The sequence below is a fragment of the Betta splendens genome, chromosome 21, assembly GCF_900634795.4.
Source record: "Betta splendens chromosome 21, fBetSpl5.4, whole genome shotgun sequence".
NCBI classification, from domain to species: Eukaryota; Metazoa; Chordata; class Actinopteri; order Anabantiformes; family Osphronemidae; genus Betta; species Betta splendens.
Window position 1 is genome coordinate 11,794,732 of NC_040899.1, and position 253,803 is coordinate 12,048,534.

Genomic DNA, 253,803 nt, shown 5'->3' on the forward strand with positions numbered 1-253,803 from the left:
CACATCTGTGCACAGAGGTCATTTCCAAACATTCATGATTCATGTACATTTATACGGTCAAAACATTTGCAACTGATATTTGTTTCTTTTTCCAAATCCTAGGATACATTCATTGACAACATATTTGCAGATTCGCTGCCAGTGTTTTTCTTCAAAATCATATTAGCGTCCACAGAAGGCTGGCAAAGTAATCAGATTCTTTCTCATATTTCTCATTTAGCTTATCGTTTTGATAGAAAGTTTGAAATTGTGTGATCTCTCTTGTGGTTGAAATAAGCAGTAGCAGTAAGATGTGACATCCAGTTAAACGTTTCTGCTATTTATAGTCATATTTTTATGGCACGTTTAATTTGTTTATCCACTTTTAAATCGCATACCATAATTCCAAAAGAACAGGACAAGGGAGGGGTTTTATTTGAACTGTCTGGCACTACTCAGCGCACCCTGTGTGTGCAGGCAGCGCATTCAAAGAACATTAAAAGCACATGTTTGAAGCTTGATAAAAAAATATTTTAGGCACTGGGTAATTTGGCAAGATTATCGTACGCTCGAGCACATAAGAAAGATCCACAGAGAAACTTCAGTGTAAACCATGTCTATTCATTTACTTAGCTGATGAGATGCTTCTTTCTGGGTTTAATTCAACAAGGTGCATAGTGAAGAGAAAATAAACTCCAACAACACAGATTGCAGATTGCAGATTAATAAACAGCTTTCACCAGTTCATCAGAGACCCTGGTTGAACATTTGATTGTACGCCCTTCGACAACTAGGTGACATGGAAAAGTAAAACCAGTAAAGTAGCATTTATCATGTTTAGGAAGACAGCAGAGGGAGACAGCGTGGCAGTCACCTTAGTTATCTGTAGCATCTTAATAGACTAAAGAGGAGCCTGAGGAACTGCACAACTAAATCCAACTGTTTCATTGCTTAGAATTTGCATAGCTTCCTAAAAAAGAATGTTTTTCATGTAGAATGTCGCATTTTCAAAACTTTCCTAATTATATTGCTTCATCTGTTATTTCTTTAGGAAAGTTCAACTCATGCTATTTTCTTTTAAACACAACAAACATTCAAAGTGAGTGATCACAAAGAGTTTGAGGCGCCACACGGTTTCCACGTTAATGAACACCTCCAGGTAAAAACTGTTATTGATACATAATTGGTTTGACATTGTTTTCCCTTTAACGTCTCCGTGCAAGACTTGTGTTTTGACATGCATCCACTTTGGAGAGTGTATTCGACTTGCTGTGTTTTTTAGGTGTGAAGAACCGGGAGTTAGCGTGGACATGACAGAAAAAGAGCATCATAAAACGAGAGAGCAGCGACCATCTGGCTCAGGCCAAACTCCCACAGAGAGCGATCGCGGCAGTGTGTGTGTGTGTGTGTGTGTGTGTGTGCGTGCGTGCGTGCGTGCGTGCGTGCGTGTGTGTGTGTGTGTGTGTGTGTGTGTGAGGCAGAGTAAGGGAGAGAAAGAGAGTCCCCCGCGGTGAAAGGTGATGACCACAGCTGTGTGTCTGACCTCATATCCATAGGACGCCTCCCCTCCCTTAATCCTCTTCCTTCTTCTGTTTTCCTTCCTTCTCCTTCTGTTACTAGACTCTTTTCTTTGTCCGCTCTTCCAGTGTATTCTGTATCTTGAGCTCTATTTCATTCCTCCACCAACAAATCGCACGTTCAGAATACGTCAACTTTATTGAACTCAAGCTTTGCATGAAGCTGAATAAGCCTAGCGGGGAAGCCATTGTGGCTTCACCTCCTCCACTATTTTGCATCAATTAGCACATCACCTCTATGACTTTTTGTGTTTGTGTGTGTGTGCCGTGGGGGAGGGGACATAAAGGACAATTGTGTGCTGTCAAGAAAATGTGGTTTTCATGGCCTCATAGAATTGATTCTTTGACAAATCGTCCGAGCTGCACTGGTGTTTCTAAACCAATTTCTATCTGACGCTCATGCAGCAGGCTTCAGATAAGGTTCTCGGCTTGCATTCGAACAGAGGTGGGAGCTTTAACATTTGGGAACCTGAAAAGCAGGTCTCCTCTGCCTCCCCCCAGGAGTTTATCTCTGTAGATTACATTCCACCACAAGCAGACAAAGCTAACACCCTGGATGACCTGCGTGACTGTATCTATGACTTGGACAATGCCCTTTTTGAAGCTTTCAGTTTGAACAGGCCTGCATTTTGCCTTCTACGTGAATCATGATGCACTGCCGCCTATAAAAAGATACATATCCTGACTTGCCTCAGGGAAGAATCTGATAGTTTTACTGCTTCAAGGCTACAAACAAAGACTCGACCAAATCAGACCCTGATCAAACAAATCAGACCACGTGCACATCCTTAGGGGGTTATCTGGCGGATAAATCAAGGAAGATGTCAAGTCATCACCTGATGCAATGATGACACCACCGGAGTGAATGTAAAGCCTCTCAGACAAATTGATTAAAGGCAAAGTCCGCTGTAAACTGACCTGGGTCTTGACACCTCTGTTTGCCGCTTTGCAGACCCTTCACTTCCTGAGAAAAAGGCCCTTGGGTGGTGGGAAATGGCAGCCTCACCTCCTCCGCACTGATCTCATTATTATCGGTGAGTGATGTGGCCGAGGTGTGCTGTCTTAGTAAGTGAGTGTGATGACAACAACCTCTGCCTTAACACAAACAAGACCTAAGAGACGATGGAAGACTACAGGGAGCAGCAGGAGACGATCGCATCCCTGCTGGGAGGGTCGGCAGTTTCTTGGAGAGCAGTGTACGTTCCTGCTCGACCTCTGCTGAACCGTTGGCGCAGAGGTGGTGATTTAAAGTGCCCACTTCTTCTTCCTCGGGAGCCGGGGGAAGCTTGGCTCGGACAGGGCTGTCATCCCAAACTTTAACACTCACACACGACTGACAACATGCGATCGGTTGCATCTCTGGCTTGGCCGCTCTCAGCTCACGACCACATGTCACTGCCGAGATTGGAAGGAGCAGCAGAGTCGGCCTTTAGCGGAGGGTTTGCAGACATTTAGGACATTTATCACACCCGCTGTCTGTGTGGATGGTCCACAGGATAATCTTGCCGCCCAGCAAACAAACTGTTTACCCCCACTACCATCTGGCAGGCGGTATCAGTATCGGGTCCCAGACCTGCAGGCTCGGTGACAGTTTTATACTCTGAGGTCTTAAAGCGTCTCGACATTTAAGACCTGCACTGGACTCATATCATACTGATTGGACATTCATAAACAGTTTTTCTTACTTAGCATGTGTTTATTGCTTCCGAGATAAAGCAGTGTGATCATTTCTACCTTATTGCAGATGTATTGATGTATTACACTAGCTCACTTTGGTGTCAGACGTTCTGCCATGAACTGAACTTTTACAAGATAAGAATTTTTACATTTAAAAGTCTATAAATCCACTACATTTATATTATTATTAAGATACTAGGATACTCATTATTACTTTACTATTAGAGCTTGAAAAATTTTGAATTGATGGCAGAGTTGCTGTATGAGTTGCTGGATTGAAATTGAATGTACAGGTGTACCTAATAAAGTGTTGGTAACAGTGTAAAGTGAATGATTCTCAGTAATACTAATACAGCACTCCTGTGTACACTCGCACCATCCTAACAGTGACCTAGTTTTTTAATTCCTTTGAAGAGTTACTTTTGATGTCCCGCATTCGTTCCTCATTTCTGGTAACACACGTATAATTTTTTGTTCCAAGTAGTGGAGACATCAGTAAGCTTCCTGCCGCCTGCTGGACCAAACACACACTCTGCCGGTCCAAATAAATCGTTCTTTCATCACTATGCTCTGCTGTGTGTGTGCGTGTATATGAGTGGTCCAGTACTGTAGAGTCTCTGTGTAGCACTGACAGACACAAACCAGCTGCCTGCATTCCTCTCTCTCTCTCTCTCTCTCTCTCTCTCTCTCTCTCTCTCTCTCTCTCTCTCTCTCTCTCTCTCTCTCTCTCTCTCTCTCTCTCTCTCTCTCTCTCTCTCTCTGCGCCCCCCTCTCTCTTTCTGTGCATGACCTCCCCTCCCCCAATTCAGGCCGGTGTCACATACTTCTGCAATGTTCTGTCTCTATTTCGTTCTCTCTCTCTCTCTCCCTCTCTCTGTCCTTGTCTCCGTCTCTCTCTCTCGTTCTCTCTCATTCTTTATAGGAAAGAGTGAAATGTGGCCTTTTTTGCAACTTTTACAGCCACTAATTACCCACGAATCCGATGTAGTTTGAGTTAAAGCAAAGGCCAAAGCACATGTGCTTACATTTAATGGAGCCGAGGGCAGCTGGCACTTTTAATTAACACAATAAACTGTGATAGTGACACAGGAAGAACCAAATTTTTTTTTTAAATGTTCTCCGACCTATCGGTGCCACAAATGACCTGAGAGTCAGTTTTTTAATATAAAGTCATGTCAATGTGCAAATACACGTCATCTAAGGAACCACTACGTACAAAAAGACACTGCACTGCATTAAGGTTCAGCTAGGTCCTCTAAAACACTTAACATGCTGGTTACAGCTTGGTCAGCCAACATGTTCTGTGAGCCACCCTCACATTTGAAACCTCCTCACACCAAAGTTAACGGCTCATGTTTGTCCACCTCAGCTCCTCATCTAAATAGTTGTTCAGTATTGGGTTTCGTGTTACAGCTCAAATAAGCTACTTTGCATGGTGGTCATGCTTTTGGCAGTGCTTGACACTAATCCAACCCATCAAAACAACTTTTTTGTTGTGTTTATTTCACCTTGGTCTACTGTAAATGTAGTTGTTGTTTGTGTAATGTTGCTTTTTCAGTTTTTTCCCTGCCTCCAGATGTCCAGTGGCAGCAGACCGCAATCCAAACAGCGACTGACTGTCCGGAAACCTCCTGAACGGCCCACATCTGCTTGACCACTGCAGACTCCACTATCCACAAACAAACGAGCGCACACAAACAAACAGCTCCAGTTGAACAGGCCGAAGTACGACCATTTGACCCGCTGGAGCTGCTAACTGCTGCGTTTAACGCCACAGACTGAGCAGGCTGTGAGCGTGCAGCAGAGATTGGAACCTTTGGCCACACATATTGTATAAATCACACAGATGCATGACCTTTACCACACACGAGCTCCCAAATGGAGCTTCCTGGCATTTTTTGCATAGTTTTGTTAAACTGCATTTCAGGTTTGACTGTTTAACGTGTGCTCATATTTGGCTAAATTATGCTTTGCATTGCTGTTACTACGACTTGTTATGATACCTTCTTGATGCCCATTTTCAAACAACAAGGCCCGTAATATGCAGTCAATTCTAAATGGCCAAATACAATGACATTAAGTTAATTATTTTGTAGACCCTTTCATTCGTCCATCTTTTAACCCATGCTTCCATCTGTTCAGTTGAGTGTGTAACATCAGCTGTAAGCCGTGACATTGATCAGATTGTATTTGACAAATGCTCTCCAGGGAAATCACAGTGCACTAACAGGACTTTCAATCAATAGCTTTAATAGCTGGTCTTTAATTATTATCCAGCTGTGCACCAGCTCTGTTTACCAAGGCCCGACCCAAGTTTTCAAACCAATAATTTAATAATGCCACTGATTTGAGACTTGTAACATCAGAAGATTTCTAGAAATAGAACAAGCTGTGCCCAAAAACAGATCACACTGAATTGCCTGCCAATGGACTAACCACCTCATCAATATAGTAAATTTTGTACAATTTTTTTTATAATTAGTAGAATGTATTGATTATATTAGAAACAGAGGTTGGAAAGTTAGAAGGAAAAAAATGATTTCCAATGAGGCAATCCTACTGTAAGTTGCCAATAACATTTTAGACCGATTTGATTTATAAACCCACTTGAGAGAAGCATCTGTATCTGTCTGCATTTTTACTTGGTTACATAAAGTTTTACTTTTACTCTTTCAACCTTTAAGGGGAAAATCATTAAGATTTCAAATGAAGATTTTTTTTCTTTTTAGATTGCACAAAAGGAAACGTAACAGGAACCACAAGAAGATAATGATGATCTACGATCTGTGGATGTCAATGGCTCATTTCTGAGTTCATCTAAGCTTTGCTGAAGTTGGAATCTATAAACCTGTAAATTATATACTGAACTTAACATGCAGCAACTTCACATATAGTAAAGTAGCATATAATAAAGCAATTATAAGTGTTTTGTGTTACATATGAAAGGCCTTTAATAGTAAATGCAGCATTCCACTAGGGAATAGGCATGTTATGCTGATTAACATTTTTTCAGAATGAGACAAAGTAGTGCCTCTTTCTGATGGTAATTGGAGAAAGTCTAACATGGCAGCAGAGATTTCTTAAAGTTACATTGTATGCTGAGTTTACACAATCAGCTTGGCCCGTGGTTCTATTTTAGTCTAAATTTCCTACTTGTTTTACAGGTTAGCTAGACTGACTTTTCCTTTTGGTTCAACGTCTCCTCTTGCTCGGGCTCCTTCTCTTTCTCCCCCTGCCCTCTTCACCCTCTTTTCTTCTTCCTGTCCCTTCCCCCACCGCAACCTACCCCCTTCATCCCACTCAGGGTAGAAACACACCAAATGCAGCGCGGCCACCAGGAACCGCCTGCACCTCCCACAGCTCAGTTGCCTGTGGGTAGATCGATCACGCCTTTAATCTAAATTACTGCTGCCTTTAGTGACTTTGTTTCCACAGTGATACAGATCTGCCTAGGAACTGCATCTGATTGTTCTTCATTAAACTCTTTATGCAGTAAACAGCATAACATTGCATAAGTTGCTGTAATTGAACGGACGCCATTATGGCTTCATGAAGTGCTTGTTCATAGCTTTACAACGTTACAAACCCTACACACGCAGGCATATGAAGGCATGTAAAAGGGAAAGAACTCCAGCTCACACCAATAAAAAAAGCATGAAACCAGACTCATGACACAATGTTGTGTCATGAAAACACAACAACATCTTCTACAGTGTTTGATTGCTTAAAAAAATTATGAAACAGAAAAACAAAAATATAGTAACAGGATAGGTATAAAAAAGTGTTTTAGAAACTTTACAGTCCTTGTAACTTTATCACGAGATTTAGTTTTCCTTTCATTTCAACTACATGAATTGCTAGAGAAATATGATGCAGGTATATTTGTGCACTTTAAATGTGACTGTTTTGCTTATGATAAATTATAAACTTTATGCTGTTTACACAAGTAAGGGTTTTTCTTTGAATAACTTCTAAAACACTACTACTGTATACCCATATGCTGTAAAAATATTGAGCTATATAATAATACATTTATCACTTATTATTTGACTCTTGGGAAACATTATTGTGATGTATTGCTGCTGTTTGGGTCATTAATGCATATTTTGCTTTTTTATACATGTAAAAGGTAAACTAATTATTCTTTTCTTAAAAATACAAACATAATCGTTTTTCTTTGAAAACCTGAACATAAAGTGTATATGTTTGTAAAGTCTCCGGCGTAGACTTATAATTACTGTTACATATTTTCCTTCGTTGGGAAGTAAGCGCCAATCAAAAAGGAGCCCTCAAGGAAAACAAATGCCTTGATTGGCTGAGACGCTGCGTCGGTTTCAAGGCGCCCTGCGCTCAACGGGGAGGGGGGTCTTGTGAATGAGGGGGCCGCCTGGAAACCGGTGGAATCTGCGCGGAGTGAGGAGAGCGAGCCTCTGGACTTCCAACCGCTCAGCATGTGAACCGACGCTCTGCGTGAAGTCAGGTCGAGAAACGATGGGAATATAAGCCTTTTTACGCGTTTATGCTTTCGTTTTTGCGCGCGAGCCACAACTCTTAGACGCCGAACGCGCCCGTGAGCCGCGTGGGTTTGCGTCGCTGCAGGAAAACTGGACTTTTGAGCGCTACTTTCACCTTAATGGGAGCAGGAGTGGAATGCTCGGAGTCACTTACAAAGACCATCGAGAAGTCATGACACGACGGACGCTTTACTTGGACTTATCTTCATAAAACACGAGGGAAAGTTGAAAGGGGACGTTTCAACTCGTAGCCGCCGGAGCGCACGATCGGTATCGGGGCTGTTTGTGTAGATTTTCCTCGCTTTTCCTCCGTTTTCAAGTCGCCCTACTTGGATCAAAGTTTTTTCTTCCCTCCCCCTCCTCCTCAACTATGGCGGCGGCCAGGTCCACCACTGGCTCCGTGTCGCTGCGGATCATGTGGCTGCTGTGCGGGTTGTCTTTTGCGCCAGCTTGTGCTCAGCACTACAGCAGCGACAGCGGGATATCCGTCCCGGAACACGGCTTCTGCCAGCCCATCTCCATCCCGCTGTGCACCGACATCGCCTACAACCAGACCATCATGCCGAACCTCCTGGGCCACACGAACCAGGAGGACGCCGGACTCGAGGTGCACCAGTTCTACCCGCTGGTCAAGGTCCAGTGCTCCGCGGATCTGAAGTTCTTCCTCTGCTCCATGTACGCGCCGGTCTGCACGGTGCTGGAGCAGGCCATCCCCCCGTGTCGGTCGCTGTGTGAGCGCGCGCGGCAGGGGTGTGAAGCCCTGATGAACAAATTCGGCTTCCAGTGGCCCGAGCGGCTGCGCTGCGAGGCGTTCCCGGTCCACGGTGCCGGCGAGATCTGCGTGGGCCAGAACACCTCCGAACCCGGCGGCCCGGCCGCCTCGTCTTCCCCGTACGTCCCGGACCACGTGACCCTTCCCCCAAATATGGGCCGCCCGAACCAGCGCCCACTCCAGCCCAACCAGTACCACCAGTTTTCCTGCCCGCTGCAGCTGGAGGTGCCTTCGTACCTGGGCTACCGCTTCATGGGGGTCAAAGACTGCGGGGCTCCGTGCGAGCCCACCAAACCCACCGGAATCATGTATTTTCGGGAGGACGAAGTGAAGTTCGGTAGACTGTGGGTCGGGATCTGGTCCATCCTGTGCTGTGTGAGCACTCTATTCACGGTGCTCACCTATCTGGTGGACATGCGGCGCTTCAGATACCCCGAGCGGCCCATCATCTTCTTATCCGGCTGTTATTTCATGGTGGCGGTGGCCTACGCGGCTGGCTTTTTCCTGGAGGACAAAGTCGTGTGCGTGGATAAATTCAAGGACGAGGGCTACAGGACCGTGGCCCAGGGGACCAAGAAGGAGGGCTGCACCATCCTCTTCATGGTGCTGTACTTTTTTGGCATGGCCAGCTCTATCTGGTGGGTGATTTTGTCCCTGACCTGGTTCCTCTCCGCCGGGATGAAATGGGGCCACGAGGCGATCGAAGCCAACTCCCAGTACTTCCACCTGGCCGCGTGGGCGGTCCCGGCCATCAAGACCATCACCATCCTCGCCATGGGCCAGGTGGACGGCGACGTGCTCACCGGCGTGTGCTTCGTGGGCATCTTCAACGTCGACGCGCTGCGCGGCTTCGTGCTGGCGCCGCTCTTCGTCTACCTGTTCATCGGCACGTCCTTCCTGCTCGCCGGCTTCGTGTCGCTCTTCCGAATCCGCACCATCATGAAGCACGACGGCACCAAGACGGAGAAGCTGGAGAAGCTGATGGTGCGCATCGGCGTGTTCAGCGTGCTCTACACGGTGCCGGCCACCATCGTCATCGCGTGCTACTTCTACGAGCAGGCGTTCAGGGAGCACTGGGAGCGAACCTGGCACATGCAGACGTGCAAGCGCTTCGCCGTCCCGTGTCCGGTCCACAACTTCGCCCCCACGACGCCGGACTTCACCGTGTTCATGATCAAATACCTGATGACCATGATAGTGGGGATCACCTCGGGCTTCTGGGTCTGGTCCGGGAAGACTCTGCAGTCATGGCGGAGGTTCTACAAGCGCCTTAGCAACGGTAACCATGGAGAGACAACCGTGTAAAAGTTCGTGGATGAAGAGGCGCGAGGCCAGAGGGAGTATTGGATGTATCAGCAACGCAAAGGAGGTCAAATAGCTTTAATTTTACTCTTCTATTTTGGACATATTTTTAATAGGAGTTTTGTGTTTTCAGGGTTTTGAACACAACCAAACTTTGATCTGCATTGAATAGAAATTTGATGCATTTTAAGTATAATTATTTTACTCGTTCTTTCCTTTTTATGTTGCTTCTTTTGTCCGGCAGACAGCCCATACTCCTGGCATTCACATCTTTGGATCATGAACTGGTGTAAATGTTGGCCATTTGGCCCTTGAACTGTAATGCCAGAATGGTGAAGTGACCTTTGCTACAAAACTTTCTTTGTATTATTAATTATATTCTTAATATTACAGCGAATGTACTTCTTGTCCACTCTGATGAGTGTCTTGAGTGGAAAACATAGCAACACGAAAGACTGGTGGGTCAAGCAGTAAGTCATTCTGTCCAAAAAGGTCAAAGGTTTGACCTGCGGCAGCCACACCATATTACTGTGATTTCAATAATTAAGGGTATTTGGACTGTTGTCTTCAATTTAAAGTTGCTCTGCTTTTAGTGAAAAGACTGCAATACTTCAATGCTGTGTTCAATATTGCAGAGTACAATCTCTTTTCATCTGAGAGATAGGATTAACTCTGCGACTTCACCGTTGTGTGCCAAGTGGCTGCCCAGACATTACTTTATACTTTATATTTACCATTTTTCTTACTTGTTGAATATTTGCTTCTGCAATGAATGTTCACTCCGAAGCTGAATGAAGTTATGTATTGGTTTGCACAACTATCCTAGAGGTACAAAGTGATAAAAATGACTGACCCACCACAGGGTAATAACAGTTAGGGGGGCTACACACACACACACACACACACACACACACACACACACACACACACACACACACACACACACACACACACACACACACACACACACACACAGGGCCTCCACTCTGTAATGGAGACACAACAGCTCATTGTTTGTCTCTGTGTGTGGTCTCTCAACTGTTGGATCCCCCATTTGAACTCACATTTTAAGCCTATAAGATATCCAAAGCACCATTTCAAGGATTCGGATTTAATCCTTAGGAGTGGAAATGGTTGCTCTGTAGATGACTGTACACACAACTGTTTTTGTCCAGACAGCCTTATAATTTTACTTTTAAGTGTTAAATGTTTTTCACAAACAGACTGAACATTTTCGAGTATTTAATGAATGATTAATTTAGAGTGTACTATACAAAACCACACAACACCGAGACAGTTTATTTCCTCTGGTTCTAGAAACAGGTTATGCGTTATTTTTATTTTATTATGGAAACACTAAGAAAGTGGTCAAAGGTCAGAGCCATGTGGGAATGTTTTTAAACTGGAGAGACAAGCAGAGACAGACCATGCAGTGTTTAGTCGAGACACATAACCTGTTATTACAACAAAGATGCTCGATAAACTTACTGTAAACCGTTTGTCATAGCAGGGAAACTTAACTAACAAACGGTTTTAGTTTCAATGACAACCAAGTGTTTGCATTCACACAACAGCCACCTGAACTAACTTGCATTTTATTTGCCCTCCTAAAGTCAAAGGGTAGAAACCTATGCTTTTATTTAGACATAGTCTACAGCAAAGTAATGATTGTCAGAAGCTTTTGTTTCCTTGTTTACATCTCAGAAATACACATAGAGCTGGAGCATAGTATTCTGTTAAAGCTGTTGTAATGGAAGAATGTCACTTCTCATGTTAAATTGTCTGCATACCTCCAGTTGGAATTAAACTTAGCTTGTAGACATAATTTAGAAAAGAGGTCAACTCTGCCACACGAGCATCTGTTCTCATCTCACCATGCTTTTACCTAACAAGGTAGAAATATTCAGTGTAATTGTCTTCACATAGCCATGAGCTGCTGTGTGAATGATGCTCACGTTTTAGAAGGAACAAGTGTTTCACTGCGTCTGTGTTTACCAAAACATATGCAACCTACCAAGTAGTCACCGTTTTTTAAAGACATGTTGTATTTATGCCGATACTCATTTTTTAAACTTGTTTTTTTTAATGATATAAGCTTGTTTTATGTGTACAGTTTGAATAAAAGTGATAAGGTTTGTAATGTGTTGCTCCCTGTGGTTTGTGCATGTTCAATAGTATTTACTTTATTCTGAGAACATTCATACAGCCATGAATGTAAAATTTCATTCATTATACTCATGTCAACTTAAGTGTAAGATGTGCTAAGTAATCCTGCAGCACATAAGTTTAGAATCACCTGTATAATGTTGAGACCCTTGTTGTTTTCACTTGCCACCATAATGTTAAGGGACACCAATAAAATACTTCCCATGCATGGGCAGGACACATGATTGTAAAGACATTAGCAGTCACACAGGCGTCATTGTGAGTTGCAGTTAAACAGGGAATCCACTCAATTAGAGGACAATACAATACTTAGAATTGTAAATACTCATGATAATCAGCCTGTAACATTTGTTTTGCTCTTTCACCCTAATTTTAACACCATGGGCATCAGTTTGGCTCTAATTAAATAAGACTGAGCCATTGTGGAAAAATATGAATCTACCTTGATGCCTGTTTTACGTTGTTTGGTGCCGTTGTATTGCTCCCAAAGCTGCCCCAACACAGCTTCATAGATTTATAATTTATTATTAGGTACAACATCCATTGCATCATTCAAAAGAAATTTGTCTACTTCTTTTACAATGTTGATACCAACTGTGAATATTGAATGCTAATTTGGTGCTTTGCTGTAGGCCAGACATATTTAATTATTTTTGCATAATTAAATGTGCTAATTAGGCATAATTAGCAGCTGTCTATCAGTTTATCCAATCAGCAGCTGTATGAATGAAAGTGGATGCTGGGTCTTGGTAGTTCCGAACTGAGCAGCTGTATGAATGACAGTGGATGCTGGGTTTTGGTAGTTCTGAACTGAACATAAGTATATTACTATCACACATATTGCTTTCTGATAAGTTGCTGTAAACCCCAAAAGCATCATTAAGCTAAGACAGCTACTGTTGCAGTACTAATTAATGCAGTATTTACAGTGAGTCCTCCATAAATCTAATATACTCACATGACTAGCCCAGTGTGTCTGACCCACATTACCTAAATTGATAAAACATGTAATTTAGCGGGGTATTGCTTGTGTTTGGCCTTTTTAGGAGTTCTGGAGATAATATAAAGAGTTGCAGATAAACTGAGGGCTCATCTGTAATAGTTGTGGTCTGATTCTGACCCCTGGTGGCATCAGGTGTGGCATGCAGGAGTCAATTTGTCTGCTACCATTACTTAGCTACACAGCTTTGTGTTGTGCCCTAAACACAGTCACACTCACAACCATTGTGAGCAATTGTATTAACTGCAACATGAACACACAAATATGGTTGTGGAAAACACATTCATGATAATATGAGTTCCTGGCAAAGGATAGGTCCCTCGCTCCTATATGGTACTGATGTATGAGCTTTTAGAGTTTTGTGGAAAAATCTTCATTTAGTGTCCTAGCTGTGCATGTGTTTGAATGGTTCAAGGTCTGTATCTGAAAGAAAAGTATGAGTATTAGCAATTTGTCTGTCCCGCTGTCCTTTTAAATGCTTCAGACTAGACGCCAAGGAGGTTACTCAGAGAACAGGAACATTAATGGAAAATGCCAGCAGGAGCGTGGACAGTGTCAGGTATAAATTATCTGAATCCTAAGTCTGGTCATGGAGAGTAGAGAGAGTAATTGCTAGTGGTTAATAAAGGCAGGTTTTAGGAAACATGTTATACCTATTATTATTTAATTTACTGCAGGATATTTGCTAGTTCCTATTTTTGACGTCAGTGTTAAAGCGTAGTTTTGTGACTAATACTGTATATACAAATACAGATGTAGCACAAAGCATGGTCATGCTCATGTCATTCATCATACAGTTTCCAATTGCGCTTGTGTTTTATTTTTTCTATAAACAAGGGTAAAACTAAGGTTTAATCACTGAGAGATGATGACTGGTAAAGTTAGTTCGGAACTTGAATTCACTGTTGCATGAACGATTAGTATAAAGCAGCAGGAAGAAGTCATTCTAAAAATGAATAAATTTAAAGTCTGCTTTTATTAGTGCAGGCTATAGTATTATTTATTAGCGCTAAGTCAACTAGGTCAAATCAACAAGGCAAAGACATGGTAGTTAAGATAACGCATGTCTGCATGTAATGTTGATGCCCCTGTGAGGAATGATGAGGAAACGAGGAAACATGAGGAATAAATGCAAAAGCCATGCAAAGAACCACCAGAACACCAGAGGGCGACATATGGCCACATAAAGTATCTGCCATAGGCCATTAGTGATAGAAGAGATGAATCAGCGCAAGCTGAAGAGTGAAAGACAAAAGCATGAAGTAGATGATCTGAGTGGGAGACAGGGCTCATGAGCCTTTTATCCACTATTACTGTCACAATAATAGCCATTATTACCAACAAAGTCACACAGTAGCACAATAAGGTGGCTTTAAGTCACACATTTCAAACAGGCCTTAGGTCAGACAGCCTCACACAGACCTACAACATTATTAGACACAACAGATGAATATAATAATTCTGGCATGTTGAAAGTTTTTCAAGGGGACGTTAAACACAGCAATTTCCAAATATATCTTCTAATCTCTGGTAGCTTCAGACCATAGATGAGAGGGTTCAGTATCGGTGGAATCATTACAAACTCCAATGATAAAATTACAGCAAAAAATGGATTTAAATTTTCTATGTTTAAACGACTTAGAGTAATATCACAAAAAACATGAACAGAATAATTCACAAATAAAATAGTATGTGGGAAACAACTTTGGAAAACTTTTCTCTTGAAGTCAGATGAGCTCCTCCTGCACACGAGGATAATTCTAAAGTAAGTGTACAACACATAGAGTAAAGGCAAGAATACAGATATAATAGTTACAAACAAACCAACAACGTTATTAATAAAAGTGGTCTCACATGACAGTTTAGCAACATTCCAGATAGCACAGTATAATTTTTGGACCTTGCTACCACATAAAGGAAGCCTGATGGTCAAATACAGACATAATCCAACCGAAATGGCCGGACAGATCCAAGCAAAGGCTGCCAACTTAGAGACTGTTTTAGGGGTCATCTTGCTGTGATAATGTAAAGGATCACAAACGGCAACATATCTATCATATGCCATAATGCTGAGAATAGTCATTTCATAGGAAGCATATGTGTAAATGATATACATCTGAGTAAAACAAGCAGGACGTGAGATCAAGTGAGTATCAGACAGAAGGTCCATAAGGAATCTGGGAAAGAAACCAGCAGATCCATACAGAGAGTTAACAGACAGAAAGGCAACAAACACATACATGGGCTCATGAAGTGTCCGTTCTCGTGAAATGACCAGTATTATAAGAAGATTAGCACAGACAATAATGGCAAACAGCAGGAAGCCCAGTGCAAAGGCTGGATAACGGTAAAACCCTATGTTAACATACACAGAGAGGTTAAAGTGAAACTCAGTGATGTTTTCCATTTCACACTCTCAGGATGAAGAATCCTCAAAGCAAATATCAAACATGTTTTCACATGTTTCATTACTGTTTCTTTATAAAACAATACTTCCAATGCTGTTAGTGAAGAAGTTGTGAATAAGAAATGATCACGATCATTTGAATGTACTGTACGTGTAAATATATGTTATGTGTCACCATCACTGTCCTGCCATTAATGAACAGGAACTTAAGCCAGATGACTTCACCAATGCAGAGAAAAGACCCAGTGGAATAACGATTTAGGTGACGTGGAATATCCTCTTTTCAGCAGCATCGTCACTAAACCATATATAATATGCGGGTTGTGGTTCATTTCCTGCCTAACGGAAATCCATTCCAATTATAAATTTCAAAATAATTGCATAATTTAAGATTTAAACCCTCTGCCTAATGCTCAAGCTTAGACCTTCTTTTAGATCAAAATTACTGTTAAGTTGTTTTTCCTGTATTTAGTTTTTAACGAAGTAACATTTGTTTTATCATTTATTTATTTACTTATTTAGTTCTGTCCAGCAGTATAACAAGCAGCATATATTACGCTGGTTGCCATATTGTGATGGACAGCTTTGCTTTAATAAGAGGGGTATATATAAAATATATATACTCTTCTTGATCAATGGTTTATTTAATGTTTTAGCCAGCTAATCCTAAATAAGTGTGATGTTGCGGTGTCTGAAACCAAGCAAATCTATTAAAACAACCGGTGCAAAATAAATAAGCAGGGATGTAATTAGTAAAGCTGTAGCTTAACATTGTTCACCCAAAGGGTGAGGCAGACGTTGCATGAACAATGCCACTTGTGAAAGCCAGGGTGATGGGAGGAGCTCGGTCACTACACTCAAAACGAGTGGAGGGAAGAGACCCAGTAGCCAGGGAGCCCACACACTTTCAGTTCCAGGAGGGCAGGTGTTGCGACCCAAGCCGCCCACACAGAGCCTCCGAGGCAGAGCTGCAGCAGCCACAGAGACAGCACCCGAGGTCAGAGTGGGCCACCGGGGGTCAATGCTGTCAGCCCCATGAGAACCAGGGGCAAACACTCCCCCCGGTGGGAGGGTCGACCTGAAAGAGTAGAGCCCGAGGACCCACGGTCCGTAGGAGATGCCCCCGCGCCCAGAGTGGGGCCCACCCCCAGTCCACTACACGAGCGGAGCAGGGCCTACCCCATGGGCCCGACCACATCCCCTGGCACCACACCGGGCCCACAGCACAAGGCCAGCAATGGGTGGGGGTCAGCAGAAAAGAGACCACCCAGGCAGATGATCCACGTACCCCCGGGCGGAAAACCGAACCCCCCACACTCTCAACCGCACCACACGCATTCATACTCACACAAACACAGAAGCACAAACACACCCATACACCATAAACTCTCTCACAACAAACTAGTCAATCATACGTGAACCAATGCACTCTCAGATACATTCTCGCACCCACACCATTCGCTTGATCTCATTTGTGGGGAGGGTAGGTCTCCGGCCTGCCGCCCATGTGGCCCCAGGCAGGGGCCGCAACTGGCCTCAGCCCCAGGCCCCAGTGAAAGAGCCCACCCCCCGGCCCTAAATGTATGTGTATGTGGCTAAGTATGAGGAGCTTTGGGGGATCGCTAGTTCTCCAAGGGGTCCAGCAGACAGAGCCATCAATGACAAGGCTCGGTCCACTGGCCCCCCCAGAGGGAGCCCCCAGATTCCTGAGTGTGTATGACTAATCCAATTAAAACTGCAGAGCATCCCACTTGAGAGGTAACCACTTTCCGGTAGCCCCTGTCCCTCTATCAGTAGGACGCCCCTTGCAGACCTAAGTGGATGAATGTGGAGAAATGTAGTTGGGAAGCAAAGCACCGGGGTCCGCAGAGCCAGGTTCCCGACTGGCTCTGCTACCCATCCCACCGCCCCCACAGCCCCCAGCCAGTAAGAGATAGCGAGACCCGGGGACCACAGTACTACTGCCCAGGCGCCACACGCAGCACAGCCAGAGCCATCCTCACCCTTCTTTCACACTTGCCCATTCTCTCGCTCAAGTATACCCATGCTCGCCCCGTGTAGTGCTACACTCAAACCTACACACATACTCTGCGGTTGTGCATTGAGGGCCAACCTCTGCCCAGGGCCCAATAAAGGCTGCAGCCCGAGTGGTCCGCCAACCCCCTGCAACAGGCCCGAGCAGTTACCAGAGGGCGTTGGACCGCTAGGGCAGGCAGTGCCCCACCCGAGCAGGGGCAGCGCCCCAGGGGAGAGACATCCCTCCGGGTACAGGCAGACACCCCCAGAGGGACCCGCCCGGAGACACAGGTGCCCCAGGTCTCCACCCCCAGGTCCACCCCCGCACACTGGCAGGGAGGCCCGCCTCCGCTCCCTGGAGACAGGCACACGCCAACCCTCAAAATGGCCCTACTCCAGCCCTGGACTGCCGGTCTCAGCAGCCACCACACCCCCACCGCAGGGGAACTATGCGGCCAGCCCAGAATCCACCTGCCCCGTTGTCCCGGTTCCTTAAGCAGGCAGGCAGGCACTCCCAACCACCAGAAACCCCCCCCACCACTGTGCCAGACATGTCGCAGCACCCAAGCTCCACGCATCCCTACCTGGAAATGGAATCAATCAGAGTATAGTTTTGGTTATTGATTTGACGAAGCAGACAATGTGTCTAAGGTGGTGTAATCTATCAAGCTGTTCAGGTACTGAGTAATGCTTAATTTGTTTTAGTTTTCCAGTTCATGAGGGTGATTTTCTTTGCGACACAGAGGGCAGAAAGAAGTGTGTGTGATGAGTTTGTCTCTAGGTCAAGCCCACTTAGATCTCCTAGAAAACAAAGTGCAGGGGCCGCTGGGATTGGACATCTTAACTGGGTTGACAGGTGTTCACATACTCTTTGCCAAAATTGCTGCACAGGTGAACATGACCAGAATGCATGTACTGTAGGAATCGATCTGCTGTGTTATCTGTACAATGAGGGCAAATATTTGAGTTTGTGAGACCCATTTGGAACATCCTTTGTCCTGTATAATGCTTTCTATAAAAAAAATTATATTGTATTAGTTGTAAATTTGTATTTTTTGTCATTCTGAATAAATTAGAACATATATTATTCCAGAACGTGTGATTAGTGGTGATGTTGAGATCAGCTTCGCATTTAGAGATCGAAAGGCTCACTGTCTGATTTACATTGGAAATTAAGATATAGATTTAAGATAATGTTCCTTTTCCCTGATATATCAATAAATCACTCTATTACTGGTGGTGGTTGCATGTGGATGGGAGTATTCTTACTTTTTGCATTAAGTATTGACTAGTTGTTGGTATTCTAAGAAATTGGCACTAGTGATTTCATAGTGGGACAATAATTCCTCGAAAGAGGTAAACTAGTCTCTTGTGAAAACATGTTTAAGATTTGTTATCTCTTTGATATGCCAAGTTGGAAGTGTTTTGCCTTTTTATTTTGTATGATGTCTGGATTGTTCCAGAGAGGTGTGTTTTGGCAAAATCCCACCAGGCTGTCAGAGATGCTCTTATGCTAATGCTCTGGTAGCAACTATGGTGTTTGATTTTGGTGCTGATAAAGGGTAGATCTGCAACTTTAATATTTCCACAAAATGTTTGTTCAATGTCTATCCAGGAGGAGTCTGCTGGCATGGGTTTTATCCATCTGTGGACATGGTTCAGTCTATTGGCAAGAAAATAGTGGTGGAAGTTAGGTAGTTCTAGGCCGCCGCAGCGTCTGGATTTTTGAAGAGTTTTTAAACTCATTCGTGGTGGCTTGGTTTTCCACAGAAACTTGAGATGTATGAGTCTAATGTCTTAAACCACACCTGGGCTGGCTGAGTTGGAATCATTGAGAATATGTAATTAATTTTTGGCAGGATCATCATTTTTATGGTGGCAATTCTTCCCATAAGTGAAATGGGTAAGGACTGCCATCTTGGCTTCTATTTGTTTTAATAATGGATTGTAGTTTAGATCAATAAGCTCTGATAGCCTAGACAACAATTCAAGGCCCAAGTATTTAATGTTCCCCGAATGGAGTGTGGTAGAAGAGATGTCAGTCACCAAGAAGAGATGTTAGTGATGTATTTAACTTAACAGGTGACAATGCAGCATAGTAACGGGCCACACAGTTACTTTATTTGGTTAAATTGCTGTTTTATCAATAGACGTTGACCGACTGGTTCTGCAACGTCAAAGGGCATTTTAAAAGTAAAACAACTAACCTACAGAACCTAAACCTTATTTTTTAGGTGCATTTTCCAATTCATTTCATTGCCTTTGTGGTTTGCTGTGCCAATAAACCCTGACAGCGTAAGCATCATTACATGTGATATCACAACATGTTAACAAAGAGAAACTGGCAAGCAAACATTAAGATTAGAAAAGAGCGGCATTGTTGATAACATGATTAAAGTACTGTCTTGTATAGGCGCCAGGAGCAGAGCAGCCATGAAAGCATTGTAAATTAGTTTTTATATTGAGAAAGCAAATCACATTTTCTCAAGAAAATCCATTTTCTAATCAATTCAATCACACCTGCTGTTTCATTTATGAGTTTGTATAAAAATGTGACTACAGTATGTGATAAATAAACAGTGAATATCTCTAATTTTCCAAAGCTTTGCTTTTATGTCTCCATAAAATTGAAAACAGTTAACAGACACACCAGATGAATATATTAATTCCAGCCTGTTTAGGGGATTTTTAGTGAGACTTTACAGAACAATTTAAAAATGTTTTTTCTAATCTCTTGTAGCTTCAGGCCATAGATGAGAGGGTTCAGTATCGGTGGAATCATTACATACTCCAGTGATAAAATTAGAGCAAAAAGTGGGTTTAAATTTTCTATGTCTAGACGACTTAGGGCAATATCACAAAAAACATGAACAGAATAATTCACAAATAAAATAGTATGTGGGAAACAACTTTGGAAAACTTTTCTCTTAAAGTCAGATGAGCTCCTCCTGCACACAAGAATAATTCTAAAGTAGGTGTACAACACATAGAGTAAAGGAAAGAATATAGTAATTATAGTTACAAGAAAGCCGACAACATTATTAATAAAAGTGGTCTCACATGACAGTTTAACAACATTCCAGTTAGCACAGTATAATTTTTGGACCTTGCTACCACATAAGGAAAGCCTGACGGTCAAATACAGACATAGCAGAACAGATATGGTTGGACAAATCCAAGCAAAGGCTGCCAACACAGAGACTGTTTTAGGGGTCATCTTGCTGTGATAATGTAAAGGATCACAAACGGCAACATATCTATCATATGCCATAATGCTGAGAATGGTCATTTCATAGGAAGCATATGTGTAAATGATATACATCTGAGTAAAACAAGCAGGACGTGAGATCAAGTGAGTATCAGACAGAAGGTCCATAAGGAATCTGGGAAAGAAACCAGCAGATCCATACAGAGAGTTAACAGACAGAAAGGCAACAAACACATACATGGGCTCATGAAGTGTCCGTTCTCGTGAAATGACCAGTGTTATAAGAAGATTAGCACAGACAATAATGGCAAACAGCAGGGAGCCCAGTGCAAAGGCTGGATAACGGTAAAACCCTATGTTAACATACACAGAGAGGTTAAAGTGAAAGTCAGTGATGTTTTCCATTTCACACACTCAGGATGAAGAATCCTCAAAGCAAATATCAAACATGTTTTCACATGTTTCATTATTTTTTCTTTGTAAAACAAAACTTTCCAATGATCTTAGTGAAGAAGCTGTGAATAAGAAATTATCACGATTATTTGAACAAGTGTAAGTGTAAGTGTAAGTGTAAATATATGTTATGTGTCACCATCACTGTCCTGTCATTAATGAACAGGAACTTAAGCCACATGACTTCACCAATGCAGAGAAAAGACCCAGTGGAATAACGATTTAGGTGACGCAGAATATCCTTTTTTCAGCAGCATCTTCAAATAAACCATATATAATATGCGCTACCTTTGATGCACATATCAATAAACATAAAGATTAGTTTGAAACAAACTAATAAGAAAACATCAGTATAGAAGAAACAATTTGTCGTACCTTTCCTGACAACCAAAGATAAATGCAGATCCATTACAGTTATAAATTTTAAGATAATAGAATAATTTTGTTGATTTTTATTCAGATTTAAACCCTCTGCCTGATGCTCAGCCTCAGACTTTCCTTTAGATTTAAATTACTGTGGAGTAGCTTTTCTGTATTTAGTTTTTCAAGAAAGTAAAATTTATTTTTATTCTTAACTTAATATTATGACTTAAATCTAAAAAGCAGAATTTCTTTTGTTATCGTGATGTATTCTAATTTAGGCCACAGGTGACAATGCAGCATAGTAACAGGCCACACAGTTGTGTTATTTACTGTATTTGGTTTTATTGTTGTTCTATCAATAGACTTTGACCCACTGGGTGCAAAATAGATCTTCTAGGTCAGAAATCATTTTAAAAGTAAAACAACTAACCTACAGAACCTATAACCTTATTTTCTAGGTGCGTTTCCCATTGACAGTCTTCTGGCATTACACAGTTTTTTCATTTCATTGCCTTTGTGGTCTGCTGTGCCATTAAACCCTGACAGCGTAAGCATCATTACATGTGATATCATAACATGTTAACAAAGAGAAACTGGCAAGCAGACATTAAGATTAGAAAGGAGCGGCATTGTTGATAATATGATTAAAGTACTGTCTTGTATAGGAGCCAGGAGCAGCCAAGAAAGCATTTTAAGTTAGTTTTCATATTAAAAAAGCAAATCCCATTTTCTCAAGATAATTAATTGTCTAATCAATTGAATCACACCTGTTTCATTTCTGAGTTTGTATAAAAATGTGACTACAGTATGTGATGAATAAACAGTGAATATCTCTAATTTTCCAAAGCTTTGCTTTTATGTCTCCATAAAATTGAAAACAGTTAACAGACACACCAGATGAATATATTAATTCCAGCCTGTTTAGGGGATTTTTAGTGAGACTTTACAGAGCAATTTGTAAATGTTTTTTCTAATTTCTAGTAGCTTTAGGCCATAGATGAGAGGGTTCAGTATTGGTGGAATTATTACATACTCCAGTGATAAAATTAGAGCAAAAAGTGGGTTTAAAATTTCGATGTTTAAACGACTTAGAGTAATATCACAAAAAACATGAACAGAATAATTCACAAATAAAATAGTATGTGGGAAACAACTTTGGAAAACCTTTCTCTTGAAGTCAGATGAGCTCCTCCTGCACACGAGGATAATTCTAAAGTAGGTGTACAACACATAGAGTAAAGGCAAGAATGTAGCAATTACAGTTAAAAGAAAGCCAACAACATTATTAATAAAAGTAGTCTCACATGAGAGTTTAACAACATTCCAGTTAGCACAGTATAATTTTTGGACCTTGCTACCACATAAAGGAAGCCTCACGGTCAAATACAGACATAGTAGAACAGATATGGTTGGACAGATCCAAGCAAAGGCTGCCAACACAGAGACTGTTTTAGGGGTCATCTTGCTGTGATAATGTAAAGGATCACAAACGGCAACATATCTATCATATGCCATAATGCTGAGAATGGTCATTTCATAGGAAGCATATGTGTAAATGACATACATCTGAGTAAAACAAGCAGGACGTGAGATCAAGTGAGTATCAGACAGAAGGTCCATAAGGAATCTGGGAAAGAAACCAGCAGATCCATACAGAGAGTTAACAGACAGAAAGGCAACAAACACATACATGGGCTCATGAAGTGTCCGTTCTCGTGAAATGACCAGTGTTATAAGAAGATTAGCACAGACAATAATGGCAAACAGCAGGAAGCCCAGTGCAAAGGCTGGATAACGGTAAAACCCTATGTTAACATACACAGAGAGGTTAAAGTGAAACTCAGTGATGTTTTCCATTTCACACACTCAGGATGAAGAATCATCAAAGCAAATACGAAACATGTTTTCACATGTTTAATTTTTCTTCTTTCTTTCCAGTGATGTTAATGTAGAAGCTGTAAGAGACTGTTTCCTCTTGTTTATGTCTTATGCATTGTGAAAGCTTGTTATCAAGGTAAGGTTAAATATATGTTGTGTCACCTTCACTGTCCTGCTATTAATGAGCTGAAAATGAAACCAGATGACTTCATCAACACAGAGAAAAGACCCAGTGGAATACCATGTTAATGTGGCGGACATTGAATGTATCTTTTTATTAGCAGCATCTTCTCTTAACCTTCTCTAAGTAACACACAACCTGTAAATGTTAACCTGTGTAAAATTTGAAAAATTGTTATGTTGCAATATTTACTTCCCAATGTTGCACATAATTTATTATGATACATGGAAATTTCATATCATCATTTGTCCAAGTAAAGTTTGCATACAAATAACAACCCTCAGTGATTTTCATAACAGCAGGCCTCTTTTGTCATCTCCGTACATAAACCTAGTGAAATTGTGATATGTATCAGGTGTAGCACAAAACTGTCTATTTGTATGGGATTTGTTGTATTATTTAATGTAAGAACATTAGTCTTACTGACCAAGTGTTAAACTTGTTAATCTTAAGCACAAGAAATGCATTTGTATGCTTCTAAGGTACTGTAGTGGCCCAGGGGCGTAGACCCGCCCTGAGCCGCTGAGGCTCATTGGAAAAATTACGGATTCCTGTGTTTTAACATTATAGTTAAAGATAGAAGTTGAGTAGTGTTCGAAGTTTGGTGGAATTGAATTAGTGAAGAGTTCATGTGTGTTTATAGTGTGTTCTGTGTTGTTTTGTGAGCTGCACCCTGAGGGGGAGGAGTACGTGTGTAAGTGACCCTCAGTGGACAGTAATGCAGTTATTGTGTTAAAAAAGTTGTTATCCTAAAAAAATTTGTAATAACCCAGGTGCTCCAAATTAGGATACCCTGCAGGTAAGTAAGTGTTATGACATAAACAAACAAAAAACAAATATGAAGTATAATAAACATGCCCAAAAAACAATCCCAAACGTTTTGGGAAGTTATCCGATCACGCTGTGACTTTCTAGCCCTAGTCTAAAGTGATTTATTGGTCCACCATTTGGTCACATTTTTTATTGCACCGACACCATAATTGATCAACCATTCTTAGTGGCGGCCAGTCCTGTTAATCCTAGATTGGTGCTTTTAGGTCAACTGAATAGCTTCTAATGAGTAGAATGACTGAAATGACCATTCACAGTCAGTTGTGGCTAGGCAAAGCTATGGCCAAACAGACAACTGCCCCTCCCACCTGACCTCTGGTGGCCATATGTGACAGATGTAGACAGGCTGGACAATGTTTATTTGTAGTCAAATAGGTATAAATAACTGTTATTTGGGTATATTGATCACATTTCTTTTTAGATGCTATAGTAGTGGAAAACATTAGAAATCGGGACGCAGAGGGAGTGGAGCCCAGGACACAGAGCTGCAATCTTACATGCCTCTCTGCAGGTTCTCTACAGCCGCCACCCACTCTTAGTCTTAGTTATCACATAGAGACTGTGTCTGCTCCCCGACCACCTAAACTATAGAAGTCACAAACAAACCAAAGAGGAATGACTTACCAGAATTTAATAAACATCAAAACAGCTCCTCTTACAGAAGTACCAGTAAGTTAATAAAGTGTGGTTCATTAAATTTCAGATCTCATCTCTCTCATTTAAATCCTTGTTATTAAATTACTTGATAAGTGACCATCACATAGATCTTTTCTGTCTCACTTAAACCTGGCTGCAGCAGGATGAATATGTTAGTTTAAATGAGTCGACTCCAATTGTCACGTCTTGGGTCAACTTCCGCCGTTACTTTGAAAGGACTTCCTGTTTACATCATGTCTCAGCTGCTACCTGCGTCACCCGTCATCATCCACACCTGCACTTCATCTGCAATCAGTCCACCTTGTATTTAAGCACCACCTCTCACCCCAGTACCTTGCCAGATTGTTGCGTGCATTCCACCACTTTCCAGCGTCTTTGTATTTTGCCTAGCCTTGTGTACCGAACCTTGTTTCTGACCACCATGATCATCGTCTGCCTAATCCTTGTCTGCCTTGATTTTCTGATCTTGCCTGATACCGACCTTTCCTGCCTGCTTGACCACGATTTAGGCCTGACGGAACGGTATTGTAAACCAGCCTCTTGTGTATGAACCTTGCCTGTCTCTGACACCGAGCCCGCCTGATCTTGTATTGACTTCCCGTGTATGACCCTGCCTGACCTGGACCCTGTAACCTGGAATAAACGCTCATTTATCATCTTCAAGCTGTGTGGTGCTGTGCATGTGGGTCCTTTAAAAATTATCACTATTAGAGAAGACATTCATCAGCTCTAGATCACTGTCTAGATGCAACATGTCTTGAGAGCTTTCCCCCATAACTCATATAAGGTTAACTTCAATAATTAACTCTTCCAAGTTGTCCGCTTGTGTTTTAGACCCAATCCCAACCAGATTATTCAAAGAGGTTTTGCCTATAATCAGCTCATCCAAATTAAATCAAATCAACCAATTTAATAAGGTGGCTACTCTCGGAGCCCTGGAGAACTGAGGGTTCTGCTGGGAGTTAGAAAGAGAGATCACATTCTCATACATTAGCTCCTGTAAAATGCAGGATAGAATTTAAAATTCACCTACTCACCTACAAAGAACTTACTGTACTGATAAAGCTCCTTCTTATGAAGACCTTATAGTTTCTTAAGCTCCCAGCAGAAGACTTCATACTCAGAGTGCAGGGCTACTTGCTACTGTTTTCCTATATTATTTAAATGTAGACTGGGAGGCAGAGCCTTTAGCTACCAAGCTCCTCTCCTGTGAAACCAGCTCCCCGTTTAGGTTCAAGAAGCTGACACACTCTCCACCTTTAAGGCCAGGCTTAAAACCTTCTTTTTTAAAAAAAAAAGCTTATAGTAAGAGATGGTTCAGATCACTGGCAATGATTGTTAGTCACAGCAACCATCTCTTAGGTAAGCTGAAGTAGACATAGACTGCTGGTGGTAGTTGTGCTTTTCCCCTGCTCTCTCTCTCTCTCTCTCTCTCTCTCCCCTCCTCACCTACAGGTATCATCGGACTCAGAGCTTTGTGTCTGTGATAGGCAGTTGCGGATCCAAGCATCCTGCCTGTGTCCAGTCGCTGGTCCACCACCCTGCCTGTGTCCAGTCCCTTGTCCAACCATCCTGCCTGTGCTCTGTTGTTGCTGTGCTTTTCTCTCTCTCTATCCTCTCACCCCAACCGGTCGAGGCAGATGGCCACCCATATTCAGCCTGGTTCTGCTGGAGGTTTCTTCCTAGTGAGAGAGGAAGTTTATCCTCTCCACTGTTGCTGTCAAATTGTTATTAAAGGCTTGCTGTATGTGGGATCTGTGGGTTTAGTTGTGTTAGGTCTTAAACTTTACCTTGTAAAGTGCCTTGAGATAAACTTGTTGTAATTTGGCGCTATATAAATAAAATTGAATTAAAGTGATGTACAGCTCCCACTTGAGGTCCTGGGAGCTGGTTATGCCCAGGAAGCAGAAGGAGTCCACGATTGAGGTGACGGTGTCTTTTAGGGAGAGGGAAGGCAGTGCAGCTGAGATTTTCCAGGAGTATATGATCATCTCACCTTTCTTCTGGGCATTCAGCTCCAGGTTGTTGCCAGATGATCCACCTCCTGTCTGTAAGGAGACTCATTCCCACCCGAGATTATTGTTAATATTGGTTAATATTGTTATGAGGATTGTGCCTTTGCTTTTGGCAAGAGGCTATACTTTGTAGCTGATTGGATCCACAATGTAGCTGTCAGTGCATGTATAATCACATTGTAATCAGTATTAGTTTTGGTAGTGTTTAGTGTTTTAGGTGTCTGGCTGAAGATGCGCTGATTAAAGGCCTTGTTTGTGTGACTCAGAGCCCTAATGACTCTCCAGAGCTGCTGCTTCATTAATTGATCTCAGAGGAGAGCGGCATTAATGACCTGTTGACCACTTACTATAGTGACTCTGTGTAAAACAACAACTGCAGCGTCTCCTCTGAGGCTCTCATTACTGAAGCATTTGATATTAAGAGGTCAAGTGAGAATTAAATAGTAATAAAAGTTAGCCATTGTAAAGCCTGCTGAGACTAGTGAGTTCACAGTACTGGCACAGCAGCTATGATCGAAACACACACAATTAGTGTTTACGAGACCTGAGTGCGTGTATTAACACTATATTATGACATTTACCAAATAAAATGAACCAAATGAACATATCAAACAATTCACTAATGAAATCTGTTATAATATTTAAATATAATTGAGTGTCAACAACAAAGCAATGGAAATTGGCAATAAGCATGGTACTGCTTCGGACACTGAGCATCAGGAGTTTGACCTGTTAATTAAAACTGCAGGCGTGCCGTTGCCATGAAGAAGAAAGGCGGGAAAATCAGGTTCACTCTGCTCTGTGAAAGCCCCTTATAAACAGGCTTATTCCAGCTTAAACATAATAGCTGTCACAAAAATAACTTAACTTTATGAATACTAAGGCAATAAGCAACTGGTGTGAGTTGTGACTGGTATTTGGGGACTAAATATTGTGGCCACAGTCACAATTTCAAAATGTGTCTCATTAAACGATGATTTCCATAATTGACCATTATAAATAACGACAAAAAGTGTTGAATAACGTTAAAAGATGAAAAGCTGAAAACGTAAAAAGTAAGAGCCTTGATCATCTAACAATGATGAAAAATGTTGAACAATGATTCTACGATAAAGCGTTGAGAAGAAGATAGTGACAGAAAAACTGAGCCAAATAATGAATAACTAGAAAAAGCATTTCCACAAGAAAATGCACAGTGAATGCTTCCATGCTGAATGTATTGCTGAGGAATTGCTGAAAATTGCTGAAACATTTAAAACATTGCTGAAAGTAGCTCAATTGCTAGAGTGTAAAACAGTCTTGATGACTAGTAAAGGCAGAACAACTGCTATAAAAGCTATTGATTTTGTTTTATTTGAATGCAGAACATGTGTGTGCCTAAATTGTAAACTTCCAAGCTTCTGCTGTTGTTGAGAAAAAAGCTAAAAAGGTCAGGATGGAATTGTAAAATAGTCTCATTACTTGGTTAATTAATTAACAATTCGAAAGTTGAAAACTTGCTACAAAAGCTAATGATTTTGACTTATGCTTTAATTTTGAAAGGATTTGGAGGACGTGTGCTTAATTGCTAAATGAAAAATAGTGTTAGTGACTATCCAGATTATGAGGGAGGGAGTGTCGGTATTTATTATACTGTAAACTATCCTAATTAACTTTTTGTAATTAATCAGTTGAAACAATACTAACTAGCAACTAGCTGATGAGTTGAATGTATAACTGATTGGCTCTGCAAAGCAAAAGGTGCAGAGCTGAATGCACACAAAAAGCAAAAGCAGCTTGATCTCAATAAGAAGAATAATACAACAGTCCCTTAAGTCATTCTTTGTTGAAAGACTTTAATCAGGTATCGAACCAGTAACTCCTGGGCCAGACTGAAGCTCCTTAACCACTCAGCCACACTAGCTGTTTGACAACACTACTCAGAGCAGCTCAATACATACTATTTTAAAAACTTAGAAATTTTGTTTTGGGTAATTTATATATTGATATAGTGATTGCATAAACACGACTCAGACAGGGATTGACCCCAGGTCCCCCATTCCAGAGCTAAATGAAGATGTAGCCGAAGAGCTCTATCTATATGGAGAGAAATGCTTAATAACTTTAACCTATTTACTTTATCAAACAAAGACTTGAATGTTTCAACAGTCTCAAAGGCGTAAACCCAAGGGAAATGTGAATATTTGAATACAAAACCATGCATTAATCATTGCAGTTGCCACTCCTTCTCACATCAGTTTCTGTTAGAGTGCCAGAATTACTGGCACTGGAGGCAGGAACCTCCACAATTCAGCTCAATCAGTTGTACTGAAGCTGCTTAACGAGCTTATTACATCAAAACCATAATGGTTATCACAATGGTTTGTTACTGGTTATCACTTTATGAATGCTAAGGCTTCAATGAGCAACTGGTGTGAATTTATGCTTAAGGAATGAAAATTGTGGCCTCAGTCACGATTTAAAAATGCCATTCCTTCTGCGATTCTCCCCAGAAGTCAGCAAAACATTTTCATTGGAGTCTATGAGAGGATTTCTGGAACTCTCTGCACACAGACAGCTACAGACTTCTGTGTAGGCAGCTTGGGTCGCAACACCTGCCCTCTTGGAACTAAAGGTGTGTCTGTGTTAATATTAATGTCAAAGGTAAACCACAGTACAGCAGTTGTTTAGTTATGAATGTTAGTTATGAATGTTTGCTTAACGGATTTGCTTATATACTCCTCTTGTAAAATCTGTCCATCATAATACATGCTCCTTGTTAAACTGCTGGACAGAACCAGAAAAAATAGGATATATTAAAAAGCTGAACAATAGATCAATAGTTGAATGTTTGAAGATTGTTTTGTATTTCAAATGTTGTCTGTAACTTAAAGAATGCTGAAGTAGTTAAAGCTGAAAGTAGACAAAGCTGAAGAGGATTTGAAAATTGTTTTCTATTCATTTCAATGAGAGAAATTTGCTGAAAAAAGCTTAATAATTTGAAAAATCTGAAAGATATAAATGTGAAAAATAATAGCACACTTTTCCTGAATATTTTGATAGTTTAATTGTTTCTGTAGCTGAAAATATGCGGGACTACTTAGTTACTGAAATGCGTATGGAAAAACCGAAATGGCCGCCGCGAAAAACAAGAAAGTGAATGCGTAAGTCTGACAGCAGAGCGGTACAAGCCAGGACAAAGTGACCAGCAGAGCTGTCTCTCTCACAGACATAATACAGCGATATTCCAGAGGTCGACATACCTGTCATAAGCCATCAGCACTAGAATAGAGTAGTCGACCTTAGCATACGAATATAATGTGAAAATTTGCAATAGGCGTCCATCATATGATATAATTTGGATATCAGATAAAAGATCATGTGCATACGCAAAAAGAGAGGCGCTTACTAAGAGCGGAGAGAGAGACTAAAAGAAACCCACTAACAGACTGGAGGCAGGACCCAGTTTGTGTGTGTTTGAATAAAGACATTGTTTCTAAGTTGTTCAGCAGCTTTTTAATTGATTCAAAGCAGACAGTAGTTAGAAAGCCACAGATTCTTCATTTAGCCAAACCTCTTTTCTTCATCTGTTGTTAGTGGCTGGAAAAACCTTTAGAAGTCTCTGACAATACGCGGCTGCCCGATATTACCTACAAAATGATTAAATGAATAATTGAATTACAGAAGTATAACAGTTGCTGCCAGCCCAGCGAATACACAGGCTAACATAGCAACATAAGCTAGCGCTATCCTTAACTGTCCACAACATGAGAAGTGGCAGCTCTTAATTGTACTCAAACTTCACAGCCCAAACTAAAACAATAAAATCAAATATATTACTTACTTGATGCTCATTCCACCGTTCTGTCCCGGCTGTTTTTTCTTGTTTGTCCATGGCCTTCTGAAGCTAGTTTCGACTGCTGCTTGCTTGTTCTGCCTGCTTGATGTGCAGAGAAAACTACTGATCCATAACACACGTTCCCCAGTCAGCAGATCAACTTCATCCAAGATGAATCGTCAGTGATGAAGCCAATGTTGCCTACAAAATGAAGTAGTAATATGGAATTAGTTGTTGCCAGCCACTTAGAGCTTAGTGGGAGAGCTGCTGCCAGATCTTCCACTAATTAAATATTGTTTCACAAAACTTAAAGTACTCAGAAGAAGGAAGAAGCTGGACAAGGTAATTAAGAAGTCCAGCTCTGTCCTGGGCTGCACTTTAAAGTCAGTGAGAGAGGTGGGAAACAGAAGGGTTCTGGCAAAATTCAAATCTATGCTGGACCACAAGTCTCAGCCACTGCAGGACACACTGACCTGGAGAGCAGATTCAGTGACAGACTGATCCACCCTCGCTGTGAGAAGGAGAGATTCCGCAGGTCTTTCCTTTCTGCTGCTGTCCGACTTTATAATGAACAATTATAACATGAAGCACATTTCCACCACACTGCCACACACACACACAGTACATCTCCAGGGCAATTTCACCAGTCACTTTAATATCTCATTCATTTTGTCTGCTGCAGTCACTTTACTTCATTATGTGTCCATAATGTTGATAACCTGTGGAGTTCTCACACTATTTTTTGCTTTTCTTATAAAAAAATTGTATCTATTATCTTCTGTATTATTTTTCTTTCATGCTGTTGCAACATGGCTATTCCCCATCGAGGGACAATAAAGGTTTTTCTATTCTAAACTCCCGAGTTAAGAGAACGGCTTTTAGGTAAAGGTTTAAATACTATACTACTACTATTACCTGTGGTATGTACCCTTTTAATAGTTAATAATAGTAATACATTTAAAAATAGGTACAGCTTGAACATTTTCACCACGAAATCCAAATTTACTTTAATTATGTTCTATCCACTTCAATCTGAACAATTCTCAGATTTTGACCTGACATCATGAACAAATGCATGATTCTACATCGAACTTTGGTCAGAATCAGTCCATAAATGACTGGATTGAAAGTTGGTGGGAAAATGATAAATTCTATGGACACAAAGTTTTTAACACTTTCTGGTAAAGACTCTGTTCCGTACCTTGAATACATGACATCAAAAAGCAAAGCAGCAGAGACGTTAAAGAGACAGAACAAATGTGGCACACATGTTTGTAGAAACTTCCTCCTGCTCTCCATGGACTTTAGAGCTGACTTCACCAAACACAGATATGAACACACAATGAAAACTAAATGTGCTGTGTAGAAGGAGATAGAAATCAGTCCAACAATGTTGTTTGCTGATGTTGAACTACAAGCAAGTTTAACAATTGACCAGTTTTCACAGTAAAGCTTCTGGATCTGTGAGCCGCATAGCGTTAGTGTGGATGTCAGACCTATAACTATAGTCTCACAGCAGAGCGGTACAAGCCAGGACAAAGTGACCAGCAGAGCCGTGGCTCTCACAGACATAACGTGCCGATATTCCAGAGGTCGACATATAGCCACATACCTGTCATAAGCCATTAGCACTAGAATAGAGTAGTCGACCTTAGCATACGAATATATTGTGAAAATTTGCAATAGGCATCCAGCATATGATATAACTTGGATATCAGATAAAAGATCATAAGCAAATTTAGGGTAAAAGCCTGCAGTTCCATAAAGTGCATTGACACATAGGTTACACAAAAATATGTACATGGGCTCATGGAGATTTTCATCCAGGATTATAGTTAAAGTGATCGACACATTTACCACCACAATTAGTAAATAACATAATAAAGTGAGAGAGAAAAGAGTCAGTCTGTAGTTGACGGTGGAGCTGAAACCAGACAGCGATAATACAACTACACTAGATGTGTTGCTCATTTTGAAATAATGATCCAAAACAAAACAGTCAGTGTAGTAATGAGTTTTTGTATCAAAGGATGCATCAGTCTGAGGAGGTTACAATGATCATCAGAGCTACATAAGGAGGTCCAATCTTAAACGCAGGTGTCGGACAGAGTGAAGTAGCTGACGTAACTGTCCTTAAGGGGCGTTTTTAACTACTTCTACCTTTTTAATTCAGCTAAAGACATGTCTTTTACACCAATACTAGGTATGAGTTTTTCAGCACAACTTTAAATGTGTGATTTTGAGCTTGTTTCTTTTATTTTAACATGATGTGTTAGCGCATGAGAATTAAAGAGACAGAAGGAACATTAAATCATTTTATGTAAGGTTGAAAACATGAACCTAAATTGTAAATATCAAAGTATTATCATATTAAGTTTAACAACAGAGTTAAGCATCACTAATTTTATTAAATTGTAAGCGAATTCTTAGGTTCTCTAACATTCAAAACAACATGGGATGTAGACACACAACCAGACAAAAACTTTACATGCTTTGGTTTCCCATACACCTGAGTTTCAAACATAGTGATGTGAACATATCTTTGCATGAATATGTTTGTTTTAAATGTGGAAGACTCTTATCTCATTCTCAACAGGTCACCCTACTGGGACTTCTTATCCCTATTATAATTTTGATGCACAGTTTTTATGTTGTTATTATTATCATCTGCAATCTTTTTTTTATAAAACAGTGGTTACAATACATTTATCTATCTCCTTTCAGTTTGTTTGACTTTTACAGTGAACTTAAACTGATGTTTAACTCATAACAAAGCTACAGTAGATGTTGGGCTGAGGCTCAGCCACACATGCCATTTATGCCTATAATTTATTTTAATGGTAGTTAAAAAATGCTAATTGTGCATAATCATGTTTATGTTTTTTATACATTGTACATTAAGTAAATTATGCATATTTGTCTTAATATTTCATTTAGTCATAGCCAAAGTTTACGTTTTTATTCTGCGTAAATTGCACAAATAAGAAAGTAATGATGAATCGGTAATTTTTTCTTCTTTTAATCTAATTGTATTTGTACAGTAATTCATAAAGTAACTGCTGGCGATAAAAGAATAGGCTCAGCAGATCTATGACTCTCTGTTAGCTACAGTACAGTGCTGCCAAGAATCTTTTATTGTCCTTTCTTTATTGTAAATAATGTGGTCTTGCTTAAAAAAAATAATTTACTGAAATCAATAAATCTTTCAATCCATTAATTCTATGTGACTGCTATTAATGTAAGTTGATTTTGCTATTAAACATTAAATCAATAAATCAAACATTTTTAATGAGGTTATCACCTTGAAATCAAATTCTTTTGCAGGACTGACTAATTAAAAGTAATGATATTACTTTTAATCTGCTTTCCATCCACTTTAATCCAAACACTTCTCAGGTTTTGGCCTGACATCATGAACAAATGCATGATTCTACCTCGAATTTTGGTCAGAATCAGCCCATAAATGACAGGATTGAAAGTTGGTGGGAAAATGATAAATTCTATGGACACAAAGTTCTCAACACTTTTTGGTAAAGACGCTGATCCGTACCTTGAATACATGACATCAAAAAGCAAAACAGCAGAGACGTTAAAGAGACAGAACAAATGTGGCACACATGTTTGTAGAAACTTCCTCCTGCCCTCTCTGGACTTTAGAGCTGACTTCACCAAACACAGATATGAACACACAATGAAAACTAAATGTGCTGTGTAGAAGGAGATAGAAATCAGTCCAACAATGTTGTTTGCTGATGTTGAACTACAAGCAAGTTTAACAATTGACCAGTTTTCACAGTAAAGCTTCTGGATCTGTGAGCCGCATAGCGTTAGTGTGGATGTCAGACCTATAACTATAGTCTCACAGCAGAGCGGTACAAGCCAGGACAAAGTGACCAGCAGAGCCGTGGCTCTCACAGACATAACGTGCCGATATTCCAGAGGTCGACATATAGCCACATACCTGTCATAAGCCATTAGCACTAGAATAGAGTAGTCGACCTTAGCATACGAATATATTGTGAAAATTTGCAATAGGCATCCAGCATATGATATAACTTGGATATCAGATAAAAGATCATAAGCAAATTTAGGGTAAAAGCCTGCAGTTCCATAAAGTGCATTGACACATAGGTTACACAAAAATATGTACATGGGCTCATGGAGATTTTCATCCAGGATTATAGTTAAAGTGATCGACACATTTACCACCACAATTAGTAAATAACATAATAAAGTGAGAGAGAAAAGAGTCAGTCTGTAGTTGACGGTGGAGCTGAAACCAGACAGCGATAATACAACTACACTAGATGTGTTGCTCATTTTGAAATAATGATCCAAAACAAAACAGTCAGTGTAGTAATGAGTTTTTGTATCAAAGGATGCATCAGTCTGAGGAGGTTACAATGATCATCAGAGCTACATAAGGAGGTCCAATCTTAAACGCAGGTGTCGGACAGAGTGAAGTAGCTGACGTAACTGTCCTTAAGGGGCGTTTTTAACTACTTCTACCTTTTTAATTCAGCTAAAGACATGTCTTTTACACCAATACTAGGTATGAGTTTTTCAGCACAACTTTAAATGTGTGATTTTGAGCTTGTTTCTTTTATTTTAACATGATGTGTTAGCGCATGAGAATTAAAGAGACAGAAGGAACATTAAATCATTTTATGTAAGGTTGAAAACATGAACCTAAATTGTAAATATCAAAGTATTATCATATTAAGTTTAACAACAGAGTTAAGCATCACTAATTTTATTAAATTGTAAGCGAATTCTTAGGTTCTCTAACATTCAAAACAACATGGGATGTAGACACACAACCAGACAAAAACTTTACATGCTTTGGTTTCCCATACACCTGAGTTTCAAACATAGTGATGTGAACATATCTTTGCATGAATATGTTTGTTTTAAATGTGGAAGACTCTTATCTCATTCTCAACAGGTCACCCTACTGGGACTTCTTATCCCTATTATAATTTTGATGCACAGTTTTTATGTTGTTATTATTATCATCTGCAATCTTTTTTTTATAAAACAGTGGTTACAATACATTTATCTATCTCCTTTCAGTTTGTTTGACTTTTACAGTGAACTTAAACTGATGTTTAACTCATAACAAAGCTACAGTAGATGTTGGGCTGAGGCTCAGCCACACATGCCATTTATGCCTATAATTTATTTTAATGGTAGTTAAAAAATGCTAATTGTGCATAATCATGTTTATGTTTTTTATACATTGTACATTAAGTAAATTATGCATATTTGTCTTAATATTTCATTTAGTCATAGCCAAAGTTTACGTTTTTATTCTGCGTAAATTGCACAAATAAGAAAGTAATGATGAATCGGTAATTTTTTCTTCTTTTAATCTAATTGTATTTGTACAGTAATTCATAAAGTAACTGCTGGCGATAAAAGAATAGGCTCAGCAGATCTATGACTCTCTGTTAGCTACAGTACAGTGCTGCCAAGAATCTTTTATTGTCCTTTCTTTATTGTAAATAATGTGGTCTTGCTTAAAAAAAATAATTTACTGAAATCAATAAATCTTTCAATCCATTAATTCTATGTGACTGCTATTAATGTAAGTTGATTTTGCTATTAAACATTAAATCAATAAATCAAACATTTTTAATGAGGTTATCACCTTGAAATCAAATTCTTTTGCAGGACTGACTAATTAAAAGTAATGATATTACTTTTAATCTGCTTTCCATCCACTTTAATCCAAACACTTCTCAGGTTTTGGCCTGACATCATGAACAAATGCATGATTCTACCTCGAATTTTGGTCAGAATCAGCCCATAAATGACAGGATTGAAAGTTGGTGGGAAAATGATAAATTCTATGGACACAAAGTTCTCAACACTTTTTGGTAAAGACGCTGATCCGTACCTTGAATACATGACATCAAAAAGCAAAACAGCAGAGACGTTAAAGAGACAGAACAAATGTGGCACACATGTTTGTAGAAACTTCCTCCTGCCCTCTCTGGACTTTAGAGCTGACTTCACCAAACACAGATATGAACACACAATGAAAAATACATGCGCCATATAGAATATGATAAAAAACATCCCAACAATGTTGTTTGCTGATGTTGAACTACAAGCAAGTTTAACAATTGACCAGTTTTCACAGTAAAGCTTCTGGATCTGTGAGCCGCATAGTTTTAGTGTGGATGTCAGACCTATAACTATAGTCTCACAGCAGAGCGGTACAAGCCAGGACAAAGTGACCAGCAGAGCCGTGGCTCTCACAGACATAACGTGCCGATATTCCAGAGGTCGACATATAGCCACATACCTGTCATAAGCCATGAGCACTAGAATAGAGTAGTCGACCTTAGCATAGGACTGCAGAATAAAAACTTGCAATAAGCATCCAGCAAATGACAAATTATGAATGTCAGATAAAAGATCATAAGCAAATTTAGGGTAAAAGCCTGCAGTTCCATAAAGTGCATTGACACATAGGTTACACAAAAATATGTACATGGGCTCATGGAGGTTTTCATCCAGGATTATAGTTAAAATGATCGACACATTTACCACCAGGATTAGAAAATAACATAGTAAAGTGAGAGAGAAAAGAGTCAATCTGAAGTTAGTGGTGGAGCTGAAGCCAGACAGTGAGAACACAAATAGACTAGACGTGTTGCTCATTTTGAAATAGTCCCTTAGATCTGAACAGTCAGTGTAGTACCAAGTTTCTTTTCTGACATGATGGAGTCATTATAAGAGTCTAACACGTTTGTTGCTCATCAGTATCTGTCTAACCATTTGCGCGAGCTACAGTATATGGATGTTAGAGTGGGAGGTCTGTCCTTCAGGAGCTGACGTCACCTTTGGACAAGCCTATGTTCGTCTCACATCTGTAGCTCAGTAGTGTCTCATTAAACAAATTTTTCTATTATTATTTTTTTCTCTAATTCCAACCTGACTTCATTCACACAATCTTACTGCCATGCATTCCTCCCTAGAGGTATGAAATATAGTCTGATGTAGAGAGATCATGAGCTTCTGCAAAGTTTTTTAAACATGATTTTTAATGATACAATCACTGATAAAATAATTTTGCAGTAATACTGCTTTGCCTGAGAACTAAAGACACAACAGGAACAATCAATAGGAAAAACTTTGTCCAGTCCACAAACATGTTTAATAAAGTATTTTCAGGTTTAAAAATACAAACCAACATCTACTTTCTTGACATCTACACCGCATTTCATTCACGATTAAAGATTCAAAGTCTTTATTGTCACATGCACAGTGAGGAAACAAGTGCCCTGTTCAATGACATTCTTTTTTTGCCTTCCACTGGGAATGAACTAGAAACCTAAGAATACAATACAGAACTACAGTAGAGTAATACTAATAAATTAAATTGTATGTGTAAGTAGTAGCAGCATGTAGCAGCATCCCTATAACATCTATAGTAACTTTACTTTGGAGGTCGCTAGTTTGTTCTTATCATATCTGGTAACAGGGTTGTGTGATCTTGTGGTAATTATGGAGATAGAAATATAAGCTTTGACTTTAAAAACCTTTTTCACAAATAAAATGCATGATTCTTTTTCTTATTTTTGTTAACTTGAATCCATAAATAAGTGGATTGATGATCGGAGGAAAAAGGAGAAATTCCATTGCCATAAAATTCTGAGCATGTTGTGACAAATCCTTTGATCCAAATCTCATGTACATTAAGTCAAATAGCAACGTTACAGTAAAGATCGTCACAGAGAAAATATGTGGCACACACGTCTGCATGAACTTATTCATGTTCTCGGTGGATTTTAAACAAGTCTTGATCATATAGATATAAGTCCAAACAACAAAAACACCCAGGCAAACATAAAAAGAGTAATTAATAGCTGGAATAATATTTTTTGCTAAAGAGGGAAAACAAGCAAGATTTGAAATTAAAAAGTTAACACAGTAGATCTTTGGTATGATGCAGCCACACAACGTTGATATTGATGTGACTGTGCTCATGAGCAACAGAAGAAAAGGAACCATCCAAGCAACAAACACTAACACACACATTCTTTGATTAGTCATAACGGAATGATAAACCAGAGGGCGACATATGGCCACATATCTGTCATAGGCCATTAGAGCGAGAAGAGAAGAATCAGCACAAGCTGAGGAGTGTAGGACAAAACCCTGCAGAAGGCATCCAGCCTGAGAGATGACCTGAGTGGAAAACAGCAGATCATTCAGGAACTTGGGGTAAAATCCAGCTGTTCCATAAAGTCCATTGATGCACAGGTTACACAGGAAGATGTACATGGGCTCATGGAGGGTTTTATCCACAATTATTGTCAGAATAATAGTCAAATTTACCAGCAAAATCACACAGTAGCACAAAAAGGTTAACGCTAAGAGAGTGACTCTGTAGTTCATTGTCACTTTTAATCCTGAAAGAGTAAGCGTAGTAATCACAGATATATTATCCATTAATAATTCTATACCATCTTACAGTGATACTGAGAACAGACACTCCTCCAGTGATGTGTTCTACTCTCCATCTGTGCATCCTTTAAGTGATGTGTGAAGTTTATTTTCCCCAATGACAGTGACTGTTCTTGACGTTAACACATCCAATCAGTGATGTGCCAGTTCAGGGCAGTCGACCTATAATGACTTACACATTAGTAACTATAACTATACATCATCTAGTAGTGTCGACTTTAAACAGTGGGCCATTGTGCCGCTCATAAGTGCTATTCACTGATGTAATGCATGTCTCCCCACATGGCTCGTACTGTGTATCTGTTCAGTGGTTGTCTCTTAGAGCCTAGATCTCTGTTCAGTATTATATTTGGTTCATAGATACATTCTATCACTTCTAGCTTTAAAGTTTTACTTGTCCTAATAATTTCACCTGTTTTAAGAAGCCATTCCCTCAGACCTGCCTTTTTGAAATAACAGCTGCCTCCACTTTCGGCCTACTGTACCTTTTCCTTTTAAAAGGCCTTCACACTCATACTAATATCTGCACCTGCAGGTATTACCAAATTAAATAATGGTTACTTTTCCATTGAAGATTTCTATGCAAGCCTAATGTTAGTGTTTGGTGTGTTTTAGCTTTAGGAATTCATTACTGCACACGCATTGGCTCCAGGTCCCATGTTTCCAACGTCATTACTGGGATGAGAATATAAAACAGTTACACATCATGTGAAGGATGAACAGAGAGAACAGAATGCTGCCTTTTGCTACAAATAGCACTATTTTAATAATCTATTGTGCAGTATAAAAATGAAAGGCAGCAAACTTTTATTTTGACATGGGTAATATATCAGTGATTACTATACTTATACTCTCTGGGTTCAACGGCACAGCAAACTACAGAATCACTCTTTTTACTCTGACCTTATTGTGTTATTGTATCATATTGTTGGCGAACTTGACGATAATTATTACAATAATTGTGGATAAAAGCCTCCATGAGCCCATGTACATCTTCCTGTGTAACCTGTGCATCAATGGACTTTATGGAACAGCTGGATTTTATCCCAAGTTCCTGAATGATCTGCTGTTTTCCACTCAGGTCATCTCTCAGGCTGGATGCCTTCTGCAGGGTTTTGTCCTACACTCCTCAGCTTGTGCTGATTTTTCTATTCTTGCTCTAATGGCCTATGACAGATATGTGGCCATATGTCGCCCTCTGGTTTATCACTCTGTGATGACTAAAAAAAAGATTAGTGTGTTAGTGTTCTTGGCTTGGCTTCTTCCCTTGTATTTTTTGTTAATGAGCACAGTCACAACAATATCAACGTTGTGTGGCTCCATCATACCAAAGATCTATTGTGTTAACTTTTTAATTTCTAATCTTGCTTGTTCTCCCTCAATAGCCAAGGATATTATTCCATTTATTAATTACTCTTTTTATATTCTTCATGCAGGTTTTGTTGTTTGGACTTATATCTATATGATCAAGACCTGTTTAAAATCTAAAGAGAACATGAACAAGTTCATGCAGACGTGTGTACCACATGTGTTTGCTGTAATGGTTTTCAGTGTGTCTTTGCTTTTTGATTTGTTGTACATGAGATTTGGTTCCAAAGATTTATCACAACATGTCCAGAACTTCATGGCAATGGAATTTCTTGTTATTCCTCCAATTATTAATCCACTAATTTATGGATTCAAATTTACAAAAATAAGAAATCGTATTCTGTTTGTGGACAACTTTTTTAGACTAAAGTTGCAAAGTAAAAAACAATTACTCTGTCATTTGTAATTAATGTAGATTAAAATTGTCTCCACTGTTGTGTCTTTGACAACATATGGACCGTGCTCATTTGAAAAGATGCTTGTGTTGTTAAAACTTTTTGCAGCCTGAACATCTCTCCCTTGCCTCTGATGTGATCATGTCACTAACTGATGACCAGCTGTTCACCTGGTGTGTCAAAGTGTTTGGTTTGCTGATTTTCTTCTGTCTACTTGTGTAGTGCTTGTAGTGTTTTCAGCCTTTCTTTACGCAGACCTGCCTTTTAGATAATAACTGCCTCCACCTTGGCCCTACTTTACTTTGACTTTTTAAAAGAAAATGAGTTGGTTCTTGGCTCTGGTTGTGGATGTCTTTTTTCCTTACCTGACTGGGTTGCCAGACCCCCCAAGACTGCAGGCAGGCATTCCGTACTAACATATTGAAGAAACAACATCTGTGTTCGCATACATTCTATTTTTCTTTCAAACTAACATCTGCAACTCCAGCTATGAGCAAACTGAATAAAAAATAAAAAAGTACGAATTTGGTTAATAAGTTATTTTTCTGTTTGACAGATGGAAGTGGTTGGTGTGCTGTAGCTTTAGGAATTCATTACTGCACACACATTGGCTCCAGGTCCCATGTTTCCAACGTCATTACTGGGATGAAAATATAAAACGGTTACACATCATGTAAAGGATGAACAGAGAAAACAGAATGCTGCTTTTTGCTACAAATAGCACTATTTTAATAATCAATTGTGCAGTATAAAAATGAAAGGCAGCAAACTTTTATTTTGACATGGGTAATATATCAGTGATTACTATACTTATACTCTCTGGGTTCAACGGCACAGCAAACTACAGAATCACTCTTTTTACTCTGACCTTATTGTGTTATTGTATCATATTGTTGGCGAACTTGACGATAATTATTACAATAATTGTGGATAAAAGCCTCCATGAGCCCATGTACATCTTCCTGTGTAACCTGTGCATCAATGGACTTTATGGAACAGCTGGATTTTATCCCAAGTTCCTGAATGATCTGCTGTTTTCCACTCAGGTCATCTCTCAGGCTGGATGCCTTCTGCAGGGTTTTGTCCTACACTCCTCAGCTTGTGCTGATTTTTCTATTCTTGCTCTAATGGCCTATGACAGATATGTGGCCATATGTCGCCCTCTGGTTTATCACTCTGTGATGACTAAAAAAAAGATTAGTGTGTTAGTGTTCTTGGCTTGGCTTCTTCCCTTGTATTTTTTGTTAATGAGCACAGTCACAACAATATCAACGTTGTGTGGCTCCATCATACCAAAGATCTATTGTGTTAACTTTTTAATTTCTAATCTTGCTTGTTCTCCCTCAATAGCCAAGGATATTATTCCATTTATTAATTACTCTTTTTATATTCTTCATGCAGGTTTTGTTGTTTGGACTTATATCTATATGATCAAGACCTGTTTAAAATCTAAAGAGAACATGAACAAGTTCATGCAGACGTGTGTACCACATGTGTTTGCTGTAATGGTTTTCAGTGTGTCTTTGCTTTTTGATTTGTTGTACATGAGATTTGGTTCCAAAGATTTATCACAACATGTCCAGAACTTCATGGCAATGGAATTTCTTGTTATTCCTCCAATTATTAATCCACTAATTTATGGATTCAAATTTACAAAAATAAGAAATCGTATTCTGTTTGTGGACAACTTTTTTAGACTAAAGTTGCAAAGTAAAAAACAATTACTCTGTCATTTGTAATTAATGTAGATTAAAATTGTCTCCACTGTTGTGTCTTTGACAACATATGGACCGTGCTCATTTGAAAAGATGCTTGTGTTGTTAAAACTTTTTGCAGCCTGAACATCTCTCCCTTGCCTCTGATGTGATCATGTCACTAACTGATGACCAGCTGTTCACCTGGTGTGTCAAAGTGTTTGGTTTGCTGATTTTCTTCTGTCTACTTGTGTAGTGCTTGTAGTGTTTTCAGCCTTTCTTTACGCAGACCTGCCTTTTAGATAATAACTGCCTCCACCTTGGCCCTACTTTACTTTGACTTTTTAAAAGAAAATGAGTTGGTTCTTGGCTCTGGTTGTGGATGTCTTTTTTCCTTACCTGACTGGGTTGCCAGACCCCCCAAGACTGCAGGCAGGCATTCCGTACTAACATATTGAAGAAACAACATCTGTGTTCGCATACATTCTATTTTTCTTTCAAACTAACATCTGCAACTCCAGCTATGAGCAAACTGAATAAAAAATAAAAAAGTACGAATTTGGTTAATAAGTTATTTTTCTGTTTGACAGATGGAAGTGGTTGGTGTGCTGTAGCTTTAGGAATTCATTACTGCACACACATTGGCTCCAGGTCCCATGTTTCCAACGTCATTACTGGGATGAAAATATAAAACGGTTACACATCATGTAAAGGATGAACAGAGAAAACAGAATGCTGCTTTTTGCTACAAATAGCACTATTTTAATAATCAATTGTGCAGTATAAAAATGAAAGGCAACAAACTCTTATTTTGACATGGGTAATATATCAGTGATTACTATACTTATACTCTCTGGGTTCAACGGCACAGCAAACTACAGAATCACTCTTTTTACTCTCACTTCATTGTGTTATTGTATCATATTGTTGGCGAATTTGACTATAATTATTACAATAATTGTGGATAAAAGCCTCCATGAGCCCATGTACATCTTCCTGTGTAACCTGTGCATCAATGGACTTTATGGAACAGCTGGATTTTATCCCAAGTTCCTGAATGATCTGCTGTTTTCCACTCAGGTCATCTCTCAGGCTGGATGCCTTCTGCAGGGTTTTGTCCTACACTCCTCAGCTTGTGCTGATTTTTCTATTCTTGCTCTAATGGCCTATGACAGATATGTGGCCATATGTCGCCCTCTGGTTTATCATTCTGTGATGACTAAAAAAAGGATTAGTGTGTTAGTGTTCTTGGCTTGGCTTCTTCCTTTGTATTTGCTGTTAATGAGCACAGTCACAACAATATCAACTTTGTGTGGCTCCATCATACCAAAGATCTATTGTGTTAACTTTTTAATTTCTAATCTTGCTTGTTCTCCCTCCATAGCCAAGGATATTATTCCATTTACTATTTACGCTTTTTATATTGGTCATGCGGGTTTTGTTGTTTGGACTTATATGTATATGATCAAGACCTGTTTAAATTCCACAGAGAACATGAACAAGTTCATGCAGACGTGTGTACCACATGTGTTTGCTGTAATGGTTTTCAGTGTGTCTTTGCTTTTTGATTTGTTGTACATGAGATTTGGTTCCAAAGATTTATCACAACATGTCCAGAACTTCATGGCAATGGAATTTCTTGTTATTCCTCCAATTATTAATCCACTAATTTATGGATTCAAATTTACAAAAATAAGAAATCGTATTCTGTTTGTGGACAACTTTTTTAGACTAAAGTTGCAAAGTAAAAAACAATTACTCTGTCATTTGTAATTAATGTAGATTAAAATTGTCTCCACTGTTGTGTCTTTGACAACATATGGACCGTGCTCATTTGAAAAGATGCTTGTGTTGTTAAAACTTTTTGCAGCCTGAACATCTCTCCCTTGCCTCTGATGTGATCATGTCACTAACTGATGACCAGCTGTTCACCTGGTGTGTCAAAGTGTTTGGTTTGCTGATTTTCTTCTGTCTACTTGTGTAGTGCTTGTAGTGTTTTCAGCCTTTCTTTACGCAGACCTGCCTTTTAGATAATAACTGCCTCCACCTTGGCCCTACTTTACTTTGTCTTTTTAAAAGATAATGAATTGGTTCTTGGCTCTGCTTGTGGATGTCTTTTTTCCTTACCTGATTGGGTTGCCAGACCCCCCAAGACTGCAGGCAGGCATTCTATATTAACATATTGAAGAAACAACATCTGTGTTCGCATACATTCTCTTTTTCTTTCACACTAACATCTGCAACTCCAGCTATGAGCAACCTGAATAAAAATAAAAAAGCATGAATTTAGTTAATAAGTTATTTTTTCTGTTTGACTGATGGAAGTGGTTGGTGTGCTGTAGCTTTAGGAATTCATTACTGCACACACATTGGCTCCAGGTCCCATGTTTCCAACGTCATTACTGGGATGAGAATATAAAACAGTTACACATCATGTAAAGGATGAACAGAGAAAACAGAATGCTGCTTTTTGCTACAAATAGCACAATTTTAATAATCAATTGTGCAGTATAAAAATGAAAGACAACAAACTCTTATTTTGATATGGGTAATATATCAGTGATTACTATACTTATACTCTCTGGGTTCAACGGCACAGCAAACTACAGAATCACTCTTTTTACTCTCACTTCATTGTGTTATTGTATCATATTGTTGGCGAATCTGACTATAATTATTACAATAATTGTGGATAAAAGCCTCCATGAGCCCATGTACATCTTCCTGTGTAACCTGTGCATCAATGGACTTTATGGAACAGCTGGATTTTATCCCAAGTTTCTGAATGATCTGCTGTTTTCCACTCATGTCATCTCTCAGGCTGGATGCCTTCTGCAGGGTTTTGTCCTACACTCCTCAGCTTGTGCTGATTTCTCTATTCTTGCTCTAATGGCCTATGACAGATATGTAGCAATATGTCGCCCTCTGGTTTATCATTCTGTGATGACTAAACAAAGGATTAGTGTGTTAGTGTTCTTTGCTTGGCTTCTTCCTTTGTATTTGGTGTTAATGGGCACAGTCACATCAATATCAACTTTGTGTGGCTCCATCATACCAAAGATCTATTGTGTTAACTTTTTAATTTCTAATCTTGCTTGTTCTCCCTCCATAGCAAAGGATATTATTCCAGCTATTAATTACACTTTTTATGCCGGACATGCAGGTTTTATTGTTTGGACTTATGTCTATATGATCAAGACCTGTTTAAAATCCACAGAGAACATGAATAAGTTCATGCACACGTGTGTACCACATGCCTTTGCTTTAGCAACTTTCAGTGTGTCTTTGCTTTTTGATTTGTTGTACATGAGATTTGGTTCCAAAGATTTATCACAACATGTCCAGAACTTCATGGCAATTGAATTTCTTGTTATTTCTCCACTTATTAATCCGGTGATATATGGTATAAAATTACAAAAAATAAGAAATCGAATTCTAAATGCGGACAAAGTTTTCAGACCATAGCTATAAAGGTAGAAACAATCACTGAGACATTTGTAAATTATGAGGATTTGAGATTGTATAGTGAGGTTTCCAGAATAAAAGTAGAGGAATTACAGTGACTTGGGCCTCACACAAAAACCACAGCACAGCTGTTTAGTTTCTAATGTTATGTTAATTCTGTCCCTCCTCTCATTATATCTGATGTCTCATGTTGTTTAATGTGCATTAATCTCAAACCTTATGTAGATTAAAATTGTCTCCACTGATGTTTCTTTGACATGTTAAATATGGAGGTCACTGCTTTAAAAAGATGCTTGTGTTGTTACAACTTTATACAGCGTAAACATCTCTTCTTTGCTTCTGATGTGATCATGTCACTAACAGATGACCAGCTTTTCACCTGGCGCTTTGCTGGTTTCTGACACTTCACTTTTATCACTGTAACATGATTTCCCCTTTCTATATTGTAGTACTCTGGTTTGAGCTTCATCACCTGATCTTTGCTACAATAATGCTGCTGCCCCAGCAGACCACAGCTTAAAACACTACACTGGCCATCACAGACCCAGGGAACATCCTGAGCATGGTGCTGCAGACGAAAGGACCTGAGCCTCCTCAGGAAGTACATCCTGCTCTGAGCCTTCTTGTACACAGCTGAGGAGTTCATTTTCCAGTCCAGTTTATGGTCCAAGTACACTCCCGGGTATTTGAACTCGATCACCACCTCCACCTCTTAATTTCTTTTCATTTTTTTAGGCCCCAAGCCTATTTTCTGAGCGTTTTCTGAAAAACGGTATAGCTGCATTCAAATTAATATATCTCTGCAACCACAAAGTCTATTTGACTGCAATTAGTGTCAATCGGTACACATCAACTCAGCAAAAAGTTGGTTTCAATACAGTGAAGCAGGACCAAGTTATTAATGTGAATAGGCAAATGAGCTTAGGAGTTTCCTAGTGTGGATACTCTATATGTTTTTCCACTACTATCAACCTAAAACAGAAATAAAAGTGATGAATATGTCCAAATACGACTTACCTATACCAATCTAAACATATGTGAAGGTGTTCATTCGTGTCCACTGCTTCCAAATCTGTCGCTGTACAGGCCACTAGGTGGGCAGGTATCTGTACAGCCATATCTTCGCCTAGCAACAACTAGCTGTGACAAGTGAGGTGTTCTAGACCAAAGTTGCAAAGTAAAAAACAATCACTCTGTCATTTGTAATTAATGTAGATTAAAATTGTCTCAACTGTTGTGTCTTTGACAACATATCGACAGTGCTCATTTGAAAAGATGCTTGTGTTGTTAAAACTGTATGCAGCCTGAACATCTCTCCCTTGCTTCTGATGTGATCATGTCACTAACTGATGACCAGCTGTTCACCTGGTGTGTCAAAATATTTGGTTTGCTGATTTTCTTCTGTCTACTTGTGTAGTGCTTGTAGTGTTTTCAGCCTTTCTTTACGCAGACCTGCCTTTTAGATAATAACTGCCTCCACCTTGGCCCTACTTTACTTTGTCTTTTTAAAAGATAATGAGTTGGTTCTTGGCTCTGCTTGTGGATGTCTTTTTTCCTTACCTGACTGGGTTGCCAGACCCCCCAAGACTGCAGGCAGGCATTCCATATTAACATATTGAAGAAACAACATCTGTGTTCGCATACATTCTCTTTTCCTTTCACACTAAAATCTGCAACTCCATCTATGAGAAAACTGAAAAAAATAAAAAAAAAATTGAATTTATTTAATAAGTTATTTTTCTGTTTGCCTGATGGAAGTGGTTTGTGTGCTGTAGCTTTAGGAATTCATTACTGCACACACACTGGCTCCAGGTCCCATGTTTCCAACGTCATTACTGGGATGAAAATATAAAACGGTTACACATCATGTAAAGGATGAACAGAGAAAACAGAATGCTGCTTTTTGCTACAAATAGCACTATTTTGATAATCTATTGTGCAGTATTGAAATGAAAGGCAACAAACTCTTATTTTGACATGGGTAATATATCAGTGATTACTATACTTATACTCTCTGGGTTCAACGGCACAGCAAACTACAGAATCACTCTTTTTACTCTCACTTCATTGTGTTATTGTATCATATTGTTGGTGAATTTGACTATTATTATTACAGTAATTGTGGATAAAAGCCTCCATGAGCCCATGTACATCTTCCTGTGTAACCTGTGCATCAATGGACTTTATGGAACAGCTGGATTTTATCCCAAGTTCCTGAATGATCTGCTGTTTTCCACTCAAGTCATCTCTCAGGCCGGATGCCTTCTGCAGGGTTTTGTTCTACACTCCTCAGTCTGTGCTGATTTCTCTATTCTTGCTCTAATGGCCTATGACAGATATGTGGCCATATGTCGCCCTCTGGTTTATCATTCTGTGATGACTAAAAAAAGGATTAGTGTGTTAGTGTTCTTGGCTTGGCTTCTTCCTTTGTATTTGCTGTTAATGAGCACAGTCACATCAATATCAACTTTGTGTGGCTCCATCATACCAAAGATCTATTGTGTTAACTTTTTAATTTCTAATGTTGCTTGTTCTCCCTCCATAGCAAAGGATATTATTCCAGCTATTAATTACACTTTTTATGCCGGACATGCAGGTTTTATTGTTTGGACTTATGTCTATATGATCAGGACCTGTTTAAAATCCACAGAGAACATGAATAAGTTTGTGCAAACGTGTGTACCACATGCCTTTGCTTTAGCAACTTTCAGTGTGTCTTTGCTTTTTGATTTGTTGTACATGAGATTTGGTTCCAAAGATTTATCACAACATGTGCAAAACTTCATGGCAATTGAATTTCTTGTTATTCCTCCACTTATTAATCCGATGATATATGGTATAAAATTACAAAAAATAAGAAATCGAATTCTATATGCGGACAAAGTTTTCAGATCATAGCTCTAAAGTTAGTAACAATCACTGAGACCATTTTAAATCATCAGCATTTAAGATTGTGTAGTACAAAGTTTCCAGAATAAAAATTACAGTGACTTTGGCCTCACACAACAACCACAGCACAGCTGTTTAGTTTCTAATGTTATGATAATTCTGTCCCTCCTCTCATTATATCTGATGTTTCATGTTGTTTAATGTGCATTAATCTCAAATCTTATGTAGATTAAAATTGTCTCCACTGATGTTTCTTTGACATGTTAAATATGGAGGTCACTGCTTTAAAAAAATGCTTGTGTTGTTCATCTCTTCTTTGCTTCTGATGTGATCATGTCACTAACAGATGACCAGCTTTTCACCTGGCGCTTTGCTGGTTTCTGACACTTCACTTTTATCACTGTAACATGATTTCCCTGCTCTGAGCCTTCTTGTACACAGCTGAGGAGTTCTTTTTCCAATTAATTGTCCAAGTACACTCCTATGGGTTGCCGAACGTAAAAGGAGCACCTATAACTAATTTTCTCACATTTAACTAAATGACACAACATGTTTTCTCACATTTAGTTAAATGTGCAAAAGTCTAAATGTAAATGTTAAATGTAAATGTTAAATGTTAAATGTAAATGTTAAATGTTAAATTTAAATGTTAAATGTTAAATGTTAAATGTTCGCCGTGTGTAAAACTGAATATTCATGATTGTGCAAGTAGACTCCGCCCCTACCCTCAAACAGCGCTGGTCTCAGATCAGAGACGCGAACTCAAACACCTCAAACAGTGCGCGCAACCCCGCCCCCATCTGATCTGGAAACTTTTGTTTCTAGCGTGGACATAACTTCGGCTAGCTAGTAAAGTTAGCTAACTAATTCTCCACCGGCGCCACAGAAGTATTCTATTTAAACCTACTTGACTCCTCATTAATATTGTTTACAACAGAACAGCAGTTTGAATCGGAGCTTCAGCTTGCACACCTGCCGTTACAGCCCGTTCAATCTCCCCCAACGGGAGGGAGTCGGAGCTGGCGGCCATGATGGCTTCGACTTCAGGCTTCTCTCCAGTATTTTCGTGCACCGATCCAGAGTCAGATGTGGGCCGAGCTATGCGTACTGTTTGACGTGTTTGAGTCCGCGTCACTGATCTAAGATAATAGGGGGTGGAGTCTACTTAAATATTCAGTTCGATCATTTAACATGTACCTTTAACATTTAGATTTAACATTTATCATTTAGATTTAACATTTAGATTTAACATATACATTTAGATTTAACATTTACATTTAGACTTTTGCACATTTAACTAAATGTGAGAAAACATGTTGTGTCATTTAGTTAAATGTGAGAAAACTAGTTAAATGTGCTTCTTTTACATTCGGCACCCCATACACTCCCAGGTATTTGTACTCAATCACCACCTCCACATCTTAATTTTTTAAAAATTTTTTAGGCCCCAAACCTATTTTCTGAGCGTTTTCTGAAAAATGGCATAGCTACATTCAAATTAATATATCCCTGCAACCACAAAGTCTATTTGACTGCAAGAGAATGCATGGAGTCCAGGATCAGCCTCTAAAAAGCCTTCATGATGTGAGAGGTCAGAGCCACAGGGTGTAGTCGTAGTAGTTTGAGGATCTCCTCAGTTCCTCTGACACGTCTTCTGCCGAAGAAGCAGAGGCAGGGGACTTAGAGGTGGCTTGTCCATCACCTATTGAGATCAACAAGTTAATCTGTTGTAGGGCATCGGGGTGGATAAGATCCGACCTGAGTACCTCAAGTCTCTGGATGTGGGGCTGTCTTAGGTGACATCCCTCTGCAATATTGCATGGACGCTGGGGACAAATCCTTTGAACTGGATAACCGGGATAGTTGTCCCTCTTCATACAAAGTGTGTTCTATAGGGGGACCACACTTCTCAGCCTCCCCTGGAAAGTCAATGCCAGGGTACTGGAGAGGAGAATTGTGCTGTGTAGCCTCAGATACAGGAGGAACAATGTGGTTTTTGACCTGGTCAAGGAACACCACAAGTTCTGCACCTCACTATGGTGCTTGAGGGTCTGTGGGAGTTTTCCCAACTAGTCCACATGTGTTTTGTGGACTAGGGGAAGGCATTTGACCATGTTCCCCGTGGCATCCTGTGGGGGGGTCGCTCCGGAAGTATGGAGTCCAAGGCTCTTCATTAAGGGCTGTCTGGTCTCTGTACAACATGAGCAGGAGCTTGGTTCTCATTGCCCGCAGTAAGTCAGACCTTTTCCCGGTGCATGTTGGACTTGCACCAGCTGTCCTCTGTCACGACTGCAAAGGGGCTGGAATAAGAAACAGTTCTTCAAAATCTGAGGCCATGGTTCTTGAAACAGGTGGTTAGCTCTCTAAGTACCTTGGGGTCTTGAGCATGAGATTGACGGACGGATCGGTGCAGTGGCTGCAGTAATGCTGCAGTGTGCCGCTTGGAGTACCAGCTCTCAATTTACTAGTCAATCTACATTTCTACCCTCACCTACAGTATGGCCACGAGCTTTGCATCATGACTGAAAGGACAAGATCATGGCTACAGTATTAGAGGCCAAAATTTGTTCCCTCCATAGGGTGACTAGGTGTATCCTTAGAGAGGTGCTGAGAAGCTCTATCACCTGGATGGAGCTCAGAAATAGTCTTTGCTCTTTCACATCAAGAGGAGCCAGCTGTGGTGGCTTGGGAATCTGTTTACCAAGAGTCTCTTGGGCATGTCCCAGAGGTAGGACAGTACTAGGACATGCTCGAGGGACTATGTCTCTCGGCTGGCCTGGGAACAGTGTTGCCAGATGGGAAATAAAAAAATGTCACTTTAAAATTCTCATATTCCGACCCAAACTCACATGAATCATCATAATCATCATCATATAAACTAAAGGCAACTCAGTGCATTTAAAAATAAAACTATTCTATGTGCACATAACCTAAGGAAATAAAAGGCTTACAGTAGTTATTTGAATTAAACAACTTTTAAAATTAAAATGTGGAGCTAGAACCTTTACAATCCCCCCAAAACTGCAGTCAGGCATTCTATGTTAACATGTTGAAGAAATTACACCTATACTCGCATACATTCCGTTTTCCCTTGACAATAACGTCGGCACATCCAGTTACCAGGTTTTGTACAAAAGCTCTCAACTCATTTCTCAGCTTAATGGTAGGTGTTGGTGTGTTGTAGCTTTAGGAATTCATTACTGCACACACATTGGCTCCAGGTCCCATGTTTCCAACGTCATTACTGGGATGAGAATAAAAAACGGTTACACATCAGGTAAAGGATGAACAGAGAGAACAGAATGCTACTTTTTGCTACAAATAGCACTATTTTAATAATCTATTGTGCAGCATTAGAATGAAAGGCAGCAGACTTTTATTTTGATATGGGTAATATATCAGTGATAACTATACTTATACTCTCTGGGTTCAACGGCACAGCAAACTACAGAATCACTCTTTTTACTCTCACTTTATTGTGTTATTGTATCATATTGTTGGCAAATTTGACGATTGTTATCACAATAATTGTGAATAAAAGCCTCCATGAGCCCATGTACATCTTCCTGTGTAATCTGTGCATCAATGGACTTTATGGAACAGCTGGATTTTACCCCAAGTTCCTGAATGATCTGCTGTTTTCCACTCAGGTCATCTCTCAGGCTGGATGCCTTCTGCAGGGTTTTGTCCTACACTCCTCAGCTTGTGCTGATTTCTCTATTCTTGCTCTAATGGCCTATGATAGATATGTGGCCATATGTCGCCCTCTGGTTTATCATTCTGTGATGACTAAACAAAGGATTAGTGTGTTAGTGTTCTTTGCTTGGCTTCTTCCTTTGTATTTGCTCTTAATAAGCACAGTGACATCAATATCAACTTTGTGTGGCTCTATCATACCAAAGATCTATTGTGTTAACTTTTTAATTTCTAATCTTGCTTGTTCTCCCTCCATAGCAAAGGATATTTTTCCAGCTATTAATTACACCTTTTATGCCGGACATGGATGTTTCATTGTTTGGACTTATTCATATATGATCAGGACCTGTTTAAAATCCACAGAGAACATGAATAAGTTCATGCAGACGTGTGTACCACATGCCTTTGCATTAACAACTTTCAGTGTGTCTTTGCTTTTTGATTTGTTGTATATGAGATCTGGTTCCAAAGATTTATCACAACATGTCCAGAACTTTATGGCCATAGAATGTCTTGTTATTCCTCCACTTATTAACCCGCTGATATATGGTATTAAATTAAAAAATATCAGAAATCAAATTCTGAATGTCAATAAAGTTTTAAGACCATATTTACAAAGTTAGAAACAATCACTGAGACATTTGTAAATTACCAGCATTTAAAATTGTATAGTACAAAGCGAACAGTGACTTCGGCCTCACACAACAACCAAGGCACAGCTCTTTAGTTTTTAATGTTATTTAAATTCTGTCCCTCCTCTTAATATATCTGATGTCTGTTTGATCAGATGATTTGATGTTGTTTACTCAAGACATTCAATGTACAGTAGATTAAAATCGTCTGTTGTTCCTTTGAAAACATATTAAATATGGTCCCTGCTCTGAAAGATGTTTGGGTTGTTACATACATTGTTTATGCAGCCTGAACATCAAATTATCCCCTTTTTTGTTTCCTTTACATGACATATGAAACACATGGATTATTCCTGTTTCATGTTGCTTTTGTTGTCTTTGCTTGTGTTTTAAACATGTACTGTACCTAACAGATGACCACTTGTAACAGGATTTAACAGGATTTTCCCCTCTCTACTATTGTTGTACTGTACCCTAGATTAAACTTTGTTACTTGATCTCTTTGTCTGCTCAGTCACAGAACTACCTGTTTGATATTACTGATTCTGTCATATCAAATTCATATCCTGTATTGAAAGACTCAGATTAAAAGTAACATTTGAGTCTTATACAGTATCTATTAAAACCTTTTACCCACATTTGTCAGCCAGTCTCTTTTGTTTACTGCATCTTTGTTCTTCTCTATTGGTTCAGTATAAACCACAGTCAGGTTCACTTTAAGCCTCATGTTTGTATTGTGCACTGACTGATAGGGGTCATGATGGCCACTCTGACTGCCCTTTTGCTGCTTACCAAATCTGCAAAGCACTATAAGCAATGACACCTGTCAGTCAAGGCCAGCAGTATATTTCCTGCAAGCTAATATCATCACCAGAGAGATACTGCTTTGACTGATTAAATTAATCATCTTAAGGCGACATACCTATTGCCTCACCTGATTCATTTAGGTAAACTAAATCAATCAGCCTAAAACACAACAGGTTTTTTTAAAAAAAAAGTTGGCATGTTCATGTTTAAATCTGCCTGACCCCGGTCTCTGACATCATGTACAGTACCACGGTTGGTTATGTTTGAGTTAGATTGTGTGCAGCTCTGCTATTTTCATTTGCCATGTTAGAAATCTTGTAGAGAGGCGTAGAGTCCGATTGTGTATTGTTTGCATTTTTGTTTACTCACAGTTATTTTTGACCTGCTCAGTGCAGTGACTTTCTGTTTCCTGATTTTATTTGTAGCTACTCCTGCTCGGCAGTATATTTCTGTTTAGTTAGTTTAGTCCTGCTTGGCAGTGCATCTCAGTTTAGTTTGTGTAGGGAACCTGTTTGCCTACTTTGGTAGTGACCCTCAGTTCTGTGTAGTTTTGGTGTACTTACAATAAACACCATTTTGTATCTGTCATCCTCGCCTGTGACTGCTTGTGGGTTCCATTCTGTCTGTTCTTGGGGGTGTCGTAACATTAAGAACTTAAAAGTACAAAAGGAAGCATGGCTACAAGCACATGGCAACACAGGAAAACACAGGGTTTACAGGCTCAAAATATAAAACCAAGCAGAAAAAAAACAAGGTGAAGTTAACCTGGCGGAGAACAATATTGACAGGGTCAACTGACGAGCTGAAAAAGACCTGGTGATATTGCCTGGATAACACTGACACACTAGCGAGGTGGGGTATATGAGAAGATGCAGAGGGAAAGGCACAAGTGAGTGGAATGACACATCAGTGCTGGTTAGAGGCGGCTGAGGGGAAGATACTGTAAAGGAGGAGGTGTGGCCAGAGTAAGGGGCATGGACAAAGGGAGTGTGTGGATGAGTGAGAGCAGGCATAGCCTGGTCACGGATTATAACACCTTTATGGGGCTAGTTTCATGGTAGTTACTGTCCTAGCATACATTTTCACACCTGCTACATTTGATGTCACTAGCTATACTGTAGATGGCTGTCAGCACTTTCATTTTGCGGACAACCACCTCTCTGATGTTGATGCCTCAGAGATGAGTGGGGTTCAGCCATATATTGTTAAGGGCATTTGTTAAAGGCATGATGTCTACTCTGCAACTGAGCAGTCTGATTCCAGCGGTCACTAAGTTGCATTGGTTGGGAGAATCTCAATCTCTCCTGAGTTGTTCCCTTTTAGTTTCCAAGAAGAGCAAGAACATTGGTTGGCAGTGATTCCCTCGTTCTCACTTGCAGCGATATCAGAAAAGCAACACACAGACCCCAGCATTAGAGAAGTAATGACTCGGATGCAAACTGAAAAAAACACCTCTCCCGTCAACGAGGAACAAGCTTGGTTTGTTAAGAGAGTGGAACTGGTTACAATTTAGAGATGGTGTGGCATGTTGCAGCCTGTTGCAGTAGCTCCCGGTTACATTGTAACCATTTACTTTATATCTTGTATTTTTCCGCACTTTATTTTTTCTTCTTGCGTGTATGATTGTGTAAATGTGGGTACTACACTATGGAGGTCAAACTTGCGGAGTTTGCTCTGTTCTTTTTCATTTTTTCTACACTTTTCACTCTCATGTCTGGGAACTCCGCACGCAGCGACGGTCCCATTGTTTACACCAGGGACCAGCTGTTTGCATTCTGCGATGCGCTGACGCTACAATGAGGAAGGCCTGAGGTCCATCGTTATGGGGAATGTGAGATCGCTTCCTAACAAGATGGACGAGCTAACCACTCTCATGCGGCAACAGAGGGAATTCCGGCAAGCTAGCGTCATGATGTTTACAGAGACATGGCTAACAGCGCTAACCCTGGACACGGCCGTGGCCCTGGACGAATTTCAGCTGACATGAGCAGACAGGACGACGGAGAGCGGTAAGAGGAAAGGAGGAGGACTGGCAGTATTTGTGAATAAGGGATGATAAGTCCACTCACACCACTGTGAGAAAGCAGATCTGTAACAAGGACATTAAACTGTTAGCTGTTAGCATGATGCCATTCTACCTGCCAAGGGAGTTCACGCACGTTATCACGATAGCTGCGTATATTGCCCCCCTCTGCTAACAGTGAAGCTGCATGTGATGTTCTGTGGAAAATAGACTCCTGACCCAGAGCCCTAATGCCCTTCTCCTCATCTCTATTATGCCCCTCCATCGTCCACACTGCCCACATTCACCCAGTATGTCTCATGACTCACCAGAGACAACAGAGCATTGGACTTACTGTATGCCAACTTCACGGAGGCATACACTTCAACTGCACTCCCCCCTTTGGGAATATCTGACCACAACCTGGTTCATCTCCTGCCTGTGTACAAACCCTTTGTATGCAGGCAACCAGCTGTCCCTGCACAGTGAGGACATTGACTGATGAGACAGAGGAGGCTCTGAAGGACTGTTTTGTCACTACTGTGTGGAAGGAACTGCGTAGTCCACATGGGGAGGACATTGACTGTTTAACGGACTGTATAACAGACTATATCAATTTGTGTGAAAAACACTGTACCCACCAGGACAGTACGGCACTTCTTCCCTCCCCCCACCATCCTTTACAATGCCCTTCACAAAAGCCCAGGTGAGAAAGCAGCTCAGCAGATTCAAGGCGAGGAAGGCATCAGGCCCAGATAGCTTCAGCTCCAGGATGCTCAAAACATGTGCGGATGAACTGTGCAGCGTTATGCTGTACGTGTTCAGTCTGAGTGTGAAGCTGGGGAAGGTGCCACAGCTGTGGAAGACATCCTGCGTGGTACCCGTACCAAAGACATCTCGGCTGACTGACTTCAAGGACTACAGACCGGTGGGCCGCTGACCTCACATCTGATGAAGACGATGGAGAGGCTGGTGCTCACCTATCTTCAATGGACCCGCTGCAGTTCACCTACCAGCTGTCATGGATCAGCATCTGGTCGTCACCGTTAATAGTGCTTCGTTTTCCATTTTTATTTTGGCACTTCATGTTTGGTCTCCTGTCTCCTGCTCTAGTTCTTGTTTTTACTTACCTAGTCACATGTTTCACCAGCTGTGTTTAAGCAGTCATTAGTCACAAGATACATCAGCTGTCTGCATTAATCATTAGTCGCTCTATTTAGTCCCCAGTATTCACCTCATTCCTCTGCCAGATTGTCTTGATCACCTACCTGTTGGAACTCTCAAGCAATCTCACCGTGTAAGTCCAGCTGTGTACTGAGTTTTGATTCATGTTTGACCTTGTCTTGCCTACTCCTTGTCTGTGCTGTCGCTGGAAGTATTGCCAACCTGTGTACCGACTTTTGCCTGTCTGACAACTCCAATAATAATTCCACTTAAGATCACGTCCTGTCTGCGCTGTGCATTCGGGTCTTTCCCTGTGTGATCGTGACAGTACAATCTGGCCAGACTCGGACCCAGCCAGCTGTTTATCCGACGGGTGACTTTTCATCATGCCGTTCACCTGTCCTGGATTACCAGAGGCCCTTCACTGGTGTTTCATGGAGCTCGCAAGGGAATACGTGGAGGCATCCAGCTTAAAGGCATGGCTCCACGTGGTAAGACAGGCGGTGGAAATTTTTGAAGAGGAGCACTGGGGGTTTACGTAACTACCCTGGGGCAAGGCTGTGTTCCCCAGGCTCCAGGCGATGCGGGTGGATTAGGCACGCGTTCTGCGTGCGGTGCCCGCCCACATTTCACTGGCTGCTTCCGCCACCGTCTTCCCCAGTGAAGCTCCGCCGGCTCAAGCTTGTGTCGCCGCTTCGCTGGCTTAAGCCTACGCTTCTGTCGCCGCTCCCCAGCTCAAGCCCACATTTGTTCCTCCGCTCCGCCGGCTCAAGCCCACGTTTCTGTCTCCGCCCCGCCGGCTCAAGCTCTAATCACTAAGTCTTCATCCTCCCCCAGCCTGTTTTTGGGGATCCAGCCCCTGTAGTGGCTTCATCCCCTGACTCTGCTTTGCCTTGTGGGGAGGGAACCAACTTCCTGTCATTGTTGCCTTAGACCACGTCGGCGGGGTCCCAGGTCTGACGCCCAGGTAGGGGTCTAATTCCACGACCGAGATTCCCCATACTCCAGCAAAGAATTCGTCCTTTAATCCAGACGACACCCCCACCTTCATCGCAGGTATGTCTGACAGTCTCTTCTCACGAATCCAACACAAATGCTCACCCCCAGTCATGTTCCTCCTGGTGCACTTTCTGAATACCGCCGACGCAACCATCGACCCAGATGCCAGTGGACATGTTCTTCAGAAAACGGCGGCCCTGGACCTTAGGTCAGCTGCACTTTATGAGGCCCGGAATTACCACGGTCTGTTCCTGCCGGTCTTGAGTCCTAGTTTTATTTACCTTGTGACATGTCATCAGTTCCTGTTTTACTTTTGCCACTTCCCGTCCTGCCATAGGCAGTTAGCCTTGCTTTATCATTACTCCCTAGCTGCAGTCAATCCATTCATATCATGTAAGTCCTGCCGTGTACCAGTTGTGGATCGTGTTTTGACCTAGCCTTGCCTGCTCCCTTTCTGTACAGTTGCCTTAATCTTGTTACGGAAGATAAAACTGTCACACTCACAACATGTGCAATATTGTGAGTGTGACACGAGTGTGTAATGCACAGTACAGTATGTTTCACAAGAGCGTTCATCATTGTTTAAAGTGCTTCTTGGTGGCCATAGGTTGGTCATCCCTGTTATAGATCTTTGACATTATTTTAATAATAATGTATTGATGTGAAAGATTAAATCTCGATGTAGACTGCAAGCAGGCTTTCCATATTAACATGTTGAAGAAATGACACCTATACTCGCATACATTCCCTTTTCTCTTGACAATAACGTTTGCACCTCCAGTTATCAGCAAATTAAATTAAAAATGAAAAAGTACAACTTAGTTATTAAGTTACTTCTCCTTATGATATTAAATGTTTTCTACACTTGCACTAAACTCAGCTCTGAGTTTAATAGTAGTGTTTGGTGTGTTTTAGCTTTAGGAATTCATTACTGCACACACATTGGCTCCAGGTCCCATGTTTCCAACGTCATTACTGGGATAAGAATATAAAACGCTTACACATCATGTAAAGGATGAACAGATTGCTTTTTTCAACAAATAGCACTATTTTAATAATGTATTGTGCAGTATAAAAATGAAAGGCAACAAACTCTCATTTTGACATGGGTAATATATCAGTGATTACTATACTTATACTCTCTGGGTTCAACGGCACAGCAAACTACAGAATCACTCTTTTTACTCTCACTTCATTGTGTTATTGTATCATATTGTTGGCGAATTTGACTATAATTATTACAATAATTGTGGATAAAAGCCTTCATGAGCCCATGTACATCTTCTTGTGTAACCTGTGCATCAATGGACTTTATGGAACCGTTGGATTTTATCCCAAGTTCCTGAATGATCTGCTGCTTTCCACTCAGGTCATCTCTCAGGCTGGATGCCTTCTGCAGGGTTTTGTCTTACACTCCTCAGCTGGTGCTGATTCTTCTCTTCTCGCTCTAATGGCCTATGACAGATATGTGGCCATATGTCACCCTCTGGTTTATCACTCTGTGATGACTAAACAAAGGATTAGTGTGTTAGTATTCTTGGCTTGGCTTCTTCCTTTGTATTTGCTGTTAATGAGCACAGTCACATCAATATCAACGTTGTGTGGCTCCATCATACCAAAGATCTATTGTGTTAACTATTTAGTTTCTAATCTTGCTTGTTCTCCATCCATAGCAAAGGATATTATTCCAGTTATTAATTACTCTTTTTATGTTTGTGATGCAGGTTTTGTTGTTTGGACTTATATCTATATGATCAAGACCTGTTTAAAATCCACTGAGAACATGAATAAGTTTATGCAGACGTGTGTACCACATGTGTGTGCTGTAATGGTTTTCAGTCTGTCTTTGCTTTTTGATTTGTTGTACATGAGATTTGGTTCTAAAGATTTATCACAGCATGTCCAGAACTTCATGGCAATGGAATTTCTTGTTATTCCTCCAATCATTAATCCGCTAATTTATGGTTTCAAATTCACAAAAATAAGAAATCGAATTCTGTTTGTGGACAAAGTTTTCAGACCAAAGTTGCAAAGTAAAAAACAATCACTCTGTCATTTGTAAATTACCAGCATTTACACAGTGGCCAGGACAGAAAAGGCAGAGGAAATACAGTAACAATGGCCTTGCACAACAACCACTTACAGTACAGTACAGATCACATTTGTTATTAAGTGCTACATGTACATAAGAAAAAGATCGTTGTGATTTCAGGACCTCCTCTCATTATAACTCATGTTTCATGTTGTTGAACGGTGTCTGTAGCTTAAAGTATGCTGAAGTAGTAAAGCTGAAAGAAGAAAAAGCTGAAGAGTATTTGAAAATGTTTTCCCATTCATTTCAATGGAGAATATTTTTATGAAAAAAGCTTAATAACTTTAAAAATATGAAAGATATGAAAAAGCTGTATGTAAGCACACTTCTCCTTAAAAACCTGAATATTTTGATTTTCAATGGCTTCTGTAGCTGAAGGTATGCAGGAGTAGTTAGATGCAGAAAAACGTACAGAATAATAATAATACCTAGATAAAGCATTTCCAAAAGAAAATGCACAGTAAATGCTTCCATGCTGAATGTATTCCTGAAGAATTGCTGAAATAGCTTAAACATTTACTACAAATGAAAATAGCTCAAGCATATAAAGTATAGATAAATGTTTCTGAAGAGAATTAGAAATTGTTTACACAGTGCTGAATATTCGCAAAAGAAGCTGAAGTAGTTGAATTTCAAATGGAGGAAACTGCAAAAAGATTTGCTGAAATTAAAGAACTGCTGAAAATCAAGGAAGTGTGTAAAGGTTTGCTTAATTTGTTGAAATATAGCCAAATGTATCAAAATTGCTAAATATTGTAATTAAATAGTTTTGATTTCAAAAGCTAAATGAGTAGCTCAACATTTTGGAAATATTTAATACAGCTGAAATTTGTTGCAGAACAAGTAGTAGAATTTAAATTGAGAAAAGTTGAAGCTGAACAGTAAAAAAGTTTTACTAACTAGTCATAATTAACTAGTTAAATGCAGAAAATCAATATTTAGGCTACAGAGTTAGATTGGTGCTTTTATTTTGAAAGGGATTTGAGGAAGTGTGTGTCCTAAATTGCTAAACTGGAAAAAGCGCTCATTAAGTAGTTCTAAAGAACAAAAAAAAAGCAGTCAAAAGCAGAAATCAAAAAGGTTTAGAGCTTATTCAGTAGCACCAAAGGTTTAGTGCTCTTATTTAGAAATGATTTACAGAAAACCTGTGTGGGTAATTGTTAAATTGTAAAATTGACTCATTAACTAGTCATAATAAACCAGTAATTATTTCATATTGAAATAGACTCGTTACCGATTCACAATTAACCATTCAAAAGCAAAAATTATTCTATTAAAGCTAAAGATTGGGTTTGATGCTTTTATTTTAAAAGGATTTAGAGATGTGTATGCTTTATAGCTAAACTGTAAAATAGTCTTATTACTTGTCACAACTAACCATTCAAAAAAAGAAATGACGCTATTAAAGCTCAAAGTTTGGATTGGTGCTTTTATTTTGAAAGGATATTGTGGACACCTGTGCAGGTAATTTCTAAACATTAAAAAAGTCTTATTATCTAGTCATAGATATATACACCAGCTAAACGCAGAAAGATGTTTCTATGTTTAGCTAAAGATCTGGAATGGTGCTTTTATTTTTAAAGGATTTGGAGGAGGTGTGTGTGCTTAATAACTAAACTGTAAAACAGTCACATTAACCAGTCCCGATAACCTATTCAAAAGAAAACAACAAGAATACAGTGAATGCTGGAAGCAAATTTAGTTAATAAGTTATTTTTCTGTTTGACTGATGGAAGTGGTTGGTGTGCTGTAGCTTTAGGAATTCATTACTGCACACACATTGGCTCCAGGTCCCATGTTTCCAACGTCATTACTGGGTAAGAATATAAAATGATTACACATCATGTAAAGGGTGGACAGAGAGAACAGAATGCTGCTTTTTGCTACAAATAGCACTATTTTAATAATCTATTGTGCAGTATTAAAATGAAAGGCAACAAACTCTTATTTTGACATGGGTAATATATCAGTGATTACTATACTTATACTCTCTGGGTTCAACGGCACAGCAAACTACAGAATCACTCTTTTTACTCTGACCTTATTGTGTTATTGTATTATATTGTTGGCGAATCTGACTATAATTATTACAATAATTGTGGATAAAAGCCTCCATGAGCCCATGTACATCTTCCTGTGTAACCTGTGCATCAATGGACTTTATGGAACAGCTGGATTTTACCCCAAGTTCCTGAATGATCTGCTGTTTTCCACTCAGGTCATCTCTCAGGCTGGATGCCTTCTGCAGGGTTTTGTCCTACACTCCTCAGTCTGTGCTGATGTGTCTTTTCTTACTTTAATGGCCTATGACAGATATGTAGCAATATGCCGCCCTCTGGTTTATCACTCTGTGATGACTAAACAAAGGATTAGTGTGTTAGTGTTCTTTGCTTGGCTTCTTCCTTTGTATTTGTTGTTAATGAGCACAGTCACAACAATATCAACTTTGTGTGGCTCCATCATACCAAAGATCTATTGTGTTAACTTTTTAGTTTCTAATCTTGCTTGTTCTCCCTCCATCGCAAAGGATATTATTCCAGTTATTAATTACTCTTTTTATGTTTGTCATGCAGGTTTTATTGTTTGGACTTATGTGTATATGATCAAGACCTGTTTAAAATCCACCGAAAACATGAATAAGTTTGTGCAAACGTGTGTACCACATGCCTTTGCTTTAGCAACTTTCAGTGTGTCTTTGCTTTTTGATTTGTTGTACCTGAGATTTGGTTCCAAAGATTTATCACAACATGTCCAGAACTTCATGGCAATGGAATTTATTGTTGTTCCTCCACTTATTAATCCAGTGATATATGGTATAAAATTACGAAAAATAAGAAATCGAATTTTGAATTTAGACAAAGTTTTCAGACCAAAGTTACAAAGTTAGAAACAATCACTGAGACATTTTTAAATGACTAGCATTTAAGATTGTATAGTACAAAGTTTCCAGGATAAAAGCAAAGGAGCTACAGTGAAAGTGGTCTCACTCAACAACCGCAGCAAAGCTCTTTGGTTTCTAATGTTATGTAAATAATTGATTTTTGATGTTTAATGTTGTTTGCTGTGCATTAATTAAGACTTTTATTGCAGATTGTTATTGTCTCCACTGTTTCCTTGACAAAGTGTAAAATGGAAGGGGATGCTTTTTGTTGTTACAACTTTAAGCAGCCTTTTTTTCTTGGTGTGAACACTAACAGATGACCAGCTGTCACACTGTAACAGCATATTTTCCTTTTAACTCTTGTAGTGTTGTTATTTGAACTTTGTTATCTGACTCTTTGTCTCCCCACGTTTTGAATTTTCTATTTCATATTTTTGATTCAATGCATATGTTACATATCAAAAAAGAGTTTTATACGTAATAAAACCTTTTTACAATTTGTCTCATGTTTTCTGTGTTTTGGTTCTTCTCTATGTTCTTTCCTGAGTTTACCTATAAAACCAATTTGAGAATTTTTGTTTTAAACCAAATCACAATCAGATCCGTTTTAAGCATCATAGTTGTAATGTGCGCTGTCTGATAGGGGTCAACATAGCAGCTCTGCCCTCTCTGGTGATACACATCCATCTGTGATGTATTGTGTTTTTGGCAGCTGTCTGTCATGGACAGCATTATATTCCCTGCATGCTAATAACATCACTGGAGGTAATTCCACAATGAATAAATCAAAGGTCGACATTGTTAAAAGTGTCATGACAAATATTCATATATTATTATTTGAGTAACTTTTAATTATGATTGTTGTAAACTGCAAATTGTAACAAAAAAGGTGCTCCCACCATCACTGTACCAACACCTCTGATTTCACCATCAGGCTGCCACATGGTTTGTTCTCGCCAGTCATAAGTTATAAATTGATTCATCCCTTTTTTTAAATGCATTTTTTATTTTTCTCACTGTTCAAATAAACCTACCATTAAAATTATACACTCATCATTTCTTTGTTAGTGAGCAAACATTAAAGACAGCTGGGGTTCAAATATCTTTTTCCTGACTGTATGATTCTTACCCAGAGTCCTTCACTCTCAAAGAGGTTATGTCCACTACTACCCACAGTCCTCAACAGTTCATTCATGACACACCTGTTCACCAGAGACTTTAGTTTACAGAGCAGCAAATGACCAAGAGTATAGTTTTGTAGTTACGACATATATATATATATATATATATATATATATATATATATATATATATATATATATATATATATATTTTTTTTTTTTTAAATCATCATTCTATTACATTGTATTACATACTGTACTGTTTTTTTAAGCAGTGTGTTGTGGAAAAAACACATTAAAATATTAGATCGCTGCTGCACTTTCACAGCATGTACATGGAGACGCTGAAGTCGGCTGAGAAGAGAAATGATTGGAAGCCAGAGTAATTTTGGTAGGTTAAAAAAAAGTTCATCAAGACACTGGATTGAGTCATAGACGTAGGTGGAACAAAGGGTAGTCACTGTCTGCTGCATTTAAGGACTGACTGCTCTTGCTGATTTCTAAATTCACAGCTCACACAAAATGTCCAGCTAGATATTTTGATACAAGGAATCATTTCAAAATGAGCAACACATCTAGTCTATTTGTGTTCTCACTGTCTGGCTTCAGCTCCACCGTCAACTACAGATTTACTCTTTTCTCTCTCACTTTACTATGTTATTTTCTAATCCTGATGGTAAACGTGTCGATCATTTCAACTATAATACTGGATGAAAACCTCCATGAGCCCATGTACATATTTTTGTGTAACCTATGTGTCAATGCACTTTATGGAACTGCAGGCTTTTACCCTAAATTTGCTTATGATCTTTTATCTGAAATTCATATTTTGTCATTTGCTGGATGCCTTTTTCAAGTTTTCATCCTGCATTCGTATGCTAAGGTCGACTACTCTATTCTAGTGCTGATGGCTTATGACAGGTATGTGGCTATATGTCGACCTCTGGAATATCGCCGTGTTATGTCTGTGAGAGCCACGGCTCTGCTGGTCACTTTGTCCTGGCTTGTACCGCTCTGCTGTGTGGCTCTTGTCGTGGCTTTGACATCCATGCTGAGATTTTGTGGCTCACAGATCCAGAAGCTTTACTGTGAAAACTGGACGATTGTTACACTTGCTTGTAGTTCAACATCAGCAAACTATATAGTTGGACTGTTTTTTATTTTATTCTATACGGCGCATGTAGTATTCATTGTGTGTTCATATCTGTGTTTGGTGAAGTCAGCTCTAAAGTCTAGAGAGGGCAGGAGAAAGTTTGTACAAACGTGTGTGCCACATTTATTTTGTCTCTTCAACATCTCTGCCGTTTTACTTTTTGATTACTTGTATTCAAGGTTTGGATCAGCATCTTTACCAGAAAGTGTTCAGAACTTCATGTCTGTACAGTTTGTTATTATTCCTCCTATTCTCAACCCTGTTATTTATGGAATGATCCTGACTAAAATTAGATACAGAATCACATATTTGTTATTTATTGCATTTCAAAGATTTAAATTGAGATTGAACATTGATTACTGAGACATTTACAGAAACAAAGACTAATCAGGTGTAATATATTGGTCCTATGATACATAAACCCTTAAGATAATTACAGTATATTGGTCAGTTACTTATGTACTCAATCACATAAATTGACCATCCTCAATTTAAACTTGGTAACAACATTGCTCTGTATGTGTAGAGTGCTGTATAGCCTACAGTACATGTGATGTGGTGACATACTGTAGTGATGTGGACATTCTGTATAAAATATGGGCTAGAGGATAGTAAAAGAGGCAGCAGTAAAAGCTCCTGTGTCATTACTGTGGCCTCACTGGTCTTAGCAGGCCTCAGAATGTCTAACTTTTTACTCCTATTTAATTCTCAGTTTTTATTAGCAAAGCATGTAATGCATCAGCTTAAGTTTTTGGAAAGCTACCAAAATAACACCAACGTTAGTAGTTTCAAATGATTTATAACAGCAGTACATGGTAACGCGATAGAAAGGTCAAGGCAGAAGCCGCAGAAAGGTCAGGAAGGAATCACAGCTAGCTTTAAATTTAGCTTTTTTACTTATTAAGAAGAAGAGAAATTTAAAGAAAGTAAAAGGGGTTAAAAGTTGGTGTCCAATTTATCACCTGATCCATGTGCAGCATAGAAACTTCAAATGAGACTACTGGACAATTACAGAATATACTTTTATCCAGACATATTAACTGCCAGTACCCGTATTTCAATGGGTTTACAATAAAACATCTAATATAGATTAAATATACACCAATAGAAAATCTAAGCTTAAATTTCACATATACTTGTATATATAGATATATCTGTATATCTATATATACTTTTATATTCCCAATCCTGACCACTTATGTGACCTCCTTGGTGGTCATTCTCTAAATAGCAAAATTTTGAGTGCAGGATTTGTACCTGTTGGTAAAACATGCTGTGAGACACAGTAGAGCCTGACAAGTCGTGAGGTTTTTATAAACAGGTTTCCTGTAAAACACTGAGGAATGAAGTTTGGAATGCAGAACATCTCAGACAGCATTACAAGAGTTAAGGTTACTGTACATGGGCTTGGTGCTGTGGCTGGATGTCATTGTTAAAGACAGGCATTCTCAACTCATTCTTGTTACTTTTTAATAATGTTTTGACTTTAACTGTCCCCCTGTGTTAAACTGACCCTGTTTTGAGTCACCCAGTGTTTTAGCTTTTTTACTGTTAGAGGTGATCAGTCTTTTCTGTGTTGAGTTTACCAAAGGACTTCAAGTGTGTCTGCTGAAGTTCCTTAACATGAAGTACACAGGAGGGGGTGCTACTGGATGGGTCATACCAATGTGTGTAAGTGTAATTTCGTAGAACTCATCACATACTTACTGTAAGTGAGTAATCTCCACTCCGCCCACGTAAAAGCCAGCGGGGAGTTATGAAATCCAGAACAATTTCAATTTTGCTTTTTGCACATCAGAAACTAAAGCTTCGCTGCTGCAACACAACCACAATAAAGGTAGGATTTTTTTATAAAAAAAATATATATATTTATATGTATATATCACATATTATGAGTAATGACTTAATTCATATAATTAATATATTGTAATATGAAGATTGCTGTAGCGTTTCCAGTGAATAACATCATCATAATAAGATGTTTTACAAGAAGCTAATTTAGTTTTTGGCTTAATATTAAACTTAGACCTTTAGAGCTTCAGATCCTGATGTTTTTGTTTTCAGCTATAAATTTTTATAAATCAAAATAAGACACATTGAGCATTGAGGGGAAGCCCACAGACAAATCACATGCTGAATTTTGCAGGTTTTGACATTTTGCATGTATAAATGTGTGTACAGTTATACTGTTGGTGTCTTACTCACAAGTGCAAATCTGATTTTTTTAAGAAAGATAATACTATAATTAAACTAAATATTCTTCTTCCTTTTTTACGCATTACACATCATTTAATGTTTCTCTGACTGATGCTCTATTTTTAGGCTTTTATTGTGGTCATTCAACTTTCATTTTTACTTTCAGTTTCACTTCAGCTTGACCAATGAACCTAATAATTTTACTTGCGCCTTCTCCTGAGTGTTAGGTTATCTGCCGTAATGCATGACTTCCAGATATCTTTCATGAAGGAGCCCATATTATGACTATTTTAGGTCACAGGCAGCTATCTTCAATCATCAGTTTGCTGAATTGTTGGGACATCAATATTACCCAATAACTCCACTCCCTAATAAGTCTTGCCAATTTGATTGGCAAGGTTTCAGGAAATTTGCAGAATGTGATCTGAGGAGTCTGACAAGAGTTATTCACTCGGAAACAGTAGAGTTAATAAGCAATGACTGATTAGACTGATGAAAGCAGTAGTTTGATGTCACATAATAATGTAATACAACACGTAGACCTAACCAAAAACCAACTCATTACGGAATGTGAAAAAGCTTCAATGAACATGTCCACACTAACTTATCTATGGCTTAATTTCTTGCAGAAATCTTGAAGGTTGGTAACATCTAGTCTAGTCACATCAAGAGCACATTCAGAAATATATTCACAGTTAAAAGTGGTAACATGTTTGGAGTACAGAGGCTATAAGCACACCAATACATGTATGTATTTTAAAAAGACAATTAAAAATCTATATCCAATCTTACTGTATGTGTTAATGACTTAAGATGGCATCTTTATTGCTGCCTAAAGATAGGCTCATCTATTTCCCAGGTTTAGTAAATCTGAGTAACATACGTATTCAACCACGCATTGCTATTGATTGCTTTAAATGTGCAGTGTAGGTGGTCAGTGATTACGTGTTACCAGCACCCGCAGCCTTGAAGTACAAACTCTGTTGTTGTCTTTTCTCTGAAGTAAGTTTTATTTTACATTTTTATTGCTTTCCTCATTATTTATCCTCAAACATATTAACATGTTCCCTATACATTGTGTTTTTCAGCTATGAAAAAAATCAAGCACAAACATTTGAGTAAGATTTGCCTTCAGCTGCTGATGAATGACTATTTAAAAAATTGTTCTTTTAGACACAAGGCATTAAAAAATTGACCACTGTCACTGTCTGTCTTCCTATGATTCAGTTCTATTCTACTTTTTGCAAGCAGATCTGTATATTAACATATAGACCTAATTACTGCTGACTGACCAACTTAACTGTTACTTTCTAGAAATCAACAAAAAGACACCAGCTGAACCACTTTTTCCTGGTAAACTGTGACAAATATTCACATTTTCTGCAAATTAATCTTGAATAGAGACAATCATAAATGTTATCTCTTGTCCATCTGTCACTGGCATTTAATGCTAATTTCTTGTCATTCAGAACCATGGAGAAATGTACCCTGGGGGTGAGTAAAAAAAGACATTTACATACATTTACATACATACATGACATACATTTTGCCACTTTTTTATGCCATTAAATAAAATATAATCCAAACACAAAAGATGTTACAATATCATATAGGTAGGTGGAGCTTAGTTTAGCTTATTTTAGCTAAATCAGTTTCACCAAAAAACCCCTGTGAGTTGCTATTTTGAATGGATTTTAAAATTGTACAAATACCTGCTATTATAACTGTTAAGTGCTGTGATTGTAGAAGTTTAGGAACGCCTCTGCTGCAGACATGACAAATGGCATTAATTCATATTGTAAACACATTCCAGTGATTGTTTTAAATTCAGCTACTGTACAAAGTGACAGCTATACTGGACTATTAGAGAACCATCTATTTCAGATCTGTTTTAAAACATCAGGGCCAAATTGCTTGTTTTTAACAGAAAGGAAGACCTGCAGGAAGTTAAGAAACAACTAAATGAAATGAAAATACCCCATCTCAGAGTGCTGGTCTATGGCCCTGTTGGTTCTGGAAAGTCCAGTTTTATTAACTCTGTCAGCAGCATCTTCAGAAACAGAATCTGCTCACCAGCATTGGCCAATGCAAACAACGATGAAAACAGCTTCACTAAAAAAGTGGGTAATCTTGCTATAAAAATTATTGTTTATTTAATATCTTTGCTAAGACAATATTGAACTTAAAACAAAAACTATAGCTTCACTGCATGACTTATAAAAGACTGATGATAACAAATCATTACACTGCACGTTTTGTCTCTTAGTATAAAACAATTAGGATCCAAGTAGACAACAGCGAAAACTCTCCCTCCCTTCTCTTCAATGACATCATGGGTCTGGAGGATGGGACTAAAAGAGGAGTCAGTGTAGAAGACGTGAAACTGGTTCTGGAAGGACACATGAAGGATGATTACAAGGTGCAACACTGAAAAGCTAAACATTTGTGATCTGTGCTTTATTAAGCCATTTCATTTTTCAACGTTTTCAATCTCATCTACACTGTAATTAATAAATGTAATACAATGAATATGAATATTTTTTATATATATATAACTTAGTAAAAAAGTTATTTTTTTAGTTACTTCTTTAAATTTTTACACTGTTTTCTAGTTTAATCCTGTTTCTCCACTGTCCACCGATGATCCACACTACAACCCTACACCATCTGAAGAAGACAAAGTTCACGTTCTGGTTTGGGTCTGTTCTGCAAACTCAGCAGAAAGTAATGATTCCGTTGCAAAAAAGATGAGAGACATCCGAGAGACAGCCAGTGACAAGGGTAAGAGCACATCTTTTATTGGGCAGATAATAATTATATGATATTAAATGCATTTGAAAGTGATCACCCAGTTTAATTAAGGCAGAAACTATGCTCCTGAAATCACAGATTCAATTACTGCAGTTGAACGTGACAATGCAAAATGCATATGCAGCATTAAGAGGAGCTGTGTTTCATTTTCAAAACTTCCATATAAAACTACCACATCATTTACCTTAAAACAAAAGATGTTTTTTGTGTCTATACTGTACTTTGGTATATCTCAGCATGTTGTGTTGGTTGTACTGTTATAAAACATGTACATAAAACATGTAAAAAAATATATATTTATGTTGGCTTTCTGCTCTACTTCGTCATAGTTTGAGGTTTTAAGCTTCAAATTGTTGTGTGTTTACGTTGATTTTGGTTGTAACTATATATGTAACTCTCTGAACCCGCAGGTATTCCTCAATTTGCAGTTCTCACCAAAATTGATGAGGCCTGTGCTGAAACTGAAAAAGATTTGAAGAATGTCTACAGGAGCAAGTGCGTCAAAGAAAAAGTGAGTTTCTGCTGTCTTACCTGAATTTAAGGATCAACAAGTTGCATGGTGCAGATATCAAATCTCTGGAAGTGGTAAAAGTTAGTGAATTTGTAATTCCTTTCAAATGTAGATGACGCATTTCAGCTCAACCTTTGGCATCCCACTGAACTGCACTTTTCCTGTGAAAAACTACAGTGACGAGATTGAGCTGGAAAATGATGTCGACTGTTTGATCCTAAGTATTTTGAAAAAGATTATCCACTTTGGAAGCGACTTCATTAGCGACACTGTACAAGAACAAAAAACAGAATAACTGTCTCTTAAGAAATCCCCTTCTTTAACTAGTTGCGATTATGAGTAATGTTATTGTAAATTTATTTTTGTTTTAACCATATATTAACGTAATTATTAATAACATTATTATGGTTATTATTAATAACTCATTGTTTAATCATTGTCCTCAAATGTATTTTATTTCTTAAATTGTACTTACTTTTTGTATATTCTGTATTTTAATATTGCTCTTCCTATCGCTTTATCTCTGCCCCCTCCCCCACCTCAAATAAACACTCATTCTTTCCAGTCCCAAGACTTACATTACAAATATTTATAACAAATCACAATAAAAACATAGATCATCATTTTAGATTATTTATATTCTCCTAAAAAAGCCAAACTCTCATATACAGCATTTAGACTAGTACAGTATACTGTATGCTGCATGCAAAGTTGCCTTATCATTATCACAATAATACTGTGTCTTAGTTTCAACATCATTGCCTTTTACTGTATCTTAATGATCAAAAAGTGGTGTTAGTTGTGTCATTTTAATTGCAGTTTTTCTTGATTGCTAAAACACTATAACCAGGCTTTTAAATAAGGATTTCAAAACTACGAGTCCATTTTCAAAGCAGCACACCGGTTTTTCTGAAACCATTATTCCCTGCTTTGACTCATGAGTCAAATCTGGTGAACTCTTTCTGTAAAACTCTAAACACAAATCTCTACATTGCTTAGACCTTATATCTTGTGCTCAGTTAGAAAACCCTAGTATTACAATTTTTGACTGAAGTCACCACAACTTGAGATCGATTAGTTAACAATTCCCAAGCTGAAAACACTACGCGTCACAATTTAACATCAATCAGTATTTTGAATATTGGAACAGTGGAGGAGGAAGACGAGAAGAAGAACAAGAATGGACAAGGATAAAATCTGAGACACTTATGCTCGATACTGTAGTTGACCATGGTGTGTATTGAAGATGACTTGGTGACTGAGTGACGCTGGGCACATTAGCTGTCCCCTCAGGGGGATGAGTAAAATCCAATTAATGTAATTATTATTATTATTATTATTATTATTATTATTATTATTATTATTATTATTATTATTATTATTATTATTAATGATAATATAATTAATAATAATAATAATATTAAGCTTGATAGACATATCTATAAGGGCGGCACGGTGGTGCGGTGGGTAGCACTGTCACCTCACAGCAAGAAGGTTCTGGGTTCGATTCCCCTGGTGCCTTTCTGTGTGGAGTTTGCACGTTCTCCCCGTGTTTGCGTGGGTTCTCTCCGGGTTCTCCGGGTTCTCCGGCTCCAAAGACGTGCATTAGGTTGATTGGACTCTCTCCATTGCCCGTAGGTGTGAGTGTGTGTGTGAATGGTTTGTCTGTCTATGTGTTGCCCTGCGATGGACTGGCGACCCGTCCAGGTTGTACCCTGCCTCTCGCCCATAGTCAGCTGGGTTAGACTCCAGCACCCCCGTGTCCCCGCACTAGGGAATAAGCGGTTTAGAAAATGGATGGATGGACATATCTATAGGTCAGGGGTGGGCATTCCTGGTCCTTGAAGGCCACTGTCCTGCTGGTTTTCCTACTCTCCATGCCCCAATTACCACTGATTACCTTGGTCAGGTGTGTTCAGTCAATCAGCAGGTAAAATAGCTAACTGACACATGAATGATGAAGTTAATCAGCAGGGAGAGTTGGAAAGCCAGCAGGGACGCAGGCTCTCGAGAACCGGGATTGCCCACCTCCGCTATACACACAAAAAATGATTCTTGCCTCTAATAGAAAATATTTATAATTTTTATAATTTTTTTAAGTATTATGTACATGAAAAATAGGATTTCAAATGATTGTGTTTTTAAACATGCAAATATGCTTAAACATATACGTTGTATATGTATACAGTATATACATATAAAATTGTAAGTATTATATATTTATACATATAGTTATATTTATTTAAATTTAATAATTATTTATATATATGGTTAGTAGTTTATAGTACTACTTTATACTAGTATATAGTTTATATGTAGTTTATAGAAATTCTAATGATGCATAAGCAGTCTTCTGATGGCTCAGTGGGTTCAGCGTTAGTCTGGGCAGCAGACGGTTGCCCGTTCAAGCCCAGCTGATCCCACCAGGTCCTTAAGTAAGTCACTTCACAGTAGCTCCCTGAATATGTCCGGCAAGGTACAGGTCAGATGTAGAAAATACAATTTTGCTAAAAGAATTAATAAAGTATAATATTTAATGTATTCTCAAGTTATGTAATTTAATGGCATAACTCTAACTCGACTGAAAGACTTCACGTTAAATGTCACTTCTTACCTGGTATTTATTTGATAAAATTAAATGGGAAATGTACAGTACATGCAGGAAGATTTTATCTCTGAACTGATTCAGACCAAAGACAGGACGCTGAGGGGGAATACGTAATTTTTTTCTCAACAGTTGTGTGTTTATGGGTTGGGGGGGGGTGGTCTCAACTACTGCATTTGGAGTGATAACTCCTAATTTCGTGGTCAGAAGGCTCAAACGGTATGTTTATTGTTTGTTGCACATAAGTTTTGTATTTATTGAAAACGTAATTTTCATGTGGTTTTTTCAATACGTTTTCAGATTTCAAGATTGTATGCTAAAATGTTTATTTGTATTTTCTTCTTTTCAGTTTTTCACGCTGTTTAACACGTGATTAAAAAAAGATTAATAGATCACGAACATCAGTTGAAGAGTCAGTCAATCTGTACCAGGAGAAGATGTTAGGAGCTGTTACAACCAGTGTGTCAGACTATGTTGCAGTGTTTGTTTGCCTGAGGGCTTGAAAGTGACTTCTGAGGTCAAAGTTTGGTTTTGGAAAAAAGTTTGGTTTTGGTCAAAGTTAATAGGTTTTCTCCAATGGTGAACTTCAGTTGTATAAAGTTTAATTTTGGCCTGCAAATAGGATGCTTGGATAATTGAGTGCACACTAAATATGCACACTGTGAAAGAGGATGGACACCTACGGGTCATTGTGATGAGCAAACAAGGTGGGAATGGCTTAAACACAGCAGAGCCAGACACCTAATGTAGCACTGAACAACCTTCACATTGTGTATGCTATTACATACACATGGTCACATGGTTTTCAGAAGTAGCTTTCCTGTAGAAACACAGCCAAGAATGAAGTTTGGAATGCAGAACCCCTCAGACAGCATTACAAGAGTTACGGTTACTGTACTGTACATGGACCTGATGCTGTAGCTGGATGTCATTGGTATAAACAACCAATCTGGTAACAACGGGAAACCAAGTCAGTGTTTAAACAAACAAAACAGGTCAAACTGATCGAGATGGTTAATAAGGGTACAAAACCTAAGACTAAGGGTAAAATGAAATACACCTTCACTCTAAAAGCTAAAAAAATTAACTGAAAGTAAAACTACTGCACTTAATAACAGACAGCAGAATATCAACACCAAAAGTACATATGGACTATTCAATTATATAGAGTATAATATTATAACAGTGGAGAACAAGCAAAGAGAGAAAGCTATGGCACAAAAAAGGGTGATGGGGCCTTTGGAACTATGGAGGGCGAGAAAGAGAACCCTTGAATCTGGACATGACAAAACTGGACTGAACCCTAAAAATGGCTCTTGAGAGAGTGACAAAGAGAACATGACTTCATATAACTTGACTTTAGGACCACACACAGCACAACTTGACTTGTAAATGGTATACTAAACCGAAAGGAGGAAATCGAGAGGAAGCAACAGCAAGCAGGAGGTACCAATGAAGTTGTAACAGAGTGTCAGTGTCCGAAGGCAGAGGAGCAGTCAGCAGCAGTACTGTAGTCAGGCCAAGGGGTCTCTTTCCAGTGGCATGAAACAACATCAATGACCCAGCATGGAGCGAATAGATGTTATTTACACCTGTCTGCATTTTTCTAGTTCCTCCTCTTTGTTACTCTTTAATCATGTTGTGTTAACTGTTCCCGTGTTAGATCTATCCGTTTGAGTTATCCAGTACTTTACTGTATGTTTTCTAGTGCTGGAGGACATTTGTGCTCAGAGTTACCCTAGTTAGCATGAACTATGCAGGAGAGGGTGCTACTGGATGGAATGCACAAATGTATGCAGTTGTAATTTTGTTTGCACCATTCAGCAGATACTTACAGTAAGTGAGTAGTCCCCACCCCGCTCACGTAGAAGCCAACTGGGAATGCATGCACGTTGTCAAAATACAGTTTCAATTTCACTCTTTGCATATCAGAATCTCTGCTGCAGCACGGCCACAATAAAGGTATGAAATATTTTGTAATCCGATTTTCATGAAGTCTTTTTATCATGTGTAATGTGTAAAGTAACCAGTGAGTGGCTAATTTAGCTTTTGCCTTTATATTAAACTTAAAGTAGAAGCTTCAGATCATTAGGATCTGAAGCTATATCCATATAATATATAAATATATATTAGTGTGTACAATCTATGTATGTACAATCATCAATAATGACTTGTATAAAGACACTAAAATAATAAAGGTAACTCCTTTCTACTTTATCCCATCAGGGGTCGCCACAGCGAATTATATTATATATATTTTTTTTTATTTCATCAACATGTAAATAATCTGTGATGCGCAAATGCAGCAAAGTGAGCAACACTGTGGCGAGGTGCCTAGATCAACACATGATGATTTTATTTGAAAGAACAGCGGTGTTGGGAACAGATTTGAAGCTGGTGGAGTTTGCTACTTATTCAACTGTGCTCAATTCTACCTTGAATGGGATGTACAAAGGAAACGTGTAGATCCATGCTTATAGAGGTTGATACATCCAGATTTTTTTCTAAGTTTTTGGATTTAAACTTACACCAAGTTTAGTGGGAAATCTACGCTACTCCCCATGTACAAATCTTTGTACATGAGGCCCCAGGACACCAGTCATTATGGGTCACATAAAGAGACAGACAATGACCCATAACATTTATGCAGAGAATAGCGCCCGAGATGGGATCAAACTTTAATCATCTATGGTTTGATTGCTTTGAATGTATAGATTGCAGGGGTTGTGTTAACATCTAGTGAATATTTCAACAGCACCTTCAGAAATATATTTACTGAGCAAATCTTAAACTCAAACTTAAATTATCCACTGGTCATTATCTCATGTGAAATTGTCAAGTCCTATAAAGTTAAACTACAGTATAAACACACCATCACATCATATTCAACCATGGATTGCTATTGATTGTTTTAAATGTGCATTGTAGGTCATTGTCAGTGATTACGTGTTACCAGCACCAGCACCTCGAAGAACACACTCTGTTGTTGTCCTTTTCTTCTGAAGTAAGTGTTATTTTCAGTTTTTATTGCTTCCATTTTATTTGTCCTCAAACCTATTAACATGTTCCCTGTACACTGCGTTGTTTCAGGTATGAAAAGAATCAAGCACAAACCTTTGAGTAAGACAGAGGTAGACAGTAAATCATTGACCACTGTCTGTCTTCCTATCATTAAGTTCTATTGCATTTTGTACAAGCAGATCTGTATGTTAACATACAAATCTAAAAATACTGCTGACTGACCAACTTGCTGTAACTGTTAACTGTTAATTTCTAGAAATCAACAAAAATGAGTCAACTCAAACACTTTTTCCTGGTAAACTATGACAAATATATTATGCAAATTAATCATCAATGGAGCGAATCATAAATGTTATCTCTGTCTATCTGTCACTGTGGCATTTAATGCAAATTTCTTGTCATTCAGAACCATGGAGAAATGTACCTTGGGGGTGAGTAAAAAACAACAGTCTGGACTATGAGGAACTATACTTTTACCCAAAATCACAAACCAACATTCAATTGCATGAATTCAGGTACTTATTAACCTTTGGTGTTGTCACTGTCCAATCCGCTCAGTTCAGCAGCTTCACCTGATTCTGAAGTACAGTCAAAGCAGTTGAAAGTGCTGGTCTCTACAATGTTTATTTGCCACTTCTTATCTCATTAACTCAACATATTATATGTAGGTGGAGCTTATCTTAGCTCATCTCAGCTTCACCAAAAACCCCTGTAGTATTATAAAACCAGTAACTCATCAGTGGGTTAGTACAGTATTTAGTGAGTTGCTATTTTGAATGTATTTTCGCTCTTCGCACTAGCTCCCCGGGGGGAGGCAAGTCTTTACTCAAGGACTCGCTTGGTTCTCTGCTGGGCTTTGACCCTGGGACATTCCGCTCCCCAGGCCAACACTGACAACTGAGCCACAAAGCCACCAATTCTCTGCATTTCACCCATCCCCTAGGGGAGCAGTGGGCTGCCATAGAACAGCGCCCGGGGAGCTAGTGTGAGGGAGCTCGCTCAAGATACACAGTGTTGCCAGAGACAGGGATCGAACTGATGCCCTACTCACTGAACTACAGTTCCAGGCCACACGTACAAATTGTACACATACGGCCAAATTGTACACGTACCTGTAATTATAACTTTTAGGTGCTTCAAACAAAAGCTATATTGGACTATGAGAGAACTGTCTATTTCATATCTGTGTTTTAAAACATCAAGGCCAAATTGCTTGTTTTTAACAGAAAGGAAGACCTGCAGGAAGTTAAGAAACAACTAAATGAAATGGAAATACCCCATCTCAGAGTGCTGGTCTATGGCCCTGTTGGTTCTGGAAAGTCCAGTTTTATTAACTCTGTCAGCAGCGTCTTCAGAAAGAGAATCTGCTCACCATCTTTGGTCAATGCAAACAACGATGAAAACAGCTTCACTAAAAAAGTAGGTAATCTTGATAAAAAAGGTACTGGTAGGTGGAGTACATCTCGCCCCAGTTTTGAATATAACTGCATAATTTTATTCAAACCATTCAAATTACCGCTATAACAATATCAAGTCTGTGTTGGTATTAAAGCACAATATCAACGCATGTGTGTGGATCTCTCCATAAGATGGCATAGTGAGGTACAGGTTCAGCGTGCACCCCCCAGTATTAACACTAGGATCGCAACATCATCTATTCCCCAGCATACTATATAAACAGCACCAACATAAATACCACTAGGACATAACACCAGCAGTAAAGTAGCAGTAATGGACCAACAATGAGACATGGGGGGGGAACCCCTTCGTGTTCCATGAAAATCAAGTCAGAACACACTGAGAGATTGAAAGAAAAGCTGTTCTTTAGCCCTTTGGAATATACGAAAGTAGTTGGACTTTTTGGGAAGTTACACTCTATAGTTTTCACCAGAGCTTTCAGATTCACTGTAGATCTAAATGGTAATAATTATACACTGTAGAAGACAGAGAAATAAATAATGTTTTAAAAACCATGCTGTAACGTTGGAGAAGCCATTCTGGGATCTCTCTAAGTTTCTGGTTCTGAAACGCAACCCTCGAACAGTATGGGACTACATACAAAGCACACAGATGGAAAGGATCAACATAATCAAACCAAACACAGACAGGGAGAGATGGGACCAACAAAGAAGACTAAAGTGAACAGACACCATACACAAGGGCAACAACACCTCCCACGGCTAGAGGGATGGACTGTCACAATAGTTCCAAAACATTCAGTTTTTCAATAGGGTGAATAAGGTGAATCAATGCAAACCACGATTTGGCACAGTAAGAGTAAGTAGTGAAAAAGTAGTGAAAACAAAAACTACAGTATTGCTGGGCAACACCAGCATGACTGAATACTGTACAAACATAACTCGTCTATGCAGCAGACTGAATATGGTAACTAATTATTAACCTGCTTGTTTTCTTTTTCTTAGCATAAATCAACTGGGATCCACATAGACGACAGAAAAAACTCTCCCTCCCTTCTCTTCAGTGACATCATGGGTCTGGAGGATGGGACCAAAAGAGGAGTCAGTGTAGAAGACGTGAAACTGATTCTGGAAGGACACATGAAGGATGATTACAAGGTGCAACACTGAAAAGCTAAACATTTGTGACCTGTGCTGAACTCATTCCTCAGAACCTCTATTGGACTGAGGTCTGGGTGTGTGTGTGTGTGTGTGTGTGTGTGTGTACACTGTTTTCTAGTTCAATCCTGTTTCTCCACTGTCCACTGATGATCCACACTACAACCCTGCACCATCTAAAGAAGACAAAGTTCATGTTCTGGTTTGGGTCTGTTCCGCAAATGCAACAGAAATTAATGTTTCAGTTGTAAAAAAGATGAAAAACATCAGAGAGACAGCCAGTGAAATGGGTAAGGGCTCATCAATCAAAATTTATTAAGCTCATACTAGTTATATGATATTTAATATGTTTGAAAATGATTGCCCAGTTCAGCAGAACAGATTTAGTGACTGCAGGTGAGAATGATGAAGCAGGAGCTGTGTGTCATTTTCAGAACTTTCGTATAGAACTACCATTTTCATGTACCATAAACTTAAGCCTTTACACGTTCTTTCTACAGTAGCTGCTCTGAGGGCAGCAAAGATGCAATGACAACCATTAGACAAACCACAGATAATTACAGACTCATGTATAATATAAATCTCTGAATCCGCAGGTATTCCTCAGTTCGCAGTTCTCACCAAAATCGACGAGGCTTGTGCTGAAACTGAAAAAGATCTGAAGAACGTCTACAGGAGCAAGTATGTGAAACAAAAGGTGAGTTTCTGCTCTGAGTTTGAGTTTTAAGAATCAGTAAGTTGAGTGGGTGCAGATAAAAGCTTCGTGGAAGTGATCAGTGAGTGCAATGTTGTTCTTTTCAATGCAGATGACAAATTTCAGCACAACTTTGGGCATCCCACTGAACTGCATCTTCCCTGTGAAGAACTACAGTGATGAGATTGAGTTGGACAATGATGTCGACTGTTTGATCCTGAGCATTGTGAAAAAGATTATCCACTTTGGGAATGACTTTGTTAATGAGACTGTACAAGAACAAAATACAGAGTAACTCTCCCTTAGGAAATCTTTCTCTTTAACTACCTGGTTTTATTAGTAATGTAGCGTCCTGGTCTTCTGTAACAGAACACTTACATGAATCAGTTTGAGTTTATCAAAGTTTCCATTATTACCATATGTTCAAGGAAACTGGAACTGTTATCTTAATAACATATCATTTATTTCCAGTTAATTAAAATTAAGTAATTTGGTTTTTAAAACATGCATTTTCCTTATTATATACAATAATACAATAGCGTCCTTAAGTTTTGGGTCACCCAGACAATTTTGTGTTTTCCATGAAAAGTAACACTTTTATTTACAATATTACTACTACTACTTTACTACTGTAAAATAAATAAAATTAAAAAAATATTTGTATTTGAAATAATTTTTTCCTTCAAACTTTGCTCTCATCAAAGAATCCTCCATTTGCATCAAGTACAGCATTGCAAGGTTTCACAAATCTTGTTTTTATACTTACTTCTCACAATCACAATCACCTTCCCATAAACAGGGTATCAACTGTAAAGAGAGCTCTTAAGAGAGATAAAAATACATTTGTAAAGCTGTCAAACTACATTCTTGCCAGTTTTCATTTACAGGAAGGTTAGGTTAGCTCTGGAAACCAAGCATGAGATTTTGTTTCACTGTATGTATAAAACAAAAGCGAAGTATTTAACCAACAAGATTAACCAGCTGAAGAGCATTTTTTACATCCTTTACATATTTTTAAAGCTATCCCCATAGACATCACCACTGTCTACCTGCTTAACCTCTTACGAAATTACACGGCGGAATAGCACCTGTCCAGTTTATCCAGTCAGTGTGTGAAATCTTTATCTGCTCCATGCTTTTAAAACAAACACACGCACATACTGTACATACAATTCCCCACTCGCCCCTTCCTTGGAGCAGTCTTATTCGTACAAGCCTCGCGTCCTCTACCAGAGGGGATTTAATGGCATAACTCTTTAGGGCCTCCATATAAACCAAAATGCTGCTGCCAGAGTTCAGACTGGAATTAGCAAGGCCATACTTTTCCAACATTAGGTTAAAATAAAATAAACGTAACATGTAGGATAGACTTGAATTTCGATATCTTATGCATTTAACTGAGGACTTCCAAACCTTTTTGTCTTCACAGCAATATAAATACAGTTACTGTAAAGTGAAACTGGATTACAGGTATGTGGTGGATTTTCTCGATGTCACATTTTATCATAATGTCAAGTGGGAGGATCTTTGGCGTAAAGAATCACTCAACTGTGTTTGTCTCCACTTTGCTGTAGAACTGCAACAGCGAGACGAGGGACGAGCAGCAGAAACCTGCAGGTCAGGACAGATTAACAACAGGGATTAATGGACACCGCATTTTTGAGTTAATGATGAAATAAACTTATAATTATGTTTTTCTGTTTTTCGAGTAGCAGCAGGTACTAGTAACGTTTCTATTATTGTCTTTATGTGACAATCTAACAAGAAGAGGAAGTAAATGAGGTTGACTTACGGGGGTAAAGTGTATAGTATAAGTGTAAAGTATATATAGTATGTCTAATCAGTACAGTTGATCGTTTGTGTTTTTTTATCTGATTGGTTGGTGATGCTCTCTCTTCACCAACAGGTGGAGCTCCAACACCATTCACACAAGTATAAGAGCGTTTTGTCTTCTTTGTTGTTGATGCCCACTTATAGTAATATATAGAATAATCTTACATGGGTGTTTGGAATTAACCATGAGAGAAACTGGGAATAATTGTGCCTGACAAATTGTTTTGCTTGTTTAATTTTGTTTTATACTGTATAGGCTACAAGCTCTGACAATCAGGGATTTTCAGTGATGGCTTTTCAAAATCCTTGCTCAAAGTGTGGCCAGCACCTTCAGTCTCACCCAGTTGAGACTGCACCAGAAGTTGTGAAGAATAATGATAATGGGTCTTCTAAGGATGTTAAGAAACAGGTAATGAAAAAAACACAGATCTAATATATTTGTAACATTTATTTGATAATAAGTCTGTGAAGTTGTGTACTGTATTTAAAAATGTAAATATACTGCATCACAACCCTTTTATTAGCTCCTCTTCCTCCTTTGCTTTTTTGTTCTCTGTTCATAGGCTACTAGAAACTCTGACACTCAGGAATCTTTAGTGGCTTCTCAGGATTCTTGCTTACACTGTGGCCATCACCTTCAACCTCACCCACATCAGACTGCAAGAGAAGTAGTCAAGAATAATTACATGAGATTCTCTAGTGAGGATTTGAACCAGGTGATAATAAAAAACGATCCAATATATTTGTGACAAGTGGATTATTATTATTTGATAAGAAATTTGCATTTGTCTGTGAAATTGTGAGAAACACCAAAATCTATATTGAGTTTAAAGTGTCAATGCTGCAACACAAACCTTTTATGAGCTTCTGTTCCCTCTTTTTTTTCTCTTTTGTAGGCTGCAAGAAACTCTGACACTCAGGAATCTTTAGAGCCTTCTCAGGATTCTTGCTCATGCTGTGGCCATCACCTCCAACCTCACCCACATCAGACTGCAAGAGAAGTAGTCAAGAATAATTATATGGCATACTCTCGTGAGGATTTGAAACACGTAATAATAAAAAAAACGTGTATTATTATTTGATAATAAAGTCAGTCTGTGAAATTGTGTTTCACTGTACAAAGTTTACTGTAACACAAAGCTTTTATGAGCTTCTGTTACTTCTTTACCATGTTGTTCTGTGTCCATAGGCTGCAAGAAAACCTAACACTCAGGGATCTTCAGTGAGGGCGTCTCCAGGTCCTTGTTTACACTGTGGCCACCAACTTCAACCTCACCCAGATCAGACGCCAAAAGAGGAAGATGCAAAAGGCATGTTTAGTTGTAGAGTTATACCTTTGCATTTTCAGATTTTCTTTACCTGGTTGGTGAAGTATTACTGGAGCACATGGCATTAATATTTGTGCAAATACATTTTAAATAAGGTAGCCCACACATTAGAACCATCTGCTGATATCATGCATCTAATAACTCCACTATGAATCCAGCATCTACTGTGATCACAGCATGTTGTTTCGACCGAATGTTGAGTTAGTCATCAACATTGAAATTAAAAAAAAGAAAAGAAAATACATATACCTATACATACATACATCCTACTGCCCCATTATCTGTGTAAAAAGATTTTCTGTGATGGAAATATGAAAATCACTCATAGCACCAGGATTTTTTTTTTATTTAGGTTGAATGAAAGAAACAATAAATATAAACAGTATAAAAAAATCTAGTGAACTTTCACAGCCTACATTAGGTTACATTAAGGTGAGACAATGACCAATGACAGAAAATCCAGTCTTAGTTGATAGGTGTGTACATATGGGACAAGTTCACACCTTGAATATGAATACAATAAGTGTGATTTCATCAAGCTCTGGCTAATAATCAAAATTATATCTGTTTGATTTTTCAGGTTTTTCAAAAAAAAACACCCGCACGACAACTCTTTCACTCTTTCCATCTCGACCTACAGTGACAGTTTTCTCATTGGTTACTGGTGAGACCTTTGATGCTCATAAATCATTACTGAAAAAGGTGAAGAACGAAATGTCGTCCAAAACAAAGATGAAGAATGTTCCAAACCAACCGGACAGTGACATCATCATCGTCTTTTGTCCAATCATGTCTCGTGTTGGCTCAGATGTGGAGGCAGCGATGATGCATATGAAAGGTAAAGGAAATGTTTTTTTTAATATTCCTGTGCAGCTCACTTCATCAGCCATTTACTGTAAAGTCTTCAGTCACAATTTAGCTGATACAAACATTTTACAGCAGCTTCCTATTACAACGGTTTGCAACTCTAAAACATGATGCAGTGCAGTTCAATGGTTTTTTGTGCTACTTCATCTGTACTAAACCATGAAATCATACCTGTACCAAATAATGTGTCCTTTTTTCACTAAACTCTTTCTCCTGTGTCAGACTTGCCTTCATCAGATGAGAAACCTGTCATTTTAGTGATAATGCATCACACCCGAAAAGACAACTATTCAACACATGGAAGGAAGTGGTCTGAAATATATCCAGTCATCAAGTCGCAGGTTCATGTTCTCTTCCACGAGACTCAGCCGGGGTTACTGAAATGTAACAAGAATGATCAGGCTGTCAATGAAATACTAAAAACCTTATGCCTCTACAGCCAACGATGATGATTTGTATGCTGTTATAGTAAGAAAGTGCTGTTTACAGTAACTGTGTACAACCTAACCGTGTCTGCATCAACCAATCTGTAGAAAACTCCTAAAAACTTGGTGTTAGGCTTGTCGGTTTGTGTGCAGCTACAGTGTCCCAAAAATATTTTATTCACAAAAGTGAGTAGATGTGAATGGTATGGTGTTATTTAAAACCTTTTAGCCCCAGCCGTTTCAAGTGAGATATTCACACCTCACCTGAGGACCATATTTGGTCCTGTACATGTGGCCTAAAAGGTGATGAATCTCTTTGATCTAATTGGTAAATGGTCCTGTAACTTGTCCCAATTTATTGTCACTGTTCTGCTCCTGTCACCTAGGTTGTGGGTTCAATCCTTGCAGAGAAGGGATGCCACAGTTATATCTTGTGCTTTTGCTGTCTTGTATGTTTTATTTCTTCCTTCATTGTGGCTGATTTGTGCCTGCTATTATGTGCGACTTTACTTCCATTCTAGATCTTGATTTTGATTGTGACACTTCCTGTTTCATCATCATCCTCTGTAGCTTGTCTCATTAATTGCTTTCTCCCCTTTACTTTTCTAAAATTCTGGCAACTGTTTTGTTATACCGAGTATTTTGATTTAAATCATTAATACAAAGTAAGTCTCAGAAGGGCTCAACTGTTTTTTATTTCTATTTATTGTTCAGTTTGCCCGTTGATATCGGACGCTTCAGTAATGAGAGCCTCAGAGGAGACGCTGCAGTTGTTGTTTTACACAGAGTCACTATAGTAAGTGGTCAACAGGTCATTAACGCTACTCTCCTCTGAGATCAATTACTGAAGCAGCAGCTCGGGAGAGTCTGTCTGGGCTCTGACTCACACAAACAAGGCCTTTAACCAGAGCATCTTCAGCCAGAAACCAAACACTACACCCAAAAATAATACTTAACCACATTAACCTTTTTTTTTAAATAAATTAATTTGCTGAAATTTATTCTTATCATAAGCCTTTGTTGAGAAAGACCTGTGAAGTCTGTCACAGTGCTACATGCTCAAAAACCACCGCTGTATCCTTCATATCTTTCATTTTCGTGGCAGAAAACCCCCCAAAACATTCTTAAACATGCTGTGTAATAAAAAGATGCAGCATATGCAGTGTTGTAAGTAAGAGGCTATTTGATCTTCGCATTTTCTACAGTGTAAACCTAAACTTCCCTTCGACAGATTTGCCACATATTACGTTGTGCTGTGAGCTCCTAATATTAATAATATTTCATGTAATCTAATTGTTCAATACCACAAATACACATTCATGCCATTGAAAAGGCTCTAATGAGGCTTGTTCACTTTGTCTTTACTATAAATTGTTATAGCAGTAAACAAATATATATCAGATGTGTTTGAATATATGATAATAAGATATCCAGTCTTCAGTCATGCTGAGTGTGATGATATGTCAATTCTCCAGAGGTGATGTTACACACCTCCTCATAGCCACAGTTCCATCTGTGTGCAACAGATATAGAGAGAGAACCTTTGAGTCTGTTCAGTGTAGTGATTGAATTAGTCATACATCACTTGAATGAACAAAGAATGGAAAACACCTCTGTCTCTTTTTACTTCAACCTCACCCTGTTCATCAACATTGGACACTACCGCTACCCTGCCTTCGCCCTGTGCCTCCTGCTCTACAGCTTTATCGTGGCTGCCAATCTGGCCATTATATGTGTAATACTCCAGGAGAGCACGCTTCATGAGCCCATGTATATTTTCATCGCCTTTTTGACTCTCAACTCTCTGTATGGCTCTGCTGGTTTCTTTCCCCGGTTCCTCGTGGACCTCTTGTCTGACACTCATTTCATCTCGCGTCCCGCTTGTTTAACGCAGATCTTCGTTATTTACACGTACGCCTCCTGTGAAATGTCCATTCTCAGCATCATGGCGTATGATAGATACGTGGCAGTGTGTCATCCTTTGCACTACCACAGAAAGATGTCCTTTAAAAGCGTCTGCGCGTTGGCCTTTTTTGCCTGGGTCTTTCCGGCCTGTAACCTCACAGTGAGCACCGTGACAATGGTCCGTCTGCCTCTGTGTGGTACCGACATACAGAGGGTTTACTGTGCCAGCTGGAATATTGTGAAATTATCATGCGATAGCACTGCCGTCAACAGTGTTGTTGCCATGCTGGCGGCCATAATAATAGCCTTCGTACCATTCGGGTTTATTTTGTACACGTACGTGAGGATTATCATGGCTTGTTGGAAAAACTCGTCCGAGGTCAAGGGGAAAGTCCTACAGAGTTGTCTTCCACACGTTAACTCATTCGTGGCCTATTCCATCACGTCCTTCACTGATACTGCTTTGAGCAGACAGAATCTTGAGGAGCTGAATCCATTCGTGGCTGTAATCTTGTCGCTGGAGTTTGTTGTCATTCCTCCTTTACTGAATCCTCTTGTTTATGGGCTGAAGTTGCCAGAGATCAGAAGACACGTTTTCATGATGTTCAATTTAAAACTCAAAGCAAAGAAGGTTTTGTCTAGAAAGTTACCAGAATCCCAACTGATCCACAATCTCTGATAAGCACAAACAAAACACCACCACTGTGGCAACTAATTAAGTTTAAGTGCAATTCATGCATGTTTCATGAATGTTTTCATGATGTCTGAAGAAAAAGCAGATTATGTGAAAAAACTCACTACTTCAGTAAATAAACACTTTATTGCAGTTTTGCCTGTATTACCAATACATTCTTCTATGATCTGGCCACTCGTAATGAATTAAAGTGAATGAATTAAAGCCTTTTTACTTTGAAAACCTACTTTACTTTTCTGTTTTACTGTCACCTGTTGCTCAGGTGGGGTTAATTGTGTTTTATGTGTAACTGTGAATTGAATCAAGCCTTGTTGTTTAATTTTATGTAAAATAGTGTATATTAACAGCATCTTTTAAGTGGAACATCAAGTCACTGACATTATAGCACAAGATAAAATTCATATGTGGCCCATTTTTTTCCTCTTACATGACCGTGACCTTCACGCAAACTATGTAAACACAGTGTATTGTATTGATCTCTTGCAGTTAACATTTTTCGAAGCTGTTTGTAACTGATGATAATGATAATGATGATGGAAGGTACTGTAACAATCATCAGGCAGTTATAATGTTATAAGGTTCTCGTGCCCATTTATCCGTTCAGTTTCTCAGGCTTTCATATTTAAATACTAAATCATTGTGTTCTAGCCTATTTATGGGTGAAAAAAACATTTTACTTGTTGCAAATTAAACTTACAGGTAAAAAAATGGTGTTAAAACTTTGTTTAAGACAGCAAAAGGCAAATCCAAACATGGGCTGAACTTGATTACTGAGTACACCTACTACAGTCAAAACATCCCTGTCATAAATTAATTTTTCCTTTAAGGATGTCGGACTATACAAGTTCTGCTATTTTAATTGAAAATAAAATGACCTTTTTTTATTAGCGATACCTGTTTGTTGCTCTGCCACATCGCTGTAAGCTTCTAATGGCCTATGACAGATATGTGGCCACATGTCGCCCCCTGGTGCATTAAAGACTTTGTGTCTTTAAAAAAAGACTAATCTTACAAAAAAGACTAGGAAAGGAGTCAAAGCAACATACAAAAATAAATCCATTAATGAGTTAAAAAAGAAACTAAATGATAAACTTGGGAGATGATTAAATGGCGCCAATGCTACAGTATATGCTAACTTGACCTATGACCTTTATCGCATATCGCACGGCAACATAAACTCAATGAAGGAGGCCGACAGGGTGCTGAGGTGCGCACTTCACTTCAGACATCAATTAACCTGTTCTGTTCTGCCTTTGTGAGTTATTAAGTATCTTATTTACTTTTAAATTTAATGTGAAAAGATGCACTAGCAGCCGAGCTGAATTGTGATGCTAACGCAGGCCCATGGTCGCGCATCGTAGCTTCAGGGACATTGCTGCATCATCAGTGGATCAGTGGCCACAAGTCTTGTGTTTACGTCATTAACATCATTACTGGCATGAGAGCATATAAACTCATGGTTACGCATCATGTTGGGGGATAGATCCCAGATGCAGGATGCTGCTCGTTTCCTCCAGCACATTGTTGTAGGTTGTTTAAAGGCAGCTGCACATATCCAGTACTTAAAATCTAATGTATAAATTACAATTCACTTATGGATAATATATCACAGATGACCATGCTTGTTCTCGCTGGGTTCAACGGCACAGCAAACTACAGAGTCACGCTGTTAGCGTTAACCTTTTTGTGCTACTGTGTGATTTTGCTGGTAAATTTGACTATTATTCTGACAATAATTGTGGATAAAAGCCTCCATGAGCCCATGTACATCTTCCTGTGTAACCTGTGCATCAATGGACTTTATGGAACAGCTGGATTTTATCCCAAGTTCCTGAATGATCTGCTGTTTTCCACTCAGGTCATCTCTCAGGCTGGATGCCTTGTGCAGGCTTTTGTCCTTCACTCCTCAGCTTCTGCTGATTCTTCTTTTCTCGCTCTAATGGCCTATGACAGATATGTGGCCATATGTCGCCCCCTAGTGTATCGCTCTGTGATGACTAAGCAAAGAATTTGTACGTTTGTGATTATTGCTTGGATGGTTCCTCATCATCTGGTGTTGTTGAGCACAGTCACATCAATATCAAGGTTGTGTGGCTCCATCATACCAAAGATCTACTGTGTTAACATTTTACTTATTAACCTTGCTTGTTCTCCCTCCATAGCAAAGACTATTGTTCCAGCTGTTAACAGTTCTATTTTTACAGGTCATGCTGCCTTTGTTGTGTGGACTTACATACAAATGATTAAGACCTGCTTAAAATCCAGAGAAAACATGAATAAGTTCATTCAGACGTGTGTGCCACACGTGTTTGCTCTAACTATTTTCACTATATCTTTACTTTTTGATTTGTTGTACACACTGTTTGGTTCAAAGAATTTGCCACAACATGCTCAGAATTTCTTGGCAATAGAATTTCTCATTTTTCCTCAAATAATCAATCCGCTTATTTATGGATTGAAATTAACAAAAATACGAAACCGAATTTTGTTTGTACTAAAAGTTCTCAAACCAAAAGACATTTTGAAACTAAATCAACCTCAGCAGATATGAACAAACTCTGTTAATACTGTATGATGATCATGACTGAGCAACAGAACTGGTTCTCTGTGCAGGATGGTGCAGTGAGTTTAGGCCTGAGATATTAACAGACTTGGTCTTTTTTTTTGTGATTTATGCACAGCATCTATGTTTCTATAGAAAAGTAATGGAGTTTCTCTTCTTTCTCTCATTTTGTTTTGGGTTCAGTTCAGTTCAAGCTGCATATTTATTACAGCGGGCACTTCAGAAAGATGTTTTTATTGTTATAACTCATTGCAGCCTGATCATCTCCTTGTTGAGCTCTGTGTAACCTTTGAGCTTTATACCTATTAAAACCTTAATACCCTCATCTGTCAGTCTGTCCGTCCTCAATATTGCTTTAATTAACTAAAAATACAATGGGATTTAGTTGAAGCTTCCTCGTGTACTGGTCCAACAGCAGATAGACAATGATATTTTTGATGTTTAAACATCTAGCAATAATATTTTTATATGAGCAATATGATTTAAAAAAGGTGGTCATAGCTGTTAGGAAAGATTTAACCCCTTCACATTCACTAAACCACAGCTTAGCTGGGTAAACAGTGTTGAAATCAGACACAGTCTTATTATGTGCTGATCTAATAAAATTAATAATAATGCTTTATAATTAACAGGTGCACATTTATGTATAATACATAAAGTATGTCGTCAATTTGTTCATCTCTGAAACCTCAGTTGTTCAATTTGTTCATTTGTCACTTTAAGACAGAAATAAGAAATGAGAGAACATTTACTGTGATGTTGATTCACAGAATCATTATGCACGTTGTTAGAATTAAGTTCTGAGTAAATTAATTAAAGAAGATTACTTGTTTCATCAAGTAACAGTGCCATTTAATCATACCTGAGCTGCCTTTTAATATTACAGTCGTCTTCCACTTTCCCACCCAGTCCTCCCTCCCTCCCTTTATTTCTATTGTTGTACAGTTACCAAATCATATATAAATATGTGTAAAGTGTAATAGACACAGTGATCGTGCTGTCGTTCACATCCTTTCAGAATCGCTTTTCCTGCTTCATCCAAACACTGCGTTGTTTATCACATGGCTCTATGGGCTGTTGTCCCACTTGCTGCCAGCCTCTGACTCCATCTTCCTCTGCTGGAGCCTGACTCCTTGGGCCACTAAGTTTCCCAGCAGAGCTCCGAGCGCGGCCCCGAACGCTGACCTGCTGCTCAAACCTGCCCAGACGCCGAAAGCGGCTCCCAGAGCGGCTCCTCCAGCGCTGAGCCATGACAGGGTCCACTCACCCGTCAGCTGGCAGGCTCGGTCTGCAGAACCCTGCAGAACCCACACACACACAGTTAAACACACATTCATGCATCTCGGCTTTTATTTTCTAATGCAACAAATGTGCATAAAAGCTTTTACCCACCTTGTTATCGTTGTCCCTTCTGTGCTTTGTCTCTAGAACTAAAAAAAAAACAATAATACATATTTTTATTACAGTGCAGAGTGACAGAGCTTCTGATTATCTCATACTCACAGGGTTTGACAGCGTCTCCTTGTTGACCCACTGTGAAGGTCCATTTGTGTCGGTGACCAACCTCCAGTGGCCTGAGGTTCACCTTTGTTCTCCTGAGGGTCTGACCTGCCTTAAAGTCCTCATTCTTGGCCTCGTTCGCGCTCCCACTTCCTTTTTTCTCCTGGAGCTTCTGCACCCCTTCGATCGTAGCTTTTAACATTCTCCTCGTATCTTCATTCTCTCTCTCCAGCTTTCTTATGGTCTCGCTGAGTTCGCTCGCGCATCTCTTGTGCTTGCTCACGATCTGCTCCAGATCTTTCTCCTTCCTCTCACACAGCTTCCTTAGAGCTGCCGCGTCTCGCTCTCGCTCCTGTAATTCTTCCTGTAGCGCCGTCTTCGCTGCGTTGCTGCTTTGCTCTGTAGCTTTTACGGCCTCCTCTTTCTCCACACACCTTTCACTCAGGTTTGCTATCATTCTATCTTTTTCCATAAGAAATTGTTTGAGCTCATCATTGTTCCTCTCAGCCTCCTTCTTCTCTTCTATCTCTTTTTCCATCTCACGCTTCCTTTTTAGAGCTTCTATGAGCTTCTCCATCTCATTGACCCTATGCATCAGGAGGTCGTTCTTGACCTTCACCCTCCTCATCTGTTTTTTCATGCTTTTAGATCTTTGGTCTAGCTCTGCGTTGGTGTTTTGGAGTTTCATGAAAGCACTGAGCAGGTTTTCGGGGTCATTCAACACCTGCATCTCCTCGACCCTTTCCAGGAGTTCTCTGACCTGAACGTCTCCAACTTTGTTTGTGTTATCAACAACGTGGTACCTGTTCCCGCATTTGTCCACCAGCCGCTGAAGAGCCGGCCATCGCTCAATGTGCTCCTCAATGGGAGTGGCTCCCAGTTTGTCTCCCCAGGTGAACAACACAAACGTCCGCATCCACATCCAAACTCCAAAGACGCTCACGTGTTCCTCCACTCGCAGTCGGTCGGTTTCAGTGAAGGTCTCGTCGCTGCGTACGACCACCAGCACAGCGTGAGGGAAGGGGGCACACAGGGAAACACTCGTGCTGATCTGCTGCAGGAGCTCCTCTGGAGTGTTCTCTGGGCAGTATCTGCCATGCCAGCCGGGACACTTGACCACAGTGACCCGCTTCGAGCAGACGCTACCTTGCCTCTTCATGCACCGTGATGCTGGATGTCCAGCAGGAAACGCCTTCTCACCAAGAAGGGTGTTCCCTGCGGAGCTTTTCCCAGCGTGCTTTGGCCCCACAATCACTAGCTGAGGTGTAGAAAGACAGGAGGACGGCCCTTGAATTAAAAAGCACAGAACTGATGCATCAGCATTATTTTGAGTATGTAGACGTCCATTCACAAAGTGAGACTTTTTATGTTATTATCACTATTTTCTGTGATTCTTACCTCTCACTGATCTGAGTGTGCGCCTGGTCATCTGCACCTTCGTTTGCCTCAGTTTTGCCCTGGCTTCGATCTCTTTCTGTTCGTCCTCAGTGATCTTCAGGAGTTTTTCATTTGTGGCCACATAACCAGCTCCTCCCGCCGCCCTGTTTCCAGCCACCACTGCATCCGCCTTCTGCAACAGCTCCACTACCTGTGTGTCGTCACCTTCCCCCCAAGTGCTTGTGTCCAACAGGTGGTATCTGTGTTGGCATTTCTCCAAAGCGCCCTTGAGAAACCCGTGGCTTGCAATGAAGCCGTCCACAGACGAGCCCCTCAGCTTCTCATGCCTGGTGAATATTATCACTGTGTTTCTCCACAGGTTGTCGTGAATGAGCTCCAGGGGTCCTTCTACCGTCCACTCCTTGCCTCTGTGGGAGCTGAGAGGGATGACCATAAGGAAGACATGCGGCCCCGGTGAACACATGTCCATGCAGGCCGCCATGTTTACGGTCAACAAGCCCGGGTCTGCGACAGAGTAGTGGATCCACCTTTCGGGGGTGTTCACCACTATGACTTTACGTCCGCTGTCGAGAACCCGCTGCCTCCTAACGCACATCTTCACGTCTCTGCTGACGTCAAACATCTGGCGGCCGAGGATGGTGTTTCCTGTCAAGCTCTTCTCCAGCCAGTCGTGACCCAGAAGGACGATCCTCAGCTCTGGAAGGAAGCGTTTGTCCCCTGGCAGCAGACGACACATGGCTCAGCAGAAATACAAGTGTAAAACAGTCGTTCTGGGTATTATTAAAAGTGAATTATTAAAAGGCTTTTTCTTTACAGTGGACAGGTTCACCCCCAAGTGCAGTTAGTGGCCCTGCTTAAACTTGACTGACAACTGTAATTCTGTGAGTAAAGAATTTCAGACAATTTCATACATATTCGCACATTAAAGTAGTTCTGGAGGAAGTAATTCAGCATCGTACCTTTTGTTGTTCTCTGCAGGCCGTTAAAATCCTTTCTTCTGTTGTCCATTCTGATGGAATGTATTTAACATCAATGTTTTACACAGGCAAAAAGAAGTGAAACCACATTATTGGTTTCCAGTGTGAACTGGTGACTTAACTTTCTGCCGGACGCTGACCGGTCAAAGTCCAGCTGTCGCGTAATGTAATCATCTCGCACACAGCGCTGAACTAACAGCAACAGTACATGAACAGATTATAGCAGGCTTCAGGGTTTAGCAGCAGCTGAACCAGAACGTCATGACAAACCACGTGCTGATTAAACAGGTTCCTGCGCCGTTCAGCGTTAAACCGCCCAGGGAGGTGATAAACAAAGCAGAATCACACAATCAGCTTCCTCAGAAAGGCTGTTTATTCAGATTCAAATCCAGAGGTAATGCCACAGCTGCTGCATTGCCATTCAGTAAAAGAGTCCCTGAGTCAGAATTAACTCTAATCAGTGACTGTGCAACAATGCACATCATGCAAAAGATAACCGACGGTGGTAAGAAACCTTTTTAATCAAAAGGCCAAAATGCTTTGTAAGCATCATCTGCAACTACAGCCTCCTGTCTGCTGCTTTCATTTGTAAAGAGGCTTCGCTAAAGGTATTTACAGCTGCAAACCTGACAGTGGAGATGCTGCTTAGTGTAATAACCTCTGTAAACTGAAAGGGAGCCCAGCGTAGTTTAAAACTTCTTTTGTAGCGTTTCATCATTGCACCATTGGTTAGAGCAAAAGAAGACAATCTTTGCCATTTCTAAAACTCAACATTCTTATTTACATTATGTACATATATATAAACATACTAATAACATCATGTCACCTTATTGTGACTATATATCCAAAATTTCCTCTGAACATCTGTCACTCAAATGTCTACTGTAAGAGAAGACACTTTTCACTCATTTTACTTTCTATATACACATTTACCTTGTCAGTCTACATACACTTGCCTGCCTAAACACTGTAATGTCATGAAGAACAGGACGGTGTGAGGATGAATGAAGGGCATGTATGACAGGTGAAAGGACAGAATGTTGGGCAGACTGAGTTTGCGTTTTCTTCAGCTTCTCCTGCCCATCAACGCGCTCAGCTTCTCTACTTTTAATGCTGCGTCTGCACAGAAATTCACACAAATCCAAATAAGTCAAGAGTAGGAGTTGCTTTGTGATTAAATTCTTTAATATTCAAGTGGTTTAAGTGAAGAAAACATAAGAACTTTGGAAAACATGAGCTGATGTGAGAGGTGTCAAAATGGATTTAGCTTCGAGATTTGGGAGAAAAAAAAGTGATGTTGGTTAAATCCAGTAAATTAAAAAAAACAACAATAATCACAAGTTAGTTCTTTTTTTAATGAATAAAAGTCCAATGTTCTTTTAAATACTATCCTGAAAATTTCAGGATCTTGCTTTGGGAAAGAGAATTTACTGAATGACTGGCTAGACTGAATTGCACCTGTATGTGATGCTGCATAACGGAATTTAAAGACAACAAGGGGGTCTTTGAAAACAAAACGGTAACAGGCTACAATCTGCAAGCTTTACACAAACATTGGACGTGACGCAACTCAAAGTATCTCGGTGTAAAAAACATGGACTGACTGCAAACAGTTTGTGACGCACAAAAGCTCACTTTAACCAATACTCATTGCTTTGCAGATTAAGTATTTACAACAAGCTACTTGGCAACTAATCCCAGCAACTTGCTTGTTGCACTGGAGGACAATTTTACATTTTGCATCCTTCACTACAACAGGGGCTCAGTTAGCTTCTACATTGTTCACACAAAAAATAAGCAGCACTGTCTATTAAGGCTTGCATGAATTCTGATCGAGTTGAACAAACGCTACAGGAAAGAAAAAAGTACGTAAAATATCCGCTGATGTGGAGTGATGACGGCAAAAAACAAAATAATGGGATGTATACGACGTGGCACGGGAGGGCAGAGGGAAAGAGAGAGAAGGTCAAACTGGAGGAGATCCAAACGCGGCTGGGATGACTGACTCTAAAGTGCGTAACGGCATCAGCACATTATAAGGGACACCTTCAATGAACCACAATCTTTCCACTACAAAGACTGAGAAAGGGATTTTAATTACACATTCCCTTTGGAAATTTAAAGCAAATGACTGCTCCCTACTCCAATGCGACGCTGTAGTGGAAGGAAAGGGAGTATTCCAAACATCAGAGCTAAGTGTTGGGTGTTGTCTCAACATGGTGGCGAATAAGCAATCCCTTGCCTGAGCAAGCTAGAGTTAAGGCAAAGGTTAAAACATCACTACTACAGCCCAGATCTTGAAAAACATAAAACACGTGCCAACAGCTGCTACGTGAAGACGGATGGACACCACGCCTGGATACAGAGATGGTCCAATTATGCTTTTACATGAAAACAACTGGAGGCTGGAGAAGGTGAATGAGGATGGATCTGTGGGAACGTGTGCTGTGGGCTACAATGAGACCTGTAACAGATGGGCGGTAACCTTGATAAGGACAGTTTTCACATTCAGAGCCCTTTGTTGTAAACGGACACCAGCTTCCAAAACATAATGTTAACAAGCCGGCTCACCTAGATCAGAATAATACAGTAATTTACCCAATTACCCTTGTGTTATCTAACCCTGGAAATAAAGTGAAGTTTAGATTTCAAAATGTCCGCTGGGTTTAATTTGACTCCCATTTGTGGTACTAAAATGAATCCCCAAAGTAGAAACAATGTTAAAATGGGCACCTTGTACTACACGAAAACAGTAAATATACATAGGAACTGAGATCGCTTCTGGTGTGATCACCACTAGCAACTTGGTTTTATTCATATAATTGTTCTTGGCATAGTTGCTTTTTTACTTTGGAAATCTATGTGTCAAATATCCCCAACATTAAGCGTACAAAACCAGGTTAAAGGGTAAATGTCTTGCGATTTGATTTTGGTGAATTGACTCTTTAGGGTTAAGGACACCAAGCACCAGTTCCCATTACAAGTCCCACTCTGTGAAAATGTGTGTGAGACATCCTGCGTGTTATAGAATGTTGTATTGATCCCGCTCGTAGATGGAGAACGAAGATTAAGATCTGATACAAATTGGTTTGTGATCTGCAAGCATGAGCATGTCATTGGCTGGTGACTGTGACAGGAAGTGAAGTGCAGAGCAGGAAATGGGCTGACTAGCCGTCTGTGTGACCTCAGACAGGTTAGGAGCTTAACCTCAGGTGTTACTGGGATTAAATGGGGCTTGATCAGACTAGTTGGATTAAAAAAGATGCAAGGAAATACAGAACTCCATCTCCTCTGTATGTTGTGTGTTACACCAGAGGGCTTGGACTCCATACCTTCCATGCTCTCTCGGTCTGTCTAGGGCCACTAAAATTTCTCTCTCTGGTCGTTATAGTCTTTTCACAACTTGGCATCTGCTCCAGCCTACTAACCGACTCAACAGTAGGAGAAGAATGGAGTTGGGGAGGGGTGAGACACCGCACGGCGACTGCACAGATATGGCCGTACACAGGACAGGAGGAGGGGCGACACGCTTTAGTTTTGTTTCTTGGCCTCTTTGTTGCCATAACTGGAGCCAGTCTTCTTCACCTCAGTGACACCTATGAGGCGGCGGATAGCTACGGAGGCTGGGAGGAGAGCAAAGACAAATGAAAAGGAAGTTAGGCAACACTGACACAGTGACTGACACAGTTCTAGACATTAAATTTAATTTGTCCTTGTAGACACAACAGCAACGTCTGTGACTTTTCTTTTTGTGCATCTACCTACCGATGATAAGAAAGAGGATGAAGCCAATGATGAGGAGGGGGGAGCCGCTAACCACCACTCCACAAGCAAAGTTGATGAGGGGTGAGAGCAGCAGAGTGGCCCAAAACAAAAAATTCAGCAATGTCCATAGTCGCCGACGAGGAATTATTGTGGGTCCAGGGAACTTGCCTTCCTTGTTGTAGAGCTCCTGTAAAGCATCCTTTGTAGGAGAAGGAAGACGTACTTAGGTTATATTCAAATACAATCATAGATGTCCTCCTCTTCTATTCAGTGAGCACTAAGAGGGCCATTCATCACTTTTTGGTGTCCATGAGAGAAGGAATGAACCTAGTTCAGGGTCTCTTCACATCATGCAAGTTGATTGCAATGATTTTTACAGGGGTGTGCCACACAATCCTGTCACTACTCGGAAAAATAACCAAAACATTATTTACTAAAGAGAAAAATAGAAACAATCTTGAGCAGTAACTACTTACTACTAGTAGTAATTAGTACATTGTCGTATGTACTTTTAGGTGAATCAAAGTCAAGTTACTATTCAGTACTGTTCTACTCTAAACATATTCTGAAAGCACAAGTTTCAGGCCTGATTCCTATCGAGTGTTACCTTCTCCTGGTAAAGCTTGTGCAGCCAGTTGGCACACTCCTGCTCATCTTCTGGTATGTCCTTCACAGAGAAGCGCCTGGATGGATAAGGGACAATAATTCAGTGGCACGGAATACACATTTGATTTGTGTGTTTGCTGTCAGAGATGACCCCACAATAAACAGAGAAAACACAGAGCACTAAATACTAGTCCCCTGAGCTTATGAGCTACATGACGAAGCTACGACTGTTAACAGTGTGTGGATCTAAAAATGAAAATACATTAAAGATAATCTGATTTTCACATTTATGTGTTTATGAAGCTAAGAAACAACAACAATAAAACATATCTGAAAAGATGAATTGAATACATACATATACATTAATTATACACAGAGCATAGCAGGGGGGGGGGTTCGTGTCACGTCTCACCAGCAGAGGTCTCCCAAAGCTTAAACATTTTGCTTTTAAACACTCTGCTGCACAATTCGCACATTTCTACTGCAGAGACATTTAGTCTTGAATGCCATCGTATGTTACAGCAGACTCACCTTACAGACATGTCTGCTTTGTATTTCTTCCCATTGACAATGCCCAGCAGTGTGGGAGTTTGTTTGTCTTGGAAGTTGAGAGTCACATCATATACAGCGGTTACTGTAAGAAAAGAGAAAAGAATTTAGATGAAGAACTACACACCTGAATGACTGAACTTTGTGTGTCTGTGTACATCACCTGTGCCCTTAAGACACTGCAGTGTGGTTGTGAATCCTTTGGTTCGGGGCAGTAGGTGGTATTTGAGCATAGGCAGGCCTTTACTCTGTGCAACCTCCATACTGATTTGGTGCTTCTTTTCAGTGAAGCGGGTGCCTTCACAATACAGAAGGAACTGTGGAGGGAGAAGACTTGAGTTATTAAACTAAGAACACAAAAGACAAAGGCGACCGCTTTTCTGTACTTCTGTAAAAAAACACTTGTACACCTTTACTTTACAGATCCAGTAAATGTCAGTGTTCTAATATAAAGTCACTTATTTCAGTGGTATTATTTTTTTAGTATTATAATAAAGTATATAAGTAATTAAAAGTGTTATTCTGTCTCTAGCTAACAGAGCTTAGTTTGTTTAAACAGCAGTGACCTGTGACCTAATTAGATCAACTACTGATCAGTCTTATCTTAGCTGGTCAACAAGTCACTGACAGTCTAGAAGCCAAGGTACCAAACAAATTTAAATGAACGAAGATGACCAGGGCCTGTCTCATCACATCCCTTTCAGTTTCATAACCAGATAGTTGTTATGTAGCAAGAGGAAAGTGTCTTTGTGCGATTTATACAAAGCAGAAAGTCAGGTTAACGGGGTTATGTGTGTGCGCGCACACACTCCTGTTGAGAGATTTTAAACACAGCTGGTGCACTCAGAACATGCCAATAGCAATCTAGGGAAGAGAAACTGGGTTAAAGGGCAAAATCTAGATCTCCTTGTATTATTGAGGTTTAGGCCATTTTTGTGTAATAAACAACTATGATCATCAAAATAGTTGTAATATAATTTACCTAACTGCTCATTAAATAAATAATTAGCTAATAGGTAAATATTACACATAACCGACCTTCTAGTGACCTTTGACCTACTTTACTTACATTTAGCTTTCCCTTCAAATCATTTAGTTTCATGCTTTACTATAATTTAAGACTCTTAGCAGTCTCATGTTCTGAGGTTGCAACTACTGAGTCATGTCAGTCATGAGAAGTAATTAAAAAATTGGTTGTCCTGCATTGGTTACAAACATAAAACTGTTTAGTGTATACTTATTTTACAATTTAGTGTGTAGTTCATATAAGTTACCTTCTGTTTATTATATTTTCTATAATTCTACTAATACTGTCTGCTCATGTTGTAACTACTTTTTGTCTCATGTTTACTATTTAAACATGAGCATGTTGGCACAACCGTGCCACCAGTGATGAATTAAGTTCTGCGTCGTGTCTTATAAAACCAAATCTGCATCATTAAGAATATAAAAGAAAAACAAAATGGTATAAACTTAAACTGCCATGTGAATTAACCACCTACATGTCATAAATAAAAGAGACTTCACTATTATAATGCACTTAATGAACAATGTGTTTGTTACAGAGAGGTTGGTATGAGGATGCATCAACATAAGCAAGTATGAACACAAATGTGAATGTGCTCAGCTTTCACACATGTACACACATGCCATAAGACAGCGAAGCCGACGTTTACCTACCCACATATATTCAGGGTAGTCTTTCAGCCTCTCCAATCCTCTGAAGACAGTATTTCGGTCTTCTTCCCACCTCCTTTTGCAGAAAACTATTTCTAAGAAGTACCAGGTCCAGCCAATCAAAGGAACCTTCAGTAGCTCATGTTTGGCTAGAACCTTAGAACTCTACAGAAGGAGAACAGGGACATCTTTAATTATTATTATAATTATAATTTTGTAAGTACATAATTGTAATGTAAAAGCATAATTGGACCATCTCTATAATTTTGTAAGTACTGAAATCTTTACGATCATATTGATCAGCTTGTAGGTTTTAGAACGTTTTCACATATTATTTCAATATTTCGCTACATTACTAACCCCTAAGACTCCAAATCGTTCACACATAGTCCAGCCACATAGAAAATCAATCTCAAAGTTGTGGTTGAGGATGATGATGACATGCTCTTTGCCAAATTTGTCCACCGTAGCCTGGTCAGTGTATAGGGTGCATTCTGTGCCTGACCACCACTCCAGCATCATTACCAGCTCTGCACAGAGATGAACAACACGTCATCAACATAAAAACTGCAGGTTGTTTTTGTTTATTGCTGAATCATTATTAAATAAACAACAACAACTGTCTGAAAAAAAATACTCACGACTCCAAAGAGAGTAGGAGAGCCGGCAGTTGATTCTGCGGTACAGCTGTTTGTTGAATGGCCAGATAATGCAGGTGCAAAGCTGGATGAAGTTTATGATGAGACCGCTCACCACAAACACGAAGCCCATCAGCAGCTGCAGGATGAACAGACTCTTCAGGTAGGCCAGAAGAGCCATGGCTGAGGAGCCCGGAGAGCTGCACAGGCTCCTCTCTATACACTGAAACCAACCTGAGAGAGCAGAGAGAGGAGGAGGAGACAAATAGAAAGCTCAAGGAACACGAAGACGACGCTTGGAGAGCAACTGAACAACTGAAGACTAAAAGAGAGCTGCGATTCTTACCACGGTGGGATCTTTTTACAAGCCGCGTTTACACGGTCCGTCAGCCAATACTACAGTCCTGAGAATGAGAGCAGAAAAGTTGTTGAAGCAAACAAGAAAGATGAGGCCACAGTGCAGAGCCATTGCCAGAATTTAATAAAATCTGCATAAAAATCTCATCAAACAGGTTGAACTGTGTTAGAGAGAAACACACCAGCTTCCTTTAAGTGGACGGACGCACATAAACAAGAACCTGGGGGTAAACATAAACCCACGTTAGTTTAATAATTGCTATGATTAGGGACATCGGAGGGACACTTCTCAGAAGCACAGTGCCTCAATGCTATGCACAACTGTGCATGTGCTGATGCCAGTTACAAAATAATTGATTATATGAAAAAAGTAAATGTATTTACAATATGCATCATGAACAAACATGAGTACAGTATCATGTAACAATCTGTAACAATGACCTGAGTAAAGTAAGATGGGATAAGAAGAGAAAAAGATTGATTGGTGCATTACACAAACATTACATAATAGTCAGGCTAGTTGTACTACTTGTTTAACGACATTTACAATGAGAACAAAAGACAAATAAAATGTTTTTTTCAATGACAATTACTAGCAATAAGCTACCATGAACATGACCACAGGCCAGCCGCCCTTGAATGGACTGCATCTGCACCAAAGCCCATTAAAGAGCTGGTTAAGCCATTTAAAAGCTGTTCCGAGAAACATTTCTAATCTGCCCCAAAGAACCTGCTCCTCTGCACATTGGCAAAGAGAACTGTGGCTGACAAGCACAATTTTGTTGCGACAGTATCTGAAGTCATCGGGAGAAGAAAGAGCTCTGATCTATTTACATACCCAAAGAAAAAGAGCAACGTTTAAACCAAGTCAGGTAACTTCCAACACACAAATACTGGCTTGCTTTCACGTCACTGTGGAAGCTGTTTGCTCCTGGTCGTTTACATTATGCAGTGCTGGCAAAATCCACATATGTATAGTCATCTGCATTCACTGTGGTAGCGAAATAGCACAGCTTTTCAGAGGAGCCACGGGTGAACCAGACACCAAGGCAGAGTCAGGAACACTACAACTAGACAACATACCCCTTAAACATTCAACACCGAGCAGATGTATCCTGAAATTTTTAAGTCAAACATAATGAAAGCAAGCAAAATTTATATTTAAACCATCTCCACTTCAATTCATAAAGACATACATTGAAGAGTGAGCAGACCAAACTGAATACTACTTCGTAATTAACTAAACAACGTTTGTGTGAAGAAATTAAACCTTACACCCACATCCACTGAACTTCAGTCACCGGCGCCTAAAAAACATCAAAAATGTTTCCAAATCTCTAGAGGCAGAACACTGCGCGTGTGTGTGTCATGTATAATCTGATGGTTCTGATTAGCAGTGCAAACACCCACAGTTGTCTGTGCATTGTGCTACAGATCTGACCTTTGTTCCTACTGACAGAGTCTGACTGGGAGGGATAAGGTTACACTTCTGCGCATTTTTTTGGGCTCCTGTAGTATTCCCTAAAAAGATGAGGGGCTGCAACATTAAAACCAAAGAGAGTGTTAGTGTTAGTGTTAGATACAATACACAACTGGTACATTATGGAAGAAGGTGAGGGCTTTATAGAAAACTCAAATGGAACTTGTAGGGGAAATACTCTTCAGTTTCTACGAAGTCAGATTTGCAGATTTCTATTTGTCTAATATTATTATTCAATAAACTACTGGTTTTCATACAGTAACTCGTTTTATCAAAATCAACAGCTGTGTACTAGAAAGCTGCTGGAGACAAAGACATTTCAATTCCAATGTGTCAGTTGGCCTCAGGCAGAAAACTGAGCTCCTCAGCAAACTGTAACTGTGTGACAGCTCAGACAAACACATCATGAACTTTGTTTTCATTTTCTCATGCAGTCACTACTTATTTCTTCTCCCATCTCTGTGCTGTAACAGAAGCAAAGCCTATAAAAGCTGGTGCAGCTAGACCTATCATTAAAAAGATCTGCTTAGTGTTCTGTTTCCAATCAAGGTCAAGAAGTTAATACAGATTTTAAAGAACAGCCTTATAACCACCTCCAACAAACAAAACGAAAGTCTGCTTGTGATATTATGTAATTTACATATTATTTTATTAAAATTTAAAAAAACGTTCAAATTGTTTTGCATTTTGGAATAAGTGGCGTTTGTGCAACACTACACTTCCCTTTCAGGACAGCTCTACCTTAAAAAAAGCAGCAGTGATAATACAGGAAGTAATAAAACAACATGCCTTGTTATTAATTAAAAGGTCTTTTGGCCCATAAAACGCTTGTGAAAGCAGCAACATCCAACATCATAAATGTGAAGCTGTGCATGAAAGCCTTGTCATGTGGTAATTTTAAGCAACAAAAAAGGCAAACAAAAGTTTAGTGGTTTTTTTTAAGCCAAATGTGCTAGGAACATCAAACAGACACAGGTGAGTTCGCAACACACTGGCATTTGACAGAACATTATCAAGATACTAAGTGGTTATAGACTCTGCTGCAGAGATATAAAAAAACATGTGCAACAGGTTTAGTCTGTTGGAAGATACGACAAGTTAACAACCAACAAGTTCCAGGAGTGTGTTTGCAGAGAGGCAGAAAACAAGCAATGTCCATGAAACAGATAGATAATAGGGCTTGCTCCGAGCAACATGACACTCATGACATATTGGAGTGTGCTTGATGCTGATTTTGGTGTTTGCCCAGGTCTGTATATCTGCATGCAAGGCCACTTGGCTAATCTATGCATATTATGAGAACCTAAATTACAACTCTGTATTAGCATACCACTGAAATAATCAATTAAAACCAATGCTGGGCCATAATTTTATCAGTCTGCCTCAGTTAGTTATAGGCTTGGTGTTCTCAGTAAAATCCATGTTTGCTCTAGAGCTAGAGTATTTCTTTTGACATACCCCACACATCCCACCCATAACAGCTGACACAGAGTTACAGAATGTACCTCCTACTAGGAGAGATGTTAAATGGACACTTGAAACATTGCCAACATTTAGTGGAAAAATTGAAAGTACTTATTGATTATAAAGCATTTATATAAACAATGTAAGACTCAGTCCAAATGTTATTGTTTTTCTGCATCATAAAAATACTGATAAACAAGCGCAATTGACTCGATGAGTTCTCCTATTCAAGACCCAGTATTCGGGTCAGTAGTTCATCAATAAAAGCAGGCAATGAAAGAATGATTTCTCAGATTAACTCAGAAAACCCATTAACCATTACATTAACGAAAAAATTGGTCACTTTATTTCGACTGTAATGGCTAAACTGAAGTTGCTTTTGCAAAAATTTCGTACGGATACAAAACTGGTCTGTTATACAACAGAGAGACATAGAGTTTGACAATAAAAGGAGCTGATAGGGGTCCACCTTCTTGATGGCGCCAGGCCCATCAGTGACCCCACTCAGCTTGTAGGAAAGATTAGAGTGACGGACTGGGTTAAAGCTGCTTAAGGCAAGACAGCTGCTTCTGCTTTGCATCACCTGAAGATATCTTCTACACCAACAAACACTGGCTTTAACAGGAGAAAGCTCTGTCAAAATAAAAGAGATAACCACATAGAAATGGTGGCAAAGTTCTACAAAACCCTGGGACATAATTTACCTGTGTTAAATATAGAAATGTAATTTACTACTCCACTTACTACTGGAACACATGAGTTATGCTTTGAAGCACTATGCTGACGTTTAGTTCTATTACAAATTCTAGCGGATCGGGTAAGACACATCTGAGATCACTTTGACCACAGGCCAGACCGTCTCTTTCTCTCTCTCATTTAACTTACCAGTACACATAGTAGGCCATTGCCATGAGCACGAGTGCTCCACAAATCCCAGTGAAGATCATCACAGCACTCTGGTTAAGCATTTTGGCTCCTGGTATGTTACCAAATTAAAGCCAGAAGAAAAACATAAAGAGGGGCCTCCAGATAGCAGTGGATAGTCACAGGCTGTGCAGCATCATCGCCATGGTAATCCCACAGAGGGAAAAGGGGAGATTAGGATGAAAGCAAGAGCATAACAAGATCCCAGATCTTCCTGAAGGTGCTGCTTAACTTGCAATTTGCCAATCATTAGAAAAACAACCGCCAAAAAAGCATAAAACCCTGTTAAAGCCCAGAGTGCTTTACCACTAGAGTCCACTAATGCAGACTTAAAGATGGTCCACTTCTAGAAGCAGGGAGGCACACATACTGTAAATAGTGTCTTGCATTCTCAACCTGTAATCCACGGGATCAGATTAGTGCTGATTAACAAGCTATGGGCACCCTGGATCTGTCACATTATATTAACATAAACAAACTAGGGAGGAGTTCGCATAATAGCATCTGTTACATTCAAGAACCAATCTTACCCTTGGCCACCTGTTAGTAGCACTTATGGTTAGGCAGAAATAATGTTCTCAAAGAGTAGGTCTACAGTTTCATAACACATTGTGAAGAGTGTTACTAAGCTGTGCATTCTCTTGTGCAGTGTAAGTGTAATTAGGAAGGCATTATTGCAAAGTCTGGATCAGATATGTTCATCCTTCATCTCCACTCTTTCTTACAGTATGTTGGGTGCTAAAGATTATTTAAAAACACAATACAGGCAGGGTGGCAAAAGATAAACGACAATGTCCAATGTAAGTTATAACACCTGCAAATTCTGAAACTGATAGGTAACAGTACATGTCACTGCAAATATAAAATGTCAAATAACAATAGCTTGAAAACAGAAGTCATGTTATGTTTTGCAGAACAAAGTGTTGACAACCCTGCATTCAACACCATTACAGCGCCCAACATTAAAAAGCAACTTTAGTTATTCTATTGTTGTTAAGACATGTGAAATACTAAAGCCATAACATCTACTTGACTATGAGCACTAACACACAAAAAAACTCACAAAATAATACTGAAACACATTTTGTGCCAGCAAAAGTGATTTTGAAAGATTTCTTACTAAAGATGTGAATGTTATACTAATAACATTGTTATATTATTATATTCATGTATTAAGCATGACACCATCAAGTAATAAAATTGTAAAATACTAACTTTAAATATTAACTAAGAACATATAATAAAGAACATATGCTTTCAAATAAAACGAGCTGTCAGTTTAGGATAAATATATTTACAACTATGTAACTAACCGAGGGATTAGGGCGTGGCTGTAGTAAGAACAGATACTGTAACTAATGAGACTGGTGGGCCTACATACACTGTAAAAGGTTCTCTTTGCTGTAGTAAGCAAGAAATAGACTAATGGCAGTAAAAGCATGATACAGCAAGAATGCAGTAATATTAGGATTCAAATGAGAATGAACACTCAGTTTACCAGATGGTCATATGAATTATTAAGAGGTTTATAAATGTGCTAGTCTGGGATTACACTGCAGGATGGCACCGCTCAGATAAAGCCTTATCTACACGTGTGTCTCAAAGTCCTGCGGGGGAACACTTGCTGTGCAGACCGTTCAATAGGTCGCTGCTTTGAGAGACGTCAGTCTTTCCCCGCTGCAACAAACAACCCTGACACTGCATATCGTCATTATCACTCGGAGACAAATCATATTACGATATAAATTAGGCTAACGTGACAGAGACTCTGAGGCCGCAGCTGCCTCGTGCTCAACGCATGAACAGTTACAATCCTTCCTGACGCTGCTATATGATCACGGTGACATTATTTCATTCTTATTTATTGCTCGACCCATCATGATAAGCTTCAGGTCTAAAGTTAGCAGTGACTCAAATAGTCGGAGACCTCAATGAACTCTGGTAACCCCACGTCTCGCATCGTGCAAACGCCTAACGTGGACCCACTGACACTTTCCGTCAACTCTGTCGGGCCTTGTTGTATTAGCATATTTTACTACGCTAACCAGTGCTCGTTTTCCGATTTATTAGCAGAATTAAAAACATACTAAACACACGCATTATTGAGGGACGGCTGCCACTGACGTTAGCTTAAAGGCTGAGCAGCCAAGTCGCCAGCGTGCCTCTCGGTCATGTTTTGACACACCTCTGTTAGCTACCTGCCTAATGAATTCAAAGCTGCAGACACACGCCTTTCTATTTACTTGCACCAGAGAACACTAAACAGTCTAACTACTACTATGAGACACTTCAAAGTGCTTGACGCTAGCTGACATCAGTTTAAACGTGAAGAGATGTTTGATAACACTCGCTAGCATGCTAAATTAGCAAAAAAAAAAACACAGTACAGCTGAGATTATACTTATTTAAGCAGATTACTTAATTGCAGAGTGTAACTGCTATCAAGTGTTCAGTTCAAGCTACATCACTGCTAAACACCCAACTCATCTGTGCTGCTTGCTAACGCTGTGCTATGCTAGTTAGCCAGCTAACGGACGTTAGCAGCCAGCATCAGTAACGGTACTGGGTTTACCTGAAAACGATCCGCTTGGGAATCAGGGCAAATCGGTAGATTCTCTTACACTTTTGCCCGCTTTCGGGTTTTTTGGGCATAAAATAACTCTGTTAGTGTCTAGTTGTTACTTCGTCCGTGTTCCGAAACCTAATGAAAACGACTTAAGGTAATGCGGTATTGTTTGTCGGTTAAAGCTCCAAATTTCCTCAAAGCCCATCTGAAGGTGGTTTACACTACTTCCGGTCCGGCTGCTCATTCATTCATTCATACACGAAGAAGAAAATATTCCGGAGTATAAATACCGGACATCTAAGTACTACTATATAGTGTTATAAGCAAATAAAAAGCAATGGATTTAAAAGGAAATATATAATTCCTTATATAATAATAATAATATAATTGTTAAATGACTTAATTTCATGAAAAGTAACCATCACCTTAAAGAGAAAGGATTTCTCTAAACTCACAAAATCTGTTGACATATCTCTCGTTTTCACAATCATAATGTTCTCCACAGCAATATTTGTAATATCGGAAATTACACATAGCAAACACGGACATTATTCTATATAACGTTGTAAAACAAATTATGTAAAAATATTTTACCTCAAGCAACAGCTTACACAGCCTGCGTCTTTCTAATGGCTTCGCGTTGAAAACGCACAGGGCGTATCGTTTCAACCAGACGTTATTGTTCTAAACTTCAGGGCCAAGGCGTGGGTTACATGTAACCTCCGGCCTCCTTAGCCCTCTGCTGGTGTACATGCAGAGCTGCGTTATGAGACTGGATGGGGAATGTTGTGAACTAAGGACACACAGCTTTTTTGACAAGTTTGCAAATAAGGTATTTTATATCATTTTTGTAATATAAAATAATATAATAGTCAGTGAATATTTCAATTTCTCATTTCCTTTCTTCTATGTAGATACTGATTGCAAATAAACATTACAGGCAGCAGTGGGGCATGTTGACCTGTGTGGTTATTTGGGTTAATGCAAGTTACTCATACTGTGGATTAGTGTTGTGAGGTGCACGTGCAACCACACCAATCCAAATTAGAAGTCTGTATCTATGTTAAATATATAAGATGCGATCACAAGATAAGGCGACAATATGAAAACACAGAAGATTGCAGATGATTAGTAATTTATTTTTTCAGTCCTTATATTGCTCTGTACAAGAGTAGCAGCTCAAGGTATAGAACATAACTCTGACATGTGTGAATAAATTGTTACATTGGTGCATAACTCATCCATGATCAACCTTTTTCTTTAGATAGAATAAGACAACAGTAAAAAATATATCATTAATATATATCAAAGGCTATCTGTGCAAATACCTCAATTTGAGATGTTTAGGACATGTTACACAACTGCTAATTTAAGAAATAATTGCATAATTAAAAACAGGTAAAATACTTCTTTAAACAATTGTAGGCATCAATTCTGTAGGTATACTATTAGTACAGTTATATGAGTAATAATTTCACCTCACTAATATGCTCATGTGCTTTTAATGACTATTGAGCTGTGCATAAAACAATTAGATGCATGGTCACACATGCATCACTGCTTTTCTTCATTTTCTATTCAGCTAAACTGAGACAAGCTATATTATACCACGTCATACATTTAAATTAGATTTCAAGTACACTTAAGCTATCTTTAATCCTAAAAATTGTTATTATCTACTTGTCCTTCTTCAGAGTACAGAATGTCTAGACAAGCCATAGGGCAGATACCCATGCTTGTAACGTGTGTTTAAGTTACATACCGTACAACAATCCTACTGTTGCCATTTCTTCAAAATATAGTTGTCAGGTCTCAGAGACTGTGTAAGGCAGAGACATTTGACAGTTTGATTTAAAAATCTGATGGGGCTGGCAGGCCGCTCAGATTTGAAACCGATTTGTACAGTACCAGCACAATGTGAATGGTCACATGAACATTACAGTGTTTTGTCTGAAGACTTTTTTAAAACCTTTGCCTCCACTACAAGGGCAGGATTTTCGATGTCAGCTTTGCTCTGAACCATTCTCAGCTCTAGTTGTGCAGGACTGGGCCTTTTTCCAGGACCAGCAAGCTCTGAAAGAAAAAAAAAGACTTTCAGAAAAAGACCATGCGAGTGGGGGAACCATGAGGGCGTAAATCATCCGGGGCTTCTTATACATGCTTAAATTACTTTACTTACTTTTATGTCTAGGATAGTAAATGACTTCATAATAACACAGAGGTGGCACAAAAGTAAGTCAAAACACACAAACCCTTGGCATGAGTTATGGTCCTCTTAATGACATGGTGCATGACTGAAACGGTCTTTTCACAGGCAGTCTGTGAAGAACAGGATGTAGAGCAAGTTCGTTATGCAGTGTAGAAATATAGGTGTTATTGCTTCAGTTGTTTCCCTAAAAGTAGAAGTGTGATACTGACCTTCAAGTCCTTGGGGTGTTGGTGGGTCCAGGCGAGTAGCATGGCAGCAAAAAGATCTCCTGTCCCCACAAACACAGCATCCACTTTGGGAATGTCCATGCAGATTTTCTGACTGATTGTGGTCCCATCTGACTTCACTAAAATGACAGAAAAAGTCTCAATACTCTATGTATATGACATTTTCATTAACTTTACATGATAGGCTAAAACAGCATTTACCTATTTTTTGACTCCCAAGAGCCACTAAGAACTGGTCCCCATGTTTCGAGGGTAGTACTGTACTAGTGAGGACCACAGTCTCTGGACCCATTTTATGAAGCAAGTCCATTACCTGGACGAGAGAATTTAAAATCATTGTACATTAAACTTAACTAAAATGGACATACAGTATTTGTACAGGACAAGTGGAAGCAGTATGTTACTCACTTCAACGGCGTCTTCCTCAGTGTTAATTTTCTTTCCAGTTAACAGCCTGGAGAACAACAGACAGTAGTCACAGATGGGCAGAAAAATTAGTCTGCTAATCTAGTAATGCCAGACTTTTAATCAAGTGCAGCAACTTCTCTCATGACTCTGGTCAGTACAGTTTCAAATTATTAAGTGACAAGCAGCAAGAGCATAACATCAACAAAAGTCCGGACTGATGCATGATGAAACATGCACTTACGAATTTTTAAAATTTGGTTTCACTGATTATTCTGTATGATTATAAGTGGACTCACTCTGCTTCAAACTGATTGGGGGTTAGAATGTCAGCCAGAGGCACTACTTTGTCCTTGTAGACTGGCAGCAGGTTCTCTGGAACGTACTGAAAGAGTGAGCAATACAAAAGAAAAGTGTTTTTGTTTTCCAAAAGTATGTTTACGACAAAATTATATTATTAATCAGTCATTATCTAGCAGATAAATAATAAATAAAATGGCTACACAAAGGTGCTTATAGTTGTAAAATGTGGAAGAACTGCTGGATTTACTGTAGGATGTTTACCATCACACCGTGGTCTCCCATGACAGGATCACAAACTATGGAGAAATAAACTCAAATCAAGGTTTGGAACTAGAATAACATAAACGGTACAAACTGGCAAGGGGACTTTTACACTTACCGTACACCAGGCTGGAATTTGCTTTCTTTAACTCCTGAATGATGTCAACCACCATCTCCAGGAAGGACGTGTCCCTGCTGTACCCTTGTCGATACAAACATAACACAACAAGATGACATCAGAAAAGTAAACAGTTGATTCCAATACATAGCCTTAACATTTCTCTTACCTTTTACTCACCTGTGAGGATGTAGTCATAGTGATTCACCTGATTGAGCTTGATACCCTCATATAGGACATTGAGCTCTTCTGCTGTCAGGACTTGGCCCTTCCAGTGGGCATAGCCTGGAATTCAAGGCAAATTAAGGTAAGACAGGGACCATAACATCCTGATACTGTAACTTAAACCAAGACTTTATGAGCCCAGCTGGTTATAAATCACACAAAAAGAGTTTCCCCTTGCTCTGCGTTTTTATTCCCCTCTGCTGAGGCCCCTCGGCTCTGTGTGGTATCCAGGACCTCCACGTTCACTGAATGGGAGGCTTGTATCTCAGCTGCCAGCTTCCCCCTTCCTTTGTCCTACTTTCACCATTAACCTCGAATAAACCCTAAAAACCCGTTCTCACAAAAAACACACTCGGGTATATTCTTCCGACTGAAGCACAGACTCCACACTGAGCCAAAGTTGACCAGGAGCCAAGGAGAGCAGCTCCTGCAGTGAGGACTTAGCAGAAAGCTCACAGTAAAGTAGAGGCATGTGCTGTGGTTAGAGCATGACTGAAAATAAATCTGAATATTAACAATTTACAGTAACTGTTCAAATCCAAAGGTCTGCAGATGACACACTTACTGTAAGAGTAACTTGGTCCAAAGTCTGCTTAATTCTTTACTCAAAAGAGCAGATGTTTTAGTATTTCAAGTAGATTTTGTGCAAACGTCTCCGGACCCAGTGTTGGAACACATTCTCGAAATACTTTGGAACATGAACCCCACAATATAATCCCATCATCTCTGCAGGTGTCAGCTCCAGCCTCAACTAAGAAATCAAGAGTGTTGTCATTTCCTGATGGGAGCAGTGAATCACATTTTTACTGCCCAGCTGCACAGAATGAATGCAGCACTGTGTATGAGTGGGATGATGATGATGGAGCTGCTGATTATGAAATAAAGGGAAAAAACATCTTTCACCAAACTCTGGATTTTGCAACAGTAACAGATTTTCATTCTACCCCCCTAAATGTTGCAATTTCGTACATGATGGTGAATGATTATTTGCCCAGTAAGATCATGTAACAAGGCTACTGGTCCTATTTCAACTCAGAATGTACCAGATGATAAATGTTTATGTGAATCACTGGATATTATTTATTATAAATGTCTGCATATGAAAAAAATATTAAGTATCAATAAATTACAGCCTGCAATTATATATTTTCCTTTTGTATATTATCTTATGGTTATTACATGAAAACATGGGTAAATGATTTAAAATTAAGGGAATAAAACAATGAATTACAACATGCTTCAAACTGTAACTTTATGGGCTGCATTTTCCCAAGTTTGATTGTATTACAGTACCTGATGACTAACAAACTTAGTACCTGGATGAAGACAAAGCAGGAAAACACAACTCCTGCAAAGTCCTTTTAAAACAATGGCACAAAGTACAAGGGTTATGAACTATGCACATGCACCTTTTCCCTACAGGCCACTAACAAAGGACACAGCAGTGTTTACCTATAAACTAAAGCTGTTTGTTTTTTTTCACTGCATTTCCCTTAGAGAACATGAAATACTGCTGTTACTGAAGTAAAACTAATTTAAGTGCATAGTTTATAAATCAAAAAGGACGGAAGCTAGTTATAAAACAACATATGAATGTTGTCTTTCACAAAACAACCTTAAAGCCTCTCAGCCAACCTGTGTGATTGGAGAATTGGACAGAGTTGATGGAGTCCACTTCAAAGCCGAGCACCTGGGGGGAAAAAAACAAAGGGGCAGCTGTTAAAATTGAGAACAATGGCATCAATCTGTGAAGAGGTCAAAAGATCTGTACTGGGACCTTCCCATCACCACTTCATCGCATTCCACCTCTGCCATTTGAACAGAACATGTGTGTTTTGTTTTCATTATTTAGTCAGCACATACTTCCCACACTGCTTTATAAACAACCCTCGCCCAGCTCAGGCGTTTCTGTGGAGAGTATGATAACAAATCTGCAGTGATAAGCTTTGTTTGACGATCATAAAGTAGATTCCTGATTACGTTGAACGCTCACGCGCTTCACGCTCAATAACTTAGATGACGTGTGGCGTGTTCTCAAGAGCCACAAGTTCTACTCGTGACTGGTTCCGTTCGCTACACGTGGCCGTGGCTACACTGTAACGTTACTGTCGCGTGCTCCAACCGGTAAAAGGTGTGCCCGATGGTAATGTGACGTTAACAATACAAGAGTTCTCACAAATGTGGAACTGAACTCGTAGTCTAATGACCCACGTGTTCTCTCTAATTTTTGTACGTAAGTCGCGTCGAGGCCACATGAGCGGTTCTTACCTGCAGCGGAAACGTCGCCGACTTGTTCCCGACGTAACCCCTGACAACATGACTCTGTATGGATAACACACGACACTCCATGACCGCGTTTACACTGCCTACGCTTGAAACACAGCGCGTCCAACGAGACCTACGGCAGCACTACAACCATGCGCAGAATGTGACGCTCAGAAACTTAGTGGTAGTGCGGAATAACTTAGCACTGAAGGGCAGAAGCGGCGCTGCTGCTGCTGACATTTGCGCTTTTTCTTCAGGCAGCTGCAGACACCTAAATTGGTGCGTTCGTGAGCTCAGGAGAAATGTGGGAGAGACGAGCTTCCAATCGGAATAAATTAATCAAGTTAAAGAACTTTACTAAAGTCTAGTTCTGCTATTTGTATATAAAATTATGTAATCTTAACTTCTGTTTGGGAGTAATGCAAAAATATGATGAATTTCAAAAGTAATTATATTTAAATTATTACATTTACATTGATGATTATTACTATTGACATACATTTTACAATGAATCTACGTTTGTAACAGATAACAAGTGTTAAAATGACCTCTGAATTAATTATAATGTCTTGTCAACATGTAGCGCCCTCTCTTGGTGAAGAGCCAACAGATGTTGTTCAGACCTTATCTTTAAGAATTTGTATTTTTTTTTTGTCTTTATTGTGCTGCCGTGATTCCATGAAACACTATGTATTACTGTCTACATCATTACTTATAAAAACATTAACTGGGAGAAACGGCCATTACAGTCATTTGAATAAAGTTGTACTTGCTACAGGCTGCTTCGTCTGAGAGCCACAAGCTCAAAGTTAGGATGGAAAACTTAGGGGCGAGTTAGATCAGCAGCAGTGAGATGCAGTTGAAGGACTGACTGGACAAACCACAAATCGCATTAGAGTTATTAGTGTTAAAAAGAGAGAAAACAGTATACAATGTGTGTATGAATGAGAAAATGAGGGGGTGGCTGAAAAAAGAAACTGTCTGATTGTGAAATCTATTCATTAGTGAATTGCACAACAGTCGATGACTGTACAAAGGAAATGACTGTGATGTTTGGCTCTTGTTAAGGCTTAAATTAAAACAAGTCTGTTATTTATCAAATCATCCTTTACTGTTGAAATAGTTGCAATGGGTATATAGTCAGTAGAATTTTAATGTCCTGAGTAAAATACTACTTTTGTAGTTGTAAATATTTAAATAACGTTTTTTCACAAATCAAAGGAGCAACTGTAGAGAGACTGTAGACTCTTCACAGTCTCTCTAAAGTTGCTCCTCTGACGCAGAGTTCTTAATTTATATGTAAACTATTGCTTTTTTACGGATAGAAAATAAGAAATGTGACCATGTCAAAGTAGATAAACTACCATAAATAGTAATAGCATTTTCAAAAACAAAATCAACTTTCACCTTGTGTCCAGCTGGAGCCATGGAGCTGATGACTGAAAGTAAACTTTTAGAAATTTTACAAAGTAAAATAAAAAATATACTCCTCATAAATGAGGAAGTTTCAAACTACAAAAACTGTGAAAATAAAAAAGGAGGGGTGACATGTTGCCAAACAGAAGACAGAGAAGGTTTTCTCTGTTTTGCTGCATTATTGCTACAAGACTTAAACATACACCAATGCCTCTATGTTATTAATGTGTAATATTAAATACCCATGAATTGTTGCTATTGCTTGTGCATATTGATCTATGCATCCTTTGTGTCATTGAGGTGGAGCTCAGGTGTAACAGAATAAGATATATTTTAAGGAGCACAACTGCTATTTTTGGTTACTGTACACATTACAGTTTGCTTTCTATTAAAACGAGTAAAAGCGCATAAATGGTAACAAGCTTCCACGTGATTATTGGGTAATTAGGACATAATGTGGGACAGTCACAGACTTTAGCTGTGTTCGTATTTCCCTGGCTTAAGCCTTGCTGGATATCCCTCCGCCCCGCGCAGCCCGTATTCATCCACGCAGTCTGTAACTAGACCCGCCCCCGCTAATAACGTCGGCGCGGGGAGGAGCCAGGTACCCGCTATACTGACACGTAAGAATCACTGCGTAAATTTTAAGGAAGACGCTGCATCATTTTTTTTTCTGAAGTTGAGTGTGGATGCGGGCACTTCACTTTGGACTTGATGAACAGTTGACCCGTCCCAGATCCGAGGCTTGTTTGGACGCGGCGGTAGCGACGCGGGGCTGGACAGACGCAGCCGACGCACACGATGAGGTTCTCGGCGTTTATTTCTGTCCTGCGGTCACTCGGCCCGGTAATAGTCGGCATCTCTTTGGGCTTCACGTTGAGTCTGCTGAGCGTGAACTGGACGGAAGAAGCGTGTTATCCGGACGCGAGGGGAGGCGAGGACGCGACGCCGGATCGGGATGGACAGCTTAAAGGCGCCCGAAAGCCCAACTCCGTTGCGTCCAACGATGTGGAGCCCGAGGAGGACTTCCAGCCGAGAATAGTCCCGTACAAGCAAGTCCAGCAGAGCGCTCCAAAGAAAGTTTTCAGGTGAGCGCCCATTCTCAGCAGTGAACGTGATTCACATCATGAACACGGGCCAAATCACTACATGTCGCAGGCCGCGGGGACGCTCATCCCCGGTGAATCATGAATCAGACGCGGTGTAATCCGCTCCAACGTGACATTTCCGTCCGGAAATTTAATGGAAAAATATTATGACAGACGTGTTGGAAGTAGTTTTTTTTTTTGCTGTGATGTCATGTTGATGTGACTGAGGTGAAATTGCGGCGTTAAAGTTTTCTGTTCCTCTTCCTCTACCAGATAAACTGTTGCATGTTGTGTCTCATGTCCGCTCAATGAAGGGTTTACCTAGACAAAAGCCATGTTTGAAGTTCTGCCCAATGGGTTGCGGAATGAGAAGTAATCCTGAAGCAATCATTTATTCTTGGCAAAGAGAACAATGGATTTTCTGGTTCGTTGATTTAATAATTTAATTGGACATTTCATCACTCATCACAGTGACAAAATGCATAGTACATTCCAGTACAGTAGCAACTTCAAACATGTACTCCTTTGTGTCTGTATGGAAACACAAGTGATAAAATCCTTATTGGTGAGAAGCTGTATTGCAAAACATCTAACGTTTCCCTGGAAGAATGTGCTATGATGATTAATTGTTTATTAAATGAGAGTTCTTCAAGTTGTGGTGAAAGACTCCTACAGTCGAAGATGCCAAACCCTGTGAAGTAAAAGTTAGGCTGGGTCGTATCAGCGTTGATGAATCACAACGCATGTTGTTTCATGTTTCATTTTATGAGGAGGTTTTTCTTGTTTGTCTGTGTATGAGTTAATTTGAGCGCGTATACAAATGTCCATGAAATTTGGTGGGAGAAACTAATTGATTTAGTGCTGCAGCAGAATTTGACTCTTTCCAATTTACAGTTCAGTTCAGATCAGTTGATAAGCTAAGCTAAACTAGTGTGTCTGAGCCTCTTCCACAGTTCTTCTCTGCACTCTGATGTTTTTATTTATTTTATTTTTTTAGGGCCAAATACATAAGCACAGAGTTGGGGATGCGAGAGCGACTGTTCGTCGGGGTCCTGACATCCAAAAACACCATCAGCACGCTGGGCATAGCTGTGAATCGCACCATTAGCCATCATTTGGACTCCGTAGTCTTCTTCACTGGCACACGCAATCGCAAAGTCCCTCACGGCATGTTTGTGGTCTCCCATGGAGACGAGAGACAGATATGGAACATGTTTCAGACCATCAAATACATTTACGACCATTACATCAATGAGTACGACTGGTTCTACTTAATCCAGGATGACACCTACGTCGAAGCCGACAGGATCAAGGCCCTGGTGGATCACCTGAGCATGGATCGAGTGCTTTACATGGGCAGCCCGGAGGAGTTCATTGGAGGGGAGATGGAGGGGAAGTACTGCTATGGAGGCTTTGGATACATCATATCTCGGACCTTGCTGCTGCGACTGCAGCCCTTTCTGGAAAACTGTAGGAACGACATCCTGAGCGCCAGACCTGATGAGTGGCTGGGACGGTGCATCATTGATTACACTAACACAAACTGTGTCAGTGAATACAAGGTTGGTGGAGCTTGATCTTCGACCTAAATCTGGTTTTCCATTAAGAACACATTGTTTTAAACTCCTCCTAATGGCTAATGCATAAAAGAAACAAACCAAAGTAGCGCTCAGTTAAAATCAATGAGGAGCCACAAAGACAAAACGGCTGAGGGACTGTCTCTCAGAACAGCTGTGCAACCGCTCACAGCAGGGGTGATCCCCTCGACAGAAGAACAAAAATGTCATGTCAGAAAATCCCACTCTGCCTCCGGGACGGCACTTAAAGTGACAGACGTCTTTATGAAACTGTAATTACCACAGAGGTTGTATTTATACCACGGAGCAAATCACTAATACCCTTCAGCATTCCATTGTTACTTCCTCTCGTCTCCAGCAGCAACACCGAGTAGGTAAACAGGCAAGCGGGGCACTGCTAAGTTCAGCATTGCTTAGGTTCAATGGTGTGAAAATCCCCTGTGGGTCAACATGCTCTGCTGCTGTAATGTCATTAGCATTTAAGGTCAAACGAGCTATGTGGAGCCTTAATCTGTCCCAGTGCCCTTTTGAGGTGATTGTTTGTTGCATTGGCCACTGTTTTCTCCCTGTAGGCGGAACTCTGGCGTCTTTTGTTGCACAGAACTACCACAAAGCGCCACTTTGCTGCCCCTACACTGTGCTGTGCATACAGACGTAGAGTTTGTTGTCGTTTTTTCCATAAATGTTACAGGGGATTTTTTCTTTCCGTTTCTTCCTCCTTGGCCCTGGAGCCGGTCCAGAGCAGGAAACCATCTTGTTTCACAGTTGAGTTAGTTGCATGCGCTAACTCAAGTGCCCTGAGCCAGAGGAGCTCCTGCAGCGTCCCCCTACTCAGATAAGGGAGAAAAACAGGGGGAAGTTAAAAGGCCTGGTATGGGTGAAGAGCACAGAGCCAGACATCAATTTTCTGTTCAGAGAGAACATTGACAACAATTAGGCACAGACAATGCTTCACTAAGTGTCCCACTACAGGGTGTACGCTGTTGGCAAACATTTGCCACAGAGTGGTTGCAACAGTGTCCCTATTCTTTGTTCTTTTAATAGCTTGATTAGATTGGATTCGCTCTGTTTTAATTACCCCAGCTCCTTATGTGGTTACTCTTGTTTTGTACTCAAATTGCTGTGGCATGGAGGGGTAGGTCTGGTGCCAGTGTCACTCATTTGTATTATTAGGGTTCACGTTTTAATCCTTTAGTGCCCTTCTTAGCCTGAGCACGCAGCGATTAAGATACGGCGTCTCTCAAACCTCGTGCTCCCAGGACAAATTTAGGTGATTCCTGAAAATGTCCAAAAGTCTTGCCAAAAAGAATGTGCACTTGTGTAACAATAGTATTCTGTCTGAGTCTTCACTATGCAATTATGGTTGAAACCAGCCTGTTTGCTGTGGAAATGAGCCCATGATGCTGCCTGGATAGCGAGTAATGCTTATTTGAATGGAAGTAGTGCGGTAATGACAACCAAGTCTGGAATAACATTAGGCAAGTTTAGATCATGCCAGATTTAAGACTCTTCCAGAAACATTCTGTGTCTCCTCAGGGGCTTCAGTACCATCATTATGAGTTGGGGAAAAACTCGGATCCAAGTAAGGAACAGAGTGAGCAGTTTAAGAAAGCTCTGACTGTCCACCCAGTGTCGGACCCTGAACAGATGTACCGGCTTCACAGATACTTCACTGAGATTGAACTCCAGAAGACGTACAGAGAGATTGCTAAACTGCAGGTAAGCAGTTTTTTGAAGCATTAACCCCCCTGGGTTTCAGTCAAAACTCTTAGTAGTATTTTTGATCTGTTTAAAAGGTGGGTTGGGATTTCTAGAAGTCTGAATACCTCTTGTGTCTTCACAGGCAGAAATAAAAAATGTGAGTGCGGTTGCTTTCGAGGGCAACCGAAGCGCCCAGTGGCCGGTTGGGATCAATCCACCTTTTGAGCCCAAGTCTCGGTTTGAGGTTCTGAAGTGGGAATACTTTACGGAGGAGGAAATCTATTCCTGCGTCGATGACTCTCCCAAGTGTGACCTGCGCGGCATCGATCGCATGGATGTGGCCGATGTCATTGACATAGCCGTGGGAGAGCTGAACAAGAAGTACAAGCCCACGTTGCACCTGAAGAAGCAGCAGCTGATTAATGGCTACAGGCGCTTCGACCCCGTCAGGGGCATGGAGTACACCTTGGACCTTCAGCTGGAGGTGGTTAACCAGAAAGGTCACAGCCGCTCCATTACCAAGAGGGTTCATTTGGTACGACCTTTGAGTCAAGTAGAGATTATTCCCATGCCCTATGTCACTGAAGCGACAAGGGTTCACATCATTATACCCCTCACTCTGCAGGACCGGATCTATGTTGACCATTTCTTTGAGGTTTATGCCTCAAACGCCTTTGAGACGAGTGAAAATGCCATCCTAACATTCTTGTTTATTTATGACCCGGTGGAAGCACAGCAGGTTAACCAGAATGATATATTTGCCTCGGTGAAGGCGCAGATTAATGCTTATGAACGCAAATACCCTGCAGTGAAAATCCCTTGGATAAGCGTCAAGACAGAAATACCGTCCCAGATTAAGTTCATGGACATCATCTCGAAGAAGCACCCAGTTGACACGCTGTTCTTCTTGGCCAGTGTTAACACCAACATCAATTCTGAGTTCCTGAACCGCTGCCGCATGAATTCCATAAACAACTGGCAGGTGTTCTTCCCCATCCATTTCCAAGACTACAATCCCGACGTGGCCTACCACAACCAGGCGCGTCCTGCCACCATCGATCTGGTCAAGGAGGCGGGCCATTTTGACCGAATGTCCTTCGAGGAGTCGTGTTTTTACAACTCCGACTACATGGCGACGCGGACGCGGATGGTGGCGGACGTCCAAGAGAACGAGGAGATTCTCGAGACCATGGACATCTACGAGATGTTCATCAAGTATTCCAACCTGCACGTGTTCAGAGCGATTGAGCCGGCGTTGCACCAGCAGTACCGCTACCAGTCCTGCAACCCACGGCTCAGCGAGGACATCTACCACCGGTGCGTTCAGAGCAACTTGGAAGGTCTTGGTTCTCGCTCCCAACTCGCCATGCTGCTGTTTGAGCAAGAACAAGGAAACAGCACTTAAAAATGACAATAAAACCTTTGATTCTACGTGTGTTTTGTGGGGATGTTGAACATTCTGTGTTTGTTGTAATATCCTGTTCATGCAAAAAAGGGTTTGGATTGAACAGGAGCAATTCAGGTACAACCACCCAAGTCAAACTTGTTGAGTCAAACAAGTTGTTTTGAACACAACACGTACATGGGGCACGTGTCTGACACCCCATCTTGACTCCATCTTTTGTTTGTGAATCAACTGTTGTTTGATTTGTTGCAATTATCTAGTGTGGACAAATGAAACTTGTCATAAATGTTTACAATACTTGTACAAATGACATAGAACCAAATGTTTTTGCTATTCTGACAACCTATGGTGTCAGAAGGCAAAACGCTGAAGTAGCACAGCCTTGACATACGGTCAGGTTTCCCCTTTCTTAGCTTTAGGTGTCCACCAAACCTCCAGGGCTGTGTACAGTGGTAAATCCATGGGAGTCGCATTCGTCTCCACATGGAACTGCAGTAGTCCAACAACGTCTGGAAGAAAAGCATTAGTTGAGGATTTAATGTTACTCTCAAAGATATTGCAAGATCTTTGTGTAGCTTTAATAGATAAAGTAGGGTTTATCTTTGTCCATTCCCATAAGGCCATCGAACCTTTGATATTTACAGATTTGAGTATTTACACAAGTGCATCTTTGCATTATGTGCCTTGACACTGACTTGTCGTATTCTGACTGTTCTGAAATGATTTTTTTGAACAGTTCACTTTTTCAGGTGATGTACAACTTTCTCTATATTAGAACTTTGGTATTGTTCCATTATGAATAATACTTTTGAATGGATGGGATATATTTAATCAAATGAGCTCTTGACTGAGTTTAACATTTTTCAGGCTGCTTGGAAATGTGAGCCACCCATCCACAGTTGTACTGTATACAGTATGTGCCTCAAAGCAGAGAAGAGCTTCCTGGAAAGGATCAGTTTTGGTCTTCAGAGATGCTTTAATAGTTCAGCAGTGAGTGTTTGGGGGGAAATTCTCTCCGGGGAAACTGTTTGATGTTGCAGAGTGTTGTGTGCAGAGGGAAAAGGAAAATGATCAGTAATGGGGGAAGGTCACCTGGGTCGGGATCACCAGGTGTTTCTGTTTATCAAGATTTCCCATTGAAGTAAGCGGTACTTTGAAACTTACTGTAACACGTTTAGAAGTTGTTTGATAAAGAATGTACGTGACATATTCTAATGTAGGCAAAAGACAGATCCTTAGTTTTTTTAATCTGCATAGTTACTGAATGGTTTTATTGTCTTCTTTCTTAGTCTCTGCTTTCTCTAGTAGCAGTGCAATCCAATAGGAGGCCTTTTCTGCTTTACTGAGTTGTTGAACTATGGGAACTCAACACCCTCACTATACAGTAAAATAGGTTATAACGTGCAATATCGCAGATAGCACAAAGGCACCGATGTTTCATGGGCAGCAGGGCTTTTAAATTCTAAGTGCAGCAGGGTGTAGCTGTATCACAATACTTTGCATGACATCACAATAAGTCATTTTATAGCTTTAATGTTGAGTAAATACACTGTAATTTCTTTTAATAAGATGTTTAATGTATTTTGTTGACACTAGACACTTTTTGTCATCAAATTTACTTTAAAATGAAATGTGTTTGATTAGGGCAAATCCTTTTTATTTAATTGGTTTTTAAGTGTATGTTGGACTCACTACAGTTTGTGCTGTATTTCCATGTGAACACAGGCTGCTGCTGTTTGCATTTATGTTCAGAACGCATCTCGGTCTCGACGGGAGCAGTCTTTCACTGTTACAGTGCTTCAGCTGACTTAGTATGAATGTTGTGGAGGTTCCTTGAAAGGTGTGACGCGAATAACGTGCGGAGTTGGAAACAAAAAAAAAAATACCACTGTGAATCATGGAGGGCTAAGGTTACGATATGACGCTGGCGGTGATCCGAGCAGTCTTTGTTTCCTGCAGACGTGAGAAGTCGCAGGTAAACAGACGGCAGAATAATGACGACCCGCGTCATCACACAGCCACCATCGCTTAGCGAAGTTATTTTTGTCTGTAACTTATTTATGTACTTTCTTTATAAATTATGCAGATTTGAAACACGTCTGCACTAAGAGAGAAATTTGTGACATTCTCCATATATATATTTATATAAGACATATTTTATAGACACTATTTTTCAGCCTTTTTTAGCTTTATTTACACAAGTGATACTTTATTGTTTTGGTGACGAAATCAAACATGCTGTATTGTATTTTATTTTATTAAATCATGTCATGAAGACAGTTTAAAATTTATATATTTAATGTTCACGTTGAATCAAGTATTTCATTTCAAAAAGCAGGCAAATACATTCAAATTCCACTGATGATGTTGGTTTACATTGTTTTATTCTTGTGGGTACTAGTATAACCAAAGCAATATGTTTTAATTAAAGCTCGGTACACTTGTGTCGTCATTTTTAATGAACTGTGAATTCTTGTAATTTTTAAATAAAGAATATTTGAATATAAAACGGCAAAATTTTGGCTTTTATTTATTTAGATACAAGTATTTAGGGTTGAATGGTAGCTACAACTTCGAGTTTGTCCTTTAGGTGTCAGCAGAAGAGCATCCTTACTGTCTGCGGCACCGGAGTGGTCGGTGGAACATTTGGAATTAACTTCTCTAATACAAAGACTTTCATTTCATTCATGTTCCCAAAATGTGCTCAGTGTGACTGCACTTAACATTCCTTTTCACATCAGACTGGGGTTGAGTAAAAACAGGGAAAACGTTGAAACCCTAATTACAGCTTTAGTTATTTCAGGGGTCCATATGCGCTACCCCGAGGCTTGCTGTAAAACCACATAACTACAGAGCAGCTGGGAGCTAATTGTAAGTCATTATTTTGTACTTTGTTTTACATTCGATCCCAGGACTTTCTCCTCCCACATGGGGACATAGTTGTCTCAATTCCCCCTGGTATTGAAATGATGTTCGCCACAACAGTTCGAGTTTACCTCGAGGTTATTTAAAGAAACACCAGTGACTTTAGTAAGAGCCAATGGAAAATGAGTTATCCTGGATGAACAATCCTTCTGTCCTTCCAATTTTCTTCTGTATTCATATATATCTATATATATATTGTTTAGCCTTTTAGATATCACATTAGATTTGTTGGTAGAGGTAGAAAGGCTTAACATGGGTGAAAAAGCTCAAATACAATGACTTAGCAAAGAAATAAAAAAATAAAGACTACAGTTTTACAAAGTGGACTGGGCTCTGGATTTCTGAGACACTTTTTTATCTAAACTTTAATAATCATGTATTTAGAATATTAACATTTATAAAAATGTGTTTTAACAGAGTGAAATTACCACAAGATCACATCTTTATACAAAATGTAGGTGTCCCTTGTTACTAAGGTGGTTTGTTTCTGTTTTGTTATATATGGGATGGAATTCCTTAATATGAGTTCCTGATAGTTACTTGCATCATCCTACACTTTTTTCCCCAAAAAATTATCTTCTCAGGTCTCAGCAAACAAATACTAAGCTGGATGGAAAGAAAGGACAAAAAAGCATATATTCAAACCATAACATTGGTAGCTGGTTGGCTTAAATTGATTTTCATGGATAATGTAATAAGCAGACACAGGCTGAATATCATCAGCTATAAAAAGGCCAGAGGCAAGAAGAGAACTTAGAATAGAGACTTGGGGAATGTAAGGAATGCCAGCTACATGCAGCAGGGACGTTGTCCCATCTACTGTAGTGCGTATCTGCCACTCATCACTCAGTCCTTTGGCACCTCACACCACTTGCTGTTTTAAATGAAAGGCTTTTCAATTTGGATACAGAGTTGAACAGGGCGAGTTCAGTGCAGCTAAACACAGCAGCTCAAGCGTGAAAAACCTTTTCTACATTCGCTCCGGACTTTACCATTCAAACAAAACTCTACACGGATATTTCAGACTTGTATTCATCTCGACACACCAACCCGGGTGTGACTTGTCTGAGGATAGCTACAATTATTGATGACAGAGGAGAAGATTGTTATGCATAGCCTGTACAGGATGCCATCAGAGACTGTGATTGGGAACCTTTTGAAAATGTCAAAGTGACACATGATTATGAATATTAAACAGCCATGTATAGCCCATGATTACTTGACAAAGAGGGAATTTGATGATGGAGGACTGTGAAATCTCTCTTTGAGCTAAATTGATGTGTTGCCACAGAATAGTTCAATTCAATGATTTAAATACTTAAAACATGTAAAAATATTTATGGTATTATTCAATATCTGCTTCAATGGTATGACAATTAGTTTAAGTTAGCAATTACACTAACATAACCTAACATATACAGAAACTATGGGACACCAAGCTAAAAAGCAACAATTTTTGAGTCATCAAACATTAATCTGGATAAGTCTCTTTGTTCTCAATGAAGACAATGAGATCAACATAGATTTGCAAGTGTGCATCATTTCTTTCTGTCGAAGCCCCAGAGGCGTGTGCGCACGACGTTAACAAACGATGACATGCAGCCACTGTCAAAGCTCCAGCTTTTGCCTCCATTGTTGTCCACTGTTCTGAGGAAACTCAGAAAAATGGGAATTGCCTACAGTATGAACCCCTGTTTAAAGATAATTTTGAACCATCATTTCAAATTTGCAAAATTGCTTTATAAAGCAGACTGAGTCTTAGAAAAGAAAATTGTGTATTGAATGATTTCAACAACATTACTAGGATTTGATAGCAGACAAACTGGTGTCTAGGTCCTTACTGAATAATGGAACCAATAAAACCAAAATGCAGACTATATATTTATAGCTACTGTACTCTGATGTGTGTATTAAACATATTGGTTTGAAGAACCATGAACCACATCCTCATAGATCCTCACACACATTTATAAGTAACAGGCTTTAAATCATATCAAATATTATTGTGAAAGTTGAATTTATCAGCCCTCCTTTGCTAAATTGTGCTCTTTAAATACGCGGCCTTCTCGTTCTACTCTTTCAGATGGAAGTAAATCCAGAACCAGATTTATCAGATAAACTCTCCTGGTTTTTCTGCTAACTACTTACACTCTACAGTCTCTACAGTCAGGGATTAACTTGGCTGGGCCCTGTCAGGCTAATGGGCTCAGTCATGTGTGCAAAATGTTAAGGTGCACAAGCAAACGCACACGCACCCACTGATGTTGGGTCTACACTGTAAATAGCTGCTACACTTCTGCAATGTTTGTGCCACACGGCTTTAGAAGATGACTTGGTAACGCGTGGATTTCCCTCCCTTATTGCTTACGTCAGCTTGAATGTAGAACGGTAACCAAAATGACGAGTGGATGGCGGTTAAGAAGAATAATTTACTGTAAATTCAGCCACGTCATAAATGAAAACATCATCCATTCCTTGTTCATATGCAGTTGTTTTGTGTCTGAAAACGTCTGGGCAACAACTAAACAGTTTGGTATAAAGCAGGATATATAAAAAAGGAAAAGGAAAGATAATATTTGCAATCATTCAGTCACTTCGATTGTTCGACAAATGTATTGATGCGTGGCAGTTCAACACGTCTGCAAATTCTAAGTGTACAATAATTGCTACAACTGTGATTCTCATATAAAAGTATTTTCTAAAATGTATAAATAAGTAAAATTATTATTACATAAGTTATATATATATTTATATATATATCGTAACTGAATATAAACAACACCCATGAAACAGAACTTTTAGAACCTTCTTGTTTTAAAGTTGGACTTTATGTACAAGTACAATGCTACTCGCTAACACCTCGACCACAACAAAGTGTATCATGTGGAAAGAAGCTGCTAGGTTTTCTAAGCCAGGGTCACACATCTGAGCCTAAACAAGTCCCCTGATAGTTTTGGATGTATGTATGTAACACATGTAAAATTACCTTGAATTATTCTTATCTTGTGTACATTATAGAACATATAGACAATAGTATTTCTTAAAATAATGACATAATTTAAATTGGGCATGGTACTGTGGGTTTGTAATGACATACAGAAGAAGGACAGTTTGAGGAGCGTAAATGGGAAATAAATAAAAAACAATCTGATTCTCTAAATAAATAAATGATTTGTTTGGGTCTAAACTGGATCATGGTGACTTGCAGTCCTCTACTTGTTCCCTTGTTGTGATCATTTACCCCAAACCGGCCCTGAAATCACAAAATCCCGACTTCCCATGTGAGGCAGGACAAAGATGAGAGGGGTCCATCCAGAGACAAAGAAAGAGCAAAAAGGAAACAAAAAGGCTGTGTCCAATTTGTGCCTACATACTGTACATACAAGTGGTTTGTTAGCAGCACAAGTTTGATGTTTGACTTTGGCTGTAGCTGTTCACTGGTGACAGCAAAGGACCGACAGAAACGCTAACGGTCTGTAATTAACCTCAGCAGACAGCAGACAGCTCACGTCTTTTGCTGTCACCAGGACTGGAAACGGTGGCTGGCCCTAGCAAGCGAAGTCCTCAAACACCCCGTGGCGTCCGGCGTGGTGGTGGTGGAGATGGGGGTGGTGGTGGTGGTGGTTGGGGAGGATGGTGTTGGCGTACGCCCCCTCTGGGTGGCTCCGCGTGGCGTCGCCGGGGTCCTGTGGGAGGCAGAAGATCGCGCCATTCAACGCTCAGGCTGATGCGTTTAACAGCTAATTCACTTTTTCAGATCGGATGGAAGAATGGAGACTAACTGGCTGAAGCCACAGCAGCTGTTTAGCTCCTGACTCCTGCTCATTACTAAACCAGTCAGCAGCTTTAAAGACTCTTGAAATAATGCAATTAAGATCTCTATAATTTCATCTAAAACATATTAACTAAACAAATCCAGCCACCGACAACTACATGTTGTGTCCAAGTGCATTGTCATTATTTGCTACTACAAATTCAGTAACAGAGTGATATAACATGTCTGCTGGCAGTGAGCATACACTGTTTGAGCTGGTTCATGTAACACTTGAGCCAAAGATGCAGCTAATAGCTGAGTTGAATGAATTTTAGTGTGCGGCTGGGGTTTCAGCTCATATTCTGATCTCAACTGTTCTGAACAGAACATTGAAATCTATATTTGTTAGCTTACAACATGCAGACAACTCCTTTTGGTTTCCCTGGTTGACCTATTTTTACATGAAAACCCATAATTTTAGTTTGCAGCACGGAAACGACAGGGAGGTGGATGCCAGACAAGACGCCGGATGCTCAGAAAGAAACTAGAATGAAGTTGTGAAATACAATTTTGAGCTCCGGGGAAAACTAATTAGGAACATTACACTCTTCATTATTTTAGGAGCGGAAAAATAATAATTTGCTTTTCTCTCAATTATCCCCGCGATGTTTTCTAATGTAGTCATAGTGCTGCAGGGAAAGTTGTGGACTTGGCATCAAAACAGTGCAAATGCCATTTGTTCTAGTACAGTAGGTGCTCTACCTTGGCTTTCATTTCCTCCAGCCCCACTGTTGCCACGGTGCTGGCCGGCTGCTTGGTTTTATTCTCCTCTTTCTGCGGCCTCAGCAGACGCTGTAGCCGCTGCTTGATCACCTGGATTCACCCACGGTCGCAGCAGCGGGGAGGGAGAAAGAGCAGAGATGAGGGAGGGACACGGGAGAGGCGGCGGAGTGAGGAGTTTATTCGCCATGATGTCTGCATTACAGCCGCTCGCTGCGATTTGGCTTCGTTCACACGTTTGGCGCTCGGCGGGCGGCTGGTTGTGGAGCTTAAGGGCCGTGTGGCTGAGGCAGGAGATCATTTCATGTATCAGAACGGGTGACCTGACACATTGGTATTAGTTTCTTCATCCTCACATGAAGAATATGCAAGAACATTCTGCCAATTCATACATTTTCTATTGATTTTTAATGTTAAATGACAACATTTACAAAAAATAAAACAATAAATGTATTGTATGTGTATTTGTGTATTCGATGTACTTGCTTTTTAAGTAGGGGACAACAATGTGAGTTATTACCAAGGATTTCACAGCTGCTCTGGGTCTGATTTCATAATGTGATCGACTAATGTGTGTGGGCTTGCGCAGGCATACCTCATATATATAATCCAGTATTTCTAAGACTGTCAGGATGCTGGCTCCAATGAATAAGCCCATCTGTCCACCAATGTCACCTGAAAATAAAAAAAAGTACTTAAAGAGACGCACAATGGGCACCATTTTAAAGCTGCTCCTGTCGGCCACTAATAGCAGCGAAACGAGTGAGGGCTGCTCCTCCGCAGCATCCTTCACTCTGCACCAGTAACGTCTGCTTGATATTCAGAAAAAGGGAGAGAAACGTAACATAAATCTTACCTAACAAACCTGCAACGTCGTAGGCTTTCTTCTGCTCAATTGTTTCATAGTTCAGAGCTTCAAAGAAGATATCTAAGACCAGAAAGTTGTCTCTGGAAAAACAAGCGGAGTGTGAATGGCATAGAAAACACAGAGATGTGTTTTTTTCTTCTTTCCCCAAATCACTTAAAAATCTGAGATCATTTGAAAAAAAAAACTCCTCAAACTAGTCATCTTTATGCTCGCTGTAAATTGTCGTGATGGGATTGTCAGGCCTACGGCGCTTTACACAGATCTAACTAACAACCGTGAGATAATGAGGTGTTCCAGGGTTTAACCGAGATGAGCGGAATGAGCACCGACAGCGTGCTCAGTCACTAACACTTCTCTGATCTCTTTGGATTTAGAAAGTCTGCTAATATTAAGTGCTGTGAGGCATCATGAGCTCTTTGGTTTCGATGTGTTTACTCTCTACCACATCCCCCCGATGATTAGGCAATGGGAGGATTTACAGTCTGAGCGCATTGTTGGTGCTTGGAATTCATTAGAATCAAAATATTAGCAAATGTTCTATGAAGCATATTGCAGAGCAGAATTTAAACTTAACATCCAGATAAAAGTTTAAATGTTTATTACATCCTACAACATGAGCAAAACAATGATGGGATATACCACAAAATAATCTAAATATATTTTATACAAACCTGGCAAAGCTAGTGAGTAGTAGTAGTAGTAGTAAGCGTTTCTGTGCTTTTGGCTGTTATCCTCATTCTAATTCCGAACTTTTCCATCACGGTTGTCTGAATGTGACGCCTCAGAGAGTCAATCATATACGTTTCCTCAAGCAACACGGTTCTGGCGCGAAACTAAAAATAGCACTGACATATTCATCTGCAGTGGGTGGCGGTAGTGTGTCGAGCCTTAGTTTGTCACTATGAAACATCAAAAAAGCCAAAATGACAGCAAACAACAAACATAAACACGACTCAGTATCATAAAGTTCCTAAAATGCAAGGATCTAAGCTTTATTGGGTGAGAGCTGATGCAACATCTTAGTGTCACTAGCAAAACAAGATCAATGTAAAAATAATGAAATTAAATATTTTGTGTTTTTATGATTCTGTCAATAATAAAAGTGGAAGGACCTGGAGCACCAGCAGGACCCTGTACCCCTACTCCTGCAGCAGTAAAGTAAAGTAGAGTAAACAGTGGAGCAGCTATAATTCATATAGATTAAAGTTGGGTATTTGCAGTCTATACGATTCTTTGAAACAGCAGCGATGTTGTGACGTTGTATCAAATCAGGCTGATCAAGGTATTTCAGTAAAAGGATGTGACAGTGAAGACCGGACACAAGCATGATTCAGTTTGACTTCAGGGGACTGTCTGGCTGTGTCTATCTAACAACACACAAAGTAATATTATCAAGGTTAAGTGTCAGTGGATATAATCAATCAGCTTCCTCTTACGAGACATAGTGAACCACCTCTGGAGTAAAAATGTAATGCTTTTGTTTACATTATGGTCTGTTTGTGATCCCAGGCTGGAGGTCAAGGTCTACAGTCTGTTTTACCGAGCACCACATCACTGCTCATCAGGGAGCTTAGTCCTGTTGAATTTTCCCCTCCGTACCTGATGTACTCCTCCGTCTTGTTATACTTCCTGGAGAGATAGCGCGCCGAGCCCTTGCTGGGGATTTTGACCATGGAAAGCTCTTTGCCGTAGCGGGTGAGATTACAGGGCGTCTCGCATGGACAGGTATCCCCACTGTTCTTCTGGAGCTGTGCTGCAGCACAGTGGAAAAGTGGTTTAAGAGATATTAACTGTGTCAGTCTCGGTGTTGATTTGTTGGAAATCACTCTACCAGAAAAAACAAAACAAAAAAAAACGTGTGAGATATAGAAGAAGCTACAATAAAACACCCTCCGACTGCTTTAAAGAGAGAAGTCGACAAACCCACCATGAATAGGAGACGTTTTTTTAGCCATTTGGGGGCAGATTGTTGTTTGGACGATATAAAGCAATGTCCACATTGACTTTGTCACTGATTTGGTCACCAATTGGTGAAAAAGTAATTGGTCCTGCAGCTACTAAATACTCCACTGGGTCTTAGTTGTAGTTGCTAACTTTGACTGTGAGCAGATGGCAAGCCGTTCTCGGCTGAAAACAAAGTTAATGAATGCGTTTAATCAATTCTTTCAGTGTCTGTTGATACAGTTGAAACCATTACCACAGAAATTACGCACATTCAATTGACTGTCAACTGAAGCAATCTGCTCCGTCTCCTGTAACCGATAGTCACGGTGCCACCGTGCGTTAAGTACAATTTGGTAATGATACAGTAAAATGTCATTTACCAGCAGATACCAGACCTTTTCCCTGCGTGGCCTTTTGAGCCGTTTGTGTTTTTGAAGGCTGAAATGTGCATAATTAAAAGGTGCCGGCAGTTAGTGTCTCGCCCGGCTCAGCTGGTTTATGAATTACTGCCTTTTACTGAGGAACTAACAGTTTACAAATCCTCACACAAAGCGAATGAGCATCCTGACATTAGGTCGAGTCAGTTTTATGGACTCCTCTAACAGCGAGCTCTGCCATATGGTAGTAACAGGCCCATTATTGTGAATCTATTAGGAGGTTGTTGTAGTCAACGCTTGCGTTAATTTGATACCTACACTACACTACACTAATTAAAATGCAGGAACCACAATAAGAAATCCTAACTCCAAATCAAAGCTATGTACACGGCACAGAAAATAGATTCTCTTCTCATATGCATTCAGTCCAAACAAAAACTGGCAGAAAACAGTAAAAACAGTAATTATAATTAGATGATTTATGTATTTTATAACTGTAACAATTAGGTAATTTGTATGCAGGAGATTGGTGGAAATGCATTCTTTGTCTGATGTTGGAACAAAGCACTTTTTCTCGAAAATATATAAATTATGTTTTAATTTCTTATCTCTCGCAGAAGGTGAATTTATTCACGGCATTTGAGTCAGTAATATCACCCACATGAATACGGTCCATTCTTGTAAGATAAATCTCAGATTTCATTCAGTCCTGTTCCAAATGGGGTTTTAATTCAGTGAAGAGAGACATAATTAAATTCCCGGCTTATTTGGCTGGGGAATAATTGCAGTTATAAGTCTGCCGTGTTTATAAAAATGTCTTTTTTTTGACTGTCTTTGAAACCAAGGCACCTCTGCTCAGTCATGATGCCGGCATGTGTGCGGCGGTGGGAATGGAGCAGTTCAACAATAGAGACACAACCATCAAAATCACAATGAGGAAAAAGTCATTTAAAAATATCCCATCTTCCTCCAGGTATTTGTATTACAGGAAAAAAAATCCTTATCATATTTACTGATTGTGTTTCCATTTCCCTTTGGGAGAATCTATTGTAATGAGAAAAGAAATGAAGGTAGATTGTTTCTCACCGAGTGCTTTGTCAACACAGTTGATTTTACTGGGGGGGCAGATATCTGCAGTTCCTGCAAGAGGGAGAAGAGAAAATGAGTCTGATCAATCAGAAACAAAATGATCAGTGACCCGCGTCTCCTGCAATGAGGCAGCGAGGCTGTGAACAACACTCCGCAGCTTATCATTCATCTCCAAATGAAGGCGGGATCACTTCCACCCGTCGAGCCCGGGCCGCCTTGGACGCCTGCCCCTGATTGCGCTGAGAAATGGAGCATGCTGCCTCCACCCGTGAGGCATATTTAGAAAGTCTTTAAAAACCAATCAATGAGTCGCTTCCTCGCAGACAAACATATTGCTCGGACCATTAATGACAGGTATTCATCAGCAGCGCAATTAATTGCCAGAGGTGTGTTTGTCTGTCGGTGAAACGCTGATGGAGTTTCGTTCCCCTTTTTCCCTGGAAATGTTAAGAATGAAAGAAAGGCGTTTTTTGTTTTTGCGCCTAAGTTTTTAATAAAGTTAAAGTTAGATTTATTTTTATATCAAGGACGGAGCCAAAAGCTGCATCTCTGAATCCTGACCACCCATCATGGACAAGAACAACCTAATGGCTTTTTTGGGGCCCTCCTCCAAATATAGAGATAGGCTCAAGGAGTAAAATATTAATCTCCGACCAAAGGATTTGGGAAAACACAGTTTTGCTTCTACGCCTCGCAGTTCATAAGTCACAGGATGAGGGAGAACACAAAATAATTCATAAATGGACGCACCCACCTGCAAATCTAAACACGTGGCGCGTTTTAAAGGCAGTTTCAGAAAAGGACGAGGTTGGTTTTGTGACTCCCAGTCAAAAACACGCACAGAACACAAAGGATGATCCTCTTAGCTTGACAACAACAGTAACTATGAAAAGACAATTTGCCAAGTACAAAGGACTAAAAACTGGAAGCTATGAAGTGTAAACAACTGTGGGATTATGTGCAGACGTCCCGAGGACAACTCGTTGGCGTGTTGAGCGCGTGTTAAACAGTTGCCGGATTACGGAAGGAAAACACAATAATAAAAAGTGAATTACAAACAGAGCAGCGTCCGGCGGGTGAGGACATGTGAGCTGTACAAATGGGAAAGAGAAAAGCAAACACAGTGGCTGAAGAACCGCATGAAGCACGGAGGCGCCGGCCTCCTGCTTCACCGCGCTCACACGTCGAGGCTGCAAAAGGATTTTCAATTCACAGCTCGGCCTCCTGCTCCCGCTGCGAGCTTTTCAACCGACTGCCATTCGGAACCTTGGGAAGAAATTTCAGAGCACTTAATATGAAACAGTAAATTTTATTCACTATTGATGTGTGTGGTGAGCTAATGCGAGCTACCTGACCAAAGCCCAGCTCTTAGGCCACTATGGCTTAGAAAGGGATCAACATTCATTAGATGTAATAATTATCCCAATTCTGTGATTTTCCAGGTTTCCCAGGTCCTTCCTGCTCGTTTTTCCAGGCAGCCGGTGGACGATTCACAGGCTCCATCCACTGCTAACTGGATGGAAAGCTTTGATCACGTGAAGCGCATCCGCGTTAACGCGCAGCTCCACCCGTTACGGAGTCTGATATCGGAGATAACGGCCATCTTAGTTAGGTTTCCGAAAATTGTGAGCTTTCTGTAATACAATCCGGGCGATGTAGCGAGGTCGGCGCCGTCGCCCTGCAGAGCACACAAACCGATTAGAAAGCGTGTCTGCTCGACAGCCTGTCGAGTTCAAATGATTAGCTGGGATATCGCTCCGCCGATCAGACCACCACGTTGCTCTGGCCATTACAGCCTGCAAATGGAAGTTTGAAATGTGTGACTGATATGTAAATTTGCAACCTGAGACCCACATTATTTATATTTTATAGCCTGGCGGAGACATTTTCTTTGTCAAAACTACACAATGCAGCCGTTCAGCTAAACTCCTGTTTATGGCTGCTTGCACCTTGTCTTATGCGGCGTCATGGATTCGCTTCAGTAAATAAATCTGCAAATGTCAGGGACACTGTGTAGATATGGAAATGAAATCGAGTGATGCATATTGTAAGTTTACTGGTTTAACTTTGAAAGCTGCTGTAAACATCTATTTACTTCTTCTGTTTCTAGACAAATCCATCACACTCCATTACTGTATGTTGTTCTCTGTGCTTATTTTGGGGGAGATTGAGAACCGGCCCATTCATATTCTGATAACAGGAGGATCTAATGAAGACAACAGGAGCAGGACAAATTGAGCTTTATTCTGATGTGTCGCCGGCCACAGAGCTGCGCCGCTGAAGAGCATTCCACTCCAGATATCAAGCAGCACGGTCAGCCCGGCATTATATCTGTGCTGGAATTCTTCAAGTGGACCCAAAGTGATGACTTGTTTTGCTCAATGGGTCATTTGATGTCACACAAACACCGGCTGGTTTTGCAATTACACTGGACCAAACAACTTTAAAAGCAGATGGAAACACTTAAACTCTGCTGGAGAAACATTTCCACAGCACATTTTTAGTTTCATATTCATGTTTATAACGTCTTCATGATTCAAAGTTGTTTTTATCCACCACCTGATGCTACAGTAACTTGAATAAATCCATTTGAGAGCACGAATAACTTAGTGAGTTAATTAGTTATTCATGTGCACACATGGATCAAATGAGTAAACATACATTGTGTGTGTGTGTGTGTGTGTGTGTGTGTGTGTGTGTGTGTGTGTGTGTGTGTGTGTGTGTGTGTGTGTGTGTGTGTGTGTGTGTGTGTGTGTGTGTGTGTGTGGAGGGGGTCTTACCAGGCATATGCACCATCCTGCAGTTGCACGCTCTGAGGACCTCGTTGGTTTCGCAGAGCAAGCGACAGCCGCTGATGCTGTACGTGTCATATCCAGGGAACTTCTCCTTGCTGGTGGAGCGGCAGTTCCCCCAGGGCTGGGGCAAGTAGGTCAGCTGAGCACACGGAGATTTATTAGGCACCCGCCTGAACCACCGGGGGCGAAGGTTTACAGGGAGGGAACGTCGCGGGCAGGGGAGGGGGTGATGAACAGGACCTACCCTCTGCTCCTGACATGAAACGAAGGTCTGGAAGCCCGGCGAGACGCCGAAGCCCAGCTGGTGGATGTAGGGAGGCTCGTCCTGACTGTGGATCTGAACCCGGATGCCGGCCTCCAGGGACGTCACGTCTTCGGGATGAAACAGAGCACGAGTGTGGAGCATTGTAAAAAGCAAGTTCAAGGGAATTTCAGGCGGCTGCCTCATCTGACAGCTTGGACTCAGTTTAACGCTGGCTACAAACCGTACTTCAGTCCTGTTTGAAAACGACCTCGCTAGGGATTAATACTATGTGACAACTACAATGTAAGTACAAGACTGAGGTCAGGAGTTACTGTATGTCCGGAATTAGCTTTTACAAACCACATATCGCAGGAATGTAATCGAAAAATATATTGTTTACAGTATGTGAAGCAGAGAAATGGATGCGGGTTATTTTTGATTTGAACCCCAGCAGAAGCGCATCCCGCTGCAGCGCAGCACAGCATCAGATTGGACAAACCGTTTGGGAGGCTTACTCGTCTCTCTCCAGATGGGCAGATACTCGTCCTGTTGGATATCCAGCATGATCTCCAGCCCGTTTCCCATCCCGCCCTGCTTGGATTTCCTGGATGTGGTCTTGTTGCCATTAAAAGTGTAGCATTTCCCATATCTGGTGTAAACCTGGAAGAGAAGGGGTTGGAGTCATGAATATCACCACGCGCATGAGGTGAAAATAAATAAACAAGCGCAGCCTCTGCGTGTTACTGAATGTCACCCACATACTGTATGGAGTCCTGGACGTTGATAAGTTGTGTTTGAATGAAATCCCGCCGCCCACCACCCAAACCCTGCATAGTAGCAGCGTCCCACCGAAATATCAAATGACACGAGAGATTCTTTAATCTCCCTTCAAAAGGAAACAAAAGACAATAATAGAGGCCGCTTCAAATGAGCTATCGCGTCAGCCGCTATCAGAGGAGCTGTCTCTGTGGGGGACACATCATCTCTTTGTTTATGCCTCTCATCTAAACGGCTGCGCTGCACAAAACATCCATCTTACAAATCATTTATCTGTTATCTCCTTGCAGTTTCAAAGGCCCAATCTGTGACGCACATGTAAACAAAAGGCCGGAGCTCCGAACGTCCACCTGCTGCAACCGCTCATATCAGCTACTGCTAAGTAGCCGCTGTAGCAAATAGGGTTCTTATTTGTGTAGACATTTATTTATTTTTTTATTTCTTGCCCATGTGCAGGAGCCGGTCCATGAGAGCGCTGATGGGCCACTGTGATGTCAGACCTTGGGTGTGAGCGTGCAGCTCCGGGGCAGCAGGGCGCCAATGATGCAAATAGTGTTAGAGAGCGGAGATTACGGGTGGAACGGCGATGATTTAGACAAAGTACTCACTCCGGCGTCGTTGTAGTTAATGGGGGTTCAGTTTTTTCATATGCTAGAAATAATCACCCATTGACTTGAATATAAATATTTAATCTTCTAATATCCAGGGAAACAGAATCCTGAGTGATAAACTTTGGCTCGTGGCAAATACAAATGGAAGAAATGCTCAGTGAGAGATCGCACAACTCCCCGTCTGCGACAATGAAAGCCACAATAGTTAAATTAAAGGTGCCAAAGGTTTAACGAAGATCTTACTGTAAGACTGGTCCCGCTTTTATTCGCGTGACCTGCATCGCTTCAGGTTCAACTTGTGTTTGTGCTCCAGAGTAGGTTCAGCAAAAGCAGGAAAGCCATTAAATGTGCGTGTTATGTTTGATCCCTCATAACGGAATGCTGATTATTCCAACGGCATCGGCGCCGCGGCTGCCCACTCTGTGGCGCGAGTGTGACTTGCTGTTGTAAAGGACGCGTATACTGTATAATGTGTTCTTTTCACCGCGCAGAGGGAAAGAATAATGAATGGATTTGCTTTGTCCGAACATCAAATAGAGGAGGACAGTGATGAGCATTAAAGCCGCGGAAATCGCACGGCGGCAGAGGTCAGCCGTCGAGGCGCTGAGAGAGATGACGGCAACATAACAATGGCGGCGCACGGACGGCAGACGTATCATTAGAGAGACACCGTGACCGTTCCACACAACACTGACGTCTGTGCTCCCACTTTGATATCAGCTTGATCCACCTAATGAGCACTGTGATGTCTAAATAAGGGACACCGGTGGAACAACACAAGCTCTCATTTACAGACCACAGGGTGTATTCGCATTCGAGATGGATGAACAACAAATCAAAGGCACAGTTGTGGGGTTCGGTGGAGTAATTCCCTGAACAGTGGGCAATTTCACAATGTCCACAACAGTGATTAGAGCAAGAAATGAGCACCGTTTACAAAAGCTGCTGCTTAGATAGACAGCTGTATTTTATGCAGTAATAGACCCCCGAGGCTTTTGATCTGTGTGTGTGTGTGTGTGTGTGTGTGTGTGTGTGTGTGTGTGTGTGTGTGTGTGTGTGTGTGTGTGTGTGTGTGTGTGTGTGTGTGTGTGTGTGCGTGCGTGTGTGCGCGATGACTCTTCGGTTTCAGGGAAATGGACTTTTAAGGTTAAAGTCTGTTCACCCGCTTCCGCTCTAAAGCTTCGGGCTCCGGGGGACGCGGGGGCGCTCACCCCCTCCGTCTCCAGAGGGCACGACCGAGGCTCCCCATCATCTCACCCCAGGAAATGCTTGCTGGCAGAGCTCCCCCAGTAGCTTCCCAACACCCCCCCTCCCCTTTTATGTGCATCTGCGGCGTGATTGATGGAGCATTTTTCTCTTGTTACGTCTCGCACCAAATATAGCAAACGTAACAGGGCTGACTTGGGCAATTCCCAAGCGGGGGACTTGGCACCGCTGTTGACAAGCTGAAGCATAACAGCAGCATGGTTCTTACGAAGCCAATGAAAAGAAGCATTGTGCTGTATTCCTCTGGGAATCTCCACTTGTACACATGAGCTAATTATTGTGGCGCTTAATTCGCCGTTGTCCGCTTCGCTGTCACTCGGAGGTCTGGAACCACCACCGTGTGTGGCGGATCTTTAGGCGGCAACGGTGGGAAGATCAAAGCATGTGCTGCAGCCGAGTCTGCTCACAGACACTCAACTTCCAATATTGGCTCCTTATAAATAATGCTTCTGTAACAGTGCGTGTTTTAATGCGAGCGCTGTGACATGGGTCAAACGCTGCTCGTTCCAATGCAAACAATGCAAAGTGAGAACTAGAAGCCACGGCTCCAGTCAATATTGTTACATTAGCGGCGGCGGCTCGGCGTCTGCGAGACGCCCGGCTTGTTTGCAGCCTTTTCTTTTCCCCGAGACGTCAAAGTGGTTTTCTTTGAAAGACGCTCACTTTTCGCTTCACTTTTATGGACAGCACCTGTTTGGGTTTAGTTTTACCGCTGCCATCAGCGAGAAAGCCTCTGGAAAAGCCTTTGTGTGCTGCGCTAATAACGACCCTGTGGTTGAGGAATAGCTTCATGACACTTTAAGGTGGGTCATGCATTTTAACCCCGTGTTAAACCTCAGTCATAAAACCTTGATTTAATGCACACTGTGTCTGCAGCGTTTGCGTTTTCCTAATTCAGTTAGGTCTTAATTAAACACACAAAAAGCCAACAAATGTGAAAATAAACGTATTACCTGATGTAACGGGCGATATTTCAGAATTAGGCTGTCTGGTTCTCTGGGTACAATATAATGACTCCATGTGTGGCCTGTGCACTGTACTCCACTGGCATTATTAAGGCAAATACAGAGGGAAGCATGGGGCTCCCTTTGTCACTTCACTGACCTTTTCCCAGTTCCAGCCGTGCTAGCGCTACTTCTGTTTGCTCTTTACACGTTCTACATCCATCGGATGCTGGTCCCTGTCCGCTCTATAGGAGGAACCCCGAGCTCTGTCTGTTGGAGGGTATTTGTAGAAATGTCGCTTATGTCGGGGAGGGGGGGGGGGGTGGAGGCGGGTGCGGGTGCGTCTGGTGGCTCAGAGACAATACAGAGTGTGATTCTGTGCAACAGCTCGACTAGACCGTACAGCGAAGGCTAAAACACATTCAAACGCAGCCCTCATCTTCAGCAGCAGCAGCACATTTGAGAAAAGACGCCCGACTTCATGTAATTTGCATGAAGTCACGCATCTGCTGCGCACCAATTATAACAGAACTGCCTTTCATTATGTGTCTTTTCTCCGTTTATTTTCTCCCAAAGTGCCTTGTTTTACCCGGCGCCTCTCTCCGTGCTAACTGTATTAAGAGACCCACCACTTACCGTGTAACTCGTAATCCCCGGTGGGGGCGAAGCCTCAAACAGCCTCTTTATAAGCGTGATCTCGCAGTCACATGGCTCTTCCCCCTTTAAGTAACCTGCAGGAATCACTTCAGTGCTCCTCCGGAGGACATCCATTTCCAGGCAGAATGCATGTCATCGGGAAGCTCTCTGAGTATGACGGAGGAGGATTTGAATTCATTTGCGCAGGCTGGTAGAATGTGCCTGAGCACTGATTGGCAGCCGAAAAACCATTAAGGCCGGTTCCTGCAGGTTTAAGGTTGAGACAGAGCCTTCCTTGATTTAATGGCTTCATTACAAGCTCCCAGCAGATAGTCCTGAATCACAATATGACATGAAGGGAATATTTACATGATATTTCATTATGTTTTCTCAGGAGCATTGGCGCATGAAAAAAAGGCTGCCAGTCATATTTTTTTTTGAAATATTTCTCTCAGCCAGTTATTTAGTCAATTTATGAGCTGGTGGTTATGAACCAACCATGAACCCATTCCATAATTTAGTTTTCTTAAGTTCATACCATGATTCTTCTGCCATCTTCCAGATAAAGCACTGATCTAAAGGGAGCGGACTCACAAGCACACACACAAGCTGCAAAGCAGTCAAAGCAGCATTTTAGCCGCATCTGGGGGAGCAACAGGATCTGACAAATACAATCTGATTTGACATCAAGCTAAACTTAAAGGTCGGAAAGTTTGGTCACATTCACATTCTTAAGTAAACGCGACACAAAGCCTTGTTTTTTACATCCAGTCCTGATCTTGACTTTGCCGAGACGTGGCGTGCGCAGTTTGTGTAGCAAAAGGTAAAACGCTCCTGTTGAGCCAAACAAATGAATAAATCAGAATTGCTTTCACGCTGCATAAATCTTACATTAAGCGTCTGCGGCCGCGCCACCGTTTTTAGCGCTCGCTCTGAAGGACGCGACTGAGACGTGACAATGAGGAGGCGACTCGGTCCAGTCCAAACAGTTTGGTCCCGAGGGGCGGTTTATGGGAATGTGGCGTCAGGATCTTAACCCTCCTACAGTCAGAGATGAGGAAAAGTCAGAACACATTTGAATTTCTGGTCCCACAGGCTCCATCAAGAAGGGACGTATTTCACTGCTATTGCACTGTGTCGACGAGCAGCAAACAAGGCTCTACAAAACATGAGGGGGATTTCGTTGTTCATCTGAAACCCGACACTAAAACTTACAGAACCCTCCCTCTGGTGGGACCCAGTGCTCGAAGGTCAAAGCAAGGCCGCGGAGGTTCTCCGCGTTTCTAACGTCAGATTAGGGAAGAAAAATGAGAGCGACGTGATGTCAGGATGCGATATCGCTCATCGCAGGATCTTCGGCGCACCGCGGCTAAGCTGCATAATTCATAAATAATGCTCAATCAGGCCACGGGCAGATTCACTTTATCACCAGTCAGCACTTTCAGATCTCTGCATACGTACGCTGGGGAGTAAATATAAATCTGCGTGAATTCGTAGCCCTCCCCTTCCAGAGATAATGAGAGAATAACAGTCGCTAAACAGACACGCAGACTGGAATGTGAGGCCAGTTTTGCACCATTAACCTCCATCTCAATGTCGGCCGGGGACGCTTCTCTCCATTACCATTCCGCACATCACAGACACCGTGCACCGCTTCCCGCCTGCGTCACACAACGGGATGCGGAGGTCCAAATGGGGCTTTAATGCATGATGTAAATACCGTGCAATCAGCTCCGTCACCACGGCACCGACCCAGTGTGGCCACAAGCAGGTAGGTCCTGACCTCAAGGCGACGGTACTTGAAAAAGTAGTGTCTGTATGTTTTGCTCCAACATCGGACTAAACACCAGGCGTTACAACGATGAGGTTGGATGTAAACCTGCAGGCCTGCTTTCAGTCATTAGTGTAGGAGTTCTGACTCATCTCTTCTCTCCCTTCGCCTCCCTCTTTCTACTTTCTGTCAACAGAGCACCGGAGCCAGAACAGTGCACTCAGCAAACCTCTCTCTCTTCAAATGTTAGTATTCCCACTTTTTTCTCTTTCCCCCTCCCATGCTGCTATTCCCCACATACCCAAGCATACTCAGCTAATGGAGCAGTGGGAGATGCTCTTGAAAAAAAAAAAAAAAAAAAAAAAAGGAGAGGTTGAAAATGGACAGGCTCTCCAGCAACAATACGGCATCACACAAATAGAACAGTGCACCGCGCTCGACACTCTCAGAGATGTAAAAGCTTCTTTTGAGCACAGCGTGCGCCAACATCGCGGCCGCGGGCCCATAAAGGTGCAGTTCTGTAAATGTGATTAGAAACTACTGTCATAATGGGGGTAATTCATTTGCATCAGCGCGCTGAGAGGGATCCCTAATCAGTCTTCTTGTGTAATTGAGCTGAATCATTTACTACAGCCGGGGCTTGGGCCCGGGTCCGACTAAGACGCCTCGTAATCCCTGACCTTAAAAGTGGGCTCCATAGGGGAAAATTGTTGCCATTATCCATTTATCTACGTTGAAATGAAATGAAAAGCGCCTAAGTCTGTACGAGTTACAACTTCCCATCCCGGCGAACCTTTCAGGAACCTCCCACCGTCCGACCCTCGCGGCGCCTCCGCTTCAGCCGCGGCTATTTTGTGGGGCCCGTGGTGGCTCCAGGAACGATTTCAGGCTATTTATTCCGCTACGGAGCTCGAGGTCGTGGCTCAGAAGAGAGGAGCACAGACGTGCTGAATGCACGGCGTAATGGCGCTCTCAGGATACCAAAGCAGCGAATTGTCCGCTTCACACAAGCCAAGTGTGCTTCGCTTTTTCCGAACCACCTCATTCTTTGCCTGTGGTTCTGATCAGTCATTCTGTGGAGTGGACACTGAGACAGCTGAGGAGCAATCTGCCCTGGGCACTGCACCGGCACAGTCCTGCCTCGGGCATTTGTCTGACTGTCGACTTTGTTTTCCTGCAGTCATTTAGATATTCAGGTTTAATTAAGGCACCTCTGTCATTAACACAGGATTTCATTTCCTAAGCTCTCAATCTCGCGCCGCTCCCTGCTTCTCTCAGAGTCTGGCTCCCACTGCAAAACACAAACACTCCCACCCAACTGCCACTGAAGAAACATGGTCACACTTCCCCGGCCAAGCTTTTATTTAGTATTCATCATAACCCAGACACCTGCTTTGTTGTTTTCCCTTTTCCAGGGAACTCTGGGGAAATGATATCTGTTGGACTGGAGCCACGTGTTAGGATTTGATGAAACTTGTGGAGAGGAAAAGCGGGATCTAGTATCTCTTGACATGAATCATCACTATAAAATATAGTGTCCCTTCAGGGATATGAAGGAGATAGAGATGCAAATATATATCAGCTGCTAGCTCTTGTCACTTCCTGACAAGTTATTCATAGTCAGCAAATACACAAACATATACAAATACCTCTGATTGCAAGGAATTTATAAAATGCTTCTGGTGCATGAGATAAAGATGAAGAAATATGTTCTTTTTCCCTCATCTTATTCCCAGTTTTAAAACGTCTACTGTCCTGGGCCTCCTAATGACATGCAACACTTGCTTTATTCACAAGATGGTGCAATAAGTGCACTCACTCACCTACTTAGTGACTCACTTAAACAAACCTTCCCTTACGGTGAGTGCGACAGTGAAACAATATTTGCCTCTCAACCGTGTAACATTCGTGAGCGTGGGGATTTGATGCCTTTTGTGCTGCATAAATCACCCGAGTAAACAAGTCTGATTAGCGCTTTGCTCAGTCAAAGCGCTCCCGACCAGCAGACTGGTCGGGTCCACAGACGGAGCCTGAGGGAAGTTGGCAGGCGCAGGGGGTTAAACCACGCACCTAAACACACCCTGTTTAATTCGCTCCCTAATCATAATCAACCCAAATCCCCATCACGCGGCCGAGTTGAAGAAGGAGACGATGCAACAACGGAGCAAAGGAGCAGCGGGACCGACGTAACAAGAATCTAGAATCCTGCCCTTGATGGACTCAGATCAAAGTCACAGGGAGAAACACTTTGACCAGACAAAATAAGCACATTTCTGCAGAGAGTCTGCAGGGCCCTGATGGAGTGGATGGTTAATTTAGCTCAATTAACGATTACATGTGAGGCGGTGACATAATGAATTCACTGTGTGCCTCTCTTCTATTTGAGGACAAAAAAATCCACCAGTGTCACATACGCTGTTGTACAAATTACAGTAGGAATTAGCATTATATATTCGTAAAGTAAGTAATTCTAGTATGTCACTTTTTAAGAAACCAACCTCCTTTATACGTTTTAAGTTATTTTACCTTCTTTCCGTCTGTCGGTGCCTGACGCTCATCAATCGTTGCTGCAGCGCCTAACGTCCGCCATTGGAGGTCGATAAAGATAAAAGATGACTCGTTGCCCCTTTAATACCATGTTATTAAGAGCGAGAGCAGACGACCTCTGTAATCCCTGTCTGCACATCAAAGACAGGCCAGATATCTGGCCTGCTATTAGCCGTGTGGCTGGATGCCACCTGCCCAGATGTTTGGCATGTGGACTCCAGTTCTGCCAAATGGGGATCACGAGAACACAGGACACCATCCAGGAGGCATCCGAGCTCCCAAACTTCAAGGACAAGCCTGCGGTCGACAGAAACCAAACAAAAACAAACTGCATTCATTTTCATCGCAATGGAGATTTTGAGTTTTGACTATAACAAGGGTGATTAACCTGCTTCAGAAACCTTTAGAAGGTAATGGCTGCAGTAGCTTGCTTAAAATTAGAGTTTTCTTCATATATAAGAGGCAATCCTGCATCAGAGGCCAGAGAGCTCAGGGCGGATTAGAAGGAGTTGATGTTGGGCTCTGTGTATCCCACAGTCGTGACAGTCCCGGGCCTGTTGCCTGGGCTCTGATTGTCAGCTAAAGAACTTGCTTGTGATAGGGCCTCAAAAAACTGGAAGGCTTCCTGTGGTTACAGCCCTGACTGTCAACGTGGATTTGATCTCTTTGGAGTTGCCTCACACTGAAGTTGTTTGTTGTTATTTACAACCAAAGCCCCAGAATGAGCCTGTGCCATTGTACACTAGGCTACGCTGCGACGGAGTATGAGGTGATCATCGCCGGCTATTCGTTATGGTTATAGTATCACAGTTTTTAAAGCTGTTCAGAAACGGTTCAGAAAGATGAGTCACTTTCTACTACCACTATACTGGTGTGTGTGTGTGTGTTTATGCTTGAAGTGAGGTCTGTGTCCTTCCCACAGGTGACTATTGTAGGGCTTCAACATTTATAATCTAAAAATGACACATGCATTTTTTACACACATTTTCTCTGTGTGGATGAATCTGTGTCAAATCAATTTCAGAGGTGCCAGCTTTGACTTTGACCTTGTCCCGCACTGCTCAGGTTTTGACTGAATTCCACTAATAGAACTCGGAGCAATTTCATCGCCTTTAACGGACACAAAGCCGACCTGAATGCTTCCAGTGACAAGCACTTGTGCAGGAGGAGGTGAGGGGATAACATGCAGATGCTTTTTACATATTTATCACTGCTAGGAATCGGTGCATTTCAAATAATTATCAATGACTGTCAAGGCGTTAATAGATTTCAGGGTCACGAGTGAAGACATACAATTAATTCGTTGTTCGCGTCCCTGTATTAAATTGTCAACCATACATGAATATTTATCCTACAAGGTCAAGACTATTACACACACACGCAGCTGTGAGCGTCATCAGTAGCAAAGCCTCGCTGAAGCCACACGTTGCTTCAGTAACACTGTAATCCGAGAAGACACTAATAGCGTAAGGATGACTCTTAACCAGACTCAGAAAGGTGATTTGACCTCGATTAACTTTTGTCTCTCACATGTGATAATGATGGGATGTACAGCAGGTCTACTTTGCTGAATCACCAGCTGGCTTATTGCTGTAGTGAGTTGTTGCTCACTGGTTTAGACATTAGACAGTCAGGTGATTAGAGACCGCTGAGTTAGGAAATGATTTAGTTTCTTCACTGCTTTAATACAAATAAGGCAGAAGAAGCAGCCACATGAAAACGTCAACCCTGTAGAAGTCAATCCATAAAGTTCCTCCAGTGTGTCATTGAGGTTAAAAAGCTTTGGTGGACATTTTCTTCCTCGTACCTGATCTGAGGGTTTAAGAACAAAGGGCACACGCTTTAAAGCCCCCTGGGGCAGGTTTGCGATTCGTGATGCTGGGCTGCATAAATGAAATTTGATTTGACTTGGCTTGACACACAATCAGCTCCATTACCTGAAGGTGGAGAAGCAGCTGCAGCGAGCGTTCCGCCTCTGGAGCACACGGAGCATCCGTCAGATCCCAGTCAGCCGCTAAAAATGCCCGATTTATTATAACAAAAACAACACTGTAAACCCAGAAGAAGAATTGTGACTCCAGCAACTCTTCTCCAGATCTATAATTCACTTTGACAGATGTCAGAAACAGACCATGTTTATTTCAGTCGCGCTGTGACAACAAGCTGCAAAATACACCTCAGAAGACATCAGACGTCTTAACATCGCGCAGCCTGTGGATTGTGCAGTGCATGACTTATCATTAGTGCACAGTGTCAACACGGAGATAACTTAATTATGATTATAAAGGCCCACGCATCACAGACTGTTCACTGATGGAGCAGGAAAGACCCTCCTCGCTCCACACAAAGCAGTTTGCCCTGCAGGAGAGTCTGTAGACGTTCTGAACAAGCATCTGACTGCGTGTGAATGACAGTAAGAGCAACAGAGAGGAGCAGGCCTTAGCCTTCGCACTCACGCTCCTCTTAGGATAATCACATTGGTTCACAATCACATCATGGTTTGAAAAGCAAGTCAAGACTTCCCTTCTAAAGTGACTCTGGCAACAGAATAGTCAAAGTTTGCAGGACTCCTATTCTCCCTGAAAGAAACGGAGGAGGAAGACAGCGCAGCCGTGACACGAAAATAATATGGCCTCTGACTCGGTGGCTTAGGTTGATAAAACTCTGCCCGCTGTCTCTTAGCTGCACCAAAAAGCGGCAAACGGGACGTCTCTAACTGATCTGCGCGGCGGTCGATGCATCAGCGGGAGCACTGGGATGAAGAAATCAATGTCAGCGCATTCCCATGGTGCGTCCATCTCTGCCAGCGAGGCCTCATACAGGGGTGGAAAGCCATCTACTGAACCTACCCAAAGGGGATAGCGCACACCCGATATTGATGTTTGAAGGGGTTGCCTTGTGCCAAGAACTTCCCCTTGTAAAAAGTCACGCTAACGGATTACCCGAGCAAGCATGTCCTCCTCCCGCACAGCCGAGAAACACGGGTTTTCACCCTTGGTACCGTTTTGAAGGGTCATTTTTAAACACACAGCGAGGGGCGAAACGAAACAACAAGCGAAGCTGGGAGGGGCCATCCATCACTCCTACTTGCCTGCACAATGCAGGCGATAAAGTCGGCCTTATCTTCAATTAAAGTTGATCAGACACTGTTAAACGTCTAATCTGCAATGCTGAACAAAAGGAAAAGGGAAAGACAGAAACCTGCAACTTCAGGAGGCAGCATCATATCAGCACGACTGATAAAAGGTGCACTTAAAAAAGGTGTGAGATGATATGAAGCTACTACAGGATGCTCCACGTTCAGGTAATAAAGTTTCACCTTGGTTCACCTTCAGTGACAGATGTTTGATCAATTCATTTAAGACAGAGATGGAAAAAAGTAAAAGGATTATACTTTGTAATGACAAAAAAAGAGGAGAATATGTGTAGTATGTCTGTGGCTCCTCTGTCAGACGAGACGTCCTTCTTGAGGTTTGGGATTGTTTCATGCAGCTGAGCAGATAAGATTGATGTGACACTGCTCTGCCAAACAGACAATGTAATTAAAGTCATGCAACCATGGGTTTGCACCAAATCGGAGGGACACAAAGCCACGTCCTTCTTTTCAATTCAGGAGAAGCCTGGGAAGACATCCCCACATGTGTCGCTTTCATTTAAATTTAACAATTCAGCATTTTTTTAAATTAGCCACCCACTCAGTATTTAAGTTAAGTTAAGTTATTCAGTCTAATTGAAAGAGGTCGTGGGTTTTAACATTGGTGGTTCGTACTTTAGGAGGAAATCTATAAAACCAGACTCAATAAAGCCTCAGTAGTGCTGTGTTGGAGGTTGGGCGGGGGGGATAGAGTGACAGGAAATTACTGATTGGGATCAGCCGTCATAATTGTGATGTAAAACAAAGCCCGGGCTAAATATCTGCACTGCCAGAAAATGTTTTTCATCCAGAGGAAATGACACATAACAAGACACGCGACAAGCCGACAGCAGCAGCGTTTTCCCCAGCGCTGACCATGATGAGCGACGCCACAGATAGAGCAGAAACAATTAGCCTGGCGTTATTAGATTTCTGGAGAGCTTGGCAGGCGCAGCAAGCTATAAACACACCTAGCATTCAGTGTATAGCAGTAGTAAAGTAGTCGTCTTTCAAATATTCAGCTTTGAACTCTGGGTTTGGTCTCCACCTTCATTGGGAAAGTCCACTTTAATCATTATCCGTCTTTGTTTTATATAATAAAACTAAAGCTACAGCCAACACTGGTGTCCAGTATGGTCCAGTATACATACAGACACAGAAAAACAACATCCTATAATCTTTTTGAACTTCATAGCAACTAGACTGCAATTGAGCTCAGGTCAAGGCAGCGAGCAGCATCAGGAGCAGGTTTGGCATCGCGAACAGAAACGGGCTCCTAGCAGTCGGCTGCGGTAGGAAAGTAAATTACTGGAGCTTTTTACTCTCGCGAAACTGCAGGTAGCTGGTGAGCGATCATTTGAAGATTGGCCCAGCAGAAATAATGACCGATTCATACTGGTGCAGGTCACTTCACAGGGCAAGAGAAGCCTTGTTAAAGCAGCCTTCCCACTGTACACCTTCTTAAAAGGTTAATCTGACAAATGAGGTGGTGACATTAAAATCTGATAATTAGAGAGCAGAAGAAGCACTTCTCCTCCGAACAGCAAAAGATTAATTGGCTTGATGGGATTTCAAAGAAGAAAAACAACCCCACACCGTCTCATCTCCCCAACCTTCCTGAACAGAAACACACCTTTACCACCTATGATTTTACTTTATTATAACACATAAATCACCTCTGTATCATACGTCCACGTTTGTTTTGCTGTGTGCTGTGACCCCAATGCTCCAAACAGTCCTTACACAAGACCAAACCAAAGGTATAAACAGATAAATATGAGAAGTTGACCGTACTGAAATCCCCACTTTAATTAATGCCAGGTCCCATCTCTGTAATTCGAAGTCCTCTTTATTAGAAATTTTAAAAGTGCTCTCCCCAGGGAGCTTCTGAGTCACAGGGAAATTGTGGCACAATATGTTTTTAATTTCCCAGGAGGTCCTTGCACAGCAACTATTTAACGATGGAGCGGCTTTGCTGAATGAATCTAAAAGGTGCTCTTTTTTTCCTTCTGTCATTATTACTGGACCTAACATGAAATATTCTGTCTATTTGCATGGCTCTCGCTCGCTCGCTCCTTTGCTCGCTCGCTCTTCTTCAAAGATGTGTACCACTTCCTTTTATTTGCCCTCCGCTGGGATTTGCACTCGTGCGCGGTTAGCTCAAACAATGCGCGGAACCAAATGGGACCAAGAGAAACAGCCAGTGTTTTCATTCAACTGCCTCTTAACTGCGCTATGACTGTGTGTTTTAAAGTTAAATTAGAACTGAAATAAATGGAATCCAATTGAGCCTATATGACATTTATTTAGATTTTGTTCACATTTGTAAATGATGTGTAAGCTCATAAACACAACTACTTGGTAAACGGCGTTGCTAGGAGAGTGTGAATATGTCTAAAAGCCATATTACTGTAGCTTCACACACTGTAACACAATGTGAAAAAGTGGATTTTGAAAGGAATGTTTTAGACCCTTAGTCTATTAACATTATCTATGCAAAGTATTGTGACACCAGAAAACTGACTACTGTTTTGTTTAACATTTTGAAAGGACGCTTTAAAGGTTGAGGGGCTGTTTGGTAAAATCCATTCAAGCCACAGAGATTGAAGGTTAGTCCAGCTTTCCAGTCAATTAGCTAGTCAAGCTGGTGTCATTTCCAATGGCAGCTTGGTCATTTCCTCCACGCGTTATGGCTCAGTGGACTGAGGCGTTGTTTATTTATTGTTAGTTCTTAATCTGGACGAAAGGTTTCCAGTCAATTTAAACACGTCTTGTCAATGTCAATCAGATCTGAGAGACACACGTTGAGCACATGAGCACATTTCCCATCTGTCCCACAGTAGGACCCTGATTATCCAGCCATCAACCTCCAAGTGTCTGTTTACCTGGTGGTGACATGTTCACGTTGCTCAGATACATTTGTACAGAGCATTGATTGACTGAGTCCGCGCGTGATTGACAGGTGTGAATTAAATAACGTTCATTATTACGTTACACCCCTGGAAACAGAAGTTGACGCTCGTCTCATCGTCACCACTGCAACTCAAACCTCTTTTCACAAGACAACTGATGTTTAGACTTGGGTCTATTTTTATGTCAGTTTGTTGCCATGAGTTTATTTCACTGTTTGGAGCAGAAGCAGCAGTTAGTCATCGCTTTGTGCATGAGTCAGCGTTAGCATTTGGACTTTAAAGCTCTGTGTTAGATGTCAGTCATTAGCTATTGGAGAACTGCCTCGTGAGTTTGTTTGTGTGACTTCACTGTGCTCATTCTCACAATGGGATATTACAGAGTGTGTGTATTTTATACTTCCATAGTAGGACCTGCTCGTTCTGTGTGATACAGTAGTTGCCATTAAATAGCTGTAGGAAACGCAGGGATAAGGACAGCAATGATTTAGCTTGGCTGGACACTGACCATGCCACGCTTGGCTATTTTTGCCCTGGATCAGCATCTGTGCCGGTGTGACATACGGGAGAGTGTCAATGCACTGCAGAGTCAACACAGTAGTGGTTTCTGCCTCTCCAGTGGGAAACTTTAAGCACACAAAGCAGCGAGGACCGCTCCAGTTAGGGCACCGGTCACTGCAGCCCTTGCGCCTTTATTGAAGTTTCATCAAATTTGTGGATCTCATGCTTTGGAACATTTCTCCTGGAAAGTGCTCAGGCTTTAAAAGTAGATAAGACGCTTTTTTTTTTTGTTTATAGCTTTGAAGTCAGAGCTCTAATGAGAGCATGGTGCTAACGTACCTGTTGGGAAGACACACACTCAGCAAATCAGTAAGCTGCTAAGCAGCTGTTTGAAGTGCCCATTCCCCTCGCTTCACATTTTAATGTTGAGAGATACAGTCTTCTTATGTGCTTGTAATATACTGCATGTTCCTCACGATGGCACAAATCAATAGCTGTACTAATCCCGGTGTATCCAGTGGGGCATTCTCTTATCCTGCTGGATTTTCACACACTAACTTAAAAATCTGTTGAGTGGTCTTCAGGGCAAGTTTCTTATTCCTGTCAGAAGTAAGAGGGATTATGTTCAATACTTAAAGCTTCACCCACTAAGAGTTTAACTTCTTTTTTCTCCACATGATGCAAAAAGAGAAACCCCCCCCCCCCAAAAAAAAGGAGAACGTTTTTTACATGTGCTGACGTTGTGAGACCCGATAAACAAGCCTCCAAAACCGAGGGTAGTGCAAAGATTGCCCCATCAAACTGGCAGATAAAATGCTGCCTTCTGTTTTCTTTGATTGGTGACATTTTCCAAACACGGAAGAAGTTCTTTGAATGTCAGGCCGGATCCACAGGCATTCATCGGAGTGCACTGATGTTGAATGGAGGGGACAGAGTGGTTGAGTTATACTTCCAGCAGCCAGCTGTAAGAACTGCTGTAGTTAAATCAACATCTGCAGCTCTCCTGTGGTTGAAATCGCATTTCAGCCTCTCATTAGCGATCGGACCCAGCGCACCTGGGCATTAGCTGGCTCTGGCCAATCAGTGGGCTCACATAGGTTTAGAAGCCGGTGTCCATTGTTTGTTTAATTACAGTGTGGGACGCATCATGTGGCATCCGGTGTGTGTGTGTGTGCGGAGGGGGGGTTCGACAAGTTCAAATTACAAGTTACCAATTGAATTTGACAAGCAGCTGTTGACGTTAGTGTTCATTTTCCTGTCGTAATGGCAGGAATTGTGATGCACGATTTCCAGGTCTGCTTCTGCTGCTCGTCCTCTAGAACAAGCGCCAGTTTTAGGAAGACTAGCGAATATACTTACAACAGAACATATGCGACTATAATCCACTCCTTTGTTTGCTTCAGTGATCCTCTTAGCAGAACTTATTCCACATTAAGGCTGTTTAGACGTGACATATTCCTGCCTGCTCCCTCCTCCCATCAAACCAGAACTCCAACGCTGCCGCTCGTTGCTATTTTCAGAGCACCCAGAGAGGATGAAACAAGGCACCTGACTGATGGTGAAATATTCCCTCCAATCCTTGAACTGCGCGTCAAAAGCTCCGATTTATGACTCAACTCACATCTAAGAGAGCTTAAAGATCCAACATTGTCACCGAGCAAAGAGGTGGCGTGTAATTGAATTGAAAAGCACAAAGCTAGTGGTAGATCGCGCTGGAAACTGCCGAAGCCGGCGAGATTTTAAAACCAAGTCACGGCGCCGGTAGCCATAAGTGCCATCCAAGTCAAATCCCAGTTGCTCGCACGTGTCCCTCTCTGTCAAACAGAATCCAAATTCCCCTATCAATCGTGGCAGTGGGCGACATGATCCCTGACAACTTTTCACATCAGTCTGGGGATTAGAGGCATAAGGTTTACGCTGGCCTTGCCAGAATCCAGGATAACATTTTTTGATTCAGCAATTTAAACTAATTTCAAGGCTGGCTCTGCAGCAATTTTCTGGATCAATGGAATGTCATAGCTCACTTGGTCACCGGCCTTCTTATCACAGGTGCCTAACGCACACGAATGCTATGCTAATTGCCTGGTTTGAAGAGCTCAAGATCTACACTTCCTCCAAACCCAGAACTAAATGTTTGATATTTGATAATTATTAAACTTGCTTGGTGTTAAAAATGAGCTTAGAGATCCTATGATAAAAACTCTGCATGTGATGGTTGCTTGAAGTGGTCACGCAGTAATATTGGGATCTGCAGACATTTACATAAATGTCAGGAAACTCTACCTGAGTCATCCTGAACGATGCCGTGCACACAGATAACTCTTCATTGTTCCTGGAGGGCGACAGGAGAATAAAAAGAAAAACAAAACTACTGTATTTTCAATGGCGTTTTCACATAATTGCAAAAGAGGCCTTGAGCAAAGATGCATTATCTTTAGAATGGATAGTGAAGGAGAAAATGCTGGGTTCACTTGATGTAAAAATATGCCACGCTTTGCCATTTGAGTGGACGCGTTAAACATATATATTTTTGTGATGGCTATTTAATAACCATGAAACGCGAGAACTGGACATATATTGTCAGAAGTGCGGTGGGAGCATGAACACTGGACTACAAAATAAATAAATATCTACAAATCATTTCCGTCGCGTGGCTTCGGGGTGGCACAGCAGAGAACACTATCTCTTGGACTGGTTATTGGTGCTTCTGGCTCCCCTCCTTCCTTTGAATATGAATAACTCGAATGTTGAATTTTCAAGTTATTAAATCCAAGCAAGTGCAAAAGAAAAAAAAAAAGAAGTAGAAAAAAGTGACAGAACGACCAAGAATTGCTCTGTTTGGTGACATATTCAGCAGAATCGTCTTGTCTCTGTATTTGTGGAGATGTGCTATTTAAGATCGTGATGCGACCAGGGAGCACGTCGGGGAAAAACAGTCCCGATTCTTTTCCCGGCAGGGCCCGCTGCATTTTCTTATGTTGCAATTGCCAAGGACAGAAACCACATAGGGTTAAAAAGCAATTTCCCACATCATGACAACTGTACAAATGTATGATGGCAAATGTTGGAGGAGAAAGGAGGGGGGGGGGGGTAGATAAGGGGGTGAAAGACACCGTGGTGGCAGTGGTGGAGTAGAGAGGTTAATCCTGCTGTTTAATCTGTGGAGGTGTGGGGGGGCCTTATCTCCGCCGCCTGCTGCCGTCGCGCTCTCCTCCAGCATCCAGCATCCCTGACTGTCTGACATCACTCAGCGCTGGGTGACAGGGGAGCGGGGGGGTCGCTAAGGTGAAAGGGGGAGGGGGCTCCACGAGCTAGCGCCGGTGCTACGCCGCGCCTTCCACCGATCCCCTACGACCGCAGAGAGTCCGAACGCGCCGCTTCGGTTAAACATCCCGCGGCGCCAACGCTGACAACTTCCATTTCCACGTTTGCTGAAACCGTGATGAGGGAATAGACTGGTGAAGAAACGCGGGGACTCGTTGGCCTGCAATCTGACAAGGCGGTTGGCAAACCAAACAGCTGTCAACTACCCCCGAGCAGCGGCAGAGCAAGAAAAGCCCACATGGGCCCACATTTTAGCTAGCGCGGCCGTTTGGGTACAACACGAACACATATTCGCGTTTTGCCAAGGAGCCACGTCTCGCTGCAGCTCGGGCCACGGCTCTAATGAGGAGGCGACAGCGTAACGTGCACAGGGGAAGCTGCTGTGGCATCGTAGGCCCGCAGCGAGCTCTGCTCAACCGCTATTAACGGCACAAAACAACTGACACGCCTCCAGGAAATGCAAAAAGAAACACGGATCTCAAAACCTTTTGAAGATGACTTCCACTTGACCTTATAACCACCATTTAGGTTTCAGCCTTGGATCCAGCGAACGTTTCTGGAGGGCTCCTCGTAACAACAGGAGCCATGAAATGGAAAAGCAGCGAGCAACAGCAATTATAAAAATTTGCATGAAGGCAGAAGCAACAACAAGTCGTTTCTCTTTCACTCACTGTATAATAATCCCTTTAATATTATCTTTGCACAAATATGTGGAAAACATGGAAACAGTCGAAAAATAAATCATAAATAAACAAGGTTGTTCCTGTATTGCTACAGTGAAATGTCCATGTTTTAGGCTTCAATAATATAATATAGGTCACTTTTATGCAAACTTTAAATCTTTATCTTCATCACAGGCAGGTTCACTTTGAGTAACAGTTCACAGTCTGTTGTAGTCATGTTATATTTGGAGCAATTGTAACACAGCAGACATTTAGGACATTTGGTGGCAGTTGCAGCTACAGTACATGAACACCGTCCAACTTTGCATATCAAATTCTGACACAACAGGAGAAAGTTACAAGTGAAGGCGAAACAAGACTTTTGGACCTAATTAAAACGGCCTGGCACCCGCTTCATGAAAATGGGCAACTCATACCTACGAAACCAACAACAAGCCCAGCAAAGCAAATCCCCAGCCCCGGGCCTCAGGCTACAAAAACAATTACCAGGAAATCCATTCATACATATACAGCCTCCAATTCTTTTAATGACTCTGATGATAACATTGCATTGACCAACTCTATTGTCCGCTTTCAAAACGGGGGGGAAAAAACATTGTTTTGACAGAAACTGCCCGCCGTGTTAAGAGAGCAGATCTGCAATAGAAGGCGTTGAGCTGTGGGCGGCTCAGTGTGATGCAAATGACAGAATCAACACTACCAGGTTGTAAACACTTAAACTGAAGCACAGTTTCTGGGTTCAATAACAATTTTCTATCAAACATAACAAAACCAGAGTTTTAGACATTTTCAAAATATGTGTGGATCTATGTTCACATTATGTTGAGATGGTTTGAGACACAAATTGTGCACGGAATCATCACTGCCAAGCATTACCAAGACGCTGAATTTAAATTCAGTCGGTGGCTTTTCACCTTTGCAATTAGTGCTTAACTTCTACATCGAATTGAATTTATTAGCAAAGTGTGGGAAGGGTTTTTAGATTTTTTAATTGAGCTAAGAGAGTATTTCTTCATCCGTGCTAAGCCCCTGCTAGCAGTGTTAATGTACAGTTGATGGCTAATGACAGGTGTATTATGTGATCATGGGATTTTAATGGCCACTTATCCCTGGCTGTCAAAGGCAGAGTCTACAGAAAGCTGCTGGGAGCTCCTGCAGCAGCTGTCTGTCTGCCAAATGGGCGGCTTTCCGCTCGCTGCCTCCCAGCCCCCCCCCCCCCCATAAGTTTCTTTTTTGACTTCATTCTCTTTGTGCAATTGAACTTCTTCCACATTTAACTGCGCCGAGCGTCCGCCCCATTGTTCGCGAGCTCCCTCTGTAATTTTTCTATCAAAGCACTTTCAAAAAGGCCGTCGCTCTTTGTTTCCCCCCGAGCCCCTCAATGAGAGCGCGAACGTTCTGATGTGAACATGTTTATGACAAGCAGCGAAGCACAATGCGTATTAGTTTATCACTGAGCTAATGGAATCCATTAATCGCTCTTTTTGCTCTTATCGAGGGTTATCTGATTCAGTCCTCGCAACCTGCTCATAGCAGCAGTTTTTAATAATTACCAGCGACTGCCAATGTAATCAGCCAAGAGAGTATTTATATTTAAATAACAAAAGGTCTATCAGAGCAAAGTAAAGCATTGCAATTATATTTTATTAGTCCTCCCACTTTCATTCAGAATATTTCCAGTTGGGAATTCATGTAACAAAAGCTGATGCAAGAATGACTTCAAGACACATACATCTGATAAATAAAGGCACCTCACTGTTCAAAATATGCAGACGAGCGGTTTTAAATGAGGAAAGCGAGTTCTGAAGGTTTGATGTGTTTTGTGTCGGCGCGGCAGGAGTGTAAACCAGCGAGGAGGTGAGGCAAAGGAGGCTGGCTTCACCTTTGAACTCAGAGGTAAGCGTGCGCTTTCTCTCACTCGCTTTCTTCTGGCAAAGAACATTTCTCACCGCGATTCTCCCGGGGAATCTTCTAAAACACATCCAACACCCACATCGCTTCAATTTGGGATCCGTACCTCAGCTGGTGGTATCGCAGACTAACGTTCCGCTGGATCCTGCCCTGACGCTTTGCCTGCTGGTGTTATGTACCTGTGATTACCGCGGGGGCATCGGCCCGTTGGGAGACCTCCAATGGCAGCACTGAGCTCCAAGCCTCTATCACATAAAGGGTTGGACGACGCTGAGCTCTGGTCACTCAGCCTGTGTTTGGATCCCTCTGACAAACAAACTACTGTAAGAAATGATTCCTTTTATGGATCAGTTTGTCCCTCGTCTCTTGGTAACGACACACAACTCATCATGTCAAGCTTTAAATGCCAGCGGTTCCATTGATTTTCATGGTCAAGAGGTTTGAACCTTCGTACTGTGTAGGTCTCTCCAGTGGTTTTATAGATGTCTGTGCCTACGATGCACATCTATATGTCTGCAAAGTAGTCATGTTTATATATATTAGCTTACCGTAATACCATATACTCGTTGTTGACCTTAATATACATGGCTTCTTGAGGAGCACATCTATGGTGCTGCCTTGGTTCAAGGTCCACTTTGACGAGAGGGGATTGCTCCAATCCCTGTAGGCCGGCGCAGGGAACCAGAGAGCCGGGCCTCTTTTTAAGACACGCGGCTCTAAGAGGTATTCGCTGGTCCATGAGACATACTTGAATGTCATGTTGGATCACGTCAAGCACAGTGGGAATAAGGTCAGCACTGAAAAGCATGGAAGATCTCAGCGGCTACAAGGACGAAGCTGAGTCAAGATGCGGGGATTATTAGAGAGCAGCTGCTTCTCAGGGGTGGACAGTTAGAGAAATGTCTCCGCTTCCACCCGACCCAGTTTCTGTCAGAGCAAACAGGGTGCGAGCATAATTACCCGTCGCGCAAATGTAAATGCTGCCAGACTTTCAGTATAATGTTCTACTGCATCCATTATACAGGAAATAATGAAAGATACTTTTACAAGGAGTAATCTCCATGGCAACCACCAAACAGGAATATGCAATCAATTTGGACCAGGGTTAAAAAATACATCACTACAACCACAGGATTCCTGGTGTTTATTTTAACGTAGGTACAGCCGCATAATGTAATTTAATATTATGTGCCAAACATATTAAAATATATATGGATGTTATTATAATGTGGTCATAATTTAAACATGTTTTATTTGAATCAGTTCGGTACATTTGCACATACTGTGAAATGATCTACTGTGTTTTGTTGGAGAGACATAAATTAGGGTAATGTTAACAGTATAATACATGAGCTAAAATAAATGAATACTACAACAATATATGGATATTTGACAGAAACTGCAATCTGATAATAAGTAGATTTAAAGTAAAGACACATGAAAACAGGAGGTAAGCTGCTGGTTATCTGCAAAAGAGGCTTTCCTCCATTTTATCTTATTCTTGCACGGATTGGCAAGTTTGAACCTTTCACATACAGTATATATCTCTATCTATAAAAATAAACAGAGATATATAGCCTGTTTAACCAAGATGCCATCTTCTGTGCACAAACATTTTGAGTTTACTGAAGTCAGTAATGTATTGCTGTCAGTGGTTTCTATATCAGTAGAAGCCTCCATGGATCTAGAATCACACAGCTGATATTCTACCAATCCAACTATAGTGTTAAGCCCGAATAGGCTCTGTCTACGTAGGAGTCACCTTACTAAAAGCACTAACTCAGCACCAAACTCTTGCAAGATGATTCTGTGTCACCCGGTTTGTTACTCTGACAACTCGCATGATGCCTGCGCGTTGCCAACGAGCTAACCGGGGCCTCAGCGGAGCCTCGTGTGTCAGCAACATGTGAGCCCCTCCATTAAATGTCAGCTAACAAGGCTGAAGGAGGAAGAGGTGCGTGCACACACAGCCTCATTAAGACGCGCTATGATCCCCCTGGCCTGCAGCCGTATCACTGGGTAGTTGTAAAGAAAATTTAGCAGAGAAGAAAGTCAATGAAGTGATGATGGAAATGAGCCCCCCTGATGCCGCTGATTGATTTTTCAGTGAAAAATGGCAGGTGCGTGGGGAGCACTTGTCGGCACTACACAGATTGCAGGAACCGTTTTTACCACTGAAGAGTGGGATGGAGAACTAAGACGGTCGTCTCTTGATCTTAGATATAATGATTACATTACAACCGTTTTCTTCTTTAAATAATAATGTATTTAACATAACACTAACCCACTTAGAACTGAACTGAATCAATATGTGCATTCATACAAAGGGGTAATGGAAAAACGTGCAGGTGGCCGATGTGGATATAAAAAGGTGAGCCGACAGACTGTAACCACAGTAGGAGTGTGTTGAGCTTTGTGCAGCCAAACCAGGTGCTCCTCACGTCAAGGCTGGACAGAGAGACAGCATTCATTCAACTTTTACTGGCTTGACTGACTCTGCTACTCTGGGAAAATGAGTAATAATGTATGGACCTAGACTATAACAATGTCAGTCTGTTTGAGTGTAGATTAAAACATTTACTGTAGCAGTAGAAACCAAAAGGCAATAAGCCCGCAGCAGAATATATATACAATACTGTATTTTCTTCCATTTCTTTCTTCTTCTCTTAAGTGCTTGCTGTGAACTGTCAGCCAGACTGATTGCAAATATAAAGTCAAGAATTAAGTTTAAAAAAATAGAAAAAAAGTAGAAAGCATCTGTAATGGCAGCAGCTATGAGCATCTTTTAAGCTGTCTTCCCTTCACTGGAGTGGGTGATGAAAAGGTGACGCGTGGTGAGGAGGGGGGGGGGGGGGGGGGGGGGGGGGGGTGTGTTGCGGGGAGGGAGGGTGAACGGATGAACTGATGGCCTTTTGCTGTGTTTTACAGGACTGCAGCCTGACCAGGATAGTGCTCCGGCTCCCAGAAGACACCAGTCAGCTGGCTAATGTTAATTAGACCCTGCCAGCAGAGGAGCCCTCAGACAGGGTCAGACAAAAGATCCCTGTGCTACATTATAATCATTCTCCACGTTTAAAGCAGAGTGTTTTTCTCTCAGAAATCTGACACCATTATGATCTCATGATCTTTTTTTTTCCAGAGCGGTGAATGTCTCCGTGCATAATAGAAAAAGGAGCATTGCCCGCATTTACTGTTGATATCTGTGATACATTATCTAAAATTGAGAGTCTGAAAAGCAATTTGAGTGTTGTTGATTGACTGTTGACTCACGCAGCCTTGGTGATGGACGACTTTTTAAAAAGTGAGATATTAGCCAGCGCGCCGATAAGCGATGGAATATATCGTTTATTATTTCAGGGATAAAAATGATTGTTTATTATTTCGTGACACTGTCTCCGCAAGAAAAACAACGTCATTTGTCATTTGGCCCCGGAGCCTGATGCGGCTCGTGGTAACACGACAAGGACCTCCAGCTGCCACGTGAAATATCACCCGTCTGCGCAGAGCGACGGGAAATGTAGTAAATGTAGTACGGCGTGGTTTCATAGCCGGAGGTAGATCCAAGGCAGCTGTCAGGCAAGGACGCTGATACGATAAGTTGCATCATTATTTAGGGTCAACAGCAACATTAAGAGAACTGACTGTGTCTGCGCACAGACTGGGGACGGACGTGAGGGTTGGAGATGAGCAGCACATGTTTGAATCATACTAATTATTCTTTAATGCATAATGACAGTCATCAAGTGCTCAGGCTGCTGAACTACCACTTGAGTGGTTTCTGGATGTGCAAAAACAGAAATAGGACGATCTGATATTCCTGTTAGTTGCACAACTCGCACCATTATTCTCATCATTTCTTTGCATCAGCTGTGCAACACGAGGCTATGGTGGCGACGGGGCAGGAACCCGCACGTCCACAGACGGGCGCCTTTGCTGTCGCCTGAGCCGAGCGTGACATCATTCGGAGGCTATTAACCCGCAGCACATCGGGCGACACCTGCCCGTCCTGCCGTGACCTTCCCATTGTGAGCCCGACCTCCTCGCGTCCTCCCTCTCCGGCGGTGTCAGACGGAAATCTCCCAGGGCCACGGCGTGCCACGTCCGCTCACTGCTTCCACCCCGTCAACCAGCAAACACCTTCGGATTACGCTGCATGACCCCCCCCCCACCCCTGGCTAAATAGATTGTACCCCTCCCTCTCCCTCCTCCGCAGACAGACAGGTAGAAATGTGTCCGTCTGTGCTGGACATTCATCACACCTGCTTAATGTCCACTAAACAATGCAACGCAGATAACGCAGGGGCCTCACCTTCATCAGGCTGACATTTGTCACGCCTCGGCGGAGCAGCTGTCTGATCCAGCACGTTCCACCCACGCGTAAACAAGCCAAAGGCCGCGGTGGTTCAGGAGGCAGGGGCCGAGGACACGTTATTCAGGCCGAAGCGGAGATTAGAGCGCGTGCGTGCGTGAGCGCGGCCCCAGCAGGTGTTCGCTGGGTGACGCGGGGCCGAGCCGCACAGTCACATCGCAGGGCACAGCGGGACGCCCGCAACGGACGCTGTTAATCTGCAGCGCCTCTCCCCATGACGTGATGTAGTGCGCGTGTCGGCGAGGACTGAGGCGCGGTGGAGACATTCATCTGAGAAACAGATTGGTTTCCACACGTTAGCCCAACGTCTGATCATAAATATGGCGAACGTTATATGACGGTTAAGCATTAAAAACATATGTCAAGGTATATTTATACGCATGATCCTAGTGGGAATTTAACAAACGCAAGAGCAAGAAAACAGTCAGGGCTTTGGCTGGACAGAGAAAATGGATCATACATCCTGCTAATGTCTGCTGCCAGCAACACTGAGCATTCGTCTGCGATGACTAACGACTGGAACGCTGATAACAAGCGTCATAACAAGCCATGACGCATGAGAATTATTATGCAGTATTATTACATTTGTTCTTCAGGCCATTTGATTTGGTATTTTATTAATTTGAAAATCGGTTAAGATGATTTAGATTCTTCAGATTAACTGCAGAGCCAACCGGCAGATCGATTAGAAGCTGCGCCTAAACGACCCAGTTCGGTAACTCAGTGGTGTCAGTGTGACATTCTGCCTCTCTAAGCAGATGGACACGCTGTGAACGCCTTGTTTTCTCACCTGCAAATGAAAACACGCTGGAAATGAAGGGGAGGAAAAAAGGCACGAGCAATTACAAAGATCCCACTAGATCAGCCTGAGCTCCACTGAGGCACACAGGCAGGAACATCTACCCGAGATCACTCCATGCAGCGCCGAGACCAGAACGCGGGCGAGGAGCGAGGTACTGTTTGATACGAAGCAGAGTAAATAACAGGTACACGCTGTCAGCTCCACCGTTCAGTGTTCTGCAGCTTCAGTGCAGTGTGGATCCCTACAAAGAAGCATTGTGAATAAATACAAAAAGATCATATTAACAGATTCTAAGTGAAAATCCAAAAGGTGGGTAATTTGGCAGGTCGGCCCGCTTCTGTGTCCCGCACTGAAATACCCTGACAGATTTGGGATGCACAGCCACGAGGACTTTGATTTAATTTGGGGGATTTGAGGATTTTCTCAGTAGCTGCACTAAATCCCACTACAATAGTATATTAGTATCTGATCTGCTTTCAAACATTTCATTTTATTTTTCGTCTGACATCTAATTTGAGGACATTAAACAGAGTTTATTTCAGAATGAATACTGTGTATTCTTTTACATAATTGAATTGAGGTTCGCTTACAGAGTTTCCATCCATTTATCCATTATCCAGACCACTTATCCTGTTAAGGGTTGTGTTAAGGGATGCTGGAGACCGTCCCAGCTGTCACTGAGCAAAAGTCTATCACAGGGCTGACGTAATGTATCGCGGCAAAGCGAGTATTTTAAATTAAAGTCCAAAATGTAAAAAAATGTTTTATTATTCTTTATTCAGATACAGACTAATGTTTGGAAAGTGCTCCGGGTTTTCAGCTTCCAGATGTAGAAGCACTTTCATTATATGAAATCTACTTTTAAAGGCAAACCTTGGACCATAACAATCCGATAAAACATCACAACACAGCCGCATTAATTTATAGCTTAGTTTCCATAATTGCATAAAAATGAATATAAAACAGTATAGAAGGGCTTTTACGTGGCTTAATGCAACACAGCCCTGAAAACATGAGCATCAGGACAGAGCAGGAGCGTTTGCTGCTTTGTTAGTAAAGGTCAGGCTGGCACAGTGATGATGTGCCTATTATCTGTCTCAGTGGCAATCTGTTTAAAATTACCTCATTATGTCGATGACCAAATCAAGTGCACCCCTGGGCCTCGTGCTCTCCTCCTTAGACACTGCTTATGCCAAGTCACGGGCTGCCAGCGCTCATTTTAGCCCAGATGAGGGCCGCAGGGCATCTAATACTACATGTAGACCAGCTAAGTCATGACATGGTATTAATTAAATTAGAGCCCTTCTTGTCAGGCTGCCTGATTTCCTTATTAGGATTACAAACAGGTGAGGCCTCCCTCCCTCAGCCTGACAGCAACCAGAGGACCCTGCAACCAACTGAAAAAACATGCAGACTACAAGCAACAAACGCTAAAAATGTAGGTAAGAAAATATAGATCTTCCTAAATTTCAGTGTTAGAGGAGGTTCTGTGTCTGAACATCCGACCTGAGAGACTGTGCTGTAAAATCCTTTCTGCGTCTGTAAGCATCGTTGCATTTATATTTAAATGAGGTCAGACTGTACAACACGACGCGCGTGTAACTGTAACCCGTAGCGTAAAAACAAGGGCGAAGGATGATGACACGCCGACGAAACACAACCTGGAGCGACAGCGTCCGCGATCCAGCGCGGCTCAGATCCGTAGCCCGAACACTGTTTATCTCAGTTTATCTCAGTGATAAACCTACTTCAACGCACTGAAGCCTCATAACCTCGCTCTCACTCACCTTCCAGGGTTGTTCACTCCTTTGTTGTCGTCCTGTTGGCTTTAAATCTGCTTTGTGTAGTAATAAATAGCCTCGTGCCACCTGATGTCTTGAATGATCGCTGTGATTAGGTTCTGGGGAAATCGGACCAACGCCAAATGAAGAACAAGAGGCATCAAAGCTCCTTTAATAAGTCTGCTGTGAATATTTAGGTTAATCTTATAAGGAGCCCTTGACACTCCCACCTATTTCTATGTAACACTTGAAGTGCAAGTGTTAAAGAAATGCTCACTCACAAGCATTCAAGTGCTACTGAACCGGGTTTCCTCCACATTTTTCGGCGCCAGTGGGCCGATTGTTTTTCTCCGCTATTCATGTCCTTCATTTTCCCCTGGCGCTTTGTGACTGTACCCCGGCGAACACTTTCATGCAGAACATGTAAGTGGCCACCCAAGTTCTTATTGATTAAGCTATAGCACCGTGAAAGATCAGACGCTCGCAGTCTTTTGACAGAACTTCAAAAGCAGTCAAACCTTGACACTTAACCCACTGGGATCTGCGCCGCAGCTCGGTGTGTGGGGCTCCTATGGTTGGAAAATGTTTGACAAACACCAAAAAAGCCAATGAAACAGAAAAGAAATTGTTATTATACATTAGACTTTAAGGTAGAGGTTGAAATGTAGAGAAAGCGCATCCACGTGCTGTAATAACGCAGCAGCCACATTAAAGGCAGAACCACCCAGATAATTCTGACTATCATTAACCTCCAGCTGACCCTAATTCAGCTGCACAATCCCCCCGATTCAAAGGATTAATGCTAAATTTAAATAATTAGGGTCAGCGATGGACAAACAGCACATATATAAAACCTGAGCTGACACGGCCGCTATTGGATTTAATAAGCCTGCTATATGGGGCTTAATAAGCCAGCCTATATGGAGCTGGTGGATAAAAATGTGCAAGGAAATGACATGTTGATTAGTCATTTTTATGCATCGGGCATCATTTTGTTTAAGAGCTATTCGGTGCCACACATAACATATATCAATAAGTGTTATAATGAGCGCAGCGAGCAAAGAGCAAAACCTGAGCAAAGCACCCTTACTTTCATTACACTATATTCTATATAAAGCAGATAAATATATAGATTTATAGACCATTTAATAGTTTAATAGAATTTTTATTTTAATATTAAGTAAATATGAACAAAGTCTCAACGAAGTCACACAAGGAACAAGCTCTGAACCATATTTCCACGTTACCACCAGCATCATGTTTAATAGAACTATACTTTTTAATCACCAACACATCACACTCATGTTCAGAGCAATTACCTTCTTAGTGGAGCGTCTGTACTTCATCCTGGCTTATCCACATTTCACCTCTGCATGAAAAGGCCGTGAGTTGGTGACTGTGGCCGGTGAACGAGCAGCAAAGGCAGCGTATCGTTTACCTCAGCGGGTGAGCGTGAGGACAGAACGAGGGCCGGCTGTTCCTCCAGGACGTGTGTCCGTTTCCCTGGACAGGAGGCGGAGCCACCACACACAGGAATTGAGCACCTGCTGCCGGTGTTCTGCATTCGGCGTGACGTGAGCGCTCAGCGCCGCGCAGAAGGGACGCCCTGAGTCGGTGTCGAGTCGCTCCGAGTCGGAGTGAGATGTCGCTTCAAACGGCTAATTGATCCACGCACTGGAAAATACAATCTGAAAATCTAACAGACGGCTCAGGCTCCCTTTGAAGTGCTAATTAGAGGTATTGATCCCATATAATAATGTTTAAGAACAGGGGGGCTGTGTAATCTACTGTGTGGCAGCTCACCACCATTGTGAAGGGCATTGCTTCCTGAAGGCTTTGATGGGATAACGTCCGCTTTATTTGAGTGTAACGGGATGGTAAAATATTCCCCTCTCTTCTTCCTTCCTTCCTCCGCTTTGGTCATCGCTAATGTCTTTCCAACTTTGAGGTTAAAATCAGCGTTGCCTTTGGGCTCCGACGGCCCGAGTGAGTGACAGGTCAGTGACAGGAAACAAATGTGAGCCTTCATCGCGCCGGGCGTCCACATAAACACTCAGCAACCCCAGAGCCACGCTCTGAATTTCTAATTCAGCCAAGATGAGGATGATGGTGAATTTGTTTTGAGGGGGGGGGGGGGTCACAAAGTCCACCCTAGGTTTCCATTTATAAAGTCATCAGTTGTGTGTGTTTTTTACTTCTCCCAACGCTCCAGGACACAACGGACAGTTTTCTGTTTTCAACAACATTGATCAGCCTCTGAGCTGCAGGGAGGAGGGAGAGGAGGAGGAGGAGGAGGAGGGGGGGGGGGGGGGGGTATTAGAGAGAAAATGATCAGCTAGGCCTGGAGAAATGGCTCACCGCTGCGAGGCTTTGATTGACTTCCCTTGGGGAAGACACTGCCTTAGATTTACTTCGAGTTCCCTCTGTTGATATACTGGTTCACCGCGGCGCCGCAAGGACAGCGGGTACGCACGCGCACGCGCTGCGTTTGTAACGCCGAACAACAAACAGCAAAAGGCCGACAAAGGAGAAGGTGGGCCGTTTGGCCCACTCTGTGTAGGATGTAAACTACTCGCTTTCTATTCTGGGCGCCCGCTTTATGTTTCACTCCTGACTGTGAACAGTAAAAACAGGGGGAGGAGAGCAGAACAAGGGTTGGGACAGAGGTAAAAGACATCTGACGCGCACAGGAATTAGTAAACGGCGAGATTTGGAGTGAGGTGTAAGAGACGTGGGCGTTCTCAAACAACGTGAAACCGGGTGCCACAGTTTGGGGCAGGGAGTCGTCCCACTTATCGGTCCAGTCGGCGGTGGGAGCACGCAGCTCGCGGCCAGTGCTCAAACCGTCCGAACCCCACTGGATCAAAAAAAAGGAGCGTTCTGAGTCATAACTCAGTGAAAGCTGGAGACACAGATACTGTATGATGCATGTGTACAGATTCAGTGTGAGCATCCACTCCAATCCATGTGTGCGGATGTCACACAAGAGCGTCAACCCTCCAACCGTCATCACACCAGGATTAGTTTAACCCAGTGAAACTCGTCCATTGCAAATGACGAGGAACCTGTAAATAATTGACTTGCTGCGAAACATGGCCTCAGTCTATCGCAAGGAATATCTGTATTACCAGGAATCACTATGTCCAAAATCCATACAGTGAACATGGTTCATATATGCATATAGTATAGTAGCAAAAGCACTACAGATTCAGACATACCACGATTCAGTCTGTATTTACTGTGTGGCATTGTGGTAAGAGCAAATAAGCAAAGGAATAGGGAGGTCGTCTTAAGGCGCCGAAGAAGCACAGATGACAGCGGATGCACAGCAGGAAGAAGGGAGCACATATATATGTGTGCTGTGGACTAAATGAAAATAAAATGTGCAGGAGATAAAGGTGGGAATGTTTCTTTCAATGATCCCCGGTCCAATTTAAAGTCTGGCTTTTCCTCACAGCTCCCGTCCAACTCCATGTAAACTCAAAGCTACAGCTCTTTATTGTTAAACAGTCTGTTTCACAGTGGCCCAATTACGAGGGAGCTCCCGCGCTCGTTCACGCCTCCACTCGGGTGTCCCCGACGAATGCCGGGCAGAGCCGCGACCCGCAGGTGACCATTAAGGCGTCGATGACTTAACGACTTTGCGGGAGTTTATATGTCTGCCGTTAAGAGCCGACTGGTTAAAACTGATGAAGCCTCTTGGATGAGAGGTCAAACGTGAGCAAGTCCAGCCGCTGCTAAACAGCACCTTTGGGATTTCAAAGGAAATTTCTAGTCTTAATGCAAAAGCAGCCATTACTGTGCCGACGGAGGAGTTGATCAATACAAGTGATTTCCCTGTTTATCTCTTGATGCTCTAATTAGGTGGCCTATTCATGCCTATGTTGAAAATGTGACAACGCTTTAAGTTTATTGTAACTCAGTGGATCGAAACAACGTAGCAACAGTAGAGACTGTTGTTGAAATGACTAAACCGGCTTCTGTGTTAAGTGAAACACGTCACTGTAAAATTCAAATAGTACTCAATCAAACGCTGATGTGAGTCCCACTGTGCTGCCTGGAACTCCAACTTCATTAAACGCTATAATGGCTATGCAAATTCGGAGGCTTTGTTAGGATCATTTCCACATTTGAGATGTCTGTCAAACGCCACCGCGCATCCGCTTCCTCGATACTTGGTCAAAGAAAACAGCGCGTGCAATCAACAACGTGAGCGATCTGACACTTCCCCTCCTCGATCCGAAGCGCCGGCGTGTCTGTAAATCAGCCCATTTCCATTCTGCACCAGCTCCCTCGTTCGGGCCTAATGGCAAAGGATCCCTTGTGGTGCGGCGTCTCCTTCCATCTCACTGCCAATTGTACAGGACATCTTTCACATCCTGTCTCTTCTGTGACTTTGTCGGTTTTTGGGGCTGCCGAGGCACAATGCTGTATGTAGGTGGGGGCTCGAAGGCTAAAACAAGGAGCTGTGCAAAAATATTAAAGCAAGCGTATTGTCAGCGTAAGAGAGCATTGTGGGGCTGTGGTCAATGCAGGTACAAGTATAATGCTCCCGTGAACAGATTTTATAAAATGAGTTTTAAATACCCTCAAGCAACCGCTCGCCCGGCGCCGAGAACCAAGCAGAATGCAAACACAATCAAACGCTCACCCCCCCCCCCCCCCCCCCCCCCCCCCCCCCCGCTCTAATCTCCATGACTTTCTGGACTATGGCTGATAAAGTCCATTAGAGCGGAGTTAATATATCGAGACTTGACACATTTGGCCTCTGAAGTTGAGGCGCAGCACACCCCCCCACCCCCCACACACACACGTCATCGGCGCCCTGGCGGCGAGAATGATGTGCTGCGCGCGCACTGCGGGAACGGGACCAGCGTGCGGCGCCGCTAGCGGGCTCGGCGCGTGACTGGGCACCGCCGGCCGGGCCCAGATGGCGCCCGGGTGCTATTTACACAGACGCACACGTGCACGCACCTGTTCTGCTGTGTCAAGCACTCGTTTGCCGCGAAGACCGAACGGGGAGGAGGAGAAGGCTTCCCGTCAGCAAACCGCAGCTCAACATCAAGCGCAGCCCTGGTTAACATTCAAATCACGGGCCTCTCGGCCGGTTTTAAAAAAGAAATGTCAGGTTATAGATTGCAATTTTTGCCGAGGTAAAACGAATACATGAAACCTTTATTACCCACAAGGCAGAGCTGCAACACAGGAAAGACACCTTCAGAATAATTCCTTTCTTCTCTTGGTACACTGGTCAGATCACCCCCCTCCAACCCCCACTTCTCCTCCCCTTGGCTCCTTATACATGTTCCGGGGCCAGTCATGTCAGGGTCACTGTCGAATCACATTAGGACTTGATCAAAGTTGCAGGAGCAAGAGGGAGAGCAGGGGAGCCTCATTTCTCACAGTGTGGGGATTAAACCTCCAGCAGCATCTCAGGATCAGCGGCAGCGAGCCGCGTCCCACAGGCCTCGCAAAGGGCTTCGGCAGAGGGGTGGGCGGCGGACAGGCTGCTGAACCCGTTGTAATCTGGAAGAGTGAATACGGAGGGTAAAGCCTGGCTCCATGTGCCAGGCTGAGATAGATGATCGGCGGGATAAAATATAAAATAAAATACAGGGAGTAAATCACTGCTGTGGATGACTCGCAGGTGGGTGATCAAATGATCTTAAGTTTCCAGCATAGGGAGACTGGTGGAGTGGTAGTTCCCAGACACACTTATCAATATTTCACAGGAGGAGTTACCAGGAGTTGTTAAGGCGGCTTAAATCACATTTTGTGCTGCTCGCAGCAATCCGAGGACCCAGGTGTAGGGAGAGAAATATGAATTTTCTCATTATTCCACTGATGAACAGGGAAATACGGACAACGGTGCATACCGTATGTGGAATTTTTAACTCATCCGTTTAAATCTGCACCTAGTGTAACAACACATAACAACAAAACCTTTATACCGCTAATTTAATGATCTCAATTTCTTTCCTAATATAAAGTTCAAGTCAAATAATAAAATGTGTTTGCAGGGTTTTATCTTTTACTGAACATCTCCACAAACAGTGACTATTATTATGTTTGAGTGTCTTTTCTTTTGGCTGCATGTCTCCACACGCTGGTTACATCCCAGGATTACAAAAGCTGTCTAACTTTCCATTATCCAGTCTGTAGCATTTAAACCTCTGCTCTCCCATTGGCTGCAGCCCTTTGGTTTCACTTCTGCTCTGTTTGATCATGTTACTCTGTGCCTGTGAATCTAGAAAAGGAATTACACGCGTGGCCTCAGGAGAGAGTGACGGCGCCGCCCACCACCTCCCCATTATATGATCATGCCCTTTTCCTTTCCTCTTAAATTACGACAAAACTACATTTCCCAGGAAATCGCCGGACGAGCTTTAATAATACTCTCTGCATAAACAAGCAAAGGCCTCCAACATCATCTGCGCAGCGCTGAAAATATTAGCTAATAAAAATGGTTTAATGACATAGTTACCACGTGGAGGCTGGGAATGTCTCTGATATCTGACGAGGCAGTAGTATCCAGTTTTACATGAAAATGAATGTGCTCCTGCATAATTCTACCGATCATAAACCCAACAATGATAACGACTCCTGTGTTCTGTTTCTTTGTGTTCACGGGATGCTCGGAGACAGCAGGCAGAAAAGACTTAGCACAATAATACAGTTAATTATGACTATTTCAGGGAATAACTCATAATTGAGACAGATTAGTGTGAGGAGGGGATGTGGTTGGTGCTGACTTCGTTCTCTTAACTGACTGCAAAAGCGTTCGCAGGTGTTGTGTTGTATGTTTTTAGTCTGCATGTCAACACTCCGGTACATTTATTGTTTGATTAAATGTGTCTACTGTCAGGAGCTGATGGCCATTTGGTGCTGGCTTCCCATAATCTACAGTACAATGAATGAAGCACAGCTAATGTGTCTCCAGTGATTGCAGTGTCTGGAAGGTCCAGTCGCTGGTTGATCAGTATTAGCAGCCACCAATGCGCCGTGAGAACATGACTCTGTCTGAGGGAGCTACTGTACAAGCATCACACTACAACAGCTGATGCTGTTCATCAGCGTCCAACGCTATGGCAACGATAAGGCCATTAACTTAAATCATGACTTGAGTTCACCACAAAGCACAAAGAACCGAGGTGGTGCTTTTTGGTTGTCAGAGACGCTGTGTTTGACAGACGCTAAACACTGCACATGACCACAAACACACCACCCCCCACTGTGAACCACGGTGGTGGCAGCATGATGCTGTGGGGATGGTACTGGACAGGTTTGTATACTGTTTTTGCCAACCTGTGTATGACTGCCTGCCTGACTACGTTCTTATTAAAGCAATCTTTTACTCAAGTATCGCTGTGCATTTGGGTCCTTCCACCATTGTGCCATTGTGACAAACAGAGGATTTGTTGAGTCCGGCCTGGTTGAGACAGAACCACACAGACTGTGTTGTGATTTTAGTTGAAGGTGCAAGTACTACAGTAAATACTGTACTGACCTGAAATATTTTTGCAATCACAATTTCACATTTCTTATTTATACATTTTTAATTTATAGATTTTTATTTAACCTCATTACTTCGTGGAAACTTACTTTGACATTATTGTTTTGTTTTTGTCAAACCCGCTAATTTATATTGATTATGACTGATTGGATTTTTTGATTGATTGCATACAGTATGTGGAACATACGTCTTATAGGCACTGTACACAGTACAGTACCAGTATTGGAGCTCATGCAGCCTGATTTAATTAAAACAAGTCTGGAAACCTGTGGGTTGATGTATTTCTGTGAAAAAAATATATATTATGGCTGATAAGAGGTGGTTTTCTTGGCAGGTCATTCTTTTTAGTTTACAGCCTTTGGCAGCGAGCTAATGTAAAAAGTTAATTTGCAGACACAGCCTGCATGTGGTGATGACAATGCAAGGCAAGGAGTTTAAGTTTAATAGAAAGCCAAAGAAGAATTTTTCGTAGTGCTCATAGGGTTATGGAGATTTTTATGATAGTGTAGCACACTAACGAGGAGCAGTCCTCAGACTCGGAGGAGATTAGGCTCCTATCAACAGCCAGGGGGAAACACGACGCTGCCATTTCAATCAAAGCCCAGTCTGCAGCACATGTTTGCCGGGGAGGTCCTTTCACCTTGGATCTACAAATATAAGTTTAGCTGTCTGTGTGGGGAAAACGACATGGTTTAACTCGCCACACGTCTGAGTGCGGCTTTAGCGACTTAAACTTTTTTTTTCCGGCGTGAACCCAGCAAACCGGAGCCGCAAAGAGCTTTTTGCGTGACTAAATTGAGGTGGTGGTGTGGCATCACCATGGCTGTCTAGGGAATTCAGGCATTTCATATTTCATCTATTCACGCGCTACAATGCATCTCCAGGAGACATCTAGGAAATCAGTGTGGATATTATGGGTTTTTTTTGTTCTGAAGGGGTGCGAGAAGAACAAACTGACATCCAGCTTTCATCTTAATACACAAATACTCCACAGAGGATCTCATTCACCGCAGGTTCACAATCTGAATATCTCCAACCGCCTGAAAAGTCCGCAAATTAGGGTTCGCACTTGTCTCCTCAGGCAGATTATTACCATTGTCTTCTGGACTCTCGTCCACCAGCAGGAGACACTTTTGCTGAGGCCAATTTATCTCAGACGCAAACTGTCACCAAGTTTTTCGGAGGAAGTATTGTCTAGATTACACTGGCTTCCCATGTTGGAGGATTTTAAGATGTAGACGTCTAACAAAAGCACGTGGGAGAGTTCTCCACACAACACTGTTCTATAATGATGCAGCTTTTGTGGAGGAAGAGGTGACCATGCTTTACTCAGCAGACAAAGATGATCCACATAGTATAAAAAAGCAAAAGTCCTCCATCCATCCATGCAAAGGACCACAAGTAGCCCCTACTTAGCGCCATGTCTCACTTCTTTGTCCACAAACCACCAGCACAAGTAGCGTCTAATGAGATGCTAATCCGGGCATCTTAGGCCAGTGCTTGGAAGGGCGAGGGTTTTATTTATTCAGCAGCATCTACTCTGTACACAGGCGATGTCTGGTGAGATCAGGCCAGAGTCTTGCGTAACCTGCATTAGAAAGCGGCACGGTTAAAGGTGACCCCTTCCGAGTATCATCGTAAGCTCGGCAAAGATCAGTTCTTATTTATTTTGCACATCATAACAGAATTCTGTGAGCGGTAAGTTCAATTATTCAGAGGCGCACAAATGAAAACCAGTTTTGTCGGGGTCATATTCAAAAGAATATCCACGGAGTAAAATTCATGTTGACATCTTCCCCCTTGCAATGCAAGTGAGCTCTCACTCCCATAAAGTGCTAATTAAGTGGAATATATTCCTTGAATGTGTTTCACGTTCTCTTTTGCGCCGTTCCGTGTCTGCCAGGGTAGTTTTTTTCCGAGCGGGCAGTCGTGCTATAGGGGCCAGAAGCTGACTTACTCGCAAGCTGAGTTAGACAGCAAGGAAATGAAGCAAATAATGGCTTGATTTGGAACACTTGAGCAGCATACGGCAGGTGGAAACAAGGGGGGGGGGCTCTAATTCTGCTCTCCAGCCAGCCGGTCCGACGGCGCGGCTGCAGCCAATCTCGCTGACCGCTCCGTTCCCCACTGGGCTCGCTCTGCTCGAGGGACTGTGCCAAGAGGCGCGCCACCTCTCTTCGAATCACCTTTCCCCGGGCTTTACAGGACCCGCTCTCCAGTGCATAATCGCGACATAATCGCGCCCGCTACGTCTATTGATCTGTTCTGTTGCACTTTCGCTGGAGCGGCCAAATGATATCCTTAGGCGACGCTCCTGCCAAGAGGGACGTGATAACACCAATTAGATTGCGCTGATATTCAAATACACGGCGGATTACGTGGTGTGGGCCGCTGTGTCGGGTTTACTTGGCTTATCGAGAGGCCTGGCGATTTATCCAGTTGTTAAACTGTCCCAGACGTCCCTCAATGTCATGCTAATTAATTATTTATCATTATCTAAAAGCACTAATTAATTGTCAGTTTAAGGGCATGCTTTTATTGAAGACACATTGGGCCTGTGTCTGGGGATGGCTTTCATCATTGTATACATACCTATTATTTATTAATATCCTGCTAATTCGTTTTAGAGACACGGTGAAGGTCAAAGAAGAAGAAAAACGCACAGTGATTTGTGAGTGAAGCCCACTGACATTTATCCCTTCCCATGGACTTTCAAGATCTGTTTAGAAGGATGCTATTACCTCCATTCCTTCTTCTCGAAGAGAATGTCAAGGACGCGCGTAAACAGCAATGCCATACCTCATTACTGGTCATATTTATTCTAAGGAGATGCCCTTATCACCGTGTTTGTAATTAAATGGATGAGACTGCAATTTTGAAAAATCTGTCATTTTCCCTTTCCAAGTTCCTGAGGGGTTGTTTAATGGATGAGCTATTTGTCTTCTGCAGCCATGATGCATGTTATGTGCTTTTCATTTCGGCGTAAGATCAGACAATCAGATTTTGAGTGGGCCTAATTATAGCAGCCTCCCATGAGTTGGCATTAAACCACAGCAGCACGCAGACATCTGGTATTCAAATAATTGGCGCACTTAGAAAGGGTCCGTGGCATTTTACAAATGTTCTCGTGCACTGTTTAAAATGTGTCAAGACACCCATTATCTGGTTCTGAGATGACACCCAAAGTGCAAGAAATTCTAACTAGGAATTCAAAGGCTCGAACTTTGAATGCAGTCTGGTATTAAGGGCGCCGCAAATGGCATTTCTTTGAGATCATGAAATGCAGCTAAAATATCAACAACAAAAAGAGAGAGATTGTGATGCGGGTTCACCTATAATTATATGAGCAAAGGGTGAAGAAATGGAAAACAATCTGAGGAGACAGACTCAGATAAGAATAAATTATTGTCATTATTATTTTTTTAGATAACAAAAACAGAAACAGGAAGGTTAAATGAAAAAGACGTGGACGTTTCACAGGTTGTAACTGTTTCAATATTCTGTGTCCAATTTGAAATAAAATAATTGATGTTACACTGAAGTGTGAAGTCACAGCTCCACAGAAGCAGCTGTGTGTGTCTCAGAGTTGAGTTGACCCCGCAAGTGAACAACAAGGACAACAGGTTTCACCAAGGTAGAATACAGTTAAAAACTGCTACGTACGTTCAGAAACAAACAGGAGAGAAATCTATGACGCAAACGACCAAGAGACGATCAGACGTGAGAGGATCTGACACCAGATGCAACCCCCCGGTGAGACCCCAAAAACAGAAAGGCCACTTTATACTTCACAGAAACACAACAAGCATGAAAACAATGTGTAGAGTTGTGGAACAAAGTTCTATTGACTGATGGAACAAAAATCAACCACTGTCAAAATGATGGAAGGCGGAAGGTGTGGGGGAAAAGAACGCACCCGCTCATGACCCATAGCATCACCTCATCTGTCAAACATGGCGGCGCTTCTGCTGAGGCCTGGGCGTGCGCGGCGGCCAATGGGACCGTCGCGCTGGCACTTATTGATGGATCCGCCGCCGACGGAGGCGACGGGACGAGGGCGGAGGCGTCCGCGCGCTCGGGCTTCGCCGAACGCGCCACAGCATCCAATGACGCGTCCTCGTTTAGCTCCACAACGTTCCCAAGCATGTTTCCCAAGCGCCCGAGGCAGAAAAAGCCCACTCCGACTGAGCTGCATTTCACATGTTGACGGGCACACTGCAGTCAACCATCATGTCACTCACAGAGCTGTGACTTTTATTTCCTGCCCGTTATTATATTTCTAATTCACCGTGCTTCAGATTTACACATAGTGTACACAAATTACACTGGAGTAATTACTGCAGCATGTAAACTACAGGGATAGAGCATCACCTGCAAATGAAACACTCTGTGATCGACAACGGCCCCCAGACACGCTACCATGTGGCCCTATGTGGCTCATAAATAAAAGCATTTTATATGGTCTAAGTAAAATCTAGGACAGTGGGATATTAATGGCCGAGGGATTCCTCTCCTGGGGCAACAGTGTTAATCGGAGCAATAGGTCTCCTTCCTGCAGGATCAATGTCAGCACAAATTTCAGATTGCTTTTCTGATGCGCACCAAGTTATCTGTGATTCAACTTTAATAGGTTATTGAGCGCGGCCAGCATTTAGGGAGCAGGGCAGTATTTCACGTTATTGACAATCAAATGCACACAACCTTCTCATTAGCATGCATTAGGAAAACACCGAATTAATCCTGACAACACTATTGGGGAACACGACTACAGTTACACGCTTGTTTAAGCAAACACGCCTAACAGCGACTTGATGATCACGTGTGGGGGAGACGTGAGGGATGTAGGTAAATACGGCCCGACAGGCGCCCCGCTGGACAAAAAGCTCCCGCGCTAACAGAGGTGGGAGTTATGGAAAAAAAGTGGGATAAGCAGCGACAGCAGTGAGTTTTCTGAGCATAAATTAACCATTGCATTATACATGCATAATGATAAAACATGCCAGGGTATCATCTTTAATGTTTCATAACCTCTGTGCTTCCCTCACTGTCGTTTCGGATGAAATCAGGGATTTCAGCATGAATGCCACATTAAAGATTTGTAATCTAGTATCAGAGTCATGCAGGTAAAAGGGTTTGGGTTTGTTACATTTACTATTTCCATGAAACTGGCATCAAAGCTAAATAATATAACGTTATGTTTTATTTTTATATACATGTACAGATCAGAAATCCGGAGTCATTACGCGGCTTCCTGAGCAAAGCCGAACGCTCGCACGACAAAACGAGCGGTAGCTCAAAGTGGGCGTGTGTTAAGTCAGATGACATTTCGCCGCACCTGAAGGTCAACTGCTTTGTTAACATGAATGAAGCCTGGCGACAAAGCTGCCAGCAGCGGGTGAGAGATTTACGGTCCGCGCTCCCCAAACAAGACGTGGACCATAACCCACGCGAGAGGAGGGGAGGAGCGGGCAAGGCTGGAGGGGGGGGGGGGGGGGGGGGGGGGGGGGTTAGATCAGGTTCTAAAATGTGAAATGTGAACACGGAGTGAGGCAGAGGAGAACACACTTGTTGGATGGGGTGAACTCCTGCTGCACTTCACATATCATCAGCGCTTTGGGTAAATGACTAATTGTTTTTTCAACGGATGCAATTTTCACATCAGGCTTGTAAACACGATTCACGTGACTAAGCATCATCACGACTTGCAGGACAGAAGCTGAGGGTTTTCCTCATCCACTGCATGCTTCATACAGTCTCTGCTCAGCGTGTGCAGCAGAGCCGCGCAGCTTTCGGGGCCTTGTGCGCTGCAACTTCGGTGAAAAAGCCGGAGTTTGTTTTCCGTGTGGTTCAAAAATAGACACGGCCCCCGACATAAACAGCGCAGGTGACAGCCTGGCATCAATTTTACATGACCAGATAGCAGCCGGGTGGAGCGGAGGACTGCGAAAGACGGAGGGGCCAAAAAACAAGCTCGTCACATTTGAGCTAAACATTCGGGCGCCGGCGTGACTGTTTTATCAACCTCTGCGCGAATCACGAATCGGGATCTTTAGGACCGGGAGCTGAAACGCGTGTGGCGTCTGGAAGCTGCCGGAGGCGGAGCCGTCGGCGCCGCGGCGTCGGGCCCCTATCAGAACGGTGTCAGACGTGATTTAATAGAACCTTTTCATTACCGCACGTGCGCCACTATGCAGCCGGGGATTATCTGACTCCAGCAATTGCCCTTTCACTCACGAGGCGCACAACGGATGATCTGCACCACCTCCACGCGCCGCGGAGGAGAGGGGGCGCCCGGCGCCAGTCACGACGCCCGGGCCGCCGTGTTTTGTTTCAGTCCGAGTAATTTCTCCAGACAATTACCTGCTCGGCTCACGCGCTCGATTTCATGTTGGGTCCTGGTCACGACAACCAGCAAACGGCCCCTTGTTCGGGACAAATGATTTAATTCTGCTGTGTCTGAACAGAAATTATCATAATATGTTGTTCTTTAGCAATTTCTAGCCCCACCACAGCTAATATCCCCGCAGGAAACCACTAGGTGCTACAGATACTGGGGGACGTTAGTCTGAATAATTCAGCATCCTCTATCAGAAAACATTGGGTCACGCGCTTAGTGTGTGTTATGAAATAATCCAGCATGTCAGCGGTTCACGCGAACATTACATGGGAGCGACACAGCATTTGGTGCATTTCCTGCTGACCCAACCTCCGAGCCATTTGACAAATGGGCCGAGTGGAAGCTACAAGCGACGCCGCGCGCGGTGACGCCGCTCAGGTGGTTCACACAAAAGATCCCCACGAAAAGCGTCACACCTGTCCCGACGCCTCAGCGTCCGCGTGAGAGCGCGGCCGACGGCGGTGCGTCCGGAGAGGAGGAGGAGGGAGAAGCACGGCGGTGGAGGCAGCATTATGTGGATGCAAAAAAAAAAAAGAAAAAAAAAGAAAGCAGCGAGGGGCAGAGCCAAGTGTGTGACATTAGACATAATTCAGAGTAAGGGCCAAGCGTCCAGCCAAGCGCACAGACGAGGCCTTCATGTCCAGACTGTGCCACGGGTAAATATTCACAATGACATTTGTGCTGTTTGCTATTTCCGTCCACTGAATTGTAGCTGACTGACATTTTCATCTAAGCCACACTGGCCATGATTTCTACATTTCAAACCTTTTTAATACATCAGATGTGGGGGGTGGGGGCTCCCGGCCTGAGAAATATCCACAGAGATGAGGAGATTTAACTTCTCACCTCTTTAGACAATTTCTATTTCAGATTTTCGGTCTTTTGAATTAACCTTTAATTAAAGGAGCTTTATCTCAGTTTCAGTGGGCTTTGTGTACTTTGGTCTGGAGTTGTCCGTCGAAGGCGAGCGAGTCCCATAATCTCGTAGACATCGCTGATGTCACCACAGCTGCTTCTCTCTCTCCCTCTCTCCCTCTGGAGACGGCTCGGGCCACAGCGGCTCTATTGAAGCGTGATGCTACACCGCTGCCTAACCGCTTTTCCCCCCTCATTCAGGCTCACTCATGGCATTGTTCGCTGTCTTTGTGGTGTTTCGCCTCTTGAAAACTTTTAAAACATCTTCGCGGTGACAGGCGAGTTGTGTTCTGTGATTTTTCGCTTTCCCTCTTGGTCTGAATTCACAAATGGCTGCCAGTAAACATTAAGCATTTAAAGTGGACACTCTCTGGTCTGGACTCCAAATGATCCCACACGTCGCTTTCTCCAAATTCAGTGGATGAAGTCCATGATCTCAAATGTTCACAGCTTCTGAGTTACTTCTGTTTAGTTGCAGACTGAATTTTGATCCAAAGTAAGTTTTTGAGTTTTGTTCAACTGTAACATGCCTATTTTCTTCAAAGACATGCTTTTATTATACTGAAATAATTAATTTATTTTTTAAACCACAACAAAGTTCTGTTCAAACAAAATAGCATTTATGGTATTACTTCTATTTTTATGTCCACCTCTCGTACAGTACAAGTAATTAAAGTGTACAAGCAAGCGAACTGAAGAAGCACAAACCCATTATGTGGCGGTGGCCTAAAAGCAAGCTTGGTTAATTTTTCAGAGGAATTTCCACTAATGTATTCAGGGTCTGAGAAACACGACAAAATAAGAAGCTCACATTGGCAGCTAAGAAGAAGTGTGTGTTCAAAGTGGGCTTGGCCGGAGTCGTCGTAATCACAGTCATCTGCACAGTGAATACTATTCTTCACCGAAATCTGGGAGAATTATTATAATGACAGATGCACATAATGCATCCAGGTTAACGATTATTTGGAAGATAAACGCACAAAAGCTAAAATCAGACTAAATATTACAGCTATATTGGTTTAAAATCCTGGGGAATGACTGGAACTGTGAAGGTACTGTTGGTGTTTGGGACGTGTCTATTTGATGGGGTCACTGAAGCAGAGTGGCTGCAAATGAAACCTGGTAAACTGGTGCCTGGAGAAATTTTATTAGCACTGAGCGTCACATCACATGTCGTCACTCCCAACATCCTGCAACATATAAACACATTTAATTTGAGGAATCTAATCTAAGTAGAATTGTCTTTGCTGTTGTTTTTTTGACTTTTGATTTCTGCGTTGTTCTGTCTTGCTCTTTGCCAGCTGGACCCCCATTCTGACTGACCTGTAGACGCCGATCAAATCCATATTTAAAAAAAACAACTCTATTTTGATCTTACATCGCACTTTAAATTTTTTATTTTACTCATTCCTCCCCATCCCCGCACGGTCCAGGCCGTGAGTCATCTCGGACTCATCGATAATTTCAGCGCCCTTTAGGGAAAAGGTAGACAGTGTATATTGATCGATTTGGGTTGGATATACGCTAAAACAAACAGATATCTTGTTCTAAAGATCAAATTCTTCGCCAACTCAGGCGGCATTAACAAATGCAGCTGAGACCGGGCCCAAAACACAGGCGCAGGATAATTAGTCACACCAGGCTTGGAGTAGGAAGGGCAGGGAAGCAATCTGACTGAAGGATGTATTGATCCCCCCGAGAGGGAGGGGCACGCGCAGTCAGGAGTCATGATCAATCTTGCGAACCAACTCTCTCAATCTGTGATGAAACCTGTGTGTGTTTGTATGGGGAAGCGTTCTATCTACACCGTATACACTCTCAATACACATGTTCATGTGTGTGTGTGTGTGTGTGTGTGTGTGTGTGTGTGCGGCCACATTAACACTACCGGCAGCTTGGCGTATGACTTGTCAGGAAAAAGACAAATGTCTGTGTGAGTAAAAGACTCCCAGAGGTTAGAGGAGAGGATTTAGCAGCACCACAACATCGGAAGCCTTTATCGTGGAGTTAAAAGCCGTCCCTTGGCTGCAGATTCTCCAAACCGTGGCGCAGTGAGAGCTTTTCAAATCGGCTCAGGGAGCGATAGAAAAAATAAATCTCCCCAAATATAAACTGTTTGCATATAGGTGTTATCCAGTGACTGGTCACAGGTGGGTTTCATCTGATTAGACAGTGGTGATGCATATCAGCGGGAGCATCCGACCAGTTGCACTGTAATACATCTTCCTCTGATATGCTGTGGGAGGAGGAGGAGGCGGATAAGCAGTGCAGCGGGATTGAAATGCACTGTGAAAAGCTCAAGTCCTCCGTTCGACTTCATTGTGGAGGCAAGATACAAGATCCGTGTTGAGCTTCTCTCCCCCTCCATTTATCAAGACATTAAAAAAAAAAATCAGAAAGGAGTGTGTTTGTTTGTTTATGGGTTGCAGGGTGAGTGGCGGCCTCCGGTGCTGGGTGCGCGGAGCCGAGCCCATCCCATCCCACACGAGGCTGCAGGGACACCCACAGCGGTGGAACTGTGGACGGCTAATTGACAGGCTGCTGGAGACGCAGCCGAGTCCAGAGAGCCAGTCACTTTCACGCTCCCACACGCCTCGCTCTCCCTCTGGGGGGGGGGGGGGGGGGGGGGGGGGCGACGGCGCGAGATGTGTGTGTGTGTCTGTGAGTGTGTGTGTGTGGGCGGGTGGGTGCGCCGTTAAGGGACTGAGCAATCCTTCTATTCACCAGGGAAGAGGATGTCACTCTCAGTCATGCACATTTCCACACACACGCAAATGGATAAAAAATTGAGAAAGACAGCCGGTGCATGGACGTAGTGTTTCTAGTAGAGGGTGGGGGGGGGGGGGGGGGGGTACATTTGTTCGCGTTGGCTGGAAAACAACATCTAACCCAACACATCTGACACCGACAAGCAGCGTGACCTTGCGCCCTGCGCCCTTGCGCATGCTTCAGCAGGCCGGTAAGATATAAAAACACGCTCCCCGGAAGAGATGGAGCCGTACCGCGCGCCGGGCGGGTGCTGTGGTAATTTGCGGTGACTCATCTCCGTGCGATGGCATCGCGCAACTCCTACAAGCGCCGCGGGTGAAATTCACACACAACCCGGTCAAACCCCTGCTCCGCTCGCCGCCGTACATCGCGGCCCCACGGATTGACATTCGTCATGCGCTGCTGTGGATGTTGATCGTTTGCTTTTCCAGCACTGATTTGAATGACTATGCTTCGGAGAAGCCACATCCCACTGAGAGAGAGAGAGAGAGAGAAGAGGGAAGAGGTGGAGCCGAGCAAGCATCATCTGTAGCTTATACTATTAAACATTCAATTATCTATAAAACACAAAGGGGCTGGAGTCAGTGTGATGACAGATTGCGGGCTCGGCCGCCGTTGTCCCCGTTAACCCAGGTTTTTATAGATCACCTCACATGCCACCCTATAGCTGTTTAGTTATCTCCATGAATATATGCAGAAGGGATCTGTCCTTGCTGAGAGCAAAATCTGATAATGCAGCAGCAAACACAGCTGAGAGTCAGAGCAAACCAATTCAGAGCTCGGTTTAAAAAAAAAAAAAGAAAAGCCAAAGGGGCTCGCTGCTCATCTCCGCGACAGCGCCACACAATAGATGAACAATTATTCTGAGTTAGACTGGAAGAAAAATATTAATCTGTTTATTCATGGCTTGTTGAATCAGCTTTATCTTCTGTGATTAATCCGAGTCAATAATGTAATCTTTAATTATAAAGAATAGCCCTGTTGCCTACATCAAATAATCATTCCTGTCCACGATGCTGGAAAAAGGAAAACAAATTTCACTGCTGTGTGAGTCGGTGTTTTCCTGCCGTGAATCAGAGGCGTCACACACAAGCTCTGGTGCCGTCCTGGCCGTGAGACTTGGGTTTCTTTCATTCATTTGAAAAGGGAAATAACAACAGCTAATTCCTGTTCTGCTGAAATAAACAAAAAACTTCAAATTGATTAAACATACTATAATGCATTTAAAAGCTCAGGTTTGAAAGGCTACGTTTCATACCCAGGCTATTTTCTCAATGGAGTGAAAAGGTCAGAAACTATTATGTTTGATTATACAAATGCTCCTTTAACCACTACCAAGATAAAATATCTGCATCTGGATGATCGACCAGGAGAAAGTACATGATAAGACGCAGGAAGAATAATGAGCGAAGCTGTGCAGAGCCTGTGTGTTTGTACATGTGATTAATAATACATCAGCCATAATAATGGCCGCCTCGCACTTACACATAATGTGCGATTTGTTGTAACAAAAGACACGTTTACGCGAACATGAGCACATGAGCGGGCGCGCGTGTGACTCGAGGTTCATTTGTATGCTTGCACTTGTTACGTGCATCCGCTGGTCCCACAGCTCCCACTCCGTCCTCCCAGTAGCTCTTCCCACCAGTGCCCGGAGTGAGTGATTTGTCACGCGCCGCGGCAGCAAGTAGCCCGTGACAAATCTAAGCGACAGCTCCTGAAAATGCAGATCACATATCCGTCAGAGGGGAAACAGCAGCTTAGGGAACTTCCAGCGGGATCCTAATCTGCGCTGAAGCCGGACGATGTCCAGGAAGCGCTGCAGATGTTTCATCGACAGCCGTTTCCTGGACGTCAGAGTCGCGCGCTAATTAATGCGCTCGGAGACGCCCGCGTGTCAAAGTGTCAGAGGACGTCCACGTCAAGCGTGCCAGCGGCGCGTCACGAACTTTATTACAGTGCTGTTTTCGCCTCACGCCGGGTTTCATCAAACTTTTCGTCTCCCCCGAGGAGCATGACATTTCCCTTTGCCTGAGAGAACTCTGGGAGGGGGATCTGTTCTCGTGTCACAGGTAATTCCACGTCTCTATGTGAGAGGCTGCCGCCGCGACAACAGAGAGGAATAAACACCTTGGCACACGCTTAAGACAACCCAAACGAGAAGCGGTGGAATTATTGGGGTAATTTGGCACATCCGACGTAATGTAGTGCCGTTCCTGTGATAAGACAGAGTCTTTTAGGACTCAGGAAGGTGAGCATATCAATGTTCAACATACCCTATTAAGACTTGACACCTGCACTTTATCATCACTAAAGCAATTGCATATTCCTATTCCTGCAGGAGAGATGGGAAATCCATCTCCTGCAAGGACAGAGCCTTTAATAAGTAGTGCACAAACAGAGGCACAAACTCTCCCTCTTTCACCTGATCCCTCGCCTTCTGCTCTCTCTCTCTCTCTCTCTCCTCTCACACACACACACACACACACACACACACACACACACACACACACACACACACACACACACACACACACACACACACACACACGCACTTTTTCCCTCTCATGGAAATTGTTTCATTCCTTTTAGTCAATCTGGCTAATGCAAAAATCATGTATGTCTGTCTTTAAATATTTAATCTTAACAGCAGCAAGACTGAAATACAGCGTTGAAGTAGCATTACTCCTTGCGTCCTGAAAGGTACAAGAGCTCAGAGGGGAAAAGGAAAAAGGAAAGACAGACAGACAGAAAGCCAAAAAAAAAAAGAAAGAAAGAGTAACTGGAAGAAATGGAGGAAGGCAGGAAGGAGAGATTCTGCTATTTTTGATGACAGTTTTGTTTTCTTGCACTGAGCCGCTAGAGTCGGCGGCAGCATTAAAGCACAGTTTGCCTTGGAAAAGTGTACAAGCACATACGACAGCTCTGTGGTTTTGTTCTTCAGGAGCAGCCTTTGTTCTTTGACATAATAGATTCTGATACAGGCTGGAACACACGGGTGGGGGGAGAAACACTGTTGCTTCTTGAACTTAGTGGGCACAGATTCAGCCCAGTCACTGGCCCAAAGTCATGGATTTTGCATTTAAAAAAAAAAAAGGAAAAGCACTGTGGGAATCACGCGGCGCCTGGAGATGCGTAAAATCACGCAGAATGAACGTGAACACACCTAAACGCGGTGTTGGCAGATCACTGTGACTTAACGTGATCCGAGCGAACCAGACGCGGAACTTGGAGAAAACTTTTCCACTCACCACAGAGAAGTCCTCCACGGAGCAGTTCTGCCCGCTGAAATTGCAGCTCATGAGCATCTCCTCCAACTGGTGCCCCGTCCTGTTGAAGATGTCCTGCATGTCGGGCGCCGGGTAGATCAAATCGGTGGGTTTGTGCCCGTCGCTCTTCTTGGGCGGCAGCCCCGTTAGGTTGGCCAGGTGGTAGACGTCGGCGTCCGTGAACGCCGAGAAGCGGAAGCGGTTGATGTTGCATATGGTGACGGCGGGGAACACCATCTCGGGGGTCGCCTCCTCGTTCAGAGCCGTGACGTGGGGGTGCTCCAGGTACGAGATGGCGCACTTGGCCGCCTGGTACAGAAACAGCGCCAGCGAAGTCAGGAAGGCGAGAGCCCAGAGCGTCTGCCGGATGCCCAGGCGCCCGGAGACAAAGATGTGGTTAATCCCATGGAGGGAGCAGGAGTTGGCGAACCCGGCCAAGTCCTTGGCCGGAGGTGTGCAGCTCTCCTCGATCAGGCTCTCCCTGTCCCCGTCCTGTTTGTTTTTCTGCTTCTCATCCTCCTCTGGAAATTTGATTTTGCAAACAAATTCGATAGGCATGGGGGCAGCCAGGTCTGCGTTTAGGGTTTGTTTCTGATGCCAGCTCTCAGCCCTGGACCACTTCCCCCCTACTTCCCCTCGCGTGCGTCCGCCGAGCGCGAAACAAGTCCGGAAAGAAGAGGAACGGGCGGACGAGAGTTTGTTGCTGCTGCTGCCGGTGCTGCCTGCGCTGTGACTGATGCTGCTGCTGCTGCTGCTGCTGCTGCTGCCTGTGCTTCTGCCGCCGCGGCTCCTAGTGACTAGAGCGCTGCTGCTGCTGCTGTGGTGCTACTGCTCTGCGAACGCTTGTCTCACTACTTGATCAGCTCGCACAGTCTGGCTTATCAGCGGTAATACAGCTGTCAAAAAAAAAAAAAAAAAAAAAAAGGAACGGAGAGAGGAGTGCACACTTCCACGGTGCCTCGGACCCAAAGATGGAAATGCAGCATTTTGAGTCGGGCTAAAAAAAGGCACAGGCTGCTTAATAATTCATGAGAAGGTTAACATTGTGATTATTTCCTCCTCACTGGCGCGAGTCACAACTTCCTCCGGTCACACACATGCTCCCCCCGCAGAGAGGAGAGACCTCCTCCCGCTTAATCCACTTGTACGGACGCCACTTTCACTTTTACCCCAACCCCCACTTCTCGGCGTCGAAGGCTTTTGTGATGAACGTCCAGAGTTTGATGCAAATCAGACGGGGTCATTGTTTCTGATGCCACCCACGGGGAGATCTCGGGAGAACGTCTAATTGAAACAATAATGAGGAGTTTGAGAAGTACACGAGACCAGTCGTGGTGATCAATCTTGTCTTTGCAACAAAAAGTGAAAGACTATTGATCAAGGGGACGCGTCTGTCAGAGATTAAGTGAGGCACTGGAACAGTGTTCTCCTCTTATCAGGAACTAATGGCGGCATCACAGGACTCCTACATGAATTTGAATTAGTGAATGCCTCCTGATCTGGACTGCGACGCCGCTGAAGATGTTGAAATAAAGTATTGATCTGCCTCCGTCTGTGCCCTTTACAGTGTGTGCCTTAGTGCTGTTAATGGCCCTTTTCCAAGTTGCCAAACAAAATTATGCAAATGCGGGGGAATAAAAGCGAGAGCCCTAATGCATGTTATTCCCCTTTAAATGGAATTAGTCATGCAGGTCGCATCACGAGGGGCTGGGACCTCTGGAGAAAAGGCATATTTAAAAGTGAATTCAACCGCTCTAATCGCACGTGCCGAGTCAAGTCTGAGAGAGCTCCAGAAATGGGGAATTACTCAGAATTGCAGAACGAATTATGCTACAAAAGAAATGCTGCTTTAATCCCCCCCAAACATCTCCCTATAGGACCCTGCACGATGACCCATGACACACGGAGACCATCCTCAGCAGGATTGAAGCACAGAATGTTGGGCGCTCTTCCTTTCTGCTGTCTGTCACGTCTGTCCCTCGAACAGTTGCCTTTATTGTTTCTTTACATTGGCTTCTGATGGCGCGTCGCTCGCCGCTAGACAAACAGAGATATCCCAGATATTGCCTCCGCTCGCTACAAGTGAGCCGTCGCTGGTTCAGCCGCGCCTCTGGCAGGCACTGAGGTCCGCTAACCACAGAGTGTTTTATGTAGTCGCTCCCAGAGGATCCGGAGCTTATTTACTGGCTTGCACAGGGAAATGGAAGCTCACAGTCCAGCGCTAGGACTAAATACCAAATGGAAATTAAAAAAAGCAGAAAGGCACATCTGGCATATGAAAAACCACTGGACGAGAGGACGCCATTATATTTGTGCGCCCGAGCCAATTTTGCTGGAGACCCTGGGTTTGTTTTGTGTCTGATGAGGTAAAAACGAGATACAGTGGATTAAATGTCGCTGACCTTCAAGTTGTTTGGACGCTGTGAATAACCTCTCATTTTCCAGAAACATTTAAACACACCGCAAAGCGCTTTTGTACGGTCGCCTTGGAACACAACCATAAATTGTGTGAATCACAATGCAGCGCGGGTACGAGTGACATGATGAGAGCGGCTCTCTCCCTTTTCATCCACTGTGGAGCAAAAATGCTACAGAAATAAAGGTTTAAAGTGCTCTTTTTACTCGGCTCCCTGAGAAATATGAGGAGTCTTTTACAGCTAGAAGATTTGGACGAATGATGTCCTCCCTGAGAGAACAGGCTGACAGTGTTATCATCTTGTTAAAAAGCTCCATCTATTGGACATCTCTGTAGTCAATTGTTGCTTCGGTCCAAACTGCTGTGCGGCATGTTAACATATGCTCAGCTCAGGGTAAAATGTGTAGCATCCACGACAACCAGAGAGAAACCGTTCATAGATGACTTTACCTGATTGCACCTTCGCTTGCATCACTTGCATCTTAACTTATGAAATGTGATGCATTTTAAACCGAATTCTAAATAATTCAATTGCGGAGCAAAAACACCACCAGACTTTTCTGAGAAAGCAGGAGAATGTGGAGCTGGAAGAAAGTACAAAAAAACTATATTTAAAGGCGTTTACTGTAACAATAAATGTACAGGTAGTCGTAAAGTTTTGTAAGAGAAATGTGTTACAGTGTATTTATTTTCACTGCACTTTGTAAATTGAAAGGCTTATATAATTATATACACAATTTTCTGACTGAATAAAAGGCTACAAGCTTCTTTTCTGACATGTGAAGTAACCTTTTAACAAAGTAATTCAGGAGAATGGAAGTTGTGCCGGCACTTTGTGTCACAGTCAGTAATGAATTCAGGGGCGCTGAACATGAAATAGTCACAATGACCAGAGACAACGCTGCACTTTTGCTGCTCTCTCCCTTTCCTTGGCTGCGCTGACATTGCCTCTCTCTCGTTCACTCTTATTCACGGTGCCCTTTTCCTTCTCCGAGCACACAGGTGAGTCTGTAGACGGCGTCCAGCTTTGTTTTCAGCATCCACTGTAAAAGTCATGAGACGCGTCCAGGCCCGACTCCCATCGTGCTGTAAGAGTGGCAACCATCAGTGTAGGGGAGCAGGTGCTGAAATATTAATACTGGAGTAAAGCAGCGATGCACACATCACTGCATCAGAACGCGTCAATAACACACATTCAAGAGAGACTCGTTAAGTTATTCGTTAGGTTTAAAAAAAATCAGCAGCTTGTCATAAAAAACAAGTAAAACTTCTGCTAACTTAGACAAACGCTGTCTTGGAAAGTACTGTAGTTCCTCAATAAACATTGTAGCTGTGACTTTTGTCTTATTCTAGACGTACGGCATCTGCACTGACTCACAATGCATATGACTTGCTAGTTACAACACAAAATTAAACACTGGATAAATAAAACGTACCCATAGTTGCCTTTTACCTTTTACGCAGCCACTAACAGCTGCACCAAAGCTACTAACACTAATAACCTGCTACAAACAGTAAATCAGGTTGTCCAACTCAAACAATCATACAGTATCAGCCAATCATCACTGGAGCATCCCCACTCAACTAGACCTTCATCACCATGGTTACAATTCTAAATATGCAGTTATATATTAACTTTAATTGCGGTTTGCTACATTAAGACACAAAAAGTTTAGTGAAAAAAAAAACATGTTAGCTGTGGTTAGGGTAATTACCCGTAGTCATGGTAACAATAACTCACATGTAGATGTTGATGAAAATGGTCATTTCATGCTTCACACTACAAGTGTCCTGTGATAAGATGAAGCACCTCTAACCCTTTGATCCACATAAGCTCCTCCTAACCTTCACTTTATCCCACCTACTGTCACTCAGTTGGATCTATAGTATCGGGTATATTATTTGACAAGCATTAGAATTTAAACATAATGATATGAAAAAGTGTCTACTTATTAAATTAGATGAGTAAGGAACTTAGAAGAGGGACACTGAAGATGGATTCAGCCTTCAGTTTCTATGGCGATGAATAACACGCTGACGTCTGCTCTCCACATCTATCAATTAAGGGCCAGCGCTGAGTTTCCTGTGGGTTACACTTTTTGAGAGAAGGAAAAGCTGGTGGCAACATTTTGATGTATGTTTGTGAACGGGAAAAATGTGGGACGATTTCCATTTTTCCTTGGCTACGTGAGCGAACACACTTCTAATCAGTCATTCAGACCGGTCGTCCAAACCTTTGCTAGCGTCCAACGGAGAACACAAAACTCCGGCCGTGTCTCAACACGCCTGGATTTTATAGCTCGAATTTACTCTAGGCTAAAACCGCATGATTTTGTGATAAAGATTACTGTAACAGAAAATTAGCTGAGCATTAACTTGAAAACACTGGGATGTTAAACACAGTTCACTTGGCAGCGTCTCTGGAGCATTCTGAGACATTTTTGGCCAGACCTCAATTAACCATTCGAATCCCTGAGCAAATAAATACATTTAATGTACATACATAAATGGAACTACAGTATAACTGGACATATTACTTAGTATTGACTTGGACTGAGAAGGAATGAAACTGCTGTGATGTTTTTGGACGTCCTCCTATTGTACAATGCTGGAAAACATTTGGACACAGTCGAATTTGAAGCTTTGGGCAAGATTCACTCCTGGAACTTCTTTACCTCACCGCATAGAGCAGCATATTCTGGAGCAGTTGGCTGAACACAGCTGTGGAAACGGCCGCATCATGAGCCTGTAGTGTAAATAAATTCATTTAATGAATTTTATTGATTTGTATGCAAGAATTTTTTCTAATGTTCTGCAAAAGAAAAAATCACACATCTAAACTGCACAAAGCTGCCAGGTGTCTGGTGTTATGTATCTATTTGTACAGGATGAAGGGCAAAGGGAACAATGCAACAGTGTCTTTGCACTGATTCCATTCCAAAGGTGAAGCCACCAGATGCACCTCCAGAGGCCGACTGCACGTAGATCATCAGCGGGCCGGACTTGCATGCGTGTAATTTGTATTTGACGGTGTATGTGCTGATAACAAATAATGAAGACTCAATGCAACAGAGGCTGCTGCTTCCTCAGCAGTAACGCCGGCAGGTATCTGTGGTCAACAGAGAGGCCGGCTCTGCGGCGCCAGCAGGGGAAATGTCAAATTTACATAAAAGCCACAAAATATTGTATTTCTTGTTTTTCTCGGTTCCGTGTTTGAAGGTGTGGGATAGTGGAGGGTGCAGGCAGCAGGCTGATATTTGCTCTGTTTACCTTGAGCAAACATTGTAGATCTCTCTTCGGCGATCGAGTGGGATCGCTTGTTTAACTGTTACAAATGAAGGAGGGAACGTGCTGCAGGAAAATCCTTCCTGTCTTCATAAGGCATTTGAATGTAACGTGTCGCCCAGGTCACGTTAACCCCGCGGGTGCTGATCATGTGTTGTTCTGCCTCCATCCCATGCGATTCCTAGCTGTGCTCACCTCCACCCTTCTCAGGTCTGACCCGTGCGAACGCTGACCCGACTCCAACCGACGTGACTAATGCAGAGCGCTCCGCGTCGCTCCGTGTCATATTTCAGACGGACGACGCGTCGCCGCCGCGCCGCAGCAGCTTTAATCATGTCACGGCTTTCTGCATGGAGCCACTGCGTCTGTTCTATTATCCCGGAACTGGGCGCGTTTCATCACTCTTGTTCCAGTTTGTCATCACGAACTCAACGCTGCACCCCCCCCCCCCCCGAAAAAATTCCATACGAGGGGACGGCTGACAAAACGCCCCGTCTCCTCCTCTCTGCTCCATTTTTCGTTGAAACTCACCTGCTGTATCCGAACTCGGGCAGGATGGCGACAGAGTCTGACCACCTGCTCTACTGCTGCTTTACTCTCCTTCCCTCCGGCTCTAAATACAGGACAATAGGGCACCAGAAGGCCTGCTTCAGCAAAAGCTTTGTCCTCTCTTCTTTTTATGCGCTACACAGCTCTGTCCTTTGTACAATCAATGGGAACAACTAAAATCCTTCAAATACTTCTATAAAGCTTTATGTGTTGTATTTGTGTCTCTTGGTGCACACATGGCGCTAGTGTCTATGTATTGATGCTGTACTGCAGCAACTAAAGCTCCACTGCAACTTGCGATGATGCATTGGTGTTTTGCTGGATGCTATGAACTTTACTGTGCCTCTTTAAGATGCTGCAGAAGAGGAAAAGATTCTAGTGTGAACATACAAATTGAGAAAGATCATAATAACTAATTAAATTAAAACATTGCATACAGTGGGTCTGGACGGGCTCCAATTGACTTAATTATATTTGCAGTGAAAAACAAATCATTTTCTGGCTCTTGTTGCTGTAATAGAAACACCAACTGGTTTAGCAGGTAGCTGATCAGGTCATGTGGACCTGAGGGGATAATGTGAACCATGTATTGATTTCTCTTACCCAGTAATCCCATGTTCATGTCATGTATAATGGAATGGTAGACAAAATGTGAAATGCAGGGAAGGTGTATGAGAGGAGGATCAACAGCACAGGTGGTAGAGCTGCAGCTCTGCTCCTCCACAGCATTGCTAGACCCCCCAAATGTAAATATTTAATATATATGATGTGTGTTACGACAAGGGGTTAGGGGCATATTCACCCTTTTAAGATTACATCTGAAAATAAGTCGAAACCTTTGAAAAATATTTTGATGCATGAACATTTGATAAAACTGGTTATAGCCTAACTTAACTCATACAATAGGACGATCACATTAGAAAATCTACAGTCACTTTACATGTGACGTCTAAGTTAGGTTGTTATTGGACAGTGCATTCAGCTACTCTATTGCAGCAGATTTAAAACTTAAATACAATGAAAGTAATATCCAGTTCCAACACCAAGCGTGACATTTTGTTTGTATGAAATCATAAAGCTGGGCGAAATGTCATGAGTAAATTCTTGGCGAGACAGAACTAATCAAAGTAAAACACGGTGTGCTCATACAAACCGACACAGTCTGCAGGTTTGATCGCTCGTGAGTTTGGGATTGAATAGGAAACAGCAAACAGAAAATTGGAAGTGTTTACTTTTGATGTCGCTGCTAATTCGAGAGCAGTAGCTTTCATCTGTCATAAAACGCTGAAACGACGGGTGCGGCCGGCGTTAATGCTGAGACTGGACATGGTCGGGTTCAGTGGCTTAGTTCAGCCGTCGCGAGCACAAATTTCTGCTATCATGTTATAATGGCAGATGAAAGTCAGAGGGTCCACTGGCTAATGAGAGCTCTCATTATTAAGGTTGTGCTATCTACTGAAGGACCATATGGGTACTCATTTTTTTCTGTATACGTAGGAACACAGCCCAAAGGGGGAAAAAAAAAAAACGGGACGCTTGTGCAGTGGACTGAGGAATTGCCATGCTTTGCACACGAGTGCAAAGAGCAGGGTTCAGTGATTTTTTTATAGCCCTGAGGATCACTCCTCTCCAGGTCTGCACACAGCATGCTGCTCTGAGGCCGTGCAACATATTACACATCCCCTCCATCAATATTTATATGCAAAACATGAAACCGGAGGAAAACATACAGTACGTGCCTATTTTGTTTCATAATGGCCGCGAAAAGTGCTCCTATGCCGACGTTTTTCTAGAGGCCTCGCAGCTCTGTGGGAACACTGAGAGGTCATTGAACTGCCTTTTCTCTTTCACCTTCTGATAAATGCAAATGGTTTCTCCCGACTGACTGGCAACTACTCTCACGGGGACAAAAGAAATAGAAGCAAATGTAAAATTATCGATCTAAACGCAGAATTAAAAAAAGTTGCCTGTTGACAAAGGGCACCCGATAATCGACTTGCAAAATAGCAGCGCTCTGCCTTTATAGCTGAAGGTCACGGCAGCAGAACAGGTAACTGAGACGAGCCTTTGCTTCCTTCTTCTGAAGTGCATTTTCTATTTTTTTCAGTTCTATAAACTGACCCCCGCATGAAAAATGAAAGAAATCTTCTTTTTCCCCCAAAGCGGGTGAAACAAAAGCTAAATGTCACCGGTGGAATCTTTTCTGATCAAAAAAGTCATTCATGCGAAACATCCGCAATATATTTAGTTTATCCTAAATAAATAATGACCATATTCTTGCTTGCCTTTTACCTCGCTAACTGGAGCAGGCAATGGTACAGAGAAGAGTTTCAAGTAGTAACCTGAGTAACCTTTTCTGATGGGCTGCTGGAACTGGGGCACACTTGGAAGATTTGAGAAATCACTCGAGTCTTGAACCCACAACCCGAGTATAAGCCGTTCAAGTGATGGACAGATGTTGGCTCTTGCACATTACACAAGTTCCCAAATAATAAAAGTTTAAATGTCCAAAATCCTAAAAAAAATCCTAAATATGTTCTGAAATAACAATTTTTAACTCCAAATATTCAGCAAAAAAGCAGGCATTCCTGCCTATTTTTCAGGTCAGACCAGGGGTGAGCAATCACATTATGGGATGCCCTGTTCCTGCCCATGTCAGACAACAATTTATCTTGATAGCGTTAAATGAGTACAGCTTGTTTGTAAATTGTCTTTTTTGCAGAATACGGGGCACCACAGCTGAGACAACTTACTGTTGTACTGTAATAATGTAGAATTACCTACAGTACAGTAGCAATGACTATTTAAAATGCACATCGCGGCGTAGGTGCGTTCACTGACTGACCCCACAAAGCAACAGTTCATTTATTGTCGTCATCATCTACCTGTTAGCCCCTTAATATCCTGATGCTGAGCAGGACAGCTCATTATTGGACAGATGCTGACTTATTATTCTGCTCACAATCTGTCAGTGCAGGGCAGATGGAAGATGGGGGGGTGGGGGGTGGCATGGAGAGCCTGGGAGGTACTGCTGACCCTCCCCCCATCCAATCCACCGCAACAGTGCCACATGTGTCCTATCCTCTACTCATGACAGTAAGTCACCTGCTCTCCACCCTCCAGCCACCTCAGAACTACAGGACATGCTCTGGTGGCAGCTGGGTCAACTGACCCACTGAACCCTGAACAAGGTTTATGGGAAAAATCCTCACTCATAAGGACTGTGCTATTTCACATAGTGTGGCATATCTTACTTCAGAAACAATCATTTTGTAGTCACATGAGCTGCATATTTACAAACTTGTCTCAATGGGAAGTCTGTATAATGCTCTGCTCCTCTGCATCCGTGCTGCTACACTGCTTCCTCCTTCCAGAGATGTACTGTAATTTACTCTACATGCAGCCTCCTTCTGTGTTAACTATGGAACCATGCAAGTTGCAATATGTTAATATTCAATAAAAGTTGTTTCAAATGTGTCAAAGAACTAAAGCACGTTTTAGTTTAATGCTGTCCTAAAGTGAAGGAAATCTTAACAAATTATCCAAAAGTACGACGGCCTACATTTCCCACAATACCTGTACAACATGAAAAGCTCCTCCAAAATAAAGGAGTTCTGCAGAAACCACTGCAGCTCATCACATTATTAAAGGTTCTAGAAAGTTAAGTCTTTGTTTTTTATGTACTCCCACTTCAGCGTTTCATATAAAAACAGTGCGTCAGTGTAAATCTAATGTGTTTACACACTGTTAATGTGTGTTTGTTGCAGTGTGTGGGGCTACAGGGAGGTGATTTAGAGGCAGGACATAAAAGCCACATCCCGCCACGCTGATGAAGGTCATGGGCTAAAATGTTTATAGTTGTGTCAGCTGCTCATTAAAGTGACTGAGGAGCCTTTGGCGTCATATGGTCACTTTTTTGAGCAGGAACCTGAGCCTCAATTTATCGTTGGCTGTGTGCTTCACCGCCCCGTTGGCCTGAACAAATTCTCTGCTCGGCACCGGGAGACGGCCGTGGTCATTAGTCTTCTAAGCCTTTTGAAAACAAAAGGCATAAGTACTCAGAGAAGAACAGCATGCACGTGTAATAAGTATGTCTAATGCATTCTAAAAGACTTTTTCCAGCTGATGAATACCAATATGTCGTCTTGAGGGACACGTTTTGTGTTTAAAAAATGAAAAAAGGAAAAACAGCTTGCGAATGATCTTGCTGTTCAGTAAAGTAGAGAAGAGAAAGGAAAAACACTCCTCTATTGACAACCTAATAAATCTAAAAGGCACCTGCTTTCAAACTGTGTTGGGATCCATTCAAACAGTCCGTCTCCCTACTAAGAGGAGACTGTCGCTGCCTCTTGCATATGCAGCAGCTGAAGCTCTTGGTCTGGTAAAGAGGGTGTGATACTTGCTCCGCATGATCAAAGTACACTGGGCGTAGACAGCCGAGTCCCCGAGGGCAGTTCTGACGCAAGATATTAGAAGCTGAATAAATCATGTAATGTTGCTGTATCATCTCCGTCCTGATCAATCTCCCCCCAGATCAATACATCAGTCTTCAGGCATGATATCTGAGGGACAAGAGGGCTGGCACCTGGTCATTAGCATCAGGTGACTGATTGGCTGACGAACGGGCTCAGCGGGAGGAGGGGGACAATTATAGCAAGGGCAACGAAGGGTGAAAAGCATAAATATTGCAAAATGGTCACCCGATAATGAAATTCTTGCAATCGCAAATAGAGACAGATCAATTTTACTCTGTTTGGTAAGCTTTCGGATCAGCCATCTGCTCTGTGCAAACTCTGGAGACGGCTGCTGTTTATTATTTCTTGGAATTACACCCTAGACTAGGTCAGCTGCTCGTAACAAAATCTGGCTATTCACGGCGGTTATCTTACAACACCTCGCGTTGTGCACGCGCGTCGATTCTTATTTCGTTCTGCGGCGTCGAGATAAAGAAAAGCAATAATCCTTAGTATTAAAAGTATTGCCGCGGCTCCTTCAGTTCATCAAATCACCCTGTGGAATAACAACACACTGTGCTACGAGATGCTGATTAATTCATGTTACACTTGCTCCCAGCAGGAACAAAGCTTCTCACTCCATTTTCACAGGGACTTACTTCCTCCTTTTGCGTTTCACCGTTTTTCTTTCACTGTATTCTGCGTCTGAGGATGTTACGGCCTGATGGAAGACGACGGAGCGCCTGGTGTTTGTTCAACTGTTAACTTTCTTCGGCAAATTGTTGCAATTATCTTATTATTGGAATCTAATTACCCAGTTAGCTAATCCATATTTGTTGGCATGTTGGCGCATCAATCATCAGCTGTGAAGTGTAGCTGTTGACAAAATAAAGGCTTCCAGTGTCTTTCACAGAGGACGTCGCCGTGTGATGAACAGGGGAAACACAGGTGAGAATGACAGAATTACCAGCACTGGTGTTCACTCGCTGTCACCTGACTAAGACAAACTCGTTATTAATATCATCAGTGGCACCTTACGGTGAAAAATGTGCTATATTTTTATCACAGATGAAAAAGCAACAAGTTGAGAAGTTGCAGGTCAACAACCCCCCATAATAAGGACTTCATTATCGGTTAGCTACGGGGTGGATTATGGTTGGCTACTGCCAAACTAGGCAGAGTAATGGATTTCAGAGATAGATGAGGGCGTCAGAAACCTGTGGTTATTGAATAAGGCACGGGAGAAATGCAGAACTCTGCGGTACATGTTTCCATAATTCATATACAAGCTGGTTTAGCATTTTGAAAACATCCTACAGCACCGAGTGAAGGAGACTCTTTAGCTGGCAACACGAAAACACAACGAATAGATCTTATAAAATACGGTTTCACTGCAATGTAAACAAAAAGCAATGAATAAGAAGGAAGCGAAACACTGTAGGCTTTAAACTCAAACTCTACTGTCTCTACTTGCTAAATCTCGTGTTATTTGTCCAGGTTGGAGTTTGGGTGAAACGTTGCGTCGGTGTTGCTTAAAGCTCCCCAATGGCAGCGCTGGTGTAGAAAACCACTACACAACCATGGAGGACCACTGACCAACATTAAATTTATCGAGCCTCAGCATGAAACAGTTTGCCTCGTAGCTCTCACAGCTGGGTCGCTCCTTTGAAATATCCAGTTTGGGTTTGTGTTTTTGATAGGAGCATGCGCCCGAGTAGCTCAGCAAATGGTGGAGAAGGACCTCGTTAATTGAAGGGTGGGATAAGGTTTGGTTTCCAGTAAGGTAGCATATAGTAGAGATAAGCCGTCTGATGATGGTGCTGTCCTGATGCAGCATGAGGAAAAAATGGCACTGGGGAACAAATACACCTTTGAAAGACGTTTCGAAGTCAATTACCAATAGAAAACAGCGTCAACGCGACTGTTTGGAGGAAAAACGCAGCCGATTTCATGTATGTGCAACATGTTTTCTCGCCCCGGTGACCCCCATCAGTGCTGAGTTAAGTTACGGCTAAGGCAAACGGAAACATTCCACATCTTCTTTGTTCGGTCTACCTCCGAGACCTCCACACACCTCTTCACTGCATTATAAAAAGTGTGTCCTTTGACGGAACACAGGGATTTTTATAGGCAACATGAATATGTCAGTGCACAGATGTTTACCTGAATGCGCTTGGGTTGGTGCATGCTGGGGCACAGGCAATTTAGGAGTAGGAGGAAAAGATGTGCTTATGAGAAATATACTTTTACTAAAAACAATCTTAGACTAATTCTACTAATATCATTTTTAATGGTGTCACCATTTTCTTCAAGACTCTCAAGTATATTTCGATTTATATCACTTGATCAAATCAGATTTTCTTGTACGGAAATTTCCTGTAGAACTTTTTTAATAGAGCTGACCCGACAAATGTACTACTGACATCCTGTTGTACATTAGGTGTGGTAGGAGACGGGAATTCATCACATTGGCATTGAGATTGGCATTAGCACTATAAAAGAGATAAACTCCTTACCAGGCAAACGGGTATAAAAGGCAGACTAAAGGGGTCCCTCTCTTTGACTGAGAATTTAATTTTCTCACCTAAACAAGATTGGTCTTAAATCAAAAGGAACTGGAATATTTTCAATCAGAAGTATTTTGCCTGTGAATTAACGGCGGGTCTTTTGACAGTCTGGAGCGCTAATAAGATCAGCATTATGCATAATAGCATGTGACCTTTTACAGTGCTTTTGGCTTCACCCCCAGATTGGAACATTTAGCTGTCGCTGTGGCCAATTATTTCTGTGGTACCTCCTGTTGTGCAGGATAATAACACTTAATTAGCCAGAAAATGCAGGGTGTGCTCTCTTTTTTTTCCCCTCCCATCTCCCGTTCTCTTCAACTCGGTCTTCCTCTGTCGGAACGCAGCTCTCCGACAGAGCTTGCAGTGAGAGTCAATCATGTCCACTCTACTGCCTCAACACTCACCTGCACAGCAAGGGGTCACGGGCCTGCTCTGTCTGGCCTGGCCATAATCAGGGTAGTCACAGGTATCATGCTTTCAAAGGACGCGGAGGTCAGACCGGCGGCGAATGGGAGGGAGCACGAGGGCCCATCTGCCTCAACAGCCCCCGAGCTACTCTCCTCATAATCATCATCACCGTCGTCCAGCAGGGCTGAAACGCTGAAGGGAAAAGGAGCCAGCAGTCAGTGAAATGCTGTGGATACTTACTGTACCTGTGCACAGCGTCGGTTCTCAGGTCGCGTTCAAGGACCTGGACCAACTACAGTACAGTTTAGTAACATGTAGATGTGCTTCAGCAAAGCCATCATATTTTATGACTTCAGATCCAACTTTAACTTTTTGCTCCACAGCAACATTCATATGCAACAAAAGAGAGATGAAAAAAACGTAACACTGACAGAATGCAACTGTAGAAACGCAGTGATCAGCCAGTGACAGACTTATCTCCTAATGCTGCCTGGCTCACAATTTACAGTTATCTCTTTTTGACACAACCAAACAGTCCAAACAACTGACTGGACAGAAAACAGGCTTATCAAAGAGATTATTGATGATGGGATCATAGACACACCTGAAAACAAGACAATGACTTTTATATTTCTCAGATTTTTGACTTGAGACTTGTGAAAATAGTGTAATCTGCCACTAATAAACCATAAAGACACTTGAGCATGAGCCAATCTCAGCTTTGAAAATGTGTGTGTACACAAACACACACTGCTTCACCCGTCCAGTTCACCAATACACAATATGTACATACTGTAACCATACAGAGGGAAGTTTAATACAGTATAAACTCCGTAAAGGCTGCTGTACTGTTGATTAAATTAAAGGAATATGTAATGATAATAATGTGATATCAAAAGTGTTTTTCTGCTGCTAAACGGACCCTGTGTAGTTTCAGGATTACAAGAAATGCATTTATTTCTTTATCTTGTTAGTGTTAATGCTTCATTTACTTAACCTGGCTCTACCTGTTCTACCTCTCTCTGCATGGTACAGCATGTGTAAAGACTGTTTGTTCTGGTTAAGTGTAGGGGACCTGTCGACAGCTGCTGGGAGTGGACCAGTGATCCACAAACCCCCTGAGGGAATAATCCATTTGATACACTGTGCAAACACACAACATGTACAGTATACACATCCAACTCCTAAAGCTCCTGCTGTTTGACCAGACGTGCATACGGCCTCCAGCCATTTAGACAACACAGAATAGGTCCCTCTTTGAGAAACAGGGATCCCTGTAGTGTCCACTGCAACATAAATGATGCAAATTGATATACAGTAGTCATGTGATTATTAAATACATGTTTCTCCGCAGTCTGTCTTGTTATCAGTACTGCTGCATACAGATACTGTGAACTTGAGAAAACAGAATCCTTTCCAGCCTAGTGATTGTTTACCCAATAACAACACACAAAAAATGTCACACAAAAACCGTATGTGAAGTTTACTCGAGACTTGTGCTATCCACCGTGCAGACGTGATATTTTACTTCCTAATAAAAATACTTTTCGCGTGACAGTAAATGTTTCGGATAATAAGGCCACGAGAATCAGATCCATCAATTATATCTTAAAGGTCAAACATACCCATACATGGGGTTTGGTGGTTCAGTGTTGTGACTCCATTTTTTCTTGATTTTTTTTTCTTCCAGCATGGAGAAAAATTTGACATTCATCACATCTTTTCAACCAACCCCCGAGATAAAAATAGGACCGAGATACCGTAAATTGCTAAATGGAACGCGCTGTTTCCCTTTTGATGTGGCCTCGGCGAAAGTCAAAGCCTCTGCAAACCAGCTGATTTCTGTGGTCTTGGTCATCTTCATCGTTGTAAAAATGGCAGACAGAAGGTTTGAGATCAGAACAATAGTACAGAAAAGCTCGTCAAAGACTTTGGGCAGTCATCAGTTATCCAGAAGAACGTGTGGCGAGTACAAAAGCCGACTAATTACATTTAATCTCGATTCTAGATGTAAAACAGAAGGTTAACATAATATCACTTAAACATCTTCATGGTTCAGTGATGCCAAATGACTGGGCTAATGAAAGCCAGTCTGCCTCACTAACACCCTCTGACTGGTCATTTTTTGTGAGACAAGGCACTCTTGAAAATCCAATTTTCTGTATGCTTGGTTTCTTCTTTGTGTCTATTCACTTGCCGTGCCTTACGTCAAGGAGATTATTATTTTGTGCGGTTTTTCAGCCTCTCTCTAAATCTATCATTTACAGAAGGTACAATACTTGGATAGGGCAAATCCTTTCTGCATGAGCTCCACTTCTGTGGCAGGGACTTGAAAGAGGATGGAAACTGTGGAGCAGAAGGAATGAGTTCTGGGGTTTTGAATATAGTATTGGTTTTGTAATCTCAGGAGGTACAGTAAGACCACAGTGCAGTGAAATACACCGACATTACGGGCAGATCCCAGGCCACCCTCCAATCCCTACTGCTTAGTCTTAATGCTCAGTTTCTACAGTCTGTTACCTGTATGGGTCCAGATTATCCTTGAGATTAAGAGGTACTGTACTGTAGGGTTAGTGGTAGGACCACATACAGTAGCTCTTCAAACTGAGAGGCTGGGAATCAACAGGTGTGAAAACAGACCCAGTCTGTATTACAATGATTGTCAGCACATTTACTTTCCCTTTTATGCTTCATTGAGATATTTCAACTATAACCTGATAATAAGAGGAGATCTGTCACGGCAGAAGAGCTCGAAGTAAAATACTGTACTTTCTCCTCCACGTTGAGGAGCCAGGTGAGGTGACTCAAGCTTAGATTCTTCCAGGGGGTCACACTTGAAAAAAGGTCCTGAGGAAGACCCAGAACATGCTGGAGGGACTATGTCTCTCAACTGGCCTGGAAATGTACTGGGATTCCCCTGGAAGAACTGGTGGAAATGTTCTGGGCTTCTCTGCTCAGGCTTCTGGGACTGCGACCTGGCCGACAGAATACACAGGTAGAGTAAAGTGAGTTATATACAGTAAGGTGTAGGGAAAGAAAGTATAAGATGACATTGGGCATTAAAGTAATTTGGGGAGTGAGCAAGAAAGTCCTTCAAAAACAAAAGGTTTAAAACCTTTACCCATTAAGGCATGAACCTCACATTACTACAAAGGCTTTAAGCTTCTGCATGTTGCCCCTCAGACGTCGATCAGGGGGGTTATTACACTTTTAGCTTGCAATGGAGCTGTACAGGTAATGGGACTGGACGTGATAGACAAATGATCAATTTTCACCCCAACCCCAGGCCTGTAATGCTCTCCCACATGTACTGTAAGACTATCAACGTCTCACTGTAGACAACATATTTCTCAGATTATTTTTCATGTCAATCAGCATCTTAAGGTAGACGCCTGGAAGGCTTTTACCACATAAAGTATGTTGAGCACTGTGTAATCACAGACTCCCTCATTCTGGGTAGATTGGCTGACTGTAGAAGCCGCGCTGTCTGCTGCAGCACTCCATCACTCTTTACAGTTTGTTTGCTGCGACTGCCAGGGGGATAATGACAGGTACTGTATATGAGGGTATTGCTCATAATTGTAGCGCTGGAAATTAGGCCGAATTACCTCTGTATGGACAGATGCCCCCAATTCCCACTGAAAAACTCTCTGAGCTTCCCTTGACTCATCCGAAATTAAGTGAGGTTCAACTTAATTGTGCTATTTGTGCTATTTGGCCCAATTAATTCTTTTCTTCTAGCCTCCTCCAGCAGCTTTTCTTTCGTTTCTGCAGCGATTCGACCACCAAGGCCTGATTCACAGCCTCCAGTCTGTTAACAGTTGTTGAGATATGTCCACTGACTGATGTGAGTTTTAAAGGGTGAGGTGCATTTCATTGCAGATTCCTGAGGCTGGTAACTAATTCACTTATCTTCAGCAGCAGAGGCAACACTTGGTCTTTCCCGGGGCATTATTCATGTGAGCCGGCTTCATTTTTGCACTTTGCACTCTCACTTTAGTTTTTTAAATGCTACTGTATGAAGTTGACCGCCTGATTTGAATGTCTTAAAGTAAACATACTGTATGTAGACTAGCTGTCTCTCAACTTATTTAAGACACGAGTATTTGCTCATACTAACACTAATCACAACACAACTGATGGTCTCAACTGCTTTTAAGAGGAAACTGTTCCAGTTGACTGCCTCATAAAACCAGTTATGACTTTGCCTTTAGTGTGAAAGACTGTCATTATAGGAGATGGTGGGTACTTAGAGGAGTCTATAATACAGTATAAGACATATTTTGGTTTGATTACTTTTTGCTGATTTGTTTTTTTGCTTAAAGCATAACCTTATTTGTTTGATGTATCAATTATGAATCTACGGTCTGATGTTGAAAACAGCTCAGGAACATATATAATACAAATCAAGGAAGAATATCAGTGTGGAAGGAATTTCCACCATACTTTCAGATCACACAATGAATTATTAACAACACAACACATGGATTTGATGCTGACATTAACATACTATATCTTAAAAACGTATGATTATTTTATCATTTTTGGACAATATGATATAACGCTCACCTGAGAGATTAATAATAGGGACCACCACAGTATTACAAACGCGTCATCATTTTCTGTACTTGGCGAATGGTGAAAGAACTGGAGGTGACTCGGACTGACTCTTGTGCTCATGCTTCCTTCAAAGTTGTAAATGAAACTAGGGTCTATGATATCGTGCACTGGTTGTGAGTGAACAGCTAATCAAGGTGATCTCTGCTGGGTCTGCTGCTAATTTAAAATGCTCAGAAGCTGTCAGACGAACAGCATTTTTAGTTTAAGAATTCCGAAGCCTCCCTTGACAAACTCAAGCTGAGCGCAGAAAATTAACCTTGTCATGACATGAAACCACCTTCCTTTAAGGCTCCTACTCCTTCCTCTGTTTTTCGTCTGATAACTTAAGAGCCGACCTTTCACGTAAAATCCCGATTGGGACCGAAAAGAACAAGATAGAGACGGAAAGCAGGGTCCCTGCAGACACCCTGTTCCGATACTGAACACCAGCTGCAGGCCGGTTTAAGCCTCTGGGGTTAATCTGCTATTTAGTAGCAAACAAGAACACATTAAGTGGATTTCCACTTAACACAGTCCTCTGCAAGAAACGTTCTACTGGAGTCTGATTATGCTCAAGGGCCTACACTTAAACAAACTGGTGTCTTGTACCAGGACAATGCTGATTCTTATTCAGACAAATATGCCACCTCTGGCACAGGTGAATATGGTCCTGCCTCCTGTGCTTTATTGTAGTGAACGTGCCAAAGTGCCCTCATGCACTCCGAGGCCTAACGGGGCGCCTCTGTGCTTAATTTGTAGCCTAATGTAACAGTGAGTCAGCCAAAGGATCCTAACGCGGCCCTACTGCTGCGTTTTACTTCACTGCACGTGTGTAACCAGACTGTGTTTGAGTTCCACCAGGAACTTAGTGTGACACTCTGAACACCGTGGACCTTAAATGCATATAAACACCGTGAAATATATGTATATACATATATATTATTAGAATGTGCACTATGAATTTGCCAGCCCCAGTAACAGAATGAGGCATGCGTTGCACATATGTTTTACGGCTGTCGGTAAATAACAGTAACCAGCGGGAACACATATTTTTAACCAGCGGTTTTATGGCCCTGTCCTGTTATATACAATATACAGCATGTTGTGTTTACCGTTGCTTAGTCTTTCCCTCATCATTAGTTGTGCCACATTATTGACGTAAAATAAAAGATTAATGCATTCTGTGGCCGTACCTTCAGCATAAACCTCTCCCCTAATTCAATGTCCATTGCTTACAGGCTATTGCACATGTGAGCAGAATACTAATGTTACTCCAAGGACCTGGTGGCTTTGAAGTGAGCTGAGGAACAGAGCGAAGCACCAGAAGATTCATTAGGACTAAAACAGACAGCTTCCTATAACAACATACAATGATGTCAAAATGATCTAAATCCTGTTTCTGTAATTTATGAACACTAAAAAAAGAAACACAGACAAAATGTTTTCCAAGCTCCTTGAAATTCTTCTCGTACGTGATTTGATCAAGGTTATAATAAAGCTTCAAAATATTTAAAGCTTCACTACACTCGAAAAATACTTTTTTAAATAGTGGTTTCGGAACTTTTATACATGATTTGATTCATTATGTATTGAGTTTACTGTATTATCATGCATAAAAATCTCTTCATACAGTAGCTGAGCAAGAGAAATCGAAAAAAATGTTAGCATCTTAATCATCATCTTACCAATTTTGCTGGTAAGAGTCTTTGAACAAATCAGCAGATGTTCGGCATGTTGTGATAAGAACAAATTTACAGCAGGTGCCATTAACTCTTTAGCCACTTTAGTCTCTCGTGATTCGATCAGAACATAATTGGATCATATGTTTTACAGGTGAGACACACCGGACTGTGGCATAAAACCTCAGAATCCTGTGCTGGACACTGAGCAGTGTGGACGATCTTTAGGGCTTTATGGCATGAAAACCTACAGACACCTTACTGAAAGGCTGAAATCCAATATTCTTCAGTATGAAAAGCACAAAAACAGTCTCATTCAAAGATAAATAACTGACCTCTTATTTTCTGAATCATGTTATTTTACATTTGTACCATTGCTGCTTTCCGTTACAATTAACGCCTCATTAAGCTTCACTGGTGCATGTGTGTTCATCTGTCTTGCTCTAAGAACCCTGAACGTAATTGTCAGGGAGAGAAGGACAGTTAAAATCTAACCGAGCTCTTAGAAATCACATCTAAACCTCATTCATTTTGCCAAATATAGTTTCTTGTATTTGAAAGATAATCACATCCAGTCAACTCGGGAGGGGCCGCTCTCCAGTACACAGCAGACAGCAGCTGACTGGTTGATCATAATGAGAGGGTGGCGCTTATCTGTTTGCGCCACAAGTACAGCAGGACACAGCTGAGCACAAGTGCAAGTAAACACACTGGTGCTAATAATAGTCAAAATAGTTTTCCGCCACCTCCGGTTCTTGTTTGTCTGCTTATTTCTCCACCGCTGATGGGCAACACTCTGAACTGCTCTCCTGAACCTTGGACAGTAACCTATAGGCTTTTAACATGTCCGTTCTGCAATCAGCCCACTTCGCCGCACAGCAGAGCACTTGTTCGTAGCCTTGTAACTCTTTCTACTCTCCATTAAAGCCTGACGCGGGCGGGAGAACAGAAGAATGACGCGTAAATCCCGCTGCATTCTCATTAGCACACAAAAGGGTTCTAATAAAAGCCTGACCTTCACACCATGTTTTGAAGGAACCTGCAGTTTTAAAGTCAAAGTCTTTATGCCAGATAAGCAGCAGTGCATTTTAATCCTCTCTCTGCTGAGTGGAGCATCTGGTTAAATAACTGCCTTTTCACCTCCTCTCTTTGTAGTAGGGGATTTCTGTTATGACTATGCTTCCCTCCGTAGATCCCCGAGACTTCAGATCCACTCATTGTATGGGCATATTGTGTCAAGCCTAAGCTCCCGCTCCAAATAGCCTTCACAGGCTAAGGCAGCATATTCCTGCCCAGAGCATGAACCAATACTTATTTCCGGTGGGTTCAGATTATAAAACTTTATTTCCAGTATTTCCATTTCTATCCTGTGTTTACAAAAGCTGCTGTTGGTCAGTTGAATCTGGAAACCAATTAATTTTTTTTTCTCTCCTTGCTGAGCTGATGCTCTTCCCCACATTATCTTCTCCAGTGCTTGGAGTCTCCAATCCAATGTTTCCAAGGCAACAAGGCATCAAGCAGGATGCTGCTAGTTAGGCATTTCAGGCAATCCGAACTGTAGCATTTCAGCCAGGTTAATTACTTATTAAAGATTTAAGAAGTACACCCTGACATGGTCAAGACATATAGTGAGAAGTGGGTGGAATCCTGTAATGAACCTCATTACTCTTACCTCGCACCGCACATCCTTTAAAAAAAAAAAAAAGCAACTGAGGGCGCAGGCTATAAATATGCATGTGCTGAACGTTTGACTGTACTACCTGGTTGACAGTGTGTCCAATCAAAGCTGAGTCTATGCCATATCAGAAAGATCACACAACGTGTCAGTGTATGACACTTCCTGTGCTGCTGACTTCAGTGATTTCCCTCAAGAGTAGCGATCTTCAGTTAGCGCGCGCCGGAGCTGATGATGGTCGGACATGATGCAAACAGGTTCGACTAAGTGACAGACAAGCATCCCGCCCCGCTCGTAAGTCCTTCTTTATTGTGACTGTAATTCAAATGCCTCCACCTCCTTCTCAGTCCTTGTCAAATGGGAATTCGCCAAAGTTCAATGCTGTCTGTGTCCATTAAGCAAAACAGTGAGAGCGACACGTGAGACGTTACCGTGAACAGCATCTTAAGCTGAAGATCGGGTTAGTGTGACCTTTCCGCCGGCTGGCGCTGCGTTACATGTAGTTACACCTATGTCGGACAACAAAGGCCTCGGTCCCAGCTGACTGGCACAGTAATCTTCCTCTTTACAAAGGAATTTGACACAAAGCAAGCCCCTGGTGGGTTTGCACACAGCAATCTGTGCCGATCTAATGTGCACGTAGGAAAGATAACATTCCAACAATCCTTATTTACAAGGCAATTATCAGTAGGCGGTACTACTTACACCCACATGCAGTTTAATTAGTCAGTGGGTGAGTCCATACATAATCAAGATATAACTTTAAATTCATCTGTTTTTCATTTACTGCCATTATGTAGCCTTTATGTTAATCTCACACTCATTTAGCCCTGTGCATTGTGTAAAAGCTCCAATCTAAAAGACACACATGCTTTTATATATTATTATTCGCCTTGTTGGACAGTTGATGCAAGTTAAATAATGAAAATTCTAATATGACACATAATAAAACAATAAAACTCAGGGTGTACAGGGTGATCTTCAGTTTTAGAGGTTATTACAGTACACAGTTACAATATAGTGACAAGTAACTGTGAATGTACTCATATGCCAAATATAAAATCAGACACATATCACAGCTCATACCACTGAATGTGGAAGAAAAACCATGGGACATGGAACTCCAAACTAATCCACTGGAACTATTCCACCTTACAGACTCCTACTCACAGAGAGAGTAAAACAACAAGCAATAAAATAGTCAACTAATTGGCATCACACACAAAATAATAGTAGAATTTATATTCATATATTACTTTTTTTTCCCTTCATGGCACATAAGCAACAGCTACGTTACTGTACTGTGTGTATTTGAAAATAAATGGGAACACTTTTATTGGCGCTCACCGCACATCATTTAGAACGGGTGTAATGAGAAAGCGTGAGGACTGGCAATTAACATTTAAAAGCAGAGCCTATCTCATCCGTAATGGCTCTGGTGCCGCCGCTCTGTAGGACTTTGAGCAGCGCAAATATTTAACAGGGTCCTCGCAGGAATGGATGAATGCAAAACAGGTGACGGAATTTTATGTCAGAGGGAAACAATATCGCTTGTGGAGCGTTCTTGTTGATCTGTTGGAGAGGAACTGGATGACGTTTGAGCTTTGTATTAAGGCAACAATTTCACTGAGACACACGGTGAAGTGCGGCAGGGAGTAAAACCCAAGAGAAAACCACTGTACGACAATAATTAAAGGTCACAGACCAGACTTGGAGACATACAGTAACACATTTTAAAAATGGGGAGCTCCATACATCCAGGAATGCATCACTGTTATTATGTTAATAATAACCCCGAGGTGTAATATTCCTTTAAAATAAAAAAGTCACAAAAAGTGTTAATATCTGATTAGTCACAGAGCAGCTATAGCTGCGATATTACTGTAGATATTTTAAAAGATCTTAATCATATGGAATAATACAATATTTTTTATGTGCATCATTGATCATTGTGCAATGCAGTACAGCTTGCTAAATCACAGGTTGGCAAATTATGAAAGGGATAAGTCACGTAGACTGACATGATCTGGCCGATCTGCCCCACGGTGCAGTGCACATCCAATATTTGTTCTGCGGCTTCCTCTCTGTTTGAATTTGCAGAAACACACTCCGATGATAAGGCCATGCTTTTTGGCAGTTTTGGATGACTATAAAAAAAAAGTGTCATCAAAGCAGGAGGCACTACTTTATGAATCTGGACCACTTGCATCCATCTCACTTGACAGAAGCATTTCCAGTTGAGCTCTTTCCCACGTCAGCTCCAGTTGTTTGATGTCAGCGGCAAGGATTACTTCAGCAAAACGAAAAGTTCTCTGGGAAAAAAAAAAAAAGAGTGAGCCTTTTCCTGGGCCTCCCGTCCTTCCCTGCTCATTGTGAAGGACATTTCCCTCTTCCTGACTGGCCAATCAATCAGCCTCCTGCAGGGAGAGGGGAGCTTCCTTGTCCCTGTCACAACAAGTGATTGCCTTGGCTGCAAATGTCGCAGAACGTCAAGCTTTCAGCAGCTCATAATCGCCCTCACCCAACGGAGGCGTCTCAGCAGAAGCAGGTGTGGAATGGATTTGAGCAAATACCCCAGCTGTTTTTTGTTGTCAGAGAGAAGCATACAGTACCACACAGCCTTGTATTATGGTTTGTAAATCGAGTGATTAGCTTTCCTGTTGCTTGAACTTTGATTAACTTTAATAATCTTCACTGTCAGGCTGGATTGAACCCAGTCTTTTCAGCAGACACTCTATGTATCTCTGTAATGGTTCTGAACTCAGAGATACTTACACCAATTTTCAAGTCAATCAGAGGCCTTTACTTTGAAGGCTTGACATTACTAAATACAGTCATTGCCTGACAATTATGTCAAAATCGCTTTCACAGCTCATCTGGCTAATGTCAGATTTTATGTTATGTTATGTGGTTTATGGACTTTATGGAGGCATAGACACCACATTTCTCTGTCATATATATATACAGCAAGAGTTTGTTTTGCTGGAAGGAAGTAACTACTTATACACAAAGCAATCTAGATGTGGTTGTTTTTAATGTATTCTATAAAGAACAACAACAAAACACCACACAAATACTAATATAGTCTAAAAACTGATTTTGTACTTGATGCACCGATGGAGGGGCACAATGTTAAAATGAACCTCTCATTACCTGCCTTGTATTTGCACGGGGAGACATTTTCTTTTCCTCAAGGTGCTGACTTTGACTGTAGCTACATGTAATCTTAATGAAAAATGCCATTGATTTCTGCCCTCTGCACTGTCTCTAAGTTTTAACTCTACAGTTTAATATTGCAAATAAGTGATCCAAAACTAAATTTTAAGAACTTTACAAGGCCAATTTTTAATTGTTCTATTGGCAGATTTTATTTTACTTACTACAGTACAAGACATTTTTGTGTTGTTGTAGGATTGCACATGCACAAATCTTTTGTTTGGACATTTGGACTTAATAAACTCAATAAACACAAAATGAATAAAAGCAAGTGATAAACAAAAAGAGAAAAGGACATTGACATTAGATGGATCTGAACTATCTGACATTGTGCGTCACATTTTTAAAATGACCCCTGGCTGTAAAATGGTGGTGAAAAATCCTTTTAGAAATAAAACGAAGGGTCTACTGGCTGTCACGAAGCAAAAAAAAAAAAAAGAAAAGAGATAAGGAGACGAAAGAATGGTTTTAAAGAAGCTGGCGGAAATTGCAGCAAATAATTTCCTAAAATAATCTGGATAAGTGCAAAAGCACATTGGTGTCCTGCTCCACTCTTAATCTCTGGGAGCATTCTGCTGTGGGAGATTCTTTGCAGACCTCCAATTATTAGCATTCCTTTCCAGCTAATGTTCCTCCATACAGTACTTCCACCTCAGTCCCACATACAGTAGGAAGGAGCTTAATGTGTACCCTGAAGCTTTCTCGGAATCACCAAGAGATTTTGTTTTCATTTCAGAGCAAAAGGCACCGGAGATGTTGAGCGTGTTGTGCTCACTGAAAGGAGAATTATGGTCACATAAGTGCAGTATGTTCGTGTGGGTAATAATGAAAAGCCCAGCTGAAATGAGTTTTAGGGGGAGAAATGTTTTCCTGTTTTTGCTTGGCAGTGCATGTTATACAGAAACACGAGTGCGATCCAGATAACCTTTACTGCATATCAGACGGGAAATCCTCTTTCATCAGGGGAGAGGCAATGGAAGGCGCGTGTCCCTGCAGATGCCTCCATATCCCTGCGATGATGGGTGGACAGAAAGATCAGGGATAAAACAAGCCAGCCAGAGAAGTAATATTTCCTCCGAGGCTGTGATATAATGGCTCGGATCTTAGCCGTGATAGATTTTGCTTTGACACCGCAGAAAGAAAATTTCCACACTATCCGGCTTCCATCTGTAAGCGCAAACAATGCCGGGGACGGCTCGACGGCTAGTTTATTTGTTTCACGTTTGTTCTCCGCTCCCCGTGGGTAATAGTTTGCAGAGAAGTGTCATTGAATAAAACAGACAAACATTTAAGCTGAGAGGTGCCCTGACTGTAAAACAGCCTCTGAAACCAGCTGTATCGATTTCTTGTCCCGGGTACACAAACACGGGAGCAGGGAGGACTACCATCTTTATCTCGACTTTCCATCGCCGCCGTGACTGATAGGAGAGGCCCCTTTGCTAACAGATCTGTCCTCTACATACATGGACAGTTCGGAACAGCTATACATTGTCCTGTGCACGCACCCTGCCAGCCCCCTGAGCCGACGGCTACAGTATTTGACAAATGGACTGATGCTATCTCACTCAACAATACATTGACTTCAACAAAAAGCAATTCACGAGGACATTTCGGTATTTATAAATGTCAACTTAAGTAAAAGCTAAGGTCTCCCACTGCAAAGGTTTTGTAATTAAAGGTCAGCATTTGTGATAAAGCTGTTGGGGTTTTTTTTCTGACTATTCCATTTTCTTTTTTCACACCGAGGGAAAGGACTAAAAATAATTATAGGTAAAGGTCTGCATTTCAGCTCAACTTGAGAAAGTGCATGTGTGTGGCAACAGATGTTAATTTTGTGCTTAGCTACAGTACTGTATGTGTAGCTTGATATGATAGTTCACAGAGAAATGAATACTGATACTGTAGAAGATGAGCGTAAGAATGAAAAATTTACCAATCTCCCTAAATATTCAAGCCGAGCTTAAGGTTTCTCCACAGTTTTCATATCGACACAGACAACCCACATGTGACCTATTTGGACTATTTGTGATGTGACCTTAGTAGTAGATTAATGCTGTCTCCTGTATATTTATGCGCGTCGGCCGGCTGCCCATCAAGCTTTTCCCTCGACATCTCAGGAGCTGTCAGCCACTCAGAGAGCACCGAAGGGACGGACAACTCAATTTCAGGAAAGCATGTGCAGAAAAAGCAAATATATATATAATTCTTTTTTTCACATTCAGTAAAAACATCAGATGAGACCCTGTTTCCACTCCAATAACACTCTGACGGGAAAAAGGGGTCGTCTTCATCTGTGGAACGGGACCTTCTGATCTGTTCGCTTCGAGGGGGAAACGTTAATTCACACTTTTAATTAGTCTCAGTGGTTTAGATGCAACAAAACATTGGCTGCTCCTTGTCCTACTTGACAATAATAAGAAAAGGACCAAAAAAACATATTGTAATAAAGACATGTTGTTCTACATGTGATTTCATAGTTATGCTTGTACAGTATTTAGTTATTAGAGCTCACCTGTTGTACCATAAACCTCCACCTGTTGCTATTTTGAAAATAATAAACTGATAATTAGCTGTTAAAAAAGAATTTTTACTTGAATCACACCATATTACAATAAATAAGGGCTAAATAAATATATACCCATGTTTGCAAATGTCAGATTTAGGGGCCATTTGAATCAGCTCCAATAACAAACAGATCAAAGCGGTTGTAATCCACTGAGCAGGTCTGATTGTCTGTTTGTCACATCTGCCGTTTCCCCTGATTGGACATATTAGACTGAGACTGGGTGAAGGTCTGTTGATTTCAGTAAAGACTGTACTTTAGGCGTCACTCCTTGCTTTTTGATGAACTTGTGTCACGTCTAGTTCTTCCAATCTAAGGTGACGGTGTACTGTTAAAGCTTATGATTGCTGTTTTGAGGGAGACGTGTCATCGGGGAGTGCTGGTACATGCTAATGGTGAAAAGCGGATGGCAGCATTTCAGACGGCAACATAAACAGTTCCACAACAGTCAGCCTTGAATCCACAGGCTGTGGCACAACAACGCTTGGTCTGTTATTAATTCAAGGCAAAAGACTGATTAATCATAATATTCATGAGGTTCCTGAGCGACAGAGTGGGAGTGACCTTGACTTTTCTCTCAATGTGCTTATGCGAGCCCCCAAGTCAAAGAATATCAAAGGAGACAGAGTCCTGGAGATCTGGGACATCACCCACATCCGTCACAGTTCTCCAGGCTCGACCAACGCTTGGAGCGGCTGGAGCACGCTTTGGGTGGAATAGCAGACATTTAGTGGGCTACTTAACTTGAGGGACAGATCCTAGGAGGCTAAAGCTGTGTGTGTGTGTGTGTGTGTGTGTGTGTGTGTGTGTGTGTGTGTGTGTGTGTGTGTGTGTGTGTGTGTGTGTGTGTGTGTGTGTGTGTGTGTGTGTCTTTTGAACACAACACTTTGGTGATTAACAAGTTCCAACTAATTATTGCTGTATGGCTGTTTACATATGTGCATCTTTTGTTATTTCGTCAATCAAGCAGCAGACGAGACAGATTAAGCTGTAGTTCACTTATACTTGTTTACGTCACACATACCATTAAAAAATAAAATAAAGTAGCCATTTGCAGAAAAGAGAACATGACAACTCTACTCTAGCAGAATCTCAGAGGATGAGAAAACCATTCATAAAATAAAGGGCAGGTTCCAACAAGTGGTTTAGTTTGGATGCTACTATAAATGGAGACATAAATACACTTATCAGGCCTCATCACATTCCAAAGAAAGGCAGGGATAAAAAAGACAACCTGTTTCTTCCCACTAATGCCACTATAAGCACTACGCTGGGCCAGATTTATGCACATGAGAGTGCAGGGGAAATTTGTGCCGTGCCCTTTCATTCAACTTGCGCTCACTCTCTGAGTGAAATTAGCACCTGATTAAGTAAAGCAGGTAATTATGTAATCAGGGACTGCGCCTGACTACTATGTGCATTCAGTAAGTGTTAGACTGTGCAAAAGACACCTTTTAGAGGCTGGAGAAAAACAAGTCCAGCAAAGGAAACGATAACAAACTCGTAATTATCATTTTCACATGGAGGGATTTGCTGGATGTTTGACACTACATGTAAAAATACTTAGTATCTTTTGTTGACATGTTTGTAAAACTGAAAGTTTTTGTAGATTAATTATGTTTTTTTGCTATTTCAGGAATATAACTATATGCTGCACTTTGCATTTTGTTGCCAATAAAACACCAACAAGCTACACATTTACACAGGTCATAGGTCATATTATTGTAACATCAATCATTTAGTTTGTAATTGAATTCAGTTCATTACTAATTCAATTAAATCTGGATTATCAATATACTGTGCGTCAAATAGAAAGAGGGCAACAGTACAAAAGTACAACACAAACTGGTTTAAATTCATTAAGTAGTTTAGTTCTCTACTAATTATTTAGTATAGCGTCATAATAAGAATGGTTTTAATTGCAAGTGTTACTCGTTTAAGCTTCCTCATCTGTTCTGGGCTGTCTCCTATTCCTGTCAATTTTTAGCTCTCAGGGAGGCACCTGATGACCAGATGCACCAGCTCAGCCTTTCTTGGGGTGCGTGTTCTGCAGCGCCAGCATTGGCTGTCAGGGACATTTAACACAGAATTTGCATTATTTATGAGGCTACCTTTGAAATGCTTTCCTTAATTATCTTCCAAATTTCCATATACTCGTGCAGTTAAAGTAAAAACACAAAACACATGGCCAACGCAGCAACTGAAGGAGCGGAGCCCGGTGTCTAAACAAATTGAGTTGTGACACGGTTGCTGATTGATCATGTTTACCTCAACCATCTCGCAACTCGCATTACGGATAAACAAGTTTAAACCAATTTACAACACTTAAAGCAGTATGGTTTCCTTGGTTACTTTTTTGCCCAATCACAGAGCCCAGTGCCTGTCCTCACCCCCCACACCCCAAGCCTATAAATGGCAGATTAAGTTAGGGGACTTGGATAGATCCATTCTAAATAGCCTTGGGTTACACTAAAACAAGCAAAATAAGGCAGGAACTAAATTACCTCCGTCTGTGCTTGTGAACGATATCACTCAAAGTCACATTCATACATTGTATTGAGGGAAATTCTACTGAGGACAAATCCAGATTGTTTTTATATATTTCACAATATACAGTATAGCAACGGTACAAGTTTTGCATATTGCAGAGTTTTCTCATTTTGTGTTATGGCCATTTGCTCCGGCACTAAAATCACAGGATTTAGTAAACCTGACCCAAATATAACCCTGTTTATTATTAAGCCATCAAATTGAGGCTACAATAAAAAGCAGAAACAGACAATGTGCCATGTTAAAACGAAGCTTTTACCATAATGTGTTATTTTATATAAATTTATTATTTACATCATTTACACATTTACATTTTGGAAAAGAAGAAACAAAGGTAAATGTGTATTCCCAGAGAGTAATTTACGTTTCAGATGCCTGACTAAATAATATCTCCTCTCCAAGTAACAGAGAGGCAATCAGGTGCTATTTCAGCATTTGGCACAATGATGAATTTCCTCACTGCATCCTTGACTAAGGTGTTAATGTATTTAACAAATTGCACGCTATTTTGTAACTGAGACATTGTGGGAGCTGGTAGTTGTTATTTGCCTACACACTACTGTTAATGAAACTCTTTCAAATGTGTATCATTCTCTCAAACACAAATTTTTGGCCTTAGAAATAACATACAGTACACTTCAACAAAATTGAAGTCTGCCGTACCCAGCCTTTATCATTAGGAGCAGTGGGCAGCGCTGTTTCAGCTCTGCACCGTTTACTCTTTGGGATCGCTGCACAGGGGCCTGAAATTCATCTTTCAAAATAAATCTTTCAAATGTTTCAGGATTCTTACACTTTCGAGAGGTGGTCGCTGCTACCATAAACACTGGTAGTTTTAAGATCAAGTTCTGCGAGGCGGCTGTCGGAGTGTGAAACATGACCCACACTCCAGCGTTAAGGTATTAACATCAAACCTCTCAAGCACAAATATCAAATATGTCCTATGTACATTTCCCAAATGTAAAGAGAGGATATTACTAAATCACTGCATTATCTGTTTGAACAAGAAAGACCTTATTTATACGATGTTCTGATACTGACTGACCACTCACTAAGCACTTTGGAGAGAAACAGTATTAAAGCAGGGAACCTATGTAGTCAGCAATTTAATGTACAAGTCCAGGAGAGGTCAAGAGTTCGGTGCCTCCCAGCTGACACTGCTGCTTTTTAGTATAATAATGGTAACAGTACGTTTCTACAACACAATTTGCAGCACACGCTTTGTGGTAGGACTGGGGCTACTAAGCAAATAGGTGACATACAGTAAGACGGTATAGAAAAGAAAAGTGCAGAACACCTGAACAGATGGTAAGATGCCTCACGACTGCTCTTGGATTTGCCATTAAGCCACAATTTCTCTAAAGCGCCATTACACAAAGTGTCTGCAACCCCTCTCACCAGATGCCTTTGCACATTTCACACATGCTACATCCACCGATGACAGCATCTTAATGCTGCAGCTTACAAAAGGGGAAGGAGAGACAAATGAATCAACCCTGAAAGTGGGTGGTGTGACTCTGTCTCTGACAGAACCAGAGATGCGGTGAAAGCGGAGGAGACGCGAGGAGAAACCGCCGAGAAATGTGCATGGATAGAGAGAGAAAGAGGGATCTGGGAGATCTAAAATAATAGTGACATTGTCTCTAGACAGCACTCATTATTTCTCTATACAGTGGGCTCAGCGCTGAGGGGACATCGCTGAAATACAACTTGAGAATACATCTGACAGCAGCAGCAGATATGAGGCTGTGGATTTACAGTGCCATACAGTATTAGCGTAATATTCAACTTCTGTCACCACAAATCACAGCGTCCTGCGCGCTGGAGGAGCCCCACAACTTATTTGCACAAGAGAGACATTTTCTGTTTGTCAAAAGGAAGAAGCAGCAAGCCACAGAAGTCATTAGATTAGCTTAGATCAGATCAAACCAAAATATGAGATCAAGTGGCAAACAATTTGCAGGCTCCCAGGGCAAAGACGGAGCTCTGGGTTTGAGCTTGAGTCAACAGCTATTTGACCAAAAACTTTCTCACGAAATATTTATTTATGCGTTTATGCTGCACAGACAAAGCAACTGCGGTGACAAAAACATGAGCGAGCAGCAAAATAGCTTTATGTCATATGTCAATAGATAATGAACTCATCTATTCAACTCACAGTTAGTGAAAAAACAACCAAGGAATCATTTTCCAAAAGCCAAAGGAAAAACATTCATTAGCTAAAATCAGATTGATAAATAGTTGACTAATTGACTGTGCCTCGATTCCTCACCGTGTGACTAAAAGAGTATCACAAGAAGTTGCTGAGCAAAAAAAAAAAAAGAACGGATGGAGGAAAGTCGTGAATAAGCAAGTAAAACAAATCTGTCTGATCAACACGAGTGGTCCATATTAATCATCTAAATGACTGCGTATGCGGTGCCCTTTAAAATCCCAGCTGTCCCTGGGGAAGTGTTAGCTGTTAATATTTAATACGTAGCCGTGTAGTGTCACAAATCAATCTGTCATACAAATTAGCTCAAATTAATTCAATTGGTGGTCAAAAAGCCATCTGATTAACATGAAGTGCTGACACTGGTACTGTGAAGATTTATAATGTGGTTGATGTTGTCACAGCTTTTTTTTCCTGTATCATGATAGCATTTCCACTTTCACAATGCACAAACACGCACACACACATTTTTGCACACAAATGATTTTTCACATTCTGCTGCCACCTTGAATGTAAATGTTGGAGGAAAGTCACTGTGTGGTTTGGCGAGGTTAGCACGCAGCGGGAACTATTAGCGCTGAAGGCTCGTTTCGTTCTGGCGCCACTTTGGTAAGCGTTCCAACAGGCTGTGTGTTAAACAGATATTTCTAGCTGGCGTCAAGGTGGCAGCGCGTCATAAATATGTATGTACCTGGGAGCGCTCATGGAAAGCAATAAGACATCATCATCACAGAGATCACCCTGCTGTCACTATCTGCTGCAGGGCCCATTAATAAACACTGACAATCTGAGCCCTTGACCTGCCCCTGCCACCCTGGAGGGGTGAAGGAGGCGAGCGGCCCCATTCCCCTGATGCCCCTGAACATTACCTTTAGACATGTTCAGCTTACGGCTTCTTTACATTTAGATGGAATAGCTGGGTGGCAGTGTGTCTAATGTCCAGAACCAATTTAACAAATGAAAAGATTTTTTTAATCATCTTCGGTCAAAAATACGACCGGTCTGTTTCATGGTCAAATTGTACATGTAGCGGGGAGCAAATTACTAAAAACACAAGGAATAAAACATGGAATTATATAGTGTAAGAAGTCTGCGGAGACAACAATATGTACAATAAATATTTTAGTGTCTGCACATTTGGCCAACTTGTCTAAGCTAAAGGTCAAGTCAAACATTTTTCTATGTCAACTACTGTACAATCCAACCACAGCATCTCCTAGACAGTTTTTTGGGGTCACCTTCCACAAGAACATTAGGCAGGAAACATTTCAGCTGTAAATGAGCTTGGTGAAAACGATTTGTCAGAGCGGCTCTCTCATAACCGAGGCAACCTGTGGTGTTTCGTTTGGCGAATCAACTGGAAAACCCCAATTAAATATGTTTGTTTGCGTAGCGGTTGTGCAGAGGGTTTTTTTCTTTCTCTTTGATGCCATTTTGTGGGAGGCCAGATGCCGTTTCTTTTTTGCACCTCATGTCAAAAGAGTGCAATTTCTCCCAACAAGCGCCGCTGTGCTTTTACAACAAACGGTCACTTTGGTCAGATAAGAGAGTCTGAGGACATGTTGGTGTCCACTTGTGTGAACAAGACTAGATTAAACGCAGAAGGGAATTGGAGTCTGCTTTCCCGATAGATCAGTTGTACCTGTGCAAGCTACCTCTGATATCTACTGCTCAAATATTTACTGGATGATCCACGTTTGTCTGACATTTATTTCATTTATAATACATACTGCAGATGCACCATCTCACCTAATTGTTTAAAAAATATATTTAACAAGCAAAAATTATGACAATCTCTACAGAAAAGGAAATGTCAAAATAAGTCTTCCTGTGAAACTGTACTGTAGTGATACACACACAGGTAAGTAGATACATACAGCCCCTCTGAGTTTCATCCATCCCAAAGGATGTGTGCAAATAGCCTTTGGCATCCAAAACATTGTACAGTAGATAGATTATTACAAATGAAGACTCCTTCAAATGACATCACAGAGGGTCACGATCTTTCTTTGCAGCAACGGTGCATTCATACATCTATATTACAACAAATAAAGAAAAAGTACTCTATGTCTATTTTCAAATGACTCTTCCAGAAATATACATCTATATCCTTTTCCTCTTGAAAATACTTTTCACAAAGGTCTTTACCCCTTCTGTGGAAGTATTCTTCTCGTTATATTTAGTTTATTATAAGTAAGTGCATGACAAATATTCAAGGAGAGCAAAGTAACAAAGATGAACAAAACGTCTGAATTCCAGAGGAAAATTCAATGCTGCCTTTCAATTCGCTTCAGGACAGCAAGTGTCTATCTGTGTTGGAGCAAATAGCCTTTATGGAGAGACGGGGAGGATTTTTGCCTCCAGGTAACACAGGCATCGGTGAATGAACAGGAGGCCTGTCACACCGGAGCTGCTCTCCTCCGCCTGTCTGAGAGGATTAACCTCTGTTTATCCCTACCTTCGCTCTGAGAGTTTCCACGGCCAGTCGAGTACCTCAGAGCCCTGAGAGCACCAGCATCCCCCTCCCCGGGTCTCGGTCTACCTCGGATCCCTTCCACACGACGCCGTGTAGATGTGGCTCATTTGTTTTTATTGTGCGTTGAGTGGTCGTGTAATAAATAAAGCAGATTAACACTGCATTATAAACTTTACATGATGAGGTACCAGATTTAATGTGCGCTAAATAAATTAATGATTTTATGGATTTGTACTATATGGATTGTTTTATTGGCCGACTGGCAACAAATAGACTCTACAATGATCACAAAACACACAAAACTACACAAAGACTTGAAAAATTACTCTAAGAATTAAAGTACTTGGAAATAGAGATGTATGGAATACTTTTGAATAAATTAATCGACGATATACATGACTAGACAACTGCACAGAGGTAGCACGTCATGTAGCTTCCCTCAGCCCTCTCCCCTATTAGCTCTGATTTATGGCTTCATAACCATAATTGCTGAAGGGCAGCTGCTGCATTGAGTGATTCAAGTGCGTTTCCAGGGTGTCAACTGCTTCACCTGCTGTGCTGCTTGGAAGTAGACATCGCAGGTAGCAGGGTTCTGACAAATAACACCACGCGCAACAACCTGGATGCAGTCATAAGGCAAAAAAAAACAAAAACAAAACACACACGGCGAGTTATGAATTGCAGTGAAGGCTAAATCACTCGGGTGTCTTCCCTCGCTTTGTGTAATTTATCAAATGTGAACCCTAGACCCCCTGCGTGAACCTTGTGATTTAGAGAAGTAATTAATTAGATAACTGGATGCTTCCTAATTGGAGGAGCCGGATACCGGAGATAGCCGCCTGTTGTGTGCTGTCACTTTAATACAAATGTACACTTAAAAATATCTAATAAGACCTTTGTGATGAAGTTTTGCACTGCGCTGCAAACTGCGGGCAACTCCACGGCTCTCCTGCCTTAAAACAATCTCTCGTTTTGCATTTCAAATGCAATCATGGATAATTCTGCCACAATTTGTCAGCACGGCAATTCAGCAACGGCAGAAAAAGTGCAGTTGATCATGGTGTTGCTCTAAATTAAAGGTATAATGCAGGAATTTAGGTTTTGGTTACAGCTCAGTGTTTTTCAGGTGGGTCCATCCAAGCTCAACAACTGGAATCAGCCAGTTTATTGCATTTAGCCCTGTCTGATCGTCCTAACATCTATCATCTATCAGACAACATCTATCAAAATGGATGGGAAGTGTGAGTGCTGCCATCTTCAGGTCTCTTCACAGATGTTTTATAGATTTACGCCTTGGCTCTGGCTGGACCTGGACAGTGAGGCTTGAACTGGACTCGGCCCATCAAGAGCTTGTCAGTACACATTCATCTTTTACTGGTCACCCATCAGTCCCAGGGTCAGTTACATTTTCTTTAAGGATTAAGTGATCCATCCACCATCACGCTTCACCCTATGACTGGTAAAACATAGGAAATAGGCAGTGGCTGTTGCTCATGAGACACAGGAGTTCTAGGCATTTTCAGTGCTGTTGAGTTGTTCTAATTAGAGCTGAAGCTACATCTCCTCTAGTCTTGTCCTTGTCCAAAAATAAGATGGTGCGTTTACATTTTCAAAGATCTAATACCATTTCCTCAGGATTTGTTTTTGTTTACTGACCATCTCTGACTAATACCAACAAAAAAAAAACACTTAATGAGAGCTGGGACTGGCCCCAGAACTCCCACTACTCTTGAACGGCAAACCAAGCGTTTGATTGCCAAACACACAGTCCCTTCACCTGAAACCACGGTCAAACAATGTGGCTTCACACATAGTGTCACACAGAGTCAGACAGGGGACAATCGCCCACGGACCTTTAACAGGAAGTGCTGTGCTGTTGTGAAAGTCTGTGTCACAGCACCATTATAAGAAATATATCAACCATTTCCATGTCCCCCTTTAATGATTCTGTAAATAAGCAGTTTGATTAATTATGCCTTGACCTCCTACAGTATATCTTATCCATATATTTCCCTTTATATTAAGATTACAAAAGGGCACCAAGATGCAGCATGTTGCACACACTAGCTTTCTAAGCCAATTCTTTAATTGTCTAAAACACTCATGCATCCAGAACCTTAAACACAGAGTCAAACGCAACCATGTTTCTTATGCAGTTAGATCGAAAGAATCAGACACGTACAGCATGTTTCTCTCTGATCTCACAAAGAAATAAAGTTTACCTAATCAGCCTTGGCAATATCACTTTAAGGAGCACAGTTAGACTCTCTTGGAGTAAACAGGGTTTTGATTTGAAGTCCATTTTGTGTTGGGTAATGACAGCGGTAATTCTAACTGGGTCACGAATGACAAAGAGCTCCATGTGTTTTGCTGCTCAAAATGGACAAGAAAAATAAATAAAATGACTTTCAGAGCTCTACAGAGTTTCTGCCATGTAATACATCTCATCTATTGATTCCTGGACATCTGAGCCTTGGGTTTAAACAATAATTGATTTGTTTCCTTACTGTGTTTCTGGAATTATCGATCTGTGCACATCAGCAGCTGCTACTGTATGGTGCTAATCGGTTTTGAGAGAAAGGTTGTTCAAAATGTGATTATGACTGGAAAAAAAAATGGAGAACATCAAAAATGGCCAGTAACTGCATTATGCTTGTATGCATGAAAACAACTTCTCATTAAAATACAGCAAAAGCGAATGATTAGGGACTGAGTAACTTAACTTAGTTCTTGGATGAATTTATGTCCATCTATTTTACAATTGAAGTGTCAGTGTCTTTTCATGATATTATTTTTACAGCATTATGCTAACAAGGGTTTATTTGCTATTTATTATTTTTATTCATTAAATGCTCTTTTAGCAACACATGTACTGTATGTAACACTGAGTTCAATTCATATAAAAATCAACTGGATGTTTGTACTATGTCACCCCAGTCATTCAGTATTGTGAGTCATTACACTCACAGTAATGAGACAGACGACATTGCTTTGACATTTGACCATCAAAATCTGATCAGTTAATTATGGTATGGCTACTTTTAGAAATTTCTTTGAGAGAGAGAGGAAAGACTGGGTTTAAGGATGACACAAAGCCTCTGGTCAAGGTTAAGGCATAACAATATACACAGGACTGTGGTTGTGTATATTGTTAACCAATTTATGCGTTTGCCCTAAACGAATAAACACGTGCTAAATTTCTTTTATTTAGGAACTGATGGTTGGGTTTCAAGTGTGGTCTTAAACAAAACAGAAACCTTCACAAACCTGAAAGACCTTACTCAAGTGTGGATTAAGTGCCATTCGTGACACAGAAAATAAACAAGCAGGTATAATTCCAAAAAGTGAGCCAATCACTCAGTGACATTTTACCTGGAGAATGGTTCACGCATTCAGACACGTTTTTCAGCCTTGGGACAAAAAGAAGCCATTTAAAAAAAGTGCAGGCGGTGGAGAAGCAAAGCGTATGTGCATCAGACATACAGTAGGCGTGGGCTACTACTTAAATGTTTTCTGTGCAAACACGGAGGTGGCGCTCCCTAATGACTTGGTTATTTCTATCTTTGCGACTCTAAATGACACAACTAGCCACATGTTGTGAACACTTTACTTTTCATCCACAATTCTCTGTTTGTCAGCGTGCTTTAGTACCAGCTGGCAGATACTCAGACAGGTGGCTTTGGCCAAGATTCACATTATCGCACCGTGATTAAAAAAATCCACATATGTCTATATATATATATATATATATATATATATATATATATATATATATATATATATATATATATATATATATATACACACACTCTATTCTCACCCTCCGCGGGTGGTCTCATCCACTTTCCAAGCTCGGGTCAGGCACCACTGTGGCCTTCACCTTCCAAGCCTTCTCCAGTTCTTCTCTGAGCCCTTGGTATTTCTCTAGTTTCTCATGTTCCTATTTCCTGATGTTGCCATCGCTTGGTATTGCCACATCCACCACTACGGCTTTCCTCTGCTCTTTATCCACCACCACAATGTCTGGTTGGTTCGCCATTACCATTCTGTCAGTCTGGATCTGGAAGTCCCACAGGATCTTGGCTCGCTCGTTCTCTACCACCTTGGGAGGTGTTTCCCACTTTGACCTTGGGGTTTCCAGTCCATACTCCGCGCAGATGTTCCTGTATACTATGCCAGCCACTTGGTTATGGCGTTCCATGTATGCTTTCCCTGCCAGCATCTTACACCCTGCAGTTATGTGCTGGACCGTCTCTGGGGCCTCTTTGCACAGTCTACACCTTGGGTCTTGTCTGGTGTGGTAGATCTGGGCCTCTATGGCTCTGGTGCTCAGGGCCTGCTCCTGTGCAGCCAGGATGAGTGCCTCTGTGCTGTCCTTCAGCCCAGCCCTTTCAAGCCATTGGTAGGATTTGTTGAGATCAGCCACTTCAGTTATGTTCCGGTGGTACATCCCGTGCAAGGGCTTGTCCTCCCATGATGGTCCCTCTACCAGCATCTCATCCTCTGTTCTCCACTGCCTGACATTCACTCAGCACGTCATCTGTCGGGGCCTTATCCTTGATGCAAAGGCTACAAGCCTTGGCCAGCCGCCTAAAGAGATACACCAGAGATAACGAAGCCAGACGAATAAACCGGCTGTTCGCAACACAACCTGCGAAAGTGTACTCTCAATGGCAGGGTAATAACAGCAGAGCAGACCCACCAAGGCTGGAAACTGAACAGTACTGGAAGGGTATATGGGAAAGGGAGGCATCACACAACAGTGATGCACAGTGGCTGGTGGATCTGAGGGAAGACCACAGCAACCTCCCTGAACAGAATCCAGTGTGACAGTGTCCACTGTGACTATCACAGTGGCAGACATCCAACATAGAGTCTCAGGTATGAAAAACTGGACAGCACCTGGCCCTGACATGATCCACGCCTACTGGCTAAAGAAGCTCACTGCAATCCATGAGCGCCTGGCAGCACAAATGAACCAGCTGCTAAGGGATGGGACTCACCCTGAATGGCTAACCGAAGGGCGAACGATCCTGATAATGAAGGATCCCTCAAAGGGTACAGTCCCATCCAACTACCGGCCAATAACCTGTCTCTCCACAACATGGAAGCTCATGTCAGGCATCATCGCAGCTAAGATAAGTGGGCACATGAGTCAATACATGAGCGAAGCACAGAAGGGCATTGGTAAGGATACCAGAGGAGCCAAACACCAACTCCTGGTAGACAGAACAGTCGCCCAAGACTGCAGAATGCGACACATCAACCTGTGCACAGCCTGGATCGACTACAAGAAAGCCTATGACTCAATGCCACACACATGGATCACTGAATGCTTGGAGCTGTACAACATCAACAGAACTCTAAGGGCCTTCATTGCAAACTCGATGAGGTTGTGGAGAACCACCCTTGAAGCCAATGGGAAGCCACTTGCCCAAGTATCCATCAAACGTGGCATATACCAAGGAGATGCACTGTCCCCACTGCTGTTCTGCAGCAGACTCCGGAACGGGGCCACCATAAGTCACCTCCTCTACATGGATGACATCAAGCTGTACGCCAAGAGTGAGCGAGACATCGACCCGCTGATCCACACCACCAGGATCTACAGCTCGGATATCGGGATGTCATTCGGACTCGAGAAATGTGGGAGGATGGTGACAAAGAGAGGCAAGGTAATCCACACAGAAGGGGTCTCACTCCCAGAAGGAACAATAGCAGACATTAAGGACAATTACAAGTACCTTGGAATACCACAGGCAAACGGCAACCTTGAACAGGCAACAAGGAATGCGGCAACAGCCAAATACCTCCAACGAGTAAGGCAAGTCCTAAGAAGCCAGCTCAATGGCAAGAACAAATCCCGGGCAATAAACAGCTACGCTCTGCCAGTGATCAGATACCCTGCGGGAATAATAAGGTGGCCAAAGGAAGAGATACAGACCACAGATGTTAAGACACGAAAGCTCCTCACCATGCATTGAGGGTTCCACCCCAAATCCAGCACCCTGAGACTGTACGCTAGCCGCAAGGAAGGAGGCCGAGGACTAGTGAGCGTGAGAGCCACTATCCAGGATGAAACATCCAAGATCCATAAGTACATCAAGGATAAGGCCCCAACAGATGACGTGCTGAGTGAATGTCTCAGGCAGTGGAGAACAGAGGATGAGATGCTGGAAGAGGGACCATCATGGGAGGACAAGCCCTTGCACGGGATGTACCACCGGAACATAACTGAAGAGGCTGATCTCAACAAATCCTACCAATGGCTTGAAAGGGCTTGGCTGAAGGACAGCACAGAGGCACTCATCCTGGCTGCACAGGAGCAGGCCCTGAGCACCAGAGCCATAGAGGCCCAGATCTACCACACCAGACAAGACCCAAGGTGTAGACTGTGCAAAGAGGCCCCAGAGACGGTCCAGCACATAACTGCAGGGTGTAAGATGCTGGCAGGCAAAGCATACATGGAACGCCATAACCAAGTGGCTGGCATAGTATACAGGAACATCTGCGCGGAGTATGGACTGGAAACCCCAAGGTCAAAGTGGGAAACACCTCCCAAGGTGGTAGAGAACGAGCGAGCCAAGATCCTGTGGGACTTCCAGATCCAGACTGACAGAATGGTAATGGCGAACCAACCAGACATTGTGGTGGTGGATAAAGAGCAGAGGAAAGCCGTAGTGGTGGATGTGGCAATACCAAGCGATGGCAACATCAGGAAAAAGGAACATGAGAAACTAGAGAAATACCAAGGGCTCAGAGAAGAACTGGAGAAGGCTTGGAAGGTGAAGGCCACAGTGGTGCCTGTGGTGATCGGAGCACTAGGGGCTGTGACCCCCAAACTGGAGGAGTGGCTACGACAGATCCCTGGAAAAACATCCGAAATCTCAGTCCAGAAAAGTGCAGTCCTAGGAACAGCAAGGATACTGCGCAGAACCCTCAAGCTCCCTGGCCTCTGGTAGAGGACCCGAGCTTGGAAAGTGGATGAGACCACCCGCGGAGGGTGAGAATAGAGTGGTATATATATATATATATATTACTGTATATAACTGTATTTAAAAGTGCAGCTCATGTATTTCAGCACAATCCATGACATATCCTGGATAATTGAATCATTTCATATATTTAACCTGTGAGGAGAAGCAAGTCATCCTTCTATTCATTATTTGAACAACGTATTAGCTTTTGAGTTATTACATTTTCCCTATTACAGGGTTTTAATAACATGTCAGAGGGACTCAAGGAATATGTGTTGCTGCAGCAAGACGCCGGGGTTTGACGAGGTTCTTCATTTAGCCTCCGCTTTAAATAACCAGTCAACCTGCAGCCACTAAAAAAGTCTCTGGATGACCTGCAGTAACAGCAGCAGCTACAGAATGAAAGGCGGGATTTACTGTACGTGTGTCTGGACCCAAAAGAATGAGGGACGTCAAACGTATTTGTGGCTCAAGCATTTTGTCCATGTTTCTTGCCTCCTTATCATATTTGGAAGGAATGACAGTTGTTTGGTGAAACTGCCTCAGTGGTGATGGAGTTGCTGATTAGCAATTACTTTACTGACGCTTCCCTCTGTCTGAGCTTGGCAAGGACATGTCGAGACTGTGTGAAAAGCTGTTTAGACTGCTTATTCGCTGTCTATTTTTCACAGTGAAAAGCATAAAGGGTTCTTCCAGGTAACGCTGCCATATTGACCTCAGATGTTGAACACTGGGTTTAAAGGAGTCTGGTGGCGCTTGGACGTGATTCGAGATGATTTTCCTTTCACCCCAATTCATATTTGCTGCGTGTGCTGTTCACAGTCATTTGTAACAGTGGCCAAAAGTAAATCGACATATAAAAAAAAATAGGGAAATATTTTATTGTGCTACATTGCTCCTGTCAGTCACTCTGAACAGATCCAGCTACTCTGCATGATAAACACATAAAATGCGACTGTCCCTGAAGCAGCATTTTATGAAAGCAAACACATCTTCTGAAATTCAGAGCTCGCTATTTCTGTGGCATGTTTCCTTTGCCTTGGCTGTAATTTCTGCATTTCTCAGCATCTGATTGTAATGTGTTTATTTTTGTGAAGACCAGATGCACAAGCATTCTGGGAAGTATATAAACAGTCAACACCCAATCCTGTTAGTAAAGAAACTGAGTAATTACAATGAAGACAGAAAGCGTGTGCATCCTGTATTGACAAAACTCAGCAAAGCAACAGCAAAAAGTGTTTTTTGCACAGTGATCCAGTCAAGCTGTCGGGTCAACAGTCTAAAGGGAGCGCGACTGGGACAAATGCACTCGCCAGTCCAGCTGTAAAAGTCTTTACTTTCTATTATTGGTCTTAGTCATACTTTGCAGGTGAACATTTTGTTTGGGTCACTTTAATGTACTGGTTCTGTTGTTGGTGCCGGTGCAGAAAGCAACAAATGTGATCAAATAAGATTTGGATGTCGCTGGTGTCCTGAGAGGGACAGATGTTATCTTTGCACTGACATCTGCGTTTAGAATACTAAAAACAGTAAAGGACAGACGAGTAGAATGAGCAAAGCCGTGACGACCTTTGGCCAATACAAACTACCAGTAACACATCGTTTAAGATAAGCGTTGCTTTTTAATGGGTTATTAATGTATTCCAAACATACTGTGCAAAATAAAAAGCGGCTAATATGATGCCTGATGGTGAGCATGCATAAAAAAGGGAAGTGCTTTCAGAAAAGCCTCCTCTAAGTCATTAAGCAGAACAAATTTAGGTCTCAGTGCTGAAATGTTGTAAAATGCATCAACATTCAGATTCAAAACATGAACATGTAAGCATACAGTAGTGCACGCTGGCCTTGTTAGGGTGTTATGTAAGTGCACATCATAGGATCCTGTACTGCAGCATATGTGACATTCTGTTGTGCAGTTCCGTCGGTGATGTAAAACACAGGAAACTTTAAAGTGCCCAGAAAAAGGATGGCCTCGGGCCTGGCCGCCAGCTCCATGGAGTCTGGTGAGGAGCACAGAAAGGGCCGGTGCAGCTGTGATGCTTTTTATCGATTCACTTATCTTTAATTACAGTAAGTAGGATAAAATTAGTCAAACTGTTATGGGCTGAAGTGTAGGAATTAAATGACTGTTTAGAGAATCAAGGCTGGAAAGGTCCATGTACGTTCCTGTAGCATTAGCTCAATACAATTTTCACACTTCATTCTCAATTATGAGGTTCCTGACAGACTAATCGTTTTCACTGTGTTATTCCTTCAAGTGTTAAAGACTTCAGCTGAATTGTGTTCAGACCATGTTCTGTGGTTAAAAGCTTGTTCAAAAAGTCCTTGGAAATCACAAAAAGCCAAGTCAAGCCGCTACTGAGGTGTTTTTTAAATATTTAATGCAACTTTTTTGTTTATTTTTATTTATGATTTCAGCTGAACAGTCACTATCATATTTTCTATTAACCTTTTTTTTACTTTAAATTTTAATGAATATGTAAGAATGCTAAAAAGGAAAAAGAAAAGAGAAATGTGACAGTGCATCTAATTGAACACTGTATGTTTCCAACTTGTTATGTTTTGAAAAAGGAATGAATCCTGATTTTAAACATGGACTGAGCACTGGCATTGGCGTTTGCAAGCAAAGAACAAAAAAAAAACACTCAAATGAAGCACACAGCTTACAGTAAATACAGTATCTCTTGAAAGATGCTCTAAATGAATCTTGAACCAATAAAATAACTGTCCAAATAAACAGTTTTTCTTATTAACGCCGTAGTTACAGGCTGGAAGCACATTCATGCGGATGCAACCAGGGCCAGGCCCGGCCACGTGGTAATGAGTGAGCATATGTCTGTACATGCATCATTGCTCATGATGTGATCAGTGAAATTAAACTTGGAGTCAATAGACATGATCAAATTGTCCCTAATCTGACAGGCTCATTCATCACCCAATGGCAGATTCCTTCCTGTCACTGCCAGTCTCTCAATCTGTTCTGCAGCGTTGCACTGATTGAAATATGAAAAGTATTAGTGCAGGTATGGAGAATTTTCAGATGGATGAAAAATCCTTCAGGACCTTCCTCAAACAGGTTTTGGGTAGGTAAAGTTTTGCAGATTATGGATGTTGTGAAGTTTCTCTCATGCACAGCTTGAGAAAGGGAAAGAGAAAAATACAGAATTATTCTAAAAATGATTATATATTTTTTTGTTTGAGTATTTGTGTAGATGGAGCACAGGCTTGCATTTTTTCGGTGCCAGAACCTCCATTAATAAGCTAAATTGTAAAAGAGCAATATATTTATAAAAGGAGCACACTGATTATTTCTTCACCGCTTACAGAAAATTAGATTGTCCGCCACTGTGCACTCACTTTATGCCGCAGAGATTAATTCCTAACCCGAACCAGGTGATGCACAGCTCCAAATAAACAGTAGTTATCAAATAATTTACTTACACCCCTTATATCCTAATTAGGCATGTTTACTTTGGCAATAATCATTTTCAATTTCACGCCATTTTAACTTGAAGTTAATTAAAACAAGGTTGTTCATTAGTATGGTTCCAGACCCTTCCCTCGCCACTGTACCTGCACCGCAGCGCGATGCAAATGGGCTTCGAGGGGAAGCTGAAGTATTTTCACATTGGCTTCAAGAAGTCTCAGATGAAAAATGAGAGCACACGCCAACATGCACGATCCACAACTTTCTTCAAGGATGGCGAACATAGTTTCAGCTGTGGTTATTATTACTGCAAGAGACTATCATGTGCATGTGGACCTGACATCGCATTGTTTTTTCTATTTCAATGTCAGAAAAACTGATAATTAGTACATGTTTCTAGAGCTTTAGGTTAAACATCGTCTTCATAACCCATGCGACAGATCCAGGGACAATCAGGTGCTTATCAACATTTTAAATGAAAAACTCTCCAGGGTGTTATGTATGTTTGTCCCAAGAAAAATCACCCAATTAAAAGAGGCTTGATAAATGACCTTTCTGAGAGTAAAAATAATGAGCACAACCGTGCCTGGTAAACGGCTGTAGAGAGAAACAAAACACGTGAAGCCGCCGCGCTCGTGTTGATTCTGCGGTTCAGTAACGAGGCATGATGCCAGTATCGCCTGGGCCGGTTCGTGTCTGCTCAAAGCGCTAATATAATCCATCACCTAATAAAATACCCTAAACAGTTCAAAGTAAACGTTTTTTTTGTTTTATGTTTCTTCAAACTTCTCAAATTTCACTGTGGTGGCGAGAGATAATTAAAATGAACCTTGAAGCCCTCAGAAGAAAACCTCTCTACAGTAGTAACACTGATGTAACACTGGCTCTTATGTGTTTTCATCAGAAATCAGTTGTGGGACTTTGCACTGTATGTTCTTATGCTAAGTAGGACAGGGGCCGGGTTCAGGTGGTACAAATAGCTTTGGTGCAACATAAATATATGTAGATAAAGAACAAATACTACACCTACTCTTCGATGTTTACTTCCAAGACGGGAGCTTTTGACTGTAATGCGGCTGCTGACCCCACTCTGTGATGCTTGCTTGTTTGCGCTCTGGTAAACAGTCAAGGTCGCGCTGCGGTTTGACAGTGACAGTGTGTGATAAGTTTCTTCTGTGTCGGCTACAGCAGCCATGCATGTCATCAGCGTCTTCATTAACAGAGCAAAGGGACCCTGCTTCCTCCTTTGAGGCAAGACATCCTGAAGCGTGTGTGTGTGTGTGTGTGTGTGTGTGTGTGTGTGTGTGTGTGTGTGTGTGTGTGTGTGTGCGTGTGTGCGTGTGTGCGTGCGTGTGTGTGTGTGTGTAGGGGGGGGGGGGGGGGGGGGGGGGGGGGTCCTCTGGAGTTTCTCAACCCATGACTTCACAGACCCTGCTCCTTGATTGATGTTTTTATATGTAAGACCTTGCACTGCTTTACTCCTGGGCTGTGCCTATGTTTCCTGGCATCAATCACATATCATTTCCATTCTTGCGCCGTCGCCTGACAGAAATACTGTAAGGGTGATCTATGTGTGTGTGTGTTAAGTAATTATTAAGTGTCTAGCTACGTTAATAAATCATTGGTATCATACGAACACCCCCTGTTCCTTTGCCTGGTTCCCCACCTTTCCATTCACAGCTTCTGACACAGTATCAAATCTGCACCATAGTAGCTGCTGTACAGTTCATTTGCCATTCTTGAGAGTACAGTTCGTTTCCAGGGAAATTTTAATTGCGGTGCAAGAACAATTGAAGGGGGCATACTGACTCAGGCATGTAAGGAGGCCTTGGATTCCTGAGGAATTAATGAGATGGCTGCTGTCAATCAAGGGGTGTGGGAGAAGACTGTAAATAAGGTTGTGATGATGGGAGGTGTTTAATGGCAGGCAGGTTCCTGGCTCCTTCTACTTCCTCAATGTGACATAGGTCAAGGGTTTGGGCAGAACTGGAACCAATAGGTTCAAACACTGCATCCTGTGGTGTGTTTTAGATACATTTGTAACATGTTACTTTTCTGTTTTGAGTTAGTGTCAGTGTTTTTTCCTGTTTCTGTTTCCAATTGTTTGTTTTTATTTCTGGTGTGTCAGATTAAATCACTTCTGTTCTGTCAGTTTTATTTTTCATAATGTGTTTTGTAATCAATGTCAAAACAAGAAGCTGGATGACAGCCGTTACATTCAGTTGTACAGTAATGATGTCGAGTTAAAATATTTACCATCCAGCATATTCAGTCACATCAGTCTGCACAATAAATGTAATAAATAATAAAAGAAGACTGATTATTTTTTTTTATGTACTATGTTTGCAACTTACAACTCTTAACGGTGTGTCAGTGTAAATCCATTGTGGAAAGTGGAATCAGGAAGAAAGTAGTATGAAAAGAAACTGAATCTGAAGTTGGCAAGAAACAGAATGTTTGAGGTTTTTATCATAAACTGCTCATGACATGTGATCTAATGTTTATAAAAAGGTCACAAATATAACTACTAACGCTTCTAAGATGATAAAATTCAGTTTTAATTGCCTTTTTATGTCTTCAATGTTCTGATGTCACTGGAGTCAGGTGTTAGCAAATCTGGAGTCCAATCAATAAACCACAAACTTGATTTATATAAAGACCCTAAAAGGGTCAGTACACTATTCACAAGCAGAAACAGCATCTCTCTGAAGACCTACAATCAAGAGCAGTTAATTTGCACACGACTGGAACGGGCTACAAAGTAACCTCAAAGACTCTAGATATTTATCAGACCACACTTAGACATATTGTCTATAAATTGAGATGCTCTTTTGTACTGCAGCTGTTCTCAATGGAAGTAGGCAGCCAGCCAAGATAAATCCAAAGGCGCACAGCAGAATGCTTAATGAAGTGAAGAAAGCCTGGAGTAACAGTTAAAGCTTTTATAACAGCTAGTTCATCAGCGTCTATATTTTCACCAGACCTCCATAAGCAAAATGTTGAATAGGCCTAGTATCAATAGCAGAACCTCTCAGAGGCGGTTACTCCTGGGCAAAAGAACATTGCAACATATTCAAAGTTTACCGAAGACCACCTTGAAAATGTCTTGGGCAGCGGGAACAAAGACAGAACTGGTTGGAAGGAACACACAACATTACAGTGTGCATGATGTAAAAAGAAAACCTAGTACCAGCGCAACAGCTTAAAACCAACAGTTAAGTGTGGTGAGAGAAGCATCAGGACCTGGCACCGCTTTGCTTTCCAACATGGAGGGACACTCTGAAGGTGTTCTGCTTGCATCCATGTTTACTGTTCACTGTCAAAAGGTTGACCAGCCCACAAAGCAAGTCCCACTGCTCTGAATGGCCCGGTCCTCCCCTGCTAGAACTTTGGTTTTAGCTACTTTGATCACAGTTGATCAGTGACAAACTGGTTTGGCCCTTTACTGGTAATTTTATTGGTGGGTAGCTTTGAGCTAAGAGAGGAAAAGATGAGGAGGTTTGGAGAAGCCAAAATAGACAGAAGAGAGTACAGTATGTGCAGTGCAACCTGATCCACCAGGTTATGTTGTCATGCTTCTGAAATCCTTCAACAGTCAACATGTAAAGTTTTTATGGGAGATTACTTCGATCTTAAAAGATTTTAATTAGGGAGTTTTGACACTGGTTTGTGTCAGGCAACTATGATACGTTACACACCCTGGCTTTGTCTTATAAATCATGACGTGTAAAACACACACACATCTCCAATTAGCTTCAGTGGGGATTTTGTTCCTACTGTACCTGGGAGCAGGCAAGATATTGAAGCCTGACTGAGGGCTGCGACAACACCGGGGGTATTAGGTTCTCTTCTAACAGAACACCGCAGCCGTTACAGTACATCATGTGCATTCCCTTTAGTAAAAGCACAAGTGATGATGGGACTTGTTGGAGATAATTACAGACGGGTTGGATTCAGACAAGTAAGGTCACTTCAGAACATGCATTAGCGTGTCTACAATAAAGCATTTACTGTATTGGAAGAACTTATAGTTTATAAGACATTGGATTAAACGTCCTAGCAGCAACAATGATATTTCTAATGTATATTAGCTGGAAAATACCTTGATTTAATTTACTGGAATTAAAAAAACAAATCAGCATTAGCATGTCTTTATAGAGACACACGATCAATCATCGTCCAGCTACTCCATGCACACGTTACATTTCGACCGAGAGAAAATATTTTGGAACAAATGCAGAAATTTGGTCTTGATGTAGAGTTTAAAACATTGACTGTGTGAATACAAAATAAAACAAGTTCCATGAAACACATATAGAAACACAGATCAAGTTGAAATTAGTGGTATTATCCTTTGCCAACTACCTATAAAACCATAAAATATCACTTCACGACTATTCTCTCAGAAGTTCAGTATTTTACAGTGAACCCTTACATGTCAGATATACATCATACTTGCAAACACACAATTGTTGTTTTAATTTACAACTTTTCTAAGATTTCGAACAAAAAAAAACCCAAGACAATTAATATGAAAGCCACTACAGAGACTTGTCTCTCCAGCGAGGAAGTCCCATCGCTCATGATCTGATGCAGAAAACTATTTCCAGTCCATTATTTCTCTTGCTTACTGCCTCCACGGCTAAGACTCCAGTCCCCACCTTCACTCATATGAGAAGGCCTGAGTGCTACACCAAGGATATAAATCTACTGCTGAGCTGTGGCAGACGAGGTGAGCGATGTGATATTAATAACACAGAGGACTGAGGGGAACAGGTAATGGTGGAGAGGTTTTCCAGCACTTGGGCTTCATCTGTCTTATGTCCTGTTTTGGGAAAACATCAGCCCCGCGCAAACGAGCTTCTCCTGTTGAGAGAGAGTGAAGAGCGACTTGAAAAACATGCCTAATGAAATCAATGCATTCCTCAGACCTGTGCTGAGAACGTTTGCAGGATTGGGTGATCCGATACAGGCCACTGGAGGCAGAGCGACTGGAGTGGTTACCAAATTAGCTCATTAATCCTGCTTCATCAAACACGTGCATGCTCAGATTTCATCTTGCTTTACTGGGGTTTTTTTCTTTAAAAACGCGAGCATTAGGTGGACGCTCATGCTTCGTTCTACACCGGCTCGCTGTCCTGTGGCACCTGAGACTACACCACCACAAGTGTAGTTTTTTTTCCCCATTACAGATTACACGGCTCATCCATTTCAGTTGTTTGGAAACTGCCTGTCCAATCTAATGGCTCCTCTGCCCCTGACAAATGACAGAAATCTTGGAGTTTCCTCTTTCAAATCAAACTAGAACAAATACTGTTTTGATTTGGACGCCAAAATAATAGCTGGTCCTCCTAATCAGTAGCTGTTTTCGAAGCACTATAATTTATATGCATTTGTCATTTGTTGTGATGTTTTAACGAGGGGTCGAGGAATGCTTTCGTCATATGGGAGCATTTTTTGTTCAGAAGCACATTTCAGCTTAACTAGAACATCTCAAAACTGCACAGCATTTAATCCCAAAAGTGAATTATGGATAAAATCACCCCATTTGTACAATTCCTTATAAAAGTGAAGACTAGAAACACGAGAAGTAGCAGTGCTGCTGCATGTTTCAAAGTACAGTAGCAAAAGACTTTTTCACAAAAAAATTAAGACAGTGACAAAAATTATGCTAAAATAGTCGCTAAATGCTGGATTACAGTATGAGGAGGCTCAGATGTGATTTCGGCTGTGCCCGATCAAGATTTATCTCATGTTTCAACATGGGTTCTCTCTATGGAATTAAAGAAAAAAAAAAAAAGAAAATGACCCCAAATAGGCTTGAACTCTTACATAAGGTAAATGCTGCGTTGCTTTGTGCTATGGGTTAAAGGTCACAGTTCAGGCATACAGCACCGTGATTATTACTTCACATCATTAAATTAAATTTACTTTAAAACACATGACTAAGCATTAATGCGTGTATCATCTCTACATGGTCATTAATACCTACAGTACGCTTCCTGCCAAGGCCCTGACTTCATCTTCATTAACGTTAAGATCAAGCCTATCCTTTAACACAAACACGCATTATTTCTTCGTCACTCTGCATCCACCTCTCATCACCTCATGCACTTCTGTCTGCAAGGAGGAAAAAAAAAAACGAACAGGCATTGATTTTCTAAAGCTACCGTCTGATGTAGAATGATTTAGCAGACCCTGCACCCCTCCCTGGGTATGAACTCTACATTTGAGCCCGTCCAGAGCAAGGCAGGGCTGAATAACTCAGACTTGCTGATGGATTTGGATGAGACCTTGTCCGCCCTCCTGTCTCCATAGCAGCGGTAATGATGGCAGCAGCGCCGGTTATAGTGCACAACATGCACACAGTCATCCCTATAGATAAGAGGAACAAATCACAGCCAGTGTCTTTTAGCTTAAATTAGTGTCCATCCCCTTGAATTACTGAGCCAACCTTTGCCGTATGCCCAATTATCAACACACCACAAGCACAAAGTTGGATGTATCTGAAACAAGACAATACATCAGTGGACCAGGAGAGTAACCTGATAGCAAGTCACCATCCTCTCTAGAGGTTTACACCTCTTCTGAAAATGCAGCATTGCAATCAAAAGCTATGTTTTTTTACCCAGCATGTGTAAAGTGTTTCTTACAATTACAACATATGAAATATCAAGTGCTGAAATGAAAAGCAGAAAAAAACACACTCGAAATGTTACAATTCTTGTTTTTTTGGGGGGAGGACTTACTTTAGCAACAGTCTTGCAAGAGCAGGAGACCTGCAGAAGAAATATTATAATGGAGCTGGATGGTTAAGCTGTTAGGACTTTATCCCTTTAGCTGCTCCACACACTTGAACATCAACCGAAGGTGTGTATATGGTGATTTTCCAGATTAAACACAAGGGGAGAGGGAGGAAGTCTTGAAAATAGGCTGTATTATTTATCGGTTTAACATTCCAAGCATGCAGCAGCACAGAGATGAGAGGGAGGGGGTGGGGGGGGGCTCGAAAAGGTTTAGTTTGGGTTGCAGAATGAAACAGCTTCACTGTGCGCATATATAGTAATATAAATGTGGAGGTTGCTCTGTAATAATTAGACAAAGGACGGTTCAGTGGGTTTAATAATATTTTCCAAATCAATTTAGCATGGCTATAAATGAAGCTGACTGCAAGACAGACAATAAGTCATGCAAACCTCATTAGGGTTCTCTTTTGTGAGTGTGTGTCTGCAGTAGTTATTGCATTTAACTATAATACAGATTACGTGATAATAGCTTATTAAATTCAAAGTTCACAGTGTCCGTGGAAATTATTTTCAAGCAGCGGCCATGGCTCTCTGTAGCGTTTAGGTACGCCAGACTTCCTTAATTGCATGACAAACAGATTTACGCCAGCAGATAGGCCGATATAGAGCAGCAATGCTGCATTTGGTGTTATTTAGTTTTGACTGGCAGTGAGAAATTAATTCATTATCTATCCACAAACAATATATTATATGAATTTTTTTTCCAGAAGTGAACTTGAAATTGCAGCTGAAAACTGAAATATTTAGCATGTTTCAATTTTCGTCATACAATCAAAGCGGGAGAAACGCATCCCACTTTAATTTGGCAGCATGGTGGCAAAGCAATGACAGTCAAGGAGGATCTTTAGAAAAGAAGATGTCCTGTAACAGATGGTACAGTACAGTATGGCACCCATCGAGTACTGAAGAGATGTTTAGACAGATTCACCTCAGAAGAACTAAGGCAAGTTTAACAAGACGCTCTGAACAATCTGCCTTCCAAATACCTTGAAAACCCATGTGCACCCACATGAACAGGTGTCGTTTTTAAGGTGGGTTATAAATATTTACAGTGCATATGCGGCCGCTTCTTTTGAGAGCATCATCACTTTAATGTCAGCGCCTAAACACAGTTCATTTTTTCCACATTTTCCCAACGTTGTAACCACAAAGGTAAATATACGTTATTGGGATTTTATTTGATAGACCTACACAAAGTGGCACATAAGTGTGAAGTGGGAGAAAATGAAATGTAAGAAATAAAGTGTGTGTGCATTTGTATTCAGCACTCAAGTCTGAAGGGGTATGTCTAACAGTTCTGCACATTTAGTAACATTTTGGCCCATTCTTCTTTCCAAGTAGCTCAAGCACACTCAGATTGGATGGAGAGTGTCTGTGAGTAGCAGATTTCAAGTCTTGCCACAGATTCTCAATTGGATTTATGTCTAGATTTTGACTGAGCTGCTCCAACACATGAATGTGATTTCAGGGAAGTCATTTTAACCTTCTGTATGTAGTGGTTTAGAGTTGAAAGGTCAATCTAGCTCTCCTCTGATAAGAGCACCACGTCTGCTTTGGCCCCCACTCGGCTTGTCGCGAACTGCAAATACTGTAAGCCATTTTTAAATTTCCGCTGTTACTCTTCTGTATGGGCCAGATTTGTGAAGACCTCTGCCTAATAGTTGACCTGTGGAGAGAATCTCCCCCCAGAGCTGCGGATCTGTGCAGCTCCTCCAGACTTACCATGGCCCTCTTGGCTGCTTCTCTAATGGTTATTAGGTGGATGCTCATGCTTACAGTATAGTATACAGTACTCCTCTTGTCACAATTGCCACACATCGCACTTCTAAAAGAATCTACCTGGATTTTTACGAAACATTCAATAGTGAGAGTTGTGAATACCAGATTATCCCTAAAACAATAGATGTTTCCAGAGTATATCATATCCAGTCAGCATATTAAAAAATTCTATTTTTTTAAGACTTTTGATAGAGTATTTGTGTGTGTGTGTGTGTGTGTGTGTGTGTGTGTGTGTGTGTGTGTGTGTGTGTGTGTGTGTGTGTGTGTGTGTATGTGTGTGTGTGTGTGTGTGTGTTGGGGGGGGGGCTCTCTAATCTTCATTAATAACGATCTCATTTAAATCATGGATTACCCTCTTGCAAAGAAATTTACAGCTTCTATCCCGTGTGAGTTCATGATAGTTTGAGTCTTCAAAGACCATCATTTTTCCAAGTATTTCTGAATCAAGGCTAAAGCGCTAAAAGCCTCTTATGTGATGCCAGGTCTGGCTACATGTGCAACGCCCTCCATTAACTGTGCTAGCCTGTCCCTGTCTGATCAAAGCCACACATAAACACAAAATACGAACGGATAAACATGCCGTACCCAGTTGGAGGTTGCAGACGGGTTTGGTGGACGACATCATGCCAAAACAGCTCATTAAGCGCTATTAGCCTGTCATGTCATCTACGTGAATTCTTACTCGATTCCTTCGCTGGAGCGAACAACTCTGGGGTCACAGCTGAAGACCAAGAAAAGAAGACAAGCAAATGAAGCAAGGCCACTCACCCTAATGGCGCTTGTGGGACTGACAGAGGATAATGTGCTGTCAACAATCAGAGAACAGGAACCAAATATAATTATACATTTTTGAGAACATGTGTCTCCTAGGTTAAAAAATAAACCCCCAAATTGCTTAATGAGAAGATCCAATGAGCTGTGTAGCGCAAAACAGTGATTTGCAAATTAATATAGTTGAGGGCCAAATGCAAACTTAACAGCAAGGCTTGAGGGAACGAGAGTTTGAAGAACACCAGAAGTAGAGTTACAGTACATACTGTAATCTCAGAAATGATTATGGGTTGTTAAAGTGTATAAAACAAGTGTAATATGCATCAGACACAGATTTACTGCAAATGCCAAGATATTCTACACTCATACATAATGTGAACTGAACTATAAGATGTCTCCAGTGGTTTAAGTCTATTTAGATCTACATGTAGCATAAAATTTTAAAGAATTACATAAAAGGTTGGTTATGATGTTACGCTTTTTTTTCTTTATTTAATAACTTTGAGACGCTGGCGTCACTCTGCTCCATTTCAAATGCTGCTGTCTGGTTCTTCCCCACGGACAGATTTATAAATCAATACAACTCCAAAAAGTCAGACCACAGCATAAAGAGGAGGCTAAACAGATGATTAATATGGCTCAAGGTTTTGATAAAGGTCAATCTGGTAAAAGTATGTATCAGTTTGAAGCAATTACCAGCCAAGGTATTGGCCCACCTGCAAAATTAGGGTTTCCATGGATACTTGCCGAGCAGGAAATGGTGAGTCTCACCCTGCATGACAACACCTTGAAAATACTTATTATACATCTGTTTACTTCTGGTTAAGACTAAACACATTGATTTTCTCTGAATATTCAACAAGAGTTTGGTTTGATAGCAGGATATTAGATTCACAATATACCATAAGCATCATCTACAGCCGCCCAGTGGACGTTAACGTTGAATAAATAGAACTTCCTGGTAGCAGATTTGGTCACATTTAGTGCAAATGATAAATGTCTTTTGTCTTTTTTCAAGCCCCCATACTTTATAATTAATACATTACTTCTGGAAATTTTTATTATTTGTTCTTAATTTTATCAATTAACACACAACAATCATGCTATGTTTGGTATTTTTGGTATTGGCGTTTTATTTTCTAATAATTTTTATTCTGTATCTGTAAAGTTTATCATAGGTGTAGCATTAATAATACACAAATTAAAGTAAAACTGCTGGACGTTACCCATAAGACACTGTAACACTGCCTGCTCCTATCACTATGTGTAACTTTACTGAGTTATATCTTTCTGACCACCGTGTTGTAACAGATTATATTTTGTTGTATACTTGCTTTTCCAATCAACTCCAAATCTATGACTGACTTCTAGGCCAGGATCCAGGTTAAACCGCCCCTTGCAGAGTGCATGAACCTCATTAAAGCCGACAGAACACCAAATTATTCACACTCATATGACCCACTACACTCACAGTCCTCACCAAAGTGCAAATGCATTAGGACAAAATTGATTGTATTAAAGGTGGGAGGCAAATGCACTATCTGGCTTATCCTCCGTTTTGATAACAATCCTAAAACATCTCTCACCACCGTGTGAATAAAGACGAAAATCTGGCCTTTTGTCTTTTAAGCTAGTTTACCAAAGAGTTGAGCCAGAAGACAAGAAAGGCGATGCAGTAGAATAAACCAAAAAGGAGCCTTGAAATAGACTTGATGTGGAGAGTATTCAGGTGTAAGACCAGCAGCTAAAAGAGGAAATACTATTGTGAGACACACACATCAAACAGAACAGAAAAAGTTTTTTTGCTTTGATGTCTAGTTACTGTCTTCATAGGTGAAATAGTTCCCAGCAATCTTGTCCAAAATGAGGTGATGTGCATGTCCTCTATACTAAAAGAAAAGTGATATATAACTGTATTGTCCATTTCCAATGAAACCAATCACATTCTGAAACCAGGTAAAAAAAATGAGGTAAGCCTTTGATTCTTTAATACACTGTGGTTTGTATGCATATTTCTTGGTTTATTCATATGTCCCATACAACTGTGAGAGCCTCGAGGCCAAAACCTCTGCTGAAAGGATTAAGTTCAAAGGCAGGCAAGAAAATGACTCCCAGATTCAAAGTCTTCAGCTGTGCAGTGGGCCTCCTTAAAGTGACGAGACTTGGCCGTGTCCCACGGGCAGGGAGACGAGCACTTATACAGGCCTTTTCAGTCAGACTGGACACAGCATGGAAGCTCCACTCGGCCCCATTGAGGTATTTGAAACTTCTTTTATTCTCTCAAGTAAAACTTGTGATGTTCTCTGTATGTGTTACAGGTAAAATGACTTATGCAGTTTATATTACAAAATGTTGAGCTACGGAAGTTTTCTCTGTTCTCTCCCAAGTCCCACAAATGTTGTGGTTGGCAAAGAGGCTGAAATACCCAATGGAATTAAGGCAGAACTGGCAGTTTCACACCAGAGAGAAATCAGTGTTTCTGTGCATTTAATAATAAACCAACATGGAAAGTTTTTTACAGAATACGCTGAACATGTGGAAACACAAAAAGGAGGAGGGCATTTCTATTCATTCGTGACATTAAGTCCATCTATAACAAAAGCTTTTTTATCAAATATCTATTCCACACAAACGCACAGCAAGTTCAAATCTATGTAGCCATTATAAATGAATAAATAAAAGTGAAGTTCATGCAAAATGAAAGTTAATGAATGCTTCCATTAAAGGCTTTCTGTTGTCGGAGTGAGAGCGAGTGCTTGTTCTTGGTAAAGAGGCGTGATAAAGTTTCACCGGTTGACAATTAATTGTAATTCCTTTGTCACAGCAGCAATAAATATGAGAGGATTCAAAATGTAGTTTTAGCTTGAAAGCACTGATGCAAAACAAAAATGTGCTATAATTGTTTTCTTCGATAACAATGACACTGGAATTCTGGTTCAATATTAGGGTACAAAAATGAGTCAACAAAAACTACAGCTGTTTATGAATTTAGACAAAAGGGGAGGAATGAGTTCAGGCGTCACGCTCTCTTTGAGGCCGAGCAGAGCAGCTACATTGCTTCAAATGATGTTCCCTCGTTTGGTGAATTGATGAAAGCTATGGTCCAGCATCTCCCATACAGACCTGTGCAAATCACAATTCCCCCTCTAAATTCTAAATTCTTGCAATCATGTGTTATTACATGTTTATTTTTAAAATTAAGGATTAAACAAAACAACATATGGGCAATACTAAGAATCCTAATATTGCATCTATGGCATTAGGGAAGGTAAGGTTCACTCAGGTCCTGCTAATAATCATTCACCCTAAGGCCAGGGGAACAAATTTGACCCTCAAATCTAAAATCATAAAGGCTGCACTGAGCACATGAAACATGGTTTAAAGTCCATGACAGCACAGTTAAAAGAATGCGTACGTTTGTTTGGAAGGGTGGTCAAGACAAGGCAACAAAAAAGTTATCTGTCAGTTTACTATGGTACACTCACATTAACACACATGTCAGTTAAGGTCTGCCCATTTTCTTTGGCATACATATTCCACTGTGCAAAGCTCCAAGACCCTGAGATGAATATCAGTAAGTCTTGGTGAGAGGCGAGGAAATATCTTATCTTTATTCTGGCCAGTGGAACTAAACCTGCTTTGTCTTAGTAACAAAACCAAGAATTGGATGCATAATAAGTTTCATTTTACGTATGTACTTAAAAATGTTGTTTAAAAATATCTTACTCTGAACAGACTCATTTCAAATGTCAAATGAATTAATCGCGTCTAAATAATATATCTTGTTGCCAGTATTTTACCATCACCTCACACTTTGTCACTGCTATTACAACTTTGGCACGAATTGATATAGTAAGAACCTGCGCTAAGGACAAAACAGCTTTAGATTCTGCATGTTTGCCTTCATAAATATGCAAAGTAGGGAAGTTTTAGTCATAGGGAACAGTGTTTTACTGAAAAAACAACTAGAAAGTAAATCCATAATGTAGCAACATATTGTAGAGAATAACTGGTCATTATCATGTTAACAGTTTACATTCCAAAATGCTAATGAAGTGAAGACAGGGAACATTATTGACCCTAAATCACCAATGCCTGGCAAATAAGTGTTCATTACGCTTCTACTCTGAAATGTAGAAAAACATGAGTAGGTTTGCACAAACTCTTTCACAACTTTCACAACATCCCTCAACATAGTTCATGTTAAAACATAATCAGTACCTTAAAAAGTAAAATCTCCAAAAACCAAGCTATTGTAGATCCACCAGTTTTTAAATAGAGACTTTTGTATTGGTTGACTTTACAAGAGACCTGCTGAGAACAGGCCTGGGTGGCTTTAATTAACACTCAAGTTTTATTTTAATTTAATCTCCAAGTCTTTCATCTGGCCGTGAGTGAACAGGCCAAATATACTGAATACAGAGTGCATTTTAAAGAGAGCCTGTGCTCAGTCTGGGCTAATCTAAGGAGAACTGTGGATCATACAGAATTTTCAAAGTCACACAGCTTTGCTAATGTTAAGTTTTCTCTTTTATAGCTATAAAGCTGATGCATAAAACGCCTGTTTTTTTCTAAACGAGTTACTACTGTAACTGAGTGTAACCATAGGGGGGCTGCATGCTGCTGTTATTATTCTGAAATTAATTAAAGGCGTTCATAAAGCCATGCTGTAGTTCTTCAAAACAATATTAAAAACAGACAAACTCTTCCCTAAAGAATTGACTTGCAGGTAAAACAATTAACCTCTAAAGCTGAGAAATGTACTTTCTGCTGGACTCATTTGAGACCAATTACAAAAAAAAAACTTCTGCTGATCTCTGTGTCATCTCAGATTAAAGATTTAATTCCTCTGCATCCCAAACCATCCACTAACAGCAAGTCAATTCAGTTTTAGTCATATACTTCTGCATGTAAATGGGTCTAAGACAGATAATATCACATCATCTGCTCCTTCACCATCATGATTATCACGTTTAGGTCATATGAAATCACAAGTTAATCACAAATGCAGGCTGCGCTCCAATTTTATGTTCCATCGTACATTGTAATCACTATTTCATAATCAAGCTACCAGAGGCCATGACTGTACTGTGGTCAGTGTGAAAAGGCAGCAAAATAGAGCACAATAATAATCTGTAATCTCCTTAGTTCGTTTATTACTGTGCAATTGTATACATATTAAAATCACATAAACACAATAGATGTTCATTAAACGGTGATTAGGATTTTTCCAAATCTCTCTCAGTTAGAGAGTCTCCATAATGCTCCAGAATCACCCAGAGCTACAGCAGACAGGGCTTTGCCTCTTATCATCCCCAGTAGACGGCAAAGCCACATCCTTTCTATATCATTAGTTTCATAAAACATTAACACCCAGCTAATTAATATTTTCATTCTATTCACAGTAATATAATGACGGATTAGAAAAATTATGTTACCACTGCGATTGTCTGCTCATGATGAATATATACACAGAGATGCGAGATTTTTCCTCCACACGTGCTTTCTGGTAAAGAAACAAAACTGTGTTACCGGCGAATATACACCTACAACATGTCAAAGCGTTAAATGAGCAATGATGAAATATTAAAAAGGAAAAGTTTGCTTTTTTTACCACAGGAGTGTTTTACATCATCTTTGTAGAAAAATAAATGAGACCTTCGAAGAACTAAATCGAAGCAATGACGCACCAACATGTTCGACGGCCTACGTTGTGACCGTAATTGTAAATTCCTGACTCCCTACTTTATGTTCTACTAGACCAGTTTAAAAGGAGTGTAAAACATGACACTTACCAGAGCTGCAACAGAAAAACCAGCTGTGGAGGGTGAAGGTGAAGCCAGGGGTCGTGCTGTGCCCAGTCCCTCATCCCTTTCAAGGTGGTTAAACTGTGCAGAACAGAGGCCTTCAGCAGTAGTAGTGAGGAGCACAGCATTCTGGGAGTACAGAACAACTCCCTGTTCTAAAACAAGGACGGGGCCATTGCTGGTACTGAGGTGAAGGATTACAATATGTCATTGTAAACCCAACATATCTGCTTCCAGCTTCTTTTGAAAAAAAAGTACTTGCTAGTACATGGCATGACCATGAAGGTTGAATTATGTGTAAATGATAATGTATTAATAAGCTAATAACCTTCTTGCTCAGAAGGGGAGGGGGTGTTCCGAGCTGTTCTCAAAGATGGATTTAGAGAAATTGAAAGATTTGCATAAACATATGTCACAGATACACTCGGTATTTAGAATAGAGAGGTCACAGTACAGTACGTGTGACGGACTGACAGCAGGGATAGGCTCCATTATCATTAGACTCTCGTCTTTCCAGTCACATAAACCATTTGCAGCAACAATTACAGCGCAGTCACCAAAAGCTCAAAACCCAATAACCAAAAATCCATAAATATCCATCACTTACTTTACTTACACGCGATATATCCACAGAGGTCTGGAAACGGCAGGTTTCCTGCTCCTCGTTAATGAGCTATAACTGGCTGCAGGCAAAACCGAAAGTTGTCCAGCGAATTCAAGATGGACGCCGTCTGCGTTAAGCGCTTGAGCCCAAGAAAACTGGAAGAGGCCCATGTATGGGGTTTCCTCAGCCACAAGTAGCCAATCATGTTTAGCTTCCTGAGAACCCCCCCTCCCACGCTCTCAGGTTCGTAGTGTTAATGCTGAACGGTAGATATGAAGCAAGTGGGGACGAGGCGCTCAGACAGCCGGTTCCAGTCAGGTCAAAAGGCCAGAAAGTGAGGCCTGCTTTTTCCTACCTATGCATTATTGTCCCAGATTGTTACATATAAAATTTCAGATTACAATGAACCCTATTATAGTCTTAGTCATTCTACAACGAAATGTCATAAATGTATAAGAAATATATATGGGACATATAGGAAATATGTCCCAAATATTGTATTTTAATGCTATTTGATTTTTTTCTTTATTTATAAATTCTTCATTGTGTTAGATCTCTTGTCTGTAATTCCTCACCAGGGAGATATTTGCTTATATTTATAAGGAAAAAATCCAGGCCAGGGTCAAAAAATTGTGTCTCAATGACACCAAGCTCAATATTGTAGCCCTTACCAGTTAGTAACTAAAACCATTTTAATTTGAAGATGCCTAATCGGCTCCTAATCCACAAAATGCACAGAATGCAGGGCTTGAAATCGAAATAAATACTATACTACATAAATTATGAGCGGATTAGGTCACGTGTACGACATTCAGTGTGACAAGTGCACAGTCATCACTATATATGCCTCAAGTGCTGTATCTGCTTTACATTTGATCTTTTTTATGTAACTTGGGCAAAGACAGCAACAACAACTATCAGACAAGTGGCCTTTACAGTTGAGACAGAACCTGAATCAATGTTCTGTGCGTAGCTCTACGAGTATAAAAAAAAGGATTTCAGTATGTGACAGTCAATGTTTATATTGTGGAGGGCCAACACAAATAAATCAATATAGAAAAAAACTAAGATGGTTAGTCACTAGAACACCTAGCAGCAACAAGAGCTGGAGCTTTACAGAGGCACCCAATCTTCAGCACGATTCGCTGATCTGAAACTATGCTTGAACAAATGTCCATTTTAAATCGATACTGCACATTTTTGTTTAACTGCGAACTTGCCATTTAAGCAGAATTGGTTGGGATGTTTAGCGTGGTGTAGCAGAGCTTTAGAAATAGCCACAGTATATACTGTACATATATACATACTGAAGGCAATGATAGCAAAGTAAAATCTGGTTTAATCAGGCTCAATGTAACCATTTAGCTGAACCACAATAAAAATAACATGATAAATAGATCAAATAATGGCATACTGATTTATTTCCCCTATTCTCTAATTGATACCTGGCAGTTTCAAGTGACTGTAACGCAATAGAGAACTAAGTCTTCCATACTTTCAAAACTAATATGTGCTTCATATTGTATCATTTATTGAGAAGAAGATGCAAGTTTAACCAACTTTTAAGATTTTTATGCAAGTGTAAAACTTTTTTTATATGAACGTCCTGTTTTCGACTCTTACTGGAGGAACAATGCAGCAAAGACTTTTAATTTTAGCTGTAAACCCTTCACCTATTATTTATCATCTTTAGGCTTCACAAACATCTAAAAGCATTCTTTTAAAACATTTGGATTTTTACCTTGCTCCCCCTCGAGCAGTCAGAGGGTTTGCAGTTGATTTAAAACTCATCTAATTAATTATTCAAGGGTGTTATTTGCTACATTCAATCTATTTCCTGCATCAGCGATGCCAGTAATGGCTCCCAGAGGATTCTGGAGTGTCATGCTTTCGCTTCCTCTGCTTATAACACACTGCCTTCATAACGGTGCCGCAAACAAATTCAACATGGATACCAAATGTGAAAAATCAGTGCGGATGCAGGAAAAACACACAGACTGGCAGGAAACAAAACAAGACGGGAAGATTGAGGCAGAGTAGGAAGAACGCTGCCACAAATCTGACATGCAACAGATGAACACCGACTGTAGCAACAGACACAGGACCCACAGATTAATAAAAAAATAAACAGGTCTTACTGTATACTGTATACAAGTTAAGGACAACATGTGTAAGTAATAGTGATGATGACCAGGAAACAGACATATGGGAAGTGATGTCATAAACATCAATGAAGACCCAAAACCAAACTCAAGGAGTCTCTGGCACAGCTCACTACAGGTGGGTTAGACTTTAATCAAGCACAAAGTTGGAATCCATATTTGGAAAGAGTAATTGTCCTATTGTTTGTGGATTTTAGTTTAGAAACGAGCTGTACAGTTTGCAGTCTGGGTCCTCTGGGAATTTTCAAGATATTGAAGGCCTTTTTCTTTACAAGCAAGAAAGTACTTCTATATAAGACCATCAATTGGCTTCATCTCAAATTAGTAAAGCTGAAATATGTGTAGTCCTGCCCTAAGTCATTTATTTGTAGAGCCCAGCTAACATCTGTCCACTCATCACTACAGCAGCCGTTCATTCACTTACAAGTAGTAGTGTATATATACATCCATCCATCCGTTTTCTTCCGCTTAGTCCCATGCGGGGTCGTGGGGGGGGCTGGAGCCTAACCCAGCCATCTACGTTCCAGATGCAGGCTACACCCTGGACAGGTCGCCAGTCCATCGCAGGGCAACACACAGACAGACAACCATGCACACACACACACACACACACACACACACACACCTGCGGGTAATCTAGAGTTAATGGATCAAAGGAGGAAGCTGGAGAACCCAAAGAGAACCCACACGACCATGAGTCTTCACAAAGAAAGGCACCATATATACCATATATACAAGGTGCCATACAGTACATACATATGTTATCAGTTAAAATCAAAACGTATTTGAACAGTTGTGCATTTTGAGGGCAGGTTTTGAGGGTTTAGGTCTCACTACCAAGCTTTACACGTTGATGGGGACTCCAGAGAGGAGGGGAACGGAGCAGCAATGCCTGATGCATTAGATAGATACAGGTACAGTCGTCTGCACCCACCTCATGTTTAGTATAAGGCATCAGCGAGCACAGAACAGGTCTTATGAAAGTCAAAGTTCACCAACGGAGCTGTTGGAATCTTTAATAATACCATTTTAATGAACACTATTAAAGTCCCTCTGACAAGTGAGAACAATACATAACATTAATATTTTTACTATATTGCATTTAAAATGTATGTCAAGGAGTGACTTTATAAGAAGTCCAACACAAAAACAACTGTTATCTTAATAATACGATGGTTTATTGCCAATCAACAAACATCCAGTTGTTCTACAATAAGATACCGAGCAAACCAACTCATGAAGGCAAATATTTTTTCTCCCAAAACTTCATTCCAGTAATGAGAACAATTAATACCGTTGTCAATTTAGGCAGAAATAATGTCTTGCATAGATAAACCCAATTTCATTTAAATCAACACGCTGCACATGGCAAAATCCAATGTGCTATTATTATTGTCTGCTGATAATTTTGAGTATTTTACAGAAAAGTGTTTTCAAAAGCCATCAGCAGCAAGATTCAGCATGACTGTGCCCATCAGAATGACACTTTTTTATCAATAAGCCTCGGCAAGAGCATTTAATTTAGTGAGTAAAACTCTATTTCTATAATCACAGCGGGATTATACACACAGGAGAAGAGAGACAGGGCTGGAGGGGGCACCAATAATAAAAAAAAATTAGGTTTGTGGGTATTCATGTGCAATGGGAGAAAAGTAAGAGGTGGTAAGGTGCGGGTGGAAAGAAAAAAGGTGCGTAAAAGAGAAAGATAAATCAGAAATTACACAGTACAAAGGATCCAAGAGATCCATTAAAATAACTCTGCCGGTTTCTCATTCAAACAGACAGTATTATAGAGTCTGGGTGATGAAAGTGCTAGTGGAGTGGAGACTCACCTGCAAAATTTCAAATAATTCATCTCTGATGATCAATCTTCCCTTTCATAAAAGGAGGTACAATTATAGCCCTTATTCAAAATTTTATAAAATATATTGGAGGAGACTTTTGCACAATTCACATACATCAGTGTTTCTGTGTGTCTTAACAAAATACAATCATGATATTTAAGATTACGTGTCTGAATCAACACCCCACTGAAAGGACTGAGTCATTTATTCACAGACATACTGTACTGTATGAAAGTCTATTCAGGTGACCACTTTCAGGCGGAGTCTCCATCCACACTGTCTAACCTGCAGCAAAGTTTGGTCAGATCGGGAACAAAATCTGATGGTAAAATAATTCCTTGTGTTTTACCGTCCTCGCAGGTGCAGAGGGGGAGAACGCTTGAAGTAAATAGAGGGAAAGAAAAACTTCTAATGCTCCCCTGCAGGTTATTTACTGGGTGCCACAAAGTCAACCGAATACAACGCCGCTTTGCTCAAACACTGTAATCACCTGGGAGTCTCTCTCACACACACACACACACACACACACACACACACACACACACACACACACACACACACACACACACACACACACACACACACGCACGTGTCTGGTGGTAATGTACAGCCACAGTGCCCTCTACTGGAGACAGACAGGGCCCCTTCAATCTGTGCCCAGCGTTTGGCTGAAAGTAAGACGCAGTTTAGGAAACAGGTGTCCACGTCAATAACTGATGAAATGCTGTTGCCTCGATCCTCAGCCGCACTCACTGATGTAGAACTGGATAGTACTACCAGGCCAACACGTCTGTATAATAATGAAATGTTACATATAATCAACAGTATGTGGAGCAAACTGACCCTAATTTAAAGGACCCTTAGACTTATAAATAAAAATAATAATTTAACAATAAAATAAAATATATATTCAGAAATATAACAACAAATAGAAATGCAAACAAGGGTATTTAGCCTTTGTGCCATTATAAATGTAGACATCCAACAAAAAAAAGCAATAACTGATGCCGGTAGGCAACCGTGCAGAACGTCCACCGACTGCACAATGTGTGGTCTGTTCCAACCAGCGGAGAGAGCAAGGGAAGCCGGCGCGTTGGCGAACATAACTACACTTTGACAAGACATCAATATACATAAGTCTATTTTAATGCAGGGGGTGTCTGACGGCCGCTGCCAGCGCAGCAGAAGCAAACATCCCCCCAGGACAGAGAGAGTTTCTTAGACACTTTCATCTCAGATGCACAAAATGCACAAAGTTACGCGCTTATGGAAATGATGCAAATAATCACACTGCCGTCCTCCATTAGTTTGCGACAGCCCCGTGTTAGGCAATGAAATGCATGGTGTTCTGTCCAGCCACTGCTATTGCATTCAGAATGCAGAGTGATGGTGTCCGTGTCTAATAAATATTGCAGGAGGACGCATTTGGACCATCCACCCCACTGCATAAATCAAGGAGCTCTCCAAACCCCACATTATCAAGGCTTCACTCCGCTCTATGTGCATCCTTGACCCCTCTGCTCTCCAGCAAACTACCAGTGGTTGCTCATAAGTGTCCGTGTGCTAACTCCGCCTTGTCTTTTACAAAGACAACAAAACTATGAGAAAGAGCTCACATCTGGACAAATTAATAGAAACAACCTTAATGTCAAGAAATTGTGCATGTCTGAATTAAGCATATTCAGATTCTAGGTTCAATCTATACTCAGTAACCAGAACACTGTCACTGTCACACACACACACACACACACACACAAACACACACACACACACACACACACACACGCACACACACACACACACACACGCACACACACACCAGACATACATTCTGAAATTAAAAACATAAACGCTGCTCTCTCACTCCTCACGCATGTTGCCTGTGTAGTGCTTTCCTCCTCTGTATGATCAGTTCACTGAAGTGGTTTAAGATTTCGGGACTACTCGAAATGCTGAGCTGGAGCTCAAGAAACACAAAGAGCCACTGATGAAATCAGCTGAATGGGGAGACGTCCTTAAGTAGAAGCTGAAATGTGCCCAAAATCAGGTGGATGTGGATAAAATGAGTGAGTGAGCAACAGGTGGGGCTTCAGGCAAACTCAGTGTTCCTATATTTATGTTGCTCAAATAATTAGACTGCAGTGGATTTACAGCGGACTGACCCGTTTAAGATCTGTTTATTAAAACCGAAATATACGGCCGGGTAAATCGGAGAAGCGGTGGCTGCAGAACGGCCACATCACTCACCCTTCACTGACGCGTGTCGTTTTATCATCGCCGCACTGCATCGCAGCGGGATGTTTGCTGCTTCATAGCTGAGCACTTGCATCATTCACGCACACGCGGATGGGTTGAGGATGTTTAACCCGAGGGAAGGCTCAGGCTCAGGCGCGGGCGCCCTGTTGTGCTTTCCGGCCCTAGATGGAGCTGATGTGGGTTTTCTTTGTAACAAGCATGAAAACAGTGTGTAACTGAACGATGGACGGGAGCCTCCACAGGCTTATTTGGGCCACGAGGGGAAACAGTGACTCTGCACAAGAGCAGTAAACTGGAATATGTGCTTTGGCCTTTTACAAAAGACAAATACTAAATACCCTTTGTGATTAATTACTGAAATGTTTACTTTTTCTTTGGTCAGACATTTATGAGTATTGGTTTTGCACCAACATAATCATTAAATTGAAGAAGGGATGTGTAGAATTGAAGTAATTAGACATAAACGTTGACCTGTGCACTGCTGAGACTGAATCTCTGAGGATGGAAACAAACGTGGCACACCACATAAATTATGAAGTTAAAAAAAGTCAAATGTTGTAGTTGACTGGAGCATAAAACAAAGAATCAGAGGCATAAATACAAAACAGCTCCTTCATTTGCATGAATGTGCCAAATGATGCATGTTCCAATAACACGATGTGCTACATTTAACTGATCCATGTAGAGAAGGATTTATTTGTTAAAGGAATCCCAGCTGATTTCTCAGCAAGATCAGGTCAAAGTATTATTAAAGTATTATATACAAATGAATAACTTATATATTTAGATGTGTTTCTTGTGCTTCAGTATCTTAGCCCTTAGTTTCACACACTGTTTGTCTTAAATCCTGTGCTAAGACGTGTTTGACCAGCGAGAGAAGAGCCAAATTTATAAAAGTTTACTCTGCTGAGAAGTGGAACTAAGACTTTTTTCAATGTGGGAATCCAAACTGGGCTTAGCTCGTTAGGATTCAACCTGCCAGAGCGAGGACACACAGGCCACAAATGGACGACAACTGAACTCAAGCTGTGTGAACGTCTGTTCCCGCTGTAACTAAGGCTGCATTCAAAGCCAGACGGAGGTTGTTCCGTACGTATAATCGCACAACGCCAATATCAGACACAACATTTAAACAAAAACATGTCAGCGCTGCCTCACAGAAGCCCGACACAGAGCCCTGGGGTGCTTCAAATAAGCAGGTTGTGCTTAGCTGTGGTTCAAGACCAGACAGATATGATTAATATTACTTGTACAGTATATTAGGCTGCTCTTTTCCTTTTCTTACAGTTGTTTACATTTTCATATGTAAAACATTTCACCTTGGCAGATTCTCCCTCTGAACTCAGGTACTTCCAAGTTCCAGTAAGTTGAGCGAGAGAACACGTGCAGTAACACAAACCTGATGGATTAAAGCAAACTTGGGTTTTTAGGTGAACGTCAGCTCCACCAATAGTTTATGGAGCTGAACCGAGTTAAAACACATATCTGCACCGCGCTGACAACATGTGCCATCATGTTTCGCGACATCAGTGAGACTAAAATTCCTCCGGGTTGAGACAAATTTGTTGTCTGCTTGGCGTCCCCGCTTCACGGAGCATTACGATGCATTTATCAAAGTCAGAAGTCAAAAGCTCCGACTTAACATTTCTGGAACACAGCACATCTGCTGAGTGCGGAACAAAACAGCCTGCTCTACACCTCTTTGGGGAGCCGGCTGCCTTTGATGTTTCGGGAGCGCAGTTTAGCAAAACATTAGCATTCGCCGGTGATGCATGACAGCCGATGCTCTTTTTCTTTACCGCATGAATTTGAGCAAGTGTGAGGTGTCAGTTTCCATTTGACAGCTCATTTGTCAGTTCCCCTGTTAGGCGTCATCCTCGCACAGCCTCCACCTGTGCTCTCAGCTGGAAACATCCCTGGACCTTTGCCCACAGTCAGCCGGCTCCACCAAACCACCTCCACACACAGCAGCCGGCAGCTGAGAGGAGACGATGACCTCTGAAGCTGATTACGTTGTCCTCATTCTTTTATATGTGCAGCGCTTTGTCCTTTAGAGGTGATAATAGTCCCTGTGTGTCAATTGGTTGGACACAACTTTAGACTTTAGAAAAATGCATAGATAAATCATATTATAATGTCTGAATGATGCATGTGTTTACTGCTGAGCACAGCTGGATCAGTGTCTCTATTCAAAATCCCACTTGTACAGTATAATCAGTCTCATCATCACCAGTTTATTGACTTTCTTCCAAATTATTCGCCATAACAGCTCAACTCATCCTACGCCGCCTCTCTTGGAATGAGAAATACAATGTGTAGAGATGTAGGAAGGTGTTTT

The 253,803-nt window shown here is 41.5% G+C and overlaps 27 protein-coding genes and 1 long non-coding RNA gene across 36 annotated transcripts; 16 read left to right on the forward strand and 12 right to left on the reverse strand.

Moving 5' to 3' along the window:
* The first annotated feature begins 7,619 nt into the window (after window positions 1-7,619).
* On the forward strand, window positions 7,620-11,961 carry LOC114847394 (frizzled-7-A-like). The gene has a single exon (XM_029137065.2). It carries the CDS (start codon window positions 8,118-8,120, stop codon window positions 9,822-9,824), a length of 1,707 nt encoding a protein of 568 aa, XP_028992898.1. The 5' UTR covers window positions 7,620-8,117; the 3' UTR covers window positions 9,825-11,961.
* A 2,425-nt stretch (window positions 11,962-14,386) lies between these two features.
* LOC114847013 (putative gustatory receptor clone PTE01) lies at window positions 14,387-15,394 on the reverse strand. Its single transcript, XM_029136299.2, has one exon. The coding sequence runs from the start codon at window positions 15,392-15,394 to the stop codon at window positions 14,468-14,470; it is 927 nt and encodes a 308-aa protein (XP_028992132.1). The 3' UTR covers window positions 14,387-14,467.
* A 4,578-nt stretch (window positions 15,395-19,972) lies between these two features.
* On the reverse strand, window positions 19,973-21,023 carry LOC114847018 (putative gustatory receptor clone PTE03). The gene has a single exon (XM_029136303.2). The coding sequence runs from the start codon at window positions 21,021-21,023 to the stop codon at window positions 20,088-20,090; it is 936 nt and encodes a 311-aa protein (XP_028992136.1). The 3' UTR covers window positions 19,973-20,087.
* A 1,332-nt stretch (window positions 21,024-22,355) lies between these two features.
* Window positions 22,356-23,291, reverse strand: LOC114847019 (putative gustatory receptor clone PTE03). The gene has a single exon (XM_029136304.1). It carries the CDS (start codon window positions 23,289-23,291, stop codon window positions 22,356-22,358), a length of 936 nt encoding a protein of 311 aa, XP_028992137.1.
* A 7,078-nt stretch (window positions 23,292-30,369) lies between these two features.
* Window positions 30,370-31,647, reverse strand: LOC121201886 (uncharacterized). Its single transcript, XR_005897066.2, has 3 exons — window positions 31,287-31,647; window positions 30,820-31,014; window positions 30,370-30,625 (listed from the first exon to the last, which is right to left on the reverse strand). It is a non-coding gene; the product is annotated as an uncharacterized LOC121201886 (long non-coding RNA).
* A 177-nt stretch (window positions 31,648-31,824) lies between these two features.
* Window positions 31,825-32,919, reverse strand: LOC114847020 (olfactory receptor 142-like). The gene has a single exon (XM_029136305.2). It carries the CDS (start codon window positions 32,782-32,784, stop codon window positions 31,825-31,827), a length of 960 nt encoding a protein of 319 aa, XP_028992138.1. The 5' UTR covers window positions 32,785-32,919.
* A 1,224-nt stretch (window positions 32,920-34,143) lies between these two features.
* On the reverse strand, window positions 34,144-35,268 carry LOC114847021 (olfactory receptor 142-like). The gene has a single exon (XM_029136307.2). The coding sequence runs from the start codon at window positions 35,131-35,133 to the stop codon at window positions 34,144-34,146; it is 990 nt and encodes a 329-aa protein (XP_028992140.1). The 5' UTR covers window positions 35,134-35,268.
* A 1,224-nt stretch (window positions 35,269-36,492) lies between these two features.
* Window positions 36,493-37,482, reverse strand: LOC114847022 (olfactory receptor 13-like). Its single transcript, XM_029136308.1, has one exon. It carries the CDS (start codon window positions 37,480-37,482, stop codon window positions 36,493-36,495), a length of 990 nt encoding a protein of 329 aa, XP_028992141.1.
* An 873-nt stretch (window positions 37,483-38,355) lies between these two features.
* Window positions 38,356-39,279, reverse strand: LOC114847023 (olfactory receptor 52D1-like). Its single transcript, XM_029136309.2, has one exon. It carries the CDS (start codon window positions 39,274-39,276, stop codon window positions 38,356-38,358), a length of 921 nt encoding a protein of 306 aa, XP_028992142.1. The 5' UTR covers window positions 39,277-39,279.
* Window positions 39,280-40,108: 829 nt separating this feature from the next.
* Window positions 40,109-41,141, forward strand: LOC114847326 (olfactory receptor 49-like). Its single transcript, XM_029136928.1, has one exon. It carries the CDS (start codon window positions 40,109-40,111, stop codon window positions 41,063-41,065), a length of 957 nt encoding a protein of 318 aa, XP_028992761.1. The 3' UTR covers window positions 41,066-41,141.
* Window positions 41,142-41,836: 695 nt separating this feature from the next.
* LOC114847340 (olfactory receptor 49-like) lies at window positions 41,837-42,869 on the forward strand. The gene has a single exon (XM_029136947.1). The coding sequence runs from the start codon at window positions 41,837-41,839 to the stop codon at window positions 42,791-42,793; it is 957 nt and encodes a 318-aa protein (XP_028992780.1). The 3' UTR covers window positions 42,794-42,869.
* Window positions 42,870-43,564: 695 nt separating this feature from the next.
* Window positions 43,565-44,597, forward strand: LOC114847375 (olfactory receptor 49-like). Its single transcript, XM_029137015.1, has one exon. It carries the CDS (start codon window positions 43,565-43,567, stop codon window positions 44,519-44,521), a length of 957 nt encoding a protein of 318 aa, XP_028992848.1. The 3' UTR covers window positions 44,522-44,597.
* A 695-nt stretch (window positions 44,598-45,292) lies between these two features.
* On the forward strand, window positions 45,293-46,213 carry LOC114847024 (olfactory receptor 49-like). Its single transcript, XM_029136310.1, has one exon. It carries the CDS (start codon window positions 45,293-45,295, stop codon window positions 46,211-46,213), a length of 921 nt encoding a protein of 306 aa, XP_028992143.1.
* A 1,977-nt stretch (window positions 46,214-48,190) lies between these two features.
* LOC114847025 (olfactory receptor 49-like) lies at window positions 48,191-49,111 on the forward strand. Its single transcript, XM_029136311.1, has one exon. The coding sequence runs from the start codon at window positions 48,191-48,193 to the stop codon at window positions 49,109-49,111; it is 921 nt and encodes a 306-aa protein (XP_028992144.1).
* A 3,377-nt stretch (window positions 49,112-52,488) lies between these two features.
* Window positions 52,489-53,421, forward strand: LOC114847026 (olfactory receptor 49-like). The gene has a single exon (XM_029136312.1). The coding sequence runs from the start codon at window positions 52,489-52,491 to the stop codon at window positions 53,419-53,421; it is 933 nt and encodes a 310-aa protein (XP_028992145.1).
* Window positions 53,422-59,316: 5,895 nt separating this feature from the next.
* Window positions 59,317-60,676, forward strand: LOC114847027 (olfactory receptor 51E1-like). The gene has a single exon (XM_029136313.3). It carries the CDS (start codon window positions 59,508-59,510, stop codon window positions 60,462-60,464), a length of 957 nt encoding a protein of 318 aa, XP_028992146.1. The 5' UTR covers window positions 59,317-59,507; the 3' UTR covers window positions 60,465-60,676.
* A 1,745-nt stretch (window positions 60,677-62,421) lies between these two features.
* On the forward strand, window positions 62,422-63,771 carry LOC114847029 (olfactory receptor 52E8-like). Its single transcript, XM_029136314.2, has one exon. The coding sequence runs from the start codon at window positions 62,449-62,451 to the stop codon at window positions 63,379-63,381; it is 933 nt and encodes a 310-aa protein (XP_028992147.1). The 5' UTR covers window positions 62,422-62,448; the 3' UTR covers window positions 63,382-63,771.
* Window positions 63,772-64,718: 947 nt separating this feature from the next.
* On the forward strand, window positions 64,719-66,012 carry LOC114847030 (olfactory receptor 6N2-like). The gene has a single exon (XM_029136315.1). The coding sequence runs from the start codon at window positions 65,059-65,061 to the stop codon at window positions 66,010-66,012; it is 954 nt and encodes a 317-aa protein (XP_028992148.1). The 5' UTR covers window positions 64,719-65,058.
* Window positions 66,013-67,423: 1,411 nt separating this feature from the next.
* LOC114847500 (interferon-induced protein 44-like) lies at window positions 67,424-71,774 on the forward strand. The gene is made up of 9 exons (XM_055505285.1): window positions 67,424-67,486; window positions 68,934-68,963; window positions 69,160-69,198; window positions 69,315-69,339; window positions 69,773-69,965; window positions 70,112-70,264; window positions 70,458-70,626; window positions 71,067-71,167; window positions 71,280-71,774. Exons 2-9 carry the CDS (start codon window positions 68,936-68,938, stop codon window positions 71,460-71,462), a joined length of 891 nt encoding a protein of 296 aa, XP_055361260.1. The 5' UTR covers window positions 67,424-67,486; window positions 68,934-68,935; the 3' UTR covers window positions 71,463-71,774.
* Window positions 71,775-75,661: 3,887 nt separating this feature from the next.
* LOC114847031 (interferon-induced protein 44-like) lies at window positions 75,662-80,720 on the forward strand. Of its 4 annotated transcripts, none has more exons than XM_041069027.2 (10): window positions 75,662-75,734; window positions 76,701-76,776; window positions 76,863-76,892; window positions 77,050-77,088; window positions 77,200-77,224; window positions 78,020-78,212; window positions 79,217-79,369; window positions 79,491-79,659; window positions 79,966-80,066; window positions 80,176-80,720. In XM_041069027.2, the coding sequence occupies exons 3-10, from the start codon at window positions 76,865-76,867 to the stop codon at window positions 80,356-80,358; spliced, it is 891 nt and encodes a 296-aa protein (XP_040924961.1). In that variant the 5' UTR covers window positions 75,662-75,734; window positions 76,701-76,776; window positions 76,863-76,864; the 3' UTR covers window positions 80,359-80,720. The 4 variants fall into 4 exon arrangements, with proteins under 4 accessions (XP_040924961.1, XP_055361186.1, XP_055361185.1 ...); XM_055505211.1 differs by having other exon boundaries at window positions 75,681-75,734; window positions 76,863-76,903; window positions 77,200-77,308; XM_055505210.1 differs by having other exon boundaries at window positions 75,681-75,734; window positions 76,863-76,903.
* Window positions 80,721-81,312: 592 nt separating this feature from the next.
* On the forward strand, window positions 81,313-85,198 carry LOC114847276 (uncharacterized). 3 transcript variants are annotated; one of them, XM_055505208.1, is made up of 8 exons: window positions 81,313-81,533; window positions 81,638-81,680; window positions 82,153-82,305; window positions 82,460-82,612; window positions 82,793-82,897; window positions 83,086-83,206; window positions 83,805-84,062; window positions 84,314-85,198. In XM_055505208.1, the coding sequence occupies exons 1-8, from the start codon at window positions 81,451-81,453 to the stop codon at window positions 84,538-84,540; spliced, it is 1,143 nt and encodes a 380-aa protein (XP_055361183.1). In that variant the 5' UTR covers window positions 81,313-81,450; the 3' UTR covers window positions 84,541-85,198. The 3 variants fall into 3 exon arrangements, with proteins under 3 accessions (XP_055361183.1, XP_028992655.2, XP_055361184.1); XM_029136822.3 differs by having other exon boundaries at window positions 81,315-81,533; window positions 82,793-82,945; XM_055505209.1 differs by lacking the exon at window positions 81,313-81,533 and having other exon boundaries at window positions 81,644-81,781; window positions 82,793-82,945.
* Window positions 85,199-85,860: 662 nt separating this feature from the next.
* LOC114847032 (olfactory receptor 10A3-like) lies at window positions 85,861-87,516 on the forward strand. The gene has a single exon (XM_029136318.3). It carries the CDS (start codon window positions 86,117-86,119, stop codon window positions 87,098-87,100), a length of 984 nt encoding a protein of 327 aa, XP_028992151.1. The 5' UTR covers window positions 85,861-86,116; the 3' UTR covers window positions 87,101-87,516.
* A 1,193-nt stretch (window positions 87,517-88,709) lies between these two features.
* Window positions 88,710-89,666, forward strand: LOC114847033 (olfactory receptor 52I2-like). The gene has a single exon (XM_029136319.2). It carries the CDS (start codon window positions 88,710-88,712, stop codon window positions 89,664-89,666), a length of 957 nt encoding a protein of 318 aa, XP_028992152.1.
* LOC114847781 (GTPase IMAP family member 8-like) lies at window positions 89,222-93,766 on the reverse strand. Its single transcript, XM_029137820.3, has 5 exons — window positions 93,536-93,766; window positions 92,577-93,293; window positions 91,182-92,465; window positions 91,071-91,108; window positions 89,222-90,976 (listed from the first exon to the last, which is right to left on the reverse strand). Exons 1-5 carry the CDS (start codon window positions 93,582-93,584, stop codon window positions 90,746-90,748), a joined length of 2,319 nt encoding a protein of 772 aa, XP_028993653.1. The 5' UTR covers window positions 93,585-93,766; the 3' UTR covers window positions 89,222-90,745.
* A 954-nt stretch (window positions 93,767-94,720) lies between these two features.
* On the reverse strand, window positions 94,721-108,262 carry agpat3 (1-acylglycerol-3-phosphate O-acyltransferase 3). Of its 4 annotated transcripts, none has more exons than XM_029136863.3 (10): window positions 108,174-108,262; window positions 101,135-101,192; window positions 100,792-101,022; window positions 100,511-100,680; window positions 100,154-100,315; window positions 98,637-98,790; window positions 98,456-98,558; window positions 97,926-98,001; window positions 97,319-97,517; window positions 94,721-97,176 (listed from the first exon to the last, which is right to left on the reverse strand). In XM_029136863.3, the coding sequence occupies exons 3-10, from the start codon at window positions 100,967-100,969 to the stop codon at window positions 97,085-97,087; spliced, it is 1,134 nt and encodes a 377-aa protein (XP_028992696.1). In that variant the 5' UTR covers window positions 100,970-101,022; window positions 101,135-101,192; window positions 108,174-108,262; the 3' UTR covers window positions 94,721-97,084. The 4 variants fall into 4 exon arrangements, with proteins under 4 accessions (XP_028992696.1, XP_028992694.1, XP_040924844.1 ...); XM_029136861.3 differs by lacking the exon at window positions 108,174-108,262 and adding an exon at window positions 107,586-107,818; XM_041068910.2 differs by lacking the exon at window positions 108,174-108,262 and adding an exon at window positions 104,975-105,461.
* A 435-nt stretch (window positions 108,263-108,697) lies between these two features.
* On the reverse strand, window positions 108,698-113,869 carry LOC114847665 (pyridoxal kinase-like). The gene is made up of 11 exons (XM_029137632.3): window positions 113,596-113,869; window positions 112,963-113,017; window positions 111,283-111,387; window positions 111,103-111,186; window positions 110,985-111,019; window positions 110,720-110,805; window positions 110,424-110,469; window positions 110,217-110,328; window positions 109,998-110,134; window positions 109,832-109,898; window positions 108,698-109,652 (listed from the first exon to the last, which is right to left on the reverse strand). Exons 1-11 carry the CDS (start codon window positions 113,674-113,676, stop codon window positions 109,516-109,518), a joined length of 945 nt encoding a protein of 314 aa, XP_028993465.1. The 5' UTR covers window positions 113,677-113,869; the 3' UTR covers window positions 108,698-109,515.
* A 1,713-nt stretch (window positions 113,870-115,582) lies between these two features.
* On the forward strand, window positions 115,583-123,288 carry chpfa (chondroitin polymerizing factor a). Its single transcript, XM_029136360.3, has 4 exons — window positions 115,583-116,096; window positions 117,094-117,658; window positions 119,210-119,392; window positions 119,517-123,288. The coding sequence occupies exons 1-4, from the start codon at window positions 115,810-115,812 to the stop codon at window positions 120,777-120,779; spliced, it is 2,298 nt and encodes a 765-aa protein (XP_028992193.1). The 5' UTR covers window positions 115,583-115,809; the 3' UTR covers window positions 120,780-123,288.
* Window positions 123,289-126,119: 2,831 nt separating this feature from the next.
* On the reverse strand, window positions 126,120-185,579 carry asic4a (acid-sensing (proton-gated) ion channel family member 4a). Its single transcript, XM_029136361.3, has 10 exons — window positions 184,366-185,579; window positions 136,071-136,215; window positions 135,556-135,683; window positions 135,297-135,450; window positions 132,514-132,567; window positions 130,706-130,859; window positions 129,095-129,186; window positions 128,834-128,913; window positions 128,221-128,331; window positions 126,120-127,390 (listed from the first exon to the last, which is right to left on the reverse strand). Exons 1-10 carry the CDS (start codon window positions 184,939-184,941, stop codon window positions 127,253-127,255), a joined length of 1,632 nt encoding a protein of 543 aa, XP_028992194.1. The 5' UTR covers window positions 184,942-185,579; the 3' UTR covers window positions 126,120-127,252.
* Window positions 185,580-253,803: the final 68,224 nt, after the last annotated feature.

What these genes read in the sequence shown, in the direction of transcription:
- LOC114847375 (XM_029137015.1), top strand. Translation starts at nt 43,565, where the DNA reads ATGGGTAATATATCAGTGATTACTATACTTATACTCTCTGGGTTCAAC.
- LOC114847029 (XM_029136314.2), top strand. Translation starts at nt 62,449, where the DNA reads ATGGGTAATATATCAGTGATTACTATACTTATACTCTCTGGGTTCAAC.
- LOC114847021 (XM_029136307.2), bottom strand. Translation starts at nt 35,133, where the DNA reads ATGAGCAACACATCTAGTGTAGTTGTATTATCGCTGTCTGGTTTCAGC.
- chpfa (XM_029136360.3), top strand. Translation starts at nt 115,810, where the DNA reads ATGAGGTTCTCGGCGTTTATTTCTGTCCTGCGGTCACTCGGCCCGGTA. An exon ending in GCTCCAAAGAAAGTTTTCAG is followed by an intron (nt 116,097 to 117,093) that starts GTGAGCGCCCAT and finishes TTATTTTTTTAG; the next exon opens with GGCCAAATACATAAGCACAG. An exon ending in GAGAGATTGCTAAACTGCAG is followed by an intron (nt 119,393 to 119,516) that starts GTAAGCAGTTTT and finishes GTGTCTTCACAG; the next exon opens with GCAGAAATAAAAAATGTGAG.
- LOC114847665 (XM_029137632.3), bottom strand. Translation starts at nt 113,676, where the DNA reads ATGGAGTGTCGTGTGTTATCCATACAGAGTCATGTTGTCAGGGGTTAC. An exon ending in CGGCGACGTTTCCGCTGCAG is followed by an intron (nt 113,018 to 113,595) that starts GTAAGAACCGCT and finishes TTTTCCCCCCAG; the next exon opens with GTGCTCGGCTTTGAAGTGGA. An exon ending in TCTTGGGAGTCAAAAAATAG is followed by an intron (nt 110,135 to 110,216) that starts GTAAATGCTGTT and finishes CTGTCATTTTAG; the next exon opens with TGAAGTCAGATGGGACCACA.
- LOC114847024 (XM_029136310.1), top strand. Translation starts at nt 45,293, where the DNA reads ATGGGTAATATATCAGTGATTACTATACTTATACTCTCTGGGTTCAAC.
- LOC114847032 (XM_029136318.3), top strand. Translation starts at nt 86,117, where the DNA reads ATGGAAAACACCTCTGTCTCTTTTTACTTCAACCTCACCCTGTTCATC.
- LOC114847031 (XM_041069027.2), top strand. Translation starts at nt 76,865, where the DNA reads ATGAAAAGAATCAAGCACAAACCTTTGA. An exon ending in TGGAGAAATGTACCTTGGGG is followed by an intron (nt 77,225 to 78,019) that starts GTGAGTAAAAAA and finishes TGTTTTTAACAG; the next exon opens with AAAGGAAGACCTGCAGGAAG. An exon ending in AGAGACAGCCAGTGAAATGG is followed by an intron (nt 79,660 to 79,965) that starts GTAAGGGCTCAT and finishes CTGAATCCGCAG; the next exon opens with GTATTCCTCAGTTCGCAGTT.
- LOC114847326 (XM_029136928.1), top strand. Translation starts at nt 40,109, where the DNA reads ATGGGTAATATATCAGTGATTACTATACTTATACTCTCTGGGTTCAAC.
- LOC114847027 (XM_029136313.3), top strand. Translation starts at nt 59,508, where the DNA reads ATGGGTAATATATCAGTGATTACTATACTTATACTCTCTGGGTTCAAC.
- LOC114847781 (XM_029137820.3), bottom strand. Translation starts at nt 93,584, where the DNA reads ATGGACAACAGAAGAAAGGATTTTAACGGCCTGCAGAGAACAACAAAA. An exon ending in CCTGCAGAGAACAACAAAAG is followed by an intron (nt 93,294 to 93,535) that starts GTACGATGCTGA and finishes GTCTGCTGCCAG; the next exon opens with GGGACAAACGCTTCCTTCCA. An exon ending in AGGAGACGCTGTCAAACCCT is followed by an intron (nt 91,109 to 91,181) that starts GTGAGTATGAGA and finishes TTTTTTTTTTAG; the next exon opens with TTCTAGAGACAAAGCACAGA.
- LOC114847394 (XM_029137065.2), top strand. Translation starts at nt 8,118, where the DNA reads ATGGCGGCGGCCAGGTCCACCACTGGCTCCGTGTCGCTGCGGATCATG.
- LOC114847013 (XM_029136299.2), bottom strand. Translation starts at nt 15,394, where the DNA reads ATGGAAAACATCACTGAGTTTCACTTTAACCTCTCTGTGTATGTTAAC.
- LOC114847025 (XM_029136311.1), top strand. Translation starts at nt 48,191, where the DNA reads ATGGGTAATATATCAGTGATTACTATACTTATACTCTCTGGGTTCAAC.
- LOC114847018 (XM_029136303.2), bottom strand. Translation starts at nt 21,023, where the DNA reads ATGGAAAACATCACTGACTTTCACTTTAACCTCTCTGTGTATGTTAAC.
- LOC114847340 (XM_029136947.1), top strand. Translation starts at nt 41,837, where the DNA reads ATGGGTAATATATCAGTGATTACTATACTTATACTCTCTGGGTTCAAC.
- asic4a (XM_029136361.3), bottom strand. Translation starts at nt 184,941, where the DNA reads ATGCCTATCGAATTTGTTTGCAAAATCAAATTTCCAGAGGAGGATGAG. An exon ending in CAGGATGGTGCATATGCCTG is followed by an intron (nt 132,568 to 135,296) that starts GTAAGACCCCCT and finishes TCCCTCTTGCAG; the next exon opens with GAACTGCAGATATCTGCCCC. An exon ending in CGACGTTGCAGGTTTGTTAG is followed by an intron (nt 128,914 to 129,094) that starts GTAAGATTTATG and finishes TTTTATTTTCAG; the next exon opens with GTGACATTGGTGGACAGATG.
- LOC114847033 (XM_029136319.2), top strand. Translation starts at nt 88,710, where the DNA reads ATGGATAATATATCACAGATGACCATGCTTGTTCTCGCTGGGTTCAAC.
- LOC114847020 (XM_029136305.2), bottom strand. Translation starts at nt 32,784, where the DNA reads ATGAGCAACACATCTAGTGTAGTTGTATTATCGCTGTCTGGTTTCAGC.
- LOC114847019 (XM_029136304.1), bottom strand. Translation starts at nt 23,291, where the DNA reads ATGGAAAACATCACTGAGTTTCACTTTAACCTCTCTGTGTATGTTAAC.
- LOC114847276 (XM_029136822.3), top strand. Translation starts at nt 81,451, where the DNA reads ATGCATTTAACTGAGGACTTCCAAACCTTTTTGTCTTCACAGCAATAT. An exon ending in CTAGTGAGGATTTGAACCAG is followed by an intron (nt 82,613 to 82,792) that starts GTGATAATAAAA and finishes TCTCTTTTGTAG; the next exon opens with GCTGCAAGAAACTCTGACAC. An exon ending in CTCGTGAGGATTTGAAACAC is followed by an intron (nt 82,946 to 83,085) that starts GTAATAATAAAA and finishes CTGTGTCCATAG; the next exon opens with GCTGCAAGAAAACCTAACAC.
- LOC114847030 (XM_029136315.1), top strand. Translation starts at nt 65,059, where the DNA reads ATGAGCAACACATCTAGTCTATTTGTGTTCTCACTGTCTGGCTTCAGC.
- LOC114847022 (XM_029136308.1), bottom strand. Translation starts at nt 37,482, where the DNA reads ATGAGCAACACGTCTAGTCTATTTGTGTTCTCACTGTCTGGCTTCAGC.
- LOC114847026 (XM_029136312.1), top strand. Translation starts at nt 52,489, where the DNA reads ATGGGTAATATATCAGTGATAACTATACTTATACTCTCTGGGTTCAAC.
- LOC114847500 (XM_055505285.1), top strand. Translation starts at nt 68,936, where the DNA reads ATGAAAAAAATCAAGCACAAACATTTGA. An exon ending in AGCTGAACCACTTTTTCCTG is followed by an intron (nt 69,199 to 69,314) that starts GTAAACTGTGAC and finishes CTTGTCATTCAG; the next exon opens with AACCATGGAGAAATGTACCC. An exon ending in TGGAGAAATGTACCCTGGGG is followed by an intron (nt 69,340 to 69,772) that starts GTGAGTAAAAAA and finishes TGTTTTTAACAG; the next exon opens with AAAGGAAGACCTGCAGGAAG.
- LOC114847023 (XM_029136309.2), bottom strand. Translation starts at nt 39,276, where the DNA reads ATGGATAATATATCTGTGATTACTACGCTTACTCTTTCAGGATTAAAA.
- agpat3 (XM_029136863.3), bottom strand. Translation starts at nt 100,969, where the DNA reads ATGGCTCTTCTGGCCTACCTGAAGAGTCTGTTCATCCTGCAGCTGCTG. An exon ending in GCAGTGTCTTAAGGGCACAG is followed by an intron (nt 98,559 to 98,636) that starts GTGATGTACACA and finishes CTTTTCTTACAG; the next exon opens with TAACCGCTGTATATGATGTG. An exon ending in ACAAGCTTTACCAGGAGAAG is followed by an intron (nt 97,518 to 97,925) that starts GTAACACTCGAT and finishes TCTCCTACAAAG; the next exon opens with GATGCTTTACAGGAGCTCTA.